This window comes from Spinacia oleracea, chromosome 1, assembly GCF_020520425.1.
Source record: "Spinacia oleracea cultivar Varoflay chromosome 1, BTI_SOV_V1, whole genome shotgun sequence".
NCBI lineage: Eukaryota > Viridiplantae > Streptophyta > Magnoliopsida > Caryophyllales > Amaranthaceae > Spinacia > Spinacia oleracea.
The window spans coordinates 107,041,085-107,286,133 of NC_079487.1; the positions used below are offsets into that span (position 1 = coordinate 107,041,085).

Genomic DNA, 245,049 nt, shown 5'->3' on the forward strand with positions numbered 1-245,049 from the left:
ACTAATCTTTGGCATTGTTGCTTAGACCATATCAACAAGTTAACATTCATAAGCTCTATTTTGATGGACTTTTGAAAGTTGATTGATTTCTAGATCATTTTAAGACAACTAATCTTACTTGTTGAAAGTAACAAAAGATATGAACTATTGTTAGAACGCCTAGACAATAGAGTTCAAAGCTAAAGAAAGATTTTATGACTTTATTATTTCACATGGATTTGAGTGAATATAGGTTTATTTACTCAAATGTGATATAAGTTGAATCTGTTTGGCTAGTTCAAAGATTCAGAAGTATAAAATCCACTTGGCAAGAAATCATAAAGATCTAGGTTAGATCATGTTGATGATTACTTGAGACCAAATATGATCATCAATGATTGTGTGTTGTAATTTCACAGTCTAGGTCCATAAGATATGGCATATCTTAGTTGGAATAATCGAAGTCAATTAGTACTTGATTCGATCAATGATGGATCATAAAGACTTTTCCTATAATTTCTAAAACAAAATGCTCAACTACCACCAAACTAAACCAAATTCGTCAAAGCTATTGAAAAGTAATTTCAGAATAACTTTTCATAAAATATATCTAGAGAGTTGCAAAACTCAGTGGGAGCTTAGTGTTTGTCATTCGACAAACTAAGGCTCAAGTATAGATATATGTTTCATTATGATTTATTCAAATGAAACACAAGGGTATTGTTTCTACCACGGATTTTTGAGAACATAATGTTTGTTTGCTCGAAATAATGTCCTTTTTGGAATTTCGTTTCCAAAATGACAAGTGGGAGAAAATAGACCTCGAAAGTCTTCGAGGCGAACAACAAACATAAACGGACATTCCGGAGGCTTTTCGAAGTGCTTCAGAAAATCCGAACTTATTCTTTAAGGACTTTAGAAGTGGCTTTAAAGAATAGACATCTCTTAGAAGACTTTACAAGTGCTTCAAGGAGAACAGAATATTCAAAGGACTTTCAAGTGGCTATTGATATTCTATTGTTTGATGTTCTATACCCTAGTAGGCATAGAGTTCAAGTCACTGGAACTATGAGATTCTTCTATTAGATAGTGAAGAAACATGGAGTTCAGGTCACTGAAACTATGCAATTCTTCTATTAGATAGTAAAGAAACCTACAACTTGCAGTCAAACTAAAAGAAGTGACTTGTAAGAAAGCTATGACGAAACCCAGATTCCCTAAAATGGTTAGAGGCCATATATAGACTATATGTTTAATTGGTTAAAGGCCATAAAACATACTCAATGTTTTGATGACAAAATTGAAATTTTGTTGATTTGCAAGAATAGTTTCACACCTATTGGTTGCAAGTTTGTTTTAAGGATAAAAACCATCAAACATGGAATTGTGTTCACACACAAAGCTAGATTAGTTGCTAAAGGTTAAAAGCAAATTCATGGCATGGATTGTGTTGAAACCTCATGCAAAATCGTAATGCTTAAGTCTATAATTCAAGCAATGATTGCATATTGGTACATATGGCAATTGGATGACAAAACGTATTTCTCAATCAAATGTTGGAATATAATATGTACATGATATGTCATAGAATTTGTGGATCCAAATAAATGCTTGAAAAGGAAAGCTAGCTTATAAAATCTAAGTACAGATTTAAGCAAGCAATTGGGAATCGGAATTGTATTTTAAGTGAAGCTAATAAGCATTTTAGTTTCATAAAATATACATGATTCTTATAGATATATAAGAAGTTTAGTGGGAGTACTTAAAACTTAATTGGTCCTATGTGTATTACACACATATCTCTCCATTGTGAAATAACATTCAAATGCTAATGACTTAGATTTGAAATTATTCATCAATGATGGACCATGGCGAAACTTAGTACATACTGGGTATTAAGATCTATTTACAAAGATCTTATGATATTGTTTTGGATTAAGTAATGGCATTTACTAAATCAAACACGAAAGTCTCCATTGGAGATATTCGACCCATGTGAATAAATCTAAGTAAAGGATGTTTGAACTATGTATAAGCATTTACTAAGTTAAACATCAAAGGATCTAAATAAGATTCTTAACCTATATTATATGTCAAAGAATTTAGCTGAATTTAGTATCTACTGAAACTAGATAAGCTAAAGTTACATGAATAGAATTCAATTGGGAATTATTCTGCAAAAGAATTTATCATGTATGATATAATATGAGGATCGCCAAAAACGTATCGTATGACTTTAGCCATGACGAACATATACCAATCTCTATTGATCTAAGTAAAGATCAACTAGATTGAGATCAAGAATACTTATGGTACTTGAAAAGGTACATAGGAATAGTTCTTGATTCAAGGAAATAAAGATATGCTAAATATTGATGCTACACGCATAAACACTGGCAAAGGATCAAGCAAGACCCTTTGGAGTTAACCATTGATAAGGACGAGCTATAGAGCATCGTGTTTTGAAAATGGCAACATGGGTTGGAGACCATGAGTTGTTGCGTGGGAAATTAAAATAAATAATTTCTATGTTCCAAGATATAGTTGGAGAATCTTCCACATATCTATGAACTGCCTGGATAGGTAAATCCAAACAAAGCATCACTAGCAACCTATACAGTTGAAGTAAAAGTAATTATTGCCTAAGAAGCAATAAAACAGGGTTGTTTAAAGTTCTTCACTGAACTTGGGTAGATCACCTATCTGCTGGCTTGATGGTTCTTCATTGAAAAATGCGTAGAACCACTCTTGAAGCAAGAAAAACGTCTGCTAACTTGATGGTTCTTCATTGAAAAATGAGTAAAACCACCATCGAAGTAAGAAAGACTAGATCACATAATAAACAAACTCGAAAAGATCTTATCATCATATCTCGAAGAACATTCGATGAAAAGGATATTAAGATTGGCAAAGCATGATAACTAAACCTATGCAACAAGTGAGAAGCAACACTCACGTTGTAGCACTGGAAATCAAGCATAGCTTTGAATTCCATGAATTGTTTTAGAAGATGGGTTTGAGGCCCATGGTTATAAAACATTGGGGTTGAACATTTATCATATATGAAATGTATTTTCATATTCCATTTAATCTTGGTTTAGTATTAAATGATGAGTCCCTTCAAATTTGATGATATATTCAAGATAGACTGTCAGGACCAGTCCTGTGACTAAGAAATGTCTATCAAGTGAACTTGAATGTCAAAGGTTGAAAATGGTCCCTAGTCGGAGTTTTCTATAAAATTGGACGCATAGAAAACGTTAGACGATTAGAATGCAAGATGACTAGTAGTTCTGTTTCTTGAACTATGTGGACATGGCAATGTCATAATCATTTGCATAGATACTTACTTTGGGAAGACTAGTATCGGACAAGACCTATGAAACTTTACTGTAAGAGATGAAAATCTGTCATAAGTAAATTTCATTAAATTATTAGACACTAAATCCTCAATACCTGAGTGATTTGAGATTACTTGTTTGAGAACTGGTTGCTTTGACGTTGACCAACCGTCGCACCGTAAAAGGAGGCTATAAAGGCAACGCTCAGGTAATCACCTATCAAACGAAGTCTAATCTCAAGATCGCAAGATTGGGATTGTCCTCCCATAAATCGGGATGAGATGCTTAAAAGTTGTACAAGGCCACTCGGAGAGCTAGAAACTGTGAAATGCATGGCCGTGCTCGGATAAATCATAGGCTATGATTATCTGTTTATTTGATCAGTTGAACTCTGAAACCGAGGAACACCTCTGGACATAATAAGGATGACAACTCTTACCTTATGTTCAAGAGCAAGCATCGAGCGACAAAGGAATTAGGAAATGCACACTTGTCCCTAAGGACAAGTGGGAGACTGAAGGAAATAATGCCCTTGGTCCAAGTATGCATTCTATGTTAAGTCTAATAAATGCGGTTCAGTATTAATTAACAAGTTAATAATTCAGTGAGATCAAGTGAGCTGAATGCCTAGCTAGAGGCCGCTTCAGTTCAAGTGGAATTAATGATATTAATCCACAGCTTACTCTTGACTGAACCCGTAGGGTCACACAAATAGTACGTAAACGGATCAAGTATCTAATGGCATTAGATACTCTATCTATGGATATTCGGAATCGACGGATCTTGGTTTCAGTGGGAGCTGAGATCGTCACAAGTAAGAAATGAATACTCCGGAAACGATGATATTGTCGGAAACGGAAATATGGATCGTATCGGAAATATAAATATTATCCAAGTAGTAGATGTTGCCGGAAACGGAAACATGGTACGTATCGGAAAATATTATCGGAAATGGAAATATTGCCAGAATCGGAAATATTGCCGGAAACGGAAATATTGTCAGAATCGGAAATATTATCGGAATCGGAAAATAATTCCGGAAACGGAAATATTAAATATTTGTTCGAAACGGAAATTGATTCCGGAATCGGAAATATTAAATATTGTTCGTATCGGAAATGAATTCCGGAACCGGGAATTTAATCGGAAGCGTATCGAACGAATTAGCATCGGACGAGGCCTGCCGGACGAAGGCCCAGCACGAAGCCGGGCCATCGCCCAGCAAGCCAAACGCGCGCCACAAGCCCAGCCAAGGCAGGCCCAGCGCGCGCCAAGGCCACGGCTGCGTGGGCCTCGCTGCGTGGGCTGCTGCTCGCACGCACGCGCATGGGCGGCCCTTGTGGCTGCCGTTGTGTGTGTGTGAGTTTGTGTTCATGCATGATTCCTAAAACTATTAGAGTTAGTATATGATTAAATTCCTATTCCTAAAAGGATGAATTAATTAATTAGAGTTCTTGTAGGATTCTAAGTTTAATTAATTCATGTCCTACTAGGATTACAATTCCCTTTCCATAACTCTATAAATACGTGCCTAGGGTCACATATTTTAAGAGATTAATTCAAGTATTCAAAGTGAGTTTTAAGAGAAAAATTCAGCCACATTCCTTGCTCAAAAGTGCCGAAAATTCTAGTACCTTAAGGGCGATTCTAGTTGGTCAATCTTAAGGCGGATCCGGACGTGCTGTGGACTATCTACGGAGGGACGACACTTGGAGTCCTAAAGACTTGTTCTTGTTCGGTTCGGGCGCAGCTAGGGAAGGCACGCAACAAAGAGTATGCATCTAAATTATGCTATATGATTATATGTAAATAATATGTATTCCTGGGTTAATGGTTGTTTCCGCATGATTTATGTAATATCATATGTATCATAACCTAACATAATGCACCTTGGGTGAAGGACATATTTCCTTCAGTCTCCCACTTGTCATTCAGACAAGTGTGCGTTTACATTTCTTTGTCACTTTGTGTTACTTGCTGAACATAAGGTAAGATCTAAGCCATCCTTGTTAGGTCCAGAAGTGTTTCTCGGATTACTGAGTTCAACTGTTAAACTTTTACAGAAGGTTAGGCCTTAACCATTCTAAGCATGGCCATGCATTTTCATAGCATCTAACTCTTCGAGAGGCCTTGTTACACAATAACTCCATATCCTATCAAAGATAGGAGGATAATCCAGTCTTGCAATCTATGAACACTCACTTTGATTCATAGTACTCCCAATAACTTTTTTTATAGTCTACTTTTACGGTGCGACGTTTAGCGAGCATCAAAGGGAACTAATCTTCAAACGAGCAATCATAATTACTCATGTTTTGAGGAACGGTTCTAATCACCATTAATGAGAACTACTTATGACATGACTTTAATCTCTTAAAGTGTTCTCATGGTTAATCCGATATAAGATCCAATAAGTATCTATGCACAAGATTTCTGACATCCAGTCCATCTAGTCCAAGAAACCTAACTATAAATCTACTTGCAATCTAATCTTCATTAGTCATTGGTCGTTCAACCTTTCAATGACCTGGATTAGGGATCCTTTGTGACTTCAATATTCAAGTTCACTTATGGGTGTTTCTTTGTCGAAGAATCCATCTTGACATCCCATTTGAATGTTTTTGAATCACTTGGACTTTTCATTTAATACTAAACCAAAATTAAATGAATATGAAATAATGAATTTCATAAATATGAAATGGTTAAACCAATTATTTTAAACACATATCTAACAGATGTTCTAAAACAAAACTTAGAAAATCAAATCCATTCTCCAACATGCTTGATTCCCATGGTTGCTACATGTATGTTGTGCTTCACTTGTGGCAACAGTTTAGTCAATGGATCTGCGACGTTGTCGTCGGTTCCAACCTTGCAAATCTCGATTTCTTTCCTTTCAACGATTTCTCGAAGTATGTGAAATCACCGCAGTACGTTCTTGGACTTCTGGTGGCTCCTAGGCTCCGTTTCCTGGGCAATGGCTCCACTATTGTCGCAATACAAATCCATTGGACCTTTAATGGAGGGGACAACCCCAAGTTCTTCGACGAACTTCCGAATCCAAACAACTTCCTTTGCTACTTCTGAGGCAACAATGTACTCGGCTTCTGTTGTAGAATTCGCAATAGTGCTTTTCTTAGCACTTTTCCAGCTTACTGCTCCGCCATTGAGGCAGAATACAAAAGCAGACTATGATTTGAAATCATCTCTGTCGGTTTGAAAGCTTGCGTCCGTATAGCCTTTAACAATCAAATCATCTGTACCACCATAGACCAGAAACTGATCCTTTGTCCTTTTCAGGTACTTTAGGATATTCTTGGCAGCAGTCCAATGCGCCTCACCTAGGTCTGACTGGTACCTGCTCGTTGCACTGAGTGCAAACGAAACATCCGACCTTGTACAAATCGTAGAATACATGATGGATCCAACAACCGAAGCGTACGGAATTCCACTCATCTTTCTACGCTCATCAGATGTCTTGGGATACTGAGTCTTACTTAGATATATGCCATGTGACATGGGTAGATGGCCTCTCTTGGCATCCATCATACTGAACCTAGCTAGCACTTTGTCAATGTAAGTTCTCTGGCTTAGTCCAATCATCCTCTTAGATTTATCCCTGTAGATCTTGATGCCCAATATGTAATGTGCCTCTCCTAAGTCTTTCATTAAGAAACACTTTCCAAGCCAAGTCTTTACAGACTCCAGCATAGGAATGTCGTTTCCAATAAGCAGTATGTCGTCTACATACAAGACTAGGAATGCAATTTTACTCCCACTGACTTTCTTGTATACACAAGATTCGTCCTGATTCTTGATGAAGAAAAATTCATTGATTGCTTCATCAAATTGTATATTCCAACTCCTTGATGCCTGCTTCAATCCATAGATGGATTTCTCAAGATTGCATACCTTTCCTTGATTCTTTTGATCGACAAAACCCTCCGGCTGTGTCATGAACATAGTCTCTTCAAGAACACCATTCAAGAAGGCAGTTTTGACATCCATTTGCCATATTTCATAGTCATGAAACGCGACAATTCCAAGGATTATCCGAATAGACTTAGGCATAGCGACTAGAGAAAAGGTCTCATCGTTGTCAACACCGTGAACTTGCATGTAACCTTTTTCTACCAATCTATCATTGTATATGTGTAGACGCCTACTTTTGTCCCCATTCCCGAAAGGGAAGGTTCGATGATGAGAACATAAATCTCCACTTGGCAACGCATCTCCTATAAAATAACGAATCTCAATCACCCTTTCATTTTCAGCCAAAGCTACTATTTATAGAAACCTGCTAAGAATAGTAACTGCCGTAAAAGGTAGTTGTTAAAAGTGGCAAAATCATAAAAGATAGAAACCTGTCAGAATTAGGTGTTGCACTCCAACATAAATCCTAAAGAGATAGAATTTACAAAGGAATTCTATTCCTGGTATAATTCGAAAATAAGAGTTACGTATTAATTAAATTCCTAACGAACCTAGAGTTCGTAACGGGCCCAGACGCATTCCGTCATAAGTTAATACACACTAAAAGGCTCAGATAAATCTCACAAAAAGCTCCGTGTTCTAAAAGTCCAAATCTGACAAGAACTCGGCCCAGATCCCATTTTAAACGCCTGTATCTGGGCGCCAAAATCTTCGGCGCCCAGCCCTGGGCGCTGAAAGTGCCTGGGGCCGTTTTATCTCCGGATTCTTTTTGGATTCGTATCTTAAAATCTATCTTTCCACACACTCTTTTCCTATAAATACAGCCTAAAACCGACGTGAAAATAACACACAATTCCATAATCTGAGTATTGACTCTAGCCTTAAGCCTAAGCCTCACCCTGCGAAATTGATCCGGCGTTCTGTCGCAATCGACCCAAAAGTCGAACAGAACGCATCCTTCCCCTTGTAGCTTGATGAATTAAGCATAAATACTGGAACATTGCTTGGAAACCCGAGATTCGCTAAATAAAATGAGAAATAGCAAAGCCAAGTGGTTAGTTTTCTGAGAACCACAACGCACCTCTCAAGGGTGCGTTGTAATGTGTTCCTCATATGATTTAATCGCTTTCATCACCCTTTTATAAATTTTCAAACTATTAATTTGATTGATCTATCACGCCTAATAAGATAATACCCTGGACAATTGAATTATCATGCTAGGTACCTTAAATCAATCTAAATAAGATAATCACGATCGATTTAGTATTATGTGTTGCATATTGCTAAAATCAATTCAGAATAGTTTAATAGTTTAACACATGTCCCTTCAATTATTTATGCTGAGCTAGTAAGGATAACCTGCCTCTGGAGTATTATCGATGAGCACTCCTCTCGGTAGTTACAGTCCCCCGAACTCTCAATCTCTGCCCTGCGGGTGTACGTTGAGCGATCCCCACACCAGGGATCACAAGGGAACCTATGGCCGCCGTGGTCGAACATAATGGCACTCCCTTTATGTCATGATAACCGGGTTTTGTCAGTTTTTCTCATTGTCGTTAAAAACTGAATGGCGACTCCTTTATTACTAGTCGATTGGGTGTAAACTCACAGGAAATCCAATTGCACTTGATCTGACAACGTCACGCCCACGAGGGACGAGGTTACGCATTAGCCTCGTGCTTTTTCGACCCCCTCACAATATGTATACAATTCCATCCTTTTCTTTCTTCAATTTGAAGATCCATTTGCTTCCGATAGGTGTAAACCCATCAGGCAAATCAACCAAATCCCAGACTTGATTTTCAGACATGGAGTCTATTTCAAATTTCATGGCCTCTAACCATTTTAAGGAGTTTGGGCTCGTCATAGCTTGCTTTTAGGTCATAGGTTCATCACTATCTAATATGAGAACTTCTAAGTTTTCAGTCAAGAGGACACCTGTCCATCTATCCGGTTGAACCTTAGTTCTATGTGACCTACGAGGGGCAACAACGTCTTGAGGAACTACTCCCACTGGCTCTTCTGAAGGCCTTGAAGGTTCTTCACCTTGAACTGCTTCTAAAGAGTTCTTGGTTCGTTGTTCGTCTCGAATCTCTTCGAGGTCTATTATTCCCCCACTTGTCATTTTGGAAATGTGATTTCTTTCCAAAAAGACACCATCACGAGCAAAGAATACCTTGTTCTCTGACTTGTTGTAGAATTAATACCCCTTAGTTTATTTTGGATACCCAACGAAGAAACATTTGTCAGATTTTGGTTCAAGCTTGTCCGAAATTAATCGCTTGACATATGCTTCGCAACCCAAAATCTTTAGAAAAGACAACTTTAGAAGTTTCCCAGTCCACAATTCGTATGGAGTCTTTTCAACAGCTTTTGACGGAGCACGATTCAGTGTAGGAATGGAAATGGATCGGACTCGGTTCGGATGTAGTAAACTCCATATCGGATCCGTTTAAAATTCAGACTCCAAAATTGCATCCATATCCAAATCCATTTACAATTCGGACTCTAAAATTGCATCCATATCCATATCCATTTAAATTTCAGACTCCAAAATTGCTTCCATATCCATATCTAAATCCGAACTTGTATTTTTTTAATTTTAAACTAATTTTGAAATCCTATTTCTCATTTACCAAAATCTAATGAGTTTCTATTAAATTAATAAATTACAAATATATGCGCTTTAATAAAATATGTTAGACTAAATAGAGAACTTCCTTTTTAAAAAAAAGTTATGTACGAAAAATAATACACTTTAAACTAATTTCAGGTCGGATTTGCACTCGGATTCGGATTCGAGTCGGATTCGGGTCGGAGTCTCTGCAGACTCCATATCCGATCCATATCCATTCGGATTCGGATGTTTTTAATCGGATTTGGATTCAGACTTTTTTTCTCGAATTCGGATCGGATTTTTTCCTTCGGATCGGGTCGGACTCGGTTCGGATTCGGATGTGATTGCCATCCTTAATTCAGTGTGAGTACTGCTTAGGGATGGCAATGGGTCGGATCTGGACCGGGTCCGACAAGATCCAGACCCAGACCCGCTTTTTAAGAGGTGGATCCAGATCCGACCCAGATCCGTTGGGTCCAAAAAAATCAGATCCAGACCCAGATCCACTGGGTCTAATAGGTCTAGGGTCGGATCTGGATCCTAAATGGGTCTAAGCGTATTTCTTTTCAAAAAAAATTTTGTCCCTCATTTTTCTTATATTACGTAATTTTTTCTCCCATTTTTTGTATGTAAACGTAACGTTGCTTTAATAAAACCACTAAATATGAAATATTCGTTAATTTTGTTTATGTAAAAAAATCATATTAGCCCTGTAATACAATAAGTATTTAAAGTTTCTAATATTATTATGTATATATATGTCACGTCAAACAATTTTTAAATAGTTTAGTATCATAAGAACTTAATAAAGTTTAGCACGTAAAGATTGAATTATATTTAAATTTTAATATTTTTTTTTAAAAAATTATATATATGGGTCTGTGGGTCGGATCTGGACCGGATCTGGATCTTTAATTCTTGGACCCGGACCCAGACCCGCCCCATTGAACAAAGACCCAGATCCGCCCCAGATCCACAGGGTCTAATTTTTTTGGACCCAGACCCTTAAAAATGGACCGGGTCCAACTGGATCTGGATCGGGTCTTGGACCCATTGCCATCCCTAGTACTGCTGTTTGCAACGCATGTCCCCAAAATTGTAAAGGAAGTTCGGCTTGACCCATCATTGACCTGACCATATCGAGTAAGATCATGTTCCTCCGTTCCGACACTCCATTCCATTGAGGTGTCCCCGGAGCAGTCAATTAAGAAAGAATACCGCATTCTTTTAGATGGTCATCAGGGACGAAGCCAGGAACCCATCTTGACGGGGGCCGAACAATTTAGTTCATTTTTTGTAAATTGAAAATAACATATGGAGTATTATTTAAATAAAAAGTGATTTTAATATAGATAATTTTATAAATTCGCAAAAAAAAAGAGTTACTTTTTTACAAGTATTCGTTGTGAAATGACGATGGAAAAATAATCTTTGAAAGAAAAGAAGAAAAAAAGGGGAGGAAATAAGTAAAGCTAAATGTAGGGAAAATATAAATTTTGAGAGAAAGAAGAGAGAAAAAAAAAAAAAAGCCAGAATGTATAACGAAGAAGATCGAACCTCTGACCTACTGCAAGTTTGCTCATACCTTCAACCACTACAACAAACCACATTTCATTGTCTACTCTTACTAGTAATACAAATATATAGAAATTCGCTGATTTGTGACAGGGGCCGGGGGCCCCTTGGGCCCCAATGTAGCTTCGTCCCTGATGGTCATCAAACTCGTGGCTAAGATATTCACCTCCCCGATCTGATCTTTGAGCTTTGATTTTCTTTCCATGTTTATTCTCTACTTCATTTTGAAATTCTCGGACTTTGTCAAACGATTCAGACTTGTGTTTCATTAAGTAAATATAGCCATGTCTACTGAAATCGTCCGTAAACGTTATGAAATAGATGAATCACATCTAGCTTTCGTACTCATAGGCCCACATACGTCCGTATGTATTAGCTCTAGTAGTTCGCTTGCTCTTTCTCCCACCTTTGGAAAAGGTCGCTTTGTCATTTTGCCAAGTAAATAAGATTCGCAATGATCAATCTTCTCTAAGTTGAATGATTCTAGAATGCCCTTCTTTTGAAGTCTTTCCATGCGTTTTTTGTTTATATGGCCTAATTGACAATGCCACAGATATGTGAGATCAGAATCACCAGTTTTAGCCTTTTTGGTATTTGTGTTATAAATTTGTTTGCTTGTATCTAGCACATATAGACCATTTTCTTGTTGGGCTGAACCATAAAACATTCCATTATTCAAAGAAAAAGAACAACTATTGTCTTTAAATTGAAAACTAAAACCTTTAGAATCCAAACTTGAAACGGGAATGATGTTTTTGGTGATACTAGGAACATAGTAACAGTTTTCTAGTTCCAAAACAAAATTACTAGGCAAAGATATAAAATAAGATCCTACGGCTAATGCAACAATCCGTGCTCCATTCCCCACGCGTAGATCCATCTCGCCTTTATCAAGCTTTCTACTTCTCCTTAGTCCCTGCGAATTGTAATATAAGTGTGAGCCACAACCAGTATCTAATACCCAAGAAGTAGAATTTGCAAGATTACAATGTATAACATACATTCCTGAAGGTGAAGCGACGTTTCCGTCTTTCTTTCCTTCCTTTATTTTAGGGCAATCTCATTTGTAATGAGCAATTTCATTATAATCAAAGCATTGCGATGTAGATGGAGAACGATCCTTCTTCATTTTCCTCTTGGAAGGCACCACTTGCCCTCCTGGAGTAGATGGAGATGCACCCTTGCTTTGGATCTTCCTCGGAACCTTTTTCTTGATTTTCTTACTCTTTACTTTTAGTGATGCTTGCTTATCATTTACAAAGTCCAATTCATATTGATTAAGCAAATAGATTAGCTCACTAACATTATTTTCCCTTTTCTTAGAGAAATATAGTAGTTTGAATTTCTTGTAACCAGGGTGGAGAGAATTCAATAGTATTCCCGCAGCTGCAGAAGCTGGGAATGGCTCACCAAGAAGCTCAAGGAGGTTGAGAAGCTCAACCATTTTATTTGTATGAGCCTTAAGTGGTGTACCATCTGTCATTTTAATATCAATGACCCTTTCCCTTGCTTTTTGCCTTTCGACGTCAAACCAACAACACAATGGAGCATTAAGCTTTAGATCCCCAAATGAATGTACCAAATCAAAGATCGACATTTTGGTCGACATGTTGACCACCATGTTGGAATCTACCACGGCATATATCCCTAAGATGCCTTAGAAGTGCCCATGACTCATAAGCAATGAACCTTGCACTCCAATCTTTGGGGATTGAGCCAAGAATAAGATCCATCACTAGCAACATGTGGTTCCCCACACACAGTGCTTTTCAGGAGTCATATCCTTTGAGTAATAGCTGGGGATGGGATTGTCAACAACATATTCAATGTACGTTGTTCCACCTGAGGACTTGCCGAAGCTTCCTCTCCCATCCAAGAAAATTTTATAGGTTCAACTTTACATCCAGAATTTCTTATACTTTGAGTGTTGTTTTAGACATTCTACATTTAAAAAGAATTTGCAATAATTAACCATTCATAATCCTTTAATAACTTTGAAATAAAAGCAATCATGCAATCATGCAATCATTAAAGCTATTAAACATTTCATTCATGAAAAATAAAACATGGTCCATAATGAATGAAACGATTCCAAGACCCTGAAAATCCTAAATTCTTAAGCATGTTTTGGCTTGTCTTAATTAAGTCTTTTAAGATTCTAGGTAAGCAAAAACCAATTGCTAGTAATCTCCAAATTACTCTTGGTTAATAAATTAATGCCATAATTTATCCCTTTGCCACAACATATGCCATTGTTGTTTGAGTTAAAACCACAATCAACGTGTTCCTTTGGGATACCTTACCATCTAAGTCTACTAAAATAGCACCTCGCTTTGGTGGAAACCTACTACCTTAGCGGCCCGTTTGATAGCCGGTATTAAATGGTGGGAATGGGAATAAATTTAAGTGTTATTTGACAAGAAAAAAATATGATGATGTCCATGGTAATGAAATTTTGTCTCAACTTGGTGTTTTTCTTCATAAATTTGCATTCCCATCTAATACCACTCCTCAAATGGTAATGGATGGTAATGAAAATTTATAAAGAAAAAGAGATTATTTGGAGTGAACTAGCATTACCATGGGAATGCAAGTTGATTTTCTTTACAAATTTACATACAAATTCATTCCCATGGACACCATTTATGGCCGGCTACCAAACGGGCCGTAGGTCCTTAGATTTTTGTAAGTGCTTGATTTGGAAGGCAATTAAAAACTCAATATTACTTTGGACCTAGTTGTTTCTATGTTGGTTTGATTATTTAGTGAACTAAATCTAATCGAAATACAAACAACATTCATGCATAATATACATTCATTCAATATATATATAAGTGCATAAATAACTTTGGTGAACTAGTATGGCCCAAAACTTGGTATTGAAGCATCCAATCTTTCTTTCACCTTGTTAGCTTGGCATCGTCTTGAACTTCATTCAAAAGCTAACTAAAAGTTCTAAATATCCTAGAAGAACTTGAAACAATAACTTAATTACATCAAAACTTCAATGGTACGCAGACCATATTTAAAACTTTACATTCAAAGATAAAATGGTACGTATACCGTATTTAACTATCCTAGATTGGCCATACTAGTCACTTCAATACCTGCAATACATAAAATAATTTCTATGCATTCATCCATTCATGTCCTAAAACGAATGGCCCAAATAAATATGAAAGTATTCACATGATTTATTTAAAAATCACGTTCACGTAAAAACGCGTCCTAAAATATTAATCAATTCCGAATTATTAATCCTTAGAATTACTCTAATTAAAATTTAATTTTATTAAAATAATGGTGCCCTACAAAAAATAATTAGAATTAATTATTTTAATTAGTGTCATTAAATGGCTCCCACTTAAACCAATATTTTTATTTGGACAATTTAATTTTAAATATTTAAACTCACGGCCCGGACAAAGCCAAATAAAATAAAATAATCAAAGTCCACCGTTAGCCTTTTTCGTGCAAAATTAAGCCCAAAGCCCAAATTTTGGGCCTTGAAATAAAACGAAGCAAAATTGAACATTCGGATGCATCGTGGGCTAGACGAGTGCCCAACCCAACGACACGCAGTACCATCGTAGCATCGCACCCACACGAGGGCGCAAGCCCATCGCGCAGGCACGAAGCATCGCAGCAGCGCATAGGCGCGTCGCCCATGCCCGCTGCCTGCGGCTCTCATCGCTGCTCAACGCCTCGCCATAGCGCTGCTGGCCTTGGCTTGTGGCGTGCCGCGAGCTGCCCAGCTCATCGTGCACCCACTGCCTTGCTGCTACAGGCAACGCACCGCACACAAGGCCAGCGCCCATGCTTCCTTGATGTGCGTTCTTCCCTTTCGTTTCGCACACGGGAAACAACCCTTGCTTCGTGCAAGTGGTTGCTGTCCGATCCCTTATTAAAAAAAAAATCAATTTTTAATATCCGAAAAGAAATTGCACCAAAAATTATTTTTCATAATATTAACGAAATTATTCGTTTTTAATTACGAAAAATCATAAAATGGGTGATTTAATAAAATTTCAAACAATTCAATTTATGAAATTTATAAATCTAGGCTAACTCATATTCAAATTTAAAGAACGATCAATATCAACAAAAATTTGAGTAAGTTTGATAATCCAATCCAAAACTTTAAATCGTTCTAAACATTTAAATTTCAGATTTTTATCAAATTTGGTTTGGGTGATCGATTAAAATTAACGAATCCAATCAAAAAATTTAATCCATGATTTTTAAAATTTGCCATTTAAATATGAATCATATTCCCCTTCCCACCTAAATAAATTTTCAGATCTAAATAATTAACAAAATCAATTTACGATCTAAAATTCATTAAATTAGGGAAAAATAAAATTAGGGTTTATACTTAATATTTATGGACGAAAAAATTACCACAAGTACAAAATATACCCAAGAACAGTAGGGAAAAATTCCAATTAATTAAGAGTTGTTTAGGTCAAGTAATTAATTGAAAAGTTTCCAAATTTGTTAATTTAATTCATTAATTAACAAAAACTCCCAAAATCTCAAACTTCGGGGCCTTTTTTTGCGATTCTGTTCTTCTGGGTTGATCTTAAAACACCGTTTTCAATCAGATTAAGGTCAGAAAAATCGAATTTCCGACATTTTACGAATTTAGAATACTTTCTACGATCTATCCAATAATCCAGAAAAGTTCGAAAAATTCACGAAAAAATTCAGAAAAATTCGACAATAATCACAAACATAATAACATTCCAATAAGTACTTTAAATGAATGTTTCTCATGATCCAACATAGCTGAATAATCCCCAAAGTCAGGAGTCATGTATAAAGTACAAATAAAGCAGACTTACGTTTGTAGCGTGTTTTCCCTAGATTCAACGTATCACGAACACGAACAAGAACTCTAGATTTCATTCCTCTACTTGGTTCACCAACACGTTCAGATCCGTCTTGAGATCGATGGCTTAGAAGTCACTCAAGACCTTTTGGGAAGAACAGTTGTAACAGAGGCACAAAGAGAGTTTAGGGTTTTCTCTTTTGTTTAGGTTAAAACTGATTAGGTTTGTAAGGAAAAACATGTGTGTTAGGTTATTAGAATAACCTATTAAGTAAGTGTGCCAACCGACCAAGACAAAGCTCAGCCGGCCAGCAACACTCACACACACACGGCCATGGCCCTGCACGACATTGGGGTTTGGGGCGCGCCCTTGCCTTGCTGCGTGCAGCGCCTGTGCTGCTGTGCTATGCGCGCACACAGGCAGTCGCGTGGCCACGGGCCAGCGCTGCTGTGTTGTTGCTGCCACGCATTCCCGCCCATGGGCCTCGAGTGCTTCGCGCACTCGGCTCGTGGGCTGCACTCCGTGTTGCGTATAAATTATCGTCCGACAATTTATTTATCGTGTCGTACGATACGATCCAACGTCGTACGATACGATTATTCGTTTCATCTAGCTTATGAATATACGCAATACAATATATACGATTCCGATCCAACATCAAATATTATATTTATGTTTTTCCAAACTAATTCCCGAAAAGCTATTAAATGAATTTTCGGTTCATTTAATCCGGCGATCTGTTACATGCCAATGGTGTGACCTTATAGGTTCAGTCAATAGTAAGCTGTGAGCCTAATTATGATTAGAACTCACTAATCGGAAGCATTGCTCGAGCCAACTGTCCCGATCACTTGATCTCACTGAACCAATTGCTCGTAATTAATCTGAACCTTGGTATTAGACTAATGGACCTTGGGTGAAGGACATATTTCCTTCATAATCCACCCTTACTGGCGTTCCGATAACCTTAACTATCTCAAACAACACCTCTTTGTCATAATACTCTAACGGTAGCTCAGGGAATTTGATCTAGACCACCATTTTTTCAAAAGGATTAACAGAAGGCCTAAAGTTTGGTTTCCACTTTGTTGACATTAAATAATGATCCAATATGAACCATGAACCTCCAAATAAAGCTCTCTCATAATCATCTTGCAGAGAAAACCGGAAAAGGAAAATGTTATGCCCCAGATCAATAGTCTCCAAGGATCCTTTAGGTCTCCACATGATATTTGTTCTCTGTGTTATGAAAGATGGTCGAACATTTATTCCCAAGCATTTTCCCATAAAAGTTAGACTCCAAAGATTTCGGAGTCTCAACAAAGTGTCCTATTAAACTGAACTAAAATACCACCCTCTTGAATGATTGGATCATCATCATACCATTCCGTTGAAGTGATTACAATTTTTTGGCCAAACCATTGTGAAGAAGATTCGACTGCCGCACGAAAAGATTGAGTTTTCTTTCCATTATTGCCATGTCCCTCCTGTACTTTGTTACCATGAACATGCTCATCCACTAACATATTGTCCATGCTAGTTTGCTCTAACATAGGTTGATCAGGTGGTGGTCCTTCTTGAACCAACCAAAGGATCCTGCTCCATAAAGAGAGGATTTTGATTTGTATTGTCTAGGATTATTATTCCTTATAGAGAAAATTCTAGAGAGAGAAAATTTATGACCCGATGTTTACCATGTCTTCAGAGTTGAAATTAAAAAAGAGAGATGACCGAGAAAGCACTTATACTATTCCATGCATAATACAATCTGCATTGTCCATAATTGTTGTTGTACAATTGATTAACACAAAGTTGATATGGCCGAGTTGGTCTAAGGCGCCAGATTAAGGTTCTGGTCCGAAAGGGCGTGGGTTCAAATCCCACTGTCAACATTTTTAGGGAATTTATTTGTTTTGGTTTTTTTTTTGGACAAACGTTCACACAACACCAGCAAGTCATTTCAATTCGAAGGGAATTCCAAAGTAAATTGGGTCTGCAACACACCAGTACACCACTCCACTTCTCCATTGATTCAAAATTCCAAACCTCAAGTGCGTCTGATTTTGAGGTCCGCACTTTGCATTGAATTGGGTATTTCGAAAGGATTAGGGCTAAAAATTCAGGCTGAATTAAAAGGATTAGAGCTACAAATTCAGGCTGAACTGAGGGATAGTAATTAGAAGCATTGAATCAAGGGTTTTGTGTTTCCTTCGAAGCTACAGAATAATCAATTGATTCAAGATCAGATTTTTGGACAATAACCAAGTCAGGTACACATCAACTTCCTTTGAATTCAGTCTATTTTGTACAGTTTTTATGGATATTTATGTGAAGTCTCTGTTAATTTAAACCAAAATTCTGGGTTGAATGTGAACATTTACTTTAATATATGGTATTGTAATTTGCTATATTTGAAGTTTTGAACGGATATTATGTTGTGTTTGTATGTTTGTATTGCAAGAATTTAATATGTTTCAAATTGTATGTCCTTCAATTGTCTGAATACTAATACGAAGCACTTGTGTTTTTTTTGGAGGGAAAGTACATTTGGGATTTGGAGTTAGTTATGTAGAATTATTAGTATAGGATTATTAGTGATAATTACGAGTAGTTATTTTTTTATTGACCATAGAGGAACAAGAAAAAAGAAGAAAAAAAGTACTTACCATTGAGAATTTCCCAATAATGAAAACCAACTTGTATCCGACATTCTAGAATAGTGTATGTGACTGTTAATTCTAGACGGAGGTTGCCAATCTGGCAATCCCCAAATCCCCAATGGTTGAAAATGGTGGACGATGCTTGAACCATTTCAAAGACCAATAATATGGAGTTTATGTGAAATGACATTAGATTAGTGATCAGAGTTACTTGCCTCTCTGTCTGCTGAGTGCTGAGTGCTGAGTGCTGACTGCTGACTGCTGTGACATTACCAAAATTATTGCACAAGTGTAGCATCATCGCCTCCTTGCTTATCATCTACATTTGGCCTTCCTTCGAAAGTTTAGCTGTTCTCGGTATCAACCATCAAAGGACAATGATCAAAGCAAAGTACTCTCAATAGTGTGTATATCTTTGTGTGTGAAAGACCAATGATCACAACAAATTACTCTCATTAGTGGTTAAGTGGTTGAACCATTGTTACCTGATTCGCTAGTATGAGACTGGATACTGCTTCGTAATACGCTTCCTAATTTGCTAAACTAGACTAACTTCGTGTTATAATTCGCTTTTATGGTTCGCGGTTCGTGGGATGATTAGAGAATTAGGTAACGTTGGGTTGAACATTATGTATGTGTGTGTGTGCACATGTGTGTCTCTAGCAACGAGCTAAGATAGAGATGATGCCATAAAACTTACCAAGATTCTGCTACGATTAGATACTTCTTGTAAGGACACATACAAGCCACACAGTGTGGTAACTCCTGTTGTCATTGGTGCCAAGCTATGTCACGGAACAAATTATTTGAACTTTGAAGAGGGTCCTCCAAGACAAGTCACAAAGAGGACTAAAGTATGATTGTATGAAGCATCAGAGCTAAGATTGGGCTGAATTGGTTCTAGTAGTGGTAGAGAGTAATCTGTGAACAGCTTCTTTCAGTGATCGGCATAAGAGCAGAAACAACCTATTTAACCGATGTTTCAGACACTAATGAAACTCCACTTCTGCTGGCAGCTAGGAAAGCTTGTGTTGAGACTCTTGAAGAAGTATTTATTTATTTCCTCACTCACTGGACTGTTTAAACCATGCTCAACAGACTTTGTTGCTCGTTGCAATCAAGAGATACAACTTGAATGTTTTCAAGCGTATTGAACAACTTTTCCTTGTCAGGAGTCAGGGAAGAGATGTGACAACAGAAGGTAAGTCCATCTTACACATGGTTGACACCGCAAGATAAGAACTCCGGTCCTCCAGTTGTCTAAGAACTTAATTTGTTTGGAGGTATGCATAATTGTGATATTAATGGATAATATTTAAAAGCCATTGATAGGTTTAGTTTGTTTTATTGTCTGCTCTCAATATTTGTGCGGTAATGCAACTGCTGGTTCTATTTAGACTTCTCCTGGTATTTCAGAAAGTTTGAATCTGCAAAATTGCTGTAATTTTAAAATCAAGGAAAGCTATGCTTAACCATTGTGCTTTATACCTGTATGTGCAGTACTTGTAAAAACTCATTTATCAAATGATGACTGCTGATTACAGTCATTTTATCGAGGCTAAGGATTGGCTGAAGGCTTCAGCCTGAAGCGCATTAGAGAAAACTGCACTGTGGTTATTGTTCTGCTGATTGCCACAGTCGTTTTGGCTGTTGCCTACATAATACATGAGGGTTCAAAGCAAGCAACGGGGTATACTCTCCTCCTTGGACAGTCTATCTTCCTCCGTAGCAACTATTATTCTCATGATGGATAACAGAGCGTTGGACCAAGATTGCAATTTATGTTGTTGCTTCTCTCCCTGTATGTATCTTTTTACTCTCTTATACTCCATATCCCTCTTTACATACAACTTGCTGAAACTTTAAGGTACTGAGTCTGCATGTGCTTCAAAATTCAAAACCTACACACCGTTCTCCTATCAAGAACGTGAGATGAGATTGGTAAGTTTCGTCCTACTTCTGCTTGTTCTTCAAGAGTTCAAGGCCTATATACCGTTCCCTTATCAAGAACGTGAGATGAGATTATGTTTTGTCTGCTAGCTCTTTAAGCATCGATGTATTTAGCATTGTTGTGCATTTGATTTTACAGTCATATGTGAAAAATATATGTAAGTAATAACTGATAAGAATTTGCACCTACAAATTTCTTTTACGCTATTTGAGATATATGCCTGTACACGACTCTGAAAATAATCAAAGAATTCCTATGAAAACTTTAAAAACAGTGTAAGTAGAATTAGAGATCGCGAGTTTGAGAGATAAAACAGCACTAATAGTAAGCAAGTGAACTGACTGAAAAGTGAAAACCACCATGAAGAGCTAGAAAAGGTGAAAAGCTGTGTGAGTTAGAATATTTTGACTTTTGATGATAATGTACACTTGCCCGGCCTACATGATAATATTTGATTTGTAATAAGGATCAGAGGATGAAGAAAAAGGAGCAATGTGTTTTGATGGAGCATAATTTGTACTTAGCATATATACTATCTTAATCCTGAAGATTATATTAAGTTTAATTCCAAGATTGTGGGACAAGTGTAGCATCCTTAATTACATCTGTCTTAAGTAAGGTTTTTTGCCCAATTACTTTCAAATGGTTCTACTAAGAAAGGTTAAAAATATAATCAAAGTAAAGTATTGGGTTCATAATTCTCAATTATATATTTTTGGAAAGGTTGATTACTTTTAGCATATTTTACCTTATTATTGGCTCTACACTCTTTTCAGTCCTTTTTAATCTCTGTACGTGGTCTATGATCATGGCGGTTGACGATCTCCAAACAAAATTATACCGTGAACTCTGCAATAATAGCAATGACGCGGTCATTGAGCTTTGCCGTAAGACTGTAGAGGGTCCATTGCATTATTGCACCATACATAATTCAACAGTGCTACATTTAGCATGTTACTCCAAAAAGTTTGAGTTAGCAAATAAGCTTTTTGATAATTTGCCTGATAATCTTCTCAGCATCCTACCTGAGCGAATGAATGCTTGGGGAGACACCATACTCCATGACGCATCCACCTCCAACAAAGGGCTTGATTTGGCAAGAAAGCTATTGCAGAAAGTCCCTGAATTGCTACTAGCGCGCAACAAATCGGGTGAGTCTTCTGTCTTCCGAGCTACTCGTTATGGCAGGAGAAAGATCTTTGAGTTCCTTGCCGAAGAGGTGGATAAATTCTGTGACTCAGACTCAAACAAAGAGTTTGACCACCTCTACTTCTTTCAGAGAGATGACAATACTACCATTCTTCACATGGCTATCCTTACAAGAAACTTTGGTGAGTTTTTTCATTTCTCATCAAGAAATCACAACTGTAATCTGATTTTTGGTATCATTCACTATTGACTAGCGATATTTCATTGTATATTGAAAATAATAATCAAGACTATATGCTAAGAGACTGTTTAACTTGTAATTTACAGATATGGCGCTTATGATAGCAAGAAAATATCCTCATCTTTGTGGTATACGAGCTCAAAATAAGAGGACTGCTCTTCAAATACTTGCTTGTACTCCAGCAGCATTCAAAAGTGGAAAGAAATTTGGGCTCGTAAAGAAACTTCTTTACTCAAGTATGTATTATGTGGCTTTTATCTTTACATTTGATTTTTTTGATTAAGGCTTTGTATATTGAGCTTTTGGGAACATCAATAATAACTACCTTTATGATTATTACTTACAACTCGAGCATTAAAATTTTATGCCAAACAAGACCGAATGCTCTCTTCTTCTCATTTGGTAAGTTTTAGAAGATATATTGGATTGATTAAAGAAAGACGTGAACATAAAACTTATGGTTATCATACTTCGTACAAGTATAAATTTACACGTACGTACAAGTGACAGATTTCTTTTATCAGGTGTTTCAATTGATGAACAATCCAGTACCGAAGAAATGAGCATAATTCTGAAAGTCGTGGCATTCATATTAAGCATCAGTAAGTAAAACCTGATGAATATGTAGGTTTATGAAAGATTACATATCTTTGTTGCATAGAGTCATTGTTGACTTTTTAATTTATGGATATAAAAGGTAAATCTTGCTGGACATTGCCCATGATAGAAGAAGTCAAAGAGGTGAAGAAGGGGCACAAGGATGCACTAAATCTAGCCAAGATTTTAATCCAATACGATACTTCTTGGATGGACACACACGAGCCACGTGCTGAGGTTACTCCCGTTATAATGGGCGTTATTCCTATAATTAGTGATGAGTCTAGAGAAGAGGATATGACATTAATGGAGAGTTTATACCAAGAAGATGATGATGATTATGACATAGAGAGCAGAGAGAAAATTTATAGAGGTGATATTTATGACAATGATGAAGCTCCATTGCTGCTGGCAGCTAGGAAAGGGTGTATCGAGATTGTGAAAGAGATATTGAACATGTTTCCACAGGCTGTGAACTATCTAAATCATGATCAAGAGAATGTGTTACATGTAGCCATCAAAAGTCGCAACTTGGAAATTTTCAAGCTTGTTGAACAACGAGCTAACCTTCATAGAGGTTTATTAGGAGCTGTTGATAACAAAAACAACTCCATTCTCCACATGGTTGGATGCCCAAGGAAAGTTCTTCCGGGTACTAAGATGAGAAGTCCGGTGCTACAGTTGTCTGATGACTTGCTTTTGTTGGAGGTATGAATTACCATTTACCTTCAATTGCTTAAATGCTTCATTGTTTTATCACATGTAAGTAACATTTGTGCGGCTAGTCGTACTGAAGTATGTTATTTCTGTGAGACAGTTGGGTTTGAGACGACTTAGCTTGTTAGATTTTTAAGATGTGGTATGTTAATTACATTTTTTAGTGATAGAGAATATATGCAAGTATATATACTCCTCATAGGTTTAGGATATAAAGTATTTCACTATTTTGTACGAAATATCTGGCCATAGTACTATGCATTATCAGGATTGGGCAGTGTCGTGGAGAAAACGTCGCCCATTTCAGTCCTAGTCATCGGTGACCCATACTCATAGTTCTGGAGAGATATGATGTGTAGGCCGGCTGAACCTGTCGCATAAGGCGCTTCTTGGCCTGTGGATGGGCAGCTCCTGCAGTCGGATGCGGGCATGGTGCAGTGGCCCTGGCCCATGGTTCTGGCTGCCAAAGTGGGCTGGGGCCTGCTATTGTTGAGGGCCTAAATTTCCGCTGTGTTGGGCCAGTTGTTGACACACACCACGTCCTAGCTTTGAATTACATCTTTGAGTTTTTGGTTGTCTGTGTATGTTACTATGCTGAATTGTAGGGTTATATCTGCAGCACTTAGAAAGCATTTGTCCAAGTTACTTGGTGAACCACCGCAACGATCAGATGATGACCGCAGATGAACTGTTTGCCAAGAACAATGAAAGTCATCGTATCGAGGCCAAAGATTGGCTAAAGCGCACTGCAGAACACAACACAGTGGTTATCATTCTCATAGCCACAGTTGCCTTTGCTGCTGCTTACACAATACCAGGAGGTCCAAATCAAGACACGGGCTACCCACTCCTCATTGGGCTGCCTTTCTTCCTAGTTTTCACCGTTACAGATGTTCTTTCACTTGGTTTCGCTTTGACAGCAATAGTCGTTTTCCTGGCTATACTGACGTCATCTTATCAGCTGAAAGACTTCCGAAGATCTCTTCCACAAAAGCTGTTGCTGGGTTTTACACTTCTGTTCCTATCAGTGACAATGATGATGGTGGCATTTGCAGCAACTATTCTTCTAATGGTAAATAAAAAAGAGAGATGGACAAAGATAACACTTTATATTGTTGCTTTCTTCCCAATATGTATATTTATGCTATCTTATATCCCTCTTTACATAAAACTTGTTAAAACTCTGAATTACTGGATTAAGAAGCTTGGTGAGTCTCTTCCTAGGCTTGCATGCCCTTTGAGGCCTGCACGTCGAGCACTGGAATAAAGTTGTCAAGATCTGATTCTACTAATCTGAGTATTGTTTTTCCGATAAAGAAATTCTTATTTGGCAACCTTATAGAGTATTGTTCCCTTATTTGCCGAGCCAATCAGTTAAACTCCACATTTTGGCACCAAAACAAGAATATTGAGGCCTTTGTTTGTGCTCGTCTTTTGAAAATATTTCGACTTTTGAAGATGATTTGAGGATATATATATATATATATATATATATATATATATATATATATATATATATATATATATATATATATATATGAACATTTGATCCATAATAAGGGTTTAAAGCCGATTGAAGACCTTCTAAAACCATCCCATCCCCTCCGGTCCTAAGTTTTAACTGAGCGGATGTGAGGCACGTCTCCTAAAAGCTCGGTCACTTGACATTTCTAGTTAAATAGAGGACAATTCTGATAGGTACTCTAGTTAGGACTTCTAGTATCCCTTCTTTATAGAATCTATAGATCGAGACACCCTAAACAAATTTGTTTGTTTCTATTAAGCTAAACACGAGTTGGTTTTATAGTACATAGGTACATAGTTGTAATAAATACAATTTGCAAAAAAATGAACAAACAGTTGATATGGCCGAGTTGGTCTAAGGCGCCAGATTAAGGTTCTGGTCCGAAAGGGCGTGGGTTCAAATCCCACTGTCAACACTCTTTTTTGTGATTTCAAGCACCAATTCTTAAATGGACTTGGTCCACAATAAATTCAACAACTTCTTCCTAATTTATTTTGACAAATTATTAGGATTATTATGAAAAAATATATCAAATTAGTGTCGTTGATACATGTTGTGCTTGAATAATGTGATTTTAAGTCACAATCCGCTTTTAAAAACATAGGGTTACTATGCTTCAAAAGATGGTTACTATGTTTGAGAATTTTGGTGTTTAATTTATTATAGTTACTATACGAACAATAAAGGTCACTATGAATGTAAAAAGGGTGCTAGAGAAAACTATTGATTTTGGGTCCACATTAATATTATTGTGGACCAAGTCCATGCAAGAATAATCCGATTTCAAGTCACAATTTGCTTTGAAAAACATATGGTTACTATGCCTAAGAATTTTGGTGTTTTTTTTTTTTTTTTGACAACACAAGAGAAAGCAACTAGATCCCTTTTCTAGTTGAAGTTGCCAGGTTATGGGCCTTGGTAACACAGCTTCCAGCGCGTTTTCTGTCAGGCGGCCTGACGGCCACGCGCCTGTCAGTCCGCTGACTCCCTCACGCGCGCGTGGGCTTCACGCGCCACATAAATACGAAACAACGCTTTTCTTTCTCTCTCTTCCTCCTTCCTCCTTCCTCCTTCCTCCTTCTTCCTTCCTTCTTCACAACAGCGACAACCTTTCTCAAACCCTAATCTAATTCGCGAAATTATTCAGCTTGCTCCGCCGCAATCGCTGCCAACAACTTTCAGATCCGACATGGGCGACGGCGGCTATGAGCAATTTCAACCACCAATACCGATATTTCCGCCACAATCACCGCCGACAAATTTCAGATCAGACATGGCCGACGGCTTTCAACCACCACCACCATTATTTTCGCCACAATTTCAACAACCAACACAGATGTTTCCGCCACAATTTCAACCACCGAGTTTTCAACCTCGCCACCTTCAACATTCTCCTCGATTTTTAACACCACCGAATTTTCAACCTCGCCACCTTCAACATCCTCGATTTCTACCACCACCGATTTTTCAACCTCGCGACCGTCATCCTCCTCCTCGTTTTCAACCTCCTGCGCGATTTGATAACCCTAACCAAAGCAACCTTCATCCTCCTCCTCGATTTCAACCTCCTGCCCGTTTTGATAACCATTATCAAAGCGATCTTCATCCTCCTTATCGATTTGATAACCCTAATCAAAGGGCTTTTACAACATTGCAGCAAGTAACTACTGAAACAAGTTCTGGAACAAAGGAAAACACATCTGAAACAAGTTCTGCAACAACAGGAGAAACAACATCAGCTTATTTTTCAGGTTTTAAAATTAATTTAATGAATATAGTTAACTAATTGATTACTTGTCGTAACTAATTAGATTGTGCAATTAACTAAGCGGCTAAAAAACTAAACAAATTGGTTAACTAATTGCTTTGAAAGAATCACTAACTGGTAAAAATAGTTAACTAATTGGATAATAAACTAAATAATATATAAAGGAACTTAACTAATTAATATCAATACTAAACTAATTTTTTTTAAAGCTACTTTTCAAATTTCATTTTTCACTAAGTTAATCATTACCATCATTTAGGTAACCTTTTCCACCAAATAGTTAACTTTTTGAAGCAACTAGTTAACCTTTTCCACCAAATAGTTAACTTTTTGAAGCAATTAGTTAACTTTTATCATCAATTAACTTTTTGAAGCAACTAGTTAACCTTTTCCACCAAATAGTTAACTTTTTGAAGCAATTAGTTAACTTTTATCATCAAATAGTTAACTTTTATCATCAATTAGTTAACTTTTATCATCAATTAGTTAACTTGTACCATCAATTAGTTAAGTTGTTCCCTTAATTAGTTAACTTGTACCATCAATTAGTTAAGTTGTTCCCTTAATTAGTTAACTTTTATCATCAATTAGTTAACTTGTTCTCTCAATTAGTTCAATTGGTTAACTAATTTCCTGAATTATGTAACTAATTAGTTTCTTTTGTTAATTATTACTTTTGTTAATTTTACAGGTTCAAAAGATATTTGGAACGATTTAACAGAGGATGATATTAGAGGACCTTTGACTGGATATACTGGCACTGTAGATGAACTACATGAACTTTATGACAAACATTCAATACTTCTTGGATTTTCAATAAGAAAAAACACATTAAGGAGAGATAAAAAAACGGGAGAGATAAAGGAAAGATACTTTTGTTGTTCAAAGGAAGGAAAGAGAAAGGAAAACACAAAGAACACAAAGAAAGAAGAAGCAACTGTATCAAGTGAGAGCAAACAGAAAGAGCAGTCAAAGAACGCAAGGCAGCAAAACCTTACTAGAACAGGGTGCAACGCATCTATACGATTGAAGTTACAAAAGGATGGAAAGTTTATAGTCTTTCATCATGTTATAGAACACAATCATGCCTTAACAAGAGAGTCACTGCAAAACTTTCAAAGGTACAAAACAAAATACAAGTAATTAGTTAACCATTAAAGAAATTTAGTTAGGCTTTGACATTAATTACTTAAGCGTTTAAATAATTTTGTTTTAATAATAAACTAGATAAAACAGTTACTTACCTTTTTCCATCAATTACTTAACTTTTTTCATAAATTAGTTAACCTTTTCCATGCATTAGTTAACTTTTTAAAACATTTAGTTAATGTTTTGCATCAATTAGTTTACTTTTTCAATCAATTAGTTACGTTTTTGCATGAATTAGGTAACTTTTATTTTAATAATATATTAGTTATTTACCTTTTACAACAAATAGTTAACTTTTTGCATATATTAGTTAACTTTTTGCATATATTAGTTAACTTTTTACAACAATTAGTTAACGTTTTGCATCATTTCCAGATCACAAAGAAAAATTGATGAAGAAAAGGGAAAAGTAATTGAAGGACTCACACTATCAGGAATAACACCAGCAGATTCCTTAGATATATGTGTAATGAAGCTGGCGACGCAAGGGTCGTTGGACACACATTAGTTGACCACATGAATTTCACAAGTAGATTGAAAATGAAAAGACTAGAAGGAAAAGATACACAAGCAGTTGTGAACATGTTAATTAAGAGAGGAGAAGAAGATCCAAACTTTTATTTTCGAGTAAAGGTGAACGAGGCAAACCAAGTAATAAGCAAGTTTTGGAGGGATGGAATGATGCAAGAAGATTATGACATATATGGTGATGTCTGTGTCTTTGACACAACTTTCAGAACAAACAAATACAATTTAGTTTGTGCGCCATTTGTAGGTGTCAACAACCATTGGAGTAATGTGATGTTTGGTTGTGCTTTTATTGCTGATGAGAAGACACACACTTTTGTGTGGCTATTGGAAACATTTCTGGACTCTATGGGAGGCAAAGCACCTATAACTATCTTTACAGATCAAGATCAAGCAATGGCAAATGCTATTGAACAAGTAAGAGTGTATTAACTATTTGGGTTTTATAGTTAATTAATTGCTAAAAATTGTTAACTATTTGCTACTGGTCTTTAACTAATGAGTTGAAAAGTTTAACTAAATTGATATCCATTCATCAGTTACTTTTTCCATCAATTAGTTATCCTATTACATACATTAGTTAACTTTTTGAATCAATTAGTTAACTTTTGCAATGAATTAGATAAGTTTCTGCATGAACTAGTTAACTTTTGTTTTAAAAATATATTAGTTACCTTTTTGCATGAATTAGTTAACTTTTTGCATGAATTAGTTAACTTTTTGCATCATTTTCAGATTCCTAACTAATACAGAATTCTGTTCTGACTTAACTATATAGTTTAAATTCTTAACTAATACATCATTCATCAAAAAAATTGCAGGTATTTCCTAATACAAGACATAGATTATGCTTATGGCACTTACAAAAGAATGCTGTGTCAAGATTTGGAGACTTAAAAGCTGACAATACATTCAAAGACACATTCAAGAAGTGCTTATATCGTTGTTACAATGAAGAAGAATTTGAAACCACTTGGTTTGACATGATTACTAAGTATAACCTTCAAGATCATGATTGGTTTACAAATCTCTATACAATAAAAGAAAAATGGTGTACAACTTTGAACAAAGATTTTTTCTCAGCTGGAATATTGTCTTCACAAAGGTAAATGCTTAAATAAAAGAAGTCCACTAATTTTTTTAATGCTATTCTAATTGCTCAGAATAATTCACTAATTGCTATAAATACTTCACTAATTACTATGAATACTTCACTAATTGCTTTGAATACTTCACAAAGTTTAACTAATTGTTTCATCTACTTAACTAATTCCTTTGCCTGCTTAACTAATTAATCAGAAAGATTAACTAATTAAACTAAATGTTTAACTAAATGTTTCACCTTCTTAACTAGTTCCTTTGTTTGCTTAACTAATTCCTGTACCTGCTTAACTAATTAAATAAAATGTTTAACTAATTCAATCTTGTTACACAGGAGTGAGAGCACTAATAATGCTATTGGATTTAAAGGGAACAAATCAAATTCACTAACAGAATTCTTTCACATTTTTTGAGCAACAGTGGATCGTTGAAGATATCAAGAAGATCAAAATGAATATGATTGTGGAAATGCTTTGCCTAAATCTGATTTTCCAATGGTCGGAATGATAAAACATGCGGCAAATGTTTACACACTTACATTGTTTAGAGATTTTGAAAAAGAATTCAAGTATGCAATGGGTTGCATCTCAAATGTCAACTACATCAATGGAAATTTCTTTGGTTACAAAGTGCAACATGAATCTCGGCCTGAACATACTGCCCATTATGTAGCATTTGATCCAACAACAAATTCCATTAAATGCACTTGTAGGAACTTCGAAGAATCAGGTTAGTTAATGCTCTTAACTAATTGCATTTTTACATACACTATCAATTAGTGAACTTTTTCTATCAATTAGTGAACTTTTTCTATCAATTAGTTAGCTTTTTCAATGAATTAGTTATACTATTAAGTTACCTAGTTTTGTATTCACTTCAATTAGTTTGTTGTACAATTAGTTAACTTTATTCATCAATTAGTTTACTTGTACCATCTATTAATTAATTTTTTCATCAATTAGTTAACTTTTTCTAACAATTAGTGAACTTTTACTATCAATTAGTTAGCATTTTCCATGAATTAGTTATACTATTAACGTACCTAGTTTTGTATTCACTTCAGTTAGTTTGTTGTACAATTAGTTAACTTTATTCATCAATTAGTTTACTTGTACCATCTACTAATTAATTTTTTCATCACTTAGTTAACTTTTTCTATCAATTAGTGAACTTTTTCTATCTATTAGTTAGCCTTTTTCATGAATTAGTTATACTATTAAGGTACCTAGTTTTTTATTCACTTCAGTTAGTTTGTTGTACAATTAGTTAACTTTATTCATCAATTAGTTAACTTTTTCTAACAATTAGTGAACTTTTACTATCAATTAGTTAACTTTTTTCACCAATTAGTTAATATTTGGATGTCACAATATGCAGGATGGCTATGTTTCCATGCAATACGAGTTCTACATATACATTCTATTGTCAACATTTCAGAGCAATACATTTCAAAAAGGTGGACAAAGTTTGCAAAAAGTGAAGTATGGAAAAGAATGGAACATAGAGAAGAAAATGGAACAGAAAAGAGAAAAATTACTCCATGGCGTTATGAGATGGCAAGAAATTTGTACAACTTGGTTATTAAATGTCAAGGGAGTGATGCAGCTAAAAAGGTTTTTAATAACTATTATTTAACTAATACATAACAATAAATACTAAATACTTCAAGAGTCTAACTAGTTTGCTTTAAATCTTAACTAATAGGTGCTTAAAGAGGCTTATGCTCATGCTAACGAAAGCATAAATAAGGTTCTAGAAAAAGAAAAGGCAGCAGAAAAGGAGGCAGCACAAAAGGCACAAGACGATGCTGAAGCACAACAAACCACAATCAACATAGCACCGTCTACATCATCATCATCATCAAATGCACCAAAATAATAGTTGAAAATCCACCACTAGTGAAGACAAAAGGAAGAAGTAAAAGAAAAAAAGGATTCTTTGAGATAAGGACATCGTCAACAACACCTACAGAATTTGGAACTTTTACACCAAAAGAACAACTTTTTTAGTGACATTGGATTGAATTTAGTGTTTATCAAATTAGTTAACTTGTACCAGCAATTAGTTAACTTGTTCCCTCAATTAGTTAACTTCTTCCCTCAATTATTTAATATTGTTAACCTTACAATACATTAGTTAACGTTTTCCATCAATTAGTTAACTTTTTTCAGCAATTAATTAGTTTACCTTTTGCATCCATTAAGCTTTTAACAATAATTAGTTAACTTTTTCCATCTATTAGTTAACTTGTCCCATAAATTAGTTATCTTTTTCATCAATTAGTTATTGTTTTAACTTTTTAACAACTTTTTCTATCAAGTAGTTAATCAATTTAGGTAACTTTTTACTGCAATTAGTTAACTTTTTACTACAATTAGTTAACTTTTTACAGCAATTAGTTAACTTTTTATAGCAATTAGTTAACTTCTTCCCTCAATTATTTAATATTGTTAACCTTACAATGCATTAGTTAACCTTTTCCATCAATTAGTTAACTTTTTCCATCAATTAGTTAACTTTTTTCATCAATTAGTTAACTTTTTTCATTAATTAGTTTACCTTTTGCATCCATTAAGCTTTTAACAATAATTAGTTAGCTTTTTCCATCTATTAGTTAACTTGTTCCCTCAATTAGTTAACTTTTTTCATCAATTAGTTAATTTGTTCCCTCAATTAGTTAACTAATTGATTTCATTTTCAAAAGTCAAGTTACTGTAATTATTGTTGACGTCACAATATGCAGGATGACTATGTTTAACTAATATTGTTAACCTAAAATTAGTTAACTTTTTGCATCAATTAGTTGAACTTACCACTCTTTAGTTAACCTTTACCATCAATTAGTTAACCTTTTCCACCAAATAGTTAACTTTTTGCAGCAATTAGTTAACTATTTTCATTAATAAGTTTTAACTAATTGAATTTGATATTTCACTAATTGAATTTAATGCTTAATAATATATTGAATTAGATTGACTGACTTATGAAATATACCAAGTAAATAATTCAAAATAAGCTTCCTCAATTAGTTAACGTTTTCCCTCAAATAGTTACCTTTTTGTAAAAATTAGTTAACTTTTATCATCAATTAGTTACATTTTTCTTAAAATTAGTTAACTTTTATCATCAATAAGTTAACTTGTACCATCTATTAATTAACTTGTTCCCTCAATTAGTTAACTTTTTCATCAATTAGTTAAATTTTTCCATCAATTAGTTAACTTGTTCCCTCAATTAGTTTATAGTATTATTAGTTAACTTTTGCTACCAATTAGTTAACTTTTTCTATCAATTAGTGAACTTTTTCTATCAATTGGTTAGCCTTTTCCATGAATTAGTTATTCTATTAAGGTACCTAGTTTTGTATTCACTTCAGTTAGTTTGTTGTACGATTAGTTAACTTTTTCTATCAATTAGTGAACTTTTTCTATGAATTAGTTAGCCTTTTCCATGAATTAGTTATTCTATTAAGGCACCTAGTTTTGTATTCACTTCAGTTAGTTTGTTGTACAATTAGTTAACTTTTTTCATTAATTAGTGAACTTGTACCATCAATTAGTTAACTTGTTCCCTTAATAAGTTAACAAATTGATTTTATTTTCAAAAGTTTAACTAATATTGTTAACCTAAAAGTAGTCAACTTTTTGCATCAATTAGTTAACCTTTACAATCTATAAGTTAACCTTTTCCATCAATTAGTTAATTTTTTGCATCAATTAGTTAACTAATTGAATTTGATATTTAACTAATTGAATTTAATACTTATGAAATATATCAAGTAAATAATTCAAAATAAGCTCCTACTAAATATATATATACCAAAAGAGCTACTTGCCCAAAATATTCAAAGATTAAATTTCTGTTTTAAAGCACCTATTCTCAAAATATATCAACCAAACAAAGCAGTTAATAAAAATATTCACATATAAATTGTTTACTAAATAACAACTAAAAACAACCTGATAGATAAGTTTACTGATTAACTGGAAGGTGGCTTATGATGAACAACTTTTGCTCTCTTTTGTTTCGGTGCAACAGAAGCTTTGTTTTGATCCATATCAGAGAATGGCACTGCTTCTACTGTTGGCACTGCTTCAGCTGCTACCACTGGTTCGTTGTTCTTGGCAATTCGCCTTGATGACTTGTATGTTCTCAAAGGAGCATTGTCATTTCCTTGTGGCTTCTCTTGGGCTGCTGCTTTTCTTTTTGCAATTGTTTCTAACCTTTTCCTTGTAGTTTTAGCCTTTTTTAAATCAGCCTGCTGTTTCAACTTTGCAGCCTCTTCTTCTTCTAGCTTCTTCTTTGCTTCTGCTTCTTTTTTCTGTCTTTCTTCTTCTTCTTTCTTTTTCTTTCGGCGATCACGAACAGCATGGGAAATACCAACTTTAATCATGTTGAATGATTCCATTTCCTCCAGCACATCAGCCCGAATTTCATTCATATCAGAAAGGACTAAGGTTGAACAAATCTTAGCCCGTAACATTGTCCTTGTACCGCGCTAAAATAAAAACATAATATATAAGATGATGTATGTGTACTAAATACTGATTGTATGAAACAAAAAATAGGTTTATTAATAGATTAAAAAAGTTAACTAGTTGCTGTAAAAAGTTCACTAATAAATTTAAAAGTTAACTAATTGCTGTTAAAAGTTAACTAATTGCAGTAAAAAGTTAACTAATTGTTGTAAAAAGTTAACTAATTGCTGTAAAAAGTTTACTAATTGCTGTAAAAAGTTAACTAATTGTTATAAAAAGTTAACTAATGGCTGTAAAAAGTTAACTTATTGCAGTAAAAAGTTAACTAATTGCTGTTAAAAGTTAACTAATTGCTATAAAAAGTTAACTAATTGCAGTAAAAAGTTAACTAATTGCAGTAAAAAGTTAACTAATTGTTGTAAAAAGTTAACTAATTGCTGTAAAAAGTTAACTAATTGCTGTAAAAAGTTAGCTAATTGTAGTAAAAAGTTAACTAATTGCAGTAAAAAGTTACCTAAATTGATTAACTACTTGATAGAAAAAGTTGTTAAAAAGTTAAAACAATAACTAATTGATGAAAAAGATAACTAATTGATGGGACAAGTTAACTAATAGATGGAAAAAGTTAACTAATTATTGTTAAAAGCTTAATGGATGCAAAAGGTAAACTAATTAATGTAAAAAGTAAACTAACTGAAAAAAGGTTAACTATTTGAAGTAATAAGTTAACTAATTGAAGAAAAAGGTTACCTAATTCATGAAATACTTAATTTGAAACTATTGAAACTAGAAAAGATAAACTAATTGCTTGAAAATCTTAACTAAAGTAGACTTACATAGGAAAGGTCCATGGGAATATTTTTGCCATTAAAGTACTGCATTGCTGTCATCAAAAAAATTCCGCAATCTACATGATCAGGGTTATCTGATCTCCCAGCAAAGTCCAGAATTGACATTTCAAAATTTAAGCAATCAGCAGCAGCCGCATGGCCAATCTCTAGCAGAAACTGTGCAAATGCTTCAATAAGCAATGACACCATTGCCATATAATCATCATGAATCTTCTTATTCCAAATTATGTTGTCAACATAGACAAGACTTCTTTGATTTATGTTGACAATCAACAGAGAGAGGTGTTCTTGGTAAATAATGGGAAAGAAAAACTGCAAATGAATCAAGGGAAAAAAGTAAGAAAAATCAAACTAAAATATATAAAAACTTAACTATTTAATATCACAAATTAACTATTACATATAAAGGCATAACTACCAAAATACCAACTTACCATTCCCACATTTTTCAGATTGAATCTGTGGTCATTGATTTGCACCCAATATTTCCAACTATTGATAAGTTCATCAATAATTTGATTTAGAGATTCAGCTGACTTCGTCTTAAGAGCACCTTCAAGCTTCCTCTGGCATAAGCAAAAAACCAAATTTAATTAGAAAACAGTATAAACAAATTAACTGAACTGAATACAAAACTAGGTACTTTCATGTGTAACTAATTGATGGAAAAGGATAACTAATTTATGGAAAAAGTTAACTAGTTGATAGAAATAGTTAACTATTTGATTGCAAAAGTTAACTAATTGATAGCAAAAGTTAACTAATTGATAGAAAAAGTTAACTAATTGTACAACAAACTAACTGAAATAAATACGAAACTAGGTAACTTAATAGTATAACTAATTCATGGAAAAGGCTAACTAATTCATTGAAAAAGTTCACTAATTGATAAAAAAAGTTCACTAATTGATAGAAAATGTTAACTAATTGATAGAAAAAGTTTACTAAATGTACAACAAACTACCTGAAATGAATACAAACCTAGGTACCTTAATAGAATAACTAATTCATGGGAAACTAATTGATAGAAAAAGTTCACTAATTGATAGAAAAAGTTAACTAATTGATAGAAAAAGTTCACTAATTGATAGAAAAAGTTCACTAATTGATAGCAAAAATTAACTAATAATACCACAAACTAATTGAAATGAATACAAAACTAGTTACTTTACAGTGTAGGTAATTGATGGAAAAACTTAACTAATTGTTTGAAAAGGTTAACTAATTGTCAGAACAAGTTAACTAAATGATTTAAAAAGTTAAAAAGTTAACTACTTAATGGAAAATGTTAACTAATTGATGTAAAAAAATAAGTAACTCATTATTTAAACGATACAACATAAAAAAGTAAAGGACATTAATAAAAAAAATTACATAAAATAGAAACTAACCGTGTACTCAACACCAAAATAGAAATTGTTTTGTTCTTTATTCAACATGAACTGATTTTTGTTCAAGAGAATAGACCAAATCTCAACAATGTTGGATAAGATATATTCCTCAGGAATCAAACATTGCATTTCCTCCCTATTTATTTTGTGGAGCATCCCAAAAATAAAAACATCAGCCCTGTTACACAAAAATTAAAACAAATAAATAAGGAAAATATTAAATTATGTAAAAATCTCAACTAAATGACATATATAGTTAACTAATTGTTAACTTACTGTTGATCAAGTGCCTCATCATCCAAGAAACAGAAGTCAATTACTTCTTTTTCCAGTCTCCTCAGACGACCGAGGGTCTTCGGAAATCTCTCCATTAACTCAGATAAGCAGAAGACTTCTTCTGTAGCAGAACCAATGGGAAGACTGCTATAGAAACTCCTAGTTTCTCGTTCAGGTTCAGCATCTTGGGGAGCAACATTTCCAGAACCTTCAACACTTTTCTCAATTGGCCCTTTATCACCAGGTCCATTATCACCAGAACCCTTGTCAGCAGCACCAACATTCTCCTGAATTGGCCCCTTGTCAGCAGCACCATCAACAGCTTGAGAAGGAGCATTATCATCAACAACATTATTTTCATTTCTCAAGTGTTCAGCATAGGCAACAATTGAGTCAATTATCTCCAAAAACACAGGATCACTGTATCCTGGACTGTCTGATAATTCTTGTCGCCGACTCTTTAACAAATTTATACGGTCCTTATGGAAACTGGACACAACATATAAATCGCGACAATATATTCTCATTGCCAATTGCAACTCCTTCACACACAAAAAAAGAAAAATATTAAGAAAAGAAAACAACAGCAAAATAATTAACTAATTGAATTATCTAAACAATTATATAATTCATGGAAAAAGATAACTATTTGATGGAATACATTAACTAATTGCTGTATAAAGTTAACTAATTAAAGGAAAAGGTTAACTATTCGATGAAATAACTTAACTAATTGATGGAATGATGAAACCATTGGAAAAATTCATTAAAAAATAAGTTCACTTATAGAGAAAAATAGTTAACTAATTGATGAAATAAGATAACTAATTGCTGAAATAGGTTAACTAATTCATAAAACAAGTAACACTTGGTTAACTACTTAATGGAAAAAGTTGACTAATTGCTGTAAAAACTTAACTAATTTAAGCAAAAGGTTAACTATTGTGAGATAGGTTAACTAATTGAATAAAAAGGTTTACTAATTCATAAAAAAGGTTAACTAATGGATGGTACAAGTTAACTAATTGAATAAAAAGGTTTACTAATTCATAAAAAGGTTAACTAATTGATGGTACAGGTTAACTAATTGAATAAAAAGGTTTACTAATTCATAAAAAAAAGTTAACTAAATGCAAAATAGGAACTTCTTCACACAAAAAAAAAGATAACTAATTGATGAAATACATTAACTAATTGCTGTATAACGTTAACTAATTAAAGGAAAGGGTTAACTATTTGATGAAATAACTTAACTAATTGATGGAATGATGAAAGATTGGAAAAATTCATTAAAAAATAAGTTAACTAATTGATGAAATAAGATACCTAATTGCTGAAATAGGTTAACTAATTCATAAAACAAGTAACACTTGGTTAACTAATTAATGGAAAAAGTTGACTAATTGCTGTAAAAGGTTAACTAATTTAGGCAAAAGGTTAACTATTGTAATAGGTTAACTAATTGAATAAAAAGGTTTACTAATTCATAAAAAAGGTTAACTAATTGATGGTTCAAGTTAACTAATTGAATAAAAAGGTTTACTAATTCATAAAAAGGTTAACTAATTGATGGTACAGGTTAACTAATTGAATAAAAAGGTTTACTAATTCATAACAAAAGTTAACTAATTGACAAAATAGGTTAACTATTAAAAAGATTCATTAAATATGAACAAAAATAAATATGAACATTATCATGACTTACATCATCGCAGGTAGCTTGAATTTCAGCATCTGTTTGAGCACTTTCCGGAATTTGAAACTCAATAATCCTGCTTCGATCAGCTTGGGAATTACCCGGTGCACCTTCCGAAGCTTTAGCAGAAGCAGCAGGAGCACCAGAAGCAGCACGAGCAGCAGAAGCAGAAGGAGCAGGAGAAGCAGAAGGAGCAGCAGAAGCTTCAGGAGCAGCAGAAGCTTCAGGAACCTCGAGTTTGATAGGGTTAAGACCCCCTAACAAATCAGCAAAAGTCTTAGACACGGGATAGCTGGTTATATCAACCAAAGCTACCCCAAAACCCATCTTCTCTTCGGAAATCAGACGTTCAGTCACTTGTTCATCATTCCAATGTTGAACAAGTGGGATTTCCTTAGGGGGGACTACACCCTGAAATAACGATCTTTGGAGATAAATTATCTCCAAAAATAGAACACAACCACCAACCTTGTCATTTTTTACACTCGCTCTCCACCTCTCAACAGCAAACCCAAGCTGGTTTAACACGTATTTACACCAATTTTGTTTCACAATCTGTGAAACATCCTCAACAGCCTTCAAAACCTTGATGTCTAACAACCGGTTAGACGTAGGAGCCAAAAATACACCTATAAAAACAATAAGATAATTACAGAAATCAATAAGATAATATGTTAACTAATTCATAAAAATAGTTCACTAATTAATGTAAAAAGTTAACTAAATGATGAAGAAAGTTAACTAAATGTAAAATAGGTTAAATGATTGATGAAAACAGTAACTAATGGATAAAAAAGGTAAACTAATTATTAAAATGAACTAATTAATGAAAAAAGAAGAATAATTAATAAAAAAAAGGTAAACTAATTAATGTAAATAGTGAACTATATACTTGCTGTTAAAGGTAAATAACTTGAGCATGATTAATTTAGAAATTTTTACCTAAAACATATACCACAAAGGCACGTTTAAAATCATCTCCACATTCATCTGTTTTCAAAAAAGATTCCAACTCCGTCAAGGTGGGTGCCTGAACAGTTGGTTTCTTGTGGAACTTCTCATTCCATCTTTGAATCATTTCATGGTTGGCATCTCCTTCAACCCGCTTTCTTGGCGTCTCTTGAACATCAAAATCCTTGTTCCATGGCAAGCCAAAGACGTCATAGACATCATAATCATATAACTGAACATTTTGTGTTTCTCCAAACTGGAGCATATGACCAACACAATTAAAATGTTGAAGCAGCCATGGAACAAGGCGTGTGTTGACTTCATGAAGTCGAACACTCAACAAACCACCAAAACCTATCTCTTTAATGGCTTTCACTTTGTTTTCATTCTTCTTTATAGAATTAAGAAGATTAATCAACGCCTCTGGTCTACAATTTAGTTTGTAACCCCTACACAAAACAAAAGAATTTAATTAATGAAAATATTTAACTAATTTCTTAAGAAGTTAACTAGTTGTAGAAAAAGGTTAACTATTTAATGAAATAGGTTAACTAACTGCAAAAAACTTCACTATTCATGCAATAGGTTAACTAATTGATAAAATAGGTTAACTAATTAATGGAAAAAGTTAACTAATTGCAGTCAAAAGTTAACCAATTATTGACTTAACTAATTGCAGTCAAAGGTTAACTAATTAATGTAAAAGGTTAAATAATTAGTGAAAAAGTTAACTAATTAGTGGAAAGATTCTTTTTAAAAAAAGGTTAACTAATTACTGAAAAATATTTAACTAATTGTGTTTAAAGGTTAACTAATTATTTTAATTACATAACTACTTCATATAGGTAAAATAATTTGTTTCAAAGCAAAAGTAATTAATTTAAAAATAAATAACAAATAGTCATACCTATCCAACTAATTAAACAGTGATAAATAACAGTTACAAAGATAGGTTAACTAATTGAAGAAAAAGGTTAACTAACTGAAAAAAACTTCACTAATCATGCAATAGGTTAACTAATTGATGAAATAGGTTAACTAATTAATGGAAAAAGTTAACTATTTGCAGTCAAAAGTAAACTAATTATTGAGTTAACTAATTGCAGTCAAAAGTTAACTAATTAATGGAAAAGGTTAACTAATTAGTGGAAAAAGTTAACTAATTAGTGGAAAGATTCTTTTTAAAAAAGGTTAACTAATTACTGAAAAATATTTAACTAATTGCAGTCAAAAGTTAACTAAATTATGCAAAAAGTTCACTAAATGTAAAATAAGTTATGATAATTGCAAAATCAATTTTTAAATAGTCATACCTATCCAACTAATTAAACAGTGATAAATAACAGTTACAAAGATAGGAGTTATACCTATCCAACTCTACAACTTCCCCACCATCTTCCGTATATTCTACTTTAATTTTCGACTTCTTTGGCCCCCTTCCAATTTTCCTCTCATCTGCACTCAGCTTTGGACTAGCTGGAATATCTTCAGTCGACCTTGAACTGCCTTCAACATCTTGACTCGACTTTCCAGCATCGTGATAATCAGATGCTTTGTTTGCATTTTTTGACCTCATTATGTGAACTGAAACTATAAATGAATGTAGTTCAATATATTGCAATGCGCAAATAAAAAGAATGTGTAATGAACATAAGCAGTATAAATAGCAATAAAAACAAAACAATTTCATTGTGTAACTAATTGATTTGAATGTTTCACTAACAGGTTAAAATAGTTAACTAATTGGATTATGCAATTAACTAATTGGTCAAAAAAGTAAACTAATTGCTCAAGAAAGTTTGAAATTAAATAAATTAACTAATTCGTTTAATACTTGATTTATGAATGTCAGAATATGACTAATTGCTTTGAAAGAATAACTAATTGGTAAAAATAATTAACTAATTGATTAAAAAACTAATTATTTATCAGCGAACTTTTAATTGAACAAATTGAACAAAAACACCAAAACAAACTTCAAATTATGAACAAATTGAACAAAAAGAAGGAAAAAGGACAAGAAGCTTCAAAAATATTGTCGAAAATGAAGAACAACCAAAAGTATCACAAATCACAATTACAAAACCCTAAATCACAACCAAAACAGTAAGAAACAAAAACGAACTTCAAATGATAACAAAATTGAACAAAAAGAAGAAAAAATGACAACAAAACTTCAAAAATATTGTCGAAAATGAAGAACAACCGAAATTATCACAAATCACAATTACAAAACCCTAAATCAAAACCAAAAACAGTAAGAAACAAAACGAACATCAAATGATGACAAAATTGAACAAAAAGTAGATGAAAATAGAAAGAACTTACCAAAACTTGAAGTAAATCGGAAAATATCACAATCACACCTTCAAAACCCTAAATCGAACGAAAAAAAAGAGGATAAATCAGTAAGAACTACACACGAACAAAGAAAAACAAGTGAAAATGCAAAAACTTACAGAAATTGAAGAAATCGAAGAGAAGATCAAAGAGTAGAAGCTTTCTCTCTCCTGAAATGGAAGAACTCGGCGGTTTCTCTCTCTAAAAGTGAACAGTGATTTGAAAATGGGCAAAAACGTGGGAAAGAAAACCTTTTATACTAAACCCGAAAAAATAACCGTTTTCGACCCAATTCGGATTTGACCCGCGTCCTGACCCGAGTCACGACCCGCGTCACGACCCGCGTCACCCGTCTGACGCTGTCAGTCCGCCTTATTCAATAATTTGTACACAGCTTCGGGGGACTTTTACAACTTGACAGAAAGAAAATCTACTAACTATTACAATGAAATCTTTAACGATGCTCCGAATATCCGAGTGCGCGAGATCCAGGTCCAGGAGAGCTTTCACCAAAAGAGACGAATCAGTTTTAAAAATTACTTTGTTTAATTTATTATAGTTACTACTCCCTCCGTATTTATTTAAGGGATATACTTGCCTTTTTCGGCCGTATTTATTTAAGAGATACACTTGCCATTTTTAGTAACTTATCAACCCCACCATCTAATTAAATAATACATCTAATATACCCTATCACCCACCATCCTATTAAATAAATAATTTTATAAACCCACCCCACCCTCCACCCACCAAAATGACATGGTCCCCACATGTTTAATTATTAAAATATCTATCCAAACCCACTTGCTTTATTGTTTTATTTCATTTAATTATTTTTCTTAATACCCGTGCCCGACCAAGTGTATCTCTTAAAAAAATACGGAGGGAGTATATGAACAATAAAGGTCACTATGAGTGTAAAAAATATGCTAGAGAAAACTATTGATTTTGGGACCACACTAATATTATTGTGTACCAATCAGAATCTCATATATGCTCAGATAAGAATTTGCACCTACAAATTGCTTTTACACTATTTGAGCTATATGCTTTATGATATACATACTTCTTCCGTTTTTATTTTATTATTCCATCATTTAATTTTACATTATTCACGCACTCTCTTTATCATTTTCTTTTTTTGTAAGTTATACATAATGAATTATATATTACTGAGTGATCTTGTTAAATTAATATCCATATATTATTTTTAATATATCAATTTTTTTATAATTTTAACTAATATATAATTAGAGAGATTAATGGGTAAAGTTTTATATTTACAAGCATGAAAACTAAGGAAGTATTAGTCATAACTCTGAAAATAAACAAAGAGTTCTTAGGACAACTTTAATAATAATGTAAGTAGAATTAGGGATCACGAGTTTGAGAGATAAAACAGCACTAATCATATATATATATATATATATATATATATATATATATATATATATATATATATATATATATATATATATATATATATATATATATATATATATATATATATATATATATATATATATATATATATATATATATAGGGGAGGGATCCGGTAAGAACACTCCCTTATGTAAGTACACTTCTTATATAAGAACACCTTCTACACCATTGGATTAGAATCAAATCAATGGCCACGATCATCCCAGCCACTGCCATAATGGCATGATCGTAAATAAGAAAAAACGGATCAAAAATATATAAAAAAAAAAAAAAATCTCGTCAGTTGCCATAACTCCCACTCTCTCACCATTTTCTCTCTCCTCAACCTCCCACTCACTCCCTACAATGGACGAAAAACCGCTCAAATACTATCTATTTAATAGAATTCCGGCAGAATTATTGCAAAAAACAACAATTCATCATTCTATACTTTGATCACGCTTAATCAAAAAAAGTGCAACAAAATCGCAAAAAATTTTGAAAGCTGAAAATTGGACGCAATTTCGATGGAGTCAGGTGACGAAAATGCGATTGATTCTTCGAACAACTGCGAAAATACAAGGTTAGTGATAATCTAACAAATTCATATAGTTTAAATGTTTCGTCAATTTCAATTAATTTTTTAATTTTTGTTGCTTAATTTTGAAATATTAAGGAAAATCGAGCACATGCAAAGCGAGGAAGCTCAACACGCAATCGAATCTAGTGTCAATGCTCCTTCAACAGAAGAAAAAGCTACAAATACGTAAGGATTTCAATTTATTTGGAGTTTCAAATAAAGAAAATCGACTAAAATTGTTATTCTAAACATGTTCTAATGTTAAATTTATGTTCAAAATAAAGTTCTACAGTTAATTGTCATAATTTAAAGTTTTTATACCAGATCTGTTATTAAATATGAATGTTCTAATTTTTTCCGCATGTTCTAATAATATTAAGACATGTTTCAAAGTTTTTATGATGTTCAATACATCTTTTAAGCATGTTCTAATGTATGAATGATGTTCTGAGGAATGTTCTAAATTTAAAAGTCATGATTGAATGTTTTAATGATGGATCTGGTGGAAGATAAAGAATGTTCGAAAAAATTTCCATGTTCTAAAGATGTTAAGAATGTTCTAAAGTTATTCGAACATGTTTCATTGTTTTGGGCCAACATCTGCTTTATAAAACAAAACTTTTAAATTTGGAGCATGTTCTAAAGGTTTTAATCATGAATTAATGTTTTAGAAAATATTCAAATTGGTAAATTAATGTTCAAAGCATGTTCTAAGCATGTTCTAATTTCAAAAGATTGTTTTAAGGAAAGTTCTAAAGTTATCAGTCATAATTAAAAGGATATTATAAAAAAAAAAATTCCATGTTCTAAACATTTTAAGAATGTTCTTATGTCATTGCTACACATGTTCTAATAATATAAATACATTTTTTAATGTTTTCATCCTATTCTAAACATACATTAATGTTCAATCCATGTTTTAAGCATGTTATAATGTAAGAATGTTGTTCTAAGGCAAGTTCTAAAATTAAAACTAATTATTAAATATTATGAGATAGATATATTGTACAAAATTTACCATGTTCTAAACATTTTAAGAATGTTCTTATGTCATTGCAACACATGTTCTAATAATAATAATACATGTTTGAATGTTTTCATCCTATTCTAAACATACATTAATGTTCAATCCATGTTTTAAGCATGTTCTAATGTAAGAATGTTTTTCTAAGGCAAGTTCTTAAATTAAAACTAACTATTAAATATTATGAGATAGATATATTGTACAAAAATTACCATGTTCTAAAAAACTCTAAAAGTGTTCTAAAAAATATTACCATGTTCTAAACATTCCAACATGTTTCATTGCCTTAATATATGATCTAATCTTATAAAATGGATATTTTAAAATGTTTGAGCATGTTCTAAATTTTTTTAACATTATCTAACTGTGGGATTTATGTAAATATTCTAATATTTTTTCAGCAAGGAGGATGACATACACTACGAAAAGGTTGATAATGCAGTTGTTTCAAGTCTTCATACAAATCCTACAGAAGAAAATATTTCAGAAACGTAAGAAAATAAAAGTTTATTGAGTGACAAAATAAATACTGTATGTTCTAAATGTTATTTAAAGCATGTTTTAATGTTATAATGCAAGTTTTAAAGTCATGCGTAAAATTTTCAAATATTATCATGCATGTTCTAAAACATATTTAATTGAAAACAGAGAAAAAACAGAAGAGGATGTTGCCAAAACAGAGGAGGAATGTGACATTATAAGGTAATTTTCCAGAATTTAAATTATAATATATTTGCAAATATTTAGAACATAAGAAAAATCTTAAGAACATGTCTTCTGCACTTTGATTTAGTATACTTATTTTCTGATCATTTAATATAATTAAATACAATTTATTTATAGGAATGAGAATATGCAAAGAATAGACGGTGAACAAGAGACCGTGTTGCAAACAACTTCAACTGAATCAACAATTTCGATTTAAAAGTAAGTTTCATAATTTTAGTTCAATATTGAATACATAATATGTTCTTTAATAAAATATTAAATGTTCTTACCGCATTTTCTTATGTTTGAATTTTTTTTACCAATATGATAGGAGTGTTCCTGAAATTGAATACAATAGAGTCCCTCAAGCGAAAGAAAGGATTAAACATACCATGAAATTTACTACGGAAGAGGTACAAACCACTTCTGAAGTAATTCCAATCAAGAGGTAATAATCCTAATTAAATTTAACAATAGGAACAAATAAATTCCAATTTAAAAACATTTACTAACAAATGTTTAAAACTACAACTAAACAGGAAAGAAAAAGAAAGGATCATAGTGAGGATTAAAAATCCACAAAAGGAAAAAATAAATCCTAGGTATGCTGCCTATGTTCTAAACGTGTGTCTCTTATGTTCTAATTGTTAATTACTTGGAACTTGTTTAAATGTTCATACATTATAATAAAAAATTATGTTCTGATATTTGGAATAAATTATAATCATTTAGGGGTCAACCACCAAAAAAAGTTACATTCAAAATTAAAGGTGATGTTCATGGAGTGAAGGCGGCACCTATATTGGACAATGATCAAAGGTAATTATTTTTTTATCAAAATATTAACACATTCAAAATACTTGAAAACCAGAACTAATTTAGTTTGATTTTAAATTTAAATCAAATGAATCAATGTTATTTTTATCTGTAATGTATGTTCTAATATTCAACACTTATGTTCTAATATAATACACTTATGTTCTAATATCATGGCCTTATGTTTTAATTATTCTATCCTATGGTATAATTTCATATATATATATATATATATATATATATATATATATATATATATATATATATATATATATATATATATATGTTTGGATTTAGTTGTATGTGTGTACTAATAGAGTGTGCAATATGTAATAATTTTTGTTTAAGGAATGAATCTGAGAAGTTGGAAGATAACACAAAAGAGCATGAAAATGAAGAGATGCCCCTGAAAAATCAAAAAGAAACAGAAAATGCCGAGGCAGAGCCAACAAAATCAGAGAAAAAGAACGAAGAGAAGACAGAAGCTGATGAGTTAAGGCTGCCAACTGTTACAACTCATTCAAATGAGTTAGAAGCAAAAGAGCATGAAAAGGAAGAGATGCCCCTGAAAAATAAAAAAGAAACAGAAAATGCCGAGGCAGAGCCAACAAAATCAGAGGAACAGAAGGAAGAGAAGACAGAAGCTGATGAGTTAAGGCTGTCAACTGTTACAACTCATTCAAATGAGTTAGAAGCATCATCTTCAGGAACAAAAGCAATTACTGAAGAAAAAGAAGATGAGGAGTTAGAAATGGCAATACAATTAGCAATTGCAAACTCGTTGGAAAACAATGATTCAAAGTAAGTCAAAGATCCAAAGATTTAATCTAATTTTAATTTAAATATATATATATATATATATATATATTTTAAGGATGTAAAAATATAATTACATATGTAATATATGTTTCAGGAATGAATCCAACAAAGAAGAAAAAGACCTCGTGGAAACTGAAAATGATGAAACAGATGATGAAGAAGTTGGTGATGAGGAAAAGAATGATAACAGTGACAGAGAAATACCAAGAACAGCTACAGGGTACGTTCTAAACTTAAACAAATATAATTTAGTAAATTATTTAAATTATAAGAGAATAAATTTTATACATAAATTAACAGGTGGGAGAATGTTAAGAAACCAACTGGTTGCCCAATGGAGAAAAAGGATTCCAGGGAGGAGGATGATAATGTAGAAGATGATGAAAATCAGAACACTGACGATGATGAAAATCAAAACGCAGAAACTGATGAAGAAGAGAACGATGAGAATAAATCTACAAACCTCAAATCAACTTCAAGGTATGCAATATCAACTAACTAATTAGAACATGGGTAGTTTATATATAATATTTTGCATTTTCTAGTTCTTTAGAAAATATTATAAACAAATACAACACCAGAAAGATTAATTAGAACATGTGTACACTAAGTTAGATCATAAGAATATTTAATTAGAACATGTGTAAACTTAGTTTTAACATATAAAATATAATTAGAACTCAGGAATAATTAATTAAAACATGTGTTAATTGAATTAGAACATGATTAGTTTAATTGAGAATTTAGAACACATTAACAACTCATGTTCTAATATAAATTATAATGCATTTTTACTGTTTAACAGGCAGGAAGTTATCGAAGAAGATGAGAACATTAACAATGATGAAATTGTTGCATCTCCTTCGAAAAGAATGAAGAGAAAAAGCGTCGCACCAAAGACAAAAGTGCAATCAGTGACCATTGAGAAACAAGATGGTGATCCGGTGGAAAAAGACGATGAAGAAACAGATGATGATATACTGATTAGTCAGTTCAGAGTGGCAAGGACACAACCACCAAGAAAAAGAACAAAAAAGCAAGAGAAAAAGGATGAAAAAGATGTTGAAAAAAGAGGAAAGGGAGTGGTACAGAAAAAGGCAGCAAAGGCCTTGGGAACAAGAACCCCAACAAGAAGAAGCTTAAGAGTACAAGAAAGTGTAAAAGCTGTTGAAGAAGAGGAGGAAGAGAGAGAGATTGTAAAGGAAACAAAAAGAAAACTTGGGAGAAAGCCCCGTAAAACAGTGAAGAAAGAAGAATCTGACATCAGTGAAGAAGATGAAGAAGATGATGAAAATTATGAGGCGGATGAAGAAGAAGTAGAAGAAGAAGAAGCGGAAGAGGAGGAAAAGCCATTCAACAAGAGAAAGAGACAACAATTAGAGGTAACATTTAAAATATTAAAAATTCTTCATAATAAACTAGAAAACATAAAAAATGGTAGAAAAAGACAAAAAAATAAAAATTAGAACATGTTAATAAAATTAGAACACAAGAGACAGTAATTCAAACATGTGTTCAATGAATTAGAACATACAAATATTAATTAAAACATGTGTACAATGACTTGGAACATAAAACTAATACTAAGAACACATGCCTGATTAATTAAAACATGTGTAAATTTAATTAGAACATAATAAAAAAAAATTACATGATGACTTAATAATTTAAAACAAAGAAAGACCTTATGTTCTAATATATAAATGAACATAATTACATTAATTAAAATCCTAAATTATTATAATAAGTAATAAGTTTACATGTTCTAAACTATGAATGATATGTTCTATTACTGATCAACATATGTTCTATGTTTTTTTTACAGATTGTGACAAGAGCAGAAAAAAACAAAGGAAAATTAAGGAAAATCGAAGAGGATGATGATGATTATCTGGAGATATTGGAGGTTTATGAGGATACAAAGCCGATTGTTCCAAAGCAAAAGAAAAAGGTGGTGTTGTATCAGAAGATTCCCCCAGCGCAATTGATAGAACTTATCAAGATAATGCCTGACGAGCACAAGGAAGCTGTCAGGAAAATTGGATTTGGGGGATTTCTGAGTCTGAGCATGGCAAATCACAATTCAGCGTTGGCAGATTACATAGTGTCAAGCTCAAATGTAGATCGACAGTCAATAGTTCTGCCTGGAAGTGGTGGAATTTTTGTCACACCTGAAGATGTTCATCAGGTGTATGGTGTACCATTGGGAGGCGAAGAGATTGTGGAGCCAGAAAATGAAGACATTGATGATAATTATGTAGAGTTCTTAGCAACATGGAGGAAAAGTTTCAAACTGAAGAAGGGAAGCCCAACAAACTTGCCACTAATTTCTAGAATAAAGGACCTGATGCTTGAACCAGTATCCAATGAGTTCATTTGGAACTTCGTCATTGCTGCAGTGAACTCCTGTATGAGATCAACCAACAACCCACAAGTATACATCAGATTCATGTACAGCTGTATGAACACAAACACGATTGCGAATCTGGATTGGAGCACGTTTGTGTACAGACATTGGAAGAAATCTGTTTGTGAATGGAAAGCCGGAACTTCTTTCTATACAGGACCTCTACCATTCCTCTTGGTAAATATTTCTATTTCCTTTTTTTAATGTTCTTTTAATACTTCCTTAATATATTGAATAAAAAATAAATTTTGTCATAATATGAACAGGTGTTGTACTTCGATCGATTACAAAGAGGAGGCCAACAAGTACCAAGACAAATCCCACTTTTAACAGTGTGGAACAGAGAAAGAATGACAAACAGAATTGCCATTGAAAAAGCAAGGGGATTTGGTCAAGGTATAGTGCTGAATCGCATAGGAGCTGAGCCAACTGTCCAAGAAAATGCAATGCCCGAAACCGAAATCCCAAAAAAAACAGAAGCAACAAATATGGCAGGATCTTCTTCAAATGCAAAATCTGAAATGATGGTAAGAACATTCATTTAGAACATGTTGGATAATGCAAAGAACTCATTCAAATGAAAATTAGAACATGAAAACAATAAATTTGAACATACATAAAAAACTATAGAAAATATGAAAAAACAAAAAATAGTAGAAATGTTTGCAACTTGTTAATAAAGGGTTATGTTCTAATAAATGTTCTAATGATGAATACTTATGTTCTAACTTTCAAAATTTCTTTATACTCATGTTTCTTTAATGTTTTAAATTTTTAAAGTAATAATACAATGATATATACTTGTATTCTAAGATATAAATTTCATAATACTTAAGTTTGTCAAATGTTCTAAACATTCCTTAGTGTGTTCTAATTATGTATGCTTATGATCTAAGGTTTCAATATTCTTTATGACCATATTTTATAATGTTCTAAGTTTTTAAAGTAAGAATCCAATTATAAATACTAAAGTTCTAAGTTTTAAATATTCATAATACTTAGGTTTGTAAATGTTCTAAACATTCCAGTATGTGTTCGAATTATGCATGCTTATGTTCTATGTTTTAAATATACTATATACTCATGTTTCTATTATGTTCTACATTTTTAAACTAATATTACAATAATAAATACTTGTGTTCTAAGTTATATAATCATAATAATTGACTTGTCTAATGTTCTAAACCTTCTTATGTGTGTTCTAATATATTATACATATGTTCTAAGTTTGACTATCTTAAAAACTAAATTAAAATTATATGTCCTGAATAGAAATATGAAATAAAATAAATATTAATATATTGTTTACAAAATTATAGGAATTTTCGGAAAATTTTGGTACATTGGCAAAGACGCTTGCTTCGAATGTCAACGAGATGTACAACATGCTAGACAAAGCAAATGAAATGTTTAACGAGGCTGATACAACAGACAAAATGCATAGCCTAGTTGAAAACATTTGGAACAAGTACACCTCTAAGAAACAAATGATGAGCCAAAACAAAGATGAAAAAGAGCCAAAAAACAAAACCCCATCACTTCTAAGCCAAGATCAGCATCTGTTTGACGAGCCTGGTTTCATGGAGGAGTTGGATAAGTTAATGGCAAATGCATGGAATATGTATCATGAGCAAAAGGCCAATGAAAACAAGAATCAAAGAACTCCAACTGAAGCACAGATACATGAAACAGTGGATCATCCAGAGTATTTCAATACTCCAAGGCTAGACATACCAACTCCAAAGTTCAGATTAAGAACCCCAAGCCCAGAACCTGAAATTCCTTCCAACTCTGAAATTCCTTCCAACTCTGAAATCAGGAAGCCTGCCAATAAATCTGCATCAAATGAAACACCAGAAACCACAAGGATTGAAATTGCAAAATACACAAGCTTCAACTTACTATCGCCCTCACCAACCAAAAAAGGAGAACAGCCTGAAAATGCAGTGGATGAACCAACTTCTGAAAATTTGATGAAAATGGCTGATGCAGCAGCTGAGGAAAGCGAGAAAGCTATGAACAGTGGAGATGCAAAACAGAAGGGCAAGGAACAGATTCAAGGGTAAAGTAATTGTGTTAATGTATTTTGAATGAAATTTTTTGAAAAATTATGTACTTTAAAAACAATATATTTATAAAAAATATTTAGAACATAAGTTTTAAAATATTATTTTGGAACATGATAAAGAATATTTAGAACATATGCCTTAGAAATTTGAACATAATATCCTTTGTTTATTAGTAATTGTATTTATGTATTTTGGATGGAATTTTTACGAAAATTATGAATTTTTTAAAAAATAGATTTATAAAAAAAAAGACTTTTATTCTTTGCAGTTGAAAATCACAATTAACATGTTATTGTAGAACATGAAGCGCATTATTTGGAACATGTGCCTTAGAAAGAAAAAACATAGTTTACTTTGTTTAATAAAACTGTTTTCTAATAATAAATAAATATTATTGTGTTAAACAGGGAAAAGGAAGGGAAAAAAGGAATGTGGATAGACTTCCATTGAACTTAAGGTCTCCTTTCATGATTGAAAATGAAAGCAAATTCAAGAATGTTGAAGAAGGGTATAGGAGGGTGGCAGAGTATGCATTTGCTGAAGGAGATATAACGTAAGTTTTAAAGTACATGTCTATTAATGTAAGTTAAACATTTAATATTTTTAATCTAACAAATAATAATAACTGTCATTTATAGGGAGATCTTGTATTATGACACCGTCACCACAATCACTAGAGAAGATATACATACTCTGGCAGCTAAGGAACATCTCGTGAACAACATTATTGATGCTTATTCATATATCCTGAACATGGAAAACAAAAGGAGGGGTGTAGGGAAAACAAACAGATTCTTTTTCTCCACACAAATTTACGTAAGTGTATTACATTTATATTTAAATAAAGTTATATGAATAACTTATCACTAATGAAATATCTAACACTGAGTTTAATTTTTCAGCTTACACTATGCACAAAGACGTATTTCAATGCAAAGGATACACAAGAAGAGAGAATGGAATTTCTGTTTAGAAGGATGGAAACAGAGATGAATCATGCAGGAGTGGACAGCTTCAAAAATATACAACTGGTAAGATGTAAACTTATACTTGATAGAAACCTTAAAACCATAATGAATAAAATTAGAACATAAAGAATCTAAAGTTAAAACATGTTAGAGAATGATTAGAACATGAACATAGAACCTGAAAATTTATTTCAGTTTAAACTGTTAGATAATATGAACATAGCACCTAAACTGCCATCTATTTGACTGAACAGGTATTCATGCCTGTCGTAAATGGAGCACACTTCTACCTACTTTACGTGAATTTCTTGGAAAGCAAACTTGATCTCATCGATAATAGACCATTGCCGGCAAAGATTTCGTTCTTCAAGAAATATGCAAATGAACCAAAACAAATGGTAATACATTAACTTATTATATTATTTTAATTATAAAATATAATAAAAAATGCAATTAATGTTTTTTTTCTTACTCAGTTGAGGGGGTTTGCAAAAAATTTCTGCCATATCGACAAGATTCAAAGCACAGAGTATGTGTAATCATTTAAAACTCGGACAATTAAAATGCCATGGAGAAGCTTAAGCAACAAGAATGATTGTGGAGTGTTTTTGATGAGGCACATGCAGACATATGAGGCAGAAGATGCAGAAAAATGGGAATGTGGACTTGAGAAAGACAATGTAAGTATTCTTTTTTTCCAATATGAATTCATTTAAGAACAAGATAAAATAGTTTAGAACATGTGTGACACACATTCAAACACAAGACACTCTGTTTTAGAACATAGCATAAAATAAAACAGATGAACAAAAAAGAACAAACAACAGAAATAACAAAAAAATTAGAATGGAAAACATATTTTTCCCACAATATTGTACATTCAAGTTACAAACATTGTTTCTAATGTTTTTTTGGTTATTTGCAGATTGAAATACTACAAAAACTGAGGGTAGAATATTGTGGGAAAATATTATCATCAAAGCTGAATGACGAGCATCATGCAATTTCAATGAAGTCGAGGAAATGGAAGAAAGAGATGAGAATAGATTAGATTAAATATGATTAGACTAGAACTTTATTATATAATACTTTGATTTGAAGGTAGTTTGAATTACAATTTCTGTGTGTTCCTTTTTTAATTTGAACCAAGATTATGTAGTCTAGATAATATTTGAAAAAGATTGTGTGTGTTGATTTTCACATGTTGTTTCGGATAATATATGCATGTTTTGATTTCTAAAAATAGATTTATCATAAGTTCATTGCGTGTTTATTTACTATTAATTTAATATGTTTTAAACATATATTGGCAACTTCTAATAGTAGCAAGATATGTTATAATAGAAATTCTGATACACAAAACAATATTTTGAACCCGTAGTCGTCCTATATAAAACAATGTTGAAATATCTAAAGTTAACTACACATGTTCTAAAACAAAAGGATATGTTCTAAGATGATATGAACATGTTCTAAGGAATAAAAATTATACAAAATTAAATCCAACTACAGAAGGCAAATTTTAAACAAACAATATTATAGAGACCAGTAATTCATATGTAAAATAAATATTTCAGAAAAAAAGAACAAAAAAATTACAAAGTAATAAATGTAAACTTAAAAATAACATTTGTGTTCGTAAAACAAATAAATTATACTATGGAATAAATAAATAAAAACAAAAAAAGAGTATCTAGCCTCCAAAGAAGTCAGTGAATATTTTACCTACAAAAAAGAAAACAAATCAAAAACATTAATATTTAAAATAAGAAAAAAAAAACAGGAAAATATATAGAACATACAGTACCTGAATATAGAACACAAGGCCTCTTTTCTAGAACATTAAATATTAAACAACTAGAACACAGATACCCTTGAAAAATCAAACACATCTTTAAATATTTTAAACACAGTAGTATAATATATAATAAAAAAAACAAAACAAAACTGAACATAAAAACAAAACATTAGAACATTAGGCAACATATTTTTGAACATAAAAAAAAAAAAAAAAAAAAAAAAAAACAACAGAACTTACATTTTTACTTTTGTTTTTCGGGACAATTACGAATATCATGGTAACCCAACTTCTTACAACCTTTACACAACCTCTTCTTCTTTTGACTTTGTTCAATAGCTTTTTCTTTATCACTCTTCAACCGTTTATCACTTCCACTACCTTGAACATGAACCCCGGTTCCTTTATTCTTTGATACTTTAGGCGGTTTGGTCAAAATTTCACTAGGAACACTAGCTCCAATAAGCAATTCAATATATTGAGCTTTGCTAGAAACACTACCACTCAATCCATCAACAATACTACTTTGAGATTCCAAATCTAACCTCAATGATCGTAGATTATCCACAAGAGCACTTAGTGTCAATTCATTCCCTTGAGCCAAACTCACACAAGAATGAATTTCACTCCACAAATCATTCAACAATATCTTCCTATCTACAACTTGAACACATTGCTCCAACTCATTCCCTTCTAAATCAAAAATCGGCTTCTTACATGCCATTATACTCCACCGGTTAAGCACATAAGCATCGGGAATTTTTTTAATATGTTTTGCCTTCCAAACCCAAACCATATGCCTACAAGGAATCCCTTGCCTTTCAAATGACTTGCATAAACAACTAGTATCAAATGTTTCAACATTAAAAAGAACATCAAACTTACGGACACGACAACCTTCACCAATAGTATAAACATCCAATCCAAATTCTTTCTTAAAACTATCAAGCCCACAAGAGAAAAAAGCTGATTCAACCTCGTCTTGAAACTCATAAAAAACAGTTGTCGTGTAAACTTCAGAAGCAAATTTCTCTATGGCAGAACGTGATTTGCATTCAGGATGTTTATGTTTAGAAGAATTATCATTTTCACCTTGAGTATGGCGTTGAGCATCCAAAGCACTTTCGAATCTCATGTAAAACTCAACAAGGGTAAGATGTGGATTAGTGAACTTAGTATAAAAGTTATTCTCACTCTCTGACCTTGATGTGGTTCGCATAATACCACACAAAAATAAATCCCTAAAATAAGCCGGAATCCACATTTCACGCTTCTCATAAATTTGCAACAACCAGTCATGGTTTTCCAACATAAATTCACTAATAACCTTAGCCCACCTCTCTTCAAACTCAGACGGTTCAATCTCTTCACTCCAAACAGCTTTGCAAATCTTTTGTAGAAAGTCAGAATCTGGTGGAAGATCACGACACACTTTATCAGGCATCTTTTTCATAATATGCCACATGCAAAACCGATGCTCTGTAGAACGAAATACTTTGGGAAAGGCAACTTTCATTGCAGGATCTTCATCAGTAATCAAACAGAGAGGCTCATTACCTCCCATTGCCTTCACAAATGTTTTAAAAACCCACTCAAAAGACACTATATCCTCATTAGATATAAGAGCAGCAGCAAAGGTAATACACTTTTTATGGTGATCAACTCCAGTAAACGGCCCAAATATCATATTGTACCTAGGAAAAAAACAGAGCAGTTTAGAACTTAAGAACAAAACATTTAGATCATAAGGCATAAAGAATAGAACATTACCTATTTGTTGAAAAGGTAGTATCAAATGAAACCATATCTCCAAAAAGAGCATAATTCTTTCTACAAATAGGATCTGCCCAAAAAGCTCTACAGAGTTGATCTTCTTCATCTAACTCATAATCATAAAAAAACGCACTCCATAATAACTTTTTATTCTGAAAATTATTGATAAACATTTGTGCATCACATCCTTCAATTAATGCCTTCAAATCTCTCTGAAATTTTTTGAAATCTTGTTTAGATGCACCAACATTGTCATATGATCCAGTTAATTCCTTCATTATTCTAAAAGACTTCACTGGACCAATGTTAACCTGTGTAAGGAAACAGAACACACAATTTAGAACATACACAGAATATTATAGAACATAGGAAGGCAACATTAGAACACAAGAATAAAAAACACCTTTGAATTATCAATAATAATCTTCTTATGCAAAATACTCATTTTCCTCCCATGCTTATGAAATTTGGCACAACCAGGAGTGTATAGAGGATGATTATGTTCTTCTTTGAAGTATGTCACAACATATGATCCATTAATGTTTTTCATACACATTTGAGCACCACAACCAACACGAGTAAGCATTCGCCTTCGTGTAGAACGAGCCTTGTCTGATTTATCTTCAACAGCTTCCACAACAGGCTTACGAGACGCCTTAAAATCTTCTTTATTACATACAACATACTGGAACGCCACTACACCAGTCTTCTTTCTTCTTGTAGTAGTACTTTTTCTAGAAGTGAAACCTGAAGCAGTAGCATAAGCTTTATAAAAGGATAAACCTTCCTCGGGATCTTTAAAATTCATTCCGACAATAGGTTTTAACTCCTCGGAACAAGAGGGAATCCATTCTCTAGTACCACCAGGACTCAATGAATTAAACACTCTAGGAGTACCAACGGAAGAACTTGATGGTTCATTAATAATAATTCCAACTGCACAACATAGAATAAAATAAAAAATTCAAAACAGAGCATAACATATGCAGAACATAAAAACAAAAACTTAGAACATGAGATCAAAACTTTAGGAAATGAAATTAAAAGTTTAAAAAATGCAAAAAAAAAAGTAAGGAACATAAAAAAAAAAAAATTAGAACAAAAAAAAAATGTTACAATATGAATAAAAGTACAGACAAATGAATAAGATCTAAAGAACATAAAAAGAAATATTTAGAACATGATTGAAAAAACTTAGAACATCATCAACAATGAAGGCGAGAATTAAATCATACCTGATTGAGTAACTGATGAACTAGAAACATGAGATAACATATCAACTTCAGCAGAAGCCATAAAAAATAAAAACATAGCACAATTAACCTGAAATATTAAAATTAAGAATAATCAGAGATTAAATACAAAACAACAACAAAAAACAAACACAAAATCAAACAAAAACAATTTAAAAAAAATAAAAAGCTAGAAATCGAATGAAAATCAAAAGAGGACAAAGTTCTAATCAAAATATGAAAGTTCATAATCGTTCAATTGAGAATTAGGAAAAAGTTCATAATCGGAACAAAATCAAAAGTCGAATTCAAATAAATACAAACAAAAAATAAAGAAATTCAATTAGACTTCAAATACCTTCGACGATTGCTGAAATTCTGGGAAAAAAATTGATGAACAAAATCGATAAATTGAGAATAATCAACAAAATTTGAAATCGAAATCCGAAATTCAAGGTAAAACGCAGAAGATTTAATAAATTTGATGAAGAGTCCGAATTCGAAATCCGATTTGTTTCCTTCGTCTTCGATTGAAGATCGCTGTGCGAGAAGAGGAGAGAGAAAGAACCAAAAAAAATTAGAGAGAGAAAAAAAATCGGAAAACAAAAAAAAGAAGGAAAGAAAAAAAAAACTTCATGAAATTTACAAAACTTGCCATTAGTAATGAGCAAATCTCAGCAGTTAGATTAAATAAGATCCAACGGTTAAGAAGGTGTTCTTACCATAAGGAAGTGTTCTCACCGTAAGAAGTGTTCTTACGGGAGCCTTCCTCTATATATATATATATATATATATATATATATATATATATATATATATATATATATATAAAGGGGAGTTTTTTCAAGAAATCTTAGAGCGCCACATATGATTTCCACGTCACTAAATTAAATTATAAAGATTAAAAAAGGTAAGTTGACGTAAATTTAATCTAAGTAAAAAAAGATAAAGCCAACATATATTTAATCTAAATAAAAAAGATAAAGCCAAGATATATTTAATCTAAATAAAAAAGATAAAAAAGATAACTTAAAATAGAGTTTCGTATTGTATTTCAAATCTTCAATTATACGGAGACTGTGGTCCTATAAATATCCATTAGATCTTTCAAATCAATGTGTATTTTATTGTTACTTCGTAGAATGAGAGATGCATCTCAAGATCCGTGCTCTCTTATTATGTGATCTTTAACTTGATTCTATTATAAATTATTGCTCTTAATACTTTAAGTTAATTACAGATTTATAATGAATGCATCAAGCTTGCATAATATGTTCGAGTATACCATATGATTAAGGTAAATACATTGTTACATACATTCCATGTTCTCTATATTATGCTTCTTTTTGCTTTGGTGTTTTTTCCTTATAATTTGTTTGTGTCGGTCATTCTTTATCTCGCCTAATAAATTGTGAATTGTTCTATTTTGTGATAATTAGCAGTTTAATGGGACAAGACTTTGACTGCTATCAATACACTTCATCTTTCTAGGTGAATTGTATTCCTTTTAATTAATTAAATAGGTTCGAAAATAATATGAATGTTATTATTAATGCATGAAAAATTATTTTTCCCTTTAGATGATTGAATTTTTTTTGGCTTTGTAAATTTGGTCGTACGAGTAGGTAATACTTTGCACAATAGTAGTGCATGCGGAGTACTTCACATTAATATACTTGATCAATTAAATTTAAATGGGAAGATGTTGATTCTTAAGTAGATCATAATATATCATTGTAGTGTTACCCTTCATAAAGTTAATATTAATGATATTAAAAGATTTTTTTTTCCTTATTTTATTTACTTATTGGATGTTATAACAGGCCCTTTCAATACTCTCCTGGCAAACTTTACAATAGTAAAGATAAGATTTTATTTTGTAAGAGTTTGGGAGATAAAAAATAATATATTTTTATCACCTTTTTCTAAAAAATAACAATTAGGGATTCACATACTTCGTATAAGAGTCTTTTATAAACTTACACTCCGTAGAGAATATAAGTCATTGTATATTTAACTATTGTTTTTGATAGATTATGTACATGATTACACAATATTGTAACTATATGCATTTTTTTTTTGCTGTGCATCGCACGGGCTTCAAACTAGTGGTAAACAAGTGTGAGAATATTGCATGGCTATATGATAAATTTGTCAAAACCTTACTTATAAAATTGGGTTCTTGAAAAAAACTATGTTATTAAGAAAAAGTTTAGCAATTGACCAACTTATTGTTGGAAGTTTTTTGTTGGGAAAGTCAAAAGGAAATAATATAAAAGGTGAATATAGTTTTTTTGTCTCACATTGAAAGAGTTCTTCCATTCTTCCTCGATTATATATTGAGTTGAAGGTATAATTTTTGTTTGAGAAAGTGTGAGAGTGGTATAGGTGGACACATAACACTGGCGCCCCAACGTGGTCGATCCTTGGGATCTTTGGATAATGCGATGCGCAAGTATATGGTGAGTTTTGTGGGTCTTACCCTATTCTTTTTGGTTAAATCCTTGTTACAAGAATCACTTGAGTTGATTACGTAACTGTTAGATTAATTTGCCTTAATGGCTTGATTCTTTTGCCCGTTTTTTTACTGTTGCTCTTCCCAGTTTTTTATTGCTTAATCAAAATTTTCGTTGCTTCCCAAAAACAAAGAATACAAACAAATCAAACACATTGCTTTCTTTCAAAAATTCATCTCGATTTTGGGCATATGTTCTAACTCCATTTGGGTTTGTGAGTACACACAAATTCGCAGTTACGCTAATCCTGGAGGGCGGCCGCTTTCTGTTCTACTGCACTGAGAGGTAGCACGGAATCGTCTTTTAGGATAATGGGTATCCACGACGCAACAATTGTTCTATAAGTTCGTTCATCAATCAGATAAATTTGTTCTGATTTTTATTTTATCGCAACACTTATACGTAGTAAAAAAAATTATGTTATACTACGTAAGATACTACCTTTGGACGTATTATGAACGTTTATTCAAATTTATGGGGTTGACTTTAATAGATGCACATAACATGACATCTCATGGGGCAATGGGTGATTAAGTGGCACGTGAGATACATATGGTAACATAAAAAATTATGAGTCTACGTTCATATTTCGGTCAACAGTAGTATCTTACAACTTAAAATTTTTAAAGGAATTTATTCACAAGAATTTAAACGAATTCGTTGTGTTAAACGAATTTGCTTGGCCAACTCGATCAACCAAGAATTTAACATACTCTAAAAACGTATATGTGAAAGTGACGTGAAGGAGAAGAGTAGCGCGTGCAATAAAGGCGCCTAACAGTTCAAACTTTTGCGTCTATTATCCCTACAAGTCAGACCACTATCTTATTATTGCCAATACATTGTATTTTTTTATATATATATTATTGTAATTTCTCATTATTAAGTATGAAATTATGAATTGAGTAAAAATCAATTAATAATTAACTTATAATTGGAGCAAGAAATAGGTAACAACAGTGTAACTTGAGAAGATGATGCGTCATAACAATCATGCATAATACAAATTTGCCCACCATTTGAGTTTAGCTTGTAAAAAAGTAAACGTAATTAAAATATTAAAATGGGTAAAAAAATATGGTGTATCGTCGTGTATGTATCAAAATTAAACCATCATGAGCAACATTTTAAATTATTTATGGGCAAATTTAAAAGTAGACAAAAATAAAAGATAAATAAACCCCCCAAAAAAAATCGGTTAACTATATTTAAGAATGAACCAAACAAAACCAGTTTAATTGTTTTTGCCACAAAATGAAAATAGTCATTTTGGTAAATAAATTATACGTACTAGCTAGTTTGAGAAATAGATTTTAAAAGTAGCCATTTTGGTAAATAAAATTGTAAAAGTAGCTAGTTTGGTAAAAGATCCCTGATAAAGTGATAGATACTTTAGGATTTTATAATTTTTCTAGGCTCGGTTTATTTTAACGAAAAATATTTTTCATGGAAAAGATTAAATAAGTAAAACAAAAATAGTTTTACTTTATTTGTTTCCTTACTATAAAAATTACAAAGAAAAATAACATAGAAGTTGAAATGGGAGGAGAGAAAATGAAATGTAATTAAAGGACTAGAGTAGATAATGTGACATTTACAAAAGGAAAGTGGATTTCTCTTTAGAGAAAGTTGTTTTCCACCTTAACAAAGCAAACGAAGGAAAATGAAAAAATAAATTTCCGTGAAAGAATTTTCCATCAAAACAAACGGAGCCTTAGTCTAGATCGATAGTGACGTGATGTTGGGTAGCTAAACAAATTGGCTTAATTTTTATTTGGTTAGCATATTGTACGATAAACTAGCAGCAAGTTGATATGGCCGAGTTGGTCTAAGGCGCCAGATTAAGGTTCTGGTCCGAAAGGGCGTGGGTTCAAATCCCACTGTCAACATAATTTTTTTTAATTTTTTTGGCTAAACTCGCGCAACAAAAGCAAGACTGATCTGATGGAAATATATGTCAAAAGTAGCTTGTGTCGGTCTTAGTGGCTGGTGAAGGCTCTGGTGGAACCGTGGAAGTACATGTCAAAAGTGGCGTGTGCCGGCCTTAGTGGAAGTGCATGTCAAAAGTGACTTGTCTACAAAATGGACGCAAATAGCTCGTACTATTAGTACTCATGAATTTGGTATTGGTACTGATTAATATGGTATTGGTCTACCAATACACTTTTAAGTAGTATTGACATACTTTTTAATTTTTTTGGCTAAACTCACGCAACAAAAGCAAGACTACCTCTTTCGAGGTGCGCAAGAGCGCAAGTATATGTCAAAAAAGGTTTGTGTGGTTCGGGTGACTGGTGAAAGATGATCTAATGGAAATATATGTCAAAAGTAGCTTGTGTCGGCCTTAGTGGCTGGTGAAGGCTCTGGTGGAACCGTGGAAGTATATGTCAAAAGTGGCTTGTATCGGCCTTAGTGGAAGTGCATGTCAAAAGTGACTTGTGTCCAAAGTGGACGCAAGTAGCTCGTACTATTGGTACTGATTAATGTGGTATTGGTCTACCAATACACTTTTAAGTAGTATTGACATACTATTTGTTGGTACTAAAAAAGATTAAATTATATTTGGTGACTTGTATCAAATTTGGTCATAAGCCACTTGATGTTTAGAAAACCTTAAGGGGGGCGGGCACAAGCGAGCGTTTTCCCTTTTGGGAATAGACTTTCCAAGATGTTCAGGTGACTGGGGAGGGCTGTTGGAGGCCCGATTAACTGAATTTTTTGGTAATTTATACCTTGTGTTCCGGTGTTGTAAAGATGGAAACAATGGGCTTCGAGTGAAGGCCCTTTCGTATGTGTTGAAGATCTTGCTTGCTTGAATGAGTCGAGTCCGAATTCACCTGCACAAGAGCAAAGTCACTAGCCTCGGGGGTGTTTCCGAGGAAGGCCCCTCCGATGCCTAAGTAAGAACGATGCTCGGATTCTAGAGAGAAGTTCTCTAAAAGAGTAGTCTTAAGGCGATAAATTGGACATACCTTGAGGTGTGAGCCTTCGTGGCCTATTTATAGTGTTTGTATAATAAATGCCCATAGGTCATTTATTGCTATTGGGCCTTGGGCCTTAATGGATGGCTGAATAGCCATAGTGGTAAGGTTTGATGCTGTTGTTTAGAGCCATTGGGCTTTGGACTTAGTGGCCCAATTGAATATCAATTGGGAGCCCAAACAACATGCCCCCCAGACCCGGTCCATTTAGAATTAACGGTTTTTTCATGAAATACCCCCGAGGTTTACAAAAAACGCACCAAATACCCTCGCGTGTTTCGATTAACATAATATACCCCTATTTATCCGTACTGTTCATGAGATGCACCTAACAGTTAACGGCATTAGTCTACCGTTAGTGGAGTTTTACTATTTTGCCCTTAATTGTGTTATGACCCCATTTACTTACCTTCCCTTTGACAGAAACTCAAAAAAAAAAATCTCATATTCTTCTATTTCTCTCTCCTCTCCCCTGTTCTTCAAGCTTCAACCTACTCGAAACCCAGTAATTCTGGGTAGATCCTCCTGCTCTCTGGTCGCCGGCGACGTCCGATCTCCGCTCTCTGGTCGCCGGCGGAGGCCGATCTCTGGTCGCCGACAGTGATCCGGAGGATCACTTAAATCAGATGTTGATGGTGGTCGACTTGGCTTCGCGGAGGGTGGTCGTTCTCCGGTGGCCGCATTGGGAAGGTTGTCGATTCTCCGGTGGTGCGGAAGTTTTGCGGCGGTGCAAAAAACGAAGTTGTTCTTCCTCCTGCTCTCTGATAGCCGACGGCGTCCGATTTCCGTTCTCTGGTCGCCGGCGGAGGCCGATCTCGGCCCAGGGTTCAACATCCTCGGTTGCACCGTCGATTCATTGACCCACTCAAGTGCAACGAGCAATAGAGAAAGAAGGGATTCGGAGGACGAATCCCTTAGTTTCTGCAAAGGTAAGGGAGTTGAAGAAGATGAAGAGGAGAGAGAGTCTTCAAAAGTTTCTGCAATTTGAAGCACAAAAGGGTCAAAAAGTGCTGCATTTAGGGTTAGAATTGAAGCTGATTTTGACGAAATTGGGTATTTTGATTTGCAATTGAATGAAATTCGAGAAGTTGAGGGTGTTGGGAATTGGGAATTGGGAGAGTGAGTAAAATTGAGTGGAGACTGTTTGAAGAAAATTGGGAGTCAATGTAGAAGCAGACATTGATTATGGATTTATGGTGGTGGATTTCCAGAATCGAATTCTAATTCTAAGGTTTCTGACTTACTACTAAGATAGTATGAAGCACTTAGTTAAGGAATTCTCTGTAAATGTTGTTGTAAGTGTTGTTGATCTGAATATCTTTGATAAAGTGGTTTAATTCTTGCAGCCTTTGTGTTTTAAGTAGCTCAATCCTGTATGTTCTTCTCTGGGTCCGCCCTTCTTGTTTCTCCAATCTCAGTCCAATTTGTGGGCGATTAGTGTGAATGGAAGTAATTGATTTTTCGAATTTGATTGTTTGCACGTTGATTCTTATGTTGGCGGTTGTAGAACAATGGAGTGCACCGGAGAAGATGGATCAGGAAAAGAGAAGGAAGGGATGGAGAGAAAAGAAAAAAAAAAAAAAGCAGTTTGGATATTTAGTGCAACTTAGTTTACAAATAGGTGTATATTGTGCAATAAGTTTAAAAATAGGGGCATTCTGTGAATTATAAACATGACTTAACGGAGGACTAACGGAAGGTCGGATTAGGGGTATTTGGTGCAAACTTAGGCAAAAATAGGGGTATATTATGTGATTCGAAAGACACGAGGGTATTTGGTGCGTTTTTGCAAACCTCGGGGGCATTTCATGAAAAAATCGTAGAATTAAATGGGTGGGTTTTCCAGTTGTCAGAAGTCCAAAAGTTCCCTCTCTTTTTTTTGAAAAGGGATGATTTGCATTGATGACAAGTGTTGGGACTTGTATTATGTCGTGGAGAACGTGAGTTTGAAAAGAAGTTGATGCGCCTCCTTTTTTTCTATAAATACTGGGCGCTTAGCTCTCTTCAAACTTTACGTTCTCTCTCTTTCAAACACATTTCCTCTCTTTTTCTGGCGATCGCAGTTTTCGAGTTTCTTCAGATCTACGGAATTCGGTCAGTTCTGGACTTCGGGAACTTGTGTCGTTCGCTTTGTCGGTGAATTCCGCTTCGGAAAAAGGTAACTTGCTTCTGAATTTTCCTTACTTTTTCGCTCTTTCCTCTACTCCTCAATCTAAACCCTAGACCGAGAATTCGCGATCATGGCAAAGAATAAAGGAAAAAGTAAGTTCGTCGTTGGTTCCTCTAGTGAGAGGGAGGATGTGCCCTCGGGAAGGGTACAGAAGAATTCAAGGGGTGGACACTCGGAGAGGCCGGTGGAGAAACGTTCGACTGGTTGGGATGCTTCCAAAGATGGTGCTGTTGGCGGGTCTGGTGTGTCTGAACGTGCTACTTCTGGTAAGAAAGCTGGTTCTTCGGGTGTACGCCGTTCTTACCCTGAGTTTCCAGTTCATTGGACTGAAGCTGATCCGAAGGGCAAGTATGCCCCGATCTTGCATGAGACCACCAAGATCGATGGTCCGTTGGAGAAATCGGTCAGTGGTGACTGGTTGGTGGAGGCGAAGCTGGGGAACTACCATCGGAGGGCCGAGGAGCTATACGGAATCCAGCACGCCTTGGGGTACTGGTGTGAGCTTCCCGATCAGGAGCGTCCTCGGGTGACTCATCCGCCGAGGGGGTTCATCTCTGTGTACACTCATCACTTGGAGAACGGTCTCCGTTTTCCCTTGGATCCATTCATTTCCGAGCTCCTGGTATCGTATAACATCAGTTTGGCCCAACTTACACCCAAATCTATGAGGCACATCATCGGATTTAGATGGGTGTGCGACTTTGTTAACTTCCCCTGCTCTGTCGCCGTTTTTCGGGATCTCCACGATCTGTCTTTCAATCATGCTTCCAAGGGTGATGGGTATGGTTGGTGGACCATCATCAACAAAAAGTCCCGAAGGAGAGGGGAGCCGAACTATATTACGGCATACCCTTACCTCAGTTCTGACCATAATTGGAAGACGGAGTGGTTGCTTGTTCGCGTGCCGACGGATCCGAAGCATCCCAATTTTTATCGCCCTCCGAAGTGGTTTGTGACTCCTGATCCTGATATGGGAGGCGTGGCTGCTCCGGATCGGAACCATCACCACTACGGGGATCTCCTCCAGTGGTTTTTGGCTCGGGAGGATAACTATAAACTGCCGTCTAGCTGGCTCCCGAACCTCAACTACATCTTGCGGGAGGACATTCTTGCTGTCGCCGGTCTCAGCAGGATTTTTGACAGGGGTAGGTGTCTTTCTGCTGGGACCGTGTTTCAGTGAGTTTGTCCTCCTCCTTCTTCCCTCGTTTTACTGACTCGTTTTTGTGCTTTGTTTTTGCAGAGTACGGCTTTAGCTGTCTTGATCCTGCGATTTTGGGCATCTCTTTGGATCTGAAGACTATTCACGACTCGGCTCCTGATTACAAGTTCGGGAAAGAGAATCCTCGTTTGAAGGATTACGTGTTGTCTCCTTCGGGTGTTGCCCGGATATCCGAAGTTCGAGCTGATCCGTGGGATTCTGCCTCCTCTCCCGAAGCTGTTCCAGTGAAGGTCGTGCTTCCTGATTTGAGGACAACTTCAGATCCGGTAAGTGTTTCTATAGGCTCGGTTTTTGTTTGTCTTTTCTTTCTCTTTGGTTGGCCGTCGGCTAACGTCTTGGTCCTGGACCATCTTTCTAGGGTCCTGGGACTGACGCTGTGCCGCGTGCCGTTCCTTCGGTTTCATCTCCGGCTCGGATAGATATCTCTTTATCTAGGAACCGGGTACTTCACCTTTTTTCTTTATTTCCTCCTTTGTCTTCCTCTAAATTTATTGACCCTTGGTCTCCCTTTTTAGGATCAAAGGAAAAGGAAGGGTAGCACTCTTCTGAGGTCTTCCGCGCATCCGAAGAAGGCGAAGGCTTCTCAGTCCTCGGAGAAGGTATTTGCTCTGACTTGGAGGTTTTCTTGTAGTCCGTCTTTCCCTTTTTCGAAGCTGATCTTTGAACGCTTGTTTTGTAGGAAACGGTTTCGGAAGACATGCCTCCTCCCAAGAATCTCCTTCACTTCATGCCCTTGCCAGGGCAGAAGTTAAAGAGTGTGGTGGTTGCGGAACCGCCGCCCGTGGATCAACCGTTGGCCGAGGAAGATACCATCCCCTCTCCGCTGAAGCCGTCTACTGCTTTAGGGATCGAGATCCAGGATATCACCAAGGTGATGGAGGCGATTGAAGCCGACTTTGTTCCTGGCTCGGATGCCCCTATCGTGGCCGAGGAGAAGAAGGAATCTGCTGACGTTTCTCTCGAAAGAGAGAGAAGTCCAGATAAGGAGATGGTGGATCTCACAGGCCCCGATGTTGAGGTTCCCGAGGCTGAGAAGGATGTTCCCTCTACTGAGGAGGAGCAGCCCGAACAAGGTTTGACGAGGAAGAGGCGTCACTCGACTTTGGGTTCTACTTCGACTTCGGCCCTGGATAGATTGATCCATGCTGACCCTTGCTCGGATGTTCCGCTGAAGCGGATCCCCGAGGAAGTAAGGGAAGCGATGGCTCGATATGCTAGGGCTCCGGTTTTGGGAGAGAATCCCATGGCTCACGTGGGATCTTTGGTGGGTCCCGAAGCTGCTCGGGAGAATCTTCTTCGGGCCAACCCGCAGTGGAGGGTTCCTGGAGCTGAAGAGAGGAACCCGGCTATGATGGCCCAGTACTACCTGAATGAGGTAAGTGTTGGATTTTCTCTTTGAGTTGTGTTTTTGTTTTATGTTTTTCCTATTTCTGCTCATCTTTCCTTCGCTCCCAGGCTGTTTTCTGGTCCTCGTTCGCTTCCGAGTGCAGCTCGGTTGAGGAGAGACAACTGAGGAGATATCAGGAGGCTTATGCTCGTGATATTCCTATCTTGGACCAGAAGGCTGGGCAGCTCTTCTTCGAGCTTGTGGAGGTCAAGCAGCTGTACCTTCAGTACAGTCGTGAGGCTAGAGCTTCTGCTGAGCAGATCGGGGCCGAAGTTGGAAAGCTCACCTTCCGAGTCGAAGAGGATGCTGAAAAAATAGCTTCTTTCGACAAGGAGAGGAAAGATACGGCCGCCAAGTTTGCGAGCGAACTTGAAGAAAAAGACAGACTTCTCAAGAAGATGAAGTCTAAATTTGAGGCGGCCGTTAAGCAGAGCCAGGATGCGGAGGCGAGGCTTCAGCAGTTTGTCAAGCATCGGGAGATTATTCAGAACCAAGCCGACAAGGTGCCTGTTCTCCAGCTGAAGATCCGAGAGAAGGATGCGGCCATTCGGAAGTTGGAGCAAGAGCGAGTTGACCTCTACACTGCTGATCAGTGTAGAGAGCAGTATTGGAATGGCATCCTGGGTGCTCGGCGCATGTTTGCGAAGCATATGCCTCATTTCCCTTGGAATGAGAAAGTTCCTCTCTGGATGCGGGCCCAGGATCACTTGGTGGAGTGCCAAGCTGATCGAGACGAAGCTGAAGCTGAACGCCAAGCTGCTCTTGCAGAGGCTCGGGCCCAGAAGGCGAATTCCGAAGGTGACACTACTGCTGGGGGTTCTTCGAAGGATGCTCCCCTAGGGGCTGCTCCTGAGACTCCCAAGAGTTAGGGATTCGGGCAGTCGTCTTCTTCAGAGTCGGTCGGTTCCAGTTGAGGACTTCCGAATGTGTGCTTGCCTTTCCCCCTTTTGCCTCGGCGCTGCGTTGTACTTGTTTCTTTTTGCTTTCTTAGTACTTCGGTAGGCCGGTATTGTCTGTTGATGGCTGCCGATTTTAATTGTTTCATTTTGTTTTCAATTTTTGAGGGTCCTCGGGTATGTATCGAGCTGTTTGATGCATTTGTACTTCCCCAAATATTGAATGAAAAATGAATGTTTGTTACTTGGCTGCCTCTTTTCAATTTTTTGCACTTCCGAAGTTTTAAGTCTTTGAATCCGTAGATTTTCGAGCTCTTCTTTTTGTAGACTTGCTAAGAAACCCTTTGATTTTGCGAGTTCTTCAAATCCGTAGATCTGTTAAGAGACTCTTTAATTTTGCGAGTTCTTCAAATCCGTAGATCTGCTAAGAGACTCTTTAATTTTGCGAGTTCTTCAAATCCGTAGATCTGCTAAGAGACTCTTTAATTTTGTGAGTTCTTCAAATCCGTAGATCTGCTAAGAGACTCTTTAATTTTGTGAGTTCTTCAAATCCGTAGATCTGCTAAGAGACTCTTTAATTTTGCGAGTTCTTCAAATCCGTAGATCTGCTAAGAGACTCTTTAATTTTGCGAGTTCTTCAAATCCGTAGATCTGCTAAGAGACTCTTTAATTTCCAGACTCTTCAAATCCGTCGATCTGCTCAGAGGTCTGGATTGTTCTTCCGATCTCTTGTGGTTCGGAAACCTGGGCAAGAGATCGCTAGTCTCCCTCTTAGTTATGACTTTGGCGATCCGTGGATCTGAGCCGAAGTTTTATAACTTGATTCGAGCGACTGTTTGTTGCGAACAAGGTTTATCTGGGTATCGCGAATCCGAGGATTCTGGACGATTCCCCGAAGTGTATGATTTGGTCATTTCTTGCATTTTATCAAGGAATGGGCAAAGTCAACCTGCTTTTAGTCTCGGATTGATCAGATCCGAGGCTGCATGTATATATATAAAGGGACAATGAATTTGAAATATAGAGATAGGTTTAATGAAACACATGGTGCCAAACGGCTTTCCTCTTCTCATTAAACAACTTACTTGGTTTACAGACAGAGATCATACAAAATATTTCTTGAGAACATCGGTATTCCAATGGTTCTTCAAGATTGTTCCATCCAACTGTTTCAGCATAAACGTGCCAGGCCTTTTTTCGGAATGGATGATGTATGGTCCTTCCCAGGTGGCTGAGAGTTTGCCATGGATCCGTCCTTTCTGAACCGAGGCGGCGTTTCAGAGTACTAGATCACCGACTTTTAGGGGTCTGGCGTTGACTCTTCGATTGTAATGCTTGTTGACCCTCTGCAAATAAGCTGCGTTGAGTGTCCTCGCATCGTTCCGAGCTTCGTCTAGTAGGTCGAGAGTTTCGGACAGAAGTTGGTTGTTGCTTTCTCCTTGGAGTCCATCATACCTGTTGTATGCCTGGATCCTCAAGCTTTCTGTTCCGATTTCCACAGGGATGACAGCTTCGGATCCGTATACAAGGTGGAACGGTGTTTGCCCAGTAGCTTCTTTCTCGGTGGGCCGAAGGGACCATAGCGTTCCGGGTAGCTCTTCTAACCACTTGTTTTTGTTATCCTCGACTCTTTTCTTGAGTGCGTTGAGAATGAGTTTGTTAGCAGCTTCGGCTTGCCCGTTGCTTTGTGGGTGGCAAACTGCCGAGTAAGCTAGGTGTATGCCGAACTGTTTGCACCACTTTTGTAGCGGGGTGTTGTCGAACTGTTTCCCGTGGTCGAAGACCATCAGTCTTGGTATGCCGAACCTTGTGATGATGTTCTGCCATATGAACTTGCGGACCTGAGGTTCGGTGATGGAGGAGACAGCTTCAGCTTCGATCCATTTGCTAAAATAGTCGACTCCTACAATCAACCACTTCTTCTGGTTCGTAGCTGAGGGGAAGGGACCAATGATGTCTAACCCCCACTGTGCGAATGGTAAGGGATACAGTGTTGATTGTAAGGTTTGAGCTGGTTGATGGATAGCTGGTGCGAACTTTTGGCATTTCTCGCATTTCCTTGCCATCTGCTTTGCCTCGGAAACCATAGTGGGCCACCAGTATCCGGCCCGAAGGGCTTTGTGTGCCAATGTCCTGCCTCCGATGTGGTTTCCGCATATCCCGAGGTGGATTTCTCTTAGGATATAGTCAGCGTCTGTTGGACCCACACATTTTAGCAGTGGAGCGGAGAATGATTTCCTCGTGAGCTCTCCTTCGGCGCTGATGATGAACCACTTGTTGAATCTTTTCAGCTTTCTCGCCTGTAGCTTATCTTCGGGAAGTTCTCCCCTTTCTTTGTATGCAATTACTGCGTCCATCCAGCTGGGTTCGGTACGTAAACTGCATACTGTGGTGGGTAGCAAGTCAATGCTTCACTCTTGGTGAACTTCCACGCGGACCGACCTGTTTAAGTCGATGAGTGTTGAGCTTGCGAGTTTTGACAGTGCGTCTGCTTGCGTGTTTTGTCCTCGGGGGATGAGAATGACTTCAAAGGATCTTAACTTTGACGTTAAGGATTTAATTTTTGCTAAATAAGCTGTCATGCTGGGCCAATTGGCCTCATACTCCCCTCGGATCTGGTTGGCTACAAGCTGGGAATCAGTTTTGAGGCAAACATGCTCGGCCTCCAGGGATAAGCAAAGCTCTATCCCTGCGATTGCGGCCTCATATTCGGCCTCGTTGTTAGTTTCTTTGAATCCGAACTTCAATGCATACTCTATGCTTTTCCCCGTTGGGGGGATTAGTACAACTCCTGCTCCTGAGCCGTTTACTGTGGAGGATCCGTCAGTGAAGACCTCCCAAGTGCTTTTCGTATCATCCAGCATTTCCTGGTATGAGCACTCGGCCAAGAAGTCTGCCAACGCCTGTGCTTTGATGGCGGTCCTCGGCTGATATTTGATGCCGAACTCTGATAGTTCGAAGGCCCAGGCAGCCAATCTTCCTGACCTCTCTATTTTGTCGAGTACTTTCTCGAGCGGTTGGTCAGTTAGTATTGTGATCTGGTGGGAGTCGAAGTATGGCTTCAGTTTTCGTGCATCTACCACCACTGCATATGCAACTTTCTCGATGAGCGGGTACCGAGTTTCGGCCCCTGTGAGTGTTCGGCTAGTGAAGTAGATTGGCTGTTGCTTCTTCTCTTCTTCCAGAAGAAGCACTGCGCTGACGGTTCCCGGGCTGACTGCTACATATAGGTACAGGGTTTCCCCCTCCTTTGGTCTGGCCAGTGTCGGCAGTTGAGCTAGGTGGGCTCTGAGTTGCTGAAAAGCCTCTTTTTGCTCCTGCTCCCATATCAGTTCGGGATCCACTTTCCTCGGGACCCCCTTTTTCTTGACTGGTTCTGCTTCTCCCCCGGGGAGGCTCTTTGGTTTTAGTGCTTTGAAGAAAGGGGCTCCCTTGTCCGAGGCTTTTGATATGAATCTTGTTAGTGCGGCTAACCTGCCGGTTAGCCTCTGCACGTCTCTCTTGGTCCTCGGCTCGGGTAAATCCAACGCTGCTTGGACTTTGTCCGGGTTCGCATCGATTCCTCTTTTGGTCACCATGAATCCGAGGAACTTCCCTGACTTCACCCCGAAGACACATTTTTTTGGGTTCAGCTTCATGCTGTATTTCCTCTGATTTCCGAAGGTCTCTGCCAAGTCTTTGACATGGTCTTCCTCCTTAATGCTTTTTACGATGGAGTCATCCACATAGACCTCGACGTTCCTCCCTTTCTGGTCGGCGAAGACGTGATCAACTAGCCTCTGGTATGTAGCGCCGACATTTTTCAAGCCGAAGGGCATCATTTTGTAGTTGAACACTCCTGCGCTCGTGATGAATGCTGTCTTTGCTCTGTCGTCGGGGTGCATGAACACTTGATGGTAGCCTGAAAAGGCATCCATGAAGCTGAGCAGTGCATGGCCGCTGGTGGAGTCAACCAATTGATCTATCCTCGGCAAGGGATAGCAGTCCTTAGGGCAGGCTCGGTTCAGATCTGTGAAATCCACGCACATTCGCCAAGAGCCGTTCGCTTTCTTGACCATCACCACGTTGGCCAACCATTTTGGGTACATGCATGGCTCGATGAATCCGGCCTCCTGCAACTTTTTCACCTCTTCGGCGATGGCTCTGTTTTTCTCCGAGGAGTAATTCCTCTTCTTTTGTTTGATTGGCCGAGCTTCAGCGTTGACGTCCAGCTTGTGACAAATCAGCTTCGGATTTATCCCTGGCATATCTGCTGCTGACCATGCAAAAATGTCTTTGTGATCCCTGAGCAGTTGGATCAAATCGATTCGGAGCCCCGAGCTTAGGCCCTTGCCTATTCGGACGCTCCTGTCTGAACCTTCTTCGAGGAAGATATCCTCCATTTCCTGATCTGGTTCGGGAGACAGGGTTTCGGGGCGGGCATCGACCTCTGCGGGAGATAAGCTGCTCGTGCCTGCTTTTCTCCTTTTTGCCTCGCTCTCCTCTCCTGGAGCATCTTTCTCCGCCTCCGAACCGTCTCCTAATTTGGGCTTTCGGACGGCGGTGTGGCAGGTTCTTCTTGCAATCTCTTGATCACCTCTAATTCGTTCGGCGAATCCTGCGTCCGAGACGTATATCATCAGCTGATGGTATGTGGAGGGGACTGCCTGCATCTTGTGAATCATGGTTCTTCCCATGATTACGTTGTATACGGAGTCGCAGTCCATCACCAGAAATTCGTCCCGAAGGGTTTTTGCTGCTTGGCCTTCGCCCACTGTGACTGGCAAGGTGATCTTTCCTCGAGGGATAGCTGCGGATCCGTGGAATCCGATCAGGGGGTAACTGACTTTCGTCAATGCTTCCTCTGACTCTTCGAGGATCAGTTGCTCGAAGCAGTTTCTGAAGATGATGTTGACGGCACTTCCTCCGTCGACCAACACTCGGTGTACGTTGTGGTTATTGAGGTCCATGGAAATGACTAGAGGATCGTCGTGTTTGTACTGGACTCCGAAGCAATCATCGGCAGTGAAGGTCATGTTCGGGGGGTGTGGTTGGTTGTCTCCCACTGCGCTGAAGTTGACACGATGGGTGAGAGCTCTTAGGTGTTTCTTGCTGGCCTGGCCAGACTTCTGTCCCCCGAACACCACTAGGATGTCATTCTTCTTGTGCCTTGTTGCTTCGTAGACCCTTTTCTGGGGTTGCTCGTGTTGTTTGCCACTTGCGGCCTTTTCTTTTTCCTCCCTTCGGTCTAACAAGTATTATTTCAGGTAGCCTCGGCGAACGAGGTCCTCAATGTTGTCTTTCAGTGAGTTGCATTCTTCGGTGTGGTGACCGAAGTCATCATGAAACTCGCACCATTTGTTCTTGTTTCTCCGAGCTGGGTTGGACTTGAGCTTCCCAGGTAGTTTCCACTTTTCGTCATTTCTGTTGAGACTAAAGATTTCTTTTCGGGGCAGAGTTAGTGGAGTGTAGTTAGTGTATCTGGGTTGAAGTTCACCCCTTCTCCCGTCTTTCTTCGGGCTCATCTCTCTAACTCCTACTTTCTCCTTCCCTTTCCTTGAGCCGCCCTCGGGCTTGCTCTGGGCATTTTTTGTGTCTCTCGGATCCGACGATCCTTTCAACCTTGCAGCGGCTTTGTTGAACTCTTCGGTTCTGATGAACGCATCAGCCATTTGGAGCACGTCGGCTATTTTGGAGGGGTTTTTCATCGAGAGCTTATCACGGAATTTCCCTTCCTGGAGCGCGTGCTTCAAGGCGAAGATGGCCACATCTGGCTGCAAGTTTGGTATGTTTGTTGATTCCTTCATGAATCTGGCCATGAACTCTCTTAGACTTTCGTCTCTTTCTTGTTGGATTGAGGTCAGTTCTGTCGTGGTTCGCTCGGGGCGATTGTTGCTCACGAACTGTGTGCAGAATCTCTTTTTCAGCTTCTTCCAGCTTTTGATCGATCCCTTCGGCAGCGATCTAAACCACTCTCCCGCCACTCCGGTTAGCGTGGTTGGGAAATATTTACACCAACATGCTTCGGAGTAGGGACTCAAGAACATTTGTTGCTCGTAGGAGATGACATGATCCCTCGGATCTGTGATTCCGCTATATGTCAGGTGTGCTGGCAGTCTTACCTTCGGTATCTCTTCCATGATCAGCTCGTCCGAGAAAGGGGATGACGTGGGAGTCATGATTCTTTTCCCGAGTCTAGCCCTGATGCCTTCGTTCGCCGAGGTTCTGTGATTAGAACGTTCGGGCGTACGATGGGGGCTAGGGGTTCGATCATGCCTCCTGTCTCTTCTTCTTTCTCCGCTACTGACCTCGGGTCGTTCGCCAGATCTGCTTGATTCGCCTACCCCGAGTCTCGTATGGATCGAGGGTCTTAACCTTGAGCGGACCGAGGGCCTCAACCTGCTGAGCACCGAGCTTCGGATCCGAGTATTATGAGTAGTCGATTCGCTTTGGAGAGCTGCTGGAGTGGGCGATGGTTTTGCAAACTAATCTGGTTGTTGTTGTGCCCTTTTTTGGGTGTCCCACGTGCTTTCCATCCATCTCGACGTCAGGTGTGTTCCTGTCAAGGGAAGGAGCTCTCGTTCGGGTCTGGACACTTCTACACTGGGCTGCTCGTTCAGCCTTCACCTGGTCCTCCTCTCTTCTCTGCGGTCTTTTGCCAATCCTTGCTGCTTCTCATTGAAGAGGAAGTTTTGCATGATGGTCATGGCCGCAGTGAGCTCTTCCCTAGTTGGAATCGGAGGTCCTGCGTTTGTGGCGGTCGTAGCTCTGCTTGGCTGTGACCTCGCCACCGATTGAGGGTGCTCCTCTTCGTCAGATTCCGAATCTGACCGCACTATCATATCGTCATCATTGTTGTTGATAACATCATTAACCATTTTGCAGAAAGAGGTGGTTAATGTCTTTCAAAGGCTTTGAAGTGTTCTTCCCCACAGACGGCGCCAAATTGTTCCGGTGTTGTAAAGATGGAAACAATGGGCTTCGAATGAAGGCCCTTTCGTATGTGTTGAAGATCTTGCTTGCTTGAATGAGTCGAGTCCGAATTCACCTGCACAAGAGCAAAGTCACTAGCCTCGGGGGTGTTTCCGAGGAAGGCCCCTCCGATGCCTAAGTAAGAACGATGCTCGGATTCTAGAGAGAAGTTCTCTAAAAGAGTAGTTTTAAGGCGATAAATTGGACATACCTTGAGGTGTGAGCCTTCGTGGCCTATTTATAGTGTTTGCATAATAAATGCCCATAGGTCATTTATTGCTATTGGGCCTTGGGCCTTAATGGATGGCTGAATAGCCATAGTGGTAAGGTTTGATGCTGTTGTTTAGAGCCATTGGGCTTTGGACTTAGTGGCCCAATTGAATATCAATTGGGAGCCCAAACACCTTGAATTACTAAATTTAATTTTTTGGGGTAATTTAAACCTTTATTTGTTTGAGATTGGTACTCAAATTGCACTTATGGAGCTTCTGTTGTTTTTTTTTCGATCTAGAATCTCATATATGCTCGGATTATGATCACCATTGTCACTTTTGATATTGGGCTTGGAATTTGAAAAATACTTTGTTTAAATCAATTTTTTTTTTTTTTTTGAGGTAAACAGTCAAAGGCCTTAGGCAATGCAGAAATCTAAATCTATTACACCCTCAACAGTATATGGGACACTCTTGCCCTAACGGCGTAGTCTAGGGAGTGAGGTGTGTCATTATATGTGTCGTCTCATTAGCTTTTCTAAATACATGAGTAAAAATAACTGAATTAAATAAACTAGACAAACGTTTAACTTTACGAAGAATAACACCTACGTACGAGCCATCAACCTTGGAGTAATTAAGCCACATTTTGCCACCTTTCTCACTCTCAAACCCCGTGTTAGGAGTTACTCCCTCCGTTTCTTTTTATTTTTTACGTTTTCCTTTTTGGGTGTCTTAAAATGTTATTTACATTTTCTTTTATATTATCACATAAATGTTTTAATATTCTCACACTTTTCTATTGAGACATTAAAATTTTCTCATTTTCCCAATATCAGATTTTGATAAGAGTGAAAACATTATAAATAAACGTAATTTTCTTTGATTAAATAAAAAAGTAGAGGAATCTCAATGCACATTAATTATTCGTTAATAAACGTGCAAAAAGACAAACATAAAAAACAAAAAGAAACGAAATGAGTAATTTTTAAATTGTCCGGATCCTTTATATTTAACGCCTTGATAAAAACTTTTATCGGATATTCTAGAATAGTTAATTTAACTTTTATCCTAGACGGAGGTACCACGGTTGAAAATGGTGGAAGATGCTTTTTACTTTCATTTTTCTCATTCTAAAAAAACTCTAACCCTCGCTTTTATGAGCCATAAAGATATATTAAGTAGCTAGGACCTAACCCTTTTTGATGGAGTATTATTTTGGTCCAAAAAAATTTGGCGGATCATTTCTTTGATTTTGTTGTTGCACTTCCATTTCTAGGTGATCTTGAAGGTTGATTATTAGACTACTCTAGGGCTTTTACTATATATTTTTTTCAGTTAATTGACTACGCCTTTCAATTAGTTGTTCTAATCTAACTATGATCGACCTAAGTTACTACACTTCTTCCTAATGCATCATTAGTTGAATTCACAGTATTGTTGATACCAATTATAATTCTATATCTACTTGCCTTAAGATTGACTCTCTAGAGGATTCATATACACGATTTAGTATAACAGTGAAAACTATGGCAGGCTCCTCAACAAGCATTATGTATTTAGAATCAAACTAAACTATCTAACTCTCCCTAGTCTTAGCCAACACACCCTTTATTACCTCTAAATACCATGTGTATAAAGTATTTATCAGATTTCTGGTATTGACATCAAAAGCTTTTGTGTAAGACCGCCTAACGGTTAGACCACTTTTTTGGTACTAACTAAAATAGTGTAAAACATAATTAAAAAAGTTATAAAATTATAACTAATTGAATAACAAAATAGTTAAGGTATAAAGACAAATAATTAAATTTATGAGTCGAATAGTTATTATTTTTAACAGACTTATTATTAACTAAAACTCGTAAATTCTTAACTAACTGATCTCATTGCTTAATAATCATTTTCATTGTTTAACTAATTCATTCAGTGCTTAACTAATCAATTTCATTAGGTGACAACAAAGTGGTCTAACCGTTAAGCGGTCTTTCCTAAAAGTTTATATATTGGCATAGGCATGACTCCATCTCATAGGAGAGGACTCATCATACTTTGGTCTAGGTTAGATGTTCTTGGATCATCGTGGCCTTTCATGTTTAGTGATATTTGGAAGAAGTGTATTGTCCTCATAGACATGAGTTGTAGGTCTAGGAGGTTTTCTAGAGGGATATCAGGTTTTCATCGTCATCCTCGTGTTGATTTCCTCTTCTATTCCTTATATACATGAGTTGTAGGTCTAGGAGGTTTTCGAGAGGGATATCAGGTTTTCATCGTCACCCTCGTGTTGATTTTCTCTTCTATTCCTCATAGTCATTATCGGTGGCATAATTATTTGTGAATTATTATGCTACGATATTGTAAGAGATTTTTTAAGTTGTTAATTATCTCTCCCACTATTGTCGCCAAAACTTTGTTGATGCTAACAACAAACTAGAACTAGCATCTTACTTTGTAAGGTGATCAAGGTGTTAATGAGTATGCTTTTAGGGACGACTGACCTCTTACGATTTGACACCTCGCTTGTGAACGAGTAATCTCTAGGAAATTACCAAATTGAACCGAGCAATTAGTAGAAAATGATGAAATGAAATGCATAGAGTTAACAACAATTAAAGATTAAAATTAAAGTATTATTGATTGATATGAAAATAAAACTAGACAAACATTTAATCATGAGAATGTTACCTTGATGGTCGAATGCTTGGAAAAATACACTGACGTTAGAAACCGAAGTTCTTCAATACATGGAAAATCTATGGACTGTGTTATACTACTGTTAGGCTTCTAAGCCTAGGGCACAAAACGCGCTAAAGCTAAAGAAAAACTAGAAATGTTTTGAGTTTGTTTGTCTGTTGTCCTTTGTTCAATTCTTTGGCTGCTGCTCGCTGTTTATACTTCCTTCTTCTTCGCCGGTTAGAGGGAAGTTGTGGAGAGATGTGAGTTATCTCTCTACAACTGCCATGGTGGGTAAGCAATTCCAGCTAGAGGGCAGTTATGACTACGTCATCCATTGTTCCTTCCTCTGACTTTGTCTTCGTGGTTGGCTCCGAATTTCTGGGCCTAGTCATCCTTCTTGGGTTATCTTTGACTCTCATTTATGGGCCTTTATAGATTTGGGCTTGATACATGTAGTTGGGCTTCGGTCTTTGTTTATTGGACCTTTAGAGAAGTCATGTATCTAAAATTAAAAATGTGTATAACAGCTATTAACAATTAAAAGTTTGGTATTGAAGCTAAGTAGACCTGTTAAATGGGTCGGTAATTATTTTCGGGTTCGGGTTAGATCGGGTTTGTCACTTTCGGGTTCGGGTGTAAATGCTTGTTCAAGACCCATAACTTTTGGGTTCAGGTCGACCCAACGGGTTGAGAAATTTTAAAACGCGCATTATATTTTCATTAATTTAGGTGATAAATATACAAAATATGGGAATAAATTAACAAATTTTCCTACACAAGTTTATATTTAGTCAAATTCAACCATAAAATGGCGTTTAATTCAAATTAAAATCATATTACACACAATAGTAAAAACAACGTGTTTATTATGCTTAAATTTTCTTATAATCTCATTTATTATTATAAATACAACGATTTTCAATCGGTCGGGTCCAAAACGGGTTCGGTCGGATTTTGACCCATTACTTTTCGGGTTGCTCGGGTTCGGATAAAATCGGGTTACGGGTCATAAAGGACCCAGTATTTCGGATCGGTTTTCAGGTCGGGTCGATTTTTGACAGGTCTAAAGCTAAGGATTGGCTCAAGCACATTGCGAAAAATGCATTGTAACTCTGTAAGGATTGGCTGAAGCACATTGCGAAAAATGCATTGTAACTCTGTAAGGATTGGCGGAAGCACACATTGCAAAAGATGCACTGTGTTTCCGATATTGAAACAAAGTAATGATTCTCCGTATATTTTTGGTAAACGGTTTGCATGGATGTTGTTCCCTTATTCACCGAGCCAATCAATTAAATTTCCCATTTTGGCACCCAGACAAGAATATTGAGCCTTTCTTTGTTTTAAATGAAACTTTTCTAGTTGCTTATAAATCGTAATTAGCATATATACTATCTTATTAAAGACATTTGTTTAAGTTCCAAGATTGTTGGACAAGTTAAGCATCCTTGATTAACATCTAGCCCAAGTATGCTTTTTGTTCCCAACAATAATAATCAAAATCAAAAGTATTGGGTTCATCAAATAATCATTCTTACATTATTATGTATACTCCCTCCGCCTTCTATTATTTGAAATAAAGAAAGAAGGATGATCGAGTATTCAATTGGGTGAGTGTGGGGTCTAACTTTAAGTAAGTTGAGTCTACCGCAGAAATACAAAATAGGGTCATGGCGGTTGATGATCTACAAACACAACTATACCGCGCTCTTTGCAGAAATAACAACGACGATGTGATTGAGCTTTGCAGTAAGACAACAGAAGGTCCGTTACACTATTGTACCATAAACAATTCAACCGTGTTACATTTAGCATGTTACTCAAAAAAATATGATTTAGCAAATAAACTTTTTGATGATTTGCCTGAGAGTTTAATCAGCATATTACCTGAGAGACTGAATGCTTGGGGAGACACCATACTACACGACGCATCGACCTCGAATAAAGGAATTGAACTCGTGAAAAAGCTGGTGCAGAAAGTACCTGAATTGCTGCAGGCGCGTAACAAATTAGGCGAGTCTTCTGTGTTCAGGGCTACTCGTTATGGAAGGAGGATAACCTTTGAGTTTCTTGCAGAGGAGGTGAATAAATTCTGTGAGTTACACAAAGAGTTTGACCACCTCTACTTCTTTCAGAGAGATGACTGCACTACCATTCTTCATATGGCTATCCTTACAAGAAATTTTAGTAAGTTCAAAACCATCTCTCACATACTTTTGATTAGTTTTTGTTGTAATTGCTAAACAATGTACTTACTATGTTTAAATTATTATTATTATATACGCGTGCAAGTATATTTTAAAGAAGTATTAAGAAACTACTAAGAGACTTATAAGCTTGGAACGTACAGATATGGCGCTTATGATAGCAAAGAAATATCCCTATCTTTGTGGTATACGAGCTCAAAATAAGAGGACTGCTCTGCAAATACTTGCATGTACTCCAGCAGCATTCAAAAGTGGAACAGAATTTGGGCTCATAAAGGAACTTGTTTACTCATGTATGTATTTTATTGCAAGCTTTTATTTATTTATTTATGTATGGCTTAGGCTTCATATTTGATACTTTCAGAACATTGATAATGTATTAGTTAGTACGAGTAACGGATTAAGATAATTACAATATTCCCTCTTCTACTCATGTTGTAAACAACGATCCTCTAGCTTTCTTTTAAAACGGATTAATTGGTTACACAAAAAAATGTGAACTCATAATTTTTGTTGATTATATAAGAACATGTACATTAGTTCTTTCATCAATGTACTGTAAGTCAAATATAGGTGTATTTCAAGTGTCTCAATTTTGAGATGCTTATAGCATCAGTCTCTAACACTGTATAATTTTGTAGTGGTTGATGATCAAGGTACTATTGAAGCAGTGAGTGTAGTTGAGAAAATCGTTACATTCATTCTAGGCATCGGTAAGCTTACATATTCATCAATATATAAATAATATAAGGTTTTATATCTTTGTTGTAATGAATAATTCATTGTGTTGTATTTTGGTATGAAGGGTGCTGGATAATACCCATGGTAGAAGAAATTAGAGAGGTGAAAAAGAGCCACAAGAATGCACTAAACCTCGCCAAGATTTTGATTCAATTCGACTCTTCTTGGAAGCACACACATGAGCCTAGTGCTGAGGTAACACCTGATATAATGGGTGTTATTCCTATAATTAGTGATGAGTCTAGAGAAGAGGGTAGTACTCCTTCAAGAATGTCACCATTGAAGGAAGGAATAAAGGATGGAACGACAGCATTAGTAGAGAGCTCCAACCGACAAGTTGAGTATGACATTGAAGGCGGAGAAATTCCTAACAGAGGTGCTACTTACGACAATGACGAAGCTCCGTTGTTGTTAGCAGCTAGGAATGGGTGTATTGAGATTGTGAAAGAGATATTGGACAAGTTTCCTCAGGCAGTGAACTATCTAAATCATAGTCAAGAGAATGTGTTACATGTAGCCATCAAGAGTCGTAACTTGAAAATTTTCCAGCTTGTTGAACAACAAGTTTCCCCTCATAGAAGCTTATTAGAAGGTGTTGATAATAAAAATAACTCAATCTTACACATGGTTGGATGCCCAAGGGAGGTTCTTCCTGGTACTAAGATGACAAGCCCGGTGCTTCAGTTGTCTGACGACTTGCTGTTGTTGGAGGTATGCATCAACATCACCTTTCATGTTCTTTTTCATATTTAAGGATTTGTTCTATTCACCTTATTTTCACTTATTTCAGAAATATTAAGTTAAGGAAAAAATAAGGGTTGACCAAGTACAATTTATTACTAAATAAGTTTTGATAAGTTCTAATAAGGCTTTGTTTGGCACATCATTTCAGGCGTCTTAAATGATAAGGTTCTGAAATTTGAAGCCACCCTAAATGACTAGAATAGTTTGTCAAACACCTTAAATAGAATATAAGGTCTTGAAATTGACATAAATTAAGACGTTACTTCGAGTGAGGGTTTCTAAACCTCAAGTGGCTTGTGTCCATACGGACACAAGTGATCCAAATACAACCATCTTGAGTACCAACACATAATATGTCAGTACCAAAATGCAAAATTGCTTAGAAATACCACCAATACAAGTCATATTGTGTTATTGGTATTCGCATAATTTGTGTTGGTACTAACATATTTTGTAGACACAAGTCACTTGTGACAAAGACTTCCTCTACTTCGAGTACCGTTTCAATTTAAGGTCCTTAAATTTTCGAGTACCTTTAATTATTTTTTAAAATAGTTTATAAATGTCAGCTCCTTAAACCATTAATTCTACCGAACAACTCATCTAATCAAGTACCTTATTAGTTTCAACGCCTTATCGTTTCAGGTACTCCATTTCCAGTTTCAGCTCTATTTCATTTAGTTTTACCAAACATAACCTAAGTTTAGATAAATTCAAATAAGTTCAGAAAAAAAATGAAAATCAGAAGAATAGAACGTACCTTTAATGCTTCATCTGTTGGAACTTTTAGGGGTGACTTGTTTCGTGTCTCACCTGTAATGTTTGGTTTCTTCCTGCACCAAATTAAGAAGATATGAATGCTCAATTCATCAGAAGCTATGCTAAAGTGTGGAGTTTTATGCCTATTTATGCAGCATTTAGAAGAGATATGTCCAAATTACCTGGTGAACCACCGGAATGATCAAATGATGACTGCAGATGAACTGTTCGCCATGAACAATGAACAAATTCGTAATGAAGCCAAAGATTGGCTAAAGCGTACTGCAGAAAACAACACAGTGGTTATCATTCTCATTGCTACAGTTTCCTTTGCTGCTGCTTACACAATACCAGGAGGTACAGATCAAAATACAGGGTATCCGCTCCTAATTGGGCTGCCTTTTTTCCTAGTCTTCACCATATCAGATGTTCTTTCACTTGGTTTCGCTTTGACAGCAGTAGTCGTGTTCCTGGCTATACTCACATCGTCTTATCAGCTAAAAGACTTTCGAAGATCTCTTCCACAAAAGCTGTTGCTGGGTTTTACCCTTCTGTTCTTATCAGTGACAATGATGATGGTGGCATTTGCAGCAACTATTCTTCTCATGCTAAATAACAAAGCGCGATGGACTAAGATTGCACTTTATATTGTTGCTTTCTTTCCTATTTGTATCTTTGTGCTATCTTATATCCCTCTTTACATAAAACTTGCTGAAGCTGTGTATTACTGGGTTAAGAAGATTGGTAAGTCTCTTCCTAGGCTTGTGTGTGTTTCAAGGCGTGCACGGAATGCTGCTTTCAGGAGAGTGTGATTTTCATCAGCAAGCAATATAGTACCTGTAATGTTTTCTACCTTCTTATTAGTCTCTCATGAGTTGTAGTAAAATAATTAAAGATGTTGTTAATGTGTATTTTTCAAAAAACAAATCTATTTGCATTCCTTCGATCTATATACAAAACAATTTTTATCATAAAATTGGTTGTACCTGTACTTTGCAAGTTGCAAGGTACAACCAATGTTATATTTTCTCATTTGCTCTTTTTATTTTAACATCTTCTAAAAGGAGTCTTGGTAGTATCATTAAGGGTAAGAAGAGCAAGCAGCCCAGCAGAGTAATATCTCAAACAAATCCAAATGATTTTCAGAAAATAAAAAGGACATTTATTTCTTCATCGATTTAGAATTTAAGATCCAAAGCTACAAAGAGTTCTATACTACTGTACAGAAACACCAAAAACACTGTACACATAACACCGTGTAAATCTACAGCAAACCAGATTATCAACTACAACGTATGAAACATCACAAAGAGAAAGGAACCAGGAGATCTCATCTTTCACTGAGCCGCGGCAGCAAACCAGCACGATCATTAATTCAGACAGCTTGGTAGTGCAAGTCCATGGCAGATGAAAGCAAGCACAGCATATAAAATGATCAAGAGAATGAAAATCAGAACAACCCTGCAAGACCAAGCATTGTATCAAAAAGGTATTCCTCCGGATACGGCAGATACTAAGAAACCTCTTAAGAAGTACAGATTATACTTTAGTGAGTTAAGCATACGTTTGGGGACTAGCATTTAAGTCTTTTCACCTTTAAGGACTTCTCTCCATATTTTAGGCAATTTAGGTGAGTTAAACACATGTCCACATCCTTAACTCAAGTAGTAGGTCCTTAGTTAGTAAAAGTTGTACGATTTTAAAATAATTAAAAAGCTTTTAAATTAGTTTCAATATGATTGTAGCATTTAGATTAGGTAAGACTCTTCGTTGCTAGTTCACTCTCATTTCACATTCACTTCCCTATAATACATACCAGTTTCTAAACAAAGTAACTTTCCCTGCAATATATAACAGATTCAGGCCTTTGTCGTCAATTGTCATACCTATTCCTTTAACAGACAGGAAATTTACTTATAAAATTCACATACAGCTGCAGGATGTCTAAAATAACAACACCAAAAGCAAGAACAAGGGCATGTTCACCTTAGATCATACTAAAAAAATGAGAGCTCACTCGGGCAGCCCCGTGATTTCATTATCCAAATCTAATTACAGAATTATTCACTAATATACTTCTGTCCCTAATTTGGGGTAATTTCTAGGGAATTTAGCTAAAAATATCAGAGCTATCCGTCAGCATTAGATCTCCATCATACACTTGCAGTCTTTCTTTGTAATTCTTAATTGAGATTATCATTAAGGGTAATATGAAAAACTCAAATTCTAATTTACTAGATTCAGAACGTCTATTATATTGACAGAATAAAACAGAAAGGAGGGCTGCCATTCTGGAACAGAGGGGGGGTAACATTTCCTTTTGAAAGATCACCTTCCAGTTACACAAATTAGAACAAGAGACTCAACACTCCCCAACCATCACCATCACCATCACCACCGGTTATGCCAAACCTCAGAGTTGATGTGAATATATATATATATATATATATATATATATATATATATATATATATATATATATATATATATATATATATATATATATATATATATATATTAATATATATTAATATATATTAATATATATATCATTATATATATATTTGTATCTTTGGCTCCATTGGAAATGGACAAATGAAAACAAGAGACAGAATACAAAATGAGTAAGACAATACCCAGCATCTGAAAAGTTAGAGAGAGATAGATCTGATTACTTACACAAAGTTAACATTTTTCCACCAGACATTGCTTCTAAAACGGCGAGCTTGCTTTCTGAAGCGAGATGTGTTTCCTTGTAAGTTGGCAGTTTTATCAACCAGTAGCTCCAAACGATCACCTCTATCTAGCACTTTATCAATGTTCTGAATCATTACATTTTTCACCTAAAAAAAAACAGGTGATGTGTAAAACCAAGTCAATAAAACACATTTACCAGCAGTACATACGACTGAGCATTAGATGAAAGGAAATGATAATCCAAGTATCCAACCAAAAATCTCCAAGCAGAAATTCATTTGTGGTAAACCAGGTACTCTAAAATACTGGCATTCACCTGACTCATTTCACCTCTTAAACGATTAATTATGTCAGCATTTGGGTCACTTGAATAATATTCCATTTGCTGGCTCAGAACTCTTGAAAATTCATCGTTCATAGCATATGCTTGAGCTGTTAGTACTGCACGTCCATAAGTCTTCACAAATCTTTGATGTATGTCTTCAAGAAATGCAAATGGTATTCTACCTGAACACATCCAAATTACAAGGACTAAGAAGACTGCCTTTGTCACTAACATCAACAAATGGCAACATTCTGCAATATCATCAGGAAGGACATTCCAACAAGAGTGCGTAACAAATAGAGAATTTGGATGGATCTATTGCAACAAGGCCCACAAATATACCGTCTTAATGTTTCTCTCAAAAATTGTAAGTATCAGTTCAAGTATAACATAGTTACTTCTAGAACCTTCGGACAGCTAGGAGCCAAAAAAAGACCAAGAAAACAGGAAGAATTATATCCAGTACAATCCTGTATTGAGACAACAGAAAACGACGATCAATCGCAAAATACTGAGCCATCTCAGGAACCAGGGTCCAGGCCAACCAAAGCCGAACACAATAACCACATTTGATTAAAAAAATATGTTCCCTTGAACTAATCCAATCTAAGAGAAGATCTAAGATTAATGTGCTAAATTTTGGGAAAATTGATGCTTCGTCATGGGTTTATCCCAGCTCATTCTTAAGGATGTCCCTAATCTCCGTCACATTCAGCTCACTGTGAACCTTATAATCAAACAATCTTTACCATAAGCCCTTGCCATCACAAGTTCACAACCTATATCGAAACACTGACCTCGATGAAAGTAAGATTGCAAGAATAGTAACCATCATTGTAATCATGGTACCTCATACCTGTTCGTCAATGTTACTCAAAAGGAGCTACATATCTCATTTACCGCCACCCTTCTTCACTGATCACATGCATTGTTATCGCTAGTTATTTCACGGAGACTGATCAACCAGTCTGCTAGTGCACAAGTCATCAACCATCTTAAAAGTTTATGCTGCCCTTAGCATCCACTTACAATATATCCTCCTATTAAACTTCAGATTCTTGAAATGTATGGATATAGAGCTCTACTGGCTGTGGATGCTCCTCAATTAAGGCCACATTCTTAGAACCTTTCTTCTACAACTTTCAAGCTCGGTTCTAAAGAATCATCAATTATTCTTCTCCATTAAGTAATAGCTAGTTGTAAAACTCAGAAAGATACAAGGTTTTGCTGCCCATTTTTCTTGGTAACACCAGTCCTCCCCTTCACACGATAATCGCAGAAGAAACTTAACTTTTCTCTCAAATCATCTCGTTACTAAACAAACTCGACACTTAAAATTAAACTCCTACTTTTTAAAATATCATGGGTTTCAAAATAGCCTACAAACTCGAACCTTACAAACAAAACCATAACTTGAGCTCAAATAAACAACAATAATGGGTTCCTCTGCATGAACCAAGACTCTATCTCCTGTCATCATCAACAAAGATTGTCTTCCTCCATTCACTTCTATTTAACCCGTTTAACTTCAGCTCAAATACACCCTTAATTAAACCAACTAATCATTACCCTACCAAATTCCATCCAAAAAAAACCTCAAAATTTAGCAATTCCATAAACAAAATAAGCCCAAATTTTAGCTCAATTACACAATTTATCAGAAACCTATTGTCATACTCAATACCCAAAATTGTATTCAACAAAAAAAAAAAAACTCACAGAATTCAACCAATAAAAAATCAAGAAAGAGGATAGATAAATAGGAGCTTACGGCCAAGGGAATCGTCGGCCATACAAAGAACAGAAAGACCATCAGTGCGTTTAAGGTGAAAAATGTAGCGATCCTGAGAGTACGACACATGGGTGTCGTTATTTCCGGGAGCTTTCTCCAGAATTTGACGCGCAATCGTGGCGGCGTTTGTAGACGCTGCCGTATACTCCGCCAGTACCACCGTCCCTCGAGCTACAATCCCGTACAATATCCCCATTTGTCTGATTTTGAATATCAAAAATTGCCGAAAAGACAAAAAAAAAATTAAGCGAAGGGAAAAACAGAGAGTTGAAAAATTTTGTTGGGTGTTTGAAACTTTAAATTTTAATTGATCGAGAAAAGGGGTTTATTTAGGGGTTTTGAAATGTTCGAGTATGATTTATGTTAACGTGACATATGATTTATCATTAAGATAAAACATACTCGGTATAGAATTGTAGCGATAGATGTGTCTTAAAAAAGTCAAAAAACTTCCGGTTGATGCTTCGACTGTCAGAGTCTGCTGGTTGCACATTCAGTTTGAAAGATGAAAGCTATTTACAGAATTATTTATGGAACGCCAAAGAAAGTTTTAGAATGATAACCCGTTTTTACGTGATTGCATCATTAAAAAGAAAGTTGTACTGGAGTGCTTCATCGTCAAATGAGCTAGTCGCTAGAAAGAAGTGACGGGGGTTGTCTACGAAGATTCTTGAAAAACTAAGACTCAACTTAAGAATTGGTGTGTAAGTTCAAGTAAATAATAAATAATATTGTACATAAATTTACAAGTCTTGAATGAATTTGATGAGTGGAGAGTTAAATTTTGAATCTTAAGAAGTTTTAACAATAATTTAATTATTAAATATTAATAAAAGGGTGACATAGCAATTGAAGAAAGTCTAACGACAAAATCCTTTTAATCTGCTCCTAGGCATCACATACGGTGACATACCTCATATAGTCATATGGGGTGTTTGGTAACTTTTCACTAGCTTTTAAGGAGTTAAGTTAAAGGTTATGGCCTAACCTTTTACATTTTTCACTATTTAGGACCTACTCTTTTATTTTTCACCTTTTAGGACCTCATTTCTATTTTCCGGCCACTTAACTCAACTTTAACTCACCTGTGGTTAGTGAGCTCCTTTTCAAAGTAAATTTTATATAAAAAAAAAAAATTACGATAGAATAACTAAGAAAACAAAAAATGGCAGGTATAAATTTGTTTCTTCTTCAACGGGATGATGATGAATACGAAGTAAAATGCTACTTCTTGAACAAATTTTAGCTAAAACAATAAACTGAAAAGTTAACAGTATATCAAAACAACACAACTAAATCATTTAACTCAATCTCAAATATAACTACAAGTTTATGCTTTTAAATTTCTAAATCTCAAACTAATTCGTCATCTAGCTCAGAACTTTTTTCGTCAGCGCGTCATCATCAAACATAAATAGTAATAATAAAGGAGTGAGAAGAGAACATTGAAGAGAGGATTGAAGATGCAATTTTCTAATACAAACCCAAAAACTACGAATTATAGCGTCCACCCCTAGATCAATTTTTAAGTTTAAATTCGATTATTATCAAAACAACAATTCCTCAAATACCTTCATTACTTCATAAATCCTACATTCCCACCCAAAATCTAACCGTGTAAATGAAGAATTTCTCGATTCTCTTTCCTCCAACTTGCAGATACTCACTAAAACCCTCAAACCACCTCCACGGCTCCACCTTTCATCATCATATTAGGTTTGTTAAATCATCAACAAAAGTCAAAATAGAATATAAAAAAGACGAAGAGTTGGACGATGGAAAATATACTAAACGACGTCGAATTAGGAATCGACGCACATGGTTTTGTGTTCGGGTTTGGTTTGGTGAAATCCAAAGTTATCCGATGGTGGCGGCTATCGGGAAACCCTCAACGGAATCTATTTTTCGGTTGATAAAGCGGTGTTATGGGTGTTTGTTCAGGTATTGATGTTGTTGACAGGGTTTGGTGAAGTGAGGAGGCGGTGGTTGAAAGGGCGGAGGGGAGTCAAAGGAGTTGGAGAATTAGAGGAGAGAGAAAGATGTGGCAAATGTTCATGTCAATTTTATATTTTATTTTTTTACGGGTAATTTTTTATTTCTAATTGTACCAGTGACATGAGTATTTACCTTGTGCCATGTGTAATTATAACAGTGGGTATTTTTAATTGCACTAGTGCCATGTGGACTTTTAACCCAAAGACTTAACCTTTTAACCAAAGGATTGATCTTTTGTTTGCTTTAGTTAATTTTGGCCGGAAAGTGAATAGTAGGTCCTAACGGTGAAAAAAAAAGGTATAGGTCCAAAACGGTGAAAAATGTGAAAGGTTGGACCCTAACTTTTAGCTTAACTCAGCTTTTAAGTTATACTCCCTCTGTTTCGATATAATGGGAACAGTTTAATTTTTCACGCTTGCTAGTGTAAATGTTTGGACATTAATATCTCTAATTTTGTATTAGAAAAAATTATAAAAAGTTGATATTTCGAAAGGACGTATCGAGACGAATCAAACAAGACCCCGCACGACTATATTTTTCCTTACCCATAAACCACAAATGATAGTCAAATTGAAATTTATGAATAGTGCCAAAAGTCAAAGTGTCCCTATTATTTCGAAACGGAGGTAGTATCTCATTGCTTGTCACCATCAATTTTCAATTTTATTTTTTTGGGGTATTGAAAGTAGTACTTGTATGATTTAGTTTGAACCATAAACTTTTTTTTTTAACGGGAAAGAACAATATCATTAATAATTAGCCATATGTCATCTACAATGATAAAATAGATATGCATACCACAAATTCAAAATAAATAAATAATTTTTACAATCAAAACAATTACTATTCTGCATCGTAAAGCACATCTCGTACTCCACCGCTTCTAACTTGATGCGAGCAATGATTTTCTATGATTTCACATCTTTCCAAGTAGATCCCTTCGCAATTTGCGCACGAATTGTTCTGAACGACGAGTTGATGATAAACCCTAAACCTGTATGAATCCAAATCTCCTTCCCAATTATTGAAACCCTAAAAAATTCTCATCCATGAATGAGAATCAATAATCAAAACCCAAATACATTGGGAACAACCCAATAATAAATTGGGAATAAATCAACGGAAAAGAAACCAAAACAAGACAAAACATGAAGAGAAAACAATGAAAAGCAAGAAAAATGGTCGAAAATAGTCTAATTCCCGAAAAAATTAGACTACTTCCGGTCTGAACGATCAAGAAAACTGAAACCCTAAACGATGACAGAGAAGAGAGAAAGGGGAGAGGGAGAGAGAGGAGCGGCATCATTTCCTCATTTTGAACCATAAACTAAAAAAACAATCATTTATATTTAGTGATCGGGTTGATTATGAAAACAGACAACAAAAAAGTGGAAAATACTTGTTCTGGTTTCATATTTTTATTTTTAGTTTTATAAAAGAAAAGTCGTCCAAATACAACCCAATAAAGTCGTTTCTTTGCCAATTACAACCTCGAACTTTCAATTTGTAAATTACAACCTTAAACATACCTCTCCACTTTAAATTACGAACCTCGCCAATTGTCGGTGAAATCAATCGGAATATAATGTCACTAATCTTATTAAAACACAATTACATAATTTTTTTTAAAAACGAATAGTTTCTGATAAATTTGTTTTTGTTTTTTTTGGAAATATTTAATTTTTGTTTATAACTTTTTTGGAACTTTCTTTTTGGAATATTATATTAATGTCATCATATTATGTGGGTCTTGCCGGAAAATGACTCGTATTGTAATTTAAAGTGATGTATAAAGTTGAAGGTTTTATTTAAAAAATCTGAAAATTTGAGGTTGTAATTGGTTAAAAGACAAATTATTAGGTTGCATTTGGCGGATTTTCCTTTGTAAAAATAACTGAAAACAAAAATGATACTGAACGAATTTAGGCTTTTAGTTTTTTTATTGGTCAAATAGCCAATGTAGGTGCTTGGTAAAACGTTTAGCAGACTTTTCCGCCACAATCCAAAAGCTGGTATCACTAGCTTTTTCATGTTGATCGTTGGTTTTTCATTTTTCTAATTACATTTTTACTTCTCATATTACTACTCTCTTTATCAACGATAAAATATACAATTTTTTTTAACTCATTTTGTATGAAACAACCAGTAGTCAACAACCAACTTGAGCAAACACAATTTTAAAAAGTCTAGAGTTAAACAAGAAATATAATAAGCCAAGAAGCCAAGTGAAACAACCACCATAACCAGCCAACAAACTAGATAGAGGGTGCATTCTTCTTCCCTTCAATTTTACATGCTTATTTGGTCGTGCTTACCTGTGCATTCGTCTGAAAGTGGTTTTCACCAGTAGGTTTTGAGCACATTTTTGGATCAATTTTTTAAATTTTTTTTTTTATTCCCCAACACAATCTTTTGATGCCTTTGTCTATTCTACATTTTGGATATATATTTTTATAACCCATATAGCTCAATTGGTCAAGCATCGTACAACTTGTACGGAGATGTTGGTTCAAATCTTACTTAAGCTATTGGTTTTATTATGAAAAATAAAACGGCATTTTAGGGTAACTTTTACCAATTTTAACACAACCCAATAGTATGTAAGCTATATAGGACATGAACCCACACCATGTACATAATTACACACTACTCTACCATTAGCCTTCATGTTTAAATATTTGCATATTAGCATAACTTCGACTCTGAAAAGTGTAACTATTAACATGCTAACTACAACATACTATTACATGGAAAATCATAACTTACTCATGACTTTCGACCCTTCATGCACAAGCCTTACTTCCATCAATGTATGGAATAAGGTCTTGCTGGATTAAGGATCTTGCTTCACCGAAACTTTCAAATGCAAGTATACAAGGTATAACATACTCCCTTCATATTTTAAAAAGAGATATTGTACAATTTTTTTAAACGGTCGCATTATAAACAGAGATACACTTTCTTTTTTGACGTGTCTTGGTCCCCACTTCCAATTATATTAATATTTCTCTCTTTCTTGTGGTCACACACTTCATCACATCATCCTTTCACTATAATAAACAATTCATTCACTACCCCAATCTCATTTCTATTACTTTATACTAAAACAGACACCAGGAATGACACATGTCACTTCCTGGTGTAAAAATTTTCGCCTAAAATTTTTTCCTAAAATAAATATCTTTTTATTTTTATTTTTATTCTCTACCCTTTTTCTAAACTATATATCTATGTATATAAAAAATATTAGTTTATAAATTATGGCAATAATAGATACCACGTAATAAAAACTTTGTTAAATACTTTTTGATAATATTTTAGTCAAATCGGTATATTAATAATGGATAATATATTCACTATATATGTCAGTCAAATTAGCATATTACACATATATAATATGCATATTAGATGAATAAATTTAAAAAAGTATATTCAGAATTTTTATAATTATGCAATAGTTTGAGGATATTTAGTTAAATATTTTGTAAAAAAAAATTATCATAATCCGTGCATGCACGTGATCTAATCTAGTTATTTTAATAAATTCAACTCACTTTCTTAAATTTACGTGCCGGCCAAAATGTATCTTTTTTAAAATACGGAGGGAGTATGAGCACTGGCTTCGACAAAAAACTTTTAAGCATGAAACACAAGAAGAAATTAAATGTAAACTTTTAATCCCTATTGAGAATTTTGAGGTCACTTGAAACACAAATTCTTATTTACAATGGGTGTACAATAAATATTGTACACCAAAGTAAAAGTTAACTTAAAATGCTTAAAAGTTAAGTTTATATATGTAAAAGTTATCTATTTTTAAGTGATAAATTTTTTCATTTTAGTAAAACTTATTTCTTCAAAATCACTAATAATGTATAAAATTAATCATTTAACCCTTTAAAATATTTATCTATCAATTATTTTTTACTAATATAAAAGTTAATCAAAACTAGGTTAAAGTTACAAAAAAAAGGGTTAAAGTTATCTTGGTGTACAATAAATTTATCGAATTTTTCATGAAATACCCCTGAATTTTCACGAAATTCACCAAATGCCCCTCGACTTTCAGAAATTCACCAAATGCCCCTCACCTTTAATATAATACTCAAACTACCCTTACTAATGGCGTGCCGTTAAGTCCTCCGTTAACCTACTTTCCAATTCACCAAATGCCCCTATTATAATACTTATATCACCAAATACCCTATTCTAAAACATAATTCACCAATAGCCCATTTCAGCAACAATGAGATTTTTCTCTTCTTTGCTTGGTGTTTCAATAGGGAACTCACCTTTTCTGCTTCGACATCTCGGTAACCGTACAACAATACTCAACATCATGTTCACTTTCTTTAACATTAATTATCAAAAAATGATGCTCTATTACAAAATACTATTTATTTCTAAGCTTAGCAGGAATGCCCTAAACAAATTCTGAGCAATAAGAAAAGAAAATTGAATTAACATCGGTATGATATGTTCATTTCGGACCAGCATTTTTCTTCATGAGATGTTCCCTTCTTTGGGTACCTATGATCAAACGCCTTTTATGCATAGCACAAATTCAAAGAGTTTCGACATTTGTTGTCCAATGTCGACTTTTCAGAAGCTGAGCTTCACTGGAGGACTCGTGTAATAGACTGAGTACACGAAATCTCTGCCAACACGCGTACACGATATACATACTACGATACTAGGTTGTTCTTGTTGTCTTCATCAACATATGAAGTATCCTAGTTAGTAGTTACCAACCTGATCACTCTTACGGTGGTTTAGGGGAACAGGGGAAGGAGAAGGAAAGCCTAACCAGGAAATAGAGACAACCCACCCAAACTTATACTCAAAGTTGACTCATCCCCAACTCTAGCACAAGAAACGCAACAAATTATCACACAAAGAGCTCTGACACTTACAGTTGCCTCATCCCCAACTCTAGCACAAGAAACGCAGCAGAAAAAAATGGTGTTGAGCTCTGACACTTAAATTACCACACGAATTTGACCGCACCCATATCTCCTTCACCAAATGCATCTCCACCACATCCAAATACTGCGAAAATCTCTCCTGCAACACCAAATTCTCATTCATTGCCGAGAATTTATCTTCACGTTTGGAGGCATTAATCGGGGCGAATTCGGGAAAAATCACCGAAGTCGGTGAAGACCACCACCCAAGCCACGACGAAGCGTCGCTAGAGCGAGAAGAGTGAGGATTATTGAGAATTGATGAGAGATTTTTGCTCGAAAATCGTCTTACTTGAAAGAGATGAATTTGAGCTTGTTCTTGAGATGTATTCTCGCTTGATGGTGAAGATGATGGGAAGATCGTGACTCCATTATCAATTGATTGATTATTTTTCCCTATTCTCAGTGGATTTAGATCGAATTACAAAAACCCTAGAAATTCGACGACATTGATTGCGTGATATTGGACATGATTGAGCTGCGGATCTTTGAAAAGTGAGAGAACAAAATTGGAGATTTTGCACAAGTTCGAAGGAGGGAGAAAATGGAGGAGAGAGAAAATTACTTGTTCACTCTCTCTCTCAGTTGAAGGTACTACAATGGCGATGTAGATCTGGGAAGGAGAGGACTGCAAATAACTAAAAGTAAAATAAGGGCAAAATAGTAAAAGGAAGCTAACGGCGACTTAACGTCCGTTAAGTATAAGGGTATTTTGAGTATTATATTAAAGGTGAGGGGCATTTGGTGAATTTCTGAAAGTCGAGGGGCATTTGGTGAATTTCGTGAAAATTAAGGGGTATTTCATGAAAAATCCGTAAATTTATTGTACACCTTATGCGCGCAAGACCTATAAAGAAAAACTAAACACCGCACAACAAAATATATTTCCACACAAAATAACTATTAACTCAAAAATCATACTCCGTAACTATTAACAAGAGTATCAACTATTAGTCCGAAAAGCATTGTATAATTATTATCTCCAAAATCATATCTTCATAACTATAATCTCCAAACCCATACTCCGTAACTATTAATCCAAAAATCATAACTAGTATCTTGAAAACTATAACTACTAGTTTTCTTGTGCAATGCACGTAATTATATGTATACATTTATTTTAAAATAATGAAAAACTAGTGTGTAGCCCGGGCGTTGTCCCGGGTTTTGACTTATATTCGGGTTTATTTTATTTTTTAATTATGTGCACGTAGAGACAGTGTCATCATTAAATTACGATGGTGACATAAGATTAGTGGCCGATCAACAATCTCCCCGATCTGAAACCCCACATCCAAAAATTTAAACAAAACGGATCCTTTTCTTCAAAGTAATAATTGTACATTTATAAATTAAGTAATCATTCATTTTCTTATATTCACCTTTATTCAATGTATTGTTTATTATAAAAAGAATATATATGCTTATACGGAAAGATATTACATAAGTTGTAGTCGGTTAAGATGGTAAGAAGTGTAACTTTTAACAAAGAGGTCTTGTGTTCGATCCTTGTAGATGTTTTTTGGTTGTAATGACAAGTCATGATGCTAATTAGTGGTGATGTGGCGTAATAAGGAGAGGTCTACATGACACGTATACGTTCTTCAAAACGCCTTTTAATATATTAGTATAGATTTCAAAATTGTCACCTTATAAAGTCCACATTTTTAAACTTAGAGCGATTTACTTAAATATTGCATAAAGATTCAACAATTCCTAAAATACGTTACATTATAACTTAATTCCCACCATACCGTCCACGTCAGCAAGGGAGAAAGAAAGTTTTTTTTTTTTTTTTTTTTTTTCCGGTTCAGTGTTGAATCGCCATCTGAGATGGCAGTTTTGTTTTAAAGCAAACCGCTATCTCAGTTTGCTTTTAAAACAAAACCGCGTGGTTTTATAAGGGGTTAACCGCTACCTGAAATGACGGTTCATTAAATACATAGCCGCTATTTCAGATAGCAGCCTACCCCTTTAAACCGTCGTTTCAGATAGCGGTTTATTGTATTTATATATAACAAAATAGACCGGCTTTCTTGCTGACGTGGACGGTAGAGTGGGAAATAAGTGAAAAAGTAGCGTATTTTGGGAATTTATAAATCTCAAACAATATTGAAGGAAATCGCTCTTAAACTTACCACCTTATAAAATTTTAATTTAAAATTACCACCTTATAAAATCACAAATCTTCAAAGTTACCACATGTTAACGAATATTCTGTCAATTTTTCCGTTAGTGGGCCCCTTTTGGATTTATTTATGTTTTCACTCCGGAACCTCCACGACTTCATAAACGCGAAGGCTACATTCAGAAATGGCTACACAAAGGAATATATTTCCATTATATATTGTTTCTGCTGATCTTACAGAGTTACAGAAAATAATAAAATAAAAAAGATACTAAAAATTACACGTGTTAATTCTTGGTGAATTTTTTTTCTGTCAATTTTTTTTAAAATTCATTTATTTGTTTCATTAACTTTTTATGCAAAAGATTCAATATATTTGACTTAAATTTTATTATTATGTCAAAATCTTTTATACTCCATACTACTTTATTTTCAAACAATTTTTTTATTACTCAATTTGTTTTTTAAAAATCGTCAAATTATCTATCGGATAAATCATAAATATACAGCTGGCGAAATTTTCCATCTCCAACTCGGAAATTAATCACTTGAAATTTCCAATGTAAACCTGTTTAGTCAGAACAAGCACCCCATATTTTCTCTTCAGAGGGTACTGCAAAAAATTTCACTTCACTTTCTCTCTCCTCCCAAAAAATATAAAATAAAAATTAATTAATTTTCTATCTCCTCAAACGATCAAACTCCAAATCTGGCAAATCGCATAGTCGCATCTCCTCTGCATCATCTTCTTCCTCTTCCCCCGGCAATCGGCAATCGGATCTTGCTCCTCTTAAAACCCTAACAACAAAACCAGCATCTTGTAGTTGTAGTTGTATCTCTGGTCGGCGGCGCCCCTGCCAACCATTTTCCTTCTCTGCTGCTGCTATTCTCGGTAATTATCTAGTTTTTATCGATTGTTTGTTGATTTTATTTATATTTTGATTGATTTAACAATGTAAATTTCTGATATGATAGAATCAGTTCTGTTGTGTTTTTGTTAGCTTTGATTAGGATTACTGATTCGATTTTTCTGCTATGATGGGTTTCAAATTGTTAAATATTATCAATTTTGGTGTTGTTTCATAATTCTACTTGAAATTCATGTAATCCTTTTTGATATGATTCAATTTTATTGACAATGTTTCATAATTCTTCTCGAAATTCGTACAATCCTTATTTATATGATTCAATTTTTCTGACAATCGCCGTTCATCTCTCCTTGGGCCCAGGACGGGCGCCCTTCCTGCCCTGGTTCAGGGACGGGCTTGGGTCGAGCAGCTGTTAACAGTCCTTTTGCAGCAGCACCACTCCCACTATGCGTCCCTTTTTATCGTCCGGTCCCGTTGCCGGTAGACCAGATGGCGATGGTGTTAGACCTCCGCCACCCTCGGCACCTGGCAGCGCAATGCCATTCGCATCACCCCGCCCTATGGCAGGACCTCCAGTCCCTGGATTTAGGCCTTCACCGGTTGTTGGTTTTACTGATCAAATTAGACCAGGACCACCTCCATCACATGCTCCGCCCACATCAAACAATTTTCAGCAGTTTTCAGCTCCGCAATATTCGGGGCCTCCGACGAATCCTCCTATACGTACACCTCCTGTTGGACCACCTAACATGAACATGGCCTCTCCTATGCCACCTAATATGCCTCCACCGATCCAACGACCTGGTGTTCCAGCTCCAACACCACCCCTTACCTTCCGCCCTAATTCCCAGGTTCCTCCGCAACCTTATGCTCAGGCTCCTCCGCAACCTTTTGCTCAGGGTCCGCCACAACCTTATGCTCAGGGTCCTCCGCAACCTTATGCTCAGGGTCCTCCGCAACCTTTTGCTCAGGGTCCTCCGCAACCCTTTAATCAGGGTCCTCCGCAACCTTTTGCTCAGGGTCCTCCTCAACCTTATGCTCAGGGTCCTCCTCAACCTTATGCTCAGGGTCCTCCTCAACCTTATGGTCAGCCTGCCTACGCCCAGTCTCCCTCACAACCTGGTATGCAGGGTTTTGTAGAGGATTTCAGCTCTCTGTCTTTGGGAGCCGTTCCTGGGTCAATGGATCCTGGACTTGATTCTAAAGCGTTGCCAAGGCCATTGGAGGGGGATGTGGAGCCAACTGTCTTCAATGATATGACAATGAATTGTAGCCCTAAATACATGCGCCTTACTACTAGTGCTATACCAAATTCCCAGTCACTTGCATCAAGGTGGCATTTACCACTTGGAGCAGTTGTTTCTCCACTTGCTGAAGCTTCTGAAGGGGTCAGTACCAATGTTGATAGTTCTATTACCAGAATTTTTTTACTTATATAAAGTATATTTTATTTTTTCATGTCAGATAATGTGCTTGCTATATGCTTAACATGGAATCCTCTTTTGTTTTTAGGAGGAAGTGCCCATATTAAATTTTGGTTCAGCAGGTATTATTCGCTGTAGAAGATGTCGCACATATATAAATCCTTATATCACGTTCACAGATGGTGGAAGAAAGTGGCGGTGCAACATGTGCGCGCTGCTTAATGATGGTAAGCCATCTAAAAGATTGCTTTGTTTCACAATTTTGATATTGCTGTGGACTAGCTTAGATCTTGATTCTCCTCTCTATCTTTTACCATTGGCCTACCCGAATTCAGTAATTTTAACAGGGACTTTTAGTTTACAAATATTGTTCTAAACTGATGCTGAATATTCTTTTCTTAGTTTCTGTGCTGTAGTAACTTTGTTGCTGTATTATTTTTGCTGACATTGATCACTATTGGGGTAAATATCTTCACTTAATCTTCATTGTATACGGGGAGATATCATTCAGTTGTGTTATTGTTGTGTAGTGGACATGCTTTTATAGGCAGATAATAAATCAATAGTCTCATGCACCAAAATGTTTTCATTCAAGATTCTGTTGCCAGATCTTGCCAAGATATTGACACTAGCCCTTTTCTGTTTTTATGTAGTCCCTGGTGATTATGTTGCTCCCCTAGATGCCACTGGCAGAAGGATTGATGCAGACCAACGACCTGAACTTATCAGGGGTAGCATAGAATTTGTTGCACCAACTGAATATATGGTGCGAGCGCCTATGCCGCCTCTGTACTTTTTCCTCATTGATGTGTCAGTTTCGGCGGTTAGGAGTGGCATGCTCGAGGTAAGATAGATCTGAGAGAAATAGTTATGTTTCAATTCGTGTTACATGCTTCATAATGCCAATCTCTTTCTCCGCACCTTGAATGATTTTGTTGTTTACTTTTCATTTTTTCCGTCATCTACTTTTTCCTTTCCGTATAGCTGCATTTTGTAAGCTCATTTATTAGTCTTCAAGTGCTTCAATGGAAAAAGAGGATTAAAAGTGATAAGATGCATGAAGTTAGATAGTGAAGCAGCATTCTGGATTTTTGATAAATGAATAAAATGACTGGAAATCCGTTTGAAAAGGGGATAACAGGATGTGGATTTGATTAATTTGATATGGATTGACATGATGGGTTATGTTTTAGTGGTGGTTGTACTGGGATGTACGGCTCGAAAAAAATATTGATTCAGAAGGGGGGGGCGGATAGAAGGGGAAACTACAATGGACTTGTTTATTAATAGCATGTCTGTTGTGGGCCTGTGGCCATTTTACACATTGCTTAACTAGTATTCTAGCAAATTCTTCATATCTCCACGGGCTACCTATCAAAGGCAATAGAACGTTTTCCAGCAATTTTCAATATTGCATTCGTGGTCTATAGGTTTGTATCATGGAGAATATTGATCTTGCAGGTTGTGGCTCAGACTATTAAGTCTTGTCTGGATGAAATACCTGGGTACCCTCGAACACAAATTGGATTTATAACATTTGACAGCACCATACACTTCTACAATATGAAGGCAAGTAGATAATATCAATTGTGATTTAATAAGTTCCTGAAATGTTCCTTTTCTTTTTTCTCTTGTCAAATTTTCTTGTTGCTAATCCTTGTCTTCTTACTGTTGCCAGTCAACTTTGACGCAGCCTCAAATGATGGTAGTATCAGATGTGGATGATATATTTGTCCCTTTACCAGATGATCTCCTTGTGAACCTTTCCGAATCAAGAAATGTGGTGGAATCGTTCTTAGATAGTTTACCATCCATGTTTCAAGACACTGTGAATGTAGAATCTGCTTTTGGTCCAGCTCTTAAAGCTGCATACATGGTCATGGTATGTTACCCTTCTTCATTACGACTATATGTTGCTGACTTGCAGTCCATTTGAAAAAAACTATACTGTGTTCATTAGGCTCTGTTCTGTTCGAATTATTTTGACTTATTTCAGACAAAATAAGTTCAGATAAAATAAGTTTTTTTCAGGCATTTTTACGCACAGATGAGTCCATTTCAGACAAAATAAGTTTATTCCAAATAAAATAAGTTCACCTAAGTTCAGATAAGTTAAGATAATATAATTTAAGACAAAATAAGTCGAATAGAGTGGAGCCTATATTTTTCTTGTACTGTACGATTACATAATCAAGTTTATTTGTTTGCAGAGTCAACTTGGGGGTAAACTCTTGATTTTCCAAAATACATTGCCTTCTATTGGATTAGGTCGGTTGAGATTACGAGGTGAGGACCCTCGGGTATATGGAACTGATAAAGAAGCTTCTTTGAGAGTACCAGAAGATCCATTCTATAAGCAAATGGCAGCTGAATGTACAAAGTACCAGATAGGAATTAACGTCTACGCGTTCAGTGACAAGTACACAGATATAGCTTCATTAGGTAGGAGCTATTCCTTATTGTACACATATCTGCGTCATTGTCTTTCTCCTCCCCCCGCCCTCCTCCTAGAATGCCATCCAACTTCTAGTTTCTGTAGTTTAACTCTTGCCACTATTCTTTAGAAAACAACACAAAATGCCTGTTTTATTTACTAGACAGCATTCAAGTGCTACTAGTTTTTAGCAACTAGCAGTCCTGTAAGGCTTGCACTGTTAATTTGACGTTATTTTATAAACTATAGCGATACAGGAGGAAAAAAAATTCTTTAAGGTAATTTCAGGATTTGACAAAATTTTATGACTTGGATAGATTTTAGCTCATTATCCTATTGTCTTGTTTACTTTAAATATCAATTGCAGTTAGCTTAATTCCTTCTTTATGTTTTTGTTTGGAAAATCTGGTGTTAAGGTGCTTCAAACAGTTTCACACACTATATTTGCCGTTGTGATCATCCCGTAAATTACTTTCCCGTTCTTGGAGAACAAACCTTAATGTAATCAGTCTGTTTTTAGGTTTTTTTTTTGGCCTATCCAACAATGTGCGAATGGTTATATTAGGGGTGCAATGATATTTTTTATATATTTCAAATGTACCCTTATCAATTGTACTTCTTTACATAATTTATTGGTTGCAATTTTGGGGTGAACCAGGGTTGTTAATGCTTAGATTTTATGTTCCAAATGTATCCTTCATATAGAGAACTTTGAAATGGCTGCATACATTATGGAATGGAGGGAGTAGCTCTCAAGGCGGATGAATAAGTTATGTTACTGCTAGATTATACTCCGTATTATGGTTAAAGTGATCTGATGTAGTTAAGCTGAATTAAAAAAAGGAGTAAGATGAGAAATTTCAGATCCAAATGTATATTAGGAGTTTGTTTGAATTTTTATTTTTTGAAAGCAAGAGAGATTATATTAATAACCTGAAACTGGTTAAAAACTAGGCAGAAAGAGACCAAAGCAATCCAGCAAAGAGAGCAAAGGAAACCAACTGCCAAAAACAGCAAGACTCAACAACCTGAGTCTGAACAACCCTACAACTAGCTATAGAGCATACAACCAGTTCCTATCTGACTCATTGATTCAGTTATGACTTATGACAAACTTTCTGTATTCTGTGTTTAACATCAAATTTTAAATACTGAACTATAGAAGCTGCTGTTGGGACAGCCCCCTCCCAAACTGAGTCGTTCCTTGCTCTCCAAATTTGATAAACTAACCCTGCAACAGCTGCATAGATGACCTTGCTCTTGAAAGCATTTCTGCAGTATCTCCTTGTCCAATTGAGGACATGTAACACATTCTTCCCGTTGAGAGTAATACCCAACCAGTCTGAAACATCAAGCAAGCAACCATAGCTGTAGGAGCAATCAAAGAAAAGATGACTACTGGTTTCTGGACCAGTACCACAGATAGCACATAGGTTGTCAGACCCAATGCCATAATTAAACAGTCTAGCTTTAGTTTTGTGTCTGTCCAACAAAGCCAACCAGAGAGAGAATCTGTGTTTAGGGAGAGACATCCTGTTCCAGATGTACCTAGACCAGTATAGAGTTCCTGTTTGCATGCACAGCTTGGTATATATATTCTTAATTTAGTAGGTAGGACTCGTAGGAGTGGTGAGCCAAGCAGTGCCATGTAACTTGTCATTACGAAGACTTTTTTTATATAGCCTTGTCATCATATAATATTAATCTAGTTATGACTAAGGTGACCAGATAGAATCTCCAAGTCAAGACTGAAGAACCTGTTGGCAACTGCACTCATGTGTTCAGCTGACAAGTCTTCTATTTTAGGAGCAATAAGTAAATGTTGGTCTCGGTACAAATTAAACTCTTCAACTCTGCTTCAGGAGTGACTTGACTGGGAGTTTGAGTTAAGCCCTGGTCTAGCAATTAGCTGCTTCCCTGTAGTTTTGAGTTTTTGACTTATTTGACAGCAGAAGCAATGAACCCCAGATCATCATAGCTAATCACAGTACTCGGTCAACGGTAATTTCAGTGAAGAGGCATATTGAAATTTGTATGATATCTTCTCTAGTATTCGGAAATTGGACTTTGTTTCATTTGACGTCGTGTAATGTTTCCTTGAAAATTAAATCAGCTACCAGCATCATAGATATATTGTACGTTAAGGCTAAACTTTCCACCTATATGTAGGAACACTTTCCAAGTACACTGGTGGCCAAGTGTACTACTACCCCAGTTTCAGGTCAACCATTCACGCCGACAAATTGAGACATGAATTGGCGAGAGACCTCACCAGGGAGACTGCTTGGGAGGCTGTTATGCGCATTAGATGTGGGAAAGGTTGGTTTATGTTTTATTATTTTACATGCATATTCAATTCCGTTGTACTTATTTCACTCTTCTGATCATTGACTTGGTATTCTCACTTTAAATAAAATCTTTAATTTGTAGGTGTAAAGTTCAATTCTTATCATGGCAACTTCATGTTGAGGTCCACTGATTTGATAGCACTTCCTGCTGTGGACTGTGATAAAGCTTTTGCCATGCAGTTAGGCCTGGAAGAGACATTACTGACAACTCAGACTGTGTACTTCCAAGTTGCGTTGCTGTATCCTTCAATCTTTGGATTTAGATGTTTAATATCAACTTTTATGGGAGTAGTTTGTTTTTCAGACTGGGAACATTTTTAGAATTGGTATTTTCATCTTATAATAATGAAATTATCAACTCTAGCGTCCGCGTGATGCCTCCATTATGGAAGTTGTGTCTTCTCTTGTCATTTACTGGGAAACTCTACTTCACCTGCTTCTGTTTGCATCTTGTTGGTAATGTGTATATGTTTTGTCTGGGAGAGGGTTAGGGAAATAAAGTGTATTTTCCTTGACAATATCTAGATATACGGCATCATGTGGAGAAAGACGTATTAGAGTACACACAGCTGCTGCACCAGTGGTTTCTGATCTAGGAGAGATGTATCGTAGAGCTGATACTGGTGCCATAGTTTCAGTGCTTAGCCGGCTAGGTATAGTAAAATGTCCTCTTTTTGTGGTTCTACTTGTCCATTAAACATTGTTATTTTATTTCTTTTTTTTCGAGTTATGATTTGCTAAACATGTTTTTTTCACAGCAATTGAGAAAACTTTATCCAGTAAGCTGGAAGATGCAAGGTCTTATTTGCAAATGAAGATTGTCAAGTCCCTAAAAGAATACCGTAACTTGTATGCGGTACAACATCGGTTGGCTGGAAGGATGATTTATCCAGAATCATTGAAGTATTTGCCTTCGTATGGTTTAGCACTTTCTAAATCAATGCCTCTTCGTGGAGGGCATGCAGATGCTCTACTAGATGAGCGCTGTGCAGTTGGGTCAACAATGATGACTTTGCCTGTTAAAAGTCTGTTAAAGTTTTTGTATCCTAGCTTGATTCGTGTGGATGAGTTTCTATTAAAGGTATTTTCGAGCAAATTGCGGAAGTTAGGATATTGCATAATGCTGTTGATTTAGTCAATATCTAAGCCCACACATCCATGTCTTTTCTATAGGCATCTTCTCCGGACGCAGATCTCAAGAATGTTGAAAAACGCCTACCTCTAACGGCAGAAAGCTTAGATGCCAGAGGCGTTTTTATTCTTGATGATGGGTTACGCTTTGTCATTTGGATTGGAAGAATGTTTCCTCCTGAGTTGGCTGCGAGTTTGAATATAGATTTTGCCTCCGATCTTTCACAGGTAATTTCTCACACTTTTGTTTATTATATTGCATTTAAAAACTATTCTCTCTGATTGTTTCTGATGAACTAGTCTCATTTGTGCTTGATTTTTAAAGTTGACTTTAGAAATTTGTATTACGTTTTGAGTGTGTTAACTGTGGGACCAAAATGATTTGATTGCACCACTGACCACTCTAGAGCTTAACAATTCTTTTGAATGTTACTTTCGGTTTCTTGTAATTAGTCAGTTGGCTGAGTCTTTTGAAATTTTAATGCTTCGTATAAGAAGCATTTCACCAACTTCTTTTGTTTATTGTTTGAGTCTGTTATAAATCATTTCGTTATTGGACTAAAACATGTAAAGTTTTCATAAGGCCCAATTTCAACTCCTGGTTACGTAGCCCTGTGTCCCGTATTGGTAGCCAAGTCTAAGTAACATAACTTTTAACCAACAAAATGTCTTTGCACAAGTAATTTTTACATTTTATGACATTAGAAATGAGCTCTTGAAGCTAAAGAGAAGAGAACATTCATATTGTCTTCAGAAATAGCCATAAGTTATACTCTGTTCACAAAGAAATGGAGTATGAACAATTGAGATGGAATTTAATTTTGAAGTTGCGCTAGAAGCGTAGAAGTAATTTAACATAAATGAGTTCAATCCTTGAGTTACAAGTTTCAATTCTTTTCTTTATTATTATGAAAGAAAATGGGACAAACGTATATTTTGAGCAGGAAAACTTTATTTTATATACCTGTTCAACTTGTATGACATGTTTTGCAACTTGTGACCTCTTTAGAATTTTATAGTTTATAGTGACTCTTTGTTACACGTTCTTGGCTGGTTTTTAATGTTTTTATTCTCTTATTTCCTCGGTCCCTGGCACTAGAAAGTGTGATCTTTTCTTGTAGTTGGTGATTCAATTTGGACGTGGTTTGTTGACCTGTTTACCTGTCTTAACAAATGGGTAAAAATATGTCCATGTACCCAATCAATTCGGCTAGGCTAGGACGGCTACTACTGAAACAAAGGGGTAATAAATGATGGTATGCTAATATGCTATGAGTATGCAGCCATGCAGGTGAAATATTGTTTAGGAGGATTGTTGGGAATCTGAGTGAGCATTGGTCTAGATGAATGCTTATAATGTGATACATCGTATAATTCTATTGACTTCACTCATGCGGATCAGCTGAGTGGCTGACAAATAAAATGTATTATCCTATTTGATACACGCGTGCTTGATTGGCGATTTTTTATCTTTAACTGTAAGACTGGTTTTAGTACATCCAAACTAATATTAGGGTTTTGACCTATGTTACTCCGATACTTCTCCGGACGATTGGTGTCGGTGTCGATACGACCCGACCCGCGACACGACACTCGACACGTGTCCGGGAAGGTGTGGACACCGGTGTCGGAAAAGGGTCCAAAATGCAGTGTCGGAATCAAAAAAAAAGAGAAAAAATTAAAAAATTGCCATTCAAGAAAACCCTAGATCTACAATTGAAGATCTTCGATAACGTTGTGAACCTCAATAGCATAGGGTTTTTACTCGCCCGAGTGGTGCGAGAACACCGGTGTGGTCGCCGGAAAAAATGGTGCTTGAAGGATTAAGATGTATATGTTTCTGTCGGGGATGAAAACAGTCATGCGAACAGAGCAATTGTGTTCTCTCTCCTCTCCCTTTCTCTCTCTTCCTTCTTATGTTATGGCGGCCAAATAAAAATGGGATGTATTCGGCCAGCATTGAGAAGATAAAGGAGTTCTAGGGCTGTATTAATTAATTGGTAGAAACAATTTTAGATTGGGCTAAATAAGGCCCATCTTGTTTCATGTACGGTGGTTCATCATTTTAAACATTCCACTACTTTTTGTTATATTTTTTTGAGTGTACAACTGTCAGCCACCAGGCCCCCCACCATTCACCTTCCCCTTTCCTTTTTCCGTTTACCTTTTCCCTATACAAACACATTTTTCAACACTTTTTTACTAATATAAAAACTATGTTTTATTTTTATATAAAGTGTCGTTTTTTTTATCCGACACTTTGTATGGGAGCCGTGTCTAAAAAATAAGTCAAGACACTCCTTTGACCGTGTCGGAGTGTCTACAAATGTTTGGATCGGAGTGTCAGACACTCTGACACCTTGTCGGACACGACACCGACACCCGTGTCTGAGTAACATAGGCTTTGACGATTCGATGTTGGTGAAGATCCCACCTTAAATTGTCGGATTTTTTAGAAACCTCAACGGAATGGATTCTAAGCTTCTGGGTGTTGTCCCATAGATTATCACACATCACACATTTGGAACCATGAGAAGGTTTAACCAAGTTTGTCAATTATGTTTTTTATTGATTCGCTCATGCAGTCATGCTGGAGTTAAAGCTGTTCTTGTCGGTTAAAGAACACTTTGCTATCATGGATTTCAGAAACTTGTGTCGACTTGTAGCTGTGTCGACCCTAGTAGGTAGCATATTCTTAATTATTCTGCCATCAAATTTTCTTATCCAGGATTGTACAATGTCTTTTGGAATACTTCACGTCAGTCCCCCCCCCCCCCCCTCCCCGAAACAGGGGGTTGTCATAGACGAAGTATATTGTTAATGATTTGGGTAGGATTGCTTCTTTTATTGAGAACTGCTGCGCCTTCCTTGTAATTTCTTGGCACTTGTCTCTGTGGTGGGTCGATCTTTCTTTCAATAGCTATTTGAATTTGTCGCTTGAATTTATGCTGCAGTGCTGCTATTTGTAGTCTATAAATAATATGCTTCAGGAGCCAAGCGACCACTGTGGCCTTACATGTTCTCTAAATTATCAGGTTAATGGAAGTAATAATGAAATGTCAAGGAGGCTAATGGGGCTACTTAAGAAACTGAGAGAAAGTGATCCTGCTTATTATCAGTTTTGCCATCTTGTAAGACAAGGTGAACAACCCAAAGAAGGGTTTTATGTTCTGTCGAATCTTATTGAGGATCAGACAGCTGGTACAAATGGCTATGTTGACTGGATTGCACAAATCCACCGGCAGGTCCAGCAAAATGCATAATAAGAAGATGTATAAGGTTTGTCTGGCTATTTCATGTTTGCTTGTATCGTTTTTCTCCTTTTCATCTCTATCTCAAGTTTCCTCAAGCTTTTCCCAGTCTCCTACCTTTTTCAGTAAAATAAAATGACAATGCACCTTTTGGTTTGTCTATTGATATGCTATTTCCTTGGTGGTTTAACACTTACTTGCTCTTTTGCTGCCTACCTAGCACAAAATGATGCTCTCGAAAGAACATATAGTTGAATATAAAGGACCATATCTCAGCTTCATTCGTACAAGTCATAAAAAACATGCTTTTCAAAATAAAACATTTTGGTACTGTGAATAGAACATTAACCGGGAGCGTAATGGAAAATTGCACATCATGCTCCTGTGTGAACTGTGTAGGGCTGAGCATCATCACGTTTCGGATTGGATTTCTGAATCCGAAATTTGTCATATAATGTCTGTATCCGATCTGATTGAAGTTTTTGGATCAGATACTAATGAATATCCGGTATCCAATTTTTTCTTTGTTCAATGCATGGCGTAGCATTTACTCATTTTGCATACTTCTCTTATTTATAGAAAACAACTACTAATGTCTCATATCATTTGTTAAAACAACACATTGCTTTTATTTGGTAACCATGTGCAATTCATCACATAACTAGGAGAGAGAAAATATAAATATATGTGCAAAAACCACAAACCTACACAAAATTAAAATTTTACAACAAATAAATTGAAGGAAAAATAAATGGCACTTGGCTTTCTAGCTTTAGTGGACGAAGAATAAAGAAATAGAGGAAAATGGTAGATGGCGTGAAACTTGGGCTCTAAAGTTCAGAGAGAGAGAAAGGGTGGGGTGGGGCCGTGGGGGGGAATGGCAGATGGCGTGAAATTTAGGCTCTAAAGGTCAGAGAGAGAGAGGGGGGGGTGGAAAGTGGTAGGTTTTTCATTTTTGGAGTTACAGGAGAGAAAAAGATGACAAGTTGAGAACACAGTGGAGTAATGTGAAATTAGCAGGCCGCAGAGTTGGGCCATTTGGGTTATATTTGATATTCGTCCCAAAATAGCCCCATTTCGGATAATTTGTCTGATATATGATCCCCGGAATCAAAAATCAATATCCAAAATGGTATTTGATATCCTTTTTTTATAAAAAATCAGATCGGTACAGTTCGGGTTTTTGTTTCCTTATACTTCTGCTCAGCCCTACTTGTGTGTAGAATGTAGCAATTGGTCTACTTAATTCTGAGAATGATCTCTCTTAGCTAACATATTTGTCATCGTGAAAAATTTGTTCTGGCTGGCTGCTGCTTTAGTTGATTATCAAATTGTATACGTTACTCCATATAATATTACGGAATATTTGTTATTAAAAGTGGTGAAGATGTGGGATTGTAAATTTGTTTGACCTACAAGCTTGTTTTCTGCCACAGTGACCCTTAGTATCTACTTTGTTGTATATACAAACTTATGCCTTTTTGTATTTAACCCCCATTCCATAATACTGCACAGCTAGGGAGGGAGTGGTTTCAGAATAGCTTTAGCTGCAGTTACTGAATATATTTTTCAGTACTGTTGTTACTTTCTGGGGATAATGACTTCAATCTCTATCATCTTGGTCAGTTGGATAGTCATACTAGAAGAATGTAGCCTCTCTTCATGACCTTTTGGAGAGATCCATTCAAGCACTTGATTCTCTAAGGCTCCGTTTGGTAGGGCGTAAAACGTTTTCATGGAAAACGATTTTTCCCTTTTCAATCATTTTACGTTGTTTGGTTGGGTAAGGGATGTAAAACAAATTTCCATGACTCCCTCAAAGGTGGAAAACCCTTTTCCATTTTCCTTCTTTCCTCCTTACCTCCCTCTCCTTTCTTCCCCTCAATTTTCACCATCTTCACCCATTTTCCTTTAAGTTACCAAACAAAGGAAAACTAGTTTGGAATTATGTTTTCCCTTGGAAAATGTTTTCCATGGAAAATCATTTTACAATGAAAATGTTTTACGTCCTACCAAACGGAGCCTAAGATTTCCAAATTATGATGTTAGAAATTGAAATGTTTTCAGCAATTCTCTAACCTTTGCAAGCATGACGAATAATATTCGGGGTTCAATAGGAGAAAGTGTTGTCTCAAATTCGAACCGAACCTAGATTTGATTGGTTTTGTGTTGTTTATCCTGCTAGGGCATTGACTAATCATTAATCCTATTGCTGAATTCATGCTGGAATTTCACTTCTTCACATACTTACTTTCACCTCCCCTCAACCCCATCTCCCCAACCCAAAATATGAAGAAAAAAGAAACCAAACTTGTGTTAGGTTTAAGTTTCTGAACCCAGGTTCTGATCATGCAGGATGTGTCATATGACAAGAGATCAATTTTCAGTGTAACAACTTGCACATCATGGTTAATATGGACTCTACGACATGAGTCCTCAGGAAGCGCTGCTACATGCTCCTCTCAAGAAAGCGAGAATATGTTGGAGGTACACGTAACAGGCTGAGATTTTGTGAACAAATTCTTTTTTATTCTTGTTAATTTATTATTAGGAAAGTTGTACTTTAGGGAGATCATAATTTGTTTTTTGCTTTTTTTCTTCTTCCAGAAGTTGTAAGCAGAATTTTCTTTTCTTTTGCTTTTAGGAAGCACATATATTTCCTATTTTGTGTGATCATATCTTCTTATCTTGTTGGCTTCCTCAACATTGGCCTCTTGTTTTAAAGGGTGTTGTGAGTTGTGACATACAATAAATGTATTAACAATTTTCTCTTTTCTTCAAGGCCTGTTACTGAAATCGTTCGGTCTTATAACAGTATTTTCGTTCATTCCCCTAAACATCGTCTCTTACGCCCGTTCACCTACGAGCACTTTACTCCCAGGTGTAACTTCAATACAATTATTTGAAGTACGTCCGTACTTGCAATCTACAAGTTCATTTATGCTTTGAATTTGAATTTGAATAAGAGATTTATTAGGGAAACTGAGGAAATCCATAATATAGGTTCGTTAATAAAAAATAAAAATTTCGTAGCATATTGATCGTGTATTCGTGTTCATAAACTTGCGCCGTGCCGTGCTAATCCGCTAGCAGAGGCATATTTGGCACAGGAAGGTGGCAGCCGCCGGCCTGCCAGGACTAGCAACCTTACCATAAGCCATAAGGTAGATGTTAAAATTGTTAATGCATAGATAGGACTATAACCAAAAGCTAGCTCAGAACTTGTAGCATAAGTGGACCTGTTTTCGTATGTGTAATTATTGAAGGCATATTTTCACTGAAACTTGACAAAGGCTCAAAACAAGAACAATAACATCCATGTCTTCTTTTTTTGCAAATTGAAGCTTTAGGACTTGTCCTTTTTTTATATATATATAAGCTGGCATACAATACATACATACGTAGTATATGTTACTCCGTGACCATTTATGATTTATATAATATTGTAAAACACCAACCAAATTAGTGTTTGCCTTTATTTAGCTTAGGATGCCTTTCCAGTATACTCCGTACTCAGTTATTTAATTTTATTATACAACCGGTTGTACCATTTGCTTTCTAAATGAGAAAAAAATATTGTTGGTGGTACCATGTATGAGCCTCTATATTGCCACTCATTTTTATCCAACTAGACATGAATAGGGGGAAAAAATATTGTACCAAGTACTCCATATATGTTTGGATGTCTTTGGGTATCATTGTTAATTGGTAATGAAAATAGTATGTTATCAAATTTTCACATGTTCCCAATTGAAATCACATTTGTTTTAACTCGAGGAGAAACTACAATAGTAACTTTAATTATCCACATTGCCTTAATTATCTACAATTATTATTTAAAAAATTAATGCCTGAATTAAAATTACAACGCTCTCAAAAAATAACAGAGATCCTTTGTCTCATATTGGATTCACCAACTAGCATAAAAATACCCAGACTGTTCCTAAGAATCTGTACTAATTTTGAGTCTCATAGTAGTATGATTGTAGCTGTTGAAGCGTCTAAATTTGAAAAGGTAGGACACGATTTGAGAGTTGGTCTTGCTTCAAAGATACTCCACAAGTGTTAGTGGGGGCATTGCATGGTCATCAAGGATTCACAAGAAACACTCTTTTTCATGCACAAATATAGCCCTTAATTGTAAACAAGCAAGACCCCATGCATGGCCCCCAATACCCCATCATAGCATGAACTAGGAAATTTATCAAGAGAATTGCTCCTACAGCTACTTGTATGTCTCGACTCTCGAGAGCCAGCTTGCTAGGAAGCTAGGTAGTTGATAACTTGATATAGAGATATATATTATGCGCGTTGAAATAAGTTTATAAAGATTACGACATTACCATACATTATGATGATACGAGTATAAGCCTATCCTTTTTTTTTGGGTGTGTATGATCGAGCCACAATGGCAGTATAAACTACAAATGGGGCGGGGGATTCGAATATGTGACTTATTGTACACATGCCCTCATCTAAGTCAACATGCACATCATTGGTATAAACCTTAATGAGTCGTAAGAATAATTGTAACGTTGTATATGGAGTAAGGATATCGCATTGATCTAGATTTGTTTAGGCCACCCGAGTTATATTAGATATATGATTAAAAACAAATTAAATAACAAGTATACATAATCTTATTGAACTTGATTTATCAATAATGGAATAATATAATTAAGCTTCTGTTCACTTGTGATCTTTATCAAATCTATTATTCTTCTTCTGTACACTTTACAGAGATTTGATGTTCTTGGCACCGAAAATTCGACTGATTTTTAGCTCCAAAACAAAAAATCGATTGCTTTTCTGGTTGTTGGCATTGAAAAATATTTGGTTAGATGTACACATTAACTTATTCACCAATAAGATTTGACCAAATGGTTAAAATTGAGGGTCTGTGTATAATATGTCAGATAAATTTGAATCCACGTGTAATTTATATTGCCATTGTGGCTCATTAATTCATATAAGAAAAACATTATGTGGTTACTTACTCCCTTCATTTCATCCTAGTACTACGTATGATTTAATAGTCGCTTAGGAAAACCCTTGTTGTTATGTGAAACTTGAGCGACAAAGAAAGATACAGAAGGGTGGAAAATCCCGTACGTGCTAAGTAAGGGTGCATTATTGTACACTATTCACATGAAATTGATATAACTTTGTACAATGTAACGCAAGTACGTACTATTATTTCACTATTGATGTTGCATCAAATGATTAAATGGACGGATAAAGCTTCTGAATTCCTTTCTATCATTGTATGTATTATTGTACTATAACTTCCCAAAACAGCACAAACTAACTTCATTTACACTTTTTAAATGACACCGTACGGAGTAGTTTGACGGGGAAAGGCCGAAAGGGTAACAAACTAACGAAAGCTATACCTAGCAACGCTCCCTAAGTTATCGGGGTTATCAGATATAATCCGAGATATTCTTAGTGCTTGTTTGATTAACATTTTAGAGTACGAAAAATACAAATTCTCGAGAATTTACATGTTAAGTTGACAACAAAGAGTGGAAATAGAAGTTAAGATTTATGAGAATTAGAACTTACCACAAAAAACAAGTTAAAATAAACTACCAAGCCACCTCCTTAGTCAATTAAATATCATGCAAAGTTCATCTAGACAATATAATAGAAGAAATTTCCTCAAAATTGTGTATGAGAATTAATTTCCAATGAAATGTAACCTCCCATACGCAAAGAAAAAAAAAACCTTATGTAAACTTGTATTTCTGTGAGAATGAACTTTTTTATAAACTTGATGCTAAGCTTGAGGATGTACATTAAATTAACCGAAATACCAATAAGGTCTTGGTCAGAGCTTGTGTACAATATGCCACAAATTCGAATCCTCCCTCTTATATTTGAAATTTGTATTACACTTACTGCTCGTTCAAACAAAAAAAAGTTGAAAAATTATTATATTAACCCAATTTACTATTAAAATAAATCCTCCATAATTCCTCTCAACAACACCACATAAAATATTTTGTTCACATGTAATTAATTACAAGATTGCACTAGTAACGTAGTCAAGTGGCCAATGTAGTTAAAAAAATAGTGATACAAAATAAGACAACTAAGGCTACTAAGCTATAGCTAGTATGTAATGTAAGGTGATATTCTAGTAACAAACTAAAGACCCTACAATTTCCACTTATATTATTTTGGTTAGAAATTACAATTTCCACTCCTTTAAACTTTGAACATATTATTTCCAAGTGTTACTAAAGGACCATCCTATCACATGGGTACTAATTAATTTTTTTACACAAACATACAAACACATCCAACTCATTCATTTTCAACCCTAGCTTCTCCACAATTTCCCCTTTATAAACACAACACCCCCTTACTCCCTTTCTTGCTCCACCAACAACCCTAAACAAACCTCCCTAGCTAGCTTACCTCAAACTTAAGATTACAAACTCTCATGGCAAACACTAAGCTCATCGCCGCCATCTTCATCCTCTCCCTCGTAACCCTATCGCCTTTTTGCAACGCATGTTGCGGTTGCCCTAAGCCACCGGCGCCACCAGTCACACCACCAACTCCTTCTAAGAACCATTGCTCAATCGACACGCTTAAGCTCGGTGTTTGTGCTGATGTACTAGGGTTAGTCCATGCAGTCATTGGAAACCCACCTTCTGGAACACCATGTTGTTCCCTACTAAAGGGACTTGCTAATTTGGAAGCCGCAGTTTGTCTTTGTACTGCCATTAAAGCTAATATCCTTGGGATTAACTTAAATGTGCCTATTTCCCTAAGTGTTCTCCTTAGCGCTTGCCAAAAGGAGCTTCCTAATGGGTTTAAATGTTAATTATTAAGCTCGCATACTCGGGTGATTTGATTAATTAAACTATAAGAGATCCAAATTAGTGTGAGTGGGAGTGAAATTTAGCTCATTGTCTCATTTATGTATCACTATGCCTAGCTTATATATAGCTAGGGTTTTTTCCCTTTTTTTTTAATTATTATTGGTGTTACATAATTTGCATGTATTTTAAATATGAATGTACTACGTATTATTTTGTTGGGTTTGAATCTTTGTTTTTTTTTTTTTTTGTTGTTATAATTGCATTTGTGTTCAGTGATTCAGTGCATGTGAATTTCTTTCAAAAAGCTTTTCTTTCATTGGCCCACAATAAATACAATCCCACTGCTATAATTTTTTTTGTCAAACTTTGGTTTTTCGTGAGCCAATAGCTTTCACTTGTGTTTGTTTGGTACGTTTGGTGCATGATAAAACGTTTCTATTTGGCTTTTCTTTGCTTGAATAAATTCAAATTGAGGGCATGTCGTACAATAATAATATACATATATTACTATTTTTATATATATTGTTGGATGAACGGATCATATTCATTTTATTTTTTAAAATTTCACGCTCTCTCCAATTTCATGTCCCTTCATCACAAAAAAAATTCTATGTCTCTTCATCTCCAATAAATTTCATATCCATTCAACTCCAATAAATTTCAAAAATAGTTAGCATTACGAGTAAGTTGTTTGCATGGAAAAACACAGAAGGACCCATTTAGGAAGTGAGCCAATTTTACAGTTGCTCTTACTAAACGATTCTGATATGGTGGATTTGTGGTTACAATAATACCACACGGGGTATAATGCACCAATCAATTTATTGAATCATATTCCATCCGTTTCGAAATAATAAGGATATTTTGACATTTGATACTATTAACAAATTTCAATTTGACTATCATTTGTTATTTATGGGTAAAAAAATATAGTCGTGTGGAGTCTTATTTGATTCGTCTCGATATCTATTTTCAGAATATCAACTTTTTATAATTTTTACGAATACAAAATTAGAGATATTAATGTCCAAAAATTGACATTGACGTACAAATGCGAAAAGATAAACTTTCTCCATTAGTTCGAAACGGAGGGAGTACTTAGTATGACTTAGGCCGGAGCATGGAACTCATGAACGATTGACCGATTGTGTTGTACGTTTCAATTGGAGGCATGCCCGGTTTGAACAAGGGGCGCGCATGAGCGGAACTACTGCGGAAGCATGACCACCCCTCTAATATTCATTTTTGAAAAAGAAATGTAAAAATTATTATTATAATTAACATATATTATAAATTTTATGGTTCCACCTCTAACTAGAGCACCATGCGTTCATGGTGCTTCACTACTTCGTGATGTTCGAGGCTGGTTTTACCGTACACTATTACTCCGGAGTACAACTTTACAATTACGGAGAAATTACAAGTATATATACACATTATCATTTATCAGGCATATGTAGACAAAGAAAATTGTACAAAACAATAGTCAAAATCACTATATACCTTTTCATTTTTATTCATGCATGTGACTTAGAAAAAAATAAAAAAAAATGATGACTGAATTCTCCTTTCTTTCTTTGATGTATCTCTCACGGTCTCACCTTTCAACTAAATCAACTTGTTCCTCGTCCATTGCTCCTTGTGACTTGTGTTTGTCTCACTCTAGAGTCTAGCTCTCTAAAATGATAAGTTTAAACACAAACTCTATAACGAAATCTTCCAAATTAGTATTCTCCCTTCTTTTTTTTTTTTTTTTTTTTTTTTCTTGTAAGGAAACCTTTATTACAATTTACAACCCCACCATGCACTAAGTCTTCGATCATCTCCAATGCTCAATGGAGATAAAGTTTTGCTAAACATGAGCCTAATTGAATATTGTCATTTTTTTATAACTTGCTCCAAAGGTATTTAGTGTTGCACATATTGGGAAAGTTTGTTTATTAACCTAGTTTGTGCACAATGTAAGTGCGCAATTTATAATGTAATATATAATCAACCTACGGAGTAATTACAACCCTCCCTCGTGTTTTAGTTTCCCAACTATTTTATGTCCATATATGCTAGTGCACGCGCGGAATTTCAATAAAACCAGAAAATTAATAAAATAGTGTTTTAGAAGTACGTAGTCTGTAACATTCGGAGTAATTTGATAGCTCCGTTAATGTGCATAAATTAACAATTTATTAGAATCCGTGAATCGCACGGGCTAAAATCTAGTATTAAATAAAAAGAGAGTTTTTGAAAATATCACCGATGGAGTTTTAAAGTTACGAAAATAAAATAGACGTAGGTATTCACCGTTGAAGGAATAAAAACGCTCATACGTCTCCAATATTCTCTTAAAATTAACTCCCTCGATAATTAAGCACCAACTGATTAATAACCCAAATTCTTATATGAGACTGTCCTCACCATCAACCGATGGTGAGACCAGTTCACACTTGCGAATTTAGGTATGTTACTTCTATAGTTTAGACATGTTACTTTTTTTTATAATTTTAAAGGAGGTACTTTTTTTAGTTTAGGTATGTTACTTCTATAGTTTATACATGTTACTTTTTTTATACGGAGTAGTTTTAGGGGAGATACCTTCTTAGTTTAGGTATGTTACTTCTATAGTTTTGACATGTTATTTTTTTTTATATAATTTTAGAGGAAGTATTTTTTTTAATTTAGGTAGGTTACTTCTATAGTTTATACATGTTACTTTTTTTATACGGAGTAGTTTAGGGGAGATACCTTCTTAGTTTAGGTATGTTACTTCTATAGTTTAGACATGTTACTTTTTTTTAATAATTTGAGAGGAGGTGTTTTTTTTTGTTTAGGTATGTTACTTCTATAGTTTAGACATGTTACTTTTTTTATATAATTTTAGATGAGGTACTTTTTTAGTTTAGGTATGTTACTTCTATAGTTTAGACATGTTACTTTTTTTTATGCGGAATAGTTTTAGGGGAGGTACATTTTTAGTTTAGGTATGTTACTTCTATAGTTTAGACATGTTACTTTTTTTTTTATATATATAATTGTAGAGGAGGTACTTTTTTAGTTTAGGTATGTTACTTCTATAGTTTAGATCTGTTACTTTTTTTATATAGTTTTAGGGGAGGTACGCTATTGGTTTCGCGCTCGTCACACCATCAAATTGATGGTGTGACTGGTCTCACAGGAGATGCGCTGGATTAATAATTAGTGTTGCACATATTGGGAAAGTTTTTTATTAACCTAGTTTGTGCGCAATGTAAGCGCACAATTTATAATGTAATAATCAACGTACAGAGTAATTACAACCCTCTCTTGTTTTTTATTTTTCCAACTATTTTATGTCCATGCTAATGCACGCGCGGAATCTCTAACCTTTAAAATACTCACATTTGCAACACTATGCTTATCAATAGTGTTTTGAGTCACAAATTCATGAAATTCACTATTCCTAAGGAAATGTTTTGCATTCCTTCCCTTTGCAAGCTCTATCATACTTCTTCAATCAACCAAGGTTCAAACCTTGTAAGCAACAAATTTCCACATTTTTTTTCACTTTCTCTCTTTTCTGTTTTCTGTTTTCTGATTCATAAGTGATAAATATTATATAAGGGAAAAGCTTGGCCCCAATATTATTGATGAACAAGAGTATTATTGATGAACAAGAGTATTTATACACCCACTAACCTTCCTAATACTTTCTAACTTACGTAACAACTACAACATTAATACTTTTAATACTTTGTAACTTACATAACAGCTAGAACATTATTACTTTCTTAATTAATTAGGTATAACATTTAATTTTCGTAACACCCTCCCTCAAGTTGGAGCATGTGTGAGATTAAAAATGCCCAACTTGGAAAAAAGAAAATCAAATTGTTGCTTCCCAAGAGCTTTAGTAAACATGTCAGCGAGCTGTGAGGAAGTGGATACATAAGATGGTTCAATTACACCATCTACTATAGCATCACGAACAAAATGACAATCAACCTCAATGTGCTTTGTGCGCTCATGAAAAATCGGATTCTTAGCCATGTGCAAAGCGGACTAACTGTCACAAAATAATGGAATAACTTTAGGATGATGAACTCCTAAACTCAACAACAATCCCTTTAACCATTTTAATTCACATGTAATCACGGCCATGGAGCGATATTCTGCCTCTGCGGAAGAGCGAGAAACAGTGTGTTGGTTTTTTTTGTCTTCCATGAAATAGGCGAATGACCTAAAACACAAACCAACCTGTTAAAGAACGACAAGTGATGGGACACACTGCCCAATCTAAGTCGCACCATCCTTGCAAAGTTAAATTACTGTCAGCACGTAATAGGATACCCTGCCCTGGTGTACCCTTCAAGTACCGAACAACTCTCAATGCTGCATCCCAATGGTCAACTCGAGGCTCCTGCATGAATTGTGATAAGATATAGACCGAATAAGCAAGGTCCTGAAGAGTCACAACTAAATAGACCAGGCGGCCTACAAGCCGGCGGTAAGCCCCAGGCTCCTTCATTAACGACCCATCAACTAGGCCAAGACGATGATTTTGTTCAATGGGAAAGCCACACGGCTTTACGCCTAACAAACCTGCTTCCGAAATAATATCAAGAGTATACTTCCGTTGACACAAAAATAATCCTGAATCACTCCTCGCAACCTCAATGCATACATAACCAAAACGCATAGGCAATTCTGAAGAAACCTTTCAGAATTTACAAACCATAAAACACAAATAGAGAAGAAGATAAGGGGATCGGGAAGGAGAGGGAGAGATGGAAAGGAATGAAATTATAGTTTGGTATATATTCGTTGGAATCCCTGAAAACAGATATATTGAAACTCCTTTGGGAACAAATTAAGGAAGTGTATAATCTCATCTCACTGTGATATGATCTAAAAATGAGGGGGGGGGGGGGGTATAGGGATACCAGTTTAAGTTAGGATAAGAGCTTTTAGTATGCTATTATTTATCCAAAAACAATGATTTCTCAAGCAATTAACAAGAACCTTTAAAACTTGTCAACCCACACAAGACATAAGAAAGGGAAGATACTTTGAACTTCGAGTCTGTGATGGAACTGGCATACCGACACAATGCCTTTTTAACACGTTCTCTGAAAATTCTAAAAAAATATTTAGAATATATAAGATCTGCCCTCTAACCTATTCTCGAACTTATACTTTCAATTTACTTCTAAAATTTAATTTTGTGATATACTTACCAACTGGTGAAGCATGTCTATTGTCAGGTTGATCAAAACGACTTCAAAGATGTGCTCGAAACACTAGGCACGTTCTACTTCCTAATCAAAATTAACCTAGCGACGACTCTTTCTAGGAACATTGTTCTGCAATTGCGCCTCAAGGCATTTGTTCATGAAGAAGCAGAAGAGCATTTTGGAACGCCAGTAAACCTTTCCATTTGTTTAGTATGCCACGAACTAATTGTTGTGTATAAACTTTCTTTAGTTTTGAGAATTTCTATAAGAATAAGTAGCTATATGCTACATATATGTTCTTTACTAATGCCTTTTGCAAATAGGACTCTTGAAACTCAACTAATAGCTTATTGTTATATTAACTAGATTTTAGCCCGTGCGATGCACGGTTTCTTTTAAATATTTATATTAAAATAAAACTCCTATATATATCAACTGCTATATTTTATATATTAGATTAAATTGATTTTTTTTTATTTTGGATTGAATTTTATTTTAGAGTTATTTTTTAATTATTATAGTGTTTGATTTTGGATGAAATTGTATATAAGAAATATTAATAATTATTTAATAAAAATATTTACGTGACACCTAATTATTTATCTACGTGGCATTTAACTTTTTAATTCAAAAACAATTTTGAAGTCTTATTTTTCATTGGCCGAAACCATTAGATTTTCTATGTGGCGCTCTAATATTGGATTAATGTTTGATTTTGGATTGAATTTTATTTTAGATTAGTGTTTGATTTTGGATGAATTTTATTTTAGATTTATTTTTTAATTATTAGAGCGTTTGATTTTGGATGGAATTGTATATATTAGTAAATAATTAATTAATTTAAATATCTACGTGGCACCTAATTAATTATCTACGTGGCACTCGATTTTTTTAATTCAAAAATAAATTAGAAATCTTATTTTTCATTGGCCGAAACCATTAGTAATCCTAGGTGGCGCTCTAATAATTCAGCAAATATGCCTTATTTATATATGTATATTAGATATTAGATTGTTCTATCTATTTGTTTAGTTCGTTTTGCCATTTGATTTCGATATCTTGGGGCGCGCGGTCCAACAACTAGTTTCAATAAAACCAGAAAGCTAATAAAACAGTGTTTTAGAAGTACGTAGTCTGTAACATACGGAGTAGGTGTTTAATTTGATAGCTCCGTTAATGTGCATAAATTATGCCATGCAATCATGCATGTAGTAAGAAATAATGGAAAACATATACCCCTAGCTTTTGTACCGTTAACCTTGTTGGCTAATTAAGTCCCCCGGCTTCCGCCTCGGCCCCGTACATTTTCCTTGAATTGGCAGTTGACACTTGACACCCACATCTGATCTGTTCTTTAGTGCCTTGAATTTCACTGAATTAAATGTTACTGAAGTGAAATAAGTAATACTCCCTAATTAAGTAATAATGATAATGATAATATTGTTTAACTGTTCTGAATAATCGACATGTAGGCCTGACCTATTCTTTTGTGCTGAATTTAACTGACCAAAATGGAAATGAACGGAAAAATAAGGCCTGGAACTAAAAATAAGAAACTGAATTAAATTTAACTGAACTAAACTAAAAATAAGGCCTGAAATTGAAAATACACCAAAAAGAATAGGGTCTCACTCGTCCATCTTTTATCCTTCTAGTTTCTAGGGGGCGTTTTATTCAACTTATTTGACCTGAACTCACCTGAACTAAACTTATCAGAAGTTATTAGAACTTATTGAAACTTATTATTACTAATAATAACCAAAATAATTATAATAAAACTAATTATAATAAATAATAATATTAATAATAAATAAATAATAATAATAATAATAATAATAATACTAAAAAATAATAATAATAATACTTACTCCCTCCGTTCTTGAAAGTTAGTCCACTTTCTTAATTAGTTGTTCTTTTTCATTAGTCCCTTTTGGAATCTTTCATTATTTATCTAATATTTTACTACCTTTATATCCTTATAAATACCCCAAAAGCCCACCTGTTTACACTCAATTAAACTTTTATCCCCATTAAATCCCCCAAAGCCCCAATTATTTCCCTCTCTTACCCATAATAAATAATGAATAATGAATAATAAATAATAAATAATAAATAATGAATAATAAATAATAAAGAATAAATAATAAATAATAAATAATCAATAATAAATAATGAATAATGAATAATGAATAATGAATAATGAATAATGAATAATGAATAATAAGTAATAAATAATAAGTAATAAATAATAATAAATAATAAATAATAAATAATAAATAATAAATAATAAATAATAAATAATAAATAATAAATAATAAATAATAAATAATAAATAATAAATAATAAATAATAAATAATAAATAATAAATAATAAATAATAAATAATAAATAATAAATAATAAATAATAATAATAAATAATAAATAATAAATAATAAATAATAAATAATAAATAATAAATAATAAATAATAAATAATAAATAATAAATAATAAATAATAAATAATAAATAATAAATAATAAATAATAAATAATAAATAATAAATAATAAATAATAAATAATAAATAATAAATAATAAATAATAAATAATAAATAATAAATAATAAATAATAAATAATAAATAATAAATAATAAATAATAAATAATAAATAATAAATAATAAATAATAAATTATAAATAATAAATTATAAATTATAAATTATAAATAATAAATACTAAATAATAAATAATAAATAATGATAATAAAAATAATTGATTAATAAAAATAAAAACAATAATAATACTCCTTCCATTCTTGTTTATTAATCCCTTATGAAATATTGAAAAACTCACTAAAAGGACACCTTGCATGTGAATCTCTAAAGAATCTCACCCATGTGGGTAGGAAAGAGAAAAAATTAAGAAAATATAGGTAGGTGGAGTGTTTAGTGTTGTTAAATTAGAAAATAAAGGGACCACTTGCATATTTAATTGAGATGTAAAGGGAATTACAATTGTAATATAAGGGTAAAAGGGGAATAATTGTTGAACAAATAATGAAATATTCTAAAAGGGGCTAATAAAAAAACATCTCAATTCGAAAAGGGGAGCTTGTACATTGGTTGGCCTTTCAAAAGAGCTCTTGGAGGGCTATCTACTCTCTCCACCACTATCACTCTACAAGACACACTCAAGAATTCATTCCTAAAAACACCCAACATTACGTTGGTTCCTCAAACGAGCTCTCCAAAATCTTTTTTACCATTTGATGGTCCACAATTAATGTCTTTTAACCAAAGTTATTATCCACTTTTCAAAGTTACTCTCCACTTTTCTATAGGAAACAACTCTTGGAGAACTCTTGGGCAAGAGCTACCTTGAAATAGCTCTCCATGAAAAGCTACTCAAGAGTTCCTCAAGAACCACTCAAGAGTCAAGAGCCCCAATGTTGGCCAAGAGATAGTTCTTGTTGGAGAGCCGCTATGCTCTAATAAAAAAGAATGGAGGGAGTACAAGCTTTGTTCAGTGCCTTATTTTATTTAAACAAAAAAAAAGTAAAACCACTAAGGGTATGTGTATAAATTATTTTCACCCCTGTTCATCACCCATGTAAAGAATAAAGTCATTTGCATCCATCATTTACTTGGATAATCATATTCACCTAATACTCGACACACCACCTACCTGTGTACCCGATCACTTAACATTCACCAACACAATCTACTTTATTCAGTTAAAGAATACTTCGAGGTAGGCGGGTCCAACCGAAATAATGCCTTGAACTTTTTTGATGTGACCCGGCCCAGCCCTCCTTTTGAGCAACTCTAATATAGACCACTAAAAATAAAAATATTCTAATTTGTCAAGAACTTACAAGATACTCCATAGATCATCATGATTCCCTTGATGGTGAAATCAATGTACCAGTATGCTAACTTCTGATATCCATAGTAGCGACATATGTTACACATTGGATTGCCCCCATCGTTACTATTAGTCCAGAAGTTCTGGTAGGATTTAGATACTTCTGTAGCAATTTTTCCTGTATCACGTATCAAGTTATAACATTAGCTTGACACTTGATCATATTTAAAATTAAAAATGATCATACGTTGTTAACTAAAAAAAACATAAATATTATATTATACGTAGTGCCTCGATAACGGTTGAGACGGCTAAGAAGATAGAGTTTCCTAATATTAAAAGAATGTCATAATAGTAATGGTGTTTGAGAACATGTACGTGGTTTCTTGACCCTTAGGACAAGGGTAATCAATCTTGGGCATTACCCACTTATGAGGCCCGTGCTCTATTACTGTCCCCGTATAAAAGCTAAGAATTACAAGCCAAACAACGGCGACAAAGGTGCCTACCACTTTGGCTCTCCCAGGCTCCCAGCCCAACTATGTAGGTTTGAACTTTCCCACCTAATTCAAAGAAAGTCATGATAAATGAATTAATTAATATAATATGCTTATCTCAAATGAATAAATGTAATTGCAGGGGTTGAATCTTCAATATACTTCTATTTTGGAAATTTAGTGAAACACTACCTTTAAGTTTGGTGGTTTTGTGAATTGCTACCTTTTAAAAAGGAAATTATATTTTACTACCTTATAAGTTTGGTTTGTTTGACTAACACTACCATTTGCCGTTTTTTGTTAATGTTTTACGTCTTTGGACTCCACTACAACGGTTATTTAATATGGCAAATGCACAAAATGACAAATGAACAGAGATATTTAAAAGAATAGAAGAAATACACGACGGAAAACATTAACGAAAAACGTCAAATGGTAGTGTTAGTCAAACAAACCAAACTTATAAGGTAGTTAAATTAAAAAAAGTTTTTATAAGGTAGCAATTCACAAAACCACAAAATTTAAAGGTAGTGTTTCACAAAATTTCCTTCTATTTTTAACATTGTCAATTAGAGAGAAATTAATACTTCATACCCGAGTATGATGGTAATGATAAATGTAACGGTTGACAATAAATTTGATATTGATGTTATAACTGTAGCCAAAGCCAACTTCAAACCCACTACTAGTTAATTTGTTTTGACGAGAAATATGAATTTGAATATATGATGTTTTGATCAAGCTAGTTAAAATGAGAAAGATAACATGTGACTTTAATGTATTCTGAATTTTAGAGATGTATTGTAATAATGCCAATTTATATGCATAAACAATATTTATGTTACATTAATATTTTATAATATACATGTGTAATATCTGCATAATATATGTGCAATATGTGTATAAAATATAATATTAATTTGTTTGAACCTTCAACTTCAATACAAATTGTTAGATCTCTTTTGCCCCAAAATTTACCAATTACGTTAACCCATAAATTTAAATCTACTACATATAAATTATTATATATAATTTCCCTTATATATATTTATTTTTATTTATGAATATTTTCTTAAATGATGTGAGATGGACAAAGGGCAATTATTTGCCATGCAACATCTCTACCGTGTGATTTTTTTTTTTTGGGTGTGAGAGAGCCACAAAGGACAAGGCGATAAATGATGTAGACGGGATTCGATTCCAAATTTTGGGTACCACCCCCTCAAGACTTTATTTGAAGCAAATAAGATGGTGTGTTGAAAGTTAAATGATACTAACCATTACCATGTATTTCAAAAACACAATCCACGGTAACCAAACCGTCTCGACTTCTCTGACTTGGATAGTGGGGTGGCTAGCTTTCCTATGTGGTTTGTTCGGGTATGTTTTTCTTTAACTCTTACTATGTCAATTATCAAACACGAAATAATTACATTATATGAATTATCCCTATCAATAAGATTTCAATTTTCATACATGTTAAAAAAAATTCATCTCGAACTCATTAGCACGAGTAATAAAATAGTGTAATCCAAATTTTCAGTATTATTAAAGACCAAACAGGCGGGAGTCCCTAATATTTATACTAAGTATATCAAATACGAAATAATTGGTTTTGTGTTACACTACTATGAAGTACATCCTAGACATTATGATCAATTGATCGATCACGTATACGTATAAGGTTTTATTTGATGTTAATATACGTATAAGGTTTTATTTGATGTTAATATACTTTCACTGTGTTAATTAATTACAGTGGAGTAGTTAGCTATAATCCGACAATGGTGGGCTTGGAACTAGTTTCGGCGGTTTCAGTAACTATTTCCGGCGATGACATTCATCATAGTCGTCATTCTCGATCAGGTATATTTTGTTGAAGCAGTTACAAATTTAATTAACTCCACTTTTTTGTTATTCTACGAAGCATATAGATAAAAGAATGTGGGGTCTATTAACGAATTTAATTTCTAGACAATCATCTCTTCCGGTTTATCAACCTTCCTTACTAATTGGTCATTGAATAAAAGGGCGTCTTTTACGTATCTGTCTTTCGCCCAATTACTCTCATCATGGTAATTGTGTTTGCCCCATTCTTTGTAGACGAGCCACTCCATACAGGAAGAGAAAGGTACGTAATATATGATTAATTATTTCATATACGGAGTACGAAAATGATAAAGGTCGCAACATGCGACCTTTAAGCCGTGTCACAAAGATGACATGGCATGCTTATGTGTCAAGATTTAAATTGGAAATCAAAAAATTTAACTTATATAACATATTATACATGTTTCAAAAAAAAGTAGGAGAATCTTAAAATACTAATTTGTTTCTTTATTTATATCGATTATCTTATTTACATATTTTCATAGTAAAACTATTGCATTCATAGTAAAAATATTACGATGACGCATATTCTACGTGGCGCTTATATGTACCAATTAAACTGCGACACGTAAGATTGTGACAACTAAATGTTGTCGCGACTTGCGACCTTTATCATCACCCTACGGAGTATTTAACTTTAGAAAAATTTGTAAATTTCTAATGGTGTTGTATTCATGTTTTTTGCAGCATAATTGGAGTTGTTGTTATCTTCATCGGAATCTACCTCCTTATATGGGGTAAAAAAGATGAACGGAAAAGGAGATAGTATAGGAAACTTTTATCCATGGAGTACAATTTGTATCATGTAGACTTTTATGATTAAAAGTCGAAACATTAATTTGTAATTTGTAAGTAAAATTTTCATTGTAAAATGGTCAAGTCAAACCTATTAAGTCCAACAAGGGCTTTCATCTCTATGATTTTCTTGATTGGATATATTTTCCTTTTCTTGATTAGCTTGATTGGATATAATTTCAACTTTTGTTACTTTTTTTACTAATTTTATTATTTTCAACTTTTGTTATTTTTTACTAATCCCAAATTTGGATCAAATATCAAAAAGAATATCACGCACCATATTATCACGCACCATACAAAGTAGAAATTAAAAATCAGATGAGAATATGAGATTCAACAAAGTAGCACTACAAGAAATTGTATTATTAACGACGGAAAATCCCGTCGCGAAAGGCCAATAATCGTTGATTAACGACGGGATTTCCTGTCGCGAACCCGTCATAAAAGGGGGCCGTTGTTAATAGAAATCCCGTCTTAAATCCGTCATAAACCCGTCGTAAAAGACATTTGCGACGGTTATTCCCGTCATTGTTTGGTTGTTACCCCGTCGCAAAAGGCTTTTGCGACGGGATTTTTGACCCGTCGTAATTAGGTTGTCGTTAAAGATACAAATTCTTGTAGTGTAGTTGTACGCAATGACGGACCCAATTAATCGGAAAAAAAGAAAAAAAAACTAGAATTTTAAATACTTGTCCAAATAAAAATAAGATTTATATATTTAATCAGCAACAAATAAACATAAAGGCAAGATGTTGGAGTGGTTAGTGAAGAAATATAGTTATGCTATTGTCCCATTTTGTCATGGGTTCAATTCCTAGATTGAAGAAATTTGTGTTTTTTTTTAAAAAAATACTCAGCCTATTAAAATAATTTTTCAATTAAAAAATTGGATAGACATTTGTCTACCCAATGTACAAAGTATATCCGCCCCTGACTTAGCCGTTGTTTTACTCTCATTCCATACTATTTTAAGATAATTTATTTAAAAGATTAAATATTTGTCTTAGAGCAGTAATTTCACATATAGAATTTATTATTATACATACGAGTACTTAATTATTCATGTGAAAATAAAAATATGGGGTGAATTCACTCAATTTAGTACTAGTCCTACTATCCTAGACTCCTAGTCCTATACTCCTATACGGAGTACTCCGTAATAAATAATAATTAAAAAAATTAATCATAATAATAATCATCATAATAATAATAATAAATAATAATAATAATAATAATAATAATAATAATAAAATAATTATAATTATTGTTATTGAAACTTACTGTAACTTAAATTGAGCTTATGTCAAAAAAAACTTATATAAACTTATTAGAACTCATAGGAACATATCTAAACTTATTGGACCTGCAACTTATATTTTAAAGTTGAACAGAACGTCCCCTTACTCTCCTTAAATTTTGTGTCATTCTTCTTCGTTAGTCTGTATAATTTTTAGAACAACAAACAAAAGTCGTACATAAAATACATTTTCTTACAAAACACAATGGGTCCTAATTAAAGCGAACAATATTTACTCCATCACAAATTCTTGTTTACAAGGGTTGTACAATAAATATTGTACACCAGAGTAAAAATTAACTCAAAATGTTTAAAAGTTAAGCTTATATATGTAAAAGTTATCCATTTTTCAGTGATAATTTTTTTCATTTTAATAAAACTTATTTCTTCAAAATCATTAATAATGTATAAAATTAATCATTTAACTATTTAAAATGTTTATCTATCAACGTTTTTTTTACTAATATAAAAGTTAATCAAAACTAGGTTAAAGTTACAAAAAAATGGGTAAAAGTTATTTTGGTGTACAATAAATTTATTGTGCACCTAGTGCGCACAAGACCTTTTGTTACTCCATATTACCCCCATACAGTATACATTTGTAGATAAAATTTACTTAGCGATACGCTGCGTTACACGTGTCACATATTAGATGGAGGGATACTAGATTTGTATTAGAACATGATTTGAATGAAGACGAATCAGATGTGCTAAAGACATTAATTCCTCCGATGTTACGTACGTTCTCTAATGTCTATGATATATAGGATCCTGGCTGGTCATGCATTTGCCCTCCGATATATGGAGTACTATGTAGGATATTGGATATATGTTGGATTAGGTGTAACTTAATGATAATGAAAGGAGAATTCATGTACACTAAAGTTTTAATAATCTTTCACTTATTGTACGCTATGTTACAACTTTTGTATTTTGTCTGTTTATTTCTTTTGTTATCTATCATTAGTGTTTCTGCCACGCGTTGTGTCTATTATTAAAAGATTTGAAATATGAGTAAATGTGCACACAATTGAAAATATATTTTTTTGGTTTCAAGTGATCTTTTTCCAAAGGTAAATGATTTATTTAACAAATTTGATACCTTAGTAAGTTTTTAAAGGGGCTCCAAGCCTTCAAAATTCAACTTATATGATAGAGATTATTAGATGTTTTGAAGAATGGAAAATTTTAGTTGAGATATCATATGACTATATATATATATATTCTAATGAAAGTTTATTTTTCCTGTATTTATTTTTAAAAGTTGCTCAACTACATAAAACTTCTTATAAAGTAGCTCACTTTTTATGTATTCTTTAACTTAAAATGATTGTTATACATGGTTTTTTAAAATGTATAGCTTGTTCGAGGTTCAAACTTTTGTAAAAAATGCAACCTCTTGATCATTGGCCAATTATAGTATTTATTGTAACTTACCTCCTCCATTATACTTGAGTGATCGGGCGGTAGGGGCCTTGAGGCGAGGGTTTTGCCTTTTGAAAAGTTTGTATAAGTCCAACAAGTCTAGCACTCCACTGAAGCCCATGTGTTGGGATGTTTGATGTGGGCTGGTGGACTAGCTAGTTGTTAAGTTAAATCCCACAGTGGGCTGGACTTGTGTAGTAGCAACACATTGTTTGGTGGGCCTCCAATAGATGGATCAACATATATAACTAAAGACTCCACGTAAACATAAACTCTGATATGTGTGAACAACAAGTGTAGTGCTGTAGTGAACAACATAAGTTGTACTCCGTAACTTGTAAGGTCCCGTTTAGGTCATCTTGTTTCTCCTGATATGATTTGATCTTATTTTTTCTGATATTATTTTTTAGAATTAAAATTTAAATAAAAATCTAACAATTATTAATATTAAATAATTTACAGGTAAAATAAATGTTATTCAAATTTATAATATTGTTTTTATATTTCGTATTATTTATTTGACTTTGCTCATGATTAATCATTCCTAGACTTGTCTAGGTAAGAACCAATCTATCTAGTATTGGACATGATCTAGATAGATTAGTTTTTATCTAAACATGATCTAGATAGATTGGTTCTTATTTAGATATAATCTAGACAAATCGGTTACGATCTGGACATATGAGTTTTGGTCTGTCGGCTCTAATATGTACATGCTCTGCGCAGGTCATTCATGATCTGGATAGATCGGTTCTGATCTAGATATATGGGTTATGATTTGGATATATCGGTTCTGATCTAGACATATGGGTTATGATTTGGACAAATCGATTCTGATCTGGACATAATTTAGACGGATCGGCTTTGAGCTGCACATGATCTGGGCCGATCGATTTTGGTTTGGACATATGGGTTCCGGTCTAGATCTGGACATATTGGTTTCGATGTAGACATGATTTGAACAAACCGGATATGATCTAGACATGATATGAACATATCAATTTTGAGACATATAGGTTCTGATTTGGACATAATATAGACATACCGTCTCTGATTTAGACATGGTCTGGAGATTTGGACAGGCCGGTTATGAACCGGATAGATCAATCAGATCTGAACATATGGGTACTGATCTAGACATGATCTAGACAAATCGGTTCCGATTTAGACATGATTATGACAGATCGATTTTGATCTAAATATATTGGTTATGATGTGGACATGATCTAGATTCTAGACAGATCGGTTATACAACTGTGTTCTAATCTGGACATGACCTTGATAGGTCGGTTATGAGATGGACATAATCTGGACATATCGCTTATGATCTAGACATGATCTTGACATATCGATTTTTATTTGAACAGATGACTTCTGATCTGAACGTGATCTTGACAAATCAATTTTGATTTGGACATGACCGGGACATATCGATTCGATTTTTTCTCCTCCTTTTAGCTAGTTATTGATTTTGTTATATGAGATTGAATATTATGTTAATGTTTTTTCTTATATCAATTTTTTTATTAAAACAATAATATTAATGAAATAATAGTAATAATAACAATAATATAGATAATTACCAATAATAATAATCTGATTTAAACTGTACTTATTTTTTCTAATTTAATTTGATTTGGACTTATTTTTTCTGCTCTGCTCTGATCTAATCTTATGTGATCTGATATGAAATACAGAGTAAGTTATAAGTTTCTGAAATAGGTGAACTAAACAAGGCCTAAGTTAGCCATTCTGAATACCAACCCATATGGAGAGTCTATCCAATATTCCAATTAGTTACGATCTTACGAAGTACGGTACAAAGTATATGTTTACTATTCTCACAAGAAAGACCTAACGAAGTATGAAATAGATGTTTTCAAGATCTAAACTACTCTTGATACCATGTAAAATATTATTGAAGGAAAAATATTATTGTCCATTCTCATTGATGACAAACTTTATATAGTGTAAAAAAAAATAAAAAAAATTAAGGTAAACTCTAAAAAACTATCCTAAATAATGTAAACCACGTCATAAATTATATCTCAATAGGACTTTTCATAACATAACTTTTACTTACCGAAACAGATACACCCTCAAAGGCTCTATTAATCAAATCAAACCACTGCTCGTTTTCGTTCTAGACTAAAGTCGAACTTGGTGACCAAGTACGGGTTTGTACAAGTCTAGATAGGACCCAAAACCAGAGCTAAACGTGAGAAAGAAGGGTGAAAGAAAAACACAAAGGTTGTGCAAATTGCAAAATTGTCCCTTTTTGATGCACAACAATTCCAGTCTCTGTCTCACTCTCAATCCCACGCAAACTCTAAATTCTCTCTCTTCTCTTTCTTCGTCATCTTTGAATGTCACCTCATTTATTTGTTTTAATCAATTGTTAATCTAAGTAATTAAGAATATTTTCTTACTTGGTTGACAAAACCCAAATCAAACACCAATTGTATGCAACAATTCAATCGATCGGATCAAATTAGATAAACCCTAACAAGGGTTTGAATTTTTGATCCTCAATTTATTGATTTTTGTTGCGGAAATTGAATTGGGGAAGATCAAGATGATCAGGGGGAGGAGTCCACCCAAGCATCGTCATGATGGGACCTCCCCTTTGCCTATGGGGATGGATTGGAGTCCCCCTCCTAAGAAATGGGTACTATTTTTTCTCTTTCCTCTTTTCTGGGTTTTTGTTATTTTGCTTGTTTAAGTTCAGAATTTTGCTGTTTATGTTTTATAATTTAAGTTAGTGTTTTGTTATTGTTTTTTTTTTTAATATATAATTAGTTGCTTGTTGACTAATACGGCGATTGAGCTTAATGATTTAAGCAATCTTGTGGAATTTTTAGAGCTTTGATTATATTGGATCCGTGAGATTTACGATAAGGAAGTTTGTGATTTATGTGATTGACTGCATTAATGGCTTAGTCTTTTTCATGGTAAATATGATAATCCTTGTTGCTTATGATGTGTGATCGAGTGACTGTGAATATTGCAATAGTGGAGACTAGGGGTAAAGAATGAATTGGATGAATGGCGCATTGTTTGTCAATTGTCATTGCTTTTGAATGTCTGCGTTTTTTAGATTACATATGGATAGGAATTTTGACCCCTTTTTGAAGGGCGCTGGGGACAGGGAAGATGTATAATGTGTATCTGTGATTATGCATGATTTAGTTATTCTGTTGATCCATAAGCATGTATGGTGTTTGTGGTGAAAATGGTGTTCCTATGAACTAAGAGGTGATAGAATTTTTCATTATGCAAGGTTTTTAATCAACTCGTGCTCATTAATAGGCATTGAAAATGAAGTAAATATGTAGTCTTATGCAATTGCACAAGACTTTGGACTTGACCCAGGAAATGCAAAATATGATCATTGTATGATTTGTATCAATAAAGATCGTAACCTTATCTACCTCTCAAATTTGTATATCTTGAAAATATATTATTTACACTCCAAATCCTGTTCTTATCTTATGTAAACTTAGTTTAGTCGTGAACTGAACTCGCTAGCCCTTAGCATAAAATATCTAAACACATAATACCTGAAAATTATTTATTTTAGGTGAAAAGAGTCGAGCCTTAGTTATTATAATTTGAAAGAGTCGGGCCTTAGTTATTATTATTGCACAAGACTTTTGGACTTGACCTAGGAAATGCAAGATATGATCATGGTATGATTTGTATCATTCAAAGATTGTAACCTTATCTACCTCACATATTTGTATGTTCTGAAAATAGATTATTTTCACTCCTAATCCTGTTCTCATCTGATGTAAGCTAGCCCTTAGCAGAAAATATCTGAAACTTATAAAACCTGAAAATTATTTGTTTTAGGTGAAAAGTGTCGGGCCTTAGTTTCATTCTAATTTGGAGGAATATATGTGGTGGGTACTAGGTAGGTTTTCATCACTTTCATGTGAACAACCTTTTTGCAGGCATCGCTGTAGCTTTATAGTGTGAAGACTCTACATTTATTTGATGAATACAAGTTTTTCCCATCTCTATCAAATGCATGGGTTGTTTGCATGATTTCTTTTAAGTAATTATTCGGATATTTTTTTGATATTTTATATAACTGCTGAACTCTATCCTATATCTCTGGCTTTATTTGTATAATTGTGAGATCAATTGCACAAGTCAAGATCTTCCATTGTTCTGTTGACTGGAAGGTGCTTAGGTTACTTAAATTCAGTACCCTTTCTGGTATTGCCAGTTGTAACATTGAAACTTTCGACTTGGAGCTTATTCATACTGACTGTCACTGTATATCCGGGTCAATTTGACATTCTTCTTTCATTTGTACCTACTTCTAGAGTGTAGTTTGTTAACTAGAAACATTTTACTGATGTAGGGTGGTCGTGATACTGTATGGCCTCATGATCCTCGCTCTGGATGGAGTTACTGTGTTACTATTCCTTCTTGGGTTGCGCTTCCAAAATCAAGATCAAGTTCTTCAGATCCTGTAGTGGTACAGAAATTGAATGTCTCTCCAATGTTTATCTATGCCAAGGGTTAGATGTTGTTTTTCATTCTGTTAATTATGTTTTTCAAATTTGTATTGGTAGTTGGAGAACCCTGCCCTAAATTTGGTTAAATGTAGTTCTAAATAACGCTATACTCGTATGAAGTATGGATTTTGGATCAAAATAGACTGTTTAATATGATAACATCACATTATTTTGTCTTCTGCTTGGCATGTGTTGTGAAATAGCTTGCACTCATGTATGTTCGATTTAAGTGTAGCTAGGCCCATAACAAATTATAGGGGCAATACTATGTATGTAGTTCCAGAGTGTAAGGGACACTTTGGGTACCAGTGTGTTAGGGTATGGTAGATTTACTTTCGGGAGATAGATCTTCTATTTCTAGTTCTCCTTTAAATCTAGCCTTGTTGCCCATGTGCCATGTTGATCCTAGTTAACATTTGATCTTTTAACAGTTTTACAGGATTTTGGTGGGTATTCAATCACCAGCAGGAGTTACCACTACACGAGGAGTGCTGAGAAGATTTAATGATTTTCTTAAGTTATTTTCTGATGTAAGTGAAGATTTAATCGCTTTTTCTATTTTCATATTCGTCACTGAATATGATTGGATTGAAGATCTAATAAAGATAAAGTGTACAAATGTTCCCATAATTATTGAAGACTACTGGGTCAATATTCTTAGTTATTTATTTGTTTATTCTTTCTGCCACTGTACTTACGCAGCTGAAAAGGGCATTTCCTAAGAAAAGTCTCCCATCTGCTCCTCCTAAAGGTCTTTTGCGAATGAAGAGCAGGGCACTCTTGGAAGAGGTTAGTACAGTAGCTAAGCAACCATCTGTTTTTTATCTCTTTGCTGAAACTTAGGTTTGTCAGCCTTAACGAATCGCATTACCCTTTAATATTATTTCTTGCTCTAGCTTTAATTTCATATTTCTTGCATACAACTTTAGTATACCAGAGCAACAACGACAATACCATTACCCTTTTAATATTATTTCTTGCTTTAGCTTTAGTTTCATAATAACAGAGCAACAACAACAATACCAAAGCTAATTCCCAAAAGAATGATATTTGCTGCATGAACCAGGAATTTATTTTCTGTTGTCGTCCACAAAGATACCTTCCTCCATTCACCTCTATCTAGTTTTATATGCTTCGTATTTCTTGCATCTTTTTGGATTTTATCTTTCTTCACATTAAGCCATCACTGGTTGGTACGTATGCAATAGTAACTTAAACAAACATTTTCCAATATGGTTGCAGCGAAGGTGCTCTTTGGAAGAGTGGATGTTGAAACTTCTTTCAGACATTGATATATCTAGGAGTATGGCCGTGGCATCTTTTCTCGAGCTAGAAGCAGCTGCTAGATCTTGTATGAGCTCCGTAACAGCTAAGGCTTATATCTAATCTATGTGTCCTTCTTTCTTTTACTCATGTCTATTGAAACACACATCTTATAATATTAGATCTACTAACTACTATCAAATACAAAGTGTTTTACCAATTCTCACACATTAAAAATCTGCTGAAATTAAGTTAAAATTATGTTGGTATTATTATAGAATAACTTTTATGTTTTATCACAAGAAATGAACGACTCCAATTTTGGATCGGGAGGGAGAACCATATTTCTGGACTTATACTATTAACATTCTTCTGGTATCTTGATTTTTCTAATTGCTTTAATTTTCTTCTTTTTTTAGAAGTTTATTTCTCTTTTAATTTTCAGCATTCCTAGAAGCAAGTCAGCCGCCTTCTACAGAAAATCCTTCTACAACCAGCAGTGTATCTTCAGATCAAAACCATCCAAGTTTAAGCTTACCTGCACTTGCTAGTAGTTCATCAATAGCATCAGATTATGGTAGTGACACTGCTTATGAAACATCTGAACTTGGAAGTCCCAGTTTTGGAAGGGATGATGTCTCTGAAGTCGGTCTAGAAGAGTTGACCTTGGACGAAGATTTGACAAGTCCAATGGAAAAGATAGTTAAGTACAGCATGTCTAATATTGACGAAGGCTTGTTGATGGGAGAAAGTATCCTGGACCAATTGGAAAGTTTCAAAAAGCATAAGGGGCAAAGTAGACATATTACAGATAATGGGAGTGCTTTGAAGTCTGCGAGTCTGGCTGTTGATAGGGCAGGTAGTTCATTTGAGGCAGATCCTATCAAGGTAGTCAACCATATACGGAAGACTTCAAATGAGAGTGTAGGGAGTGACCTGAGTTCTTATAGAGGCGGTGAAATGTCAAATTCATGGGCTCCTAACTTGCTCAGTGAAGCATCTCTTGACCTTCCCAGTGGAGCTGAGGCTTTTAGGACCATGGGGAGCCCTAGCAGTTCAGAACTGCAATATAGTATTGGAGATGTAGTTCTTCCGAGAGATCAACAGCCTAAACTTGATAGAACTCTTATGATCATACAGCGCAGGTTAGTGACTGCGAAAACAGATATGGAGGATCTTATTTCAAGATTGAATCAAGAAGTTGCTGTCAAGGAATACCTTACTACAAAGGTATTTAGGCTTTTCTTACGGTTGCAATCAGCATTCCCTATCCTTGCTTTTTTTTGTTACCTCGTAAAGTCGTCCGTTGGTGACAGTCTCCTGCATTTCCTTTTTTCCAGGTGAAGGATTTGGAAGTTGAACTTGAAACTACTAAAGAGAAGAGTAAAGAAAACCTCCAGCAGGCACTGTCACTTGAAAAAGAAAGGGTTACAAAAATGCAGTGGGATATGGAGGAACTACGGCGAAGGTCGCTAGAGTTTGAGCTTCAGTTGAAATCTCAAGTACATTTCTTATCTAATTTCTTGTTGATTCTCCAGCTTAAAACTTCTTATGCTTCTACATTGCATAACTGTCTTGAAAAATATTCAGGATGCCAAGTTGCCAGCAGACTTCATGAGCCTATCTGCTTTCCCGGAGAAGGATGAACTGTTTCGAGAGTTAAAAGCTACTAAAGACCAACTTAATATCTTGTTAAAGCAACATGAAGAACTAGAGGTGAAATCTAAATCGGATATCAAGCTGCTTGTTAAGGAGGTTAAATCTCTGAGAAGATCTCAAGTTGATCTGAAGCAAAAACTCGATGAATCATTACAGGAAAAGACTGAAGTGGAGGTAGGTTTTTGCCTGTTGTTTTTTGTCTGATAATGTTGCTTTCTTATGTGGTTGAAATTTCAGAAATTGTTGTTATTGTTTGGTAAAAGTGGGGAGCTTCCTTGAAGTTTATTTGATGTTTTGTTATCATTGAATTGGGTAGGTCTGTATTATTTAAGATACTTGTGCAGACCAAGTAGTTGTGAGATGCAAGTGCTTTCAGACTTTTCTTTTATAGTCTTGAACTTGCAGGCTGGTTAAATAGAGACATAGGAGTAGATTTCAACACACTTAGTTTGGTTAAACCTCTTGGTGTCAAAATGTTGTAGCCTGTAGTAGGATCCATTTTCTATCTTGTCTAAGAAGAAACTCATCCTCAATCCCCGTGGCTATATATAACTTTGCCATGGCCGCAGAAAGGATCCTCAGTTGTGTCCGCCTACGGTGTTGCTTGTACGGATAAATATTTATGTTGTCTTTGCAAGTTCCATCTTGCTCTTCTGTCTTCTAATAGTCACTTTGTTTTATGGCTGTGTGTTACCTATGATAGTCATCTACTTAGGTTATTTCTCTTGACAACTGTCGCTAACTGATTACTTCACCCATGGCCTAATTCTGTCACTTTCTATTGCCATTTTCTTAACATAAATATTTTCTTACAGCATTCTACTAGTTCCTCTTATTTCAAAGTAAGGTAGTCTTGTATGTCTGTAAAATCGTAGCATATGTAAAAATAGTGCATGGATTTTCCTTTTACATCTCAGGTGATTCTAAAGATTCTTCTCTCTTCTTCCTTCTTGCCTTGACTCATTCACATCCTTTTTTCTCAGCTACTCTTACAGCAAGAAATGGAGAGAAATGAACATGCTTTGGCAGCAAAGAGAAAGCTATTACATGATTGTCAAACCCTTCAGAGTCAGCTTCTGGAGTGTAATATTAAGATTGTAGATAATAATTTTACGGTTGATTCATCCTCGATATCAGATGTTTTGGATCTTCTGGCAGATTCTGACAAGCAAATTGGTGTTTTATTGGCAGAGGTATGCGCTGCTTTAAACATCGTTTTCAGCTCAGTTATTTCTGATTAGCGCAATAGATATTTTATTTTCCTTTGACTAAACTGTGGTAATATGTTTCAGACTCAACAACTGGCTCCTGCACCTAACACGCTTTCAAATAACGATGACTTGAAGAAAACGTTGGATCATGAGTTAAGGGTTGTGTTGAGAGATATATTTTCTGATAACGCAAAGTTGAGAAAGCAGGTGAACAATTTTATCAGGTCTGCTCTCCAAACTGATAGTTCTTCAAATGAAAATGGTAATCAAGGTTTACCTAGAGAGACTGTTTTAAAACAGCTTTTTGAAACATGAATACCATTGAGTACAGACGTAGGTTTTTACACTCCCTTGTGTGTAACATGGGCAATTTCCTTGAACATTTACCTTTGGCCTTGTAACTTGTAAGTTTTCCCGGGTACATGCGGCAACAGGTTGCACTTATATGTGAATACTGAGAATGGTGTATGCTCTCTCTTTTTATCGTGTAGCCCATTTTTACGTAATTATGAATAAAACATTTCATTGAGGAGAGTGTTTTTAACTTGTTGCATTTTTAATCATCGTGTAATTTAGGCACTGTTTTGTTGAAAAAGTTGCAATTACTTTTCGCTTATTTTCTCGTTGAGGTAGTCTGGAATCTGGATCATTCAAAACTTAAACCGATCCACGGAACAACAATACAAGATCAATTAAATATGAATGTAATCCTGTTCGAGAATTAAAATTTCGACATCAAAACCATGGTACGAGCACCAGGATTCAATAAACGTCTACTAATAAACAGAAACAAACATATTTAGGAGCATTATCACTTATAAGTTGAATTGAATACAAACTTTCTGTGTTTTTTTTTGGGAAGGGTAAGAGTAGTACAGTCTCTGATTTAAGTAATAAACAATGAGTGTGCCCCCAGTTTCCATTGCCTTCAGCCTTCAGCCTTCAATAGGGCTCAATTAGCCTCTGTTTGGTATCAAAGAAGCTCCATTTCGATTCCAAATTTTCAACTCGATAAACTAAAATCCTCAGCCTCTCTCCGCGTATCCAGTTTTGACCTACAAATAATCAGAACAAAATTCTTAGGCAAGGTTAGCAAATAAAATTCTATAACATCAAGTAAACAACAATGCATGTTCGTGTTTATTTTACCTTAAACGACAGTCTTCTAACTGGCGCGGCTCCACAAGAACATAAAGTGCCGTTCCTCTAAGCTTGAATTTTTCCTGCAACACGCGCGCACGCACACACAGAATCAGAAAATAGTAGAACTGAAAACCAAAAGGTAACCAGAGTATGCCACTACTCTAGCTCATAAGTCAGGAGCAACAAATTTATCTGAAGTCTGAACAAGGCTGCAAAATGTGATTCTAATGCCAAAGAAACTTCATATTATGATGAGAGAAATTGAATAAAACAAAACAAATGAAACGGGATTTTCTCCAAACACAGCAATTCAGTAGGTGAAACTAGTTAAGCAATTACCTTGACTTCAGGCAATCCAATAACACAGCCACATTCGACCACCTCGGCACCAACTCGTTCTATTCAGAGACAGACATATACAGAATATGATACGGTGTCATTCTATTATAAGGTAGATATAATAAAATGAAGAGTGAATCTAATTTTAATTCACGAACTTACCAAGAAGTCCGATTGCTGCACAAAGTGTACCACCAGTAGCAACTAGATCATCAATTATCAATGCACGTTCACCAGGCTGAACGGCACCAACATGCATCTCTAAACAGTCGGTTCCATACTCTAGTTCATACGACTCAGAAATCACCTCTCCTGCCAGAAAAACCATGTTTTCCAAACATTTACATCATTCAAAAGAAAAAATAACCATAGTCAATTTAACAGAGGCTCAAGAGTTTGGAATGAGACCGACTGGCCATAGTCATCAACTTTATTGAACATACCAGGTAATTTTCTTGGTTTACGCAATGGAACAAACTTTGCCCCGATAGCTAAAGCAATTGGAGGACCAAACATAAATCCTCTAGCTTCAACCCCTACAAACATCAACTTTCATCAATATATCATAATCATTACAACAAAACTATGCAAGTTGTTACAAGGTAAGGAAAAATGACAATCACATCTTGCAATAAGGTAAGGAAACGTAGTCGTCACTTTCCGTGGCCATCAAAGTTCTTAACACTAACACTTTCAAGGTCCAACCAGTAAAAACCTCTAATAAGCTCAAGAACCCACATTGGCTCCACACTCCGGAATGGGAAAAGGATGCTTCAGTTCTTCACAAAAATATAATAGCAGAGTCCTACAGACACATGCTCGTACCAAAATCCAAATAACTAGTAGTTGATAAGAAAGCACGACAGGACCAACACCAAGAAAATGGTGTAATAGTTCTCTGATTAGTATTCTATATCAACTTTTGAATTCAGCCTAAGACGTATACAATACCGTTCTAAAGAAAATGAAACTCGTACATCAACTTCAGTAGAAGCCAACGAGCCACAAGATTACAAGAGCCACTATAATCATCTATATGAGTTACAATATATGGAATAGTTGATAAGAGTCCTATCAATTACATGCCAACTGAACGCAAATTCTCTTAAACTATGCTCGATATGGCAAAAGTTTGCTTCCAGAACAAATGATTGACATTTGAAAGGTGACACAATAGGCATGGGTCCAAAATTGTCGATAGCCACGTCCCTTAATCTTAAAAAGTACATTAAACAAGACCGGAAAACAAAGAAATGAAAGAACATACACGATTAAATCCCATTCTTTAGGTCCTTGCCCTACAAGAGTCAAATTTGAGGATGGAAGTATGTAATCCCTTGTTTCTTGGCCTCTTTAAAGATAATTAAATACAAAAGGAAAACATTGTGTCCTTGAAACGGGGTATTTTCCAAAGAAAAGTCGAGGTCTGGTGACTCTCATATGAACCAAAAAAAAGCATAAAAAAGGACTATAATTAATAATCAAAACTTGGTTGTTTTCTGTGTGATCAGAGGCAAAGCCATAAAAGGAGGAGGGTGGGGGAACTAATAAGACCAGACTACCATGTAGGCCACAAGGAGACTTCAAATCTATAAATAATGTCACATCTCAAGACACAACAAAATGTTATGTAGAGTATATACTTCCTCCACTTGAAAATTACTACATTCCTACCACGGCGAATGAATCAGTGAATGAATGGCGTACATGGCATTCCATTTTCTGCTCAAACTTGTACGATTTTACATTTTTACTTCAAGGTGCATAATTTTAGGTTATAACTTTTGGTTTTAAATGAAAATGTTACTCCTTTCATTGTTAACAAGGGTTAAAAAAAATTGGTAGGGGAAGTACAAGGAGGAAGTTTATTAACACAAATCAAGCTCCACCAAAGTAAGCGTGGAGTCGTGAATAACTGAATACAGTCCATTCAAACATGTTTCGGAACCAGTAAGGGTTTGAGGTAGTACTAATCCACAAGATTGAGTAATTTCTAATGACTAAAAAATTAACAAAAGAAACGAATTTCTTACTCAGACCCTGTCATTATTACATGTATTAATATCTTATCTTTACTTACAAGTGGAGTAATTATCTTTCCAACCCGGATTCATCTTCCTAATACATACTTTATGCATAGTTTATGGGTACTTTGTTCACCTCCTTTGTTAATGTGCTTATAAAACATAAAAAGGAGGAAACTAAAGATTACCTAGAACCACTAAAACCGCGGTCCCAACCAATAATTAAATGATAAATTGGCTATGATAGATAATATGAGTTGGCTTTAAACATTATTTAGGTAAACAAAATCTAGTAAAATCAACATGTTAAGATATTCCATTGAAGCCAATTAGCCAAAGCTAGTTCCTTGATACCAAACATTGCATCAAAAAATAGGATAATGATACATTGACCCTCAGATTTAACGACCCACGCTGTAATTGTGTGACCGTACTTGCACTCACAAAGGTTAGTTACTCTAAGGGTCAACCAAACATTTTCCACGAATAAACACCAAAAAAAAAGGACGCATGCCCCCTCCCCCCCTAAGGCCGTGAGCCCGTAACCCTGAGAGTTTACCACCAATTGTTAAATGGACCTGGTCCACACTAAATATATTGTGAACCATGCCTAAAAAAGCTCTAACAACTTGCTACTAATTTATTTTGGCATGTTTATATTAGGATTCTCACGAAGAAAAAAAAAATCAAATTGGTGGCACTTTAAAAAACACAGGGTTTCTATAATACAAAAACTAGTTGTTATATCTAAAAATGTTAGTGTTTAATTTATTATAGTCACTATATAAACAATAAAGATCTAAAAAAGTGCTAGAGAAAATTATTGAATTTTGGTCCACACTAATACTATTGTAGACCAAGTCCAAACAAAAATAATCCGTGTACCACCCCCGAGTTTACGACCCACGCAGTAATCGCGTGATCGTATGATCTCTCACAAAGGTTAGTTACACCAAGGGCCGACCAAACATTTTCCATGAATAAACACCAAATCGAACTATGCATGCTTTATAAGGTCATAAGTCCGTCACTCTAAGGGCCTACCAAACATTTTACCTAAAACAAAAACTAAAAAATCAAAAACTACATGCCTCTTTAACTTTCTACCCAAAATTTAACATCTTAAAAATTAAAATGAACCCATTATCATAGTATCAGCCAAAAAACTTATTATTTCAACAATAAAAAAAAAAAAAAAAAACCAACATTTGACAAATTAAAATTAATTTTTAAAAAAACATAAAAACATGCAAATCTACAGAAATTTACAGCAATAAAATAAAATAAAAAAGGAAGAATAAATACCAGCAACAACAGAGATATTCATGTCTCTGTATCTGTCAACAAATATATCAATAGTATGTTTGAATGCTTCTGGGTCCAACAATAATGTCGTTATATCTTGAAACATTATACCTAACAAATTCAACAATCATTCAAAATATGTTAATTCTTTTTTTTATTCTATTATTTACCCAGAAAATTAAAAACCCAGAAATTTCATAAATAAAATTAAAAAAAGAAGGAAAAAAAACCTGGTTTTGGAAAATGAGGAACAACCCTAATGGCTTCAGAGATAGCTTGAAGCCTTGGATCTCCTCTCAACCCATTCTCAGCTGCAAACATCTTTCTCTATCTCTCTAAACAAAACTTTGAATTTTCAAATTCTGAACTTAACTAGGTCAAATTCTGGGTTTTTAGGTACAAATTTAATGAAGTGAGTGAAAATTGAAGATGGTTTTTTTTTCTGGGAATTTGGTATCTAACACTTTCTCTCTCCAAAATTTGGTAGTTTAGCTTCTCTCTCTATAATCTGAGATTTTCTCTGTTTTTAGAGTAGAGTGGCAGAGTAGAGTAAATAGTGAGTGAGGAGAGTAGTTGCAAAGAGATTTTGTTTTCCCTCCTAAAATCTTTGTTGCTATTTTTACTACACTTGAATTTATTTATTTTATTAATTAGGAGTATTAAATATACCTCTCTTTTTCAGTTTCTCTCTCTAAATCTATGGGTTGATATGAGAGAGAGGAAGTGTTGGGTTTAAATAAGCACTTCTGTTGTCAAAAATAAAAATATAAAAAAAGCACTTCTTTTTTGGGTGTTGGCTTAACCAATGCTTCTCTTTAGTCTTTACTCACTGCTCTAGGCTAAAAGCCACACTATGCTGAGTTGTTGCCTTGGTTTTACTCTGAGGTAAAAAATATTATCATGTGTACAATTAGTTGTATCTTGTGCTCTAGGTCTGGTCTAATCTGAATATTTTCTGTTATTGTTTATTTATTTATTTTTTCTGATTTATTTATTCTGATTCAATAAGTAATAAGAATAAGGTGATAATATTTCTTAAACTTTGAAAGTCTCATTTTAGTCCCTTAAAATTAATGAAAACCGCTATTATAAAATACAAACTTTTATATAAGGTGGTCTTATACAAAAGATCATTTTGGTGTCATATAAGTTAAGCAATTAAATCAATTAGTTAAGCACTGAAACTAATTAGTTAAGCACTATAACTAATTAGTTAGCAATCAAAGTGGTCTTTTCGGTAAAGAGGTCTTACACAAAAGTTGCCGAATATAAAAGGTGTTAGATTTTCCCTTAATTCTATTTAAAAAATAAAATAAAAACACTAAAAGATAAATTTATGTAAATGGTCTTTTAGTACACATCTTATTTACCAAAAAAGTTATTTTGACTTATCTTTTTTAACCATCCCAAAATAAAGTTGGCTTTTATTTATTGTACTGTAATTTGTTGTTTTCTTTGTGTAAATTGTTCAAGGAGTATTTATTGTGACATGATGGAGATAAAATGGATGATTAAAATGTCTGAAATTGTTGGGTTGAATCGAATCGAAAAGGTTTGAATTATGACTTATAAACAACAAATTAAATGGTAATATTCAGCTTCAAATCTTGACCCGAACCCGTTTTAAAGATCTACTAACAAGTAACAACCCTGAATTCGGAAGTCCAAATATTTTAAAGACAAAACTGACACAATTAATAGTAGTGGCAAACTGGGAAGATCTTCAATGTCAAACTCTTGTGCAGGCAATAACATGTGCACGATATCCGACGTCAACATGATGCTTGAATTATGCTTCTACTTGAATTTCCAGATTTTTCTTCAAATTTTGGTTACACCTTGATACTCACTTTGACTTACTTGATGATTAGTCAACGCTCGCTCTTAATACTGTAATTTTGTTGCCAAACTTGCTTGAAACTTTTTCGAATTATCGAAATTTTGTACTGACGAACTCCCTGTACATTACCATTTACGAGTACAGCATATGAATTTTAATAGTGATTTTTCAAATGAGAGGGGTATTCTCTTAACTTATTTTTGTTAGAAATCTAGTGGTGCATTTTTTGAGTTGGGTTACATTTTGCATACTTCAAGTATTACAGATTTATGGAGTACATGTTACAACGGTGATTATTATTGAGCAAATATGAAATGTATGTACTACCTCCGTTCCTAAAAGTTCTTTACGCTTTCCGTTTTAGTCCGTTCCTGAAAGTTCTTTACGCTCCTACTTTATTCCATTTTTACTCCTATTTGGCCCACCATAAATTACCCACTCACAATACTTTAATATTAGTTTCCACCCACTCACATTGTTGGACAATTTATAGCCACTCATTTTTCATTTGTTACCCCACCATCACATGTTCACCAAAATTCCTTAATTACCGTGCAAATAGTAACCGTAAAGATCATTTAGGAACGGAGGTAGTATGTGGTAACACTTTTTACAGGTCATGTATTGTTATGAGGTAAATCATGTGTATGACCAATTATACTACAAAAAAATCACGATCCTTCTTCAGGCATTAAAAACATGTGTATTTGTTGAAACTCTATGTTACACAAATGTGTTTTGTCTAATTACACTTTTGTGATTAATTGGTTTGAGTGTAAACTCTACTCTGGTGAATAGAATATATGGAGAAATAATATTTCCTCCGTTCCGCAATAGATGCATCATTTCTTTTTTTCACGTATCCCAACATGTTTCTTTGAACATTAATATCTCTAATTGCGTGTAAGTAAAAGTTATAAAAAAATTAATATTTAGAATCCTCACATTGATACGTTAACAAGATCTCACTTGACTATGTTTGTTTTTACATAATGTGAACGAATAATTGTCAAAGTTAGTTAATGAACTAGATTAGATCCCGTGCACGCACGGTTATTTGAAAATTATTAATTGATCATATTTTTGAAATGAAATATTTATCCCTTAAATCTATTCCGAATTAATAAATCTCGAATGTACTCATTCTATCGTATAATTCACAATTTCCGCCTTATTACGTATTATATATTGTATATGTTTAATATGACGATTTGACCAAATTAAAAATATTTGGTATGCTTAATATGAACAAAATATTGAGTAAGAATGTTTTCTATTATTGATATGACGATTTGACTAAATATTACCAAAATTGTCTAATAATGTCATATTTAATAATAATATTATAATTTTTTCTATTTATAAACATTTATACAAAAGGAGAGAAAATAAAAATAAAAAAAGTAGATATTTTTTTTTTGGAAAGGGTTTTTGGCGGAAAAAAATCGCACCAGGAATTGACACGTGTCATTCCTGGTTTTAGTATATAGTACTCCCTCCGAACCTAAATGTTATTCCCGTTTGTCATTTTATGCGGTTATTAAGGAAAAAGAAACATTATAAGATTAACTATTACTCCCTCCGTTTCAAAATGTTTGTTACGTTTGGATTTTGGCACGTTTATTAACGTTTATTAACGTATAATTAAGATTATTTTTATTTTTAATTTTAAAGTTCTAGATTCCATCATAAATCTGATTCCATCTTTCCAAATTCTGACATTTATTACTCTCTTTGAATATAGTGCAAATCTTTTATTAAAAAAAGTATACCTCAATCCACTAATCATTGAAACAACCAATAAGATTATTTTATTATCAAAATGAACCAATAATTAAAAATCACATGGATTGCTAACTTGTCATAATGTGACTTTTGGTTGCATGAGATTTATTGAGTTGAAAAGTTGGACCAATTAGAAATAAAAGTTGGCTCAAAAAATAATAATAGTAACAAATTTATAAATAGAAAGATTCTTTATGTAACAAACATTTTAAAACACTATTAAAGGAATACGTAACAAACATTTTGAAACGGAGGGAGTATTAATGTAGTTTTATGGAGAATTGTTGCTTTTTGATTCCATTTTCACAAGAAACAAAATAGTTGAACCAATAGAATTTAAGGAATAAAAATGTCAACTCATTAATCCATCCAAACTTAAACCAACCAATTAGACTACAAGGTTTTTTATTGATAAACCAATAGAATTACAAAGTTAAAATTACAAGGAAGAGATTAAAAAGGAAATAAAAGAAATGGGAAGATTATTTTGGGACACTAAAAAAGGAAACGGGAATAACATTTAGATTCGGAGGGAATAATAGATAGTGTCCAGAAGAGAAACGATGCATCTATTGCGGAACGGAGGAACCGAGGAAGTAATATACTTCCTCCGTTCTAGAAATATCGCACCATTTGTTTTTTACACTATTCACCTTACGACTTTGGCCATTTTTTGTGATTTGTACGTAAGGAAATTTTAGTCATATGGAGTCTTGTTAGATTCGTATAGAATATATATTTTCTAAATATTATTTTTTTATAATTTTTACTTACATACAATTTGGTATATTAAGAGTCAAAGTAATAATTAAATAGGTAAAAGTCAACCATGATGCGATATTTTCGGAACGGAGGAAGTATATAATTCGACTTTGGTCTATTTGAATTGGGCATTATACATCAATGTTACTCCATATGTAAAAGATAGATGGTGCACGTACGGGTGGTAATTAACGCAAGGTGACAGTTGTCACGCATTTGTCGCATTGCATATTTACACTGTTCTTCTTCCTTGACTGTTGGCTGTTGCCTATAGCCTGTACTCCTGTAACCTGCTGTGTTTTCTGGAAAAAAGGGAACTTAAAGATTCTTTGTTTGCAGCGTTTATTTATGTTCATGATATCACGTCATATTTATGTCCATTGGAACCAACTTATTACAAGCAGTCCAACATGCACTACTCACTACTGCAATAGTTTACTATAGTCGGTAAAATAGGGTGTGAATTCGGGTTAAAAGGTGGACTGTTGGAGTCGGGGTTGACCCACAATCGGTCGGGTCTTACCGGGTAAAATAGTGTAAGTTCACGTTGCGTTTAATTCGGGTCGGGTTAAATTGTATAAATTAAGTTGTCCCTCGATAGGCCGCGTCAATTTTGTTCGGTCATAAACGAGTTTTTAGTAGATCAAATTGGATTCCTATTTGAGACTTAATTTATCAGGTAATTTCACGTCTGTTTATTTTAAAATCGGTCGGATTTAGGGCAGTTATAACTTATAAATGAAAAATGACCAAATAAACTAAAAAAGTAAAGTCGGTGGAATTTGTTGTTCTCATGAAAACATTAATGCTCCCTAAGAGATGTCATCCTGTTTCATGACATCCTAAGAAAACATATATAAACTCTAAGGAATTTCATGACATCTTTTCATGTGAATAGAATTTGTTCGAGCTTAGGAATTTCAGTTTAAATCAACCGGCCAAGTCATCCTGTTTTCATGAAGAGATGTCATGAAGAGCTTTGCAATTTGTTGTTCGAGCTTTGTTCACTAAGCATTAGGAAGTCTCGAGCTCGGCTCGAGCTCGCTCGTTTAGCTCGAGCTTGAACCCGAGTTCGAGCTCGAGCTAAACGAGCTTTATTCGAGCTTGATAACGAGTTTTGAGAAATCGTCAAATTAATTTAAATCATATAATCAAGGAGAAACTTCACAAAATATATGTATGACTGGAATATTCCATGGGATACTATACTACATGATAGATTCGATTCGGTTTTATACATTTCTTGACATTTAAGGATCATATTTTTTTAAAGAAACTTGTATTTTATTCCATTAAATTATTTTTTCGAGCTTGAGCGAATTATAAACGAGCATATAAACAAGCTTATAACCGAGTAGTTAATGAGCTATAACCGAGTGCTTGTGAACGTTAATGAGCCGAACGTGATGTTGTTCGAGCTTCGCTCGTTTACTTATCGAGCCTAGAATTTTTGTTCAAACTCGTTCATTAATTAATAAACGAGTTTTAGCCGAGCTTTGACCGAGCTTGTTCGCGAGTTGTTACCTTGATGGACAACATTTAGGGCTGCAAATGAGCCGATAATTTTGCTAATACATCTCGTGAACAAGCTCGGTCAAAGCTCGTTTACTGATTAATGAACGAGTTTGAACAAAAATTCTAGGCTCGATAAGTAAACGAGCCAGGCTCGTTAATGTTCACGGACACTCGTTTATAGCTCATTAATTACTCATTTATATTATTCCATTAAAAGTAATTTAATGGAATAATATAAAATTAGGTTCAGAAATGTTCAACTGTTATAAGTCGAAGAGAAGGACTCTTGAGTCTTGACTATGTATACGCACATCGTAAAAAAAAACAATCAATAAGACGAAAGTTGACAAGATCCAACCAAACTAAAACGGGTCCCCCATTTGTGATTCGTTAGTATTGAATAATGGATGGCAGGCATGTTAGTTATAGTAAAATCACAATCTAACATGTCTTTTTGATGTAGACTTGGAAGTCATTAAGCCTCGAAGGTTAAGATTTGTTTCTAAATTTTTAAGGGCCCCCTTAAATTGACGCCTATGCGTTGTCAATTTTAGAGTCGAGCTTACACATAACACAACTTTTTCATCATTTTTAGTTTTACTAGGACTATTTTCTTTTTCTTGAAGATGCATATGCATGTATGTAATAAAATCATGTGTACATTAATAAAAGAAGACCTATGGCCATGGCCCGTGGAGGTCAAGTGATAAAATTATTTCATTTGACCGAAGGTCAAAGATGTACATGGTGTAAGGACGGAGGGAGTAGCACACTTTTAACCCCTTTTAAAGAGAAAGAAACTTTACGAGTTACGGAGTAGCTCTTAATTAAAAAAGAGCTAATTTTTAGCTATCTCTTATTTAGAGGTTGATTAAGATATACGGAGTATTCTAAATAAGAGGAAACTCTTAGAAATAAGAGGGGGGTGTGGGGTGGATGATTGTGGTGATATTGTGCTTGCTTTTGACATTTTTGTTAAAAAAAGCACGTGTAAAAAGGTGTTTAAGAAGGAGTAAATAAGAGATAGTGCATTTTTTGGGTTTTTTTTATAGATAACTTTATTCAAGAAAGGGCGATGAGTTGGATGAAGAGAGAGATTAAGAATGGGTAAATAAGAGTTATCCTTACTATTGATACCCTAGGGTACTTTATACTCTGTACTCATTGATCATCTTTCTCACGTTTTTTCCTCAAATGATACGGAGTACATATAAAGTATTAAAGTATAAAGAAAGAGTGTTACATGGTGTACGATACACCCGAATGCACCTAAGATACACTTTAATTTCTCGAAACTTTTAAACATTTACCGATTCAATCACTAAATAATCACGATAGTCAATATTCCAATAATGTACAATGTTTATTTTTGTAAAAAATCTCTCTCATCCTTCTCCTTCTTCCACCTCATTTTCCACTAACTTGACATACCTCTTATTTAAATCTCTCATTTTTCTTCTACAATCTTGACTCCAAATATGGTTTGTGCACCCGGGTGCACAATGCTCACTGTGCACCCTGTTTTTACAAAGAACATATAGTTCAAATACAAAGAACATATTGTTCATACCCAAAGAACATATAGCCAATGAACATATAGTTCAAATCCATAGAACATATAGTTTAAATATTTCACTAGTACATGTACATTAAAATCGTTCTCAATGTTCATTGGATTTTCAATAAATGTTCAACATGGTGCACAATGAGCACTGTGAACCCGGGTGTATAATCCAAATTGCGTCTTGACTCAAGGTCATTAATTTCCCATACCTACTTTTTAACTTTTACATATAACCCACTTCAAATTCACCTTCCAACACAATTATTAATTTTAACAAATTAATAAACTAATAAACCAACTAACTAACTAATACTTCCTCCGTCTTTTAATACTCGCAACGTTTGTTAGTTTCACGCATGCCAATGCTCAACTTTGATCATTTATATCTTAAATTCTCTTTATGCAAAAATTATAAAAAGTTGATATTTTGAAAATACACATTGCGACGACTCTAACAAGATCCCACATGACTATGTTTTATCTTATATAAAAAGCACTAAGAATAGTCAAAGTAGATTATATGAATAGTGGCAAAAGTCCAAACGTTGCGAGTATTAAAAGACGGAGAAAGTATGTTAATAAGCTGTCAAAAAAAAAACTAATAAATATGAAATTAAATTCACATATTAATGTAGATTTATTTTTTAAAAAAAAACAATATGTATATACTTCGTACATAGCATGTATGGAGCAACAGACCAAGCGAGATACATAGAATGCATGCTGGCAGCAACACACCAAGGGATGAAGGGAGATATCTCAAAAGCATATTAAACAAATACAAATTGCGCTGATATGTTAGCCACACACGGAAATTTATTCACTTGATCTAGGGTCACATATTCGATCGGGGTCAAATTAATAACATTTTGACCCTTGTCTATCGTCAACATTGTAATTATTTTGTCCTGTCAATTATCACTTGACCCAAGCTACATGTCAAGGTTGTATGTGCTCTTAATACTTGCACCACTTTCCTTTTCGGGTCGTCCCTTAATAATTGCACCGCTTCTATAAATGGAAAATTTTCACTAATATTATATTATTTCTCACACTTATCTACTAATCACCTACACCCAACTCTGTACAAAAAATTATTTAAAAATTCACAACCCCACTCCCCACTCGAAGAAGTATTTTCGCATATCTGATATATGTTTGCAAATGCATATCATATCAAAAGACAAAATAGGAAAAAGACAAAAAAGAATTTGAATGGTACTTTTTTAAACAAAATGGTACTTTTTTGTCGGAATGGTACTTATCTTTTTTCCTATTTTGTCTTTTAGCTATTTGTCTTTTATAACCGAAAACACTTCCTCCTCCCCAATCTCCACCCATTACACATTTCCCACTAACTGAGTTCGGATCCTCTAGAGTTTTAATAAAACTCTACAAGGTAGAGTTGTATCTAAACCATACATTTTAAAATCAATGGATCATGTTGATGAGAAAAAATAGGGGGAATTTCGGAAAGATAAATATATGAACCATTGATTTTTCATTCAATGGTTGATATGCTCAAACTCTAACTTGTAGAGTTATTTTAAAACTCTAGAAGATCCAAAATCCCACTAACTATATTAAAATAATCCACTATTAACTAATACCCATTAAATTAACAAGTCAATTCAAATGTCTTAAACTTCACACCGATCAAATATGTGCGAGTATTAAAGAACGAAGGGAGTACTATTGATGCTCTTAGGGTGTACGGTGAACATGTGTACACCTAATTATTTTTATAGAAATTGACGGTTGTGCGTTGTCAATAAAAGAGTCGAACTCTGTTCCATGGGCTGGTAGCCTGGTAAGCTTTAAAGATTTGGAGAGGAAGAGTGCCATAGACATATAGTGGTCCCAAATTATATTTTCCAATAAATTCTTACCCCTGTTGACGTGGAATTACAGTCTTATTAATTCTACTGAGCTGGAGGGTCCATGTCATACAACTCAAATAAGAAAAAGCAAATCTCAGCCGTTGAATGTAGGTCTACAGAGCACGATAACATCAGGACACTAGATATATGCCACGTGGTATATAACAAAGAAAATTGTGTCGTTTTCAGATTGTGACAGTATAATATTCATTCTTAAATGTGGTGGACCCAACATAGATACAATGATCTCATCAACATTACACTTTTGGCAGTACTTCTTGCCCAAAATAAATCACAAGTGTGGTTCACGCTCCAAAAATAACTCCAAAGGAAAATCCACTTGCCCAAAATTAATTATGTTTTCACTAGTTTAATACGAGTATGGAGTATAATCCATACTAATATGTTAAAATATAATGATTTTTTAATGGAAAATTTGGTAATATTAATCCAACCTTTGGCCGATTTTCTTTTATTAATCCCACCTACGACATATTTTTTAATAATCCCACCTTTACTACCTGACGATTTTTATTGGGCTTAAGTGGCGGGTAATCGGTGAAAAAGTCAACGAGATGGTGATGAATTGATGATGATGACTGAATATATCGAGAGAGAGTACTGCCATGTAGAGAAATAATGCCGCTTACAACAGTTTTATGACCTGTTGGGCCCAATAAAAGTTGTTGGGTAATAAAGGTGGGATTATTAAAAAATATGTCGTAGGTGGGCTTAATAAAAGAAAATCGGTCAAAGGTTGGATTAATATTACCAAATTTTCCTTTTTTAATTATGTGTCATCTTTTTATTTTTATACATTTTTTTTAATTGTTATATTTATCTCTGAAGTTCTAATATATTTTATACTAGATTTTAGCATGTTCAATGTACGGATTCTATTAAATTGTTAACTTAAAATAAAGCTCCTCTATACGAAGTATATAACAACTGCTAATTTTTGTATTAGATTATGATTTTGGATTGAATTTAGAAGTATATTAGATTGGATTGGTTTTTTAAAAAAAAATTGGATTGAATTTCATTTTAGATTTATCTTTTAATTATTAGAATGTTTGATTTTGGATGAAATTGCATATGCATATGCATAATATTAATTATTAATTAATAAAAATATCTAGTGATACCTAATCATTTATCTACATGGCACTCAACTTTTTTAATTCAAAAATTATTTCGAAGTCTTGTTTTTCATTGGTCGAAACCATTAGATTTCCTACGTGGCGCTCTAATATTGGATTAATGTTTGATTTTGGATTGAATTTCATTTTAGATTAGTGTTTGGTTTTGGAAAAATTTTATTTTAGATTTATTTTTTAATTATTAGAGTGTTTTATTTTGGATGGGTTGTATATATTAGTAATTAATAAATTAATTAAAATATCTATGTGGCACCTAATTAATTATCTACGTGTCACTCAATTTTTTTAATTCAAAACTAAATATATATCTATATTAGATTTTTTAAAAAAAGGTTAAAAAGCTGGCATGACTCTCCATATTCTTTTAACTAATTTTATTTCATATACAATGCATCTTAAATTATTAATTAATCAATGGTGGAATGATTGGTTATTTAACTACCCATTAAATTGTATATAGCATACACAATTATAAGGCAACTCTGTGTAAGACCGCCTTAGTTACAGAAAATACCACTTTGATTGCTTCATTAATCGATTCCATTGCTTAACTAATTAGTTTCATTGTTTAACTAACTAGATTTTAGCCCGTGCGATGCACGGTTTCTATTGAATTGTTACATTAAAATAAAACTCCTATATATATCAACTGCTATATTTTATATATTAGATTAGATTGGGGTTTTTTTTTTTTTTATTATTGAATTTCATTTTAGATTTATTATTATTATTATTATAGTGTTTGATTTTGGATGAAATTGTATATAAGAAATATTAATAATTAATTAATAAAAATATCTATGTGGCACCTAATTATTTATCTACGTGGCATTTGAATTTTTAATTCAAAAATAATTTTAGATTTCCTATGTGGTGCTCTAATATTGGATTAATGTTTGATTTTGGATTGAATTTTATTTTAGATTAGTGTTTGATTTTGATGAATTTTATTTTAGATTTATTTTTTAATTATTAGAGCGTTTGATTTTGGATGGAATTGTATATATTAGTAATTTTTAATTAATTTAAATATCTACGTGGCATCTAATTAACTATCTATGTGGCAATCGATTTTTTTAATTCAAAAATAAATTAAAAATCATATTTTTCATTGGCCGAAACCATTAGTAATCCTAGGTGGCGCTCTAATAGTTCAGCAAATATGACTCATTTATATATATATATATATATATATATATATATATATATATATATATATATATATATATATATATATATATATATATATATATATATATATATATATATATATATATATATATATATATATATATATATATATATATTAGATTAGATTAAATTGGTAATTTTTTTTTTGGATTGAATTTCATTTTAGATTTTTAAAAAAAAAATTTATTATAGTGTTTGATTTTGGATGAAATTATATATAAGAAATATTAATAATTATTTAATAAAAATATTTACGTGGCACCTAATTATTTATCTGCGTGGCATTCGAATTTTTAATTCAAAAATAATTTTGAAGTCTTATTTTTCATTGGCTGAAACCATTAGATTTCCTACGTGGCGCTCTAATGTTGGATTAATGTTTGATTTTGGATTGAATTTTATTTTAGATTAGTGTTTGATTTTGGATGAATTTTATTTTAGATTTATTTTTTAATTATTAGAGCGTTTGATTTTGAATGGAATTGTATATATTAGTAATTAATTAATTAATCACAATATCTACGGGGCACCTAATTAATTATCTACGTGGCACTCGATTTTTTTAATTCAAAAATAAATTAGAAATCTTATTTTTCATTGGCCGAAACCATTAGTAATCCTAGGCGGCGCTCTAATATTTCAGCAAATATGCCTCCTTTATATATGTATATTAGATTAGTTCTGTTGCTCAACTAATTGGTTACATTGCTTAATTAACTGGTTCCATTGCTTAACTTATATGACATCAAGGTGGTCTCTTGTGTAGCACCGCCTTATATAAAATTTTGTAAAATATATATCTCGTGCATTGCACGGGCTAAAAGCTAGTTATATTTGAATACCGCTAATCTAATTTTTAAAAATGTAAGCAAACTTATTACGGAGTATAATGTACTGTATTTAGTTGCAAATTGAACATGAATAACCCTTATATTTTTGAAATAAACAAAAATAAGATGAGTAATACTATAACATATATACTCCCTCCGTTCCAAAATGATGTTCCAATTTCTTTTTTCACGTTTGCCAACACATGTTTTGTATCGTTTTGAATTATCTATAAGTACATAACATTAAAAATTATACGGAGTAAAATTTTGATATCTTAAAGTATTAATTGAAACGAATCAAACAATATCCCACATTAATATGTTTTTCTTATATATTGGAAATAATTTAGAATTTTTTTTTCAATGTAAATAGTGTCCAAAACCTAAATTGGAACATAATTATGGAACGGAATCTTCTAAATTATTTCCAATTCTTCGTTTTTTTTTATGGTTACACTTTGACTTTCGTGGTCAAACTTTTTAAACTTTTACCGTAAAAAAATATCACTATATTATCTTTTTATACTGGTTTACATGCATCATTTGGATTTGGAATTACATTTCAAGTTCTTTTAAATCAACATGAAGTACAAACTAAATTAAAGGGCATATGGTGTGGCGAATGATTATTTAATTGTAACTTAAAGAATATTTAGTGATTTTTGTTTTAATCAAAAGCATATGGAATTTTAATTTAAGAAAAACATGATGCAAGTAAAAAAATCAATCAAATTGTTGTTTTGACATTAGTATATTATAAAATTATAAATTATGCTATTAATTCTTTTTTAATAGATGCAAATTAATACTCCATACCCCATGATAATTTTCCTCTTAATATTTTTCTTTAATAATCTCTCTTTAGGGTAATTTGTTTTTTACCATCTAAGAAAATTGATTTTTTTTTTACCAGCTAAAAAAATAAAAATTGTCTTTTACCACCTAAAAATAAAATAAAAATTGTTTTTTACTACCTCTTAACCGGAAATATGGACGGAAACGTTATGCAATTCCATTTTAACGACTATATTTTTTATTTCCTTCTTTTCTCCCACGATTTTCATGTATATAAGCTACAATTTCCCCTTAATTTTCATTTATTCACATAACGTTTTCAACCATTTTGTAGTTAAGAGGTGGTAAAAGACAATTTTTATTTTATTTTCAGCGCGTCTCCTGTGAGACTAGTCACACCATCAACTTGATGGTGTGACGAGCGCGAAACCAATAGCGTACCTCCCCTAAAACTATATAAAAAAAAAGTAACAGATCTGAACTATAGAAGTAACATACCTAAACTAAAAAAGTACCTCCTCTAAAATTATATTAAAAAAAAGTAACATGTCTAAACTATAGAAGTAACATACCTAAACTAAAAATGTACCTCCCCTAAAACTATTCCGTATAAAAAAAAAAGTAACATGTCTAAACTATAGAAATAACCTACCTAAACTAAAAAAAGTACTTCCTCTAAAATTAAAAAAAAAAATAACATGTCTAAACTATAGAAGTAACATACCTAAACTAAAAAAAAAACCTCCTCTAAAATTATTAAAAAAAAAAGTAACATGTCTAAACTATAGAAGTAACATACCTAAACTAAGAAGGTATCTCCCCTAAAAAAAAGTAACATGTATAAACTATAGAAGTAACATACCTAAACTAAAACAAAGTTTTTCCTCTAAAATTATATAAAAAAAAGTAACATGTCTAAACTATAGAAGTAACATACCTAAACTAAGAAGGTATCTCCCCTAAAACTACTCCGTATAAAAAAAAGTAACATGTATAAACTATAGAAGTAACATACCTAAACTAAAAAAAGTACTTCCTCTAAATTTTTTTTAAAAAATAATATGTCTAAACTATAGAAATAACATACCTAAATTCTCAAGTGTGAACTGGTCTCACCATCAGTTGATGGTGAGGACAGTCTCATATAAGAATTTGGGTTTTATTTTTAGGTGATAAAAAACAAATTTTATTTTTTTAGGCGGTAAAAAAAATTATCAATTTTTTAGGTGATAAAAAACAATTTAACCATCTCTTTAATATCCAACTATTTCAATTTGAAGTACAAGAATAAGAAAATAAAAATAAAAAAAAGGAATGGCCATTAATATAATGGAATAAATCCACGCAATAAGAGGTGACTACTCAAGGCATAAAGTCCAACCACACAATAGGCAAACTCAACTAGGTTCCAACCCGATAATAGAACACAAATTCTTATTTATAAAGGGTGTACAATAAATATTGTACACCGAAGTAAAAGTTAACTCAAAATGTTTAAAAGTTAAGCTTATATATGTAAAAGTTATCTATTTTTTTAGTGATAAATTTTTCATTTCAGTAAAATCATATTTCTCCAAAACCACTAATAATGTATAAAATTAATCATTTAATCATTTCTATCAATTGTTTTTTTACTAATATAAAAGTCAATCAAAACTGGGTTAAAGTTACGAAAAAATGGGTAAAAGTTATTTTGGTGTACAATAAATTTATTGTACACCTTGTGCGCGCAAGACCTTTCGATAATAGAAACAAGCTAGTACAAGACTACAAGGGTACAACCTTGCAAACACTTATATATTCGTACAACCTTGCAAAAACTAAAAAATTATTGGGGTAATAAAAAATTTATATACTCGTACAACCCTGCAAAAACTCAAAAATTATGGGGTAATAGTTCTCGTTAAAAAAAAAAAAAAAAAAAAAATAGATGTCCCAGAAAAAAATCCACTCAAAGTTTGATTGAGGAAATACAATTCGATCATTCCTTAAATATAACGTACATTATGTGCATATAATATTGATTCTCAATAATTGTTTTAACTATAAACTAGCTTTAAAGTAGAGTCTTTAATTACTTATTGAAGGAAATAATGCCCTTGGTCTAAATATGCATTCAATGCTAAGTCTAATAAATGCGATTCAGTATTAATTAATTAAACAAGTTAATAATTCAGTGAGATCAAGTGAGCTGTATGCCTAGCTAGAGGCCGCTTCAGTTCAAGTGGAATTAATAATATTAATCCACAGCTTACTCTTGACTGAACCCGTAGGTTCACACAAATAGTACGTGAACGGATCAAGTATTTAAGTGAATTAAATACTCTATTTATGAACATTCGAAAACGACGGATCTCGGTTCCAGTGGGAGCTGAAATCGTCAAAAGGCAAAATATAGAATGCTCCGGAAATGATGATATTGCCGGAAACGGAAATATGGATCATGACAGAAATATAAATATTATCCAAGGGGTAGATGTTGCCGGAAACGGAAACATGGTACGTATCGAAAAATATTATCGGAAATAGAAATATTGCCGGAATCAGAAATATTGCCGGAAACGGAAATATTACCGGAATCGGAAATATTATCGGAATTGGAAATAAATTCCGGATTCGGAAATATTAATTTTTTGTTCGAATCGAAAATATATTACGGAATCAGAAATATTAAATATTTGTTTGAATTGGAAACGAATTCCGGAATCGGAAAACAAATCGGAAGCGCGTCGTGCGAACGATCGACGAACGAGCTTGCGAGACGCAAGGCCCAGCGCAAGCGCCAGGCCCAACGCCCATCAAGCCCGCACGCCAAAGCAGGTCGAGCAAAGAGGCCGAGCAGCAGTAGCGCCCAAGTGGGCCGCGTGCATGCTGCCAGCGCCCTTGGGCCAACGAGCAAGCAGCAACACCACCCGTGGGCCTGCGTGCTGCGGGCTGTGCGTGCTACACGACCATTACCTTGGCCGATTAGGATTACTTCGTTGTCAAGTAATCGCATTTTCCTAATTCTACTCAAATTGGATATTTTAGTTAAATCTGAAATACTTAGGTATTTGATTAAACGTAAAATTCTAATGATATTATTTAACTAGAATCCTAATGGATTTAGTTATTCGAATCCTAGTATAATTCTAACTCCGTTATTTCCACCTTATAAATATGTGGTTCACGATCACAATTTATAATGCAGTTCAATAATTATTCACATACATTAAGTTCAAGAGAGAATTTAATATTTGCCTAACATAATAATAAGTTTTCCGAGTGCACATAAAACCTTGGATAATATTCTAGTTAATTGAATCTGAGGCGGATCCGAACGTGTTGTGGACTATCTATGGAGGGGCGACATTTGGAGTCCTAAACTTGTTCTTGTTCGGTTCGGGAGCAGCTAGGGAAGGCACGCATCACATTGTATGTATCCTAATTATGCTAATTGACTATGTGACAATTAATTTGGAATTCCTGGCTTTATGGTTTTTCCGCATGAAATATATTGTTTATATTTTTCATAACCTAACAGTGGTATCACAACCTTGGATAATATTCTAGTTAATTGAATATGAGGCGGATCCGAACGTGCTGTGGACAATCTACGGTGGGGCGACATTTGGAGTCCTAAACTTGTTCTTGTTCGCTTCCGGAGCAGCTAGGGAAGGCACACATCACATTGTATGTATCCTAATTATGCTAATTGACTATGTGACAATTAATTTGGATTTCCTGGCTTTATGGTTTTTACGCATGAAATATACTGTTTATATTTTTCATAACCTAACAGTGGTATCACAAGCCTCTAATTAATTCCATAATCAATTATAGTTAAGATGAATTAAATTTTATAAATTTGCAATGAATTAAAGGGGTGCTTAATTTTGTGTATGTAATTAATTGCAAATTCGTGCGATTATTTAATTATATGTTCGCAGGATTTTTCGGCAGTTTTGTCAATAATGTTCGGAATCTTATACTCCCTCCGTCCCTTAATACTCGCACCGCTTTCCTTTTCGGGCCATCCCTTAATACTTGCACCGCTTCTATAAATGGAAATATATACCAATATTATATTATTTCTCACACTTACTTACTAACCCCACCTACTGAAGGAAATAATGCCCTTGGTCCAAGTATGCATTCAATGTTAAGTCTAATAAATGCGGTTCAGTATTAATTAACAAGTTAATAATTCAGTGAGATCAAGTGAGCTGAATGCCTAGCTAGAGGCCGCTTCAGTTCAAGTGGAATTAATGATATTAATCCACAGCTTACTCTTGACTGAACCCGTAGGGTCACACAAATAGTACGTAAACGGATCAAGTATTTAATGGCATTAAATACTCAATCTATGGATATTCGGAATCGACGGATCTTGGTTTCAGTGGGAGCTGAGATCGTCACAAGCAAGAAATGAATACTCCGGAAACGATGATATTGCCGGAAACGGAAATATGGATCGCATCGGAAATATAAATATTATCCAAGTCGTAGATGTTGCCGGAAACGGAAACATGGTACGTATCGGAAAATATTATTGGAAATGGAAATATTGCCGGAATCGGAAATATTGCCGGAAACGGAAATATTGTCAGAATCGGAAATATTATCGGAATCGGAAAATAATTCCGGAAACGGAAATATTAAATATTTGTTCGAAACAGAAATTAATTCCGGAATCGGAAATATTAAATATTGTTCGTTTTGGAAATGAATTCCGGAATCAGGAATTTAATCGGAAGCTGTAATACCCCGAAATTTTAAATTCGATTTATTAAAATTGAAAATATTTATTAACTTAATTTCGTTTTAATTAAATTACGAATAATCGAATTTCGTTATTTTAATCGTTTTTACGAATTATTTTAAACGATAAATTTATAAACTGAAATTATTTATTTTCATTAACGATAATTTATTTATTTTTAAGAAATTATTTTAATTAAACATTTTATTACAAATTCTGAATTTTTGCCAAATATTGTGAAATTATTATAAAAAAAAAAAATGAAAATGTCAGCTTTATTTTCTTGCTCCCCACGCTCAAACCAGGAAGTCAATACTTCCTTCCTTCCCTCAATTCAGCCCAAATTCAATCCTTGGACGCCAAGTATACCTACTTACAAATTCAGAAATTAAAGTGAAATTTCAACAACAAAAACAAAACACAATTTCAATTTCAATCTCAAAAACCAAATTCAATTTCAATTTTTCTCCTCTTTTTGTTCCCTGATTCGGACCAACCACCACCACCACCAACGACCACCACCGTGCACCACCATTTTCACCACCATCCAACACCACCTAACCACCAAACACCACCACCTCACCGTATCCCCCCTGCTCTCTCCTCCTTTCGCGACGCCCCTGCCCCCTCCCCTGTTTTCTTCTTTCGCTGCGCCACCAGCACCACACCACTCCACCAACCCAATCTCCTCACCTGCTCAACCCCTTTCCCCCACTCTTGTCGGCGATTCACAGCACCACCCGACACCACCCACAAACTCCCCTGCTTCCCCTTCATTTTCGCACTCCCTCCTCCTCTCTCACGCTGCACCACCACCGCGAACCACCGCCCACCATCACCGTCGCATCAGACGCGTCGCCCAGCCAACCACCTTCCTCTCCTTCCCTGTACCGTGCTCCCTCCTCCCCCTGCTTCCTTCGTCTCCCCTTCCCCTGTTTCTCTCGCCTCCCCTTCCCCAGTCGTGCCTCAACCCTAAAACCACAAACAAAATAAAATCAGATTCTTTGGCCTTGTTTTATTCTCCTCAAACCCCTATTTAATTGGGCCAACTAACCATTTGGGCCTTTGGTAAGACCAATCTGAATTTTCAGATTTTAAATTTAGCAATATTTATGTTTTAATAGTTTTTATGATATAATTATTTACTAATAAATTGATTTTATTTTCAGGTTTAATTATCAAAAATCGATTTTACTAAAATAAATTACTTAGCCTGAATTAACAAAAACGGAATTTTTAATATTATTGACATGAAAATCAATTATAATATATATATGTATTTCGATTGAAAATTCGATTAATAATAACATTTTCGTTAAATTTCGAAAGTATAATTTTATTAAAAATTCGTTATTTATATTAAAACTCGTTATTTATAAAATTCATTACTTATAAAATTTATGATTTTATAAAATATTGATTTTAAATTATATTATCGATTTAACCAAAAATAGTTACTAAATGGAGTTATCAAGGACACAATTTAAATAAGATTTTCGTGTAAATTAACTAAGGAAAATATATATATTTCGATTGAAATTTCAATTAATTATATATTCTTCACTAAAATTGGCGTTTAATTATATTTTCATTAAAACTATGAAATTATATATTATTTTTTTTACATTATTATTAGAAAATTGGTTAATTATAAAGTTTCGAAATTATTAAGTTAAATTATTTATCATTTTGGTACTAATGCAATTATTTAATATTTTTAAAGAAATTGGACTCGGAGCTCAGGACGAACGAACCAACGAAAACCCTTAGCAAATCGCGGAAGTGAGGTAACGGCTATTGCTAGTACCCGCAATTCCCTTATAAACGCGTTTATGAAATTACAATGTTATGATTTATTTATGAATTGAATGTTTTGACATGTTTTATGAATTGCGGGAAATGAAATGTGATTTGATTGGATTATTTATTATAATATGATTGATTGAAATTCTTATAAAACGATCTTTATAAGAAACCGTGAATGAAATGATGTTTCTGTGATGCCAGGAAAGAAATGATATTTGATTGATCCCAGGATCTAAATGATGTTTTATCATGATCTCATGATCTAAAGGAATTATGTTACTTCTACTGAAGTAAAAAGGCTAAAATGTAAAATTAAACGAAACATGATAAATGAAAGTGAAATTCCTAGTCCGTTTGGCAGTATATGTTCACAGGCTACGATTCTCGGTCATGCATGTACCCATGGGGCATCCGCCCATTGAGCCAAGGCTCTCATGTTTTCGGGCCAATGACCCATGTTTATGGACAGCGGTCCATCGTGGAAGACGTTCCACCATGTCATACTTGCCACGACTAGCATGTGCACCCTAAATTAAGTTGAAAATGAATTAAAGGACTTTATAAAATGTTTTAAATTATTCTATTCTCCCTGTGTTATTAAATAAAATGAATTGAAATGAATTTACGTTGCTAGAATAGTTCGTTACTGAGTCTTCGGCTCACCGTTATTTTGTTTTCTGTTTTAGGTACCGCTGGGATCGATGGGAACGAGTAGTGGCGAGGATTTCACTTTAATAATTCCCACCTAGTTTATGTTTAAGTTTTAATAGTTTAATTAAAGACTCTTAGTAAGTTATGTACTTTCATAATATTAAAGGATTATTATATATATTTCGGAGTATTTAAAGGCTTATGATTGATGTTTGCCTTGTAATTTCCGAAAAGGAAGTTACGGCAGGAAATGTCCCGACCAATTAGGTTAATTCCGCTGCTAATTATGCTTTAATAATGTAATTAGAGGTCGGGGTGTTACAGAAGCGTATCGTACGAATTAGCATCGGACGAGGCCCGCTAGACGAAGGTCCAGCATGAAGCCAGGCCATCGCCCAACAAGCCACACGCACCATCGCACGCCAAGCCTCGACCAGGCCCAGCGCAAGGCCAGGCCCAGCCAAGGCCTGGGGCGCGCGCGCGAGAACACAACAGCAATGGGTCGAGCGCTGTGCGCCTAGCGTGGGCCGCAAGGCTTGCGCGGGTGTACGGTGCTCGTGCAATGCTCGTGCGGGAATCCTAAAGCAATCAGGATTCGAAATATGATTAAATCCTAAAACTATTAGATAATGATTATTTAATAGAGTCCTAGCAGGATTCTAATTAAACTAATTAATATCCTAATAGGATTATAATTCCTTTTCCATACCTCTATAAATAAGTGCCTAGGGTCATAATTTATAGATACAATTGAAGTATTCAAAGGGTAAGTTTTTGAAAGAAAAATCAGCCATACACTTGCAAACACAATAGCCGAAATTCCTAGTAACCTTAAGGGCGATTCTAGTTGGTCTAACTTGAGGCGGATCCGGACGTACTGTGGACTATCTACGGAGGGACGACATTTGGATTCCTAAAGACTTGTTCTTGTTCGGTTCGGGCGCAGCTAGGGAGGGCACGCAACAAAGTGTATGTTCCTAAATTATGCTAAATGATTATGTGTAAATAATATGTTTCCTGGCATTAAGGTTTTTCCGCATGATTTATGTTTTGTCATATGTATCATAACCTAACAGTGGTATCACGAGCCTCTTATTATTTTCATAATCTAAATTGCATAAACATGGCTAAATATTACAAATTTGCAAGGAATTAAAGGGGTGATTAATTTTCGTAATTGTTAATTAATTGCAAATTGCGTTTATTTAATTATATGTACGCAGTTTTTCGGTAGTTTCTTCGTTACTCATCCAAATCGAGTGATTTTTGTGTCAATTCCGCATGTAAAAGGCATTCTAAAATTTTGACAAAAATAGTACTTTTTGCCGAAACCTCGAATTTCCAAATTCGAAGCCTAACTATGACTTTTCGGAGGTTTTAGTTTTTCGAACACAAAAGTTTGTAAATTTAAGATGTTAAATTAAATATTTGCGATTCTTGTTGATAAATCTTGAATTTTTGATTGACCTACTGTATATGCTTAACAAGTTTGAATGCCTAGCCTTGTTAATTATGCAATCTAATTTGTAATTATGATTAATTTGTTGAAAATTGGAATAATTTAGAATTAATTTGATTTTCATAATTAATTAATAATTTAATTAGATACTTATGATTAAAATGAAGGAAATAATGCCCTTGGTCCAAGTATGCATTCTATGATAAGTCTAATAAATGCGGTTCAGTATTAATTAACAAGTTAATAATTCAGTGAGATCAAGTGAGCTGAATGCCTAGCTAGAGGCCGCTTCAGTTCAAGTGGAATTAATAATATTAATCCACAGCTTACTCTTGACTGAACCCGTAGGGTCACACAAATAGTACGTAAACGGATCAAGTATTTAATAGCATTAAATACTCCATCTATGAATATTCGGAACCGACGGATCTTGGTTTCAGTGGGAGCTAAGATCGTCACAGGCAAGGAATGAATACTCCGGAAACGATGATATTGCCGGAAACGGAAATATGGATCGTATCGGAAATATAAATATTATCCAAGTCGTAGATGTTGCCGGAAACGGAAACATGGTACGTGTCGGAAAATATTATCGGAAATGGAAATATTGCCAGAATCGAAAATAATTCCGGAAACGGAAATATTAAATATTTGTTCGAAACGGAAATTAATTCCGGAATCGGAAATATTAAATATTGTTCGTATCGGAAATGAATTTCGGAATCGGAAAATTTAATCGGAAGCGCATCGTACGAATAAGCATCGGACGAGGCCTGCCGGACGAGGCCCAGCACGAAGCCAGGCCATCGCCCAGCAAGCCAAGCGCGCCGCACAAACAGCCACGCCAGGCCCAGCGCAAGGCCAGGCCCAGCAGGCTGCGCGCAGCGCGCAGCGCGCACAGCGCGCACATCACGCGCAGCGCACAGCGCGCACAGCACGCGCAGCGCGCAGCGCGCGCGGGCGCTGAGTGGGCTGCTGCTCGCGCGCACGCATGGGGCCCATCGTGGCTGCCGTGCGTGTGTGTGCAAGTGTTTGTGTTCGTGCACGTTTCCTAAAACATGCAGAGTTCGGTTAATGATTAAATTCCTAATTCTATTTGATAAATTAATTAAATTAGAGTTCTTGTAGGATTCTAGGTTTAATTAATTTGTATCTGAATAGGATTTCGATTCCCTTTCCATACCGCTATAAATATGAGGCTAGGGCTCACAATTTATAACACAAGTTTCAAAGTATTCAAAGTGAGTTTTTGAGAGAAAAATTCAGTCACACATTTGCCTATAAAGTGCCGAAAATAATAGTACCTTAAGGGCGATTCTAGTTGGTCAATCTTAAGGCGGATCCGGACGTGCTGTGGACTATCTACGGAGGGACGACACTTGGAGTCCTAAAGACTTGTTCTTGTTCGGTTCGGGCGCAGCTAGGGAAGGCACGCAACAAAGAGTATGCATCTAATCTATGCTAAATGATTATGTGTAAATAATATGTTTTCCTGGGTTTATGGTTTTTCCGCATGATTTATGAATTGTCATATGTATCATAACCTAACAGTGGTATCACGAGCCCCTTATTATTTTCATAATCTAAATTGCATGAACATGGTTAAATATTACAAATTTGCAAGAATTAAAAGGGGTGATTAATTTTCGTAATTGTTAATTAATTGCAAATTGCGTTTATTTAATTATACGTACGCAGTTTTTCGGCAGTTTCTTCGTTACTCATCCAAATCGAGTGATTTTTGTGTCAATTCCGCATGTAAAAGGCATTCTAAAATTTTGAAAAAAATAATATTTTTCTGCCGAACCCAGAATTCTCAAATTCGAAGCCTAACTATGACTTTTCGAAGGTTTTAGTTTTTCGAATGCAAAATTTCGTAAATTTAAGATGTTAAATTAAATATTTGCGATTCTTGTTGATAAATCTTGAATTTTTGATTGACCTACTGTATATGTTTAACAAGTTTGAATGCCTAGCCTTGTTAATTATGCAATCTAATTTGTAATTATGATTAATTTGTTGAAAATTAGAATAATTTAGAATTAATTTGATTTTCATAATTAATTATAATTTAATTAGAAACCTATGATTAAAAACCACCATAAAAATTGTAAATTTATGATAAATTTTAAATTTTTATGACCTAGACTTGAATCCATAACAATCGGAAATCAATTGAATAATAAATTTTCGATTTTTCGCCCTAAAATTATGAAATTAATATTATTTATTAATTTGTCATTAATTTTAAATATAAATTTTAAATTTTTATGCGATTCGTTCATATAACTTGCACGCACAAAGCAATGGACGCTTCGTGTTACCCTTAAGGGGTGTTGTATAGTGCGGGCATGCGACGACGAGCAAGGGAGCTCGTCTCCCGTGCGGCACCAATGCAATGAGCAAGGCATGGTGCACGAGCACAAGGCAGCAGCCCTACCTTGTGTCGTGGGCCACGAGCTATGAACAAATGGGCATGGGCGAAAGGCAAGCCAAGGCAGTCGCGTGTGGGCAGCAAGCGAGCTGCGCCACAACGCGCACTGCCTCGCGCAAGAGCGCGCAGCCTCGCGCGCAGCGAGCGCAAGCTCGCGTGCCACGAGCGCTGCGCCCAGCGTTGCTCGCGCGCACAGCGAGCGATGTCGCGCGCCCAGCGAGCGATGTCGCGCGCCCAGCGAGCGATGGCTCGCGCGCACAACGAGCGATGGCTCGCGCGCACAGCGAGCAATGGCTCGCGCGCACAGCGAGCGCTGGCGAGCGCGCACTGCGAGAGATGGCTCGCGTGCGACGAGCGCTGGCGCGCGCGCAGCGAGCACCACAGCGTGCGATGGCTTGCGATGGGAGATGCAGCAGCTATGCGACGAGCGCATGGGCTGCGCGCACATGGCCAGCAATGGCTGTGTGCGTGCGGCCCATGGGCGTGCAATGCGTAGGGTGTTTGCGTTACGATTAGATCGTTTTGAATGTTTAATTTGAAAATTTCAGTTCACGTAATTTTAATTAATTTTAAAATTAATAATTTAAATTATTTTCTTGGATTTTAATTTTGAATATTGTAATTATAATAAATTTTATTTATTCTAATTATTTTACTAAAATTAAAATCATGAATTAATTTAAATAACGACTGAAATTAAATTAAACTTTTTGGATTCAATTATAAATTTATATGAGCTTTAAATTTTAATTAAATTTGTATGTTTCCGGTTAGACTAGAAATACATTTTTATGTTTAAAATTAGTAAAGCATATGAATTTATTGGTTTAAGTGGGAGCGCTTTTTAGTCATAAACTCTTGATTAGGTCTACAAATCCTTAAGGTTAAAAAAACTTGATTAGAATTAATAAGGACTGAATAATTGGTAGATTATTGGTGCCCTTGATTAATTGCTGCAAATGTTTACGTGATGCATAATGTGTTTTACTAACCAGCTATGTGGGCCATTCATGATAATGAATGGGTGAATGGTATATATTGTATATGTACTGTTTTGCAGGTTATGAAGTGACTAGTATGGCCCAAATAGGATAGAAAATATGGTCTGTGTACCATTAATTTGAATGTAATTGGTCTAAAGTACCAAAGTTATTTTTCAATTCAAATATGGTATGCGAACCATCAAATAGTTGTAATTAGTTATAGCTTATCCTATTTGAAAAAAATGGTGCCTCCCACGGAGATTTTCAAGACGGACTTTGAAGTCAAAGCTTCAAGATGAAGTCGGGCCATGCATACTAGATCACATTTATCTTATGCATGTTTTAAGTTATTTATTGCTTTTAAATATGTCTTAAAATGCATGAGATCAAAAGCTTGATTATGTTGCATGATTAAGGATTTTAGTTCACTTAAAATCTAACCAACATAGTAAGAGCCTTAAGTTCCAAACTTAAAAATTGAGTTAAAAGGTGCCATGCCAAAATATACACTTGCTTGGATATCCTTTACATCAATCTAGTAATAGTTTTCGCTTAGCGAGGTGTTACTTATTGGTCCTAAAGGGGCAAGGTACACAAACAATTGTGAGTACATGTTAGTTTTGGTGAAACTCAACGATATAAGTAAGGAGTCCTTTTATGTCGTGGCAAAATCGATAGGTTTACCTAATAAGTTCTTAGACGTACCTATCAACCAAGAATAGTTTCTAGACTATTAGCAAAAGGCTTTTGCTTACCTAAGATGTTCTAGGATTAAGTCGACAAACTGTGCTTAGTTCTTCAATGATTTTAGGATCTTGGAATCATTTTATTCACACCTGCCGGAACACATAACTTGAATAAAATGCTTAATAAACATTGAATTATGCATGTATGCTAGAATTTAAGTTTATTAAGAGAAACTGTGAATGGTTATTTATTTGTTTATTCTTTTCAATTGTAGTTTTTAATATGGCAAACAACAATTCATTCAACATTCGATCAATTCTCGAAAAGGAGAAGTTGAACGGGAAAAACTTCCTTGGCTGGCAAAGGAACTTGCAAATAGTTCTTATGCAGGAAGAAAAGGAGTATGTCCTAGATGAGGCGATGCCCGAAGCTGCAGGCGACGGGGTCACTCAGGCAGCCCTCAATCGTTGGATTGATGCCAACAAGGATGTGAAATGTCTAATGCTCGCCACCATGAGTGCGGATCTGCAGAAAACGTTCATCAACTCAGATGCTTTCACAATCATCAGTGAGTTGAAGAACATGTTCCAAGATCTGGCTCGAGTCGAAAGATTCGAGACTCATAGGCAAATTCTTGAGACCAAGCTTAAGAAAGGCGAGCCCGTAAGTCCACATGTTCTCAAAATGATTGGACTCATTGAGAATATGAGTCGGCTGGATCAGCAATTTTCTCAGGAAATGGCTATAGACACCATCCTCCATTCTCTTCATAGCGGGTATGATCAGTTCAAACTGAACTACAGTATGAATAGTCTGGACAAAACGCTCACTGAGCTTCACGGTATGCTGAAGACCGCTGAAAAGACGCTCAAAAGTGATAAGCAGGATGTGCTTATGGTGCGTGGGGGCAAGTTCAAGAAATCTGGAAAGAAGAGGAATGCTAAGAAAGGTGGCAACAAGGCCAGCCCAACTAAGCAAACTGGCGCCAAATCTGTAAAGAGGAAGGTCAGTCAACCCACTTCTGAATCCGAATGCTTCTACTGCAAGAAGAAGGGGCATTGGAAGAGAGATTGCTTGAAGCTAAAGGAAGATCAGAAGAACGGAACAGTCGTTCCATCTTCAGGTATTTTCGTTATAGACTGTATACTTGCTAATTCAACTTCTTGGGTATTAGATACAGGTTGTGGCTCACACTTATGTTCCAATCCACAGGGACTAAGAAGAAGTAGAAAGTTAAGCAAAGGTGAAGTCGACCTACGAGTGGGAAATGGAGCACGGATTGCTGCATTAGCTGTAGGAACTTACTATTTGTCGTTGCCCTCCGGGCTAGTTTTGGAACTGGAAGAATGTTTCCATGTTCCAAGTCTTACTAAAAACATCATTTCAGTTTCTTGCTTAGATGCTAAGGGATTTTCCTTTATAATAAAAGACAATAGTTGTTCGTTTTATTTTAAAGAGATGTTTTATGGATCTGCTAGATTAGTCAATGGACTTTATTTATTAGATCACGACAAACAAGTATATAACATAAATACCAAAAAGGCCAAAAAGGATGATTCAGATCTCACCTATCTGTGGCATTGTCGATTAGGCCATATAAACTTGAAACGCTTAGAAAGACTTCAAAGAGAAGGAATTCTAGAACCATTTGACTTAGAGGATTATGGTAAATGCGAATCATGTTTACTTGGCAAAATGACAAAGCAACCTTTCTCTAAAGTTGGAGAAAGAGCAAATGAACTATTGGGTTTAATCCATACAGATGTATGTGGACCAATGAGTACAAATGCTAGAGGTGGTTTCAGCTACTTTATCACTTTCACTGATGACTTCAGTAGGTATGGTTATGTCTACCTAATGAAGCATAAGTCTGAATCCTTTGACAAATTCAAGGAATTTCAGAGTGAAGTAGAGAATCAATTAGGCAAGAAGATTAAGGCACTGCGGTCTGATAGAGGCGGTGAATATCTGAGCTATGAATTTGATGACCATCTGAAAGAATGTGGAATTCTATCAGAATTGACTCCTCCTGGAACACCACAATGGAACGGTGTGTCAGAACGGAGGAACAGAACCTTGCTAGACATGGTCAGATCAATGATGGGTCAGGCCGAACTTCCATTAGAATTTTGGGGACATGCACTAAATACAGCTGCACTCACTATAAATAGAGCTCCGTCTAAAGCTGTCGAAAAGACTCCATACGAATTATGGTTTGGAAAGCCTCCAAATGTGTCTTTTCTTAAGATTTGGGGATGTGAAGTATACGTCAAACGATTAATTTCAGACAAACTTCATCCAAAATCTGACAAATGTATCCTTGTGGGCTATCCAAAGGAAACAAAGGGGTATTACTTCTACAATACATCTGAGAACAAAGTGTTTGTTGCTCGAGATGGTGTCTTTTTGGAGAAGGATCACATTTCCAAAATGACAAGTGGGAGAAAAGTAGACCTCGAAGAAATTCGAGTCGAACAACAAACTCTAGAGAATGCTCAAGATGACATTCAGGATGAAACTCAGAGATCTTTAGAAGAATCTGGTGAGAATCATGGTCAATCTAGAAATGTTACCCCGCGTAGATCGCAAAGATATAGATCTCAACCGGAAAGGTACTTAGGTATTTTGACGAACGAGAGCTATGACGTTCTATTACTTGAAAGTGATGAACCTGCAACTTACAAATAAGCTATGACGAGCCCTAGCTCCAAGCAATGGCAAGAAGCCATGCAATCTGAATTGGACTCCATGTCTGAAAACCAAGTATGGGATTTGGTCGATTTGCCAGATGGCTATCAAGCCATTGGAAGCAAATGGGTTTTCAAACTGAAAAAGGACAAGGATGGGAAACTTGAAGTTTTCAAAGCTAGATTGGTTGCAAAAGGTTACAGGCAAGTCCACGGTGTGGATTACGATGAAACTTTTTCACCAGTTGCAATGCTAAAGTCTATTCGGATAATGTTAGCAATCGCTGCATATTACGATTACGAAATATGGCAGATGGATGTCAAAACTGCTTTCTTAAACGGCGTTTTAACAGAAACTGTGTTTATGACACAGCCTGAAGGTTTTGAGGATCCAAAGAATGCTAAAAAGGTATGCAAGCTAAAGAAATCAATCTACGGATTGAAGCAGGCATCCAGGAGGTGGAATATACGTTTTGATGAAGCAGTCAGTGACTTTGGTTTCATCAAGAACGCAGACGAATCTTGTGTATACAAGAAGGTCAGTGGGAGCAAAATTGCTTTCCTAGTATTATATGTCGACGACATATTACTCATCGGAAATGACATTCCTATGTTAAACTCTGTCAAGATTTGGCTTGGGAAATGTTTTTCGATGAAGGATCTAGGAGAAGCACAGTACATATTGGGCATCAAGATTTACAGAGATAGATCTAAAAGGATGATTGGACTTAGTCAAAGCACTTATATCAATAAGGTGCTTGATAGGTTCAAGATGGCGGACTCCAAGCGAGGCTACGTACCCATGTCTCATGGAATGACTCTAAGCAAGACTCAGTGCCCAAAAACACTTGATGAGCGTAGACGAATGAATGGGATTCCATATGCATCATTGATTGGTTCAATAATGTATTCTATGATATGTACACGCCCGGATGTTGCGTACGCACTCAGTGCTACGAGCAGATACCAGTCAGACCCAGGAGAGGCGCATTGGACTGCTGCCAAGAACATTCTGAAGTACCTAAAAAGGCACAAAGATGACTTCCTGGTCTATGGTGGAGATGATGAATTAATTGTTAAAGGCTATACGGACGCAAGTTTCCAAACCGACAAAGATGATTTCAGATCACAGTCAGGGTTTGTCTTCTGCCTCAACGGAGGAGCAGTAAGCTGGAAAAGTGCTAAGCAAAGCACCATTGCGGATTCTACAACTGAAGCGGAGTACATTGCTGCACATGAAGCAGCAAAGGAAGCTATATGGCTAAGGAAGTTCATAGGTGAACTTGGTGTAGTCCCCTCCATTAAAGGACCAATAGCCCTGTATTGTGATAATAACGGAGCTATTGCACAGGCAAAAGAGCCTAGACACCACCAGAGAGTCAAGCATGTACTTCGTAGATTTCACCTTCTACGAGAGTTCGTTGAAAGAAAAGAAGTCGAGATAAGCAAAATTGGAACTGATGACAACATATCAGATCCATTAACTAAACCTCTGCCGCAGGCGAAGCACAACTCGCACACTGCAGCTATGGGAATCAAGCATATTGGAGAATGGCTTTGATGTCTCTGTTTAATGTTTTAAAGTTTTAGAGTTTAAATCTTTGTAAAACATTATTGGTTAATCATTCACAATAAATGAAAAGAATTCATTTTTCCATTTAATTTGTGGTTTATTAAATGATGAGTCCCTTCAATTTGACGATATATTCAAGATAGACTGTCAGGACCAGTCCTGTGACTAAGAAATGTCTATCAAGTGAACTTGAATGTCAAAGGTTGAAAATGGTCCCTAATCGGAGTTTTCTATAAAATTGGACGCATAGAAAACGTTAGACGATTAGAATGCAAGATGACTAGTGGTTCTGTTTCTTGAACTATGTGGACATGGCAATGTCGTACTCATTTGCATAGATACTTACTTTGGGAAGATTAGTATCGGACAAGACCTATGAAACTTTACTGTAAGAGATGAAAATCTGTCATAAGTAAATTTCATTAAATTATTAGACACTAAATCCTCAATACCTGAGTGATTTGAGATTACTTGTTTGAGAACTGGTTGCTTTGACGTTGACCAACCGTCGCACCGTAAAAGGAGGCTATAAAGGCAACGCTCAGGTAATCACCTATCAAACGAAGTCTAATCTCAAGATCGCAAGATTGGGATTGTCCTCCCATAAATCGGGATGAGATGCTTAAAAGTTGTACAAGGCCACTCGGAGAGCTAGAAACTGTGAAATGCATGGCCGTGCTCGGATGAATCATAGGCTATGATTATCTGTTTATTTGATCAGTTGAACTCTGAAACCGAGGAACACCTCTGGACATAATAAGGATGACAACTCTTACCTTATGTTCAAGAGCAAGCATCGAGCGACAAAGGAATTAGGAAATGCACACTTGTCCCTAAGGACAAGTGGGAGACTGAAGGAAATAATGCCCTTGGTCCAAGTATGCATTCTATGATAAGTCTAATAAATGCGGTTCAGTATTAATTAACAAGTTAATAATTCAGTGAGATCAAGTGAGCTGAATGCCTAGCTAGAGGCCGCTTCAGTTCAAGTGGAATTAATAATATTAATCCACAGCTTACTCTTGACTGAACCCGTAGGGTCACACAAATAGTACGTAAACGGATCAAGTATTTAATAGCATTAAATACTCCATCTATGAATATTCGGAACCGACGGATCTTGGTTTCAGTGGGAGCTAAGATCGTCACAGGCAAGGAATGAATACTCCGGAAACGATGATATTGCCGGAAACGGAAATATGGATCGTATCGGAAATATAAATATTATCCAAGTCGTAGATGTTGCCGGAAACGGAAACATGGTACGTGTCGGAAAATATTATCGGAAATGGAAATATTGCCAGAATCGAAAATAATTCCGGAAACGGAAATATTAAATATTTGTTCGAAACGGAAATTAATTCCGGAATCGGAAATATTAAATATTGTTCGTATCGGAAATGAATTTCGGAATCGGAAAATTTAATCGGAAGCGCATCGTACGAATAAGCATCGGACGAGGCCTGCCGGACGAGGCCCAGCACGAAGCCAGGCCATCGCCCAGCAAGCCAAGCGCGCCGCACAAACAGCCACGCCAGGCCCAGCGCAAGGTCAGGCCCAGCAGGCTGCGCGCAGCGCGCAGCGCGCACAGCGCGCACAGCACGCGCAGCGCACAGCGCGCACAGCACGCGCAGCGCACAGCGCGCACAGCACGCGCAGCGCGCAGCGCGCGCGGGCGCTGAGTGGGCTGCTGCTCGCGCGCACGCATGGGGCCCATCGTGGCTGCCGTGCGTGTGTGTGCAAGTGTTTGTGTTCGTGCACGTTTCCTAAAACATGCAGAGTTCGGTTAATGATTAAATTCCTAATTCTATTTGATAAATTAATTAAATTAGAGTTCTTGTAGGATTCTAGGTTTAATTAATTTGTATCTGAATAGGATTTCGATTCCCTTTCCATACCGCTATAAATATGAGGCTAGGGCTCACAATTTATAACACAAGTTTCAAAGTATTCAAAGTGAGTTTTTGAGAGAAAAATTCAGTCACACATTTGCCTATAAAGTGCCGAAAATAATAGTACCTTAAGGGCGATTCTAGTTGGTCAATCTTAAGGCGGATCCGGACGTGCTGTGGACTATCTACGGAGGGACGACACTTGGAGTCCTAAAGACTTGTTCTTGTTCGGTTCGGGCGCAGCTAGGGAAGGCACGCAACAAAGAGTATGCATCTAATCTATGCTAAATGATTATGTGTAAATAATATGTTTTCCTGGGTTTATGGTTTTTCCGCATGATTTATGAATTGTCATATGTATCATAACCTAACATAAAGACCACCATAAAAATTGTAAATTTGTGTTAAATTTTAAATTTTTATGACCTAGACTTGAATCCATGTTAATCGGAAATCAATTAATTAATAAATTTTCGATTTTTCGCCCTAAAATTATGAAATTAATATGATTTATTAATTTGTCATTAATTTTGAAAATAAAATTTTAATTTTTATGCGATTCGCTCATATAACTTGCACGCACAAAGCAATGGACGCTACGTGTTACCCTTAAGGGGTGTTGTATAGTGCGGGCATGCGACGACGAGCAAGGGAGCTCGTCGCCCATGCGGTACGAATGCAGCCCTGCCTTGTGTCGTGTGCTATGTGCGATGGGCGAGTGGGCAAGGGCGAGAGCAAGGCAGCGACAGTCGCGTGTGGGCAGCAGGCGAGCTGCGCCAAGACGCAACTACCTCGCGCAACGTGCGAAGCCTCGCGCGCAGCGAGCGCAAGCTCGAGTGCGACGAGCGCTACGCCCAGCGACGAATGCTCGTGCGCAGCGAGCTTTGGTCGCAAGCTACGAGCACTGCCTCGAGTAGCGAGCGCAAGCTCGCGTGCGTCGAGGGCAGGCGCCCGCAGCGAGCCAGAGGCCAAGCGTGCCTCGAGGCGCCTTGCGATGGTGTGCAGCGATGGATGCGACGCAGCACATAGGCTGCGCGCACATGGCCAGCGATGGCTGCGTGCGTGTGGCCTATGGCTGTGCGTTGCGTGGTGATGTTGCGTACCTTGTGTTATGATTAGATCGTTTTAAAATTTTAATTTGAAATTTTCAGTTTATGTAATTTTAATTAATTTTAAAATTAATAATTTAAATTGTTTTCTTGTATTTTAATTTTGAATATTATAATTATAATAAATTTCATTTATTCTAATTATTTTACTAAAATTAAAATCATGAATTAATTTAAATACGACTGAAAATAAATTAAAGCGGATTCAATTATAAATTTATATGAGCTTTTGATTTTAATTAAATTTGTATGTTTCCGGTTAGACTAGAAATACATTTTTATGTTTAAAATTAGTAAAGCATATGAATTTATTGGTTTTAGTGGGAGCATTTTTAGTCATAAACTCTTGATTAGGTCTACAAATCCCTTAAGGTTAAACAACTTGATTAGAATTAATAAGGACTGAATAATTGGTAGATTATTGGTGCCCTTGATTAATTGCTGCAAATATTTATGTGATGCATAACGTGTTTTACTAACTAGCTATGTGGGCCATTCATGATAATGAATGGGTGAATGGTATATATTGTATATGTACTGTTTTGCAGGTTATGAAGTGACTAGTATGGCCCAAATAGGATAGAAAATATGGTCTGCGTACCATTAATTTGAATGTAATTGGTCTAAAGTACCAAAATTGTTTTTTTTAATTCAAATATGGTCTGCGTACCATCAAATAGTTGTAATTAGTTTAATTATAGCTTATCCTATTTGAAGAAAATGGTGCCTCCCACGGAGATTTTCAAGACGGACTTTGAAGTTGAAGCTTCAAGATGAAGTCGGGCCATACTAGATAACATTTATCTTATGCATGTTTTAAGTTATTTATTGCTTTTAAATATGTCTTAAATATGCATGAGATCAAAGCTTGATTATGTTGCATGATTAAGGATTTTAGTTCACTTAAAATCTAACCAACATAGTAAGAGCCTTAAGTTCCAAACTTAAAAATTGAGTTAAAAGGTGCCATGCCAAAATAACACTTACTTGGATATCAAGGTATCGTGCGAATTAGCATCGGACGAGGCCCGCTAGACGAAGGCCCAACACGAAGCCAGGCCATCGCGCAGCAAGCCACACGCACCATCGCACGCCAAGCCTCGACCAGGCCCAGCGCAAGGCCAGGCCCAACCAAGGCCTGGGGCGCGCGCGCGAGAACACAACAGCAATGGGCCGAGCGCTGTGCGCCTAGCGTGGGCCGCAAGGCTTGCGCGAGTGTACGGTGCTCGTGCAATGCTCATGCGGGAATCCTAAAGCAATCGGGATTCGAAATATGATTAAATCCTAAAACTATTAGATAATGATTATTTAATAGAGTCCTAGCAGGATTCTAATTAAACTAATTAATATCCTAATAGGATTATAATTCCTTTTCCATACCTCTATAAATAAGTGCCTAGGGTCATAATTTATAGATACAATTGAAGTATTCAAAGGGTAAGTTTTTGAAAGAAAAATCAGCCATACACTTGCAAACACAATAGCCAAAATTCCTAGTAACCTTAAGGGCGATTCTAGTTGGTCTAACTTGAGGCGGATCCGGACGTACTGTGGACTATCTACGGAGGGACTACATTTGGAGTCCTAAAGACTTGTTCTGGTTCGGTTCGGGCGCAGCTAGGGAGGGCACGCAACAAAGTGTATGCTCCTAAATTATGCTAAATGATTATGTGTAAATAATATGTTTCCTGGCATTAAGGTTTTTCCGCATGATTTATGTTTTGTCATATGTATCATAACCTAACACCTACACCCCTATTCCCTACAAAAAATCATTTAAAAATTCACACCCCACTCACCACTCTCCACCTCTTACCAATTTCCCACTAACTATATTAAAAAATACCCCATTATCAACTAACACCCATTAAATTAATAAGTCAATTTAAATGTCTTAAACTCCGCACCGGTCAAACCGGTGCGAGTATTAAGGGACGGAGGGAGTAATTTTAGAGTGAATTTCGCATGTAAACGACGTTTTAAAATTTTGAAAAAAATAAGGATTTGTCGCCGAACCCAGAATTTCCAAATTCGAAGCATAACTATGACTTTTCGGAGGTTTTAGTTTTTCGAACGCAAAATTTGTAATTTTTATGATGTTAAATCTTGAATCTATGATTGACCTACTGTATATGTTTAACAACTTTAAAGCCTAATCTTGTTAATTATACGTCCTAATTTGTAATTGTAATTAATTTGTTGAATTTCGAATAATTTAGAATTTGTTCTGATTTTCATAATTAATTGGCAATTTAATTAGGATCTTATGATTAAAAACCACCATAAAATTTGTTAAAATTGAAAAGTTTTAAAATTTTATGACCTAGATTTGAATCCCTAAAAATAAATGTAATCGGAAATTAATTTGAATAATAAATTTTCGATTTTTCCCAAATTTAATGAAATTAATATAATTTATTAATTTGTCGATTAAATTAAAGTATAAATTTTTTTAATTTTTATAAAACCGATCACCAATCTTGCACGCACGAATCAATGGAAGCTAAGTGTTACCCTTAAGGGGTGTTGCATAGTGCGGGCATGCGACGACGACCAAGGGAGCTCGTCGCCCATGCGGTACGAGGCAATGAGCAAGCAAGGCATGCGCGACAGGCAGTGGCCTGTGCCGTGTGTGCCGTGTGGATGGTCGAGCGAAATTGGGCAGCGATGCATCGTAGCGCAAGGCACGAGGCAAGGCAGCAGCAAACGAGCAAGGGAGCTCGAGTGCCGCTGCGCATGCCACGGCCCAGCGCGCTGCCAGCGACGAGCAGGCAGCAGACACAGCAAGGGCTGTTGCGCTGCGATGGTGCATCAGCAACGCGGTCCTTAGATGCTTCTTCGTGCACGCGGCCCATGGAGCTGCGGAGTTGATGCTTGGGCGAGCCTTGGGCTTGGGCCTAAGCCCTTGCCTTAGCAAGTTGGGCCGTTTTGTTTATGTTTCGGTTGAAAGCGATTTTAATTAAATTTAATTTCGTAATTTAATTTTTTCTCGGAATTTAATTTTGATTAATTTAATTATTATAAATTATTTTGTAATAATTATTTTACTAAAATTAAAACCTTGATAAAAATTAAATTAATTAATTTTAATCAACTAAAAATAAAAATAAAGGGATTTAAATATTATTTTATATGAGCTTTAAATTTTAATTAAATTTGTAAGTTTCCGGTTGGACTAGGAAATACAATTTTATGTTTAAAATTTGTAAAGCATGTAAATTCTTGGTTTTAGTGGGAGCTTTTAGTCATTAACTCTTGATTAGGTCTACATTCCTTCAAGGTTAAAACAACTCGATTAGAACTAATAAGGTTGAATAATTTGTAGATTATGAAACCCTTTGATTAGTTGCTGCAAATATTTATGTGATGCATAATATATTCTACTATCTTGCTATGTGGGCCATTCATTGATAAATGAATGGGTGAATAGTATATTGTAAATTTACTGTTTTGCAAGTTATGGAAAGTGACTAGTATGACCCAAATAGGATAGAAAATATGGTTTGCGTACAATTAATTTGAATGTAAAATTGGTCTAATGCACCAAAGTTTTTATTTTAAATATGGTATGCGTACCATCAAATAATTGTAATTAGTTTCAATTATTGCATATCCTATTTGAAGAAAATGGCGCCTCCTATGGTGAAATTCAAGACGGAATTTCCAATCCATTTTCAAGACAGAGTTTGAAGTTGAATCTTCAAGATGAAGTCGGGCCATACTAGATCACATTTATATCTTATGCATGCTTTAAGTTATTTATTGCTTTAAATATGTCTTAATTATGCATGAGATTATGGCTTGATTATGTTGCATTATTAAGGATTTTAGTTCACTTAAAATCTAACCAACATAGTAAGAGCCTTAAGTTCCAAACTGTAAAAATTGAGTTAAAAGGTGCCATGCCAAAATAACACTTACTTGGATAACCTTTATATCAATCTAAATAATAGTTTTCCACCATAGCGAGGTGTTACTTGTTGATCCTAAAGGGGTAAGGTACACAAATAATTGTGAGTACATGTTAGTTTTGGTGAAACTCAACGATATAAGTACGGAGTCCTTTTATGTCATGGCAAATGAGATAGGTTTACCTAATAAGTTTTTAGACGTACCTATCAACCAAGAGTAGTTTCTATACTATTAGCAAAGGATTTGCTTACCTAAAATATTTTAGAATTGAGTCTAAATACATAATGTGCTTAATTCATCAATGATTTTAGGATCTTGGATTCATTTTATTCACACCCGTCGGAACACATAACTCGAATAAAATGCTTAATAAATATTGAATTATGCATGAATGCTAGAATCTATACTAATATATTAAAAGGCGTTGCGGAAAAAGTTTATGTGCCACGTATAACTCTCCTCTTACGCCACATCATCCACTCACTAAGGCTATGTGATGTTATTGACAACAAAAAATAAATGCAACAAGGTTTGAACACAAGACCTCAAGTTTGGAGAATAACTCTCATTACCATCTTAACCGACCACTAATTGTTGTTTATCCATGCACATTAATTTATAAATACGTGTTAACATGAAGTCTAAAACATTTAAACCTTTATGTTACCTTTATTTCTTATAGACTATATTGGAATAAAAAAAATTAAAGCATTAGGAAAACCATGAATTAAACATGATATCTTATCATAAGTCTCATAAGCATCACTATAAAATGTCCTGCATATATCTAATTTTGTGTTTATTAATTTGAAGCACTTAGTTCCATTAGAAAATAAATTAAATGAATTGTAAGATGATCTAATTGAAAAATTAATTGACATGATAAATGGCGCAATGTACATCTGTAGTTGATCAACTTAATGAATCTTTTAACTTTTATGGACTACACATACTTTGGCCAAATATTGAGGTGAATTGAGAAGAATATCCATATTCAATTATTTAAAGTAACAACCGGGGCATTACCCCGGCCACACACTAGTTTAAGTTTATTAAGAGAAACCGTGAATGGTTATTTATTTGTTTATTATTTTCAATTGTAGTTTTAACTATGGCAAACAACAATTCATTCAATATCCGATCAATTCTCGAAAAAGAGAAGTTGAACGGGAAAAACTTCCTTGACTGGCAAAGGAACTTGCAAATAGTTCTTATGCAGGAAGAAAAGGAGTATGTCCTGGAAGAGTCGATGCCCGAAGCCGCGGGCGACGGGGTCACTAAGGCAGCCCTTAAACGTTGGATTGATGCCAACAAGGATGTAAAATGTCTAATGCTTGCAACCATGGGTGAAGATCTACAGAAAACGTTTCATCAACCCAGATGCTTTCACAATCATCAGTGAGTTAAAGAACATGTTCCAAGATCTGGCTCGAGTAGTCGAGTCGAAAGATTCGAGACTCATAGACAAATTCTCGACACTTAACTCAAGAAGGGCGAGCCCGTAAGTCCACATGTTCTCAAAATGATTGGAATCATTGAGAATATGAGTCGGCTGGATCAGCAGTTCTCTTAGGAAATGGTTGTAGACACCATCCTCCATTCTCTTCATAGCGGGTATAATCTGATAGGTTATGATTCATATGACAAAACATAAATCATGCGGAAAAACCATAAAGCCAGGAAAGCATATTATTTACACATAATCATTTAGCATAGTTTAGATGCATACACTTTGTTGCGTGCCCTCCCTAGCTGCGCCCGAACCGAACAAGAACAAGTCTTTAGGACTCCAAGTGTCGTCCCTCCGTAGATAGTCCATAGCACGTCCGGATCCGCCTTAAGCTTGACCACCTAGAATCGCCCTTAAGGTAGTATAGATTTTCTGCTGGTTAGGGGCAAGAGAGTGGCTGATTTTTCTTCAAAATCTTACCTTTAGAATACTTCAATTGTGTCTATAAATTATGACCCTAGGCACCTATTTATAGAGGTATGGAAAAGGAACTGGAATCCTATTAGAATACGAATTTAATTTAAATTAGAATCCTGCTAGGACTCTATTAAATAAAATTTATCTAATAGGTTTAGGATTTTAATCTTTTATCGAATCCCGATAGCTTAAGGATTCGCACACGAGCATCGCACGAGCACCGTACACCCGCGCAGGCCTTGCGGCCCACGCTGAGCGCACAACGCCTCGGCCCATGCCCGCTGCCTTTGTCCGCGCGCGCGCCCAAGGCCTTGGCTGGGCCTGGCATGCGCTGGGCCTGGTCGAGGCTTGGCGTGTGTTGGTGATGCGTGTGGCTTGCTGAGCGACGGCCTGGCTTCGTGCTGGGCCTTCGTCTAGCGAGCCTCGTCCGATGCTAATTCGTACGATACGCTTCCGATTAAATTCCCGATTCCGGAATTCATTTCCGATACGAACAATATTTAATATTTCCGATTCCGGAATTAATTTCCGTTTCGAACAAATGTTTAATATTTCCGTTTCCGGAATTATTTTCCGATTCCGATAATATTTCCGATTCTGACAATGTTTCCGTTTCCGGCAATATTTCCGTTTCCATTAATATTTTCCGATACGTACCATGTTTCCGTTTCCGGCAACATCTACGACTTGGATAATATTTATATTTCCGATACGATCCATATTTCCGTTTCCGGTAATATCATCGTTTCCAGAGTATTCTTTTCTTGCTTGTGACGATCTTAGCTTCTACTGAAACCAAGATCCGTCGATTCCGAATATCTATAGATAGAGTATTTAATGCCATTAAATACTTGATCCGTTTACGTACTATTTGTGTGACCCTACAGGTTCAGTCAAGAGTAAGCTGTGGATTAATGTCATTAATTCCACTTGAACTGAAGCGGCCTCTAGCTAGGCATTCAGCTCACTTGATCTCACTGAATTATTAACTTGTTTAGTTAATACTGAACCGCATTTATTAGACTTAATATTATATGCATACTTGGACCAAGGGAATTATTTCCTTCAGTCTCCCACTTGTCCTTAGGGACAAGTGTACATTACCTAATTCCTTTGTCGCTTGATGCTTGCTCTTGAACATAAGGTAAGAGTTGTCATCCTTATTATGTCCAGAGGTGCTTCTCGGTTTCAGAGTTCAACTGATCAAATAAACAGATAATCATAACCTATGATTCATCCGAGCACGGCCATGCATTTTACAGTTTCTAGCTCTCCGAGTGGCCTTGTACAACTTTTAAGCATCTCATCCCGATTTATGGGAGGACAATCCCAATCTTGCGATCTTGAGATTAGACTTCGTTTGATAGGTGATTACCTGAGCGTTGCCTTTATAGCCTCCTTTTACGGTGCGACGGTTGGTCAACGTCAAAGCAACCAGTTCTCAAACAAGTAATCTCAAATCACTCAGGTATTGAGGATTTAGTGTCTAATAATTTTAATGAAATTTACTTATGACAGATTTTCATCTCTTATAGTAAAGTTTCATAGGTCTGTTCGATAGTAGTCTTCCCAAAGTAAGTATCTATGCAAATGATTATGACATTGCCATGTCCACATAGTTCAAGAAACAGAACTACTAGTCATCTTGCATTCTAGTCGTCTAACGTCTTCTATGCGTCCAATTTTATAGAAAACTCCAACCAGGGACCATTTTCAACTTTTGACATTCAAGTTCACTTGATAGACATTTCTTAGTCACAAGACTGGTCCTGACAGTCTATCTTGAATATATCGTCAAATTGAAGGGACTCATCATTTAATAAACCACAAATTAAATGAAAAATGAATTCTATTCATTTATTGTGAATGATTAACCAATAATGTTTTACAAAGAATTAAACTCTAAAACTTTAAAACATTAAACAAGTACATCAAAGCCATTCTCCAATATGCTTGATTTCCATAGCTGCAGTGTGCGAGTTGTGCTTCGCCTGCGGCAGAGGTTTAGTCAATGGATCTGATATGTTGTCATCAGTTCCAATCTTGCTTATCTCGACTTCTTTTCTTTCAACGAACTCTCGTAGAAGGTGAAATCTACGAAGTACATGCTTGACTCTTTGGTGGTGTCTAGGCTCCTTTGCCTGTGCAATAGCTCCGTTATTATCACAATACAGGGCTATTGGTCCTTTAATGGAGGGGACTACACCAAGTTCACCTATGAACTTCCTAAGCCATATAGCTTCCTTTGCTGCTTCATGTACAGCAATGTACTCCGCTTCAGTTATAGAATCCGCAATGGTTCTTTGCTGAGCACTTTTCCAGCTTACTGCACCTCCGTTGAGCCAGATGACAAACCCAGACTGTGATCTGAAATCATCTTTGTCGGTTTGGAAACTTGCGTCCGTATAGCCTTTAAAAATTAATTCATCATCTCCACCATAGACCAGGAAGTCATCTTTGTGCCTTTTCAGGTACTTCAGAATATTCTTGGTAGCAGTCCAATGTGCCTCTCCTGTGTCTGACTGGTATCTGCTCGTAGCACTGAGTGCGTACGCAACATCCGGGCGTGTACATATCATAGCATACATGATTGAACCAATCAATGATGCATATGGAATCCCATTCATTCGTCTACGCTCATCAAGTGTTTTTGGGCACTGAGTCTTGCTTAGAGTCATTCCATGAAACATGGGTAGGTAGCCTCGCTTGGAGTCTGCCATCTTGAACCTATCAAGCACCTTATTGATATAAGTGCTTTGACTAAGTCGAATCATCCTTTTAGATCTATCTCTGTAAATCTTTATGCCCAATATGTACTGTGCTTCTCCTATATCCTTCATCGAAAAACATTTCCCAAGCCAAATCTTGACAGAGTTCAACATAGGAATGTCATTTCCGATAAGTAATATGTCGTCGACATATAATACTAGGAAAGAAATTTTGCTCCCACTGACCTTCTTGTATACACAAGATTCGTCTGCGTTCTTGATGAAACCAAAGTCACTGACCGCTTCATCAAAACGTATATTCCAGCTCCTTGATGCCTCCTTCAATACGTAGATTGATTTCTTTAGCTTGCATACCTTTTTTTAGCATTCTTTGGATCCTCAAAACCTCCAGGCTGTGTCATAAACACAGTTTCTGTTAAAATGCCGTTTAAGAAAGCGGTTTTGACATCCATCTGCCATATTTCGTAATCGTAATATGCAGCGATTGCTAACATTATCCGAATAGACTTTAGCATTGCAACTGGTGAAAAGGTTTTATCGTAATCCACACCGTGGACTTGCCTGTAACCTTTTGCAACCAATCTAGCTTTGAAAACTTCAAGTTTCCCGTCCTTGTCCTTTTTCAGTTTGAAAACCCATTTGCTTCCAATGTCTTGGTAGCCATCTGGCAAATCGACCAAATCCCATACTTGGTTTTCTGACATGGAGTCTAATTCATATTGCATGGCTTCTTGCCATTTCTTGGAGCTAGGGCTCGTCATAGCTTGTTTGTAAGTCGCAGGTTCATCACTTTCAAGTAATAGAACGTCACAGCTCTCGTTCGTCAAAATACCTAAGTACCTTTCCGGTTGAGATCTATATCTCTGCGATCTACGCGGGGTTACATCTCTAGATTGACCATGATTCTCACCCGATACTTCTAAAGATCTCTGAGTTTCATTTTGAATGTCATCTTGAGCATTCTCTAGAGTTTGTTGTTCGACTCGAATTTCTTCGAGGTCTACTTTTCTCCCACTTGTCATTTTGGAAATGTGATCCTTCTCCAAAAAGACACCATCTCAAGCAACAAACACCTTGTTCTCAGATGTATTGTAGAAGTAATACCCCTTTGTTTCCTTTGGATAGCCCACAAGGATACATTTGTCAGATTTCGGATGAAGTTTGTCTGAAATTAATCGTTTGACGTATACTTCACATCCCCAAATCTTAAGAAAAGACACTTTTGGAGGCTTTCCAAACCATAACTCATATGGAGTCGTATCGACAGCTTTAGACGGAGCTCTATTTATAGTGAGTGCAGCTGTATTTAGTGCATGTCCCCAAAATTCTAATGGAAATTCGACCTGACTTATCATTGACCTAACCATGTCTAGCAAGGTTCTATTCCTCCGTTCCGACACACCGTTCCATTGTGGTGTTCCAAGAGGAGTCAATTTTGACAGAATTCCACATTCTTTCAGATGGACATCAAATTCATAGCTCAGATATTCACCGCCTCTATCAGACTGCAGTGCTTTAATCTTCTTGCCTAATTGATTCTCTACTTCACTCTGAAATTCCTTGAATTTGTCAAAGGATTCAGACTTATGCTTCATTAGGTAGACATAACCATATCTACTGAAGTCATCAGTGAAAGTGATAAAGTAGCTGAAACCACCCCTAGCATTTGTACTCATTGGTCCACATACATCTGTATGGATTAACCCAATAGTTCAGTTGCTCTTTCTCCAACTTTAGAGAAAGATTGCTTTGTCATTTTGCCAAGTAAACATGATTCGCATTTACCATAATCCTCTAAGTCAAATGGTTCTAGAATTCCTTCCTTTTGAAGTCTTTCCATGCGTTTCAAGTTAATATGGCCTAATCGACAATGCCACAGATAGGTGAGATCTGAATCATCCTTTTTGGCCCTTTTGGTATTTATGTTATAAACTTGTTTGTCGTGATCTAATAAATATAGTCCATTGACTAATCTAGCAGATCCATAAAACATCTCTTTAAAATAAAACGAACAACTATTGTCTTTTATTAAAAAGGAAAATCCCTTAGCATCTAAGCAAGAAACTGAAATGATGTTTTTAGTAAGACTTGGAACATGGAAACACTCTTCCAGTTCCAAAACTAGCCCAGAGGGTAACGACAAATAATAAGTTCCTACATCTAATGCAGCAATCCGTGCTCCATTTCCCACTCGTAGGTCGACTTCACCCTTGCTTAACTTTCTACTTCTTCTTAGTCCCTGTGAATTGGAACATAAGTGTGAGCCACAACCAGTATCTAATACCCAAGAAGTTGAATTAGCAAGTATACAGTCTATAACGAAAATACCTGAAGATGGAACGACTGTTCCGTTCTTCTGATCTTCCTTTAGCTTCAAGCAATCTCTCTTCCAATGCCCCTTCTTCTTGCAGTAGAAGCATTCGGATTCAGAAGTGGGTTGACTGACCTTCCTCTTTTCAGATTTGGCGCCAGTTGGTTGCTTAGTTTGGCTGGCCTTGTTGCCACCTTTCTTAGCATTCCTCTTCTTTCCAGATTTCTTGAACTTGCCCCCACGCACCATAAGCACATCTTGCTTATCACTTTTGAGCATCTTTTCAGCGGTCTTCGGCATACCGTGAAGCTCAGTGAGCGTTTTGTCCAGACTATTCATACTGTAGTTCAGTTTGAACTGATCTTACCCGCTATGAAGAGAATGGAGGATGGTGTCTACAACCATTTCCTGAGAGAACTGCTGATCCAGCCGACTCATATTCTCAATGAGTCCAATCATTTTGAGAACATGTGGACTTACGGGCTCGCCTTTCTTAAGCTTGGTGTAATAGCCTCGTTTTTAAGCCACTTCGAATTAGACAATAGTGATATTTTATTAGCTTAATTACCTTTCTAAAACTATATTTGTGAAATTATAGGTTTATGATTGACTATTATATGTTATTATGTATTGTTAATAAGAAGAAGAAAATCAGATTTTGGTATCGCTGAAATTACTATATTGCCCTTAATAAGAAACTCATTTTTTTAAAAAAAATATAATAAAAATTCTCATTCTTCCCTATGTGTCATTTGAAGAGGCATCCCACCTCTTTGATTTGTTGTCAATTCCTCCTTTATCCACATTAGTAAGGCAAGTTCTTAATCTATCAACCCAATTAGAAGACCCAAAAGACCCATCTCATCTTCTTCCTCCTCTTGCTGACACTTCTCAAAGGTCGGTTCTGTTTGATCAAATTCATCCATCATACGCTCATTTTTAGATAATTCTTCCTTCATGATAGTTGTAGCCCTTGAAAAGTTAACCAGTTTAGGTTCAAGAATCACTCAATTTGGAGCATTATTCCAAGAGATAATCCCTTACGAAGCTAACTGTTGCTGCTGTTGTTGTGATGCCAGCACCAGATTATCTTTCTATTATTTCGACAATCTTATGATCATTTTGAGCTTCTGTTATCTGAATAAGAACTGTATATCTCTTCATTCTAATGAATTTAGGCTCAAGAATTACTAAAATTGGAACCTTGAGCTAGGAGATATGGTCTTCCGAAACTCACAGTTGTTGCTGCCAACGTGTTGTTGCTATTGCTCTTTCTTCCTTGATTTTTCTCACTTCCACCGCTTCTTAATTGCGTTGTTAGCTTCTCATTTGAAACGTATCATTATTGGCCTAAACTTTATTTTTTTAGTTGTGTTTAAAAAGTTTGAATTTCAGTTTTAGTAAGCAACTAAAGTAGTATTTAACGATGAGTTTCTTGTTTCGGTTATTGTGAGTCAAGTTATTGATTTTAGTATTATTGATTGTGAGGCAAATTGTTGGTGATTAATTCATGGAGTTCAAGTTAAAATTGGTGGTCAATATTATGGTTCATCATCGGAGATTAAAGTGTATCGTTCTTGGAGATTATTAAGGAAAATGCTTATTGTATTGAGGTAACTTTTATGTTCAGCAAAATTACTTTGTACCCTTGTGTGTTTAAAATTTATTATTTATTTAATATGATCATATATCCATGGCCATGAATATCATGAATTGCATTTATATTGGATGATTGATTAATTTGATTGATATTGTGAAATTGTTTGTGGAATTGTTCAGATATAATATGTGTGTTGAAATAGATTTTGAAATGATATTGTAAACTAAACATATGATTCTTAGTTGTTTTTGCTGGCATTGGATTATGAACGGATATGGATAAGTGGGCAAGTTACAGGTGGAGGAAAGATACTGAAATTAAAGCTAAGACCGGAATGGTCGAATTTGTGTGATAATTTGTGTTCTATAATAAGTTATGTTTGTGTCCAAAACCTGTTCTTGCCACTGATTTGTGAATGGAATGATCAATGCCAGCTATACGTTTTCAAATACAGCAAAAGTCTATTTCCGAACAATTGCTAAGTTATGTTTTGAAAACTCTTTGAACAAATGGTTTGAAATAAAAACGTTTTTACGGGCTGAAGTAAAGGTTACGAGTTTTCCACTCATTTTAGATGTTTTTTTTTTTTCTATGTCTTTTCTTTGTAAGCAGGTTGTGTGGAAGCTCAAGTGGAATTCAAATGGAGCTTGATTGTATTGAAGGGATTTAAATTATGTGTTATATATTAAGGTTGTATTTATTTGTGAGATTAGTTTATGAATTGTTGTGAGTTAAAGAGTGATATTTATTCAAGGTTATTCATTCGAGTTATTTTAAGGTTATTTTGTGGACCTATAACCCACATGTCCAGGATCGAGTTTAAGATTAAGGCTAATTATTCTGCTGTGTGTTAAGAGTTAATTGTAATCATTTAAGGATTAAGTGTTGTTTATTAACAGCTCGAAAGAGCGAGCTGTTACACTTGGTCTCAAGAATTTGCCTATGAGTCTCGAATCTTTCGACTCGAGCCAGATCTTGGAACATGTTCTTCAACTCACTGATGATTGTGAAAGCATCTGAGTTGATGAACGTTTTCTGTAGATCTGCACTCATGGTGGCGAGCATTAGAAATTTCACATCCTTGTTGGCATCAATCCAACGATTGAGGGCTGCCTGAGTGACCCCGTCGCCTGCGGCTTCGGGCATCGCCTCTTCCAGGACATACTCCTTTTCTTCCTGCATAAGAACTATTTGCAAGTTCCTTTGCCAGTCAAGGAAGTTTTTCCCGCTCAACTTCTCCTTTTCGAGAATTGATCGAATGTTGAATGAATTGTTGTTTGCCATAATTAAAACTACAATTGAAAAGAATAAACAAATAAATAATCATTCACAGTTTCTCTTAATAAACTTAAATTCTAGCATAAATGCATAATTCAATGTTCATTAAGCATTTTATTCAAATTATGTGTTCCGGCAGGTGTGAATAAAATGATTCCAAGATCCTAAAACCATTGAAGAATTAAGCACATTATGTATTTTGACTCAATTCTAAAACATTTTAGGTAAGCAAAAGCCTTTTGCTAATAGTCTAAAAACTACTCTTGGTTGATAGGTACGTCTAAGAACTTATTAGGTAAACCTATCGATTTTGCCACGATATAAAAGGACTCCTTACTTATATCGTTGAGTTTCACCAAAACTAACATGTACTCACAATTATTTGTGTACCTGTAATCCCCCGTAAATTTATAAAGTTTATTAACATATGTTAACGTATAGTTTTTATATTTAAATGAAATTGGTCGATTTTAGTAATAAATATATATTTAATGTATATTTATTTTATTTAAATGAATTATAAATATTTTAATGATTTATTGAAATCAAACACTTTAGAATCATAATTCGAAAACGAATTGAAACATAGAAACACTTCGGTTTTGGAAAAGTATTTCTAATCGGGTTTGAATTTAAATACTCTCAAATTGGAAAAGAATCTTAATCTTAGCCCAATTATTATAGCCCACAAAGTAAATAAACCCCCTAAACCCAAATTTTACCCACAACTAATTCTCTCTCCTCACTCAACTTCACACTCACGTGAAACCCTCATTCTCTTTCACGTTAATTCTCTTTTCTTCCCTCTTAGGCAACCACCACCGCCGCCGGTCAAGCAGCAGACGCCGCCGTTGTTCTCCTCCGACGCCCGACTTCCTCCTTCGTCCGGTAACCTCTTCTCTCCCCTCGTATTTCTTTCTTCCTCTCTCTCGTGCGTTTTGCTCTCCTTACTTGCTTTTTCTTTTTTTACGTGCGACAGCCACCAACAGCACCACCGCCACGTCGCCGCCCAGCCTGCATCGCTGCGCCGCCGCGTTCCTTGCCCACACCAACCGACGTCCTCCCTTGTCCTCCCTCTTGCTCGACGGAACTCCTTTTCGTTCTTCATATCCCGCAAACACGAGTCAGTCGCAGCCACCACCGCTGCGCCACCATCTTGCCTTGCCTGTCAGCCGCCGACTGTTCTGCTGCCGCCGTCTCAGACCACCGGCCAACCACCCTTTTGTCTCTCTTTTTGGTTAATTCTTAAACCCTAAACTAATTAATGAATTGAATTACGTTTTAATGATTTAATTATGTTTCTTGAATTTAAATTATATTTGATTATGAATTTCAAGAATTATATGTTTGCATAATTAAATTATTAATTTCAGATTATATAAATGCATTGAAATATTGATTTTTAATTATTTAAAGTATGAATTTTAAGGTTTTTAATGATTTAAATCATGGTAGGATGTTTAGGAATTATTAAAGTTATTGTTATTATGATTTCAAACATGTTAATTATGTTTTGGAGTAGTTTGAAAGTAGTTATATTGCTGGAAATTCAAAGTATGATGCTTTGAAGAGTTTTCAACGAATTTCAATAATTAACATAATAAATATGATGCTAGGAAATCAAATATTCAAGTTTCGATATTGGGAAATGTTCTAATTATGTTTAGGAAGGGTTTGAAGCTCCCTAATGTTGCTGAAAATTCAATATGAATTGATATGAGTCTATATTGGTTGTTGTTAGGTGGAGAATTCTCCGTAGGCGACTTTTGAATTATTAAAGTGGTCTTGCAGTTTGTTTACACAAGGTACGTACATACCTGGGTGCTTGGAATGTGTGCTAATTGTTGAAACCATGTTGAATTGTTGATGAACTTGGTTATGTTAATGTTGTTGATGAACTTAGTCAGGTTGAAATTGCATGTTTGATACTGTTGGATGAACATATTAAGGATTATAACATGTTAGTATGGAAGATTGATACAAACATGTTCGATTGGGAACACTAGATTATTTAGTATATAATTCAGATTAGTTAATTGTTGTTCCCTTTTTAGCTTTTCACTACTTTATGAGGGCGGAGGACCTTATTTAGTAAGTTGAAACCTTATACCCATATTCAGGGGTTGATCAGTATTAAAGAAAAGATTGGAGTTAATTGGAATGAGTCTTGTTTGATGCCTTTGTGATCACTTACTCAATTCCAAGATAAAAACAGTTATAAATAAATGTGAGTTGCATGCTTTATGTGATTGTTGAGTCATAACAGGGTGTCAATTTGTAAATCATGTAAAGTGAAACTGAGTAGCAATAGCTTTAGACTGTGCACGTCTAAAGTGACGGACAAACAGGAGTTGGGGTTCATGGTGGTAGCCCATGGCCTTTCATTCGGACCGGATTGATCACCGCGTCCTATTTTCAGTCAAACGTTCCTCGATATCGCAGGTCACTGAGGTTACGGAGTCGCGCCCGTACCTCGCCTAGCTAGAAAACTCGGTCCATTGCCTATTTCAATTAAAATAATATTATTGTTATCAAAGTCTAGTCCAGTCTAGCTTAGCCTAGTCAAGTGTGGTATTCAAATTAATATGTGTCGTTTGCCTTTACTTATATTTCTTCAGCATCATGTTATGATTGTTCGTTTAATAGAATCATGTTAGGATTATTATTGATTTAGTATGTGGTACTCAGCTTTGCTGATTACGTGCTTTTGCTTGTGCATGTTGATCATGGCTATGCCTTATTGATCCTGTGATGACCCAATCTTTGGTGAGCAGTCTCTAAGGATCAATAAGCATTGTCCATCTACAGGTTTGAAGATGATGCATCATTGGGATCGGGATTAGAGAGCTTGTAGTTATATTTGTTTTATTAAGTGATTTGGGTTGTTAACTTATATTTGAAAGTTGTCGTACTATTCGTATTTCTTTATTTCCGTTAATTGGTTTTGGACTTAGTATGTAATCGATTATTTATGAACCTAAAAGTTAGTTTTATGTTTTCCGCTGCAAAATTCTGAATAAGCCGTACGTTTTCACACGGGCGATAATGCCTTGATAATTCTCTACGTTTTATATTAAAAGATTATTTTAGAAAAGAGAGAATTGTCGGGGTGTTACAAAGTGGTATCTAGAAGCTAAGGTTTTACTTTAATATTTTTTTTTAGGCGCCTAACTATCTAGTTATTTAAAATAAATTTCTTAAAAATCGAGCTTCTACGCACTATATTGTTCAAAAATTGGTACTTTTTTTTGGGGGGCCGATTTCCTTTTATCTTGTTTGAAAGTATATAATATTTCTTATTTAAGTTCAGAATTAACTTATTTATTCGAAACTTTTCGTTTATGGGAATTAAGTACGTTTTTCGTTATTTTCGAAATTAAATTAAATATATTCGGAAAAAAAAAAAAAAAAAAAAAAAAAAAAAAAAAAAAAAAAAAAAAAAAAAAAAATCTTATCCCTTAAGTATATTTATTCGTTTAATATTTATTCGTTTAAAAAAAAAAAAAAAAAAAAAAAAATAAAAAAAAAAAAATTCTTATTAATTATTCGTTTGAAAATAAAAATAATAATAAAATTTCTTTATTTTATTTATTCGTTTATTATTAATTCGTTTAATAAACTTTTTCTTACCAATCGTTCTTGTTTTATTCTTTAAATTCTTCAATGTTTGACCTATTATGATTTATTATGAGAGATGGGTAATATAGGAAAGGGCATATAGGATAGAATTATATGTGCATTAGTAGTTAATTGCTAGCATAAGAAGTTAATTGCTATGTGCATTTGTTAAATGTTTAAGTGTTGCATGTAAATGTGCATAGAAATTGTTTGATTCCACCAAACTTATTGTTTTATTGAATTCTGATTATGCTTTGGTTGGGAAATCGTTAGTAAGATCTTAAGTTGTTTGTTTCATGAATAAAACGCTTCTTTCCAAGTACACCAACATAGGATCCTTTGAGAAGATCGACGAATACTGAGGATCTAGATTTCACTTCACAAATTTCCAAGGAAAGAACAGATAGACAAGATGCCTTAAACATTTGAAGTTGTAATAGTTAGTTTGTTCTTAAATGTTTTGGAGAATAAGTAGCAAAGCTACAACAGTTCAAAGTTAAAGCAATAAGAGTTTGAGTTATTCTTTATTATTTTCAAGGAAGTATTAAACCTTTATAGAATTAGCAATAAAAGTTAAAGTATTCGTTTCCAGTGTGAGAATTCCATAATTCGCCAACCATAGTTTATGTTTATATCATAGAACTTTTATTTTATTTTGAGGACAAGTGTGTTGTTAATATTTAGGGGTTGTTATAAACATTCTTTTGAGGAGTAAAAGTTAGATTATTGATTATCCAAAGGATCAAAAGTTTATTTTGGGACGCAAGGGGAATGTTTCTTCTTTTATGCTTCCTTGTTATTCGTGATGATTGGACTGTGTTTCTTATTTCTCAGTTGAATGCCCTGTATGTGAATATCATTCATAAATGATCGAGGGGATTACCTTCGTAAATAATTGTTGCACATTCGTAAATGTTTGTTTATTTTACGTGAATTTTGGATGTTGGTGTGATATTACTTTGCTAGAGGATAATATAAGTAAAGTTTCGAACCTGAATTAGAGTATATTAATTTCAGGTCGCGTTCTGGGATGACCAACAATAATGACCTAGCTGTTGTTTTTCGCCTCTTGGCGGAAAAACTAGCCCAGGAAAGAACTGAGCGCCCCGATTCTGCAGGGGACATGTTTGAAAGGCTTGCGAAATTTAAGCCACCATATTTCGAGGGGCAAGCAGACCCGACCTTCATAGAAAACTGGATTAGGGAGTTTGAAAAACTATTTTGGGTGGTAAACTGTCCTGAAAATATGAAAGTAGGTCAAGCTGTCCTTTACCTAAAAGATGAGGCCGATCTATGGTGGAAAGAGAATGGAACTAGGCTAAGTGTTGTTGAAGGATTTAATTGGGACTCATTTGTTGTTGCGATGAGGGAAAAGTTTTATCCTCCTTTCATAACAAAACGAAAAGCGCAGGAATTCATAAACCTTGGGATGGGGAGTATGACCATGGCTGAATATTATAGCAAATTTATAGCGCTGTCGGAGTTTGCACCTGAGGTTGTAGCCACAGAAGAAATAAAGGCTCAGAGGTTTGAGCAAGGGTTGACCGATGAGATCCAGTTGGGATTAGGTGGAGAAACCTTTACATCTTTAGATAATGTGTATGAGAGAACCGCTCATATTTACGGTTTACAGTCCATAAGGGACGAGAAAAATGTTGTTGGGGAGAAAAGAAAAGAGTTTAATGTCCGGGAAAACCAAGGGAATTTCAAGAGGAATATGAATGAGAATAGGAATGAAAATGGAAATGGAAATTTTCGAGGAGGAAACAGTCAGGGGCACAACAATAAGAGTAAATCCGAGAGAGTGTATCACTGCAAGAAGTGCAACAATAACCACCCTGGGAAGGACTGTAAAGGAAAATTGGTGAATTGCCACTATTGTCAAAAAAGGGGGCATAGAGAGTTTGAGTGCTTCACTAAGCACAGGAAGGAACAAAATAGTAATGGAGGTGGGAACCAAGTGAGGTTTAACCAGTCTGGAGGCCAAAATTCAAAGCCTGGAGGGGCACAAAACAATCAAGAGAACTATAATAAGCCTACAAATGATAACAACCAGAATAAGACTCCGGGCAAACCGTTCATGATGACTAGAAATGAAGCTGAACGTTCTGCAGACGTAGTTCATGGTACCTTTTTTTTTTTTTATTAATTTTGTGCTAGTTAAACATTATTTGATTCGGTAGCAACTTATTCTTTCATTTTGTCATTTGTTATTAAAAGTCTGAAATTAGTAGATTTTGAATGTTTCATTTACCTGTTATTATGCCCACCGGTGTAACCATAAGGTGTATAAGGTTATTTAAGAACTGGCCTTTGAAGACAAAAGATTGCGTTTTCCCTTCTGATTCGACAAAAGTTTAATTTTAGGGACCTAGATGTAATTCTGGGGATGGACTGGCTAAGTTTGTACAAGGCTAAGGTAGATTGTGAAATTCAGAAAGTAAGTTTAAGGAACCCTATTGGAAGGTTGACCTCATATAGATGTTTTGAGAAGACCAAGAATATTTAGTTATTTCGGTAATGCAAGTGAGGAAATTGATGAATATGGAGTGTGAACTATTTTTCCGTAGTGTGTTAGAGGTGAGTAAAGAAGTTGGAGTGAAAACCGAGGATGTTGCCATTATGAGTGGATTCATTGATGTGTTTCCGAGTGAAATTACAAGTATGTTACCTGTTAGAGCCTTGAGTTCACTATAGACTTAGTCCCTGGAACGACGCCTATACCTAAAGCACCATGTAGAATGACACCTCCCGAAATGAGCGAATTAAGACACTATTGCAAGAGTTGTTTCGTTAAGGGGTATATTAGGCTTAATGCATCACCACGGGTAGCTCTGGTGTTGTTTATTAAGAAGAAATATGAGAGTGTGATATTGGGTATCGATTTTAGGGAGCTAAGCAATGTAACCATCAAGAACAAGTATCCTTTGCCTAGGATAGATGACATATTGGATCAATTGAATTGGGCGAGTGTGTTCTCGAAGACTGATTTGCGTTTGAAGTACCACCAATTGAGAATAGCTGATAAGGGCCTAAGACCTCATTAGGATTCGCCATTGTCATTAAAGGTTTATAGTAACGTCTTTTGGGTTAACCAATGCACCTTCATTAATTATGGACTTGATGAATGAGATTTTCTACGAATTCCGAATTAAGTTCGTTATTGTGTTATTGATGATACCCTGATTTATTCAAGGAATGAGAAAGAGCATGACAAACACTTGAGGATTATTTGGAGACGCTTAGAAAGAATCTAGTTTTATTAAATGAAGTATACAAATCTTGAGGTCATATGTGTATAAGTGACACCGACGGAAAAGTGAAGGACTAAATTGATTGAGAACTATGTTACGTAAGGGAATAAATTTAAGAGGAGAATTGAGTGGTCCAGGATCGTTAGAAACCATTTGGCGTCTTGAAAAGATGAAAGGAAATATATGAATTGGTGAAAGAGCTAAGAGTTAATCCTAAGAGTTATATATCCATGAAAGGCATGATGAGGTTCGGTGAAAAGGAAAAGTGAGCAGAAAGCGTTTCTGTAGATCCTACTAAGATTCAAGCTGTGAGTGAGTGACCTACTCCAAAGAACGTGTCTGATATCTGAAGTTATCTAGGCTTAGATGACCATTATAGGAGGTTGTGAAAGACTTTTCGAAGAGAGAAAAACCATTGACCAACTTGTTGAAAGAGGAATCAAAATTCGAGTGGAGTAAGAAATGTAAAAAGTTTTCTAGATTTTAAAAGAGCGTTTGACCTCTGCACCTGTTGCCGCGTCAATTGAAACTTTATGAAACTAATTACCCTACCCATGACCTAAAGCTAGCTGCTAGTGCGTTCGCTTTGAATGATTTGGAGACATTATCTTTATGGGGAAACATTTGAGATCCTTTCCGACCACAAAAGTCTGAAATTTTGGCAATAAAGTCTAGTTGAATCTTGGGGACAACATTGAAAACGAGTACTGCTTTCCACCCTGCAATTGATGGTCAGCCTGAGAGGACTAACCAAACTATGGAATATATGTTGAGAGCCTGTGGTATTAACTTTAATGGTAGTCGAGAACCACATAGATTTGATTGAATTTTCTTACAACAATAGCTACCATGCGAACATTAAAATGAAACCTTTTGAGGCATAGTATGGAAGTGTAGAAATCCCACTTACTGGAATGACTTCCGTGAAAATGTTGTATTGGGAAAAAGGATTCGTTGAATTAGGAATATCCAGAATTATTCCCTGAGATGAGTTACGAGGGCGTAACTCGTTTTCTTTTAGGGGGTAGAATGCGATATAAATTCGCGCTTTTTACCTAATTTTATGGTGTTTTTATGCATTTTAATGCTTATTTTAGCAAATTATACATGTTGATGCAAAATAAATAGATTCGCCGCATAAGAAAATCTGTTCATGAGTAACACAAGCAACTTTAAGTTGGCTAAAGAGTGCACATGAGAAACCAGTACTTCTCCAGTAAGAATGAGTTCAGAACTTTTGAAAAATGTGGAATTTTCATGTCAAGTTTCGGGACGAAACTTCTTTTAAGAGGGGTAGATTGTAATCCCCCGTAAATTTATAAAGTTTATTAACATATGTTAACGTATAGTTTTTATATTTAAATGAAATTGGTCGATTTTAGTAATAAATATATATTTAATGTATATTTATTTTATTTAAATGAATTATAAATATTTTAATGATTTATTGAAATCAAACACTTTAGAATCATAATTCGAAAACGAATTGAAACATAGAAACACTTCGGTTTTGGAAAAGTATTTCTAATCGGGTTTGAATTTAAATACTCTCAAATTGGAAAAGAATCTTAATCTTAGCCCAATTATTATAGCCCACAAAGTAAATAAACCCCCTAAACCCAAATTTTACCCACAACTAATTCTCTCTCCTCACTCAACTTCACACTCACGTGAAACCCTCATTCTCTTTCACGTTAATTCTCTTTTCTTCCCTCTTAGGCAACCACCACCGCCGCCGGTCAAGCAGCAGACGCCGCCGTTGTTCTCCTCCGACGCCCGACTTCCTCCTTCGTCCGGTAACCTCTTCTCTCCCCTCGTATTTCTTTCTTCCTCTCTCTCGTGCGTTTTGCTCTCCTTACTTGCTTTTTCTTTTTTTACGTGCGACAGCCACCAACAGCACCACCGCCACGTCGCCGCCCAGCCTGCATCGCTGCGCCGCCGCGTTCCTTGCCCACACCAACCGACGTCCTCCCTTGTCCTCCCTCTTGCTCGACGGAACTCCTTTTCGTTCTTCATATCCCGCAAACACGAGTCAGTCGCAGCCACCACCGCTGCGCCACCATCTTGCCTTGCCTGTCAGCCGCCGACTGTTCTGCTGCCGCCGTCTCAGACCACCGGCCAACCACCCTTTTGTCTCTCTTTTTGGTTAATTCTTAAACCCTAAACTAATTAATGAATTGAATTACGTTTTAATGATTTAATTATGTTTCTTGAATTTAAATTATATTTGATTATGAATTTCAAGAATTATATGTTTGCATAATTAAATTATTAATTTCAGATTATATAAATGCATTGAAATATTGATTTTTAATTATTTAAAGTATGAATTTTAAGGTTTTTAATGATTTAAATCATGGTAGGATGTTTAGGAATTATTAAAGTTATTGTTATTATGATTTCAAACATGTTAATTATGTTTTGGAGTAGTTTGAAAGTAGTTATATTGCTGGAAATTCAAAGTATGATGCTTTGAAGAGTTTTCAACGAATTTCAATAATTAACATAATAAATATGATGCTAGGAAATCAAATATTCAAGTTTCGATATTGGGAAATGTTCTAATTATGTTTAGGAAGGGTTTGAAGCTCCCTAATGTTGCTGAAAATTCAATATGAATTGATATGAGTCTATATTGGTTGTTGTTAGGTGGAGAATTCTCCGTAGGCGACTTTTGAATTATTAAAGTGGTCTTGCAGTTTGTTTACACAAGGTACGTACATACCTGGGTGCTTGGAATGTGTGCTAATTGTTGAAACCATGTTGAATTGTTGATGAACTTGGTTATGTTAATGTTGTTGATGAACTTAGTCAGGTTGAAATTGCATGTTTGATACTGTTGGATGAACATATTAAGGATTATAACATGTTAGTATGGAAGATTGATACAAACATGTTCGATTGGGAACACTAGATTATTTAGTATATAATTCAGATTAGTTAATTGTTGTTCCCTTTTTAGCTTTTCACTACTTTATGAGGGCGGAGGACCTTATTTAGTAAGTTGAAACCTTATACCCATATTCAGGGGTTGATCAGTATTAAAGAAAAGATTGGAGTTAATTGGAATGAGTCTTGTTTGATGCCTTTGTGATCACTTACTCAATTCCAAGATAAAAACAGTTATAAATAAATGTGAGTTGCATGCTTTATGTGATTGTTGAGTCATAACAGGGTGTCAATTTGTAAATCATGTAAAGTGAAACTGAGTAGCAATAGCTTTAGACTGTGCACGTCTAAAGTGACGGACAAACAGGAGTTGGGGTTCATGGTGGTAGCCCATGGCCTTTCATTCGGACCGGATTGATCACCGCGTCCTATTTTCAGTCAAACGTTCCTCGATATCGCAGGTCACTGAGGTTACGGAGTCGCGCCCGTACCTCGCCTAGCTAGAAAACTCGGTCCATTGCCTATTTCAATTAAAATAATATTATTGTTATCAAAGTCTAGTCCAGTCTAGCTTAGCCTAGTCAAGTGTGGTATTCAAATTAATATGTGTCGTTTGCCTTTACTTATATTTCTTCAGCATCATGTTATGATTGTTCGTTTAATAGAATCATGTTAGGATTATTATTGATTTAGTATGTGGTACTCAGCTTTGCTGATTACGTGCTTTTGCTTGTGCATGTTGATCATGGCTATGCCTTATTGATCCTGTGATGACCCAATCTTTGGTGAGCAGTCTCTAAGGATCAATAAGCATTGTCCATCTACAGGTTTGAAGATGATGCATCATTGGGATCGGGATTAGAGAGCTTGTAGTTATATTTGTTTTATTAAGTGATTTGGGTTGTTAACTTATATTTGAAAGTTGTCGTACTATTCGTATTTCTTTATTTCCGTTAATTGGTTTTGGACTTAGTATGTAATCGATTATTTATGAACCTAAAAGTTAGTTTTATGTTTTCCGCTGCAAAATTCTGAATAAGCCGTACGTTTTCACACGGGCGATAATGCCTTGATAATTCTCTACGTTTTATATTAAAAGATTATTTTAGAAAAGAGAGAATTGTCGGGGTGTTACAGTACCTTACCCCTTTAGTATCGACAAGTAACACCTCGCTATGGCGGAAAACTATTACTAAGATCGATGTAAAGGATATCCAAGTAAGTGTTATTTTGGCATGGCACCTTTTAACTCAATTTTTAAGTTTGGAACTTAAGGCTCTTACTATGTTGGTTAGATTTTAAGTGAACAAAAATCCTTAATCATGCAACATAATCAAGCCACAATCTCATGCATAATTAAGACATATTTAAAGCAATAAATAACTTAAAGCATGCATAAGATAAATGTGATCTAGTATGGTCCGACTTCATCTTGAAGCTTCAACTTCAAAGTCCGTCTCGAAAATGGAAACTTCGTCTTGAATTTCACCGTGGGAGGCGCCATTTTCTCCAAATAGGATAAGCTATAATTAAAACTAATTACAACTATTTGATGGTACGCAGACCATATTTAAATTGAAAAACAAATTTGGTGCATTAGACCAATTACATTCAAATTAATGGTACGCAGACCATATTTTCTATCCTATTTGGGCCATACTAGTCCCTTCATAACCTGCAAAACAGTACATATACAATATATACCATTCATCCATTCATTATCATGAATGGCCCACATAATTGGTTAGTTAAAACACATTTTATGCATCGTATAAACATTTGCAACAATTAATCAAGGGCACCAATAATCTACCAATTATTCAGTCCTTATTAATTCTAATCAAGTTGTTTAACCTTAAAGGATTTGTAGACCTAATCAAGAGTTTATGACTAAAAAGGGCTCCCACTTAAACCAATAAATTCATATGCTTTACTAATTTTAAACATAAAAATGTATTTCTAGTCTAACCGGAAACATACAAATTTAATTAAAATTTAAAGCTCATATAAATTTATAATTGAATCCATTTATTTAATTTATTTTTCAGTCGAATTTTAAATTAATTCAAGGTTTTTAATTTTAGTAAAATAATTAGAATAAAAAAAATTTATAATAATTATAATTCAAAATTAAAATCCAAGAAAACAATTTAAATTATTAATTTTAAAATTAATTAAAATTACATGAACTGAAAATTTCAAATTAAAATTTAAAACTCGACAATCGTAACATGACGAGCACTTGGGCTTGCGCCCAAGCCCCGTCGATTGCACGACCATCGCTGGCCCATGGCACATCATCGCAGCAGCCACGCGCAAACGCAGCAAGCCAAGCCACGCTTGCGCGCAGCCTACCTGCCCATAGCATCGCAGCAGCTACGATGGTGCTCGCTCGCTCGCGCAAGCAAGCGCTCGAGGCCACGCGTGTTGGTGCGCGGAGCAGCGGTCGATGGGCGACCAGCTCTCGCCCTCGCGCGCGCGCGCGCCTCTGCTTGTGCCACGCCCTTGCTCTTCGCCCATCGCCCACATGCGCACGGCACTCGACACAAGGCAGGGCTGCTGCCTTGTGCTCGCGCGCCACTCGCCTTGCTCGCTGCATTCCTACCGCATGGGCGACGAGCTCCCTTGCTCGTCGTCGCATGCCCGCACTATACAACACCCCTTAAGGGTAACACGTAGCGTCCATTGCTTTGTGCGTGCAAGTTTTATGAGCGAAATGCATAAAAAATTTAAAATTTTTAATTCAAAATTAATGACAAATTTATAAAACATATTAATTTCATAATTTTAGGGCGAAAAATCAAAAATTTATTAATCAATTAATTTCCGATTAACCACTGATAGGTTATGATTCATATGACAAAACATAAATCATGCGGAAAAACCATAAAGCCAGGAAAGCATATTATTTACACATAATCATTTAGCATAGTTTAGATGCATACACTTTGTTGCGTGCCCTCCCTAGCTGCGCCCGAACCGAATAAGAACAAGTCTTTAGGACTCCAAGTGTCGTCCCTCCGTAGATAGTCCATAGCATGTCCGGATTAGCCTTAAGCTTGACCAACTAGAATCTCCCTTAAGGTAGTATAGATTTTCGGCTGGTTAGGGGCAAGAGAGTGGCTGATTTTTCTTCAAAATCTTACCTTTAGAATACTTCAATTGTGTCTATAAATTATGACCCTAGGCACCTATTTATAGAGGTATGGAAAAGGAACTGGAATCCTATTAGGATACGAATTTAATTTAATTAGAATCCTGCTAGGACTCTATTAAATAAACTTTATCTAATAGGTTTAGGATTTTAATCTTTTATCGAATCCCGATAGCTTTAGGATTCGCACACGAGCATCGCACGAGCACCGTACACCCGCGCAGGCCTTGCAGCCCACGCTGAGCGCACAGCGCCTTGGCCCATGCCCGCTGCCTTAGTCCGCGCGCGCGCCCAAGGCCTTGGCTGGGCCTGGCATGCGCTGGGCCTGGTCGAGGCTTGGCGTGTGTTGGTGATGCGTGTGGCTTGCTGGGCGACGGCCTGGCTTCGTGCTGGGCCTTCGTCTAGCGAGCCTCGTCCGATGCTAATTCGTACGATACGCTTCCGATTAAATTCCCGATTCCGGAATTCATTTCCGATACGAACAATATTTAATATTTCCGATTCCGGAATTAATTTCCGTTTCGAACAAATGTTTAATATTTCCGTTTCCGGAATTATTTTCCGATTCCGATAATATTTCCGATTCTGACAATATTTCCGTTTCCGGCAATATTTCCGTTTCCATTAATATTTTCCGATACGTACCATGTTTCCGTTTCCGGCAACATCTACGACTTGGATAATATTTATATTTCCGATACGATCCATATTTCCGTTTCCGGTAATATCATCGTTTCCGGAGTATTCTTTTCTTGCTTGTGACGATCTTAGCTCCTACTGAAACCAAGATCCGTCGATTCCGAATATCCATAGATAGAGTATTTAATGACATTAAATACTTGATCCGTTTACGTACTATTTGTGTGACCCTACGGATTCAGTCAAGAGTAAGCTGTGGATTAATGTCATTAATTCCACTTGAACTGAAGCGGCCTCTAGCTAGGCATTCAGCTCATTTGATCTCACTGAATTATTAACTTGTTTAATTAATACTGAACTGCATTTATTAGACTTAATATTATATGCATACTTGGACCAAGGGCATTATTTCCTTCATAATCGGTTCAAGCTGAATTACAGTATGAATAGTCTGGACAAAACGCTCACCTAGCTTCACGGTGTGCTGAAGACCGCTGAAAATACGCTCAATAGTGATAAGCAAGATGTGCTTATGGTGCGTGGGGCAACTTCAAGAAATCTGGCAAGAAGAGGAATGCTAAGAAAGGTGGCAAGAAGGCCAGCTCAACTAAGCAAGCTGGCGGCACCAAGTCTGAAAAGAAGAAGGTGAGCCAACCCACTTCTGAATCTGAATGCTTCTACTGTAAGAAGAAGGGGCATTGGAAGAGAGATTGCTTGAAGCTTAAGGAAGATTAGAAGAACAGAAAGGTCGTACCATCTTCAGGTATTTTCGTTATAGACTGTATACTTGTAAATTCAACTTCTTGGGTATTAGATACAGGCTGTGGCTCACAGTTATGTTCCAATTCACAGGTACTAAGAAGAAGTAGAAGATTAAGCAAGGGTGAAGTTGACCTACGAGTGGGAAATGGAGCAAGGATTGCTGCATTAGCTGTAGGAACTTATTATTTGTCGTTGCCCTATGGGCTAGTTTTGGAACTGGAAGAGTGTTTCCATGTTCTAAGTCTTACTAAAAACATCATTTCTGTTTCTTGCTTAGATGCAAAGGGATTTACCTTTTTAATAAAAGACAATAGTTGCTCGTTTTATTTTAAAGAGATGTTTTATGGATCTGCTAGATTAGTCAATGGACTTTATTTACTAGATCACGACAAACAAGTTTATAACATAAATACCAAAAAGGCCAAAATGAATTATTCATATCTCACCTATCTGTGGCATTGTCGATTAGGCCATATTAACATGAAGCGCATAGAAAGACTTCAAAAGGAAGGAATTCTATAACCGTTTGACTTAGAGGATTATGGTAAATGCGAATCATATTAATAAATGATGTAATTGTAATACCTCATATTTTTATAATATTTATAAGTATATTTTATTGTATTTATAAAGCATTTTACGATTTATTAGCATTTAAATAATATTTAAATACATTTTATTTAATGTATTTTAATTAATTAGAATATTTATTATTTTAATTAATTACGAAACGAATTTAATTCTTGAGTCGGGAAATTAAATGAGTTGCAAATGATTTTTAAAGGCTTCGGGTTTTAAATAAAAAGTCCAATTCGTTTTATTAAACGAGCCCAATCAAAAGAAGTTTAATTTAAAAATTAATCTAGCCCAATCATTTATTTCATAAGCCCAATTCAAATCTCCTAAGCCTAGCCCATCAAGGGATTAGAGAGCCTATAAATAGGACTCCCCCATCATTAAATGAAGCCCTTAAATTCATAAAACCCTTTTTGGCTTGCTTGCACCCCACTCCTCTTTCTCTCTCCTCTTTGTTCGGCTCGTCCGCACACCACACGCACGCAGCCCCGTGCTCGTGCCTTCGTGCTGCTGTGCCCTCGTGCTGCTCGGCCTCACGCCCCAGCGCTGCCCACACACTCTCACACTCCCTATCTTCCTCTCTCGTCCCACGCCCAGCAGTGCTGCACGCTGCTGCGTGCCCTCGCTTTCCCTCGCGCCCAACGCCCAGCACCCCTCGCCTTCCCTCTCTCTCTCCCTCGCGCACCAGCGCCCAGCACCCCTCGCTCACTCGCTCTCTCCCTCGCGCACAGCGCCCAGCCCGCGCGCGGCCCCTGCTGCATTCGTCCCTTCGTCGCTGCACACATGCACTCGGGCAATGCGTTGTGTGTTGTCATTGTTGCTTGTTCGTTCGTTGTTCAATTCTTTTCGCCCAATCAAATTATATTCGTGGTTGTTCCGTGCTATAGGCCGGATTGGTATAATTCTCTTCTTCCTTACCTATTCTATTTAAATTCCGTATTTTAAATTATAATATTAATATTGTTTTGAGTAATTAAAATGCTGGGAACCGGTTATGAATACCGTGGTTTGAGGATTTGCGTTGTGTGATTCATTAGGTTTGTTTTAATTATTAAAGGATGAATTTTCAGATTTGTTTATTGAATAAAGCATTGATTTTTATGATAATAAACTAGTTTTATTGGGATTTTCTAGTTAGGGTTTTAACCTAGACCTAATGAGTCAATTGATTAGCATAATTAGGTGATGATTTTAATTATGATAATCAATTATATTTTCAGATTTGAATAAAGGCTTAAAGTGTTGATTTTTATTGATTTTAAAGGCGGAAAAAGTATGTTTTGTACTAGGGATTGATTTTGCAAATTGAGACGATTATATTATTGAAAAACGATTGAATTCTAAAGTTTAAAGGATGTTTTAAATTTTATAAAGTTGCTGGAAATTTAATGAACATGGAAATAATTTAAGTTTCATTATTTTGATGATAGGAGGTGATTTCTAGTTGAGTGCTCGTTATTGCAAAGTGGCCCCTACGCTTAGGTATTCAAGGTACGTACAAGTCTAGGGCGACCACACCGTTTGTCAATGACATTACATGATTGTTGATGACGTGAATTACATTATGTGGAATCATGTTTATTTTGGTGAACGAGCATGATTTGTAATATTGGATTTATTGGATTAATTGTTGAACAAGCATGTTGGAGTTATTATGAGTACGGATTTCATTGTCAATCATGTTGTTCAATATTTATGCATGTATGGTTTGTTTTACATGCAAGGGATGGATTATTTATTTGTATGCTATTGTACGGGACGTCTAGCATACTTTGAGCCAATTATTCGTACCTCGTTGTACTATCTATTTTACCACATGTGAAGGGTTAGCTCACGTAAGCCACCGCACATGTAGGGTTCAATTGGGAATATTATGTATGAAATGAATTAGGATTTGTCGTGCAAGGGCACAACCCTCATGTTAATGTGCATGATGTGGAGTCTCACTTTGGTGAGGAGGAACATGGTAGTAATTCTACAAGTGTCTTGCCTTGTTGATCACAAGTCCTAAAGCATTTAAAATAAGATTGTTTTGGTTGTTGTTTATTAATTGTATGTATGCATGGTTGTGAGTCTTGAGTTCGCCTTTAATAAAATATTAATAAACGTAAAGTGCAACCAGAACAAGCTTCAAAACTCTTGGAACGTATATACCTTGAGTATGAACAATGGGGGGAGTCTTGCCGGAAAGCTCGTACTCCTACTAATGATACAAGACGTTGTTTCATTTATAATATGCGCAGGAATTCCGTCGGTATGGCCCGACACTCGGTATGGCCCGAATTTATTATTTATTATTTGGTGTATGGTTGGCTCCCATCACCTTTTTCCTTTATGGAATATTCTTTTGGCCCGTTCGAAGCTTATTCTAATTAAATTGTGAGTCAAGAGTCGAGTCTTGTATTCATGGTTTGTTTGTTAATTATTATATGGCTTTTGCATGATGATTAGTACTTAGGGAGTGATGCATGTTTTAGTTTCAGTTCACTCTATTCTTGTAAGTACTCAGCTTTTGCTGACTACGTGCTTTGTGTGTTTTGGTCATGGCCTTTGCCTTAATGACCCTATGATGATCTATCATTTGCACTTGCATTGATGGGGAGTAGAATAATATAGCAGGTTGGTAGATCGGAATCATGTGGCTTGGGATGATCGAGAGAGTTGCATGTTTTCGTATTTTGAACCATTTAATAATACTTTAATTATGTTTGAAATGTTTGAACTATTTATGTTTTGGGTTTTGGGCCATTATGGGTCCAAATTGTAGGAGGCCTCGATAAAGTATTAATTATGTTTTTAAAAGTTAGTTGACATTAATTTCCGCTGCGTAATTCTAGTAATAGCCTTAACCGTTATCACGGTGGCGGTAATACTTTAGTAATTCCTTTATTTTAAGTTGGAAAATGGTTTTATAAAAGCAAGGAATTATTAGGGTGTTACAGTAATATTAACAGCGCTTTTAAAAAGGATTAGGCCATATTAATAAATGATGTAATATTAACAGCGCTTTTAAAAAGCGTTGTCATTCTTTTAACAGCACTGCTAATTAACAACGCTTTAAAAGCGTTGTCTTCATTGAAAAAAGCGCTATTAAAAGCTTATTTTGTTGTAGTGTTACTTGGCAAAATGACAAAGAAACATTTCTCTGAAGTTGGAGAAAGAGCAACTGATCTATTAGGTTTAATCCATACAGATGTATGTGGACCAATGAGTTCACATGCTAGAGGTGGTTTCAGCTACTTTATCATTTTCACTGATGACTTCAGTAGATATGGTTATGTCTACCTAATGAAGCATAAGTCTAAATCCTTTGACAAATTCAAGGAATTTCAGAGTGAAGTAGAGAATTAGTTAGGCAAGAAGATTAAGACACTGCGGTCTGATAGAGGCGGTGAATATATGAGCCATGAATTTGAAGACCATCTGGAAGAATGTGGAATCTTGTCAGAATTGACTCCTCCGGGAACACCTCAATGGAACGGCGTGTCAGGACGGAGGAACAGGACCTTGCTAGACATGGTTCGATCAATGATGGGTCAAGCCGAACTTGCAATAGAATTTTGGGGACATGCACTAAACACAGTTGCACTCACACTAAATAGAGCTTCGTCTAAAGCTGTCGAAAAGACTCCATATGAGTTATGGTTTGGAAAGCCTCCAAATGTGTCTTTTCTTAAGATTTGGGGTTGTGAAGTATACGTCAAACGATTAATTTCAGACAAACTTCAACAGAAATCTGAAAAATGTTTCATTGTGGGCTACCCAAAGGAAACAAAGGGGAATTACTTCTACAATACATCTGAGAACAAGGTGTTTGTTGCTCGAGATGGTATCTTTTTGGAAAGAGATCACATTTCCAAAATGACAATTGGGAGAAAAGTAGACCTCGAAGAAATTCGAGTCGAACAACAAACTCTAGAGAATACTCAAGATGACATTCAGGTTGAAACTCAGAGATCTTTAGAAGTATCTGGTGAGAATCAAGAACCAACTAGAAATGTAACCCCGCGTAGATCGCAGAGATATAGGTCTCAACTGGAAAGATACTTAGGTATTTTGACGAACGAGAGCCATGAAGTTCTATTGCTGGAAAGCGATGAACCCGCGACTTACAAACAAGCTATGACGAGCCCTAGCTCCAAGCAATGGCAAGAAGCCATGCAATCTGAATTAGACTCCATGTCCGAAAACCAAGTTTGGGGTTTGGTCGATTTCCCAGATGGCTACCAATCCATAGGAAGCAAATGGATTTTCAAACTGAAAAAGGACAAGGATGGAAAACTAGAAGTTTTCAAAGCTAGATTAGTTGCAAAAGGTTACAAGCAAGTCCACGACGTGGATTACGATGAAACCTTTTCACCAGTTGAAATGCTAAAGTCTATTCGGATAATGTTAGCAATCGCTGCATATTACGTAATCGTTGCCTGTGAACAACCGCCGCCTGAAAAACCGTAAATTATTAAATTCATTACAAACATGTACCAAATTAGTAGATTACTAAATTCTTTAAATTCTAAACTACTACGGAGTACTTATAAACTAAACTCTAAATTAACTACGATCTAGACTTAGGTAAGTGAACTTAATCTTTAATCAAAAGACTATGCATTTGGGTTGAAAATTAAATCTTTAGCCGAATATTTCATTTAAATAGTTTACCATTTCAAACATACGTCCTTTCATTTCAGTTTCCAATTGGGTTTTTTAAATAATTCGTAGAGTGTTTGTTGTGTGGAAATTGGGGCAAGGGAATGGAAATGAGAATTGGCTAATTAGTTAATTTATGCTTTATTTGGTTGAGAGGAATTGGAAGGAAAAGAAAAGAAAGGAAAGGTAAAATAAGGTTTCCTGTATTTGTTCAAATAATTATACGGGAAGTGGAAGGAAAGGAAGGGAATTGGAAGGAAAGCTCCTTTATAAAATTTTCACTTTCATTTCCTCCCAAAATTGGAGGAATTTGGAAGGAAAGAGAAAATTAAAAGCTGTCATTTATATTTCTTTTCTCTTCCCTTCTTTTCTTTCCCTTAAACCAAAAACAGGAAAATAAAATCTATTTCTCTTCCCTTCTTTTCCTTTCTTTTCCCTTCCTTTCTTTTCTCTTCCTTTCCTTTACTAATAATGAACCAAATAGGGCCTTAGTTGATTTTTCAGCAAGGGAATGGAAATGAGAAGGGGGGAATTAAATTACCATGTTTGGTTGAGAATGGAAAATAAAGGTAAGATTAGGAATGAGAAATGAATGTGTCTATTATTAATTTGCCATGGTTTATATCCCAATGGGGGGGGGGGGGGGAGGGTATTGAGATGATAATTAAGGAGGCTTCTTCCTCGAATGCTTTCCATATTGTGTTTGGAACGATTGGTTCTTCTATCAAGTAGGCCAAGGATGATGGATGTGAGCAAGGAGAAAGGTGCAGAGGGTTCTTCTTCCGTACGTGGGGAATAGGGATTTCACCCCTTTTGTTGTTGGCGGTTCAACAAAGGACAATTCTATTGCTATTGTCGAAATCGAGTACGGATAAATCACCAAAATCTAGTACTATTTGGCATAGGGCATTTTGGAGTTTTGGTGTGTATAGCTTGCCTAATGGGGTTATCATGTACATAAGTTGTAAGTTTTTTGTTGGTAGGTTTTTGGATATTTTGATAATAAGCGGTATGAATTTTAACGTTATTTTGCTCATGTTCTATAGGGGTTTCTGTTGTACCGAACCTTAGGCTAATGCCTTATTAATATAATCGTCGTCATTGTGTTAACAAAAATATCATGAGCGAGATGGAACATTAAGCCTGGTCCATCAAGCCCGTTTAAATAGTGGGCTTTGACAACGATTTTGGAAAAAAACAGTAAAATTTTCGCAGGCAAGTCACTCGCCCCGTTTATTAAAAAAGTAAATTAGTTTTAGATTTTTTTTAGTTAGTCGGTTATACTTGTATTTTTTTTAAAAAAAAATGGTAAGTAATAGAAAAATATCGTATTCTTGACTTTTTAGTGGGTGAAAGTTTTCATTTTCATTACTAACTATGTCCCTTAACACTCGCACCGTTTTGATTTTTTACACTATTTCACTTTGACCCTGTTTTATTTTTAGTATATGCAAAAAAATGTTAGTATATAATATATTGTTGGCTTCATCTAATATATATTTTCAAAGTATTAATATTTTTACAAGTTTTTATAATATGTAGTTAAAGATATTGATGGTCAAAGTTGTGCATTGGCAAGCGTGTCCAGTCAAAAGGTGCAAGTATTAAGGGATGGAGGGAGAATTAACTTATCTATTTAAGGCAAATAATTTGATTATTTCTGATATTCTTACAAGAATATCCCTTAATTTTATTTTTTCACTTTGTTTTATGTGATGAAACTCGGAAATTTAGAGAGCATTTAAACAAAACAAAAATTTAAACCATAAACATCAAATTAATTAATTATGTTTAGTATAAAAAATGTATATTTTTAGGACCGTCCCGCAGGCAAGCCCGACCAATTTAATATACTGGTACAGACAAGAAGTCAAAGCCTCAAAAAAGGGCTTGGTTTTTCCATTCTAAGCCCGTTAGACCAAAAAATAAAACTTAGGTCTAGTCCACTACCCGCCCAAACCCGCAAATGATCACCTCTAGAATAAGTTAAAAATAAAATGACTAATTTGTCATTAGTGAAACCAAAAAGAAAGAATATTGTGGAATGTGTAAATGTGTTATAATGTAGTAATTTTATCTTCTATCCCATCACTAAACATACATGGAAATGCAATATCGGAGTACTCCATTAAATTCTCAATAAATATACCACCTTCTATTCCCAAATTCACATTCTCATATACCATACGTTCTACTTGTATCAGAGAGCACAAATTCTTATCTACAAATAGTGTATAATAAATATTGTATACTATAGTAAAGTGCACTCAAAATTTTTAAAAGTTACTCTTATCTATGTAAAATTTGTCTGTTTTATATTGATATTTTTTTTAATTTAATAAAAAAAAATCTTTAAATCACTAATAATGTACTCCTTAGTCCTTTAAAATGTTTATCTATCAATTTTTTATTTATAGTATAAAAGATAACCAAAATATATTAAAAGTTACAAATTTTGGTATCCCGTAAAATTTATAAAAAAAATTGGATAAAAGTTATCCTACTGCACAAAATTTATTGTACACCTTGTACTAAAGAGAGTAAGTTGTTTGCCGAGGAGTTTAGGTAAAAGTGTTGTTTGCTATTCCCTCCGTCCCAAATTTATAATATGTATTCCAAACGGGGTTTCCCATTTTTTTACTTCTTTATTTGAACATAAAATAATTCTCATATTACCCTTATTTTGGACCACACAAAAAAATACAATTGAAAACCTACTCATGTACTTTATTCCTTTCTACATGTGTTATATTATACGGATTTTTCATGAAATACCCCTCAATTTTCACGAAATTCACCAAATGCCCCTCAACTTTCAGAAATTCACCAAATGCCCCTCACCTTTAAAATAATACCCAAACTACCCTTACTAATGACACGCCGTTAGTCCGCCGTTAGCCTACTTTTCTAATTCGCCAAATGCCCCTACAATGTAACTTATTTCAACAAATACCCCTATTTTAAAATATAATTCACCAAATGCCCAAATGTAAAAATTACCTTTTTAAAGCCTAACGGCAAGTTTTTGGGATTGAAAAATAGCCGTAGTTTATTGTTTTAGTATAAATAACCCTGTTCTGAGTGTTTATTTAGTCACCAAATTGTTTTGTTGTAGTTTCATCTCATTTTGTGTCATGAGTTATCATTCAAAATCATCATCCACACATAATGAGTCTATTACCTCTTGTTTTGCATGAATATAAGTTAAAATCACTACTCAAGGAAAGGAAAGGAAAAAAGGGCCTCCATATTGCAGATAACCAATTGATATTACACTCTATTACCTCTACTAATGGAGTATCATATTCCTGTTATCCAAGTAGATAAGCGGGAAGAAAGTCATGTTCTTAATTTCGTTTCGTGGCCTCAAATAACCGTGAACCAAACACGCATCAAACTCATTAAGTGGTGTTAGTCTTTTGAGTAGAGTTTCATTTGGTTGGTCTTTTATTTTGGAGACATTCTCTTAATTGTATCGCTCTTTTCATATGCCACTCTATAAGAAATGTAAATAAGTAAATTGAGGCATTATATATTTGTATCAAGTGTATTGCTTGCATATACAAAGTACCAAGTTGGCCTAACCTAGTTGTTGAGATTGTATCTTACAACCTCAAAGTTGTATTTTGGGGTGAGGATTCCCTTTCCTTGAGTATCCTCTTATACTCAAGGGACTTACTTATTAACTCGGGTCGAATAGTTCTAAACTGTAACATACCATTGCCACAGTATCTATCATCACACAGCCTTATATCTTCCATAGTCTCAACTCTCAAGTGACTGGAAAGTTTTGTTGACTAAAACAATAAGCTACGGCTATTTTTCAGTCCCAAAAAACTAGTCGTTGGGCTTTAAAAAGGTAATTTTTACATTTGGGCATTTGGTGAATTATATTTTAAAATAGGGGTATTTGGTGAAATAAGTTACATTGTAGGGGCATTTGGTGAATTAGAAAAGTAGGCTAACGGCGGACTAACGGCGTGTCATTAGTAAGGGTAGTTTGGGTATTATACTAAAGGTGAGGGGCATTTGGTGAATTTCTTAAAGTTGAGGGGCATTTGGTGAATTTCGTGAAAATTGAGGGGTATTTCATGAAAAATCCGTATATTATACGTTCTCATATAAATTAATCATCGATGTACTATATTTCAATTTCTCACACACTATATTCAGTGTCGAACCTTGAACGGTTTTACGAGGGGGGCCGGTAGAAAAAAAATAATAAGTAATATACTATGTAAGTATACAATTATACACAAGTTTTAGGGGGTCGTAACTAAAAATACACTACAAAACTTTTCGGCCAGGGGGTCAGACCCACCCCAGCCCAAACAAAGATCTGCCCCAGACTATATTTCATTTCGAGACGGAGAGAATATAATCTTTTTTTAGTTATTTTTTTCAAAAAAGGATCCACTAAAAGAAACATATGTGTCTAGAGGTAGGGGATAACTCAGTTGGTTAAAGCTTTTCTCCCAATTTCAAATAATATTAGGATCGATTCCCAATACTCTCTTTTTTGGTTCATTCATACCACCCACCAGAAACAAAAACACGAGTGTCCAGAGAAGGGGACAAAAACGAATGTACAACTACAAACTCCGTAACTACATATAGATATCACTATTCAACCACACGCGCGAGCACGTCATCTCAAGATCAACACCAAAAGAAAACGAAAATAAAAATATGAAAGAAGCCAAACCTCTTTTGTATTACTCATTGCCTTTTTTTTCACTTCACTGTTTGTATTTTTATTTTTATTTTGTTGAAGGTAAGAACTAAGAAAAAAATTTAGAAGTCCATTTGCACAAGGACAACTCCTAAGTAATTTCATCATTTGTATGCACACATAATTTTAAGAGACACATACGAAGTATAAAATTATTATTGTATAATGTAAGTAGATAAGTAGATAATTTATTTATTTAATAAAAATAAAAATGAGGACTATGATAGTGATAACATGTGAGGTATTATATTTTTTTAATTACTCTGTATTTAATTCGACTTATTTCAGACCAAATAAGTCCAGATTAAGTTCAGATGAGCTCAGATAAGTCCAGTTAAGTTCAGATAATATAAGTTCACCAAAAATAGGTTTTTTTCAGACACTTTCACACACGAACAGATAAAATAAATTCAGATAAGTTCATTAAGTTTAGATAATTTCAGTCAAAATAAGTCCAATAGAACGGAGGTTAAGTGAGTACCATTGGATAGAAAAAAAAACAATAAAATATTTTAAATGATGATTAATGACATAGAGAAAAATAATAAAACATGATAGAATATTAACGAGTACTAAATGTAGAAATGATGAATTTAAAAAGATTTACCAATACAAGTGATGCATTTTTAAAAAAAAAACAGAGATTTCAAGTCTAATAAGATACGAAATACTTAAGATAAAATAAAATAAAATAAGAGTTTATAGGATCAATAAATTCAAATGACACATTTTTATAACTTTCTGTAGGAAAGAATACTGTAAAATCCGAAAATGTAAATGAAATGTGGGCCGAATATTTGATGTATATAAAGTTGTGACGTGTTATGCAAACACTGTCTTAGAAGCAAAATTCGCCCCAACTATGGTGCAATCGTAATAGGCGTTGCCCCCCAAGATTTTACACAGCAATTCGTTTTAACGTGCACTCGAATAAAACGAACTAGGGACTCATAATATGCTCAGAAGAATAGGAGAAGAGAGTTGGAATTTTTCGGTGTGTCCAAAACTGATTCCCCAAAACTGATTATAAAGCAAGCAAGGGTTTGTAACCGAAATTAGAATTAAATTGGGCAATTAAACACTTGTAACTGCCAATCAGAATTGATCATGCAATTAACTGCTAATTAAACTGAAAATCAGAATTGATTTGGGAATTAAAACGGAAGCGAAAATCAAGGAACGGAATGGGCTACGTAACTAAACGGTTTCATAATAACTTGACCGTCAGTTACGACATGGCCCAAAAAGGAGGCCCCACCACCCCGCGCACGTGACACGAACACGAACCGGCCGGACGGCGACGGCGCGCGTGTGGGGATTCCCTTTCTAGCCCAAACCACTAGGGGAAGCACTTCAAAGTATAAACATTCCTTCCCTATATTTAAACAAAAGGAAGAGTTCATTTTCTTCCCATGTGGGACAATCCCCTTTACTTTAAATACTTCCCTTGAAAACCATACATTTAATTTCTATCAATGTGGGACATTTTCACAAATGGTAAAATTCTTTCTTTGCATTATTTCCAACAATCCCCCACAAATGCAAAGACCCATTTTATTTAAAAGAAAAGAAGAAAACGAATTTTGAGCACTTTTTATGAAGGTTTGATACTTAAATGTTGGTGTCTTTCGATTGAACCAACACATAGTGAAGATTAGGCAATTTCTTTATTGAGAAAGTGAACAAATCTGGAACTATCCCAATCAAGAAATAAAACCCAATAACACATACCATACTTTAGATTATTATGAGTTCCGCGATAGCCAAGCAACAACGGTCATTATACTTGGGATGCTCATGAGTGCTCTAGAAAAACTTGCCCAAGTTTTCCATAGAAGGTGGCCAAACCTTCACACTCAAGTAGGTGATTTCATCAAGTCTATCACATAGACCACCCATATCCTGGGATATGAAACCATTAAGAGTTGTTCCTCAACCTCTCAATATACATGCGGTGAATTCATCAAGTCCTTCTCATTAGGACCACCCAGACCCTGGGATATGAACTTCATTAAAAGCTAAGAAGATTAACCTCACATAAAATGTACAAGTCATAGAAATGGGAAGTGTACACAAATGAGTCTTTCCATGGCTTCGTTAGACCACAAGAAACCTTGTGTGAACAAGGTCAGGTGTCCACCATGAATTCCTCAACTAACAGGCTTAAGCCCCATTCCCCTCGACGTATCAAGGACTAATCTTCTATTTAGTCCCTTGGTTAAAGGATCTGCTATATTCCTCTCAGATCTCACAAATTCCATAGTAATTACACCACTCTCTATTAGTGTTCTCACAGATTCATGCCTCACATGAATATGTCTCTTTTTGCCATTATAAGCGCTGTTTTTAGCAATACAAATAACAGCTTGAGAATCACAATGTAGAGATACAGGTGGAGCATGACGCCCCCGCAATGGAATATCGGTCAATAAATTTCTCAACCACTCCGCCTCTTGCCCGGCCAAGTCCAATGCAATAAATTCGGACTCCATAGTTGACCGGGCAATACAAGTCTGTTTAGAAGACTTCCAAGAGATAGCTGCTCCACATAAAGTACAAACATAACCACTAGTGAAACTTACCTCATCATTATCAGATACCCAGTTTGCATCACAATAACCTTCTAAAACAGCAGGAAATCCAACATAATGCAAACCCCAATCCATCGTGCCCCTAAGGTACTTTAATAACCTCCTAAGAGCATTCCAATGGTCTCTACCGGGGTTATGGGTATACCGACTAAGTCTACTAACTGCATAGGCTATGTCAGGCCGAGTGTAATTCATGAGAAACATCAAACTCCCAATTATTTTAGCATATTCAGATTGAGACACACTATTGCCTTTATTCTTTTTCAAGTGTATGCTAGCATCATAAGGAGTTTTAACAGGCACAACATCTAAACTGTTAAATTTCTTTAACACTTTTTCCACATAGTGAGATTGAGACAAAGAGAAACCATTACTAGTTTTGGTGACTTTAACACCCAAGATCACATCAGTTTCACCCATGTCTTTCATTTCAAATTGAGAGGATAGAAACCTTTTGGTTTCATTAATAGCATCAATATGTGTACCAAAAATCAACATATCATCTACATATAAGCAGACAATAACACAATCAGAACCAAACATTTTTTAGTACACACAAGCATCAACACGGTTCACAATAAATCCAAAACTTAAAATAGTTTTATGAAACTTTTCGTACCATTGTTTTGGAGCTTGTTTCAAACCATATAAAGACTTCTTTAACTTACAAACTTTATGTTCCTGTCCTGGAACTACAAAACCAGGAGGTTGAGCCATATAAATTTCTTCTTCTAAGTCGCCATTCAAGAAAGCAGTTTTTACATCCATTTGATGCACAATTAACTTATAACTTGAAGCTAAAGCAAGTAAAGCACGAATAGTGGCGATCTTAGTTACTGGTGAGTAAGTATAAAAGAAATCAACACCAAAATTTTGTGTGAAACCTTTAATTACAAGTCTTGCTTTGTACCTGTCAACTGCACCATCAGTTTTTCTTTTCCTTTTAAAAATCCATTTACAACCAATGGCTTTACTACCTTTAGGTAATTCAACTAATTCCCATGCATGATTAGACATAATGGACTCTATTTCACTATTAACCGCCTCTTTCCAAAAACTAGCATCAATTGAACTCATGGCCTCATCAAAAGTTTTAGGCTCATCATCAAACAAGTTAAGAAATACAACTAACTCATCTATTTCATCCACATTATTGAGTTCAGACAAAAACACAGTCAAAAAATCAGGACCATAGCTAGTTTCAGTTCGACGCCTTTTACTTTTCCTAGGTTCTACAACATCAGTTTGAACAATAGGAGAAGATGAAGGTATAGAAGAAGAAGAGGGAACAAAAGTAGAAACATCATGTGAAGCATCATGGGAATTGTTATGTGAAACAACATTATTCTTTAAAGGGAAAATATGCTCAAAAAATTCAGCATCTCTAGATTCACACATTGACCTATCACTCAAACACATGAACCTATAAGCTGCACTATTTTCAGCATAACCAACAAACACTGCATCAAAAGTTTTTGGACCAATGTTTTCCCGTTTAAAGGAAGGTAAACCAACTTTAGCTAAACACCCCCACACTTTCAAGTATTTTAGGTTGGGTCCATGACCTTTCCACAATTCATAAGGGGTTTTGTCTAACTTCTTATGGGGTACTTTGTTCAACACATAATTAGCAGAAAGTACGCCCCCCCCCCCCCCCCCACATGTTATCAGGTAAGCCAGAACTAATCAACATTGCATTCATCATTTCCTTAAGGGTTCTATTTTTCCTTTCAGCAATTTCGTTTTGTTGAGGAGTATAGGGAGCACTCAATTCATGAATAATTCCATTTTGCTCACAAAGTTCCTTTAAAAAGGTTGTACCATACTCACCACCTCTACCAGACCTAAACCTTTTAATCTTACGGTCTAATTGATTTCAACTTCTGCCTTATAAATTAAAAACTTTTATTCTGCCTCATCTTTGGTCCTTAAAAGGTACACTTTGGTATATCTAGAATGGTCATCTACAAAGGTGATATAATACCGTTTGCCGCCTCTGCTTTCGGTATTCTTAAAATCAGCTAAGTCTGAGTGAATTAATTCAAGCAATTTAGTTTGTCTAGAAGTAACTGGTCTAAAGTGAGTTCTAGAATGCTTAGCTTCAACACAAATTTCACACTTATTATGACCATTGCTATTCAGATTAGGAATTAGAGACATTGTTTGCAAACGTTTTAAAGAGCCATAATTAACATGTCCCAATCTACCATGCCAAAGATCAACAGACTCAAGCAAGTAAGCAGAAGAGTAGTCTTATTCATAACATCAATAACAGATACAGTCTCTAAAATAAACAAACCACCAGAAAAATATCCCTTCCCCACAAATTCCCCATTACAAGATAAAACAAGTTTGTCACCCTCAAAAACAAGTTTCACACCAGCTTTGTTTAGGAGAGCACCAGAAATTAAGTTCCTGCGAAGAGAAGGAACATACAGTACATTTTGCAAAGATAAAGATTTTCCAGAATTCAGCTTTAGGAGAATTTTTCCTTTGCCAAGCACCTCAGAACTGCTTGAATTTCACATAAAGACCTGTTCACCTCCCGTAACTTCTTTGAATTCTGCAAACAGTTCCTTATCTGAACAGAAGTGCTTAGTTTCACCTGTATCAACAATCCATTCAGTTTTATTATCAACTAAATTAATTTCAGAAATTACAGCAGCAATAATTTCATTAGTATCTTCTGCAACATGAGCTTGATTCTTGGTTTGATCCGGTTTCTGGCCATTGCCTGCAACATCCTTGCGGTTGTAGCATTGCCAAGCCTTATGGCTTGACTTACCACAAACATAACAACCACCAGATCCTTTCTCTGACTTCCCATTTTTCTTGAAGTCTCCACCTTTCTTGCTTTGAACACCAAGTTGTTTTGAATTCTGATTCTTCTTCTTGAAGTTTCCAGAATTCTTATTTTGTTTATTAAACCTGTCAGATTTTGGGAAAGAAGATTCCACAATGTTAGCTTTAACAGAAAGTTCATAAGGAGAAGAGTCCTTATCCTTCAATCGGTTGGCTTCTTCGATCTTCATGTGGCTGACCAGTTCTTCAAGGGATATATCTTTCTTCTTGTGCTTGAGATGATTGCGGTAATTGGACCATGAATCAGGAAGCTTCTCGATCAGAATATTGGCTTGCAGCACCTCACACATCTTCATACCTTCTGCCAGAATGTCAGCAACCAGATTCTCGTACTCATGGACTTGATTCATGATTGGCTTGTCATCAACGATCTTGAACTGTAGCCACTTTCCCGTAGCATACTTCTTTTTTCCAGCATCATCTGTACCATATTTCTTTTCCAACGTCTCCCAAACAGATTTAGCAGATTTGTTATTGATGAAAAGATCAAAAAGAGAGTTACCCATATGAGTGAGAAGGTGACCTCTAACGAACTTGTTGTGCTTTTCATACTTAGCGATCCGTTCATCGACATTTGGTGTGGCAGTAGTAGCATCGGATTGTTGAGGACAGTCTTGAAGAAGGACGTAATCAACCTCCAACTGCTCAAAAAAAATCAGTAATTTTTGAGACCAACGTTTGTAATTGGTACCATCGAGAGGTTCCAATTTGGAGAGATCAGGAAGAGTCTTGATGAGAGATGAATCCATAATCAGATTTCACAGTAGGAGAATTTTGCTTCTAAATTGTAGGAAAGAATACTGTAAAATCCGAAAATATAAATGAAATGTGGGCCGAATATTTGATGTATATAAAGCTGTGACGTGTTATGCAAACATTGTCTTAGAAGCAAAATTCGCCCCGACTATGGTGCAATCGTAATAGGCGTTGCCCCCCAAGATTTTACACAGCAATTCGTTTTAACGTGCACTCGAATAAAACGAACTAGGAACTCATAATATGCTCAGAAGAATAGGAGAAGAGAGTTGGAATTTTTCGGTGTGTCCAAAACTGATTCCCCAAAACTGATTATAAAGCAAGCAAGGGTTTGTAACCGAAATTAGAATTAAATTGGGCAATTAAACACTTGTAACTGCCAATCAGAATTGATCATGCAATTAACTGCCAATTAAACTGAAAATCAGAATTGATTTGGGAATTAAAACGGAAGCGAAAATCAAGGAACGGAATTAATGCGACCGTTACGGAATGGGCTACGTAACTGAACGGTCTCATAATAACTGGACCGTCAGTTACGACATGGCCCAAAAAGGAGGCCCCAACCACACCGTGCCGCATGCACAAACCGAACGGACGGCGGCACGCGTGTGGGGATTCCCTTTCTAGCCCAAACCACTAGGGGAAGCACTTCATAGTATAAACATTCCTTCCTTATATTTAAACAAAATGAAGAGTTCATTTTCTTCCCATGTGGGACAATCCCCTTTACTTTAAATACTTCCCTTGAAAACCATACATTTAATTTCTATCAATGTGGGACATTTTCACAAATGGTAAAATTCTTTCTTTGCATTATTTCCAACACTTTCAATAAGAGTCAATAAAATAAATTCATATAAGCTAAGATAAGATAAGATAAATTTAGAATAATAAATTAAGATAATACGTAATATAAGATAAGACAATATAAATAAAATTTATGTGAAGAGAACGAAGCGGAGTAAATGTGTGCATCATAAGATTATAGATGAGCTATCAAAAAAAAAAAAGATTATAGATACGCAAGATTTTGCGCCCCCTCTTCTCTCGGCTCTCTATTTCTTTGTCTCCCACCAATAAGTAACTAATAACCATTATTTACCACTTTCAAGTTTATTTTAACCATGACCGTCCAATTTGGTATAGCTACATACAGAGTATATAGTACTGTTTCATGGCAACAATGCTGAAGTCCTGAACCACACTCCTTTTGTTCATGGACCACGACTAGGCAGACATTACCTATTGGATGCGATCCTGCGAGTACATGCTAATTTTGCTCCCATTCTATAGACACGTTAAAACTTTTATGTGTTGAAATGAGTTCAAATAAATTTAAATAAAAAGACCCTAAGAGCATGAATAAGGGGAGTTTTTTAAAGGTCTCTTAAATAGAAAGAAAAAATAAGAGCTACGAATAGCTCTTAGGTGGGAAATGACAGAATCTTAATTGGAGATTGTAAGATAAAATTTTGAAATAAGAGTTAGCTCTTACAAAAAAGAGCCGGTGGCACATCAATTTTTTTTGCATGAAAATAATAACAAAAAAAATAGGGTAAGAGAGAATAAGAGGTATGTTAAGATTTAGCCAATTTCTATAATTTTTAGAAAGATACTCTTATTTTGAGTTTGTGCTTATGTGGCATAGGAGAGAGATTAAGAGCCACCTAAATAAGAATCTCCCCTTATTGTTGCTCTAATAAACCAATGATGTAAGCTATTCCCTCTTTCACGAAATACACATCCAACTTTATTTATAAAGTCGTCTCAATTTACTGGTCTGTTTTTATAAATGACATTTTTTTTTTACTAATTTTATATAATTGCTCTCACTTAACCAATGATTCGTTTATATTCATATTTCTAAAAAAAATTAAAAATTCAACCCCCCTCTCAAGAAGGTTTGACCCATTTCTCACCAATTATATTATACTCCACTATCAAGTATTCCCCCCGTTTGCACTAGTTCATGGGCTAGAATTGGCACAAAATCTGCACATTGAGAATCTAGTCCTACAGATGGACAACCTTGCCTGCATACAGACTCTTCGCAGTAAAAAAATGGGGCAGAAGCGAATGCTCACACTTATTTGAGCACATCATGAAGCTAATTGATAACTCCAATTGTACAATAAAGATAACCCATGTTTATAGAGAAGGCAATAGAGCGGCGGACTGACTTGCAAACCATGGTGCAGCTCAACACATGAGAGTAATTTTTTTTTTAATTCAGCCCCCTTAGAGCTTAATAGGATACTTACAGAGGATGCCAGAGGGGTTGCAATACCTCGATTAGTTCCTAATTAGGCTAGTACGTAGTTATTTTAGTTTTGCTTCAGTTTTTTGTACGTTTTTCTTTTCACATTTTGGCTTGGCCTCTTTAGAATAAAAAAAAACTATCCCCCCGGTCTCTTTTTGTAATTTATTGTCCCAATGGAAAAGTGTGAAAGATTAAATGACCCAATAAATTTAACTGGTTAAAATAATCATTGGACATAAATTTTGATAGAATATTAAATCATTTACTCCGTATATGATATAAAAGAAAATGTAAAGAACATTTTAGAATATCAAAAAAAGAAAACGCAAAGAACGAAAAGAGACGGGGGAGAACCACTTAATTAAATATAATGTCAATTATATTATTGCATAGAACCCTGTACCAATCAAAGTAGAGAGGTATATATTTCGAGATGGAGGGAGTAAAAGCTTACAAGACTCGAATGTAAGGATAGAAGAGGGAGAAAAAAAAATTGTGGAAGGCGGAGAGAGAGGCAGAGAGCTCATAATATAGAAAAAGACAAATAAAGAAATTAGGGGTCGTTTGGTTCGACAAGTTGAAATGAATTGGAATGGATTCCCATATCATGGATGTATGCATTGAAAACCTCATACCAATCTGATTTTGTTTGGTTCTAACATTACAATGAGTTTTATATCCTATTTCTATTATTTTTTCACTCTTAAAATGATTTTGCTTTATATATGGATTATAAAGTATCCAATTTAGATAGGGTTGGCATTCCCTGACCCAACCTGATGATTAACCCGACTCGATCCCCATCTAAAATTATTGAGAAAAACCCGATCCCGACCTGAACTGAACCTAAATGACCTGAAATCTACCCGATTTGATCCATTTATCATATTTTATAGTGATATTAAGTTTTACAATGTTTCTGATATTTTTTTACACAACCCAAAATCGACCGAAAATTAAACCCGAACCTGACCCATTATCCCAAAATGTCACCCCTAAATTTAGGCAACTTTTATAATTTTCTCCACATTAACTCAAGAGAAAATCAAATTGTCAAAACAATTTCATAATTATCATTACAAGCCTTGTTTTCTTTCCCAGCAATTAGCCGACAAACCAACCCTTTGATCTTTTCCCAAAGAGCATTAGAAAATCTATAATTTAATACCTAGAAAAGTGTACTGATGGAAAAGATCATCTTCAGATAGTGTTGCATACTTGCAGGAGTATGAAAGAAAGAGATGTTTTTTTTAACAAGAAAAAACCACGTCGTAGAAGATGGGTTATTAGGCAGTGGCGTATTCAAGATTTTGAAATAGGATAGACACTTTTAAATGAGACAAAAATTACAATTTTTTTTTTGAAAAAGATACAATAAAAATGACAATTTGCGGAGTACTAATTACAATGTTTACATAAAACTTACCAATTTCACCTTTCACTCTTATTTTATAGATTGTAAGATTTTAAAGATTATACAAGATAAATGTATACGGAGTACTCCGTGTTATATAAGCAAATAACAACAAAACTTTAAAAATGTACGAAGTAGAAATTAAAAATCAGATGAGAATATGACGTGTCATCCCCGAAAAAAGAAAAAAAAAAACTGGAATTTGAAATACTTAGCGAACTAAAAATAAGGTTTATATATTTGGATCTTTTACCAAAATAGCTAATTTGACAATTGTATTTACCAAAATAGCTACTTTTAAATTTTAATTCCCAAACTAGCCACAAATTTGACTTTTAACAAAAAACAATTTACCGATTTTGGTTTGGGTTTTTTTTCTAATTGTGAACTGGTTTGGTTTATGTTTTTTTAATAATGAACCAAGTTGGGGTTATTTTTGTTTTGGGTTTGCAGTTTTAATATTCTTGGGTTCTTACCGTCATTGCTACTATGGAGTCCTCCCAATTGACTATTGGCATTTCTAAACTTAATGTTTTCACTGAAGATTATAAAAGAAAAATTGATAAGTATGTAAATTTTTTTTACAGGTCCCCATTTTTCATGCATATTGGAGACTTAATTTTATTCAACTGTACTTAATTTTCTCAATTTTGATTAGTTATCGAATCTATTTCTAGGCTGCAGGTTATATAAAACATTCTGAAATTTGCTAATCGTGTTTGGAGTCGGCGAAATTTTATAAAAATTGTTTCAATTCTCTTCTATTTGGGGTGACTTGAATTATGAAAATTGATTCACTGCATTACAAATAGCTCTGGACTTGACTGATCTTGTTCTTGCGAATTAATATGCTACATGTTGGAAGAAAGATAGCTCCCTTAGTTTGTGATTTAAGTTTTGGGTTGATGTTATGTCGACTATCTAGTATACTTCACAGCTAGTATCAAAACAAATGGTTCATCTGAAAAAAATGAACTCAAAAATAAATACTGGAGTGCTTGCTAGTGGGAAACAAAAAAAACCCAGACCGGTATTCTATAAGTAAATAAAAAGTCCAACTGGTTTAAAGATTGTTATTTGTTGCATCAAAGTCAAAATAGTCATTTTGGTAAATATATTTTAGCTAGTTTGGGAAATAGAATTTTAAAATAGCCATTTTGGTAAATAAAATTATCAAAGTAGCCACTTTGGTAAAAGATCCTATATATTTAATCTGCAATATAGAAACATAAATGCAAGATGCTAAAGTGGTTAGCAAGGAAATCTAGTTATGATATTCCCCCTTTGGTCTGGGTTTGACTCCTACATTAAACAAATTTGTATTTTTTTTTTCATTTTTTAAACTCAACCTATTAAAATGATTATCCAATTAAAAAACTGGGTAGAAATTTGTCTACCCAGTTTACACTATGCATCCGCCCCTGATCATAGGTGATGGGTTGTTGTCGGCAAAGATGGGTCACTAATGACGGTGTTGCCGAAAAATACAGGTCACAAGTGATAGGTTGTCGGTGAAGAAGGGTCCGGTGATGGGTTGCCGGAATCGGAGGTGGTGGGTTGCGGTTGGGTGTCGTTCAACTTTGAATGTCTCTGTTCCTTCCTCGGTTTGTGAATTGTAACTTGAGCGGAATGATTGTGAAATCCGTGGAGGGAGGTGGGTATGAGATTTTAGGGGTATGAGGTGCAGTTAGAACCCTTCGGTATGAGATTCCATACCAAAAATTCTCAACCAAACAATTAAATGGATGGAACGGATTTTAACTCCATTCCAACCCATTTCAAAATGCCCAACCAAACGCCCCCTTGGAGAAGTATAAGATCATAGATTATGATTGTACGAAGTATTACGTGAATCTATAGTACACATGCAGCTGGATATATTGTGTTGAGTCTATAACAAAATCCTGAAATTAAGCTAAATAATACGGAGTACCTTCGTTTCAAAATCATCTTAATTTACATTTTAAACTTTAGTCTATTTAATAATATTTATTAGGTTGTGTGTTATTCTATTTTTTTTTTTTGACATTGTGTTTTACTCTATTTTCTAACATAATTTTTTTTTACTTTCTTAATCCTCATGATCTTATTATACTCCCTCCGTCTCTATTTGTTCTTTACGTTTTCCTTTTTTGGTATTTCAAAATGTTCTTTACATTTCCTTTTACATTATCACATAAATGACTTAGTATTCTATCAAAATTTGTGTCCAGTTATTATTTTAACCAATTAAATTCATTGGGTTATTTAATCTCTCACACTTTTACATTGGGACATTAAATTTTTCTCATTTCCCAATATCAGAATTTTGATAAAAGTGAAAACATTATAAATAAAAGTAAATTATCTTGTTTAAATAAAAAAAAAGGAATCTCGATGCAAATTAATTAATCGTTAAAACGCGTGAAAAATATCAAACGTAAAGAACTAAAAGAGACGGAGGGAGCACTATATTTGCAACTTCTCATTCATTCTCGACTCATATGTGGATTACTCTTATTTTAACATATTGTCTAATTCGAATTCGCTTGTGTTTTCAATTGTCTTAACCGGTTGCATAGGTCATCACGTACAGTCATCAGGGTTCTCATTTTTGGTAGTCAGAGCTCGACACGTTATACATTTTGATGTTGTCGCTACACTTGTCTTTTTCTTTTATTAATAAAGGAACCACATATGGTTTAACTAGATAGATGCATGGCAATTGACAACAACAAAACATATGATAAATTCTATCGACCTAGTCAAGTCCATGTTGAATAAACTTCGATGGGACTACTTCGTATATTGGTAAGTTTTTATCGTTGGAGCAAAATTTGACCTTATAAGTTTAGCAATGTTTCATGTTAAAAAGTTAAAATTAGTTGGCAATAGGTGTAGTATCTCTACTATTTTATAAGTTTAGCAATGTTTTATCTCAAAAGTTAAAGTTAATATGTTAGACATTCTTTCTACTTTTCTAATGTGAGATAACTAGTCAATACTCATATGTGGATTATACCCCGTCTACTTCTCTTGCAATTTGGAAAGGTTGCCACTTCCTCGTTAGGCCTTCTTTGATCTTCCAACTTAAGGTTAAATTATCCCTACTTATGGCAATCAATTCTATTGAGCCTTTTGCTCCAAACAGATAATCAAATCCTTCCCATCTTGTATATATTTTTCAATTCATTGGCCTCAGCCCTCAGGTGTTGATAATGAGTCAGGAATGCAGCTCTGATACGATACCATGGATAAACTCACTAAGCCATACACAAACTCGTGAGAAGATACTGTCCACATATAAAGCTGATGAGGTTCCATCTTAAAACCAATTGGTGATAAGTGAAGTGCATATCAATCTTATATGTTAGTCAATCTCTCTCAATCTCTCTAACATGGGACAATTAGTTTCAACTCACATGTGTCGGAAAGATACTGGCTTTCGTGCTTTGGTGGATCTCTGAGATCCTTTCGTAATCTTCTTAACACTCCCTCAGTGGTTCAGTCGCTGTTATATATAAGACACTTTTAAGCTTATAGCCTGACTAGGTCATACACGTCTTTACCGGTTCCTCTTGACTTGAGGATATTATGCCAAAATCATTTTCCCAAATTATGATGAACCGAACTCAATCCAAATAAGAAATGACCCATCAATCACTTCTAATAGACCCTTCATTTTCAAGTCGATAGAAGATAATCAGGGTGAAATCTTTGAATGAAGGGACTAGGGACCCACGTACGAGAATCGGATCCAAGATGATAATATAATATTGTCAGAAAGGTAAGATATTTAATATTTGCATTAGCACCTCGTACTAAGGAATCAAGAATGCTTTCACACTTTAATGAAAATCATATACTTTTGCCGCTCCGAAAATATTGCACGATGTTGATTTCACGCTTTTCAATATATGAATATAACCTATTATCTCTTGAATTATGTATAAGTAAAAATTATAAAAAATTGATATTTAGAAAGTATATATCGATACGAAACTACTAAGATTTTATATGATTACATACTTTTTACGTATATTATACAAAAGATGGTTAAAGGTACAACGTAAATAGTGTAAAAGTCAACATGATACGATATTTCTGGAACGGAGGAAATATACAAGATATAACTTTTTTTAAGGTTAGAATAACTACTCTATTAGTTTAGAACTTAAGTTAAACTATATACTCTCTCCGTATTTATTTAAGAGATACACTTGGCCGGGCATGGATATTAAGAAAAAGAATTGAATGAAATAAAGTACTCCCTCCGTCCCTTAATACTCGCACCGCTTTCCTTTTCGGGTCGTCCCTTAATACTTGCACCGCTTCTATAAATGGAAAATTTATCAATATTATATTATTTCTCACTCTTACCTACTACCCCACCTACATCCCTATTCTTTACAAAAAATTATTTAAAATTCACATCCTCCACTCACCACTCCCCACCTCTTACACATTTCCCACTAACAATATTAAAAAAAATATCTCACTATCAACTAACACCATTATATTAATAAGTCAATTCAAATGTCTTAAATTTCGCACCGGTCAAACCGGTGCGAGTATTAAGGGAAAGACGGAGTAATAAAACAAGTGAGGTTGAATAGATATTTTAATAAGAAAAACAAGTGGGGACCATGTCATTTTAGAGAGTGGGGTTGGGGTGGGGGTGTAGATATATTATTTAATTACATGGTGGGGTTGATAAGTTACTAAAAATGACAAGTATATCTCCTAAATAAATACGGTCGAAAAAGACAAGTATATCCCTTAAATAAATATAGAGGGACTACAGATTATGTCAAGCAAATAAACACTCAAGCTAGAGGAAGGGGTACAAGATAATCCACTTTCGATATCATAAGCTCAAAGTTACAAGATAACATCCTACCAACTAAGCCAAAATCACTAAATACTACTTGAGGAACACATAAAGGATAATAAATTTATATCATTTGTTAACTTTGCTTTGTAGTAGTTTACGTTAGAATATGCATTGAATCAGTCAAGCTCCTTACTGCAACGCTCAATCACGGAAATCTTGTTGAGAGTACTATATAAACTCTCTAGGTCATAACCTAGTTGTATTTTCTGTAATCTGTACTTTTCAAGATCAATAAAATTTTCCTCCCCTCTGTCTGTGGACGTAGCTAACACATTGTTAGTGAACCACGTTAAATCTTTGCGTTCTTAATTTACGTTATTTAATATTTTTTTCATCCGTTATAACCGTTTATATGATTGGTATATATTGGATTTAGATACGCTTTAGCTATCATAATATTTTTGAAGACTACCTTTTAACCTTTATAATCATGCTACATTGATGATGAAGACATTCAAGAAAGAAAAGCTAAATATCTTTTTAGGTCATTATACTATATAAGTGGAGTGTTGCATTTTCGTTTTTGGGGAAATCAAGATTATCATCATCTTCCTTTTTGAATATTTTTAATGGATATAATAGACTAAAGAGATTGATTGGTCGGTATTTTTTTTTTTTTTTGAGGGGTGATTGGTTGATAATTAAATAATATGAAAATGAGGATGGTGCCCTTTTTATTTATTTCTCTTCATTGCATCATTGTGTTGAGAGAAAAAAAGGTCCATTTTAAGTGGTGCGAGCCATAGCTGGATAAAAAAAAAAAAAAACTATTCCACCCCATTGTTATCCATTTTTAAAGATGTAAACTATTCCGTAATAAGGAGTTTCCGGTACTTTAAAGGATAGTGTTTCAAATGAAGTATTATCAAACTTTTAAGGAACTTATATTGAAACGAGTCTAACACAATCTTACAAAATAGTAAGTGTTTAATACTCCCTCCGTTCCTAAATAAGTGTCAATTTTATGTCTCGGCAAGGTGCTTAAGAAAATTGTGAAGTGTGTAAGAGGTAATTATTGAGAATATTTTTTTTTTGGGGAAAGGATAAAATAGATTATTGTTTACTTGATTAAAGTACAAAAAGTAAAGTGAGAAAAGAGAGAGAAATCAGAAAAGTGTGGACCACTGCCACATAATCAATCCATGTAATTGAAAAGCAACCAATGAAATTGCAACAACAAAAGCCAACAGCCAATAGGAATTCATTCTCATAAAATACACGGATGAAACAACAAAGTGGGGACAAATCCCTTTTAGAGGGAAATTTTGGCACTAAAATGGGACTTTTCCCTCCATTTTCATTTATTACATCAGGAGAGAGAGTTTACTCAAATCAGAACCAAAAAAGCAAGAGAAAAACAGATAAAAAACGCAAAAAAAAACAGGGGAAGCTTCCTTGCTTTGGCTTCTTTTGCTCAGACCAGATTGGGACAAATGATGAAGATCAATGGCAAGATACTGCTTGGAACATCAATGATCATTGGGTGCCTGAATCAGATGAAGAAGGGGACATCATTGATGAACATGTCCAATATTTTGGTTTGAATGACGCAGCAGAAGATACCGGGGACAATGGGACATGGAACATATAGTGTTTCCATTTGACCTCAATGAACCATCATCCAATCAACCCATTGACAATTTCCAACAACAAAGCTAAGAGCCACGGGGTCATCAGCGCAAAAAGAAGCCAAGGCTCAGCTGTGACATAAGGTTGCAAATCCTAATGTGGCTTTTGAACAATCACAGCCAAGGGGACAAGGGAAAACCCTATCATGGGGCCATTAAGGTGATGTTCACATCAGCAGTGGCAAAACCAAGGTTCAATGAAAATGATGAATGCACATTTGATGGGAAATTGAGCATATTTCCGTTCACTTATCTAGAAGCACCAAAGAGGACATCAAAGAACAGAGGCAAGGGGACAATGATCACTAAAGTGGTTGAATCAGTCAGACAAAAGGAGACAAAGGACATGCTCATCAATCAAATTGTACCAACAATCATGGAGAAATGGCCACACAGTGAAGGTCCAAAGACAATATTCATACAACAAGATAATGCAAGAACGCACATTAATCATTCTGATCCACAATGGCAACAAGCACATCAACAAGGAGACTTCACATTCATTATTGTTCAACAACTACCAAACAACCCCGACTTAAACATTCTAGACTTGGGTTTTTTCAGGAGTATTCAATCTTTGATGCACAAAAAAATGCCAAAGGATGTTGATGCTATGAATGATGCAGTGAATCAAGCATACTATGAATTAGAAGCAAGAACACTTGGTAATGTGTGGTTATCATATCAATATGTTATGAATGAGATGTTAAAGGCAAAGGGTTCCAATGATTATGATTTATCACATGTGAACAAGGCAAGACTTTTAAGTCAGGGAAGACTTCCAATTCAAGTCATTGCACCAATGTGGGCAGTACATTAAGGTTGGACCTTTTTATATGGCACATAAAATGAGGCAGCAAGGGATAATGCACAAGTCAGGGCACAAATTCCAAATGCACAAATAGACATAATTGAGGCAGCAAGGGCAGACATACCAGAAAGCTCAAATGCACAACGCAAGACAAGCAATGACAAACATACCATAAAGCTCAAATGCACAAGCAAACAGTTTAAGTGAACAATGGGAAGAATGGGAAGACATACCAGACCCTACCAGACCATCTAGGGGACTAAGGATTTTGGGCTGATAGGAGGGTACAACACTTGTTTGTTTTGGGGACATTTATTATTTTGGGCCAATTAGTCACTATTTGGAAGCTTGATTGTAAGCAATGCATGTATGCAAAACATTTTGTAAGAAAAGTAACCTTTTGAAAACTTGAATGGATGAAATTTTAGAAAATCAACAATGTCATCATTTATAGCCTCATCACACATCAAACATGACAATATCAAACTTCACAAGTCATATGACTTAACTAAACAAAAAAACCACTAATATTGATCTCAGAATGTCCCCAAGCATCATAGAAATAAATCCAAACTACAAACACTTAGCGCCTGAAAAGCATCAAAATTGATACTAGTGGCAGCACGAGTGGTTGTAGTTTATTGGATTTATTTCTCAGCATATGAAAGACTCATCATTGATCACACACAACAACGAGACTTAAAGGGACATTAAACAACTCCAATAACAAGAAATGAATTTCTCTCTCTTTCTAATGCCAGTTTAAATGTAAAGGAAACTATTCGTTTCCTAATACATGAAAACTGAAAAAAGATAGAAAGGCCAAAACAAGTTCATAAGTTAAGAGGAAGTGTATAAAACAAGACATGAATATCCATCCACATCTAATGCTAGTTTATATGTGAAGGAAACTATTCGTGTCCTAACACATGAAAACTAGCAAAAGATCGAAAAGCCAAAACAAATCATGATATTTTGATCTCAGATGTCCCCAAGCTTCATCGAAGCACACCATGTAAATAAACCATTAGCACACAAAAGCCTCAAACAGCCAATGAATGGATGCAAATGGCGCACTGTGGTTTATTATACATGGATAGTTCTTAGAAAATTAAAAGACTCGTCACAAACCAGCACAACAGGGACACATTGAAGACTCATCACAAACCAACACATCAGGGACATATTGTGACACTTATTTAGGAAGTAGGGTCAAAACACAGGGACAACAAAACTCATGAACACCACACACGGGATCATCAAATGGGGACATATGATCACCAAACAAAGGGATAAAGATCACCTAATATGCTAGTTTTTTTCCTTATTAAACATGGCAATTGCATCAAGTAAAAAGACTCATCAATTTTATCAAGTCTGATCAGCTTCATCAATTTCATCAAGTATGATCAACAACATAAAACAGGGGAAAGTTTTTTTCCTTTTTAAACATGGCAAATGCATCAAGTAAAAAGACTCATCAATCAAGTCTGATCAACTTCATCAATTTCATCAAGTATGATCAACAACATAAAACAGGGGAAACTTTTTTCACTACCGAACATGGAAATTGAATCAAGTAAAAGACTCATCAATATCATCGAGTGTGATCAACTTCATCAATTTCATCAAGTATCATCATAAACCAAATTAGGGGCATATCATCATTATACATCAATCCATTAATCAAAATAGGGGCATATGAACTTGATTAATAAAAGGGGCATATAATCATGAATCATAACAGGGGCATATAATCATGAATCAAAACAGGGGCGTATTTCATGAAAAAAAACAGGGGCATAAATCATGATTAAATCCTCCAAACTCCACATGCAACAACTAATCCTCCTTCAACAAACAACAAATCCATCCATGCGAGCAAGAGATCACACTTGCTGGCCTACAATTTCAATAACAGCTAAACATGCATTCTAAAAGGAAAGTCAGAAATAGAGAGAGAGAGGGGGAAGAAGAGAAAACTCCCCTTCGTAGACATGCAACACCCACAAACTTAGGACCACGAACATGCACCCTCAGATTTTTCACCAGGGTCATCAGGACCGTCGTTCACCACCACTGCTTGCGGTGGTTGCCATAAACTAGGGTTTCAGAACCCCCCACATCCACGGTTGTTGAACCACTACCAGGGGACTTTGGTGGTTGCTGATCAACCTCAGAGTCAGGAATTAGATATTTAGACCCACCACCAGGTGACGAAGGCGGCGACGACGGTGCTTTTCCCTCCACCCTTTTTTCAGAGCCGGTAGAAGGAGAAGCACAAAAAGAATTGTATCTCCGCCGTAAATACCAGAGATATTTACGGATGTAGCTGTGCTCACCTTCACAATATTCACCAAGATCATAGTGTTAACGGTGCACTCATACTCAAAAGTCTCTGTTTTGCCGACGTTATCATCGGAAGACGAAAAGCCATGAAAACTCTCCGTTTTCTTAGAATCCATCAAACCACAAAACAACGATCACCTAGAAAACAAATATCACCCACACAAGAACACCGAGGAAACCCGAAAAACCCTAGATCAACCAGAAAACCCACAAACACAACAAAACTCAGAACCCAGATCACCGAGAAAGCCCAGAAATTACGAGATCAAACAAAAACCCCAAGAACAACCACAGATCGAGATCGATCAAAAACCCAGAAAACATAGAACACCCAGATCACCCAGAAAAATCAGATCTCCCAGAAAAACAAAAGATCAACGAGAAAACAAGATCAAGAAAAAAAATACCAGAACACCCATAAAAAAACGAAACCCAGAAAACCCAGATCACCCAGAAACCCTAAATCACCACCCAGAAAACACCGATCTTCAAGATCTTCAACCCATAAACCCAGAAACGAAAAAAACTCGAAAAACCCCAAAAATTTTACCCACAAACGAACATGCAAAGAGATCTCAGAAAGATCTAAGCAAGAAAAAACACAAAATCAAAGGGGACTTCAATTTTTTTTCTAGGGTATAATCTTAAAAACCTTCAAAAAATTTGAGAGCGTTTCATATTCTAGAGAGAGAAAGAGAGAAACAGAGCAGAAAAATGAGAGAAAGAAGATGAGGAAATGAATGAGAGAGAGAGAGAGAGAGACACGAGTGAATATGGGTGAGTGGAGGGGGATTTTATGTGGGAACATTTAAGATTCCCCATAAAATCCAACTCTCCATGTCTGACTTCCCCATCTAAAAAAAATTATTTTTTTAATTTTTTAATATATTTTCGGCACATTTTTTAACGTGAGTGAGGTATTTAGTATAATTGTTGGGATATTAAGGGGTATATTCGTAAAGTGTATGTGTCTAAAAATAGAAAAGTGACACTTATAAGGGAACCCCAAAAATAAAAAAGTGACACTTATTTAGGAACGGAGGGAGTATATAAACCATCAATATATACACTCATGTGAATAGTAAAATGTGAGAGCATTATGGAACATGGAAATACTAGAATACTCCATTATCAATTACCACCCATTAAATTAATAAGTCAATTCAAGTGTCTTAAACTTCGCACCGATTAAATTGGTGCAAGTATTAAGGGACGGAGAGAGTATTAGATAAGGTCTATTGAATTGTCAAAGGTTTGAAATCTACTTTTTCTTTTTGGGTTGGAGGTTAGTGCTTGATGGCTCGTAGTAGAATAATAAAATTAGTTTAATATAGAGTTTTATATACTTCGTATGAGCCTGAGAAAAATAAGAGTGTATTCCATTCACCTATTAGTCACATTGTGCCTTTTGTTCTAGGAGTCACATTAGGCATTGTATTCACCTTAAAAGAATAAGTTTCACGTCTAACAAGTTTCGAAAACTTGCAATCAGGTTTTACCAAGTTAGTAACTTCAAATAGGTCTTATAAGTTTACTCTATTAAAATTTTCTCTCTTGTAATTAGGTATGTATGATTAGGTCGAATAAGTTACAATCAATACCTATCAAGTCAATTAGGTTTAATCAAGGTTTCATCCAGTGAAGAAGTACCCTTAAGTTCAATACGGAGTCCTACCTCCGTATTTTCTTAGGAGTCACATATACCATTTCCGGTTGTAGTTTTTTAGGAGTTACATTCCCCTTTTGGTAAATTTTTCTTTAAAGTATTGCACTCAAGATCCCCCACTCCCTTATTGTTTATTATCTCTCTCTCTCTCTCTCTCTCTCTCTCTCTCTCTCTCTCTCTGTTAAGATATGTTAAGATATTAGATATTATTCTGTGAATATTCTGTAGAGTCCTAACTATGGTATGTTACCTAATGTGTACCTAGGGTTTAGGTAACTGAGTTGTACTATATATACGTGTGTGATTAATGAGAATGATACGAGATTACACAATATTTGACATGGTATCATGAGCCTAGGTTAAAAATCCTAGATTTTTTTTCCGCAATAATTTGAGAGAGTGTAGCCGAGTATTGAGAATAGAGAATTTCTTCGCTTGTTGAGTATCGAGATTAGGAGTTAACAATTCCTTAAGTATCACCATGAGTTCCGATGAGGAGGCACCACCAAAGGTCATCGCCGCCGCCGTCGACCTAGACTACTATCTCGGGTCAGGCGACGGTCCCGGTATTGTTATCACCCCTGTGAAACTGAGAGGAGCATCGAACTACGATGAATGGGCCAAAGCCGTTCGTCGCTCGATGATTTCAAAATTCAAATTTGGATTTCTTGATGGTTCTGTGAAGGAACCCATTACGGACGCAACGAAGATGAAACATTGGATTGCGGTCAATTCGATGGTGGTGTCTTGGATCACAAACACCATAGACTATAGTTTGCGTTCGAATCTGGAAGATTTTGATATTGCTCACGAGTTGTGGTGTCATTTGAGGACGCGGTACTGCGTCGTGTCGGGCACTAGGGTCTGCCATATTAAGATGGCTCTGAGTGGCTGCAAGCAGGGCACGTCTGAGGGCGTCATGGAGTACTATGGCCGCTTGTCGAAGGTATGGAAGGAGTACGTACAGTATGCACGAGTTCCAAGGTGTATATGTGCGGGTTGCACGTGCAACATAGCGAAGCAGGTGGGGGACATTCATGATGAAGATCGTCTGCACTATTTCTTAATTGGCCTAGACGATCACTATGAAGCCATTCGTGCACAACAGTTAGCGAGATCGCCGTTGCCAGGCCTCGACGAGGCATACCAGACGGTTATGAATACCGAGACCATGCGCGCCAAGGCACCGAGAGGTAAGGAGAGTGTCATGGTGTTCAAGGTCGAGACTAAGGATCGGTCGAGGTCGGGAGATGCGAGTGACAGATTTTGTGGTCATTGCAATCGTGAGGGTCATGAGGAAGAAACTTGTTATCAGCTGATTGGTTTCCCGAATGGTGGGATGAGAAGAAACGAGGTGGTAGAGGGCCTGGTCGAGGAGGCAGGACGTCGATTAGAGGAGGCAGAGGAGCTCGTGGGGCAGCGTCGTCGACCAGTGGTGTCGCTCGCGCCAATGCCGTGAGTAATACCACAGGAGGGGCGACAACCACTGTGACGAGTGGAGGCGGATCGCAGGGAGCAGTGACGACAACCAATCATGAGCTTGTTGGTGTGACGAAGGAGCAAGTCCAGCAAATTGTTGACATCTTATCACGACTACCAAACAAGTTGCAAGGTAATCTTGATTTACGATGGATTGTTGACAGTGGGGCCTCACGTCATGTGACGGGTGATATTTCAATTCTGAGAAATATCAAAACATCGAGCAATCAACAGGTTGTGTTACCAGATGGTCAACCTGCAAATTCAAATCAATATGGTTCGGTGGTCTTGGAGGATGGTTTCGTGCTCGATAACGTTCTATTTGTGCCTAAATTGAACTGTAATTTAATTTCTGTAACTCAATTAAGTGACGAATTACATTGTGCTGCTCAATTTACTAACAAAATGTGTGTTCTTCAGGACCGCTCGACGAGGATGGTGATTGGCGTGGGTGATTGACAGGAAGGACTATATTTTTTTCCGTGGGGCTCCAAGGGTTCGTGTGCTAGCAGTGGAGTGTGTGGTCGACTTGTGGCACCAACGTATGGGGCATCCGTCGGAAAAAGTGTTGCAGTTACTTCCTCCTGTGAGTCATAAGACTAGGAAGAATAAAAACATTTGTGATGTATGCCCACGGGCGAAACAATGTAGGGAGAGTTTTCCAAATAGTGATAGTCGTGCAAGTCGCCCATTCGACCTTGTTCATCTTGATTTATGGGGGCCTTACAAAACACCCTCGTCGAGTGGGGCGAAGTATTTTCTTACCATTGTGGATGATTACTCTAGGGGTGTGTGGATTTATTTATTGTGCAATAAAATGGAAGTTGAATCGTCGTTTCTTAATTTTGTTGCCATGATTAAATGTCAGTTTAATCGATCCCTGAGAGTTGTTCGCAGTGACAATGGTACTGAGTTTAATTGTTTGCAAGGTTATTTCTTTAAAAATGGGATTCTGTTTGAGTCGTCATGTGTTGGGACACCTCAACAGAATGGGAGAGTCGAGAGGAAGCACCAACATATTTTGAATGTTGGGAGAGCGTTACGGTTTCAAGGAAATCTTCCTATAAAATTTTGGGGGGAATGTATTCTGGCTGCTTGTCACTTGATCAATCGTACACCTACACCGGTCCTTGACAATAAAACCCCTTATGAGATGTTATTTGGAAAACCACCATCGTATGTGTCTATCCGGGTATTTGGGTGTCTATGTTATGCGTATAATCTCCGGAGTAAAGGGGATAAGTTTGCGTCTCGTGGTCGCAAATGTGTGTTTCTGGGTTACCCATTTGGCAGGAAGGGATGACAACTGTATGACCTGGAGACACACGAGTTCTTTGTCTCAAGGGATGTAAAATTTCATGAACGGACGTTTCCATTCGCAGACACGTCGACTATGTTGCCTGCAATGCATGATGGTGGTGGGGTGCTTGACCAGTGGGGCTTGGATGAGAGTGGGACTGGATGTACTCAGGAGGTGTCGCCTGCAGGTGACAATGAGGAAGTGTCGTCACCTGCAGGTGCCACAGAGGAGGTGTCGTCGCCTGCGGGTGACACGGAGGAGGTCTTGTCGACTGTGAGGGAGGAACAACATGATACACCTAGTCGAGGTGAATTAGACGTCGTCTCAGGTGTAGATGAGACGACGGGTAGTGATGAGAGTGAAACAAGGCAGTGTGTGGAGGATACGGAGTTAGGAAGGGGGAAGCGTGTGAAGTTTCCGTCGACAAAGCTGAAAGACTGTGTGATACATACAATACGGGAAAAATATAGTACTTCCGACAAAACACCTACGGCGTCACCACCCTCAGGTACTCCTTATCCTATCACATATTTTGTTAATTATAAGCGTTTTTCGTCAAAGCACAGGCATTATATAGCAGCATTGCAAGAAGGGCAAGTTCCTAAGAGTTTTAAACAAGCGATGCAACATGAGGGGTGGCGTCAGGCAATGGCTGCTGAAATCGACGCGTTGGAGGAACAGGGGACATGGACGTTGGAAAATTTGCCGGAAGGGAAGAAAGCACTGGGGAGTAAATGGGTGTATACTGAGAAGCGTGATGAGGATGGGAATTTGTTGAGACTGAAGGCTCGATTGGTATGTTTAGGGAATCATCAGGAGGAAGGGTTGGATTATAATGAGACATTCGCTCCCGTCGCGAAGATGGCGACAATCCGAACTTTTCTAGCTGTCGCAGCTGTCAAACAGTGGGACGTGCATCAGATGGACGTACACAATGCGTTCTTGCACGGTGACTTGGAGGAAGAGATCTATATGAAGATTCCTCCTGGATTCCAGAAGAATCACTTTGACAAGGTGTGTCGAATGAGAAAGTCGTTGTATGGGTTGAAACAAGCACCTAGATGTTGGTTCCAGAAGTTGTCGACAGCATTGACACACTATGGCTTTCGACAGTCGATGTCCGATTATTCGCTCTTTACTCTGTCTAAAGGTACGTTGCAGCTGAGTGTGCTCATTTATGTGGACGACATGATTATCACAGGCAATAATAAGTTTGCGCTTGAGAGTTTTAAGGCATACTTGAAGGAGTGTTTTAAAATGAAAGACCTCGGGGCTCTGAAGTACTTCCTTGGGTTAGAGGTGGCACGAAGTAGTCAAGGGTTCTATGTATGTCAGAGAAAATATGCCCTCGACATCATCTCAGAGGCCGGATTGTTGGGAGCAAAGCCTGTGGACTTTCCCATGGAACAGAATCATAGGTTGGCATTGGCAGACGGGCCAGACCTGTCGGACGGTGAGCAGTATAGGCGTCTGATCGGACGTCTAGTTTATTTGGCTGTCACGCGACCAGACGTTGCCTATTCTGTGCATGTCCTATCTCAATTTATGCAAGCACCAAAGGAGGCACATTGGGAAGCAGCTTTGCGAGTAGTGAGATACTTGAAGAAGTGTCCGGGTCAAGGTATACTACTTCGGTCGGATAGCGCGTTGCAGTTGGAGGGGTGGTGCGACTCGGATTGGGCAGGGTGTCCAATGACGCGTCGGTCGGTGACTGGATGGTTTGTGTCACTTGGTATGTCGCCAGTTTCTTGGAAGACCAAGAAACAACATATTGTTTCTCGGTCGTCTGCTGAGGCAGAATATCGGCCGATGGCAGCTCTGACGTGTGAGTTGAAGTGGTTGAAACAACTACTACGCGACTTGGGGGTGACACACGACCAAGGCATGAGGATGTATTGCGACAGTCAGTCTACGTTGCATATTGCACAGAATCCGGTGTTCTATGAAAGGACAAAACACATCGAGTCAGATTGTCATTTCATTCGAGATGCAATCAAGGAAGGGATCATCAGTCCGTCGTACGTGTCGACGAAAGTTCAGTTAGCAGATATCTTCACCAAAGCGTTGGGGAAGGCGCAATTTGAGTTTTTTTTGAACAAGATGGGCATTCGAGATCTACATGCTCCACCTTGAGGGAGGATGTTAAGATATGTTAAGATATTAGATATTATTCTGTGAATATTATGTAGAGTCCTAACTATGGTATGTTACCTAATGTGTACTTAGGGTTTAGGTAATTGAGTTGTACTATATATACGTGTGTGATTAATGAGAATGATACGAGATTACACAATATTTGACACTCTCTCTCTCTCTCTCTCATAGTCTACGCACATACTCACATCTTTTTTTTTCTATTACTCGCCCACTATCAAATATTACAATAAAGAATTACTCCCTCAATACTATAATGATTTGTGCACTTTGATTTGAACGAAGTTAATGAACGTGAGTTGATTTTATTAAAGAATAAAAGAAGTGTGGTAAGTGCAAGAGTGGATTAAATAATTGAAATAAAAGATAATGGAGGTGGAGTAAGTGAGGTGACTGACTAAATGGGGTATGTATGGGTTAAATGATTAAATATTAGTAGTGGAGTATTTGGTGCAAGAAATATACTTCATCCGTTTCGGAAATATCGAACCATTTGTTTTTTACACTATTCACACTACGACTTTGACCATTTTTTTTTGATTCGTACGTAGGGAAATTTTAATAATGTGGAGTCATGTTAGATTCATATCGATATAATATTTTCCACTTAATTTTGTGTCGGTCAGCATCTAATTCTTAGAAAAAAAAAACAGGAAAGGAATATAAGTTACCCAAAACTTCGACAACTCAATGAAAATTCTATTAAAAAAGAAACTCAATGAGTGACTTGGGCCCAAAGAACTCCATGTTATCATCACGTATAATATGTGCTTTAAATACGGAGTATGAAGGTTCTGAACGGCCTGTGACTATCTCACAAGCACAAAGCTAGAGCACAATTTGTGGTATTATTTCTCTTTCGCTCTTTTCTCTGGTCTTCAAGGTCCACATGTTTTCAAAGGAATCTCTCAATGTTTACCGAACCCCTTGCAATTCAATCTTCGATAAGGAAGTTAACAACAGAAATGGCTTTAGCATGCTATCCTCTATAAGGCGTTGTAGACAGTGTCAAGACAACAATCAAGAATCGGCAAACAAAAAACATGCTACTCTTTCATCTTTTAGTGGCTTGTTATTAGTTTATGGTGTAATGTACGTAAGGGCTTTTAAGGGCCCTAGTTGTTTATTTTGTTTAAGTTGTACTCGTAATGTGTAAACTCTATTTTAGTTAGGGGGATGAAGTTGTTGTAAATTTGTAATAACAGAAAGAGGGGCTGTGAATTAGACACATTAGCAACATTTGACAATTAGACATTTATGCTAAATTAAAAATGTATAGGGATCACAAATAAAATTTCAGTAGACTTGCATAGGGTGTAAGTGGATTGAGAAAAGTCTAAAGTCCAATCCAGTCCAGTCCAAACTTGTCGGACTGGATCGGACTTGAAATTTTTTGGATCGGACTCGGACTCAAATTACCAAGTCCAATTATTTTGGACTGGACTTGGACTCAACCTTTTGGAGTCCAAAAATCCAATTAAGTCCAAAGTTTTAAGATTTTATTTATAGATAAACATATGTAATTTGAAAACTATTGTGAAATATGTGATTTTTAGGTCTTTATTTACTATGTGCAACAAAAAACAATCAAATATTACCCTATATATAAATCCATCAACCTCTGTCTCTTTCCCTTTCTCTCATCGACTGTGATGGTCGATTATTGAGCTTTAATATTTTTAAATTTTTTTTTTTTTTTTAAGAACTGGAACCTTTTTTTGCTAAGTATTTAGATGTGTAAGACATAGTGTTACTTCCAATTATATCTATTTCTCAATGGATATTTTTTTTCCCTTTATGCAAAAGTGACAAGTAGTTATAGGTGTTAAAGTATTTCATACCCAAATTTTAATACTCGTAAATTCTATTTTATGTGTATTATTTGCATTCTTTTTTGAATTTAGTATTATTTTCATTTATGTTCAAACCAGTTGAGTTTAACCTTTTAGAAAAACATTAAAATAAAGTTTTTTTTCAAAAAAAAAATTGGATCGGATTGGACTGGATTCGGACTCAAGAATTTTTTTATAGATCGGACTGGATCTGACTTGAAAAAAGTTTGGATCGGACTCGAACTCAAATATCCAAGTCCAAAAAAATTTGGATTGGATTTGAACTTGGCAAAGTCCAATCCAGTCCATCCAATTTACACCCCTAGACTAAGTAGACTTGCATCAGTTTCTCGTAAAAAAAAAAAGGTTAACACTTGTAGTAATTGCTAATTAGAAAAGAGTCATTCCGTTTGATTTTACTCATTTAGGTCCATACTCTATATGGGCCAAAGCCCGAAAGCAGCAAATCAACAACTCAACAAGGCAGTCAACAGATTTTATTGGACCGAAGACTGAGTTCCAACTTCCAAGCTCCCAACGATTCAGCCCATGCGTGGGCTTAGTATGTTCAAAATGTTTGTTGGACCTCTAAAAACAAACTTTTTTTTAAAATGTTTGACACTGGTTTTACCCGAGGACTACTAAACATGGCCTGACAATTAATTAGTCCGTTCGTTTTAGAAGGTTTGACATAAGACATTATATCATGTATGTTCAAATCATAATCAGTATGTCCATATCAGAATTGATATTTCAATATCATATACGTCTAGATCAGAATCGATCTATCCAGAACAAAATCGACCTGTTTAGAATAGAATCGATTTTTCAAGATCAGAACCAATATGTCCAGATCATAACCGATATATTCGGGTATGTCCATATCATAATATTAATACAATATTTTATGTCAATATTAATAAAATAATTCAAGTTAATGTTAATAAAATTAATTCATGTTAATACAATAGGTGATTTTTTTTGTATTTTTCTCATTTGTTCATTAATACAATATTTTCACGTTAATAAGTTTAATATTTTAAGTGTATGTATAATGTATATATACTTAAAAAATATTTAGATGAATAATTCAAGGCCTATCTAAATAAAAATTATTTAATTCATGAGCACATTCAAATCAATAATGTGCAATTTACAATTAATAATATTATAAATTTGAATGAATTTTATTTTAAGAGTAATATTGATTATGAGTATAATCATTTAACATATAAATCTAATCTAATATATATATATAATTAAAGCGGACATATTTGTTGAGCTATTAGTGTGCCGCCTAGGAAATCATTAAAATTCGTCCAATAAAAAAGAGATTTTTAATTTATTTTAGAATTTTTAAAAAACAAGTGGCAGTCATAAGTAAATACCGATGAATTAGATATAAGATTTTGAATAAATTTAAACATGTAAAATTATCTTATCTTAAAAAAGATGGACTTTAGTTGAAATTAAATAAGTTTAGAATAAGATAAATAACTAGATTTTATAAGATAGTAAACCTCTTTATGTACTGAGTTACTGACTATGTTACACTTGTTTAGATTCTTTTTCCTGATTGATTTAATTTGTTCTTATAATACTTGTTTTGTTGGGTGAGATTCTTTTAGTTCGTACTAGTAAGTCGTATTAATATTTATTTGTTTGTCCAAGCTTAATATTTAGACTGAAGTGTACTCCGTATAGGGTAATTACTTTTTTGAGCGCTGGTCAAAGTGCAATTTACATATTTTTTATTTAAAATTTATTAATTGGTACGGAGTAAATACTTTTTTTTTTTTTTTTTTTGGTGTTACTTTTTTTTATTAATTGCTTCGTAATAATGTACATGTATACTATTCCATATAATCAAGGTATGATATATAACGAATTGCAAGCTCTAGATTGTTATGAAGTATGAAAATATGTATTATCTTTCAATTTTAACAGTCAAATTAGTATTACTCTTTCAGTATTTATTTAAGGGATACACTTGTCTTTTCCGGCCATATTTACTTAAGAGATACACTTGCCATTTTTAGTAACTTACCAACCCCACCATCTAATTAAATAATACATCTAATTTATCCTATGACCCACCATCCGATTAAACAAATAATTTCATAAACTCACCCCACCTCCCACCCACCAAAATGACATAGTCCCCACTTGTTTAATTATTAAAATATCTATCCAATCCCACATGCTTTATTATTTTATTTCATTCAATTCTTCTTCTTAATACACGTGCCTGACCAAGTGTATCTCTTAAATAAATACGGAGAGAGTACATATTATTCCTACTTTGTTCAACAATGTTCACTTGAATATTTCATTGCAGTTGGATATATACAACACGAACATATT

At 35.3% G+C, this 245,049-nt stretch overlaps 11 protein-coding genes, 3 long non-coding RNA genes and 3 other non-coding genes across 26 annotated transcripts; 13 read left to right on the forward strand and 4 right to left on the reverse strand.

Moving 5' to 3' along the window:
* Positions 1-18,088: 18,088 nt before the first annotated feature.
* TRNAL-AAG (transfer RNA leucine (anticodon AAG)) lies at positions 18,089-18,169 on the forward strand. Its single transcript has one exon. It is a non-coding gene; the product is annotated as a tRNA-Leu (tRNA).
* A 42-nt stretch (positions 18,170-18,211) lies between these two features.
* Positions 18,212-24,884, forward strand: LOC110801138 (ankyrin repeat-containing protein ITN1). 9 transcript variants are annotated; one of them, XM_022006461.2, is made up of 7 exons: positions 18,212-18,547; positions 20,110-20,220; positions 20,438-22,219; positions 22,365-22,514; positions 22,803-22,880; positions 22,976-23,583; positions 24,212-24,884. In XM_022006461.2, the coding sequence occupies exons 3-7, from the start codon at positions 21,691-21,693 to the stop codon at positions 24,857-24,859; spliced, it is 2,013 nt and encodes a 670-aa protein (XP_021862153.1). In that variant the 5' UTR covers positions 18,212-18,547; positions 20,110-20,220; positions 20,438-21,690; the 3' UTR covers positions 24,860-24,884. The 9 variants fall into 9 exon arrangements, with proteins under 9 accessions (XP_021862153.1, XP_056694774.1, XP_056694762.1 ...); XM_056838796.1 differs by lacking the exon at positions 20,110-20,220 and having other exon boundaries at positions 20,438-22,039; positions 22,168-22,219; XM_056838784.1 differs by lacking the exon at positions 20,110-20,220 and having other exon boundaries at positions 20,438-20,738; positions 21,906-22,219.
* Positions 24,885-25,451: 567 nt separating this feature from the next.
* On the forward strand, positions 25,452-25,532 carry TRNAL-AAG (transfer RNA leucine (anticodon AAG)). Its single transcript has one exon. It is a non-coding gene; the product is annotated as a tRNA-Leu (tRNA).
* Positions 25,533-26,307: 775 nt separating this feature from the next.
* On the forward strand, positions 26,308-29,610 carry LOC130466103 (uncharacterized). Its single transcript, XR_008926125.1, has 3 exons — positions 26,308-28,006; positions 28,810-28,979; positions 29,384-29,610. It is a non-coding gene; the product is annotated as an uncharacterized lncRNA (long non-coding RNA).
* A 15,695-nt stretch (positions 29,611-45,305) lies between these two features.
* Positions 45,306-53,668, forward strand: LOC110781108 (uncharacterized). The gene is made up of 18 exons (XM_056834826.1): positions 45,306-45,375; positions 45,517-45,600; positions 45,713-45,829; positions 45,921-45,983; positions 46,114-46,200; positions 46,546-46,998; positions 47,111-47,236; positions 47,317-47,496; positions 47,822-48,398; positions 48,842-49,600; positions 49,690-49,950; positions 50,743-51,485; positions 51,900-52,045; positions 52,131-52,308; positions 52,395-52,523; positions 52,715-52,858; positions 52,937-53,140; positions 53,386-53,668. The coding sequence occupies exons 3-13, from the start codon at positions 45,774-45,776 to the stop codon at positions 51,940-51,942; spliced, it is 3,348 nt and encodes a 1,115-aa protein (XP_056690804.1). The 5' UTR covers positions 45,306-45,375; positions 45,517-45,600; positions 45,713-45,773; the 3' UTR covers positions 51,943-52,045; positions 52,131-52,308; positions 52,395-52,523; positions 52,715-52,858; positions 52,937-53,140; positions 53,386-53,668.
* An 834-nt stretch (positions 53,669-54,502) lies between these two features.
* LOC130465598 (protein FAR1-RELATED SEQUENCE 5-like) lies at positions 54,503-63,594 on the reverse strand. Its single transcript, XM_056834422.1, has 5 exons — positions 63,256-63,594; positions 57,267-57,354; positions 56,435-56,967; positions 56,029-56,342; positions 54,503-55,952 (listed from the first exon to the last, which is right to left on the reverse strand). The coding sequence occupies exons 1-5, from the start codon at positions 63,592-63,594 to the stop codon at positions 54,503-54,505; spliced, it is 2,724 nt and encodes a 907-aa protein (XP_056690400.1).
* TRNAL-AAG (transfer RNA leucine (anticodon AAG)) lies at positions 61,588-61,668 on the forward strand. Its single transcript has one exon. It is a non-coding gene; the product is annotated as a tRNA-Leu (tRNA).
* Positions 63,595-78,204: 14,610 nt separating the features above from the next.
* LOC110788398 (uncharacterized) lies at positions 78,205-81,426 on the reverse strand. The gene is made up of 2 exons (XR_002533309.2): positions 80,159-81,426; positions 78,205-78,754 (listed from the first exon to the last, which is right to left on the reverse strand). It is a non-coding gene; the product is annotated as an uncharacterized lncRNA (long non-coding RNA).
* On the forward strand, positions 79,773-83,688 carry LOC110788396 (ankyrin repeat-containing protein ITN1-like). Its single transcript, XM_021993045.2, has 5 exons — positions 79,773-80,458; positions 80,622-80,771; positions 81,120-81,191; positions 81,284-81,930; positions 82,878-83,688. Exons 1-5 carry the CDS (start codon positions 79,942-79,944, stop codon positions 83,532-83,534), a joined length of 2,043 nt encoding a protein of 680 aa, XP_021848737.1. The 5' UTR covers positions 79,773-79,941; the 3' UTR covers positions 83,535-83,688.
* A 173-nt stretch (positions 83,689-83,861) lies between these two features.
* On the reverse strand, positions 83,862-87,869 carry LOC110788397 (vesicle-associated membrane protein 711). The gene is made up of 4 exons (XM_021993046.2): positions 87,516-87,869; positions 85,736-85,926; positions 85,402-85,565; positions 83,862-84,183 (listed from the first exon to the last, which is right to left on the reverse strand). Exons 1-4 carry the CDS (start codon positions 87,730-87,732, stop codon positions 84,093-84,095), a joined length of 663 nt encoding a protein of 220 aa, XP_021848738.1. The 5' UTR covers positions 87,733-87,869; the 3' UTR covers positions 83,862-84,092.
* A 9,325-nt stretch (positions 87,870-97,194) lies between these two features.
* Positions 97,195-110,861, forward strand: LOC110788405 (protein transport protein SEC24 A). The gene is made up of 14 exons (XM_056838808.1): positions 97,195-97,515; positions 97,853-98,880; positions 99,005-99,143; positions 99,570-99,760; positions 100,378-100,485; positions 100,595-100,798; positions 101,127-101,358; positions 103,520-103,669; positions 103,781-103,937; positions 104,224-104,351; positions 104,457-104,779; positions 104,872-105,057; positions 107,865-108,108; positions 110,436-110,861. The coding sequence occupies exons 2-13, from the start codon at positions 97,939-97,941 to the stop codon at positions 108,090-108,092; spliced, it is 2,988 nt and encodes a 995-aa protein (XP_056694786.1). The 5' UTR covers positions 97,195-97,515; positions 97,853-97,938; the 3' UTR covers positions 108,093-108,108; positions 110,436-110,861.
* Positions 110,862-114,435: 3,574 nt separating this feature from the next.
* Positions 114,436-115,139, forward strand: LOC110788395 (14 kDa proline-rich protein DC2.15). Its single transcript, XM_021993044.2, has one exon. The coding sequence runs from the start codon at positions 114,529-114,531 to the stop codon at positions 114,913-114,915; it is 387 nt and encodes a 128-aa protein (XP_021848736.1). The 5' UTR covers positions 114,436-114,528; the 3' UTR covers positions 114,916-115,139.
* Positions 115,140-131,933: 16,794 nt separating this feature from the next.
* On the forward strand, positions 131,934-139,053 carry LOC110788394 (PX domain-containing protein EREL1). 2 transcript variants are annotated; one of them, XM_021993042.2, is made up of 10 exons: positions 131,934-132,533; positions 134,235-134,351; positions 134,823-134,921; positions 135,094-135,180; positions 135,634-135,742; positions 136,100-136,884; positions 136,995-137,156; positions 137,245-137,487; positions 138,297-138,506; positions 138,606-139,053. In XM_021993042.2, exons 1-10 carry the CDS (start codon positions 132,441-132,443, stop codon positions 138,837-138,839), a joined length of 2,139 nt encoding a protein of 712 aa, XP_021848734.1. In that variant the 5' UTR covers positions 131,934-132,440; the 3' UTR covers positions 138,840-139,053. The 2 variants fall into 2 exon arrangements, with proteins under 2 accessions (XP_021848734.1, XP_021848735.1); XM_021993043.2 differs by having other exon boundaries at positions 132,501-132,533; positions 134,235-134,394.
* Positions 139,054-139,190: 137 nt separating this feature from the next.
* On the reverse strand, positions 139,191-144,048 carry LOC110788393 (adenine phosphoribosyltransferase 5). The gene is made up of 7 exons (XM_021993040.2): positions 143,566-144,048; positions 143,336-143,446; positions 140,450-140,542; positions 140,169-140,318; positions 140,007-140,065; positions 139,674-139,747; positions 139,191-139,579 (listed from the first exon to the last, which is right to left on the reverse strand). The coding sequence occupies exons 1-7, from the start codon at positions 143,654-143,656 to the stop codon at positions 139,528-139,530; spliced, it is 630 nt and encodes a 209-aa protein (XP_021848732.1). The 5' UTR covers positions 143,657-144,048; the 3' UTR covers positions 139,191-139,527.
* Positions 144,049-190,856: 46,808 nt separating this feature from the next.
* On the forward strand, positions 190,857-193,821 carry LOC130466104 (uncharacterized). The gene is made up of 4 exons (XR_008926126.1): positions 190,857-191,324; positions 191,416-191,673; positions 192,178-192,241; positions 193,211-193,821. It is a non-coding gene; the product is annotated as an uncharacterized lncRNA (long non-coding RNA).
* A 162-nt stretch (positions 193,822-193,983) lies between these two features.
* Positions 193,984-201,309, forward strand: LOC130469483 (uncharacterized). The gene is made up of 4 exons (XM_056838825.1): positions 193,984-199,104; positions 199,196-199,453; positions 199,958-200,021; positions 200,991-201,309. Exon 1 carries the CDS (start codon positions 195,085-195,087, stop codon positions 196,201-196,203), a length of 1,119 nt encoding a protein of 372 aa, XP_056694803.1. The 5' UTR covers positions 193,984-195,084; the 3' UTR covers positions 196,204-199,104; positions 199,196-199,453; positions 199,958-200,021; positions 200,991-201,309.
* A 29,882-nt stretch (positions 201,310-231,191) lies between these two features.
* LOC110788403 (uncharacterized) lies at positions 231,192-231,914 on the forward strand. The gene has a single exon (XM_021993052.2). It carries the CDS (start codon positions 231,192-231,194, stop codon positions 231,912-231,914), a length of 723 nt encoding a protein of 240 aa, XP_021848744.2.
* Positions 231,915-245,049: the final 13,135 nt, after the last annotated feature.

Bases quoted from the DNA above. Each gene is read 5' to 3' on its own strand.
- LOC110788403 (XM_021993052.2), top strand. From the start codon at position 231,192: ATGTGGCTTTTGAACAATCACAGCCAAGGGGACAAGGGAAAACCCTAT.
- LOC110788394 (XM_021993042.2), top strand. From the start codon at position 132,441: ATGATCAGGGGGAGGAGTCCACCCAAGCATCGTCATGATGGGACCTCC. The intron at 134,352-134,822 runs GTACAGAAATTG...ATCTTTTAACAG, and splicing joins GTTCTTCAGATCCTGTAGTG to TTTTACAGGATTTTGGTGGG. The intron at 136,885-136,994 runs GTATTTAGGCTT...CCTTTTTTCCAG, and splicing joins AGGAATACCTTACTACAAAG to GTGAAGGATTTGGAAGTTGA.
- LOC110781108 (XM_056834826.1), top strand. From the start codon at position 45,774: ATGAAATTTACTACGGAAGAGGTACAAACCACTTCTGAAGTAATTCCA. The intron at 47,237-47,316 runs GTACGTTCTAAA...ATAAATTAACAG, and splicing joins ATACCAAGAACAGCTACAGG to GTGGGAGAATGTTAAGAAAC. The intron at 51,486-51,899 runs GTAAAGTAATTG...TGTGTTAAACAG, and splicing joins GGCAAGGAACAGATTCAAGG to GGAAAAGGAAGGGAAAAAAG.
- LOC110788395 (XM_021993044.2), top strand. From the start codon at position 114,529: ATGGCAAACACTAAGCTCATCGCCGCCATCTTCATCCTCTCCCTCGTA.
- LOC130469483 (XM_056838825.1), top strand. From the start codon at position 195,085: ATGACCAACAATAATGACCTAGCTGTTGTTTTTCGCCTCTTGGCGGAA.
- LOC110788396 (XM_021993045.2), top strand. From the start codon at position 79,942: ATGGCGGTTGATGATCTACAAACACAACTATACCGCGCTCTTTGCAGA. The intron at 80,772-81,119 runs GTATGTATTTTA...ATAATTTTGTAG, and splicing joins AAAGGAACTTGTTTACTCAT to TGGTTGATGATCAAGGTACT. The intron at 81,931-82,877 runs GTATGCATCAAC...CTATTTATGCAG, and splicing joins ACGACTTGCTGTTGTTGGAG to CATTTAGAAGAGATATGTCC.
- LOC110788405 (XM_056838808.1), top strand. From the start codon at position 97,939: ATGCGTCCCTTTTTATCGTCCGGTCCCGTTGCCGGTAGACCAGATGGC. The intron at 99,761-100,377 runs GTAAGATAGATC...TTGATCTTGCAG, and splicing joins TTAGGAGTGGCATGCTCGAG to GTTGTGGCTCAGACTATTAA. The intron at 103,670-103,780 runs GTTGGTTTATGT...TTTAATTTGTAG, and splicing joins GCGCATTAGATGTGGGAAAG to GTGTAAAGTTCAATTCTTAT.
- LOC130465598 (XM_056834422.1), bottom strand. From the start codon at position 63,594: ATGTTGAACCCTGGGCCGAGATCGGCCTCCGCCGGCGACCAGAGAACG. The intron at 57,355-63,255 runs GTAGGTTGAAGC...TTAATATTTCAG, and splicing joins CCAGAATTACTGGGTTTCGA to GTTAATTGTGCTATGTTTTT. The intron at 56,343-56,434 runs GTGTTTTTTATT...TTCCTTACACAG, and splicing joins TTATTATTGATAATTCAAAG to GTTAACATTGGTCCAGTGAA.
- LOC110788393 (XM_021993040.2), bottom strand. From the start codon at position 143,656: ATGTTTGCAGCTGAGAATGGGTTGAGAGGAGATCCAAGGCTTCAAGCT. The intron at 143,447-143,565 runs GTTTTTTTTCCT...TGAATTTGTTAG, and splicing joins TCCTCATTTTCCAAAACCAG to GTATAATGTTTCAAGATATA. The intron at 140,066-140,168 runs GTAAGTTCGTGA...GTCTCTGAATAG, and splicing joins TGCAGCAATCGGACTTCTTG to AACGAGTTGGTGCCGAGGTG.
- LOC110788397 (XM_021993046.2), bottom strand. From the start codon at position 87,732: ATGGGGATATTGTACGGGATTGTAGCTCGAGGGACGGTGGTACTGGCG. The intron at 85,927-87,515 runs GTAAGCTCCTAT...GGATGTGTTCAG, and splicing joins GGCCGACGATTCCCTTGGCC to GTAGAATACCATTTGCATTT. The intron at 84,184-85,401 runs GTAAGTAATCAG...TTGGTCTTGCAG, and splicing joins TGGAAAAATGTTAACTTTGT to GGTTGTTCTGATTTTCATTC.
- LOC110801138 (XM_022006459.2), top strand. From the start codon at position 21,691: ATGATCATGGCGGTTGACGATCTCCAAACAAAATTATACCGTGAACTC. The intron at 22,515-22,802 runs GTATGTATTATG...TTCTTTTATCAG, and splicing joins AAAGAAACTTCTTTACTCAA to GTGTTTCAATTGATGAACAA. The intron at 23,584-24,211 runs GTATGAATTACC...TTATATCTGCAG, and splicing joins ATGACTTGCTTTTGTTGGAG to CACTTAGAAAGCATTTGTCC.